The sequence below is a fragment of the Eublepharis macularius genome, chromosome 5 (genome assembly GCF_028583425.1).
Source record: "Eublepharis macularius isolate TG4126 chromosome 5, MPM_Emac_v1.0, whole genome shotgun sequence".
Taxonomy (NCBI): Eukaryota; Metazoa; Chordata; class Lepidosauria; order Squamata; family Eublepharidae; genus Eublepharis; species Eublepharis macularius.
In genome coordinates, this window is record NC_072794.1 from 149,369,537 (window position 1) to 149,657,894 (window position 288,358).

General features: G+C 42.8%; 5 protein-coding genes across 7 annotated transcripts; 2 read left to right on the forward strand and 3 right to left on the reverse strand.

Annotated features, from left to right (window-relative positions):
* Nucleotides 1–9,423: 9,423 nt before the first annotated feature.
* BCAS4 (breast carcinoma amplified sequence 4) lies at nucleotides 9,424–83,235 on the forward strand. 2 transcript variants are annotated; one of them, XM_054980872.1, is made up of 6 exons: nucleotides 9,424–9,767; nucleotides 18,760–18,831; nucleotides 33,129–33,230; nucleotides 34,225–34,338; nucleotides 34,941–35,075; nucleotides 81,895–83,235. In XM_054980872.1, exons 1-6 carry the CDS (start codon nucleotides 9,549–9,551, stop codon nucleotides 81,997–81,999), a joined length of 747 nt encoding a protein of 248 aa, XP_054836847.1. In that variant the 5' UTR covers nucleotides 9,424–9,548; the 3' UTR covers nucleotides 82,000–83,235. The 2 variants fall into 2 exon arrangements, with proteins under 2 accessions (XP_054836847.1, XP_054836848.1); XM_054980873.1 differs by lacking the exon at nucleotides 34,225–34,338.
* Nucleotides 83,236–85,671: 2,436 nt separating this feature from the next.
* Nucleotides 85,672–126,281, reverse strand: ADNP (activity dependent neuroprotector homeobox). 2 transcript variants are annotated; one of them, XM_054980828.1, is made up of 5 exons: nucleotides 98,752–98,864; nucleotides 94,974–95,117; nucleotides 93,108–93,220; nucleotides 91,403–91,495; nucleotides 85,672–89,870 (listed from the first exon to the last, which is right to left on the reverse strand). In XM_054980828.1, exons 2-5 carry the CDS (start codon nucleotides 95,050–95,052, stop codon nucleotides 86,727–86,729), a joined length of 3,429 nt encoding a protein of 1,142 aa, XP_054836803.1. In that variant the 5' UTR covers nucleotides 95,053–95,117; nucleotides 98,752–98,864; the 3' UTR covers nucleotides 85,672–86,726. The 2 variants fall into 2 exon arrangements, with proteins under 2 accessions (XP_054836803.1, XP_054836804.1); XM_054980829.1 differs by lacking the exons at nucleotides 94,974–95,117; nucleotides 98,752–98,864 and adding an exon at nucleotides 125,983–126,281.
* A 25,769-nt stretch (nucleotides 126,282–152,050) lies between these two features.
* On the reverse strand, nucleotides 152,051–171,077 carry DPM1 (dolichyl-phosphate mannosyltransferase subunit 1, catalytic). The gene is made up of 9 exons (XM_054979538.1): nucleotides 170,907–171,077; nucleotides 166,240–166,339; nucleotides 164,684–164,717; nucleotides 163,273–163,349; nucleotides 163,159–163,184; nucleotides 160,331–160,426; nucleotides 157,956–158,024; nucleotides 156,622–156,736; nucleotides 152,051–153,246 (listed from the first exon to the last, which is right to left on the reverse strand). Exons 1-9 carry the CDS (start codon nucleotides 171,008–171,010, stop codon nucleotides 153,142–153,144), a joined length of 726 nt encoding a protein of 241 aa, XP_054835513.1. The 5' UTR covers nucleotides 171,011–171,077; the 3' UTR covers nucleotides 152,051–153,141.
* A 2-nt stretch (nucleotides 171,078–171,079) lies between these two features.
* Nucleotides 171,080–172,679, forward strand: MOCS3 (molybdenum cofactor synthesis 3). The gene has a single exon (XM_054979536.1). It carries the CDS (start codon nucleotides 171,213–171,215, stop codon nucleotides 172,527–172,529), a length of 1,317 nt encoding a protein of 438 aa, XP_054835511.1. The 5' UTR covers nucleotides 171,080–171,212; the 3' UTR covers nucleotides 172,530–172,679.
* Nucleotides 172,680–222,991: 50,312 nt separating this feature from the next.
* KCNG1 (potassium voltage-gated channel modifier subfamily G member 1) lies at nucleotides 222,992–238,839 on the reverse strand. The gene is made up of 3 exons (XM_054979535.1): nucleotides 238,782–238,839; nucleotides 227,856–228,661; nucleotides 222,992–223,931 (listed from the first exon to the last, which is right to left on the reverse strand). The coding sequence occupies exons 2-3, from the start codon at nucleotides 228,609–228,611 to the stop codon at nucleotides 223,161–223,163; spliced, it is 1,527 nt and encodes a 508-aa protein (XP_054835510.1). The 5' UTR covers nucleotides 228,612–228,661; nucleotides 238,782–238,839; the 3' UTR covers nucleotides 222,992–223,160.
* Between the last annotated feature and the right edge of the window lie 49,519 nt (nucleotides 238,840–288,358).

A 288,358-nucleotide genomic window follows, 5' to 3' on the forward strand; every position in this document is an offset into this window, starting at 1 on the left:
GGCAAATGTGTCAATTTTGTGAAAGTTCGTAATTCGTAGATCACAATGAAACATGAAACTCTCGTTTCGGTTTTTTTCCATTTTGTGTCCATGTCTACCCAGGAATTGCCCCCAAATCTCCAGAAATATCCTAAGCATGAGTTGGTAACCCTGTACTGGAAAGGGACATTACCCACAGAAAGGGATCTACCTACCCAGCGCAAAAGGGAAGGGCTAGGATGAAGCTATACATTACCTGTATGTTTTCCCCAGTGGGTATAAAAGCAGCTTGGTGGAATGTATATTCAGTGGGAGGAAAGGCACAAGGGAGAAAGAATTCAATAGCTCCTCCTCACATTAGCCTGCCCATTTTATATCTCAGTCCCAGAGCAGCATTCTGGTTTTGCTTTTAATCCTTAAAATAATGACCGATCTACACAAAAGCTGCTGTTCTGCCTTCAGGTACATGTTTAGTTGCAGAGATTCAGGAAATAGAGGAATGGTCAAATAACATATTGAGGATAATTAATTATGCAGCCCCTTATAGCTTTGGTGCAGCTACCAAAGGCAATGAAAGAATATGTATTTGTTTAAAATATTTATCTTTTATAGCTAATCTTTCATTTAAAAATAAAAACCTTCCAGGGTGACTATCCAATTTGAAACTGCTAAACTAAATCTACATAAAGATTAATTACTAATACTTAAATCACTCTAAAACAATAGAGGTGGAGCAGCTACACTTTCCTGGAGGACTCCTCCATCTTGGACCCATTCCAGTCCGGCTTCCACCCAGGCCATGGAACAGAGACAATGCTGGTCACTCTCACAGGCGAACTTTGTAGGAACCTGGATCGGGGTGGGTCGGTACTGCTGGTTTTGTTAGATCTTTCAGCAGTGTTCAACATGGTCGATTATGACCTTCTACCTTGCCAATGTGGGGATTCGAGGGACTGCCTTGCAGTAGCTTGTCTCTTTTCTCCACGGTTGGGGACAGAAGTGGCACTTTGGGAGAGGTTATCCACATGCCAGCCATTGGTGTGTGGCATCCCACAAGGGGCAATACTCTTCCCCTGTTGTTCAATCTTTATATGCGCCCCCTCACCCAGTTGGTACGGCATTTCGGACTGGCTTGTCACCAATATGTGGATAATTACAGCTGGTCCAGAATGCTGCTGTACGTGTCCTCATGAGGATACTATATGGGGCACATATCACTCCGATCCTGCAGTGGCTGCACTGGCTCCCCGTGGAGTTCCGGATCAGATTCAAGGTTTTGGTCTTAACCTTCAAAGCTCTAAACAGACTGGGATCAACATACCTGAGGGACCGCCTCGTATATACCCCAGAGAGTGCTTAGATCAGCGGGAAAACATCTACTGTTGGTCCCTGGCCCCAGGGTGGTTCGGCTGGCCTCGACCAGGGCCAGGGCCTTTTCATTCCTGGCCCCAACCTGGTGGAACTCTCTGTCTGAGGATACTCCAGCCCACCAAGATCTTATATCCTTTTGGCAGGCCTGCAAGATGGAGATGTTCTGCCAGGCATATGGCTGAGGCAAGTCTAAGGCTTCTTCAAAATGCCTCCCTACCAGTCTCCCATCAAGGGGGGGCTATATACAACTATCTTCCCCCTCATACGTGCAGTTACTGTGGCGATATTAGCTTGTACCCCCTCTCCCCCCACCTGCATACACTCTGACTGGGAAAGAGTGGAAAGAGCTGCCATCTTGACATTACTTTAATGTTGATTATACATACATACTGACAACCATGGTTTTAATATTATCTAAATGTTTATTTTTGTAATATTATGCTGCTGTAACTTGCCCTGAGCCTGCTGTTGGGAGGGCAGGCTATAAATTGAATCAATCAATCAATCAATCAATAAAAATGACTTGTGCTAAAAACTTTCATACCATATTATAAACATGTGTAATAAGGCTTGGATTCTGTGAACGAGCAATGGCTTGCACCTGACCAGTGGCTTTCAATGGGCTTGTGCAAATGAAATTGCTAGCACAAGAGTATACATGCTCTGTAGTAGAGCCTATCTAGCGCACATCATTCATAGGATCCAAGTTTAAGAGTAAATTATTTTAGTGGCCTTTCAAGTGATAAGCTGGTACACCTGCTCAGAAGCGGCGTTGGCCCATCATTGGTCTTGTTGCTTATTTCTTAACTATTTATGCATTTTCTTATGCATTACCGTGTCACTATATGATCTGCAATTACCCTAGAGACTTCATGGTACAGACACAGCATCCAAAGAGCAATTAATGGCTTTGTGGTTCTGGACATTTGCCATCCTATCCTGGCAAATGTTAAGCAGCAAATTATAGAAACTGTGGTGAAGACAGGTCACATGAATGAGTCTTACATAATAACTGTAGAAATAGGCTGGAGTGATAAATGATTAAGTCAGGAAACAATGACATTTACCCCATGCCATGATAAACGCGGTCTTTTTTCAATAAATGAAGATGAAAATTGGTAAGTAACCAGGGATATATGATTAGTCTTCAGATTTAGCTATAAATGTAAGAAATGTTGGCATCCCATGGTTTGCTTTGGACATTTATAAACCAGCTATTATGTATATTACATTCATTTGGCTTATTTTCTTCTTGTCTTTTGCTGGGTTCCCCCAAAATGCAGACAATTAGATAAAAAGTAAATACCCTGATGCTTTAGTGGTACATAGCATTTTTAGCACAACCAAGACAAAATATAGTTATGCATTTCCTATAGCATAGTCATATAGTCCAAAATAAAGGGTCATATCCAGAGTAACTTTGCAATTTCCTATGATTTCCTCTTCCCGCTACAAACCATTCCCTCAACATTCCTTAGGGTCCCTTATCCCCTAGGAGTAGAATTTCATAGAGATCAGTGGCTTGCAGCGGGAGGGAGGAAAGTTCCTTTCTGCCATTGGAAAATGTTGTCTGGATCCAATCCAGCATGTATCTATGCCTCCCTTTAAGCACATTAAGAACTCAGCAATACTCACTTGATGGTGCTCCACACAGTATTTCACTAGGATGCTATATTATTTGACACAGATCCCTACATGTCCAAGCCAAAAAAACAAAGTTCTAGTTTGAGGAGTAGTTGAACTGCAAGATTATAATGTAATTATTGTCTACATGGAGTATTTTCAAACTAGCAAGAGAAAGCAAGCAATTTGTATTTAAGCAGCCTATCTAGCAGTGGGGAAAGCAAATCTGTCCAGCATTCCAATGTGTTCGTTCCTTCGGCACAGCTTGCAAATACTGCCTCCCAGTGTTCTCTCTTGGCCTGAAACGTTGACTGAATTTGAAGATTCATTGCGACTGGAACAAAATTACGTTCACCTGCAAAGCTGAGCAAACAATTTCCCTGTCAGTAAAGAGAGCATTAACTGGAACTTTATGGACAGCCTTTTAAGAACTATTTACCAAAGGAAGTTCTCTCATACTTGTGGTGATTAAAGCATACCCAAAAGAAATTAATGTTGTTGTTGATTTGCACAGATCGAACATTCAAGAAATTTAGGATTAACTGTGATGGACATTGTGCGGTTTTCATTATAGAGACATTACGTTTACAATGAGGGTTGAATAGCAAGCAACAGAGGATTTGTTATTCTAATTTCACAGGCTTGTATCCTCAAGCTCTTCACAAGTTCTTCACAAGAATGGAAAAACTAAACAGTATTCCATCCCTTCCAGAATGTTTAACATTACTGCCCTTTATAGATTCAATTTTAGGGCTGTTCTCCCTCATCTACTAATGAAGATTTCCCTTATTTGATAGGAGCAGAACCTATTTTAGTGAGTAAATTATCTTGAGTAACCATTTTTTAAAATTGGGTAATTTGAAGTCCAGGCAGATGAGAAACGTAAGCCTTAAACCTCCCAACTCCTCAGTCCTGTTTCCAATTACATGATGGCTCTGCTACCAACCAAACTGCCTACCAATTAATATATTGGCAATGATAGAAAATAAGAGATTCTGCAATAAATTATTACAAAACAACCATGTGCACCCTTTGCTGGAGAGGAGTTCAGCAAGAGAATATAATCACTTTACAGTAAGCAGTTTAACATTACAATCCTATGCAGAATTACTCCATTCTAAGCCGATTGAAATCAATTGCTTAGATTGGAGTAGCTTTGCATAAGATTGCACTGTAGATTTGATCATAAGATGTCTAATTGGTGATGCCCAATTAGGTTTCTTCTTACCCAATAAGTAATTTTCCAGACAACAATATAAAGCAGCCAGATTCTCATCTTCTGGCTGACATGAACACATCATTGACATTTATAGACACTGCCAGTTTTTTACTTTCCAATAACAAGATGGCATATTAAAGAGAACAACATTAGCTTCTTTGGAAAATTATATAATGGATGAAAATGGGAAGAATGTTAAGTCATTATTTAACCAGAGGGCTAGCAGTTCTTCCCCATGTGTCTGTTTTTAGCTACTTATTCTTTCCCCATCTTTTTTCCCCACTACAATATTCAAGGCAATTAAAAATCCAAGCATTTTAAAAACCAAGCAATAAAACAATGAATCATAAAAACATAATAAAATGCAAGGAAGAACTAAACAAAAAACAAGATAATATCTCCAAATTCAAAGCATCAAAATATTTATATTATTCACCAAGTCACTTCTAGCACTGTATCTTTGTGGAATACATTTTCCACAAACAAATGGTGTTAAAATAGACGACAGGTGGTCGTTGCAAGCCTTGTTCGTTGCTGTTCGCTGCTGTTTGTCAAGCATGTATGGCAATTTACAGACTAACAACAAAAAATATAATTCAATAGCTAATGAACTGATAACTAACCATGGATTAGATTTTGATCCTTGGCCCTTTGAGGGAAAACAATGTTATGATTAGAAAACTTTTGACTGTGACAAAAACGTTAAATGCCAGGTACTGGTGGTGACAAGCAGATGTATCATCTCTTCCAGAATGGTTATTCAATCCTCAGACTATTGCTGAGATCATCATTTATTTTTCATTTTATTTCATTTATACCCTGTGTTTATGCCCAACGGGGATCCAAAGCTGCTGACATCATTCTCCTCTCTCTTTTATCCCCACTACAACCCTGTGAGGTAGATTAGACATCATACCTAATCAACAAGATAGATTACAACATTCTTCATGAATATGGAGGGTAGACCAGGAGATGAGGGCTTGGAACAATGAAAACCTCCTTGGATATATAGAGTTTGAGATGGCAATTAGACATCCATGTAGAAATAACAAGTAGCAAGCTGAAGATACAGCGCTGGATAGAGGACACTGCTACAAAGAAAGGAAGTGAAGTAAGCATCAAGGTCTTTAATAAAAGTTGAAAGCAAGTGTGGTGGTGATGGTGGTAATGATTACAGATGGGCACAAACAGCAATACGAACTAAAAAAATCCACAAACAGCCCAATCTGCTGTTCGTGAACAAGCTGTTCATGAGGCCCCATTCTAAATGAACAGGTGGTCATTGCAAGCATTGTTCGTTGCTGTTCGCTGCTGTTCGTCAAACCAGACAGTCTGGCACCTGCAATCAATTCCCTCGGCAATTTAGGCAGAGATTGTCTGAACTCTGTCTGAACTCCTGCTGTTGCCCTGGAAACCCCAATCTAAGTCCAATTTAGCTTGATAGGCAGGTCTTCCTTCCAAGTGTGGACTGGAGCTCAAAATTTGTTACAAGAGGAAAAGACCAGAGAGGAGGGAGGCTCCCAGTTCTGGCTTTCAGGGAGAAAGTGCATTGGAGCTTGAATTTTCCTTGTGTGTGGTGGGATAGGGATCTACCCTTTCAGGTTCCAGGGCTGCTGTCAGGCTCTGGGGCCAAGCTATTATTTATTATTGGTACATTTCCTGCTGCCTGCTCAGGTAGGGTTTCTGGGAGTAGTGCGGTAGGGATCTTGATGGCAGGAGGAGAGCCTGCTGGCCCCCACAAACAATGAACATGTTCGTGAACAGGATCATGTTTGTCAATGTTCGTTGTTCATGGATAGCAATGAACAACGAACACCATGTTCGTTTTTTTCTCTGCCCATGTCTAGTAATGATATAGGACTTGACATCCAATTTGGTGTAGTGGTTAAAAGTGGCAGGACTCTCATCTGGAGAGCTGGGTTTGATTCCCCACTCCTTTGCTTGAAGCCAGCTGGGTGACCTTGGCTCAGTCACAGCTGTTCCAGAGCTCTCAGCCCCATCCACCTCACAGGGTGATTGTCCTGAGGATAATAATAACGCACTTTGAAAACTGCTCTGAGTGGGCATTAAGTTGTCCTGAAGGGCAGTATATAAATCGAATGTTGTTATTATTATTAATATCATCATTATCACAGAAATGTCAAGGGGAACTGAAACAATCAGAATAAAATTCAAAGCTTGAGAAGCTGTGGAACAGTGAAAGAAAAAAGCAGGGGATGAAACTGGCAGAATTTGGAAAGGCCAGTAACACCACCTTCAGCACATGGCATATGGGGGGAAACCTCCAATGGAGAAGGCAGGAAAGAGGATAAAGGTTCCAAAACAGGAAGCTAGGAGAAGGGATTGAGGGTGGGAAAGGCGACCATGTCTGGGTGACAGAGGCACTTTCTGAGGGAATAGAAGAGGGGAAAGAAGGTGATGCAGTGGTTGGAGATTGGAAGAAAGAGGGCAGGTGACTATTATGATGCTTACAGGCAATAGCCTGAGGGTGATAAAGGCATGGAGAGATCTCAAGCCCAAGGAAATGAGGAGTTCCAAACAAGAGAAGGAAGTTGACCTTGACAGAAGAACAGGAGTCATAAAATGGACGCCCAGTCTTTCCTTTAAACATGTTTAAATTTAGGTCAGATTCTTATAGCTTTTCTTGTCCCAAAGAATGAGATAGAGGAAATAGCAGAAAATTATATCATTGTACCAACATGATTTAAATGGTATCGGTGAATATTCCATAAGTTATATGGATAAAATAAACTAGGTCTTGTTATGTGTCCAGGTTCGACGGTATATTTAAACATTTAGATGAGGGTCAGACCTTTCTAGAGTTTAAAAAAATAAGGAATAAACAAGTTTTTTGGTCTCTGTTGCCACTGGCTGCTTTTAAGTTTGTTTGTAGTTTTCCTGATGTTGTGTTCTACAGTAATTCTCTTTCCTTGTAAGCCACCTTGACTGCTAGTCAAAGTAGAAAGATCAAATGTAAACTCTCTAAATAAAAATTTCATTACAAAGTCATCTATTCAGCTATCAAAGTGTCTGACATTCTGATAGCTTTTTTCATTATCCGCAGTAAAAATGATGCACATATAACCCTTCTTTAATGGCATTTATGTGCATCATAGACTGTGAACTATAGTCAGGGTTTAGTCTTTTAAAATCAAATTTGCTCAGAAGCTAATGTTTAAGGTACATTATAATTAATAATAATAAATATAAATAATAATAATAAATACCATTGGGAAGCTCAGGTTGTTGGGGGCTCTCCAGCACATATTCACAAGAGTTTAGTGAACTGGTGCTTATACTGCAGGAAATATTGGAGTACGTATGGCAAAGATAACTGACATGTAATCTGTATTTAGTAGTGTGACAACTTTTTTTCTGCAGTTTTGTGGCACCTTAAAAACTAACCACATTTTATTCTAGCAGAAGTTTTTTGTGGACTTTCCCACTTCTTCAAATGCAGTAAGTAGATCCTAACTATGCAGTCATTTTATGTAAAAAAACGAATACGGCAGGGCCACGGGGCCATGAAATGCAGGCAGTAATGATGTAACATACTTGTGTAAAATTAAATCAAATCAAGAAAAATACAGAGACCATTAATTATGCAAACAGTTGATCCACTTAGTGCAGGTGTTATCTAGTTTTGCAAAAGCAGAGAATGGTCTCTATATTTTCCTGATTAGGTTTGAATTTTACACCGTTACATTTAATTCTGTACTTTCTGCATTTTTTGGCCCTTTGAACCTGCTCTTTCTAATTTTTTAAATAAAATGACTGCATAGTGAAGATACACTCATAGCTTCAGAAGAGGCTGGTTGTAAGTTCACAAAAATTTTGCTGCAATAAAACTCGATTAGTCTTTACGGTGCTATAAGACATTTTTGTTTATTAAAAATAATGGGCTTTTGACCACCAAAACAATTCTGCTGGATGCATCCGTGCATCATTGGATACTGCGTTATTTGTTGCACTCCATTGATTACCTATCAACTTCCATGCTCAATTCAGGGTATTAACAATCACATTCAAAGCTCTGCATGGCCTTGGTCCATCTTATCTATGGGACCGCCTCTCTTTCTATGTTCCGCCACCACTGTTTTGCTAATCTGAACAGGGCCTTCTGCAGGAGCCTCTTTGCACATGGGCAGAATCAACAGCAGCCTGTTCATGTGCATTCTCTGTAGCGGCCCCCACTTTACAGAACGGCATACATGAAGAGATCAGGAAAGTTCCCACTCTCTTGGCTTTCCACAAACTATGCAAAAATGAATTCAAAAAGTTTTGTTACCCAGATAGGAGGGTTGTCCTGTAAGGAAATGGTTTCAAAGAGTTGCATAAGTAATGGGATAGGGACCGTAGACTCTATTACTATGTACTGTCTGTTGCTTCAAGTATGATCTTACTGGATAGTTTCTATGTTGTTTAATAAGTCATTCTTAGAATTGCTTGCGCTCTGTTTTAGCATTTCTTCAACTCTGTATTGGATTCTTGCTAGTTTTAAATCTTTGCGAATTTGCATTTATAGACACTGTTTATCAACAACGTCTTTAAAACTATGTCTACTCACACGGTGTAATCTGCCTTGAGTCTCAGTGAGCAAGGCGGACTATAAATAACACAAGTAAATAAATAAATACTAAAATCAAAAAGAGTCCAGTAGCACCTTTAAGACTAACCAATTTTATTGTAGCATAAGCTTTCGAGAATCAAGTTCTGATATCAGGCATCTGACGAAGAGAACTTGATTCTCGAAAGCTTATGCTACAATAAAATTGGTTAGTCTTAAAGGTGCTACTGGACTCTTTTTGATTTTGCTACCACAGACTAACACGGCTAACTCCTCTGCATCTATGACCAAATAAATACTAAAGCACTCATTCACAAATGAACTGCCTTGTCCACATGGATGGGAAACCACAGTTGTGAATGTTCTGCCACATCAGACAATGTGCGGCTGCAACACTGATTAGTCTTTAAAGGTCCCAGAAGTCTATTAATTGTTATTTGCAGGTTCTTTCTTTCTTTCTTTCTTTCTTTCTTTCTTTCTTTCTTTCTTTCTTTCTTTCTTTCTTTCTTTCTTTCTTTCTTTCTTTCTTTCTTTCTTTCTTTCTTTCCAATCCTGCCTCTGCGAGCCATCATGAAGAGGAACGAGCGCGGCATCCCCTTCGCCTCAGCGCCGCTTCCAGGCTCCGTCGCCGTTCTGAGCCGGCTGCACTAGGGGGAGCCCCAGCCTCGCTTGCGGGAAACCGCCACCCAGAGGAGCGGCCTCGCCTCAGCCTGCCGCCGGGACTCAGAGGCGGCTGCAGAACCGGCCGCGGCTTTTTCGTGTGGGTCTCCGGGCGGGTGGAAGTCCGCCATGAGCGCCGCCGCCGCCTCCTCCGAGGGAGAACAGCCCTCGGTCGCCCTCAGACTCGCTTCGCAGCCTTCAGGCGGCGACCGGGCGGCGCAGGAGGAAGGCAGCCGCGGAGAGAACGCGAGGAGCGTTGAGGCAGCGGTGGAAGAACCAGCGGCGGCCGCGGAAGGGAACGAGGCTCGGCACTTCGCCCTCTGCCTGGCCCCTGAGGCGGGGGCGGAGGTACGCCCGGCGGTTTGTGGGCGGGCGATGGTTGTGGCCTGAGGGTCGAGAAGGCTTCCTGGGCTGCGCCTGTGGCAGTTCCCGCCAGGGGCGGAGGAAGGAGGGAAAGGGCCAGGAATTTGTGGGCAGGAAGCCTGTGTGTGTTAGGGGTTTGGGAGAAGGGGTTGGGTGGTTGCGGATGCTCGAGGGCCGCCCCATGAAACGGGATTAGACAGAGAAAAGTCGTCTTCGCACGCCCCTGGTTTTTATTTTATGAAGTAGGACAGCAGGACTGGAGTCCAGTGGCTGCGGAGACCCACAAGATTTTCAGGTTGCAAGCTTTCGAGACCCAAAGCTCTCTTCTTCTACTTTGCAGAGGAGTTAGCGGTGTTAGTCTGTAGTAGCAAAATCAAAAAGAGTCCAGTAGCACCTTTAAGACTAACCAACTTTATTGTAGCATAAGCTTTCGAGAATCACAGTTCTCTTTGTCAGAAGAAGAGAACTGTGATTCTTGAAAGCTTATGCTACAATAAAGTTGGTTAGTCTTAAAGGTGCTACTGGACTCTTTGATTTTTCTTCCACTTTGGTATCTGAAGCAGAGAGCTTTGGTTCTCTCAAAAGCTTATACCCTGAAAAACTTGTGGGTCTCTTAAGAAGCCGCCGGACTCCAGCCCTGCTGTTCTACTGCAGACCACCTGCCTGAAACTATTTGATGATCTAGTTGGCCTTTAAGGTGCTGTTGGACCGAGATCTTGCTCTGTTTTGTGAAGTAGGGGCTGGCTGGATTGCAGATGTTTGTGACACAAATCCAGTTTTATGATGCTATTCTGAATTGTTTCCCAAAACAGGTGGTCCAGGAGTCCCTTGAAACCTTAGAAAGACTTAACAAAATTTATTCTGGCTTTTCTGAGTCAGAGTGCTCACTCCTGAAAGCTGATGCTGGAATAAACTTTTGTCTTTAAGGTCCTGTTGGTCTCCCATTTAACTCTGCAGTGGCAGACTGACTCCCCTCTAGGGGTTTATCAAAAAGGTGGTGGTGGAGGGGCTTAGCCACATTGGTCAGCAGCAAAATGTTAACATCATACTTTTTATGAACATCAAGCACAATAACATGCAAGGTTTAGAGTTCTCCAGCACTCTTTGTCAGACTAGACGTTGAAAAGCCATGCGTGTGGGGAGGCGGAGGCAGAAAAACAGTTATTTGAGGCCACGTTCTTAAGTCCTCTTGGTCCACATCCTTTGTAGAGTGTGTTGCTGTCTTCACTGAGTATAGGATGTGCAGAGTCAGTGTCTCATAGTGGTTAAAGTGTTGCATTAGGAGCTGGGAGAACTAGATTCACCTCCCCGAGAAGATTGCTGTGTGACCTTACAGCCCAACCTACCTCACAGAGTTGTTGAGATGATAAAATGGAGGAGAGCAAATACTGTGTGCTACCCTGAACTCCTTGGTTGATGGTCAGGCTAAGAATGTACTAAATAAAAATAGTATCAGGTTAAACACTTTGCATGTTGCAGACAAGAGACAAAAATGGAAACTATTCCGCTGGAAACCCAAAAAACAAATAGGTACTATCATAAAACATCTTTTATTTACAGCTTCTTTCCACATGTATAAGCAAGTACTTTTCTTGAATAGAAGCTCCCTTCAGACTTCTGTTCAAATTTGGAACAAGTCTGGTGTACTAAAAAGGCAAAACGGGTGCACGCACACACACAAAAGAGCAGCCCCCCCACAGGTCAACAACAAAGTACAGCTTTTCACCCCCTACAATAAAAGTGTATTTAATCAAGGTATTAAACATGAGTGTAAAAGGAGAGACTGACCAAAGGTTCACAATTCATTGTAAATGGAGAATTGCTTTCATTCATAATGTATATTGTGTGTAATATATACAGTTTGTTCTCAGCTGATGTTTTGTCTATACTGATACTACTGAGCATTTATTATCAAGGGAGCGATTTTGAGAAGTAGTTACTCTTTCCAGAAGTAAAAGCATACTCGTGTATTGATACTTGCTTATACGTTTTTAGTATTTTGAAATTCTTTGTTTTAATTATGCGCTGCGTATGTGGTTACTTAGGTTACCAGCAATTTACTGACCACTTAGATTTCTCAGGAGTCCTTCTTATAATCTGTGGGAATGTCCCATGATGTATCCAAATTTTCCTGTGCTTCTGTTAAAGCTGTAGTATGATTTTGCTGGTGTATGGCTATCTGGATGAGGCCCTGGTCTCTGGAGGTATATTTGAAGAGCAATCACGGGACTGAATCTTACAGTGAACTAGATAAGATGATGGCACAGCCATTTGTGTAAACCTAGCTCTGTAACAATAAAATAAAAAAGAGTGGAAGATCTGATCTGCACAGGGGAAGGGAAGCTGGATCTTTCCCACAGTCTGTTGCAAACCAACCCCTGACCCCTTGCAAGCCAGGCTGCAGTAACAATTTGAACCTGACTGGAAGGACAAAATTTGGGCCCAGTGGCATCCTAAAGACCAACAAAATTGTCCAGGATATAAGCTTTTGTGAATCAAAGCTCACTTTGTTATAATTGGAAGAAATATAATATAATTGATATATCGCCTCCCACTGCCAAAAAAAATATCCCAACTTCTGTTTGCCTCAGATGGGTAACTTTGCTTTCTCCCATGGGTCAAGTTGGAGTTTGCTTTGGGAAAACAACAGGGAAAGATGGTTAATCCCCTCAACTGCAGCTGTGTCCAAAACCTGAATCTTCTTCCTGCACCTCCTGCCAGTGGCTGCTTTTTTAAAATTTTGAGAGAACCACTGGCCGTTTTTCTTGCATATGTAGTTTGGCACTTATCTGGGGGCACTAAGAGGACTAAGTGATGTTCTCTCCTGGGCCTGTTTTGTAGTAAGTTGCCACTTAGCCTGAGTCTGCCCTAGCCACTGTGAACTTCGTCCAGGACTTCAGCGCTTCTGTTTTGCTCTCATTCTGATCCTGGACAGTGCAGCAGACCACGTAACAGGTTTACGTTCTGGACACCACAGTGCAACTCTGTGGTGGGCAAATAGCTTCTTACATTGGAACTCCGTTGATGTTACATACTTTCAGCTACCTCTCAGAGGAGACTACTCAAATAATCTGAATTTGTTCTGATTCTTTGAAACTTACTTAGATCAGGCATTCTAAAAATGACAAAAGCAAAGGAAGTGAACATGCACACTGATGAGACCTAATAGAAATACGGGGACAATCTGCTTCTGCTTGTATAGATCTACCAAATGAAGTCAGCACTTCATGTCTCTCTAATCATGTGAACTTAGTCCGTGAATGTTTGTCACGGTAAAACTGTTAGCCTTCAAGGCGTCGGAAGATTCTGTTGCTTTTGTTTCTCTGTCGTAGCAAGTTTGTGTTGGTGAGGAATAGTTCATGTGACTGTTACATAATTCCTAATTCTTTTTACATAATCTTTTGGGAGGACTTGAAAACCAGCCTTCTGATTTAATGACAGCTTAGAGATGTTTGAAAATATTTTGCCCTGTGCAGCTAGCACCTTCCCATTAGAACCCTGTGGCAAAATGAGCTAGGGACTTTTTAAAAAATGAAGCTGGGAACTAGTACAACATGATAATAGATCATTACAACATTGTAGTGCTTTAGCAATTCCTGATTTTTTTTTTTTAAAAAAAGCCCTCATCTCCACATTGCTTTGACTGCTATTTCCAAAAAGATTGTACCAAATCAAATTTGGAAAAGATAACAGCAAAGCAGAGGATAAAAGGGAGCCAGGGCAAATAGAGGATGACTTTATGTGAATGCTCCTCCCAATGGTGCTGTGTAAGGAAGCCAAGGCAAAGTGAAACATCTATGTTGAAACATCCATAGTAATTTAAATTTATGGCCGGCGTTCATGCTTAGAAAGAAGATCTCACATAGAATTGGACATGGGATGTTCGGATCCCCACTCATGAATAAATATACTAAATGGCCTTGAAAAAGTCACCTCTCAGCCTAACCTGCCTCACATATCCCTCTGAGCTCATTGGAGGAAAAGCCTGAAACAAATGAATTGGTAAAAAGCTTTAATGCTTATCAGTTGCATTTTAACTTCGGAGAGGCTTTGTTTTTTTCACACTGCATAATCGATGGTTTCCTGTAGGCTTGGGACAGTTCTAATAGTCCCTGTATGAAATTCTGCATGCCTCCCTCAGTTGCCATTCTGGCTATAGCCAATTGTGTCTTCTTGGATCACAGTCTTCATTGTTCAGAACTCTTATAGCAGCTGCTAAGGGAGGGTGAACTGGCCATGGAACTGCAGATATACAGGTGTTCTTGGACTGTATTTATGATATTTTGGGCCTAAAAAGTAGTTACTAAGTGAGTGCATGTGGCCCAAGACGGCCATCATCCTGTAAAAGATAAATTGTGCACATGTGCAACTGTGATTTGGATAAGGTCCACTAGGGAGGAGAAGAGGGGATTTTAACTGTTCAACTCCTATTCTAAAATAGGAATTCCTTTGCTGCTCTTGCTGTTTTAGAGAAAACCTGCCTTTCCCCCCTTAGAACTGCTAATAACTATAGTTTTTAATTACCAAAACCAAGCAGTGGTTGAAGGGTTAAACTCCTCCAGTTCAAATCCAGACCAGAAGAGATCTTTGTCATAGTTCTGGTACTGCTTCCTTCAGTGTATACATGCATGTACTGCCAATTGCTCCCCCTCTTATATTCAGTTCACTTTTATACATACGGGATGAACACTCTACGGTATACTGGATCCCTGCTAGTGTATGCGGTAGATAGGAGAATTGTATGAAGATGTCGCACAATGTCTTTTGCAATAGATAACTTCTGAGAAGTATTGCTTCTCACATGTTTGATTTAGTGCTGAAGCATTTAACTAGCACTGTGTGAAGCTCCCATGTGAATATGCCTTTTGTCTCCAAATTGCTGTCTCCATGACTTATCATTTATATAGCCCTGTAAAGCCACATTTTATAAGCAATGCATCAACACAGGAGATAAAATTCTCTCAGTGGAAGCCAACAGCATTCTCACACAAAAAGCGTGCTTTGATAGCATGGACGGGATCAAAGTTGTTTCAGAATACATTTTTTTGCGCTCTGCTCCAGCATTTATTATTGTATTGTTAAGGAATTTGTCATCTTTTTATTAATATGGAGTTTCCTTGTACAGTCAGACCACTGATCCATGCTGCTTAGTATTGTGTACTCTGCCACACAGTAAGTCTGCAGGATGTCAGGTAGAGAAAGTTCCTGAGATCCCTATCTGGGGACATCCAGGACTGAACCTGGGAATCTTCTCTAAAGCATGTGCTCTACCCCTGAGTCATGAGCCCTTTCATCTGCATAAAGTGATGTACAAAAACATGCAGAATGTGTTGATATAGGCACAGTCTGCTGTGAATGGTTTAAGGTCTATTTTTAAAATTCATTTTCAATAAAGATACAAAAGGTCCCTATGATAATACCACTGGTGCATGTTGTGGCTCTCTATAAGAAAACATATGTTTCCATAGGAACCAGCTTTCTTTTACAGGCCTCCAAATCTACAACTACAGAGCCTGCTTTTTATAATTGCAGTGAATAAAATACAAGTTGTGTTCCTTGAATTTAAAGTCACCACAATCACATACATGGGTTGTTTGCCCCAACTTTGACAGCGTGGAGAAAATGGTACTTCTGTGTACCTCCTAAGTTTTCAGTCTTTCCTATGATCTTTCTCAAATGGTTGGGAAAGTTTGGAGTGAAAAACACTCAGGTCTTTACAAGAAGAGCTTTTCTGTAGCTAAAATTGTAAGTAGAAAGAAACTCAGACTTAGCCAGTGGTTAATCATGTTTCATTTTTTTCATGATTAACGATTATGTTAACAGAATCAAAAAGAACAGAAAGGGATCAAGTGGTCACCTAGTCTTGCTTTTTCTGCTTTTCCTTACTTAAATCTCATAGGGTTGGATCCAGCCAACTTTCCCCTCTCAGTCTTATCTAATCTCCCTCCTTACTATAGCTGCCATCCCAAGTTGCCTTTGTCCAGCCAGGCAGCATCCCTAGCTGCTCCTTTTTGATTGTCAAAGGAGGCCCCCATCTCCCCTTTTCACCAATAGCAAAGCTGGCTAGATCCAAAGATCTGTGCTTCTTTGTTCTTCCTCCTAGGCCTATCTGCGGCATTTGATACAGTAGACCATGCCATCCTGTTGAGGCATTTGGAGGCAAAAGCAGGTGGCGTCAGGGATGTGCCTTGGACTGGTTTAAATTGTTCATCATGGAACAGACTTAAAGAGTTGATGCTGGTGACCAGTAAACTATCTTTAGTGTGGCAATTATATTATTTATTTATGTATTTATTTGTTTTGTCATTTATAGTCTGCCTTTCTCACTAAGACTCAAGGTGGATTACATACTGTGAGATTAGCACAGTCAATATCAAGGAAATTTTAATAAACCATGCCATAGGATAAATAAATGCAAGTTTACAAAGACATGAGCAAAATCCGATAGAGTTGAAGAAAGGCTGAAACCAGGCATAAGCAATTCTAGGACTGACATTAGACAACATAGAACTATTCAGTAGGGTCATACTTAAAGCAACAGGTACTACATAGGAACACATACTTAAAGCAATAGATAGTATTTACAGCAATATAGCGGCGAAGTCTATGATCCCTAACTCATTAGTGAAGCATCTCTTTGAGATCAGATCCCTACCATATAACCCTCATACCTGTGTAGAAATCCCTTTTGAATATTTCCATTTTGCATCGTTTGCAAAAAGCCAGGAGAGTGGGGGCAGGTCCTTCCATAGGCAGGTCCTTCCATAGGACAGGGGCCATCACAGAGAATGCAGCTGTTGATTTCGCTCATGTGCAGGGAGTTCCATAGGGTGCAGTCTTAACCCACATGTTATTCACCTCTATGTAAAACCTTTAGGAGAAATCATTTGTAGCTATAGAATTGGGTGTCATCAATATAGGGATAATACCGAGCTGTATATCTTGCTATCCAGATCCCCTGGTGATGTAGTAGAGGTGCTGAGTTGCTGCCTGACAGCTGTGGTCAAATGGCCCAAAGCAAACAAATTGGAACTGAACCCACATAAGATGGAAATTATGCTGGTTGGGAAAGTGGGGATCTTGAAGGACATGGTGCTTTCCACTTTTGATGGGGTTCAGTTGACCCTGGCAGACTCGATTAAGAGCCATGGGGTTATACCAGATTCAGCAATGCTGCTAGAGAAGCAAGTAAATGTAGCTTTTTAAAAAAGGCCTTCTCTCTACTAGCCTGTAAGCTGGCTTTACACAGCTGATCTGGCCAACTGGATTCATGCAATGGTAACACCGAGACTAGATTACTGTAATGCATTCTACGTAGGTCTCCCCTCAAAGTCAACTTGGAGACTCCAGTTGTTGCCGAATACTGCAGCTCGATTATTCCCAGGAGGTAGGCGGAGCATGCATATTACTCCCATTCTGCAGTCACTCCATTGGCTACCAGGCTGAATTCTTGGTTTCGGTTATCGCATATGATTTTGGCCCCTCATACCTGCAGGACCACCTCTCTCCCTGTGCTCCGCCATGGCAACTTCGCTCGTTTGAACAAGGCCTTCTGCCAGTGCAACACTGCAAATGGGCAAAATCAACAGCTGCTCGTACTCTCGTATTTTCTGTGGTAGCCCCCACCTTATGAAATGGCCTGCTTGAAGAGGTCAGAAAGATGCCACTCTCTTGGCTTTCCTCAAACTGTGCAAAACTGAATTATTCTGGAGGGCTTTTTTGCTCAGGTAACAGGGCTATGGTGTATGGTTTGGAGAGACTGTTTGGTAAAGAGTCAGGGACTGTAGACTATACTACTGAGTATTGTCTGTTGGTGTAGATGAGCTCTGTGAGTTTCTGCACTGTTTAATATGTCATATTAAACTATTTTGTTTAATCTCTGTACTCAGATTTATGTTTACTTTTAAAGTTCTGCAGTCATACCCTATTATATTGCTTATTGAATGCTCCAGCCGTTGATTGTATTGACTTATACTGTGTGATCTGCCTTGAGTCTCAGTGAGAAAGGTGGACTATAAATAACAAATAAATTTTGAAACTCTGCTCTAACTTGGAGTCCACCATATTTATTTCTGATACTATATTTACCCGTGAAAGAGAAAGCTAATTTCACTTGTCCTGTCTTACTCCCTTTGAATTCACTTAAGACTTTTACAGTGCAATCCTAAACATGGTTACTCCAGTATAAGCCAGTTGATTTCAGTGGGCATAGACTGGAGTTATTCTGTTTAGAATTGCACGTTAATGTGCTCATTAAAAAGTCTGAAGTTGTCTTCTGAGGAGCAAACTTGAACAAAATGTAAATATTCTAGTATAAACCATGCAGTAGTGTAAAGCTTCATCAGCACACAGGAAATGGAAACTTTGAACTTAAAACTAAAATCTGTGTATCTTGCTCCTTCTTTGTACCTTACCATTTTAAGTGAAAATAATTTTTTTCTGCTAAAATTCAACCGAGATTTGTATTTTTAAAAATGGCTCTACTGTATTGCTTTTTTGAAGCATAGTAATCCTTTTGAAATGGATTCTGGTCCTTAAATAGTTAACAAGATTAACTTAAATGGGGTTTCCCATTTTTGTAAGTTATGTGAACTATGGATTGACTGTACACATGATACGTTGGTACATCACTGGGAATATTTAAAATTAGAGACATCTTAAATTTAAGGGATTCCATGGAGACATTAAAACCTTGAAGACTATTAGGTTTGTAGCTTTTAACATACTTCTTGAAAAATGGTTTGACTGTTTCATATATTACTTACAACATAATTTTTTGCTCTTTGGTTTTTGTCCATCTGATACAGAGCACATTAAAAATGTAAACATGTATTAAATAAATGTAATAAATTAAGTGAAAACATTCTTATTTAAAAAGTAGTGTCATTAATCCTTATTGCATTAATGTTCTTTGGTGGTAGTTCCTCTCCAGTTCACAGATGCAACTACCTTCTATTATCTCTGTTTTTGTTTTCAGGTGCAGGAAGTAGAAGAAAGTATAGAAGAGATGTTAATAAGACTGGATGAGTTCTGTGGCATGACTGACATGGTATGTGTTTGCTCAACTCCTAAATACCTTAGAGACTGCAATTGCATGTGTTCCTTCTCCCTCTCTCTTTCTCTCTCCCTCTCTCTGGCTCCTGTGGAGGCCATCTTGTGAGTGATTTAGAAACCATGCAGCTCAGGCAAGGCAGCCAGCAGTGGTGGGGAGAGGGAGTGAACACGGACACACATGCATACGCACACACTCTCTTACTTCCTGAGGCAGCCATCTTGATAACTACTTTCCCTGAAATAGTTTTTATTACAGAAAGCCGTGATGGTTGAGCCACCAGGTGGCACTATGGTGCACTAATATTTAAGGGCTTTGGCTTGTGCTGACTGCTTGTAAATTCCATGTACTCCACACACTGGCCCCCATGCGCGCGCACACACACACATGCCCCCTAGGAGCCTGGGTTCTCTAATGGTTTTCTGGCTGTTTAAGCAGTGCAAAAGATTGATGTTGGTTTTTCTGGGTTATGTATGTTTTCCTCTGGATATCTACAGAAGATGAAGTTTAATGACATCTAAGCCATAGCAGCCCAAAATTGCATTTCGGGATAATTTTCTTACTAGAGATCCTATACATTTTATCTGAAGGATTATAAAGTACATTATCACAAGATTCAGTTCTCTCATGTCATGTAGATTGGGTTCTTTCCAGTTGGTGATCTGAGATACGAGATAGAGGTTGAACACTATTATTGGTAATGTCATGCTTCTCTGGATGCTGCATGTGGCAAACTCATTTTAAAAAGAAAACACAAGAAGTTTAATATAAGATACAACCTTCATCACTCTTACATACGGCAATGTAAGTGGAATGTTGTACTGATACTCTGTGCAAATACATAATGAGGAAATTATGGAATGTTTCAGCTCAGACTAGGAGACGGTGGTGTAATGTCTCTTTTCAAGGAAGGTACTGAATATTTTTGTAGTGTGAATTATATGCTGAAACAGTCAGTTAGGTTTCTGTTTAATTGCTGTTCATGCTGACATTAGTATATTTATTAAGTATTATGATCCTACTCTCTCTATAGTTTCCCTATGGCAAAGAGTTTTGTAAATTAATTCTTATGTATGTGAGGCTGAAGATAGTATTATATCTTAAAATTATGTCTTGAAACACCCCTATAGATTACAAACTGAGAATGAATCTGTATTTCTTTTTTAGCCTGCCCACGGTTTGAAATGCTTTAACACTTTTTGGCATAGTTTTCAATGTTATTTCAGCAACTGTGAAAGACTCAGTACAATTATAAGCAGAGTTACCTAGAACAGTGTAACTGATGAAACTTGTTTTAGGGGTTGCAGTGATGAAACCTATTTTGGCGGTTGTAATTACAAGCCAACATTCTTGGGGATTCATAGATTTCATGGACTGCCTGAAAAAGCTATAGAATGCTTGAGTGTGTGCGTTTGTGTGCGTGTGTTTGTGTGTGTGTGCCCATTTCACTGTTTCTTAATTGATACATGCTTTGTTCACAGCACTTATGAGGAATGGAGGGGTTAATGATTAATCAAACATGCCAGATACACAAGCATATTGCTTGGTCCTGCCCCCTACCCAGAAGAATCCACACTGACTAAACCCACCCTATGGAGGACACCACAGACACAGTCTCCACGCCTAGCAGGAGTTTTTCCCTGTCCCCAGAAACCATGAGGCCATCCTATACAGCAGCAGGAAAGCAGGCCAGCTGCCCACTTCCCCTCTGGCAGAGATGGCTCCTGGAAGTGTGAAGCTTGCTAAGGGGAAAGATAGGAGCATGTCGAGTGGAAGTGCCAACTGTCAGAAGCCCAACGGTTTGTTTATTTGCGTTATTTATAGTCCGCCTTTCTCTCGTAGACTCAAGGCAGATTACACAGTTTAAGTCAATACAATCAACAGGATGGGGCATCCAATAAACCATGCAGTAGGGTTTGGATTGCAGAAATCTGGAACAGAGCTGAAACAGAGCGTAAGCATTTAAACATGTTAAACAGTGCAGAAATGACATAGTAGGAGCATGCAGCAACAGACAGTACAGTATAGTCTGCAGTCTTCATCCGTTTACCAAAACATCTTTCTGAACCATTTCATCAAGCTGGCAGGCTGCAGAGGTGAGAGTGGAGGGCACGTGTGCTCAAAGGTGCTGTGGTATCGTGGCTGACGGGGAGGAACTTGCCCTTTCAGTGATGGCCGTTAACTGAACATTCTGGATAATCAAGTGCTTGATAACAAAGCCTTTTCTTTCTTTCTTTCTTTCTTTCTTTCTTTCTTTCTTTCTTTCTTTCTTTCTTTCTTTCTTTCTTTCTTTCTTTCTTTCTTCCTTCCTTCCTTCCTTCCTTCCTTCCTTCCTTCCTTCCTTCCTTCCTTCCTTCCTTCCTTCCTTCCTTCCTTCCTTCCTTCCTTCCTTCCTTCATTTATTTATTTATTTATAGTCTGCCTTTCTCACTGGGACTCAAGGTGGATTACATAGTGTGAGATTAGTGCAATCCGTATCAAGGACATTCCCATACAGTGTCAAGGACATAAATAATTTCCATAAACATTTCCATAAACAGTGCCACAGGGTAAATAAATACAAGTTTACAAAGACGTAGCATTAGCAAGGATCCAATACAGAAGAAATGCTGAAACAGAACATAATCAGTTCTAGGACTGACGTTAGGCAACATGAGGCAAAGGTAGCATATAGGAGTACATATTTAAAGCTACGATAATATGTAAGGCAACATAGTGGTGAAGACTATGATCCCTAATTCATTAGCAAAGCATCTGAGACCACCCCCCTTACAATGCAGCCCTCCTGTCTGAGTAAAAAGACTTTTTGAATAATTCAGTTTTGCATTGTTTGCAGAAAGCCAAAAGCGTGCGGGCTCTCCTGACCTCCTCAGGCAGGCCATTCCACAGGGTAGGGGCCACCACAGAGACAGCCCGTGTATGGGCTGCTGTTGATTTCCCCTATGTGCAAGCTGGCAACTGAAGGAGACCCTGTTCAGATGAGCGAAGCTGCTGTGGAGGAACATAGGGAGGGGGTGGTCCTGTAGGTATACTGAGGCAAGGCCGTGAAGAGCTTTGTATGTGATAACCAATACCTTGAATTGAGCATGGTAACTGATAGGTAGCCAGTGGAGTGATTGCAGGATGAGAATTATGTTCATGCTCCTGCTTGCTCCTGCTAACAATCAAGCAGCAGTATTTTGCACCAATTGAAGCCTCCAAGTTAACTTAGATGGGAGACCAATGTATAATGCATTATAATAGTCAAGTTTTGAGATTACCATAGCAGGGATCCAGGTGGCTAGGCTGGCCGTGTTGAGGTAAGAAGCCATCTTCCAGGCTAGAGTGAGATCGTAGAAAGCATTTTTTGTGGCTGCCTTAACTTGTTTTTGTTGTCTTTGTACCGTTTGTTGAGCAAGATTTATTTTGATCACTGTGGTGAAGTGTTTAAAGTGTTGACTAGGATCTGGGAGACCCAGGTTCGAACTCTGCATGGAAATATGCTGGGTGACCTTGATCCAGTCATAATCTCTCAGCCCAGCCTACCTCACAGGGGTAGTATTGTGACAATTAAATAGAGGAGAGAGCAATGCTGTTGTAAGCTGCTTTCAATCCTCTTTGAGAGAACGTTATAAAATGTCAAAATAAGTAAATATGAATTCTTAAAAATATTTTTTTTCAGTTTTGAGTATTGAACTGTTCACTCAAAGTTTGTGGTACTAAAGTGTTTTGGATGTTTTGAGAGCTGCTGAGGAAATTCTCTCGGTTTTTATTCTGTGGTACTTAATAGAGTGACTTCCGTCCAGACTTTTAGTTGTACTTACCGTTTAAACAGGAGACAATATGTTGGCAGTATGACTGTTGATACGTTCAAAATCACTTAGCCAAGTCCAGTAAACTTTCAAATCAAACCACATCACTTGGTGGTCCCTGACCCCAAAGAGATCTGCCTGGCCTCAACCAGGACCAGGGTCTTCTCAGCCCTGGTTCCCGCTTGGTGGAATTTTCTGTTTGTGGAGGAATTGTTATCTTTCCGCCGGGCCTGTAAGACAGAGATGTTCCACCAGGCATATGGTGGGTGAGGCGAGTGGGCCGTGAAGCCGGCCTCCTGCCATGGGGAGGTTTACCCCCTCTTCTGTTAACATCTAATAGTTGTCCATCCGGCCCCATGGATGGCTGTTTGGGTTGTGCAATATGTGTGCTGCTGTCTTTCAGAAATTGTTTTATATATTTATTGATTTTTTTCCCTGGTTTTAAAGTAATATGTTTATGTATTTTATATATGTTGTATTCCACTTTGAGCCCATTCACGGGGAGAGAGTGGATTAGAAATATAATAAATAATAATAAAGTAATAAAAATCTCTCTGAACATACTGGTTCCCACAGTCTATTTTATAGCAAACACGAATCTAGCATTTTATTTGTTTGTTCGCTTACTTGCTTGATTCATCTTTGTTTTAGCCATGAAAACATTATCCTGCAACCTGATGGCTTTGAATAATTAGGTTGTGTAGAGATTATTGATGTTATCTGACGGCATCAAAATACTGTGCTTTGCCTGCTGAATTTGTGCTTTGCAATGCTAAGTGCCTGAAATGATAGTGACGGATTCCTTCCAGCACCATATGAAACTGTATACGAAGCTGATAAAATTTCATGTCATCTTCAGATTCTGTTAAACTTGTACATAAACCTGATTTATTTTTGTTTGTTGCCATCAAGGAAGTGGAAGCATTGTTTCGCTTAGTGAGTCAGTAAAACATTCCGCAAGAATCTGCTTAAATCCTTGCAAGCATCTTCCTTTTCAGAGTTTGCTAACATAGTGCCTTGACCCAGTGATTTTTTATGAATATATTTGCATAAAGCTGTGTATATTAATTTGTGAGAAACACAAGAATCTTAACTTTAAACTTTGATAGTATTTTGGCCAAGGTGAAGAGGAATTGAAATGGAATATCACTTTAGAAAAGGACCCATGTTGCATTTATAAAAGGAAATTATAATCACATCAGATTTTCTTTTCAAGGCCATAAAACTTAATCTCAAGAAGCAAACATTTATATTCTGTTATTCCATCATGGAATATGTAGCTAGGTTATATTGTACAACACTGTCACCGCTACTGGTTTATTAATTTATCATATTTGTTGACATATGCCCTTCTTAGAAGCCTGTGGCTGAGAAAGGAGGTATACTTCTTTTAAATAAATAACTAAGAGTATAGGGAGTGAAGCAAATTGGACTAACTATGAAAGTCATATGTTGTTTTTAAAAACACTCTACAGGTTTATACCTTTTTAAAATGCGAAGCTAGTAAAGCTGGGTGTTATTTAGGAATAATTTACTTTAACTTAGAAAACAGAAGTGTTTTATTTATCTGTAAAATAGCTACACAGGCTAGTGTTTTATCTTGCAGTCCATTTTAGTGTCCATTAGTCTTGGTTTGCAGGTAGTATTTTCTTCTGTCATATTTTGGTCTCCTACCAGGTCATCAGTGGTAAGTATGACACTTATGTGGATGGCCTGAGGGATAAAAGTTTCTTGCTAAAACTCAATAAAGAATTACATTTCATAATCACTTTGATCAGTCAGTGGTAAATATACATCTTTGTTCAATGATTTTGATTTTTTTAAAAATTTCCTTCCTTGGCAGAACTCAGCTACATCCATGTTGATGAAAAAGTCAAAGCTTTTCTTAACACTTGCACCTTTTTCAAAAACTGAGATATATATGGACTCCTGAATATCTTTGTACTAGTAACAAAGCCCATTTGGGGAAAAAACACAACAGGCTCTAGAAATGGCAGGATGGGCAAATGGGCATTACCGCCTCCTTCATGACTGATCTCGGCCTGGTGAAGGGGGATGGGCATTACCTCATGGTCCGCTCCTAATCTCAGCTGGTAAGGGGGGGGCGGATGTTGCCTCCTGCTCCGCACCTTATTCCAGCAGGGTGAAAGGAGGGCAGGCATTGCCTCCTGCTCCGTGCCTGATTCCAGCAGGGTGAAGGTGGAGGTAGGCACTGCCACCTGCTCTGCTCCTGATTCTGGCCAGGTGAAGAGGGGTTGGACGCATCTTCCTCCATACCTGATCCTGGCTGGATGAAGGCGAGGAGCAGGCATTGCCACCTGCTTTGCTTCTGATCCCATCCACTTGAAGGGGACAGGCATTGCCACATACTCCGTGCCTGATCCTGGCTGAGTGAAGGGGACATGGGTATTGCCACCTGCGTTGCTCCTCATCCCAGCTAGGTGAAGGGGAGAGGGTATCGCCTCTTGCTTTGCTCCTGATCCCAGCTGGGTGAAGGGGGGTTGGCATTGCCACCTTCCCCCCTCCTGATCACAGCTTGGTGAAGGCAAAGGGCAGGCATTGCCACCTGCTCCCCTTCTGCTCCCAGCTGGGTGAAGGCGGGGTGTGTGCATTGCTGGCTGCTCCATGTCTGATCCCAGCTGGGTGAAGGTGGGGGACGGGCATTGCCACCTTCTCCCCTCCTGATCCCAGCTGGGTGAAGAAGGGGCAGGCATTGCCACCTGATTCACATCTGATTAAGGTCAGGTGAAGAGGGGCAGGCATTGCTGCCTGCTCCGTGTCTGATCCAGGCTGGGTGAAGGGGGGCGGGCATTGCTGCCTGCTTCGTGCCTGATTCCGGCAGGTTGAAGGCGGAGCAGGCATTGCCACCTGCTTTGCTATTGATCCAGGCTGGGTGAAGGGGGGCATTGCCACATGCTCCGTGCCTGATCCTGGCTGTGTGAAGGGGGCACGGGCATTGCCACCTGCTCCTCATCCCAGCTAGGTGAAGGGGGGCAGCCATTAGCAGCTGCTCCATGCCTGATCCCAGACAGGTGAAGGTGGGGGGTGGGGTGGGCATTGCCACCTGATCTGCTCCTGATCCCAGCTGGGTGAAGGGGAGTGAGCATTGCCACCTGTTCTGCTCCTGATCCCAGCTGAGTGAAGGTGGGGGGGGGGGTGGGCACCGCCACCTGCTCTGCTCCTGATCCCAGCTGAGTAAAGGGGGAGTATTGCCTCCTGCTCCACTTCTGATCCCAGCTGGGTGAAGGGGAGTGAGCATTGGCACTTATTCCGCTCCTGATCCCAGCTGAGTGAAGGTGGGGGGTGGGCACTGCCACCTGCTCTGCTCCTGATCCCAGCTGAGTAAGGGGGAGTATTGCCTGCTGCTCCACTTCTGATCCCAGCTGGGTGAAGGGGAGTGAGCATTGCCACCTATTCCGCTCCTGATCCCAGCTGAGTGAAGGTGGGGAGTGGGCATTGCTACCTGCCCTGTTCCTGATCCCAGCTGAGTAAGGGAGGGTGGGCATTGCCGCCTGTTCCACTCCTGATCCCAGCTGGGTGAAGGGGGGGGGCACGCCTAGCCTTTTATATAATAGGATACATATAATGGATTAATTGCCTTCAAATAATTTTTCTGTGTGTGGCCTTGTAGAGACAAAGATAGTGAAGTAAGATCCTATTAGCTATTTCCACTATTCCAGTAGCACTTCTGGCAGAAGAAGGTGCGGTGCTTTTTGCTGATTTGTTCTTCCCATTGTAGATACCCCTCCCTCTTGTACCCAGCATTGTTCCTGGGGAGTCCTTTGAACGTGGGAAATACAGTTGGCTGTAGCAGAATGGGGGAGTCGGGAAAGTTCTGTTCCAAGGGTAAAGCTTCACTGATAAGACTGCAGGATCTGAACCATTCTGTGCTATAATGGTTGGAGGATATGGGAGACCCAGGTTCAATTCCTACTCTGCCATGGGTGACCTTGGAGCAGTCACTTGCTCGCAACCCTTGGCTTCACAGCGCTGTTGTTATGAGTATAAAATTAAAGAAGAGGAAATGATGTAAGCTGCTTTTGTTCCCCAGTGGGGAGAAAAACACAGTAAAATGTTTAAATCAACACTGATTTTACCTTTGGAGAGACTGATAGAATTTCACACCGTCTCTTGTAGGTGATACCATCTCATCTTATTGTACTGTCACCTCATTTAAAGCTTTCCTAAACGTCTGTGTCCAGCGGTGGTTTTGTGCAGCTCTGTCCATCATCATGTGACTAAGTAAAAGAGCAATCAAATGGCCCCTTTAAGGCAAGCCAAGTTCATTTCAGTGTAAGCTTTCATAATTCAGACATTGCTTCTTTGGGTGTATAATATGAAATCAAAATTTCCATAGAATTATGCATCAGGCGGCTTAGAGAAGGTATTTATATGTGCCTTCATGTTTAGCATAGAAGACAGATGTTGCATGTTGGATTAAAACGACGTGCAGGAAGCTCAGCCAGTGGGTCTTTTTCATGAGGTCTTGTGGCAGCATATTTCCCAGCACATGAACTTATTTATAAATGCGGTCACTGAATATTGTTTCTTTTGCCAATAAATTGTCACATGAATGACCACTGGTTCTCTAGATCTCTACACTTTCTGTTGCTCTGCCACTACATGCTCCACGGGCTTGTACTGCAGATGAGTTTACAGTTACATATTCAACAACAACAACAACAACAACAACATTCGATTTATATACCGCCCTTCAGGATGACTTAACACCCACTCAGCGGTTTACAAAGTGTGCCATTATTATCCCCACAACAAAACACCCTGTGAGGTGGGTGGGGCTGAGAGAGCTCAAGAGAACTGTGACTCGCCCAAGGCCACCCAGCTGGCTTCAAGTGGAGGAGTGAGGAATCAAACCCGGCTCTCCAGATTAGAGTCCCGTGCTCTTAACCACTACACCAAACTCTCTCTCAAATGTCATTCTTTCTTCTCCCATTTTATTATTTGGGTATCCTTTGGGTCCTGGGCCGTGGCTGTTGTACGTCAGGGTCTGATTTGGCTAAAGTGCCTTCCCTTGGCCTTAGGCATGTAAGGGCAGGGATTGAGACAATCCTATTCCACTTCTTCCCCCCTAGCTCTGCCTCCTCTTGATCTGGGAGCTGGGGATGATATATTCTCCTTGGCCTCTTCCATCAAGCCTTTTAAAGACTTTGCCCAGATCTGGGGCATGCCCAGTGACCTCCCTCTACCCAGAAGCCCTATGGCAGGGACTAATGAGGGACTAATAGTGACTTTGCTGCAGTCTCTCCCTTGCTGCTCCTCTTTCCCGCCCCCTGGGTGGAGCTGCCAGACAGCTGATAGCCAGATGGCTAGCTGTGAAAGGGCCAGCTGTCATTCATCAGCTGGCTGCCATATGGATCTTTACAGCGTGCATCCATGGCCCCACTGATGCCATGAGATGCCAAGAAAGGAGGAAGCCTGGCATTGTCCCTGCCTCCCCCTGACAATATCTAAGTTTCCAGATTGAAACTGCTAACAATATCAGGTTTTAGGCCACCGTTCTACACGTTTAGACACGTTACTTAAATATTTCCAATAAAACCTGAAAATCATATCTGTTGATGAGTTTATGAGATCACAGATTGTTGGATTTGTCATTTTTGAATGTGGCTATTGGTTGAATTCTCTGAATTGTCTGCAGTGCCTAAGTTTTAGCAATAGTGTGCAGTATTGCAGTATATTTGCATTAGAATCTACAGTGCTATCTTTTCTGATGGATCTGTGATAATCTCCTCGATGGTTACCTTGTAGAGTCTTGATAATATGTTCTCAGCTGCCTTACAGATTTATTGCTCCTTGGGATTCTTAACTTTTATTTTTTGCTGACTGACTATTCCAGAGAGATAAGATGAAAATATTACTTGGATATTTCCCTTGCTTTTAATTTATCACGTTACTAATTTTCAGTAAATATAGCATGCGTGCACTTTGCATAAATTCATTATTAGTCTGTACCTTCAACCATTCGCCACATAACTTTTTCTAATTTATTCTTAAGCAATTAAGTCCTTAGGAGGACTTTTTTTAAAAACCTTATTCAACATTGTCGTTGCCTGCTTGAAAATTTGCTGGTGGTGTTTGTATTTCTCAATTTTTGTGCATTGAAAGCTGCATCAGTGCAGGGTTGCAGTTGCATATTCAGCTAATCTCGAAGATGAGTATTGGGACAATGTTGTGTATTGACCAGAAATACATCAAACATGATTGGTGACATAACAGCCAATGGCCATCCCTTAATAAAGGCCAATCATGTTCAAGTACATACTTGTTATATTGTATATAGTTATGCAGACAAAGGTATCCTGGAATTGATGATACTATTGGATGTTGGTTAAGTCGGGGGCGGGGTTTGTGTATATAAATACTGGGATTTGCTGTCCTTGGAGTGAGTGTTGAGTTCTTGGTTAATAAAGTACGTTGTTGAGCTAAATCACTCTGGCTGATCATTTGGGCTCCAGGCTCAGTATTCAATAGGCAATTAGTCTGAAATGCAACATTATGATGTACATAAGCAGTCACAAATCTACATCCTCCTTTGTAAAATACATTACAGCTTACCAATGTTGTAATGTTACAGTATTGAATGTTTCTTTGTGTCCTGCCAGCAACAGCCTATGATGTGGGGTGAGAAGACAGAGAAATACATGAAGATGTAGAGGTTATGGACAAACTGTAGTGGATATTACGGGCTGGGGGAGGGGACACACGATTCAGATTTTTTTTTTGGTAGCAGCCATCCCTATATTATAATGCCTAGTTCTGAACTGAGACAAACTGAAATGAAAAGAGGTGTAGCAAATGAGTTCTTGGAGAAGTACCCTCGCTGCACTAAATATCCTTCTGCTGTTTTGGGGACAGGAGTGTTGGAGAATGCGCCAGTTGAATGCTAACTGTGCACTCGTTTGCATGTTCTTTTCTGTAAGACATGCTTGCAATTTTTAGAAAAACAAGGCATGGCTGACAGTGCTCCTCTGCCCTCAGTTTTGAGTGGATAGAAGGATTTTGTAGGTGCTTACAGTTCTCCAGGGCCGTGATTCACTCCTTTATCTTTTTACCAAGATAGCAGTGCAGTTGAGGGTTTGCCTAAAACTGTTTCCTGTGCCAGGTGAACTCTGAAACTCCATACAGTGAAGAATGTTTTTTCTAAACCATAAAAGAACAAAGCTGTATCTTAAATTGCCATGTTTGGTTTAATTCTAGCCTTTGACCTTGACAATCAAGTTACTGAATTAATGCTGACAAATTTCCAAATAGTGGTTTTGATAGTACGTTTTTGGCTTATCCCTTAGGGCCATGAGGCTACTGTTGTGCCGCTCAGCTGTGTTGGGACCGCAGCCTCTGCAACTCCTGGCACGCTATAGTTTTGCCATTTTCACTCTACAAGCTTCTTGGGGAATATCATTGTTAAATTAAATTGGTGTGAAGTCTAACATAGTTTGAATCTTTTTTTTTCTTAATAGGCAATGCAGCTTAGAGCTTTAATGGAACAATTGGTATTTCCTATTGACAGATGTACTCTTAAGTAAGATAATAAAACTGGAAGGCTAGGATAATTATTGGGCCCTTTCCCTTCTTACCTTCTCTCCACATGCCAGGAACATGTGCTCTTTCACTCTGCCCTTTCTGTCTCATATTTATAAAAGAAAGGATTTATTACACACTGCTTCCTTAATAGGCATGTTAGGTAGAGGGAGTATTACGTCGACTGAGTTTCTTACTTAGGGAGACGACTCATGATCAGTGCCTCCTGAAGGAGCCCAAAATCTTCTTTAAGCTGCTGAGAAAACTGCAGCTTAATGCAAGTTTCAAGGAGGGTCAGGCTTTGGCTGATGATTTTACCACGCCAAAAGAAGCGCTTGCATTATCACGTGCTGATTCCTCTTCAGCACCTTTGCTGCTATGGGTCTTCCGTACGCTTCAGAATAAAGCCGCCAAAGCTCCCGTTCTGTGGCTTCATAAGCTGCTCCGTGTTTTATCCCGTTGTTCACTTCTCCTTTCAGAGGAAGGTGGCTGCTTTGTCCTTGTTGTGATGGAGTTGCTTTCAGTGCCATTCATTTGATTACTGTCTTGTTTTGTCTACATCTGCAGATTTGCATTACATATACTTGCGTTAGCTTTCTAAATGGTTTTTTGGGGTTTCTTCTTTCCCCCACTTTCAAGATTAACAAACAACTTCCACTTGCTTATCTTTGTTATTCTCAGGAGGGTCAGTTTCTAATCCTGCTCATCCAACCAATAATTTGAAATATTATGCAACAGAGGCAACTATCTGGGTTAGCAGGTTATAAAATGGAGCCTGCGGTAGTCTTTTCTGGTTCAGCTTCTAATAGTGTAAAACGTAGTGTGCTTTTTAGAGTCTTGCGTGTTATTTTTTAGGCCTCTTGGAGGATAGCTAATTCTCAGCTATAGAGAGACCGAGCATCACTTCATATGACACAAGCTAAGGAAAGCCTTACAAAAGGTAATAGGCTGTTCAAAAATTTGATTTGTATTGTGTAACTGGCTGCTTAGCTACTGAATGCATTGTCAGGTACACACACGCCCTTCTCCTTGCCAGCCTCTGGGACCAAACCCAGCATCTGCTAGTCCCACTGTGGCCACAGATGAACATTGTAAAGAACCACAGGCTAGCCAGCTGTGTTACCGAAACTGTGATACGCATGGAGGCCCTGTAACAAGCAAAGACATCCCCTTGCTGGCCCAGAACAAACACGTGTGCAGTGAGGGATTTAAGACAATATTTTGGGATCTTTAATCTGTGTATACCGAGGTCCAAATCCAGCCCAGAACTCAGAATATCCAGGGGAAATAAGCACTCTTAAAATGAAAAGGGTTTTACTGAGATAACATAAGCCAAATTAAACAACTGTTACAAGAAAAGAGAGAGAGAGAGACTTCAAAGCAGCAAACCAGAAACCTTTCCCTAACAGCTACTTGTCTACAGGGGTGGGGGGAGCATGCAACCTGTCCTGTAGAGGGTGGAGATCCTGATGCAAAGAGCAGAAGAGTGAGGTGTAGAGACAGAGACCAGCTCGTGTCTCCAAGGAACCTGTGCCACACAGGGACAGCAGCTGGAAAAACTGCTGCCAAGTATTGGGGATTTGGGGGCTATCGTATGAATGATCATGATCTGGAATGTACTGGTCATTAGGTGGGGCAGTGATAAGTGAACAAAACACCAGGCACGAGGCAGATGTCTGTTGCTGGGAAGGTGATGGGTCTGTGATAAGGCTGAGCACCTGCCAGATCCTGCACTGCATTAAGGCTCTCAGAAAATCCAGTTCTGGAGAATCACCCAAGTTTAAAGTGGGGAGGAAACTGATGTTGAAAAGGGGAGTTGTCCAGGTTTGCATAGAAGTTAAAAATGCTTCCTGGAGGAGGTTCAGAGAAACATAGACCTAAAGCTGGGTGAATAACGAGATTAAGGAGGGGGCAGAAAACTTCCTGTACAGTCGTTAAGATAAGGGAAGGAATTTGCTGGGATTAGTCCATTGTGTATTGTCTTGGAGACTTGGGTCGTTCATAGGCTCAATTATTCAGGGAGGAGGCTCCAAAGTCCTTGGGGAGAATGGCCTTCTGGTTTATTCAGCCTGAGGTGGGCTCTAGGGAGGAGCGGGTCTGCATTCCACTGCTGCTTAACAACTCACCACCTTGTCCTTGGCATGGCTGCTGCTTAATGAGCCACTGCCCTTAGCTTAACTTCAGCAGGATGCAGACTATATTTTCTAGCCCTAAGCCCATGTTAGAACCAAAGTGGAGGCCCAAAAATCCCCCCCCCGTAAGGCAAGAGTTTGAGGCTGCAGCTGATTAATGGGGACTAGCCATTTAAGACAGCTGGTCCTTCGTAAAAGGCCACCTCTCAATCAGCTGTCTGGAAGCTCTAACCTCAGAGGAGATTGCTACACCACAGGTCTCTCCCAGATGTGTCCATGCTCCCATAGTCCCAGTCATGGCTAAGGCCTTTAAAAGATTTGAGGGAGGAGGCCAATGAAGACACACCAGCTTCGGCTCCCAGCTCAGATAGGAGTAGAGCTAGGGGAGGGGAAATGAAACAGGTGCTGCTTAACACCCCCCCCCCCCCAAAATCTGAGGCCAAGGGAAAGCACTACAAGTTGGATTCAGGCACGTGACAGCCATGGTCTGGGGCCTGTCACATGCGGAAGATAGACTTGGACACAGTCTACTGCTACAGACAGACTAAAACAGCTACACATCTTGATCTAGACTTGGACACAGTAGGAAATAAGAGAGCACTTAATATTGTTGACACTAAATAAAAATTGACTAAATGTTTGCCTGGATGGGAGCCCACTGGGAGATCCCTGTAAACTGAACTTCCTACATGGATTAGTTATGGAAAGTTACATGGATTTATATGATATAAATAAAACAATAGTACTTGCGTTTTTAAACAATTGAGTGAAAGGTGTTCTGGAATTTACTGGAAGTGTTTTCTGATTCATCTCTCTTCCTTTGTCTGTACAGATTAGAAGTGACACATCCCAACTTTTGGATGAGGCGATTCCACTCATTAAAGCCAAGATGATAGAAATGAACAACATCTATATGAAGGTGGACAAACTAGAGGTTTGTTATTTACATTAACTTTTGTCCGGAAGATTGTGCATTTGAAATTTCTTCCTCTCCAAATTTTGTAGATGATCTGATCCATTGAGTTGGATCCCACGATCCACAGTTGCAAGGATTGTGGGATCTTCCCCACCTTCCCCTCTCCCTGGAACAATTTCTGATCCTGTGAAAGTTTATTCTCTGTGTTGAGGGACTTGTGTGTACTAAAAGACGCACCAGTTGCGCTGCTGTTGTGGAGAGGGGGAAGAGGATAAAATTTCTCCTTTTTCTGCTCATGCACAAGACAGAAAAGGGCAATCTCATTCTGTTCCTTCTCCCCCTACTAGACCCCCCTGACTGGTACAGTGTATACTGGTACAGTATACACAAGTTCCTCACCCTGAGAATAAACTGTCCTCAGATCGAAATGGCAGGCGTGGGGTGGGGAATATTCCAGACCTTCAACGCTTTCTGCTGGCAGTTTAAGAGGTCTAAACAAGTGTCTTCCAAAAACGAAAGCTATCATTCTTGATCAGAAAATATATAATGATCATAACCAAGTTTTCATGGCCCGTTTTATTTCTTGAGGTGGAATAATACCAGAAATCTAGCTATATGAACTCTTAGACATTTGAAAATGTTATCTAGCTTTCTGATAGCTGGCATATAGGATTTTAAAATACTTTTTCCTGATCTAACCTTGACTATTAAAAATGAAAAAAAATTCAATCTTCTCGTCCATGGATGGGTATGTATACCGAATTTAGCTTGGTGCTATATATCTATCTACAAAATTCAGGTTTGCTCTGGATAACCTTTTAGAGAACTTTTTAAAAGGCCAGTGAGACATCTAACTAAAGCACAGATCTTACAGACATTCAGAAAATTAGGGTTTTTACCAGTTTCTCCCCAAATTCAAAATTCAGCAAAAGAAAAAATAAACAGAGGCAAATGCAGACTGTAGTCTTCAAAACTTTTATGCCTATTGACTGTAGGACTCTGGTTTCCGTAGACTGAAATGACAATTCTCCAGGCATTGGTTCAGCAGATGAGGTGGCATGAAACATTTATGAACATTCTAACTGCTGTGAAGTTTTTAAAAACTGCCAGCGTGAAAGGCTTTAAGGTAATGGACTGACGCCCTCACTTTAACCTGTTATATTTTTGGGTTGGCTGAGTGCAAGTTTCTTCCAGGATAAAACATGGCACAGATACTTATCATACTGTTTAGTATCTGTGTAATCTGTATAATGGTGTTTAACTGGCTTGGAAGTAAAAGAAGCAAAAAGGGTAGTTTTTACACTTAAAATTCAGCAAGGTTTTGTGACATGATAGAGCTTCTCTGCCATGCAAATGAGATTTATAGTAGATAGAAAGTCAATACAGCAGATTTGTATTGTTTCAAGGAAGCCATTAGCATTTTTCTTTCAGTAGATTAGAACACTCTGTATGTCCATATTTACGCATTTTCTACTTGATAAAGTAGTATGAAGTTGGTTAATATGGTTCTAAGTCTGAGAGATGACAATGAATAGATCTATTGCCGAAATTCTGCATTGGAGGTTATGCACTGATTCAGTATGTCTGTCATTTGTACAAGGACTGTGATTGCTGGAGGGAGCAGTTACTTAGAAGTGCCCTTTGTAACACTAGGATATGGAACCACAACAACTCTGAAACCTAGTGCGACTCCATCTCATTCGCTCATTTCTCCTCTAACATCTGTAGGCATTTGTTAAAATGGTTGGACAGCATCTTTCTTTCTTAGAAGAACAAGTGCTGCAAGCAGAGAAGGCTCATGCTGTCCTTCCGTACACTGTCCGAAAGCTATTTGGATCTTCTGCTCTCCCTTTATTTAACAACGTAAGTGTGAAAGTTCTTCACTGCATGATGGAAATACCTTTTTGCTGCACATCTTGTCTGTTTACTGCAATTTATGATTTGTTGTGCAGTTTTATTGTGCACTTTTCAAAAACCTTTTATGCCATCCAGAGATGGTTGATTTTAGTAGCTAATTTAAAATACATAGGTTATATTCAGAGTCACATTTTGAGGTCCAACATGTTGATCTTCTTCTCGCTGCTCATGTACATGTGAACTTTCACCTACATGTCAGCTATATGATTCTGTTCCGCAGATGAAAGCTCAAGCCCATCTTAGGTCCTCCTGAACCTAGAACCGTGGAAATGCCACTTTCATCTAGACTACAAAAGGATGCCTAGAATGTATTAAGGTTTAACTTTTTCACATCAAGCAATCTTGGATATGCAGCCCATCTTGAATTCCATCATGCTCTTAAAGCATGTGGTTAATCGCTTTCTAAGAACATGAGTATATGCTTCTACAGGCTTTAGAGAAGGGAGTAAGAAAAATAATCATTCTGTTGTTCGTAATCATCAGTGTGGTTCCCTGCTCCTTTTCCACTAGCTTTGCTTTTCTGCTTAATGAAGGTAGCTTGTGAAGATCTCTGGTAATGCAGTTAGATTGGAAGGCATTTCCTGCAAATTTGTGTAATAGGTTTGAACAAAGATAAACTTTGCAAAAATACATTTCTTAGCAATTAACTTGCCAAACATTACATTTTCAGAGTATTAGAATCCCACTTAATATTCCAGAGTGCTGACATGGACGTCAGTTGTTCCTGCAGTAACAGTGATGTTGCATAAATATCTTGGAACGTGTTTCTACATGAGCAGTTACTCAGGGAATGCTCAGATGGCATCATATCCTCACTATAGTGCCCTAAACTGGAAAAACAGTAAGCAGGCAAAATGGTTTCCTCTAACATACAGGTGACTTCTCTCTGACTGTTTTCACACAAGAGACTAAAGCTTTTTTTTTATTGCCACATGTACAGCCTCTCCCACCCAGAACTGGAAAAACTGAGCATGGCTAGTACAATAGTTTCTCCTCTTCCAGAGCGCAACACAGCCTGCCATCTGGCCTTGTGCATGGGGGCGGGGGAAGGTGGGGAGGGCAGAGGGGCTCTCTTGCAGGCTGCACTAGCACAGCACAGAGAGCCAAGTTTAGCCTGTCCCTGCTGTGTAGGAGGGGCTTTCTTACTTGCAGGCAGATTATGCCTTCTGCTGCTGGAAGGGTGGAGTTCTGTTTGCTGTTGGAGGAAGAGGCTTGAGCTTCCCACCAAGCAGCAGTAAGACTCAGCTGGCTGTCTTGTAGCGTACTTCTCGGTGCCCATCGGAATATGGCATTAGTCCATTTGTAGATCAGAGTTTGAAAACCACTGGTGTAGGATGTGCTTTTGTTAAAAATGGCATGTCTTATTTTTTGCCTTCCTTCTTGCTGTTGTACTCTTTTCACTCGTCCATTAAGCATAGTGCTCAAAAGGTCTCTGTAAATAGAATGAACTTCGTAATGAGTTGTGTGAATAATATTACCAGAGGTGTTAATTGCAAAACAGATGCCTGTAGGAAAAACTGATGGGCAATAACTGGATTATTCCATGGAAAGTGTAGAACTTGAGACTTATTGAACAGAAGGTTCCAAACCCCAGGAATGTGGGTGGAGGGTGCTCCTCTGGGAACTTGGAGTGCTATCTGACTCTGGGAAGGTAGCCTGTGAGAATTTACAATATGTATACATTCCTTTTCAACTGAGATAGCTTTTAAAAAGCCACTTTGGGAATCAATTACAAAATCCAAGAAATATTACCTAGTAGCAATAATAGCTAATTAAATTATGAGCAATATGCTGATACAGAGAAAAGAACTAAGAAAGCAGCAACTATTCAAATGGAAAGGTGCAATTTGCTCTCAGATTTGCAGCAGGAGGATGGAGGAACTATGGAAGTCTGTGATGATCCAAATCTTTACTCCCTTCCTAGTGTTCCATTACAGCTATTCTTTCAAGGGTTATGGTAGCCATTGGAGGGATGGAAACTGTACCACCCCCAAAACAGACTTAGCAAGAACAGATTTTTTTTTGGTCTTTGGGGTGGGGCATCCCTCATCTGAACCGAGATGAAATGATTTCCTTGCTTCCTTCTTAGCAGCAGTAAAAAGGAGGCAAGGAGTGGGGATAAATGCCCGTGTCACAAAATTTCAAAATCACAGTGTAGATTTTGATATTGGGCGGGTAGCATCCCATCATATTTGTCGATGTCAAGCTGCAGGGTTATGATCAGATTTGAAAAGTTATGATTGTGTTATATATTTTGTTTTTAGGTATACATAGCCTCCAATCTCAACATTTCCCTGGCTCCTGTTCATTGGCATTTACTTGAAACCTTCAAATGTAGTAAATCGGGTGTCCATGAAGACTACCATGCCTGTGCTTTGGAATTGTTTCCCTTTTGCAATAAGAATTTCAAAGATGTTACAGGACTCTTTGGCTGTATTTTTAAGCATATGAAACCAAATAGTCCCAAGTTATAATGTTTAAGACTATATAGATACAAGAAGAAATTTTGTACGTGTGGCATATTATTCTTGTTTCCTTATGGTCTTAAATATCAACGTGGGCTTTCATCTGGTTAGGTGTGCTTAGGAATACAGCCAAGGAATCCCTATCCCAAGTTCTCATTCATTGTAAAAGAGAAAAAATTAGCCATGTTGATTTGTTGTGGCATAAACAGAATCCAGTGGACATATGCAGTTATTGGGCTTACTTCATTAGATACATGATTAACACTAGACCTGGGCACGATCCAAAAAATAATCCCGATTTAGCTGATCGTGATTCCGCAGCGGCGCCGAACCCAGGTACCCGAACCTTGCCGATCAAGTCCCGTTTCCGATACAGAATCGGGAATCGGGAATCGGGAAGGCCGACACGGGAGGGCGCCCCACCACCAACACTCCCCCAGACCAGAGTGACCAGGCACTAGAGTGTGTAATACTGTGTGAGCCCTGAGCCAAGGAGGTGCCCACTGAGCTTGGCCCCAGAGCTAGACGGCAGCCCTGGAAGCAGAGAGAGAGAATAGGAATAGAGCCCAACCCCAGCTGCAACGCTCCCCCCCAGACCTGAGCCCTCAGCCGAGGTGCCCACCGAGTTTGGCCCCAGAGCTAGGCAGCAGCCCTGGAACCAGAGGAGATATCTCCCTATTCCCTAATTCCTTATCCGCTGAAGCCCAAAGCTAAAGCTCCCTCCCTCTCTCTCTTGTGCTTTCTCTCTCCAAAAGTGGCAAGCGAGAGCTCGCCTCTGTCCCACTCCACCCACGAGTGGAAAGTGAAACTTTGTTGCGCAGCACATGGCTATTTATAAAGCCTGGGTCTGCTACGCAGGAGGGCTGTGTTTGGCCGTAAGAGCTGCCTCTCAGGCTTTGCAGGGATGAGGTTCGAGTGCCCATGGCTACAGAAGAACACCCCCTTCCCCCGCCCTCCCCTCTCTTCTCCCAAATGGACGAGACAGGCACGTGCTTTTCTGGCTGCTCCGGGGTTGGAAGGAAGCCCTGCTGATCAAGGAAAGCTGGGCTTCCATTCGCGTTTCCAGGGCGACAGAAGGAGGGCAAACAGCTCCGGCATTCCCCAGGCTCTGTTTCCATGGGGCTCCGTTCCCTCGGGAACAGATGGCTGGCGCAAGACTGTCTGCAGACTGCAATCCCGAACGTAAACCGATCGATCCGATCGAGACCCGATAGAGCGCCCCACCCGACCGCTGAACCGGGAGCCGTGGACAGAACCCATCAGCCCGGTCCCGATGGCGCAAACGCCAAAATCGGGGCAATTTTCAGACCGTAATTCCGATCGTGCCCATGTCTAATTAACACTCCATAGCAGCAGACTGTTTGCTGCAGAGGAGCAGGCATACTTCATTGGAGAATTGGGAATTCAGTCTCGCAAATTCAGTGAGAGAACTAGGATCTGCTTCCAGAGACTTGGTATGGCTGGCTATGGAAAAGTCTCGTGACTAAGAGCATCTTGATGCTGATCTCGAAGGAACTAATGAATATATATATTTCTCAACATGACTAAATCTGTGGTTACTTAACTCTGGAGACTGAAGCCTTGAGCAGACAAGACAGATCTTTTTACAAACCTGAAAAGGCCTCAGGTTTGCCAAACAATCTGAAATTAATGTTCTCAGTGGCTGTTGCTAGGCAACCTCAACCGTATTACCAGTCTTCAAGCTTTGGTTTCTGAAAGTAAATGGCAAGAGAAGGGGGCAAGGTTCTATACAGGGACATTTCGGCCCTTGAGGGAGGACTCATTGGGACCAGGCCTGGTAGCAACACCCAAACAACTTGCTACCACCTGAGTTTCATAACTCATCCAGGGAGGGTTGCCAGGTCCAGGTTGGGAAATTCCTGGAGATTTGGGGGGTGGAGCCTGGAGAGGGTGGGGTTTGGGGAGGGGAGGGGCCTCAGTGGGGTATAATGCCATGGAGTTCAACCTTCATAGCAGCCATTTTCTCAAGGGGAACTGATCTCTGTTGCCTGGAGATCAGTTGTAATTCTAGGAGATCTTCAGCTACCACCTGGAGGCTGGCAACCTTACATCCAGGCCTGGCCACTTGCTACTGTTCAATAGTAGCCATTTCATGAAAGTCATTGTGGTGTAATGATTAGAGTTTCAGACTTGGCTCTAGGAGACTCAGATTCAAATCACTACTCTGCCATGGAGGCTCATTGGGTGACCTTAGACTGGTTACACATTCAACCACACAACGTTGTTGTGAGGATACAATGAATGAGAGAAGCGTGATGTAAGCTGCTTTAGGTTCCCATTGTGGAGAAAGGTGGCTATAAATTATAAATATAGCTGAAGATTGAGGGGACTCAGATAAAAGGATGGTTGGTGGGTAGGAATGAGAGAAGGAAGCAGGGAAAGGTGAAGGTATGGGGGGTGGTCAAGAGGTGGGTAAGAGGAAATAGTGTGGGGAAGGGGATCTGGGGAAAATGTGGTGCCCTATGTAAGTCTTTGTGGATTCCTAACAACATAACTCGGCCTGGCCTTAGGGTTGCCAACTCCTGCTTTGGAAATATCTGGAGATTTGGGGGTGGAACCTGTGGATGGCAGGGTTAGGGAAGGGGAGGGAGCTTAGTGGGGTATAATGCCATGGCATCCATCCTTCAAAGCAGCCATTTGCTCCAGAGGAACTGATTTCTGTTGTCTGGAAATCAGCTGTATTCCTGGGAGATTGCCAGTCCTCACCTAGAGGTTGGAATCCCTACCCGGCCTGGAGGCTGGCATTGCACCACTGGGCCGAGCCCAGTGGCTGTCGCTGCACAACTGGTTTTCCTGGGTAGAGACTGCTGGGGGAGGGAAGAAGGGATAGCTGAAGAACAGGGCAAATAAAGGTAGGTTGGTTGGTGAGTGGGAAGAAGAGAAGGAAGCAGGAAAAAGGGGAGATGCTGTGGGGGATTTCAGGGAAGATTTGGGGGTGGAACCTGTGGATGGCAGGGTTAGGGAAGGGGAGAGTATGAAATGAGATGCCCCATAGAATCTTTGTGGGTTCCCCACTTATGAAGTTGTATTAAGAATTTAAGAGCAATAAAAAATTATTGTTCACGTGTATGTGTTTAACTTCATCAGTAGTCACTGCCCAAACTAGAATAACCTAAAAAGAATAGGAAATACGTTGTTTTCGGCGCACAGCTTTAATAATCTTGTTCTTTTTAATGTAATAACTATTAAGTTTTAGTGACTAATAACTGTTTTTGTTGGCAAGCCAGTACCTCCTAATCTACCCTTTCCCACTAGTCTTAGGAGAAAATGTCACAACTTGTAATAAACATCTTTAAAATATGTAATTGATGTTGTCTATCAAAGCTAAGGACTGGGAGACAATTTAATATTAATACAGATTATAGCTGCTTAAAAAAGACACAGTTTGCTGAGAAATATTTTTATATTTGTGTTATTATATGTATGTGTGTATTTAGGTTCCAGCCAACTTATCTCAGTCTCACCTGCTTCTTCTCAGTGCTTACAGCCCCCGTCATGATTGTTGTCCAAGCAGCACAGCCTTTTTTGTAGTGAAACGGGACTCTTCCTCCTTTTTGGTTTTCAACCAGGAAAAACTGGTTGAATCCAACCCCTTGACTAGGATAAGATGGGCTTCCTCTTGTTTGCGAGGTCACACAGAATAAGCAGCAGGGTCTTGAAAATTTTTCTGAGTTTTAAAATCTGAAGTAAGGGCTATGGCCTCTCTTGTAGAGGTTTCATGAATGCATGCACAGACCAAACACTTTTAACCACCTTTCTCTCCAGTGTGGTTTTAGAATAGGTTGACTGAGTTTTTCTCCATTATCACAAATAAAAAATAGGCAATCCTCCTGGAAAATACAAGTGAATGCTTGAAGCACTAGTAACTTTGTCCTCCCCACCCCTCTTATTATATAGAGCTACCATGTGGGTGCATGGCACACAGGCCTTTTTTAATGTGCAGAAGAACATTTGTTAAGTTCAAGAATTCAAGTTTCCTGCATTGGTGCTATAAAAAATTTCCAGTACTGAGGATTTTCTCCCACACTATGTAGGCTTTGAACAGTGCAATCCTTTGCAGAATTAATTCAGTCTGAGCTCGTTGAAATCAGTAAGCTTAGACTTGAGTTCCTTCTGCATAGGGTAGTGCTGTATATGTCACGGAATGTAACTCTAAGCAACAAAGTGTTTGCATGCATACCAAGGAGGTGCATTCTAGAGGCACATCTTAAGTGTGTGAATTACGATCCCATACCACTGCACAGTTCTGAACTTTCTTTTTTAAAAAAGTCCTGCAGCCACTTTTTGAGAAAGTGGCTTGGTGGTTTAGATCTGGCTGATATGTGTATGTATGAAAGATTTAAACCAAAACAGAAGAATCTGCTCCTTATCTTTTCTTTTTTCAGGCAGAGAATGCATGAAGAACTGTATTGTATCTTGGTGCTGCATGTTGATTTCAGTATGTCTAACTTGTTTGTCTGTTATACCTTGGTACTTTCAGCACTTTACCCTCTTTCCAGTCTATAATACAGCAGCTTGGGAGCAACCTGTTCATACTGGATTTGATCCACAGTATGGCAAGCAGAGTTCCGCTCATTGATGTAAAATTTCCTCCCCCTCCATTGGAGCCATCTTCACTTTCCTCAAATTGCTGTGCTTGAATATTGGGGGGGGGGGGGCTCCCAGGAATGCCACTGGGCACAGTGTGGGGGTTCTGTGATGAGGGGTGAAAATAATTCTTCCCCTTTTCTTTGAGTAGAAATGCCCTTCTGCTGGCAGAAAACATGGTTTGACTCAAACCTGGTTTGTATGGACTATTCATATTTTGGGAGCTCTGTATGTAAGAAGCATAAAAATTATTAAGGATTAATTACTCTCTGTGAAGAAAGAATTTTGTATCTGATCAAATTTTAGTTTATACTGTTTCCAGTTACAAAATGGTTGGGGTGTGTGTGTGTGTGAAGATGGCAATGTCCAACAGTATTTTTTTCTTTAAATAATTTAAATAATAACATTTGATTTAGATACCGCCCTTCAAGACAACTTAATGCCACACTCAGAGCAATTTACAAAGTGTATTGTTATTGTCTGTCTGTCAAAAATGAAGTAGTTGGAAGAGGTCAACCAGATGTTTGGAGCTGTGTTATCTACATTCTGGTTACATCCTCCTTTGTATCCCATTAAACAGTCAAGAGCTGCTCTTTCTGTCCTCAAGTAGCCTTTGGAAGCTGTGGTCAGATACATGAAGGTGAACAGACTGAAACTGAATCCAAACAAGTTTAAAGAGCCAGTTTGGTATAGTGGTTAAGAGCACGGGACTTTAATCTGGAGAGCTGGGTTTGATTCCCCACTCCTCCACTTGAAGCCAGCTGGGCTAGTCACGGCTCTCTGGAGCTCTCTCAGCCCCACCCACCTCACAGGGTGTTTTGTTGTGGGGATAATAATGACATACTTTGTAAACTGCTCTGAGTGGGCATTAAGTTGTCCTGAAGGGCGGTATATAAATCGAATGTTATTTGTTGTGGTGGTGGTGGTGGTGGTGGAGGAGGAGGTGGAACATTCTTGTGCTCTGGAGGGATTTACAGTGCAATCCTTGCTTTTTTCACTCATTTGGAGACTTTGAAGGGTATAAACCAGTTTAGGATTGCACTTGTAAATGTGCAGACAACTGATGGGACCTCATGAATACAGTTTTGGGATCCTCTTGGACCTTGTTGTTCTTTTCTCATAATTTGTTGCTTTCTATCAATTGCATTTGCTGTACAGTGATATTTGTTCTTAGAGGACATGGGCTTTGCAATTCTAGCTTCTGGAATATTTTTTGAACAGTTCTTGAAGGTAACTTGAATGCTGCAGCCCACGTCCAGTTAAATGTCAGGCAGTGGGAGCATGTGTAGTTTTTACTTCATCACTGGCTTCTGGTGTGCTTCTAGGCCCAATTCAGGGTTCTGGTTTTAATCTATAAAGCTTGACGTTAAAGTACATCTCTGCCTGTATCAGTCCTCCTGTCATCGTTGTCAAGTCAGACCTTGCTTTAATTACCATCTTTTTATGCAGTATGAACATCTACTGTTGGAATCTGGAGATTTGTAGCTGTGATGCTGAAGCTGTGGATTGACTTCCCTTTGGAGGCAAGAAATTCTTTCAGAATTTTCCCTTTTGGACTGGTTTATATTTTTAGCTCTTTTATTATGCTTTTTATAAATTCTGTTTATATTGGTTTTAGATACTGTAGTTTTATTGTTTTCCTGTGTCGTTGTAAGTTTGAAGACATGTGGAAAACAGCTTATAATTTTTAAAAATAAACCAGCAAACAGGCACCCAAATTATTGCAACTTACTTGCCTTGACTTTAAAGGGAAGCAAGCATTTAGATTTGCACCCCTGCTTTAAAGACTGCCTTGTGCCCTTTTGTGTCTGCCTCTTTCTTTTTTGTGTTCTTGAAAAAGACTAGTCAAGAAATAGTCTTGGAGACAGGATCGACACAGGGTTGAAAGGTAAGGCTCCATCAGCCTTCTGTGAGTGATCTGGTTCTGCATTTTGCAACACGTAGATCTTGCTTCATTTTATGACGGATGTTAATCTATGTGCCATCTTCACGTTTTAAACATTGGTTGATTGGTTCTCTTTTTATGACCTTGGAGGAATTCATGTGTGTTGGCTGATGTGATTCGTACAGAGGTCAGTTTGAGAGTGCTAATTAAAACCACCACTTCTAAAAGCTATGAGGTCACTGGCTACCCATCACCAGATGATAAATGTGTCTTTTCAGCTGCCAAAGACTGAACCATCATGAAATCAGTAGAATGGAATGTTACCGCTCGACCTGAAAGAAACTACTCCAGTGTATGGTGGAATATGGGCTAGCTGCCACAATACCATGAAGTCCACAATGTACCCTAATTATCTCCCCCTCCCCTAATTGAGCTACCTGAGAAAGCAAACTCTACCATCCCTATTTTCTTGGGTTTGTCTTAGCCCCAGTTGAGACTATTTGTTTCTGGGTTTGGAGAAGGATGTTAGAGTCAAGCCTGAAATCTTAGTTTCTCCCTCAGCTTTGTGCTACAGCTGCGCAAGGCTAAGTTGTCCTTGAAACACAGTCTCTGTAATCTAGGATTTCCAAATTCTAGTAAGCAAAAACACTGAGATTTGTTATGATTTCTGTAGGTTTTTGTATATGAATAGGTGAGGATGCTTTCAGTATAAAACTATTCCAGTTGTTTTTCTTTAATCGTAACTATTTGCGCTATGGTACCAAACAGCATGTATGTTTTTGTTTATAAATTCATTTTCATTTTTTTTTTGTAATACCTGCTTATAATTTAATTATATATCTAATTCCAAACTTCACCATGGAATTTGGCTCAAAAAATCCACAAACAGGAGCCAGGAATAGTTGGGAAAATTTCTTTACAAATCTGGAGGAAGTGCCATGTTTGCAGCAGATAATTTTTTTTTTAATTGGGATATTAGCCCCCTGTCCAAATAACAGAAGCAACATCTGTAGCTTTAAGAAAAGAATGCCTACTATATTCTGAGATCCCAAGGCCATTTGGAGGCTTGCTGGGCCCTGCAACAATATTACCCAGCCTTCCAAGCCTTTGTGTTTGTAGAACAAATGGGCAGGTGGGAGTAGGGGTGGACTTGGAGACCAAAAGACCTCTGGAAAAAGTCCCATCCCGTCCTGTCCCCTGATGGAGGACTTTCTGAGGACAGGCCTGGTGTGATCACTGGAGACTCCCTAATGGTGCAGATTGGCAGGACCCAGTGGCCGCCACCACTCAATCTAGGGAGACTTTTCCTAAGGGGAGGCTGTCATTGGGATGGACAGCTGAACTCAGGAAGGCCTGGCTGATTTGTGCAGGTAGTGAGTCTCTGGTTAGCCGGTGGCTGGGAAGAAGAGAAGGAAGTAGGTGGAGTGACTCTACAGAGGCTGCTAGGGAAGGGAAAGAGAAAATTTTAGGGGAGGGGATTACAGGACAAAATGGAATGCCCCTCCAACTCCTAGTAGGTCCCCCATTTGTATTAATGCCAATTCTGAGAAGCATTGTAATTAATTGACGAGTGCTCAGTTTGATATCAGATGGTATTCTCCGTGCTAACAATTAAAATAGCTTTATCTCTTGACCTGCACCTGATTATCATAGCATTTGAGAATTCAAGAGGGACTTGCTGGAATGCAACACTGACTCTCTTTAGACGTGGGGGAGTGCCTTTGAATTCTTCTGTCAGGACTCAGGATTGCCCTGTGCTACACTGAAATACGTTGACTGTATCTGCAACAAAGAGGAAGCATTGCTGTTTCCAGAGAAAGTAGGCAGGGAATCTCCTGCTTTTTCCTGTGCCCCTTGATAGCTGCTGCTCTTGGGACTGCAGCATGACAGTGTCTGCTGCAGCACTATTGACTAAGCGTCTGCATGGCATATGCTTCAGCCATGCACAGGCATACTTGCTGGGGGAAGGAATTGCTTCCTTGATCAGAATCCGGTTACCTAACACTGTACTTCAGTTGCTGTTGTTAAGTAATTAACTGTTAATGGACAGTGTGTATCTGGCATTCCCTCTCAGATGAGTGGATTAGACCCAATTCCTGATGCATGATGCCACCACTTTGCCATGCTGCCTTCTCTCCTGCCACCACTTTTATGGTATTGAAAAAGCAACAGTAATGAAGATTGTCGTGATTTGGGGGCAGATGCTCACAGCAAAACAGCATAGAGCAAAGTGTTCCTGTTATCTTAAAGGATATTCTTCACTATCTGGCTTTCTCTCAGATTCTCTTCATCCTTTGATACCTCCCCCCTCCCCCATTACAGATACCTGGTAATTTTTTCTGCTTAGTGAAAATGTATAAACACTAGTTTCCTCATTCTGTTTTTTTGGTTCTGTTTTTCCTACTTTGTTGCAGGATCCAGATGAGATCACTCATTACCCTGTCCTACCCCACCCCCTGTTTTGTTGTATTATTTATGTGGAGAGAATCACGTTCCTGTTCAATTATCTCCTGAATGGAATGATATGAAGTGTGAGGAAAACTTTTGAGATTTCATAAGATTTTCATCTTGGGTTGGGGGAGAAATGGTAAACAAGCTCAATGAAGTAATAAGACATGGCTATCTGGGTTTGATTCCCCACTCCTCCACTTGAAGCCAGCTGGGTGACCTTGGGTCAGTCACAGCTCTCTCAGCCCCACCCACCTCACAAGGTGATTGTTGTGAGGATAATAATAACACACTTTGTAAACTGCTCTGAGTGGGCATTAAGTTGTCCTGAAAGGCGGTATATAAATCGAATGGTACTATTATTATTAAATAATTACTTTCTTTACCCTTGCTGACCACTATAAAAGTCAGAATTTTGAGTTAGATTGAGGTTGCTCTCTCATTGCTGTGCTTTGGTGTCCATTGGTTTGTGTGTCAAATTTTGGTTGCAAAATTAATTGAATTAATTAATTAATTAAAATTAATGTACATGAACAGAACTCTAGGAAGCTGCTTTCCTAGCAGTCTTGTCTTAAGCAAAGTTGTATCCTCCTACTCCCATTAACTTCAGTGGACTTAGAAGGATGTAACTGTTTAGGAATAGGCCCAAAACTGATAAGATATTAAACAACCCAAAGGGCATATGGTGATTGTCTAGAAAAGGCAATAGTATCATATTAGGAGTTTGGTGTGGCATAGTTTAAATAAAATAATTTAAATATATGGATTAACACCCTCCCTTCCCTGATACGTTGGAACAAATTTGTGTGGATTGTGCCGCTTCAGTTCATTGCAGCTTTGAAACTTGGTCTGTTTTGTGAAGTTGATTTCTGCCTTCCTGTCTCACCCTCCCCCAACTTCATGCATACCTCCACTTAAGCCCCTCCTATGCAGTTTCCTCCTGTTCTGTGGCTGAGTGGTGTGTTGCCACTTTCGCATACACCAAGTTGTCCGTGTTTTTCGATCTCTTCGATCTATATTGAGAGGTATTTTAGTAACATTCCTGTACAATAAGGGGACATTTGTGAAAAGTAGTTGTGTTAGAACCCTGGTCCTTGCTTCTGTTTTTATACACATTGGTTTTCATGTTCAAACTTCCCTTTTTTTCTAATTCAAATTTCAGAAGTGATTTTGTATTAGTAAAATGTATGTAGGAAACAAAATGTTGAAGACCCGTATGAGTGTGCCTGCAACATAAACTGAGAGATGGATATAGGGGGAAAGTAAATTTAACCTGCATTCACCAAATTGCCTCTGGTGCAATTTACATTTTGATGATACTTTTCCAGCTAATGGACTCCATCAAGACATTCATTAGAATAGGTTTTCTGTAACATTAAAAAATGCTGTGGGAGGGATAAGTGGATTTCAGGGTCTTTAATTTGGAATCTAAAATGTATGCTGGGCAAAGACAAACTTGGACTAATGGATCACTGAATTATAACTTCCAGCTGGGCTGTTCAGAAGATGAAGGGAAAGACTCCTAGAATAAGAAGGCTTGCAGGTCTTTTCAAAAACAGATTTTTAACTTCCCCCCTAAAATACCAAGCACAGCAACATGCCATGACAGTAGCCCTAAATACCTGCTTGGCTCCACAGTGTCCAGAGATCTGTCTAAAGGATTGCCTTCTCCCATATGTTCCATGCTCAACAGTTCCATGCACTTTTCAACAAGATCTATCCCATGATCCTCCAACTGGTGAAAGTATCTGGATAGCCCCAAGGGAGAGTGCCTTGGTAGTGATCTGCTTACAGAATTCCTTTCCAACATGGGCTCTCCTGTTTTCTAGTCTTGAGGGGGATTAGGTACCAGGCAAAAACATTCCTTTGCATCCAGACTTGTAACTGAGTGGGTTTTTAAAAAACTGTTGTCATTTTAAACATATTTTTTAGCATTTTAATTATATTTTTCTCTTTTTGAATATTTCTCAGCTGCCTGGTTATCCTGGTAGAGTTGATAGTTGCATGATATATGTTTTTAAAACAAAGAAATACATTCACTGACTTAAAGTAATGCTGCCTATGCTGCTGCCCGCAAAAATTCTCCTCGGCTTGAGATTTATTAATGGCATTTTCACTATTTGGACCTATAGAAAGGAAGCAATTGAGAAATCCTTCCAGATCTTTCACAGTTTTCATCCTACTATCAATCTGAGCCAAGCCATTTCATACCACAGGCCGTTTTCTGTTCTCTACTGGACAAGTACTTAATGGACACGTAAGCAGCACTTACATTAAAAACACACTGCCTACTGCACATTTACATGCTTCTAGCTACCACCCTGAGCACACCACACAACTTATTGTCTCTGCTATATTAACCACTATTGCAGCATGTGCTCCAGTTCCTTGGATGGGGACTTGCATCATTATATCAGGCATTCTTGGTATTACAGTACCCACTCAACAAGGTGAAGAAACATATTGAACTACTATGAGATGAGGCCAACATAACATCATTATTTGTCACCTACAGCTCCTACATCAAAACAGTCCAGAGCATCATTATTAATCTGTAGCCTAGACAACTCTCTCACCTACCTTAGGTGGGTAGGCCTTTCCTTACTTAAAAATAGCACCCCCTCCAACCTAACATTTCTTCTACTCTGTATTGCTAGAACTGCTTATGTTCTGGTTCAGCATTTCTTCAACTCTGTATTGGATTCTTCCTCATGTTATGTCTTTGTAAACTTGTGTTTATTTACCTTATGGCATTGTTTATGAAATTGCCCTTGATACTGACTGTACTAATCTCACACCATGTAATCCACCTTGAGTTTCAGTGAGAAAGGCAGACCATAAATGACATACATACATATATACATGCATATATACATGCATGCATGCATACATACATGCATACATATATGATTGCATATCTAAAACAGCTTCTTACCAATAATAATGGTGGGCTACCTGATAGAGACATACAACCAAAGACCAGGCCCTGCAACAACCCTGTATGCCAACTCTGTCTCCATATCTACTCAGGCAATACTATTACAGGATCTAATAACATCAGCCATATCATTTTGGGCTCATCTGTTTGTTCATCTTCTAATGTGATACATACCAAACCCTTCAATATAGAACAAACAAGTCTGTCCCTCATAAAAGAATAAATAAATCTAACATTAATATCTGGAAACACTTGGGAGAAATTTCAGTTTCCCAAGACATATTCTTGCTGATTTAAAAGTCACCACCATTCTTCAGCAAAAGCGCTTCAAAGAGAGATTCCAGCATGACACTTCTGAGCCAGAATTCATGAAGAATTTTGATATTTTCCAAGGATATGGAATTCCTCAGACATTACATGGGTTAACAAGCTTAACAAATACTAGGTAAATTGTTATCACTGATTACTACTATACTAAATGGTCTCTGTCTTTTACTTTTCCTGATTACATATGAATTTTGCATAGTTGCATTGCAACTTGTCCTTTGTTCATTTCATGTTTTTTTGACCCTGTTCTTGGAATACTGCTGGAGAAGTTTAAAAAGGTAGGAAAATTTAACATTGTTTTGGAACATGTGATCAGGATGCATTATTGTCATGCAGTCAACTTTTATTTCAAACATTTTATGCCCAGAGTCTGGTCTAGTCTTCATCTGGCCTTGATAGTAGTTGGGCAGCTGTCACATTATTGGAAAATTATATGCTAATGATTAAATGTATTGCCTCATTAACTTTTTCAGAGAGAATGACACTTTCCAATAGAGATGGGCATGAACTGGGGAAAAAACAAACTGGACATTTCGTGGTTCATCGCGTTTCACGAACCACGAACTCTCATGAACCTTCCCCAGTGTGCAAACTGGTTCATTTGGTTCGTGAAAACGTCACTTTCAGGTCAGCAGAAGGTCTGCAGAAAGCCCATCCCCCGTTGCCTAGGAAACTAATTGATTGGCATCAGGCTGTCTGCAGTGACTAACTGAAAAATGAACCAAACGAACCAGCCTAAAGTTTTTGGCAGTTCATCAGAAATGGACGCTGACAAACTACCGGTTTGCGAACCATGAACCGGCCTGGTTTGTGCCGAACTTTGGTTTGTATTTCAGTTCATGCCCATCTCTGCTTTCCAACCATGAGTGGCTAATGAATGCAACAGTTATCAAGAAAGCTTTCGGGATGTTTTTTCATATACTACAATCCAAACACCAATAAAATTAGTCTTAAATTTAGCTATTCTGATCTGATATGGGAGATTCATTTACACACCTTCTGTTTACATGCATTGTGATACTCATCTGGGACCTATTGTACTTAATGGATGGGCATGTTGTGAGGGGACTACTAATTGTGTAAAACAGGGCTCATTTCAAGGGGGAATGTGTAGGAACGCAGTTCCGGCAGTTCCCCAAAGAGGTCACATGTCAGGTGGTCCCACCCACCTGACTCTTGGCCATTTTGGGCCCGTTTCTGCCTGGATTGGGGCTGAAACGGCCTGGATCGGGCCTCTGACAGGTGTTGGATCACTCTCCCACTCAGCAGCGGCCTGATCCTGACCATTCTGAGCCCCTTTTCAGCCATTTTCAGCCCCTTTTTTGCCATTTTGGGCCCAATTTCGGCCCTGAATGGCCAGGATTGGGTCCAAAACAGCCAGGATAGGTGATGTCAGGGGGTGTGGCATATGCAAATCAGTTATGCTAATGACACACTTCCAGTGATGGCAAGGGCCATGGCATATGCTAATGAGTTCCTCCAGCTCTTTTTCTACAAAATGACCCCAGGTGTAAAATATATATAAATTAAAGCTGGATCAAGGTTGATACATTTTAAGTCTAGAGTCTTAGTCTTTCAAGAATAGGTTAGCTAAGAAACTGGGTTTCGGGTTTTATTGAACAACATAATCATGACTTAGTACAGAGAAATTTGTACTATGAGTGTTCCTCCTTTACCATTTAAGTTAATAAGCCAGCATAAACATCCTTTCCTGCTCTTCCTTGGAATTTCAGGTATTCCAAGCTATATTCTTTCAGTAGTACTTGCTTCCCCAAAAACCTGGAATTTGGCATAAGGAAATTCTTTTAAAGGTTCTATGGCCAACTCTAAAATTTAGAACTAGGACAAAGGTGGGAACAATGGCAGAGTTACTTCATTTCTAGAGAATTATCATTTTATAGAGGGCACAGAAAACTGGATTGGCATTTTAAGGGGAAAGCTGATTGCCTTTTTTGCCCTTAAGATGATTGACTGCCTTCCTGACAATGAAGAGGAGGGTGGCATCTGCTATGGTCACCTCATTACAAAGACAATGGGGCCAAGCATGAGCTCAGGAGCTGCCTTAAGACCTTTGCCTCTCAAAATGCTGCCTCTTCCCATGCTACTGCTGGCCAGTGAATACAGAGCCTCAGTGGCCCTGGCAAGTACAAACTGACCTTTTGCCAGCAGTCCTCCACATCAGCTGTCCGCAGTGAAGTTTCTTGGTAAAGTTGCCAATCTACCCATGTCTGGGAAGCTTTCAAGCAGGGTGTAAGAACAAAAGCATTTCCTCAGTGAAAAGTAAGATTCTATGTTGCTATTTAAAGCTTGATGGGGAAGTCTTCTGACGAAGGGAACTTTGACTCTGGAAAACTTTGTTAGTCTTAAAGGTGCTACTGGACTCCAAAGGAGGTCTTTTGTGAGTAATGCTGGGTTGGAGAAGACAAGAGGAACTTTGAGAGGGTGAAACCAAGGGAAGGTTTGGGAGTGGGTTGGTACACTGGTGGGATTTTTGCATCCACATTTTTAGGCCCTTTACCTAAGATTATAAATACCTCTTATTTCCTTATTAGCAAGAGTGATTTAAATAGTATAAAATCTAGTCAACTCCATTTTCATTCCCCTTCCCTGCTTACTTCAGAGTATTTGGCTCTGCAATCAGGAAGGTAAGTATGAAGGATGGCAATATTGATTCAGATAGCCCTGTCCTAGTTCTAAAATGCTTATTGTGGCAGTTATAGCACAAAAATAACAGACTTGGACAGCTGCACTTTGAATTATTTTCTGTTTCCTTTATTTTGCTCACTGTTTGTGCAAATAAGCGTCTCTTGAAAATAATGCCATTGTAGCGACACTTGTAATGAAATGGAATTTTCTTGGTAATATGGGGCTGTAGTGCCCTGACTCACAAAAAACTATGCCACAATAACTGTGTTAAATCTTTAAGATGTAGCAAGACTAGCATGGCTACCCTCCAGAATTCCCAAATATTGTGCTTCAAACATATTTCCAGTGTGCTTCAAGAAATACATAAAATGTTTATATGAACCAAAGTACTCCCCGATAGAGGAAGCCGCCTACTCTGTCCCTGGGTTATTTATTGTTCTGACATTGCCTCTTTGCCATCAGCCTCCTACAGGGAGCAGACAATTCTGCCCCACCATGCGGTTAGAACATTCAGTGACTCCTCTTGATAAAGAGATGCTGTAGAATTAGCACCCTCCGAGGAAGCTTCATGCTGTCTCTCTGCTGAAACACAAGAGGGTGGGTTGCAACGAGGCAGGTAATTTACCATTGTGCATGCTAAAAGTAGAAATTTTGGGATGTAAGAGTGAAACTTGTCTCCAACTTTAGCTTTAAAAACGGGCCTCTGCCAAGTTGGAAAAAACATTGGTGTATGGCTGCAAGGAATTAACTCACACTACAGTCCTAAGCAGTTACACCCTTTTCATTAGAGATGGATATTTAAGGTTTCTGAAGCTTCATTGATTTCGACGCAACATAAATTGGTACTCTCTTTTGGTACCATTGTTGATGTCTAGGCATTCTGTGGTTTATTTTAAAATTATTTGTAGCTCAAACTGACTATTAATGAATAGAAATGAGAAGTCCTGGGGGGGGGGGAATCCTGGAAACATTTGGACACCCACCCCCTCCCCGGCGCCACATTTTTTCCCATTTTTCTGGTGGAAAAATTGGAAAATTTGGGGAGTACTGAAAAAACTCCTATGAAATATTTCTCTTTTAGAATGAGTGAAATGCTTTTAAAGACAAAGTGGGCATGCTGTAGACATATGCAGCTCTTAAATCCAAGATACATTTCTGCACCTAGAAGGTGTGACAGAGTAGAGTTTCAAATTATACAGACTTCAAGTTTTCCAAAGAACTGCATGAGGATAAAAATGAAGTCTCAGACTCAGAAGTTTCAGAAACTGATACTTAGACAATTGAGGTGCTGATACTTTTTAGTTTTAAACATGACTAATTTCATACATAATTAAAATGCTGTAATATAAATTAAAATGCTATACTGATAAGACACAAATAATGATAATATGCTACTGAATATTTCAGTGCTTTAAATTTATAAAGTTTAACCACATATTGAAATATGCTTTTAGTTTTATTGTGAGTGGGTGACCTCTTTTCTGACCAAATGATATATTTTACATTATTTACCACAAAGTTTGTGTTTTCTGTTTAATACCCATTTGACATATTTTTTCAGGTAGCAAAAATTAAGACACGTGTGTTAGAGTTGCATAGGGTGCATCAGCTTGCAGTTCTCTCTCAAGTGTTGAATATATCTGCATTTTTGCTTGTAGAAAATTAAGGGATTTATAACTTTCCATAAATCTGTCAAATAGCAATTTTAGATGCTAAATTATGAAGGATGCATTTTATGTTGCTAAAGCAGTAAAACTAGTTTAGGTTTGATGGGACGGTAAGTATTGCATATATTTTAATTTCCCCCCAAATTTCATTCCTTTCCTTCCCCCCAAAACAGAAGAAACAGGTGTTTATTCATGATTTCACATTTTTCAGAAATTTACATCTTTATCAATGAATGGATGGCCTTGTGTGCAGTCGTCATGTCAAAGTTACACACATTCTTGAAACTTCTGTCAGTTATTTAAAGTGCATTAAAGGTTTTTTTATCATTATGAGAACTGGAAAGTTTTTGTGTAATCTTCTTGAGAAGGAAGGTTGATCCTCAACATTATTTGCTTAAGTCTGTAGTCTTCTGTTCAGTGGGTGACTTTCCCATGCTACAAAAAGTCATCTTGCTGAATGATGAGATTTGATCCCATTGTACAGAAGTATTGATTGAAATGCAGATATAGGGCAGTAGCAGGCAATGGAAAGCTAGATGGAAGGGGGCATTCCCCAGAAGATCCTGTAGCCATTAGTTTTTTAATACCCTACACATATAAAGGCTCCTTGTTATCAGGGACCTACCAAGTGTGATGTTGAACCATAAATTCCTATTCTGAAATGGTTGATATCGAAATGTCACAAAACGTGATTATGGTGCAACATGCTCCTAGAAGCCATTAGGCAGTGATTAACCTAAAAAAAAAAATCATTGATAAACTGCACATTTTTTGTATAGTCTTTTCTAAACTGCCTTCCTGCTTACGGGTTTTATAACCCAATCAGCCAGCTACTGGCATAAGGAAGAACTTGCACACTGTTCGTTTTAGATTAGGAAGCCCGCATACTTTAAGAGCAGCGCTAAGGGTATAATTAGTTAGGTCTGACTAAACCAAGATTCAGCAACCCGATACTTTCCACAGCAGTAGCCCAGTCTTCAACAAAAAGCCTAGGCCTTCCATGGATGTTTTTCAGAAGGCTGTTTCCTTTAAGAAAAGAATTATTTCTGATAGCAGGAGCAGAAATGTTGATATGAGAGTCTCCAGCCACAGGAAGCAAAGGTGGGGGGTGGGATGCTGTGTCTGCCCTTGGCTGGGGAAGATTATGGCCATTTTCTGGAGACTGCTAGGAGCTTTGCCTGTGATGTAATGGTGGCTGCTGCAAAGGTGCTGTTCTTCACTGCAGCCTGTAGGAGTGTAACTTGTAACATTTGGCTGGGCTCTCGCTCGGCTCTCAGCATGTTGCCCCTCCCCCATCTCTCTCCACAGAGCTTTTCCCTGAGGCAAATTTCTTGCTGTCTGGAGTATCAAATACGCACAGGCGCTTTTTCCTTTCTCCCCCCCCCCCACCCCGAGTGAAGGATTTCCGTGTAGCTCTTATAGAACAAGCGATATCTAAAAAGATACAATCTGTTTTTTATGACATTCACTTAACTCTCGCCTTGCAAAAATTTCTACCAACGTGTCTTCCCCCAAAATGTGGCCCCACGTAGGACAAAGTGTGGGAATCTGTAGGTCTTAGTCCCCCCCCCCCCCATTGAAAATGTAACATGAACAGATGGCAAGTATTAACATACAAGACACCGTTGGTGCCTTTAGATGCTGATTTAACAATGATGTAGGTTTCTGTCATGGGCTTGCAGTTAGTTAAGTAGTGTTTACAAGTTAATGAATTTGTTCCACTTGAAATATTTGATGTGTACTGAGGTGCGGTAATCAATGGCTCCACAAGGAGTAATCAAGGAGTGTGAAGTTTCAAAACTAACTACTCTCCTCCCAACACAGTTGTCTGGCTAGAATTTAGATTATTTGCTGTTTTAAAGAATGATGAAAATTGATAAGGCCTGCAAAAGCTATCTTTTGAAGAAACCCACGGATACTTTTGCTTTCTCACATTCCAGCATTGCCTGTTTGGAATGCTTATCCTTAGTTTTCACAAAGCAGATCTGAATCATTGTTGTGTGTTACCTCTGTTATCTTTGGTCGCCCATCAAGTTTCCTACTTTAAAACACAGCTCTGTAACGGAATACGGATCTGACTCACTGTTGCACATTGCATGTGCAATTGGCATAAATGCACAACAGCTTGCAAATGAAGCTGCCTTTTTCACGGGTCTTGATATTTGCAAATCTGATGCCTGTGAGGAAAAACGAATATGCAGTTGTTGTATGACAGTTGAAAATTGCAGCTTTCACATAATTCCTAGTCAAAATAAAGAAGTTATATAGAACAGCTATGCATGGCTTCCTATATCTTAAGTAGCTGAAAATCTTGCAGCGGACTCCTAGCAAATGCAGTTTAAATGCCATTATCACAACACTGTCCTGTATCTGATGGTGTTCTCTTGTGTTCATACTTGATGGCTATAGGCCCATGGCAAAGAACTGAAGCTCCAACAGAATTTTCTGGGTTTCGGCAGAGCTTTGTTCTGCAGATAGGAATTTGAAGTGTTAAATGGAATGGCTATATACATTGACTGGTACTTAAGCTCCCTGAGAAAGATGAAATAATTCTACATATTCTACCCAAGTATATATTGTTTATTGCTATTGCTAATCAATGCATTCTTAAAATACTAGCCCTTCTCCAAAAGCTTCCCCCCCCCCTGTTCTGTTTAGGGGACAGGTTTGTTATTTGTGGAAGTTTTGGGTCAAACAAGGTTGCTGCAATATAGAATCAGCTGCAAATATTTGTCAAGCTTGGTGCAAATCTTATGCAGTTTATTTGGTCACTGGTCAGTAAGGGTATAAATTTTAAACCCAGCGCTGTATAGCTTTTCAGATATTATTTTTCCTCCTGCAGGTCTCCCATGTATTACACTGCCAGCTCCTAAACAGAAATCAAATAATGTACAGTATTATTTGGCTTGCTAAATCCAAATACATTTTGGAAGATTTTCTTTACTGAATTTTATGCTGCTTATAAATTCAAAGTATCAGAATATGAAGTACTACTCGTAAAATTGATAAACACATAAAAATCAAATCTGAATATAAAAATAATGAATTTACAAATTTCAGCTAAACAGACCACACACAAAAGTCAGTGGGCAGAGATCTTACTAAAAGCCAGGCAGAACAGATATATGTATGTCGTTCTCTGAAAACAGAGGATGGTCCTCCAGGAACATGTTGTAATAATGGGGCAACACTGGAAAAGGCCCTGCTACTACCGGATGCCAGTTTTACGTCAAAAAAGCACGGCACTCTGAACATGACGTTACCCCTACGATACAAGAGCATTCATTCTGGAGAAGGTACTCCTTGTGATACCAGAAACCCAGGTCAACAAAGTCTTTAAATGTTACAACCAGTTCCCTGAATTGAGCTCAGAGTCATATTGCAGCTAATAAAATAACTAAATTGGGCAAAATAGAGTGTCGCCGATTTTGTCAGGCAGCTGGGTAGTAGTATTTTGAACAAAGGTCGATGACTGACTAGAAGGTCGTGAGAATCCTGTGCTCACCACACAGAATTTTTCATGATGGAATAAAGACAGGATATAAATTAATAAAAGGTACAGCACTTCTCTCATATTCAGACTTGAGATGGTTCAAACCTAATGCCAGTCCATGATTTGGTGTTGCGTAAGTGAGCCCCTTAGGCTTTTGAGCTTATTCACCCTCACTTATTTCCTTGTTGCTGCCGAATCATAGTTTGCCATTTCATCCTGGAAAACTGTGCTTTGTTGATCATCCGAATTTGCACCGTGGGGTGAATGTTGGAGAGTATGCCTGAATGTGAGGCGCAAGCCAATGAGAGATCATAGAGGTAGCAGCTGCTTGGTGTTATCTAGAAGATTTGTCAGTGAATTATCCTTCAGAGGATTCCTTCTGGAAGAAATAAACTGTGCATAATGGTATCGTATGCCTCACCAGCAGTAAGCCCAGTCAGCAGGAGATTCTTTCATACATATGATGATATTATTTGCCTGTTAAGGTCTGGGCTCAAATAGCTTAGCCTAGGAAATATTGTAATTGCCCACCAACATATTTCCTTTCAATTGGTTGGATCCAGCAGTCTGTCTGTAGAAGGCACTGATGGTCCCGAATCACCTTCCCCCTGGCCAGTGAGGAGGAGGGAAGAGAAGCAGTTTCATCCACTTCAGCCTCTTCACTAGGGATGTGCAGGGCCAGGCTGATTTGGGTTTCCCCGAATCGGGAAACCGCTTCGGAGTAAAGGGGATTCTGAAGTGGCAAGCTGCTTCAGAATACCTGCTTCAGAAAGATTCGGGTTTGCTTCGTAAAGATTCAGCCGTTATTTTCAATGGGGAACTTGCTCTTGGCTTTCCGGGAGCTTGGGGGGGTGCATTTTCTTTACGAAGCAAACCAAACTTGGTGGGGACCTTCTCCTAACTCTTCTCTAACAACCCCCCAAGTTTCAGGAAGGCTGGACTTTGGGGGCCATGTTATGCCTCTCCAAAGAAGGTACCCCCATCCTCCTCCACTCTCCATTATTCCCTGCAGCTCACTAACTTGGATATTACTTCTTGTGAGTCCAACAACCTGGAATCAACTTTTCTGGGGGAGAGATCCAGAGGAGTTAGCTATGTTAGTCTGTAGTAGCAAAATATAAAGAGTCCAGTAGCACCTTAAAGACTAACCAACTTTATTGTAGCATAAGCTTTTGAGAATCACAGTTCTCTTTGTCAGTTGCATCTGACGAAGAGCACTGAGATTCTCAAAAGCTCATGCTACAATAAAGTTGGTTAGTCTTTAAGGTGCTACTGAACTCTTTATATTTTCCGGGGGAGAAATAGTTGATGGGAGGGAGATGTAAGCAAGGATGATTCACTTGCATAAGGATTTTAGATCACTGGATCTAATCCTGTGTCTTGGATCCTCTTCATGGTGAGAGGGTATAAAATTAATCCAGAAATCAAGAGGAACTAGTTAGTTGCATATTTTTGCTGGATAGTTCTGGATTTCTGATGTCAGCTACATGCAGTCAAGAAAAAGATTATTTTTGTATTCATAGTTTGCTTTTCTGACTGAAACTCAAGGTGGATGCACACTGTAAATTAATATGATAAATGGCTGGGACATCCAATAAACAATACAATAGCTTATGGATTGCTGAAATTCAAAAAGAAGCATAATTCCAACTACAGAGATGAAAAATGCAGAAACAAAATGTAAGTAATTTGACATATTAAATGATGCAGAAACTATCCAATAAGAGCATATCTACATCAACAGGCAGTACTCAGTAGAACAGTCTACAGTTCCTGTCCCTTTACAAAACGATCTCTCCGAGCCATTTCTTACAGCACAGCCCTAGCATCTGAGTGAAAAAGCCCTCCTGAATAATTCAGTTTTGCAGAATTTGCAGAAAGCCAAGCCAATGCAGTGGATTCCATAAGATGGGGAGATTGCTTGTGTACAGGCAGCAACCAATTTCATCCAGTGGCAGGATGGTATCTGCAGAAGGTCCTGTTCAAATGAACGAAGCTGAACACAGCATAGGGCGAGAGGTACAGCATAGGGAGAGAGGTGGTCTTGCAGATATTGAGTGGCCAAGGCCATGGAGGGCTTTGTCTTCAGGTTTAGAGTTCAAATACCATTCATGATCAGTGAAGATTTTATATTTTTGTGTCCACTTTGGACATGTTTGGAAGTGCCAGAAGGCAAATAATGAGCAGATGTATCTGCGCGAGAGAGTGCACATGCACAGTATCGAAGTACCCATATTATTGCGGGGAGGGGTTAATCAGTGCAGCCACAGCAACATTGTGTTTGTTGTTTACTAAAGAGGTCTCCACAATGTCCTTTTTTTAAATATAAATTTCATGGCTACTTATAAAACCTAACCCCCCCTCCCCCCGGAACATAGATGAGTCAGATGTTTGACACACATGAACATCATAGCACCTTACGGCATAAGTTGCGACTAAAGCCCTTTCTAAATTGCTGTGTGACCATAACAAATTTGGCCACTTAGGTGACATGCTTCCTATGGCTGAACAGCAGTAACAAAACTAATAAAACGTCAGAGCGTGCTATTCTTGTAAGAGCAATTATAGTGCAAGTTCATCTTTGGTTAAATGTGAAATGATCTTTGTTACTCTGCCCATATGCTCCTAATCTCTAAAGCGTTTGTTAAATTTGTTTAAGTAGCTTCACTTAAGGATCTTGCTTGCCATTTAAAAAAGGTATGTGCTGTGTGTGTGTGTGTGTGTGTGTGTGTGTGTGTGTGTGTGTGTGTGTGTGTGTGTGTGTGTGTGTGTGTGTGTGTGTGTGTGTGTGTGTGTGTGTGTGTGTGTGTGTGTGTGTGTGTGTGTGTGTGTGTGTGTGTGTGTGTGTGTGTGTGCATGTCCTCCCCTAGCCAGTAGGAGTAAAGGAGCTTTTCTGGCCTGCCTGGAAAATTCTAGCTCTTTCTCTTTGCAGTTGCTGTGGCCAGCGGTTGCTATTACACACAGTGTCTCAGTGTAGTTTACCCAGCAGAGCTCAGCCTGCAGGAGTCGCCATGATTACTGCAGCTTCCCTTCTGGCTGCCCATCCCCCCATCCATACTGCAGTGCCAGTTCCATGGTGAGGGAGGGAGGGAGGGAGGGTGTGTGTGTTTTCACATAGTCATACACAGACTATTTTTATTCCTCCTTCGCTGGTAAAGCTGTGCCATGTTGAATGGGAACTTTTCAGGATCTAATCACCAATATTTCCTACCAAAAAGTCATATTCACACCCCTTCCCTGGTTTGCAGCTGTTTAACCCTTTCCTTGCCGAGGCGTTATCCACTGTGGAGAGGCGGGCCTGAATTTTCTGGCTCGTTATGGAAATAGGGATGATTTTGAGGCCACACCTCTGACCCTTTCCTAAGCACGCGCATAACAACCTTTGGGTGATAGAGTTTATTTTCAGGGAATGCTCTTTGACACATACCCTTCCTTATCTGAAGGTTATCTGAGAATTGCAGGGGATTCTGGATAGTTATTAATCTTTTAACTACAACTAGATCAGGATGCAAGCCTCTCTGGATTCAGTTTTCCCATTCTAAAACATGGATAATTTTGGATAGGTTCCCGATGCTGCTATGGAGACTTCTCATTAATTGACTACAGTCTGGCATCAGCTATGCAACTGCAGAGCTGCAGCTGTCTGCCTTTGTAGACACAACAGATATAACAGTGGGTAGAAAAGTCACCCATTGCTTGAGAACCATGTAGCAGATGGATTGGGTTAAGCACTTTTAATTTGGACTGGGACATACTTATTTCCCTTCATACCCTTCAACACCAGTTTCTTGTCCAAAGCTAAAACTGCACAATCTGTGCAGGAACTAGAGCAAAATGCTTTTGCACAAAATCCAGAATGCCTGGGAGACACAGACTGTCAGGTTGATCGCAAAGAGCAGACAGAAGCAAGCAGGGGCCTTCTTTTTACAGCTATGGTGCTTCTGTCAATATTGTGTGGGGGGAAATGGAGTCCATGATACCAGAGAGAGGCCTCATGCCTATAAGAGGTCACTGATGGAAATGACGACTAACAATATAATTTAGTCCGGTATGCAGTACACTTAATTTAATTTCTGATTTTAGATCAAAGGTTGTCCATAATCTATATGTTTGTGATTTCATCATACAGGTGCAGCATCCAACATGTGGTGTCCATGAGCTTGCCTAAAAGAATCTCAGATCTCAGTTATTTTTAAGGGCAAAATTCTACCTCTTGTCAAGCCTGGAGCCATGTTGAAATCATCTAATGGCTGCTGTGTAATACATATGGAGAGGAGTAAGGCTTTATGCAGGCTGTCAGTAGGAATGCTCAGACACCTGCCTGTTTGACACATTGTTTGCTGGTTGGAAATGGGGAGCTGATTGTCTGTCTATCAGTTTGCTGTTTGAGAACAGTTTGAACACCACAAATACAGTATGGAGCAGTTAGCAGTGTTTCATACATGCATGTTCTCACTGAGTCCAGTGGCAGTAGTCATTTGTCCCTCAACTCTCCCTTGCAGGTTTGCTGCTACTGCATGCAACTCCACCACCAAAGTTATAAATAGTAAGCAAAATCGGTAGGTTAGCCAGTGGTTATCATTAAACATTATCTGATCATCCCTGGCCTCGGATAGAATCAATCTCTCACTTGCCACGCTTACACCTAAAGGCCCTGCAAGGCAAATAAACTCAACCCCACAAGGGAATGAAATTCTAACACGGTAGCCCCTGTTTATGAACGAAGCTGTTTGCCTGTCCCTCAACCACCTTGAATGGCTGTCGAACAGATTGGACGTTGGCTCATAGGTAATCATGCTTGTCAAGCAAGGTGTGTTCAACTGTTGAACATGTTCACTGCATCTCTAGTTGTCTGTGGATAATGGTCTCACTTGGACCGTATTTCTCTTCCATGGCATCTGTGCTATTATCTCATACTCTTTTGCTACCTGAATGGGGTAAAAAAATTAGGATAAAATGTTTTTTCTTTCATTCTTTCCTCTTCCTCCGAAAAGCCAATACAGAAGTACTGGGGGGGAAGGATTCCTGCAAACTTAGAATTTGACGTTGTGCATCTCCTGAACCTCAGTTTTGATTAGATAAAGAAACTTGGGTGCACGCTCTCCCTCTTCTCTCTCTCTCTCTCTAATGTGTAGTGCAGAGGACATTCTGATGGTGTCAACACATAACAGGTTTTCTGAACATTCAGCAGTTGCTTGTCTATCATAAAAATCTTTTGCTGTTTTACTGGGTTGTATCCTAATCATGTTTTCCACAGGAAAAGAACACTTCTGCTATTTGAACAGAAGAGGTAATTTCTTTCCCCCACACTGTTCCTGGAGAGTGTACTGGGGTACACCTTGGGAGGGTACAACAGGCTGCAGCAGGAGAGGGGGGAGTTTACGTCCATTAGTGCTCTCCGTTTGATAGAATCACCACCCCCAAGAGTTTGTAAGATTTTTATGTCAGCAATATAATCTTCCCAAGTAAACTAGCTGTAGAAATCCATCCCATATTTATGTTGTTCAGTTTTCTTAGCTATTGAGGAAGGGCAGTAGCATTCATTCACTCTCAGAAGTGCATATAGCAGAATTTTTCCCCAGTACTGCTCGTCTCCAAATCTCTGGAAGGACTCTGTATAGTCCAGAAGCTGTTTGGAATTAACAAACCTACAAAAGCATAAACTGTCCACAAGCAATGGCAGACTGGCTAGCATTGTCCATTTGGTGTTAAGAAGAACATATTGGATCCAAGAATAGATGCTATAGTTGCACAGAGCTTTTCAGACTGTTCAGTGAGGATAAAAGACATTAGGAACAATGGCTTTGATCTTAGGATGTTCCTTCCTTCCTGCTTCCCTCCAGCCACTGCTGAGGCTTTCTTCTGCTGCAACACTTACTTCCTTTGCTGTTGGCACTTCTGCATGTGCAAGATCAGTGCTTTTCATGGAGCCCTTGTGCACGCAAAAGTGCAAGCCGCAGAGAAAGCAAGCACTGCAGTAGGACAGGCTCTGCAGAGGCTAGAGAGAAGCACAAGGGGAACAATGTCGTAGGATCCTAGGCCATACCTTTTGGCCCTGAACCTGAATGAATAACTATAATATTGTTTCTATTTCTGCTTCATCCTTCTCAAAGAGATCATGACTACACCTGATGTAAGCAAGCAATTTAAAAACAGCCTATGATTTAAAATATATTGAAAAGTGTGACAAAAACATACTGTTTTAGCTTGGTATTCGGATTCCTGCTATTCCATAACCTGTTGCATTGTTTATTGAGTGTCTCAGCCATTGATCATATTAACCCACACTGTGTAAATTACTTTGACGCTCAGTGAGAAAGACGGACTACAAATAACATAAAATTTGAAAAGTATGCCACAGTGCTGTAAGAAGAAAGTAGTACAAACTAAGGATAAAGCTATACATGACACTAGTTTCATGACTGGAACTCCAGTTTTTATCTGGCACTAAAAAGCAACTACTGGAAGGAGGGAGCAACATGAATTGGCGCATGGTGCTGGTGAAAGGGGTTAACCCTCCCATGCTGTTCCCGTAATAAAAAATGCCTGATCATTGGCTGTTTTAAGGTCAGGAGAGGGGAAGAAAACACAGAATTCTAGTATGTGGTTCGGCTCTAATTTCAATCTGTTTCGCTTCTTGAAAAGGAAAAAAAACCCTTCTTTTCCTGTACTTCACTGTAACCAGAAAAATGGTCTTTGGAAAATCTGACGTTGGGCTGAGGGGCAGTCCTATAGGATGCAGTTCAGTTTCCAGGAATGCCTCACTCACGCCATTCCTGATTGAATGCGGGACACAGATGGTAGTTATATTATAAAGTGCCCCCCCCTAATCTTAAGGACGTGTATGGAAAGAGGCATTCCCCTAAACTACGCAGGATCTATCTTGTTGGGGTTTCAAGCAGCCCCCTGAATTGCCCATGGAAGTGTACAGATAGATGCCCACTGCAATGGCTAATTTTACATTTTTTTTTAATGACGTGGTGCTGTCAGAAGGTGGGCAGTTGCGTTCTGTATCAGTTGCCGCTACCGGTACAGTTGCAGTGAGCAGGCCTAATGGAGTACAGCATAGTTAGCCCCCGGATGACAAAAGCTGATTCTGTACAGAAAAGGCTGCAGCTTTTCTTACTCACTGTAATTGGTGGAAGACACTGGCCGTCGTCACACGGGCGTTTATTCCGTCAAATTTCCATTATGTGGCACTATTGTTCCTATCGGCGCCATGACGCAATCTTTTGTCAAATACCGTCTCCTCCCGCTTCGAGTTGTTCACACTGTAGCGCTCTGTGCCGTCATTTTGAACGGGCACAGAAAAAACTCCTCCCCCCTTTTTTAAAAAAATTTTTTCCGCTTTATTGCGTTATAACGACATTACATCGTTATAACCAAACGTTAGCCCAACCCCAAAAGAGCAGGATAGGTTGGCCAAGTTTTCCCGCCCTGGAAGCAGCTTGAACATTGGCTAAGATTGTTTTTCTTCCTAATTTGAACATCCATAAATATACTCTTGTTCTGAGAAAAACCCCTGTCTGACGTGATCCCCATCGCCGAAGACTCAATCATGGCTCCACCGAGTGAACTTGTAGTTCTGGTGGCCCAACTGGTTGTTTTGATGGTTCAGAGCACGTTCACTCTGTGCCATGCACACCTGCGATCCCTCCGTCGGAGGCGAAGGGCAGCGGAAAGACTTTTTCGGTCTATGCTGCTCGAGCAGCATAGAAAGAACACTCTTTCATTGCTTTGTATTTTTATAATATTATGACGTTATAGCGCTATAAGGACGTTTTTTTTAAAAAAAAAGGAGCTCGCTGCAGGAGAGCGCGAAAGGGCGTCTGGGATAATGGGTCAAGATAAGAAAGGGAAAATTCCGTCATTATGGGATAGAAATCGATGCCGGATGGTCACACGGAAGCAGATTATAGCGCGAAAATTGAGACCAGAGGAGAAATCTCAGACTCGCAACAGTGCCAGAATAAGGTGGGAATTTTGCGGTAGATTGCGCAATTTTCGCGCTAATTTTAAGCCCGTGTGACGACGGCCACTCTTGGCCTTGGCTGTTACCTCTCAAATTCAGGCGCAGTCTTGAAGCACATACAGGCTCAACACATGACTGATAGCATGTTAGGTATTGTCAGTCAAGACTCATCACCCCACATAATATCAGTCTTCTCATCTAACTTGCCAAGCCTGTATCTATCAAAACAAACTAACAAACAAAAACAAAGTGGAGCTTCTCAAAAATTGATTGCTGGAACAAAATCCGAATACAGTCACATACAACACCTTGATAATAAATGGAATAATACCAGTGGTGTTGAATTATGTGTTATTATTATTATTTATTATATTTATATCCCGCCCTCCCCACAAGCGGGCTGAGGGCAGATCACAACAATAAATAAAATATACAGAGATAAAGTCACAATAATTTAACACAGCTTTCTAATAAAACACCTGCTCACTGTATAAAAACCATATAGCATCTGATGGAGGTGGAGGTGCAGCTTAAACGTGCATGGTTGCTCATATATGGGGGGTAGATGGTCAATACCCCCCCTACAGACATAGGGGAGACTGGGAGAGAGGCTCATTTGATGGAATCCCTGATGGCTTCAACCATACACGTGGCGGAACATCTCCATCTTTCAGGCCCGCCTGAAGGAGACAAGATCTTGGCAGGCCTGGTTGTCCTCAGACAGAGAGTTCTACCAGGTCGGGCCAGGGCCAAAAAGGCCCTGGCCCTGGTTGAGGCCAATCGAGCCTTCCTGGGGCCAGGTATCACCAGTAGGTGCTTACCAGCTGAGCTCAGCACCCTCCGGGGAGTATATGGGAAGAGATGGTCCTTCAGGTATGCTGGTCCCAGTCCATTTAGGGCTTTATAGGTTAATACCAAAACCTTGAACCTGATCCGGAACTCCACAGGAAGCCAGTGTATCCGCTGCAGCACTGGAGTTACATGTGTCCTGAAAGGCACACCCATCAGGACACGGGCAGCAGCATTCTGGACCCGCTGTAATTTCTGGGTCAAACTCAAGGGAAGTCCTGCATAGAGCGAGTTACAGTAATCCAATCTGGAGATGACCGTTGCATGGATCACTGTTTCCAGGTCACGGGTCGAGAGATAGGGAGCAAGCCGCCTGGCTGCCGAAGATGGAAAAAAGCAGACCAGGCAACTTCCGTAACCTGGGCCTCCATTGATAAAGAGGAGTCCAGCATCCCACCAAGACTTCTGACCGACAAAATGGGCACAAGTGGTGCTGTATCGAAGGCCGGAAGCTGGATCCCCCCCCCCAACATCCCATGGCCCAAGTACATGTTTAATGTTAGAAGTTGAGGTTAAAGAAAAATATCTACTGGAGCCAGTACAGGAAATTAGTAAGCAGAAGATGTTTAAATGAATTACCACAGATGGTAATTCCATTAGTAAATTGGAGCAGTTTGAGTTGCTTCAAGAAGTCCAGTACTAACTGTTGACTTCCATTCCTAAGGGGGTGGCTTTATTGTTTATTGTGATTATAGCCCCTAGGCCCACCTGAGGCCTAGGTTGGGTGCTTTGTCAAGTTTGTTTTCTCCAGTCTTCTGGCAAGCACCACGGAGAGGAAAAGGGGGCAGTTCAGGCTTGTCAAAGCGCCAGGTTTCTTGGTTTCGTTTTTTGTACCATATTTTTGGATCAGTACTAGGATCCAAGTCTTACTTTTTAAACCCACTTAAAGTTTTATACTTTTAAATCCACCTTGGGTGCTAATATTGGACAAAGGGCAGGATAGAAATAGCTCTAAAATGCTATAGCTTTCTTACCAATATCAGAATAATGTAATATCAAAGCATTTCATATACCATAGACTGTGAAGATATCATCATCGCCCACTTTCTTTTCCTTTTCAGTGCGATATATAACAAGCAACTTCACTCACACAAACACACATGAAGCTGCCTTATACCAAGTCAAACCAATGGTCTGTCAAAGTCAGTGCTGTTACTCTGACTGGCAGTGGCTCTCCAGGGTCTCACATCACTTGACATCTAATCTTTCAACTAGAAATGGTGTGGGTTGAACCTGGAATGCTCTACCGCTGAATCATGCCCCCGCCCATCTAATTTACTAAGCACCACTAGTGTCCAAGTCACTATATCAAGCGTACACATAAACACTTGGTGAAGTAGACTTCTTATTTCCATCCTAAGAAGGGGGAACTGAGCAGAAAAGGCATTGCATGCCTCAGAGGAGGCAGCTAATTTTGTGCTAGGATCTATTTATGTATTCCTGTTTGGAATATAGAAATTTGTTAAATGCTCCTGCAAAACTCTTTTTGTGCTCCTGTAAGACAAACCTACACATGCTTGGACCAGCCCACTTCTGTTAGTCAAACTGGCTGCCACACAGCAGCAGGTGGTTATCACATAAAGACTCTTGAATTGCCAGAATTCCAGTAGCTTAGTTCTTACACAGCTCTAGGATAATGCATGAGATCACAAAAATGCCAGTGCATTTTGTCAGGTGACAGGATGAAGAATCTCTCAAGCTGCCTGTTTGGTGTGCCTGTGGAGGAAGAGGAAGTTGTGAAAAGATTTTGCTGAAACTCAAGTATTTGGAGCTGTGATGTTCCCTCATCCTTAAACAACAGAAATGGCACCAGAGGTGTTTTTTAAAATTCCAAAAAAACCCTAACTAGTTTATTTACTTTGGAGTGGAAAGATCAGGTGAAATCAGGGGATGAAAATTTCTGAGGCATGTCTGTCTGTCTGTCTGTGAGGTAAAATCAGAACATGCACAGAGTTCAGTTCTTACGCTCTTCACAGATACTTAAATGTGTATGTTTTGAGGCTTTGGCTCCCTTGTTTTCCCCCAAGCACTCTAGTATACATTATTTTAGTGTTCTCTTTCTCTTCTGGAGTTAGGAATGCTGGTACCCCCCTTTCTAGTACTCCAGTCCCCTCCTCTTCACACACCAGTGATTTCCTTCAGTTGTTAACTGAACCTGAAGGTCTCCACAGGCAGTTTCCAACCACCCCTGACCAAGGATCTCTTCACTCTCCAGAACTACCTCCCGGCTTGACTGGGTAGGGAAAATCTCCTTTCCTTAGATGGTCTGTCCCTTTTCTTTGGCCCGTTTGGGAGTCTGCACTAACTTCCCAAACTTCCTTGCCAACATTTCCCCGTTCTCCTGTCAGTGTTAAACTGCTTTCAGTTAGGACTCCGTCTCCCAACTCTTCACACTGGATCTCTCTCTGCTAGGATTGAAAACAGACCCTATTCTTTCCAGCTCATGCTACCCAATCAGATCCCTTGGAGTAGCCTGCCACTCAAAGCTCTCTGATTCTGTGAGGGATTAACCCTTAATAGTCCTGCAGATTTGTGTGTACAGCACTTCGACTTTTTAAAATGTGCAGTCTGTCACAGGAGCCCATTCAGACTTGACATGGAAGCAAGAAAAGCAGACTGCAAATAGCACTTCTTCAGGGCATATATTGAAATAATTTTTACTCCTCAGGCTAAGCTTTTGAATTGGCTACCAAATAAAATCACTGTTCTACAAATTGAAGCAACAAGGAACATGTCAAATAGTAGCACATATAGCAGCAATTTAAAGCTGCCAGGTTCTAGCAAAGCTTACTATAAAGAATCTACTCTGTGCTTGTGACATGCTGTGGTCTGAATTGCATAAACTGATATGTGGTGGAGGGTATTGCTTTGAATTGAATTTCAGGCTCTTAGCATTTCAGCAGTACCATTAAAGGAACACTGCCGTTCATGATTTATCCCAAATTTTAATAATCACTATCCACAGGGGCCAAGCAGGGGTCAACTGTTGATTTTATAATTAGGTTTTTGACTTACTGTATATGTAATCTCCTAGGAGCAGGATGGATTGTTTGCATTTGCATAGAGCCAGCCCCTTGAAACAAACTGATGAAGTGGGGTCTATAACCTTAGTTATACGCTGTTTAATGTTCTAACAAAAGTTCAAGAAAGCACAGAACAAAGGAAGGAGACTTAATTGCAGAATGCTACCCATCATGTAGCATTCCCTATTTACTATATCTTCTGTTAGAGTAAAAAGTACTATACAGAACACCAGTGACCCAGTTCCTGCTTTAGGGAGTTTAGATATAAGGAACTGCTTTACTGTCCGTTCACTACTCCATCTAGTACAATACTGTTTAACCCAGGGGTCTCCAACAGGTAGTCTGCTGGCTGACACAGAGTAGCTCATGCATCTTTTAGAAGATCCAGAAAAACACGAAATAGTCCGTTGTAAAAAGGCTTTTATTTCATAGGATTTTTCACTGTGTTGCTTAGCTGAACTCAGGAGCTCTTCCTAGTCCATTCTCTGTTTCTATGACAAAATAAAACTTTGTAACAATGCTTGGTGGTGCGGAGGTGGGGTAGCTTGGAACATTTTTCATTATTCCAAAGGAGTTCTTATTAAAGAAAAAGTACCCTGATTCAAAGCCGTTCACCATCATTTCAACCCAGTCCTCCTCACCCACCCCAAGACTGTCTTAAGTCCCATTTTTAATTTTCTTCTGGCTTTTAAATATGTGCTGATGAGACCTGAACTGGTTGAGACTGAGACTAAAAGAGATCTTCAGGTTGTTGTAGAAAACTCAATGAAAATGTCCTCTGAGAGTGTGGAAATAGTGAAAAAGGCAAACTCCCTGCTAAGAATTATCAAGAAAGGGATTGAAAATAAAACAGCCAATATTGTAATGCACTTGTATAAAGCTTCATTTGGAATATTGCATGCAGTTCTGATCACGTATCTCAAAAAGGACATTGCAAAATTGGAAAAAGTACAAGGAGGGCAACCAAAGATAAGGGGGTTGGAGCAACTTCCTATGGGGAAGGGCAGAAGAGTGGGACTTTTCAATCTAGTAAAAAGACGGCCAAGAGAAAACAGGTAGAGGTTTATAAAATTACATATTGGGTGGAGAAAATGGGTCGATGGAGCTTTTTTTCTCCGTATCTTATATTGCTAGACCGCAGAGGCATCCAGTGAAATTGTTGGGAAATAAGTTCAGGACAGACAAAAGGAAATACTTCTTTAGCCGATTTATGAAATTGTGGAATTTACTGCCAGGTGAGGTACTGATGGCCGTGAGCATAGATAGCTTTAAAAGAGGGTTAGACAGATTCATAAAGGAGAGGTCCACCGATAGCTACTAGCTATGCTGACTGAAGAGAGCCTCCATATAGCCAGAGGCAGCAAACTTCTGAATACCAGTGCTGGAAGGCAGCAGCAGGGGTGGGCCTCAGCCTCCATGCCCTGTCGGCCCTCCAAGGGATGCTGGTTTAGGTGGACCACTGGTCTGATCCAGCAGGCTCTTTTTATATGTTTATATTACATTATATCAGGACACTGATATAACACACAATCAAAGCAAGTCATACACTGAAAACAAAACTAATGAAGCAGGTAGGACTGGGAGGGTGGGGGTTAAATAAAAAACTGGGCTCTAAAGAGCCAAAAGTGGCAGAAGGAAGCCAGAAAGCAAGCCACAAATCAATAAGGCAGGGAAGAAGGGGTGTGAGGAGCAACAACCAAAAAAATGTTTCAGAAATAATTGGAAAACACACACACACACACACACACACAAGAATTCAAGAATAAAGTTAAGAAAATAAGAAAGGAATAATATAGTATCAAATAGTACAGTGTACTTTGGCACAAGAAAACTTGCAAATGATTCCTCTCCCTTTGAGTTGTTTCCCTCCTTCCTACAAACAAGCAAGCTGCAATACATGAAACCAACTCTTATCTGATTTAAAGTCCCATCCTGTATGTTTCAGTATTGGACTACCTCACCCGTATATGTAATCTTAGTGCCTGCAGTCTGCAATCAGTTAAGAAAGCCCATAGGCTCTCCTACTGATCCCCTAAGGAACAACTTTGTATGCCCTTACTAAGAAAGCACAGCAGAGATAGAAACTCCCCCCTGCAGTAACGAAAGTTGCTAAACAAAATGAAAGAAAAGCATGGGGTTCTTTTGTTGTAGGCTGTTTACATAAGGAATTTGTTTCGTTTTCATATTAATTGCTATAATTACAAAACACCCCATTTTTATAATTATTGTAATCAGTAACTAAAGAAATGCACAAGTCTAGTCTCCAGCCTTCACATGCTGCTGTATGGTTGAGCTGTTTCTTCTGCACTCCTTTTGAGTTACGCATTTGTGGGCAGGTGTGTCAATTACCTTGGTAAATGCTTATCCTGAATCGCATTTACAAGGAAGGGGGTTTGAAGGACAGAATCAGCAGGCAGTGCATGGTTTAACGCTTACTGCACCCACCTGTTCTCCCCTGCAAATACCCCCACGCCACCGCCCCTCTTCACATTTGGTCTACATCTGGTCTCATAACCTGGTTGGGGTGTGTGTATGTGTACTAAGCACACCCATACAAACAAATTCCTCTCCTACAGGTTCTGCCCTGCATATATATCCCCATCTCTTAATAGGACAAGACAAAGGCAGGTTTGGGAGTTGTGATGAGTAGTTCTTTCATTTCAAAATATATACTCTGACACACAAGTAGAGTAAGTAGTGTATTATGGTTAGATTAGCTAGAGGAGAGTACCGTGGCAGTTTCTCCATATCCCCCCATCTGGTTCAAAGGTTGTTAATCCTAATTGAGAGAGAGAACCATCAGGAGATTCCATAAAGGAACTGGAGGGATTTTCAGAGGAAGGATATCAAAGATATTTCTGAGAAACACAAGAAATATATTGTCAAAGGCTTTCACGGCTGGAGAGCAATGGTTGTTGTGGATTTTCTGGGCTGTATAGCCAAGGTCTTGCCAAGACCACGGCTATACAGCCTGGAAAATCCACAACAACCACAAGAAATATAGTAGGAGAAGACATGTTGTCAACCCTGCCATGAAAGGCTGATATGCTAGCTAATTGTACTTTAATAGAAGACACAAATTGGTCCTGGTTATGAAGTCATAGCAAGTATTAAAATTAGTGGCTAATGGACAAGGGAAGGGTGATAGTCCTTTAGGTTCTAACCATATAGGGAATCAATTCCACTTGCGACCATAAGATATGAAAAAATACCATTTTGCAGGTATTCAAACTGCCTAGTTCACCTCTTTGGAGAAAGAGAGTCTTGTGAGTTCAGTAGCCACACAATCATTTTCAGAGGTGCTATATAACAGTGCTATACTTGACCTCTGCCCTCACCTGGATAGCCCAGGTGAGCCTAAGTTAATCGGATCTCAGAAGCTACGCAGAGTTGGCTCCAGCCAGCAACCGGATGGGAGACCTCCAACAAAGACCAGGACCACAGAGGCAGGCAATGGCAAACCACCTCTTCCAGTCTCTCACCATGAAAACCCCACCAGGGGTCGCCACAAGTCCGATATGACTTCAGGGCACTCTCCACCACCATACCTGTCCTCTGCACAGGGGGTCTGGTAGTATCAGGAAGCAGAGGCATCAGTATTGGGACAGAGTCCCTGAAGCAGCCTGGCCAAAAGAAAGGTGAGTAGAATGCAGTGAGCATAGAAAATCCAAATTCTGCAAGTATCGTTGTATTAGGGAAGTAAGTGGAAATGAGAAGAAAACTTCTGGTCCAAGGAATTTGGAAGGAATCTGGTACCCGCTAGGGGACATAATTATTTAATCTTTGTAATGCAAGGAAATCCATGGTGGAGGAAATTCACAGATGAAATGGACAGGACATACTTGAAATTACTCGCCCATTCATGGTGACTGCGAATAGTTGCATTGAGCACCTCCACTCTTGTGGTTTCTTTCTTTCTTCATCATATTCATGGTTGCAGCAGGGCCTTATTTCTTACAGCCTATACCCACAGAGCTGTGGTCTCTGTACAGGGAGTTAGTAATGCCTTTCTTCCCTGTTTGTTAGATAGTGCAGAGCTGGGTGTTATCCATGGGAGTCTGAACTCCTCTGATGTGCAACAGATCTGCAACAGAAGCAGGGGGAAAAGAACAGACGTTCTAAATCAGAATACCGTAATGTGCAGGAATTTTCTCTCTTTTTTTGGTTTTTTTTTTGAAGATATCATAGATACCCAAATACCCTGAATGAAGAAAAAGCCACAAAGTGAACCCCAATCTAATGTTGAAGCATTTGTGGTTATAGAAATGTCAGCACAGGATCTTCTGAATGGGCACCCTTGGGTTAGATTCTCTGTTTGGGCCTGCCGTGACAACAATCCAAATACAGATCCTGGGGTAAACAGCTTTTGCTTGTTGATGGGTCATCACCAGGTTACAGTGATGTAAAACCAGTGGCCCTATACTCAGCTGAGTAAAGAAATGGGTCAGACGTAATGGTCGCTTTGAGAAACAGTAGTTTCCAAAACAATAACATGAATTGGTAACACTTGGTCATACAGAGATGGGTCAGAGATCAAGCTTTCCTGATTCAGATAATCAGGAGTAAGATCCTGTCCACGGAGGAACTGAATTCAGGCCCCAATGAAGTGTATAGTTCTACCAGGGGTAAGAGTAGCAATGCAGATTGCGCTATTAGTAGCCATTCTTCCCAGTAGGGATACACCTAGCAAACCCTAGATTGGAGGAACAGGACTATTACTGTCATACACTCGGTAAGCACACAAGGTGCAGAGGCCAAACTGAGGGAAGGCACCGTCTATTGAAAATATTCACTATATAGAGAACAAAGATCCCTCCTGTGGTTGGGATGTATAGAAATGTGGAGTGAGCCTCCTTAAGGCTGATAAGTGTAAACTCCTTGTAATAAACAGTGAACTTAATAAAGTTATTCAGGTATGGAGGCTTAAGTAACACCCCTGTCCAGTAAACTATAACTAGTCTTATTGAAGATAGGAGAACAGTCTTCTGCTCTAGAGGAGCCTACACAAGGATGGTCACTCAGAAAACATATTGGTAGTCCTGTCTCTATAGTAGTGTCTTGGTAGTGTGACATTGAGCTGAGGGATGGAGTGTTTGACCCTAAGGTTGAAGGTATAAATACTTTCCAAGTGATGCTGGTACATTTGAGGGCATTGCATGCAGGATTGGGCAGTACCCAACGGGCCAGTAGCAATGAGAGCAAGAGACTTCACGGTCTGGTAATTTTCTTGTATCTTGCTTAAGGAATCATACGTTGCTCCCCAAAGGGGTAACAACATGCCCTTGAAGGGAGCATTCTCAATCATCCTCTTCTTATGCTCAGGGAGCGCTTTTCAACACCTGATAACCATGGCCGAAACTCTGGTACCTGGCTAAAGATTCCATAGCGCCTTTCAGTTGTCTTCTTATATTTGCCTAATAGCCTTCCTTTGAAAGACCCACATAGGGACTCTGCGCTCATCAGGAAAAAGACCTGAGTATAATTTGGGAGCTCCTCCTAGGAACGGAATTGCCTGAGCCTTGAGGGTTTGAGAATGGAAGTCACAGACGAGTATAGTTGCAGTCAGCTTTATACAGTTTATTTCCCTCTCTGTCAGTCTGAGGCAACAAGAGGTCATGACAAAAAAACAGACTTAAACCTCCTCAGCAAGCAGGAGGGATGTGCAAGGGAGGTAAAGATGACAGAGCAATCATGCTGTTTAAGGTCGTAGTGTTTCTCGATCTTCTGAGGAATGGTAAAAATGGAGGAGGGTATTTCGCACTGGCTGTGAGCAAAGTGCAACACGTCTTCCATTGATAGGAAGGGCTATGGGAGTAGGAGAGACGGAATAAAAGCATGCAAAGCATTATTCCTAGGTCTTGATTATAGGTTGAAACAACATGGGATTATTTTTCTATTGTCATCAGAACTCAGAAAGCAGGCGATTGAGATAAAAAAAACCAACCAATGAGAACGGATGGGGGGGCGCTAGGACCTATGAGGAAGTGGAGGAACAGCTTGGAGCTGAAGTCAACCAAAAACACTTCAACAGCAAGAATGCTAGGGTAGTTAGTTTGCAAGTCCTGGCAGTTATTTACAGGCACCAGGGTTGGTGTAGACCGAGGTGCACATGATTATGAAGTCTCTGAAGTTGAGGCCCCTGAGAAAACTGTAGGAACCAGTCAGTTCCACAGTGAAGTTAGGCGTAGTAAGATCATCAAGTGGCGCGCGATCGTCCTCATCCCTCCTGAAATGGGATGTGAAGATGGGGAAAAACCTAGGTAGATTAGTGTCCTCTTCCAATACAGCAAAGGGTTAAGTCAGGCTTTTAAGCAGGTGGAACATTCCAGATGAGTCAGATCTGGTCTGACGCTCCCTGCACTCCAGAGAGAGGGAAGGTGGGGAATCACTCATCGTCTGATGAGCATCCAACAGGGGTTAGTTGGAACCGACGGACAACACCTCCTGTTCAGATTCAAAATGTAGCCCTCAGAACCAGGTTTGATGGTTCAAAGTGTAGCAGATAGCTTCACTATCGGTGCAGCCCTTGGAACTGGAGGGACTCTTCAAATTGACTGACCACTTCATCGCGGCAGAAGACTTTGCTGCCAGATCTGGCCCTCAGAACTGGAATTAACAGTTCAGGATGGGCTGGTGGCTCCATCAAGGCAGATAACTTGCTGCTGGATCAGGCTCTTGGAATCGGAGTGGACGGTTCAGATTGGGCTAGTAGATCCATCGCAGCAGATAACTTTGCTGCCGGATCTGGCCCTCCGAACCCAAGTTCCTGGTTCGAGTGGGTAGGTGGCTTCAGTGCAACAGATATCTTTGCTGTTGGCATATATGAGCCGAGGAGAGCCATCTCCCATAATGCCGCTTGAGCTAAGAAAATCCCTTACTTCTGGCATAGGCATGAACCTCTGGCAAAGTCTGCCTACTGAAACACTGTTTTACCCAGACGCAGCAGACAATGATCATGTTTCAAGGCAAGAGGCATCTTTATTTCATGTTGTAAACATTTCCTTAAAAATGAGTCATGACGAGATCACACAGAAGAAATCACGGTAAGCAAGGAGTAGAGCTAAGGAGAACCTCTCCTAACGGTGGCAAAAAAAAAGAACTGAGGGGAATGTCGGCATTCTGTCCCCTACTTGCATTTGGCAGGAAACTCCTGCGCATGCGCAGTAGAGGCAGAGTGCCCCGTTTTGGTCTTTTAGAGCTAAAGAATCTTTTCCGATCGGCAGGCCAGCACATGTGCTATCCCTCAATGTGGGACTGCACTGAAGACTGAAGACGAACATACTGTTGACCAGTATCATTTTGAAGCGCACTAATCATATAATGACAAACATAATGCTAATGGCCCAACTGTCAAGAAGAGTACATGCATCTGCAACAGCATATTAGAATGAGAGGCAGGAACAGGTTCTGAATCCGAAAAGGAGGTAGCTGATTGAATGAGAATGCTGGGAAGAATGAGACTTGAGGGTTTGGCAGGAGAAGAGGGCCGCTATGCCTACAATCTAATGAAAGGAAGAGGATTTTATTTTAGTATTTTCTCAGGACATCAAAATGCCTGATTTTGCAACAGTCAGTTCTTTACATCTACATATATATAATGTTCACTCCTAATATAGTGGAAGGACTAAATGTTTTTACCCCATCTTGGGACAGTTATTATCTGTTTGTTAATTTTATATGAACTGTTGTTTTATGAATTGTTTAATATTTTGTATTTTTATAACTGTTGTACCTCGCCCTGAGCCTGCTAGCAGGAAGGGCGGGTTAGAAATGTAATAAACAACAATAACATGTTAGCCAGAATGCATCAACAGCCAACAATGACCTAAGGTCACTTTTTTGTGTGTGTCGTAAAATTGAAGTGGTACTTGTCATAATGAATTCTAGGGATTTCAGAATGCTTAATATTGTGCTTGTATTGTGAAGATGAGAGCTCCTTTAAAAGTGAGGCTGGAAAGGCAAAGAACTTCCCCAGCAGAGTTTGTATTCACACAGTGTCTTGTTTCAGGAGGGTCGCTACCTATGCAAAGCACCTCTTGAGTGCTTAGCTAGCAGGCAGAAAGTCTGGACAGGTGTTGTGTTGCCATTGTAAGCCTACATAACTGCTTTGCATGAGCAGTGGCCCAGTTTAAACAAGATGCTATGCAGATGTAGAAGTTCTTTTATCCTGACATGTCAATCAGAGCTCAGTGACAGCATAGCCTCTTCGTGTTGCTTCGTGTACTAAGCATGGTGCCAGAAGCCTTGCAAGATATCCATGCATTTTGTGCCATCTTGTTTGGCTGCACTGAAAGCCGTATGTGTAAATACTTGATTCCTGCACTCCAAAAAGCCTCCTCCTTTATTGGTTAATGCTAGATAGACTTAATCAACATGTAGATGGCAGAAGTAATCTTGGTATACAAAATCTACATTTACTGTTTCAAAGATTACCGAAAGCTTCCTTTTCTGTTTCTATCACACTACATCCCTGACCTGCCTAGAGCAGATTTGTTCCAAACTGGGACCTGGGACCACTTGGGGGCTGCCAGGGTACTCCAGGAGGTCCACCCGTTCATTAAGGATAGAGAGTGAAGCCCCTTTCAAACCCACCCAATTAATGCAAAAACATAACACCCTCAGCTTTCTAAAATGAGGGCAGAGATTTTGCACTCTAGGGAAGAGGATGGTGTCCTCTCTTTGAAGGGGGGCGCCCAGAGAAGCACTTTCACTAGTCACCTAACTTCTACATCACCTCAGAACACTAGCCAGAAAGTGTGTTTAGTTGCTAGGCTTTAATAGCTTAGCTTTAGGAATTCTAATTGGCTGAATGGCACCACAGAGGTGCAGTCCTATTACTATCATCATATTTACTTCAAGTATAAGATTAACTAGCTTTCGCTCTATTTTCTAAAGCAAAAGATTTCACCATAAAGAGATATGCCACTCTGTATCCAGAGATTTTGCAGCATCCTGTATTCCCAACCATAAACCCAAGGAACACCGATTTTTCTGCATTCCACTTTGTTCTGGCAGCCTCTTCGGACCTGCGTGGGTAGGTGTGTTGGACAGAGAGGGAAGGAGAGTAAAATTGCTCCTTCTGCAAGCACAGCTCCATTGATGGGGAAGAAGAGGTGACTTCCCCCCCTTCCTCCCTCTTCACTGTAGCTCCCTAACCGACACAGGTATTCTATCACACAGTTCTTGCAAGCCGAGAAGTGATCTTCCCAGAGGGCAGAAGGGGCTTCCAGAATAGAGGGGAACAGGACAAAAAAAACAGCTACAGGCAAGTAGAAGTGAATGGAGGTTTTCAGTTGAATACTTTCAGTTGAGATTGTGGGAGTTGCTGGCTGTTTTCTATTCCCACAAACTGTTCTGAAAAGTTTTTCTAAACTCCTTCTCATCCTGTTCAGCCAGCCTGTTATCTAGAAGTTCTTAACCAAATGACTTGCACTTTGTGGCACAAAGTCAAAGCAGAGAGAATGATTAAGATTTGGGCCAGATTCCTTTTTGATCCTACAGAATCAAGTGGCCTCCAGGACCTGACCGTGTACAGCCGACACGACTTGGCTTTTCAAGTGTAGTGAATAGGGATCGAATTAGGGATGCTCACACCTGCCAGTTCAGTTCAGATTTGCCTGTAGTGATCAGGAAGCCAGTTAATTGATGGGCCGTTAGCAAGCTGTATTTGCAGCCGTCAGACGCCAACTCCCAGCTGAGGAATCATCTGTAAATCAGCTTATGATCGGCAGCTGTTTCAGTTTTGCTCTATGTACTTGACAACATAGCCCTGACTGGTTCACCTTATGATTGTGAGTTTTGAACCATTGAACAGACTCATTGAGAAATCCATGGCACTCCAAGTTCTTGGATCCACCAGAACATTGTTACACTCACAACTGGCAGCAGTGTTCACCCCCATTTCTGGGGGTTCTCAGTACCAACACTACAGACATTTCATAAGGTCTGCTAGACTTTTCCTAATACGCTCTTTTGTGGGAGCTTATTGTCTTTGCAAGTACAATGCTGGGGCAACCTTGTTCAGGGGCTGACAGAGTTGGACCCTGTGGTACAATTTTCTTGAAACTTGGGGATTCTTTAGTGAGCCGGCAGCACTAGTTCTGCTGCAATTTTGGTGCCATTTAGTTGAAAATCAGCCACTCCAGACCCTGTTCCTGTCCCTCATAGCGACTTAATAGCAGAGCTGTGGAATGGGGGGATTTTCTGCAAAGGAAGCCTTCTTTACTGTGATAGGAAACAGACAAGACAACAAGAAAGGCAAAGCAAAGCTCTTTATTGTCAGTCTCTGTAATAGTAGGAAAATGAAATAAATGCAGACAGGTTTTTCATGCCGGTGATCAGCATCCCCCCCCCCAATAGGAATCAGTGGAGATGTGCACTCACACCTAGAGGCGCCTACTTCAGGGATCTGTAAAATCAACCCTTTGTTCAATCTGCTTGAATCTTAGAGGGTCTTTAGATGGGAGGACAATGTTCTGTGCAAATCTACACTTTACAAAAAGCTGCCCTAGAGCCACAAATATATTCCAGACTGAAAATAACGGACTCAAAACTCCAGAACCCCCAAAACATGTGGATTTGAAACCCAAACTGGTAGTGTCCTATCCAAAAACCAGTGAGCATGATAAAAAAATGTCCCCTCCTAGTCCAAAACGGCAAAGAATATTTTCTTGGAGTACATTCCTAGTTTTGAGACCATTAGAAGCCAGAGGGCAGCTTGCCATGCACTTTGAACTGGGTCTGCCTAGTGCAATGGCCAGGCACTGATGAGGGAGGAGCTGTGAAATTTTTAGTATCAAAACTGGGGCTCCCAGCTTGCTAAAGTATGAGAACCATCCATCTATAGAAACAGTCCAGCGAAGTGGGGTTTCTCCTGTCCTGTCTCGTGCACGCTTCCTCTCCGTTTTCAGCTAACCCTTCTGTGTCAGGGAACAGACAGTGGCAGTGAGGAAAGCACCAACTCTTAAAGTGGTTTTGAAGTTGAAATGTGCTGTTCCATGCTTATTAATAGGATTTGCTATCTGTGGAGAGTTCTGTTTTAGGTATATGCTGTGTTGTTCTTTTGAATGGTGGTGTGGGGGGTGGGGTCTATAATAGTTTTTGTAAACAGCCTTGAGCTATATGCAGGAAAGGTGATGGAAACATCTAACTACATTTTGACCTCCTGTGCTCTCAGATTCTGAATACACATTTGGAGTGTACAGGGATACCAAATTCCAATAGATACTGTTGTTGTGCATCTTAAAAGGAAGTGATTGACAGAGCTGAGTTAGTAATGGTCATGCTTATTAATAGTCATCTAGAATGAACATGCCTGCTTCCTGGAAAAAAGAGATACAATTAAACCAGTGTAAAATTAAAGCGTATGTATGTTTCTTCTTGTTTTATATACTTGAAAAAAAAATTGGGAGGGGGGATTTTTGGCTGGATTATCAGTGTCAAAACTGCCTAAGGAGTAGCTAGAGCAGTTTGGTCACAGCAGCAGCAGGGTTTGCGGGGAAAAACCCTTATTTTGTGGGCACGGGGATGCTCTGGTAGGGTTAGCGACAGAAGATGATTTTTGCCAACTCCGAGGCCCCTTCTCCCTGGAGCAGCATTTCAAGGGGCAGTTTGGGCCACATTTGGCTGGGGGGAGGGGGAGGTACATGGGTGTGATCTCTGCATGGTAGAGAGCCTTTTTTGGATCCTGCAGTCTTGGTGTTTGATAAATCCTTTGGCCTGTGGACTAGGCAAATCTGTATAATTTCCAGCTTTTGCTTTTCCACTGTAGATCTTCAAATACTTAATTACAAGTGAGATTATGAACATTCTGATTTCATAGTATAACACATCAGTTGAGAAAGAGAACTGGATGTCTCAACTTGAGTCAATGATAAAATCATAATGCTGCACTAGTCTTCAGGCTTACAGTTATCCAATCCTAGCTCCTATATTGACACTGAATTGCTTTACATCCTCTGACCATTCCAACTTGCAATTGGCTAGCTTAGATCGTACTGAAAACCTCTGCTGATAGAAGGGTTTCTATCAGTGGAATGTAACTTCTCCAGCCAGCAAAACAAATTATTTTGCCTTCAATCTTGTAGCAAACATTAGCATGCTGTGTCATGATAGTTGAAACTGTTTCCAGCACTAGTGTAATCACAGGCAACTTAAGCTGACAATTCAGAGTTGAAATAAATTTCATGACATAGTTTATACTTGGCTTTTTCATGATATTGATAGGCCTGGAACTTTCTTTTAAACAGTTTTTGACTCAGGTTTGTTGCTGTAATTGGAATTCTGGAATTTGCCTCCTTTTGGATGTTGAAAAAGCACTTCCACTGATGTTTTGTATCATGTACATTTGATTTAATTAATTAGTTAAGAGCAATTTAATTAAAATATCTTTAATGGCTTGGCAGCCAGCCTAGTAAGAATGTTTTTCTTTTGTTCTTATTTCAGAAACACACCTCGTCTCCACAGCACACTTACAACCTGCCAGAACTCTACAGAACTGAAGACTATTTTCCCATCAAGTACATAGGTAGCAAATACCAAAGCCATTAGTTCTGTATTTATCTACAGTGTCTTAGCCAAATTAGTCTGAATATTTGTAGCAATTATACAGGGAGAGTAAAAGGTTAGACCAAAGAGGGAAAGAAGGACAGCACTGAGTTTGAATAGTATCTAGGTCAATAGGAACCAGCTCAAAAATACAGAACATTCAGACCGAAGTCCTAGTTTGAACCACTGACGGTCTCCTGCATTCAGACTTCACGAAGGCCTACAACAAACTATGTTGCCATGCTTGCACATTCTCTTCTTCTTCCAGTTGCAGGCGGAGTGCTGCTGATTGGTTTTTGCAACTTCTATCCAAGTATAGCCTAGACAACTTGGTATACGTTTCCTTTCCAGAAACAGAGTGTAGAATTCTGGTTTGTAGAAGAAAAACTACAAATTGTGCAGGCGCCAACACTTCAATGTCACTCACAATACATTGGAGTTATTTTAAAAACAGTAATGTTCTGAGGGCCATACAAACATAAGCCACATTCATGTCCATCACATTGCCTCAAGTTTTGCTAGCGATCTTTGTTTTTTGTTTGACACTTGAGACGTTTGCATATACAAGCGTTTAGCATCAAGAGACAGCACATCTGAGATGTCAAGATTTTATGAACCCTACTTACCTTAAATACTTCTCTGATTGCATTGAAGAAGTTATTTTCTCGCTTTAGATATAACTGTTAAAATGATCATTTATACAAGGGATGTTTCAGTTATGTTCTAATGTGTACAGTGCAGAAATTGCATCTTGAACGTAGCTCTCACAGGCTCTGCACAGACAAGTCCACATGATGACTGAATACACAGGGAAGGAAAGTGGGCACAGGCATACTGGTCCCACCCCTCACCCTGCACAATTGCCAAGTTGTTTTTGCAGAGTAAATATGCAAAGTGCCCACATGTATGCTCTCTCCCCATTATCAGCAGTGTTCGTAAAGCAGTTTCACAGATCACAGGAAGGAAGTGTATGCGCAGACACATCCTCTGTTCCTCTGCTTATAAGCACAGTCTACTTAAGGGTGTGTGTGTGTGTGTGTGTGTGTGTGTGTGTGTGTGTGTGTGTGTGTTTGTGTCCAGTCCCAGTGCGGTCAGTCAAAATGGGGATGGGTTGTCTATACATGTCTCAAGTGGACATATTACAATTCAAAAGGAATATACACAGCCCATTCAGTTTTTTTCACCCTGTCCTAGATATTCAATGTTCCCATATAATGTAGCTTGAATGGTATAAATAAAATTCTGGAAAATGTTTAGTGTTTTGTTGTGGCAGGATGCCATCTAAACGAGTATGTTAAAATAGGTCAGTTATACAAAGGAATGCTACCGCACCATGCCAAAAGGTCACTCCTCTGAGGAATTTGCCTAAAGACAGCTTCAAAGCTGGTACCTGATACAATACATACAAACCATCAACACCAGAGTCCTGTGTATCTAACAGTGGGGCTCACACATCTCTCTCCTGCTTCACCAATATGCTGCTATTATTTATTCCTTTCCCAAATCTGAGCCCACAAGAAATTACTGAAGTTCCTTCTACACCAAGTCCTTCCTTATTCATTTGCATAGAGGCAACTGATCTGCATATGCATTCTTTTACATACAACTCTGCTACCCTGATTGAAGTGAATGGAGCAGCCTCTCTATGTGCATTAGTTCTACATACACCTAAGAGAGAAACTATGCAGACAACTGAATTTAAGTCCAGTGGCACCTTAGAGACCAACAAGATTTTCAGGGTATGAACCTTCCAAGGGTCACAGCTCTCTTCTTCAGATACGCAGTCAACTGTCACTGCAGGTGATGCAAGATTCCAAGGGCTTAGGGCCCACATCTAGCCCAACTTTCCAAGTTGATTATGCTTGCAGCAGCTGATGGACTGCCTGGAACACAACTGTACACATTGACAGTATTACAGATAAATCACTACAGATGCAGATACAATGACTATTTCCATTAGAATGTACCTAACCAACTTAAAGACAACAGAAATTAGTCAAGGAACTTGCACTGATCTCCATATATCACAGGTCATTAACTAATGGTCTAGTCCAACAAAAGCTTTTGTGAACATACAAAGCCTTTCTTAAAAACGTTAGAAGTGCAATGCAAATGCTCGAGTTTGAACTCAAGCAAATGGTATAGAACAGCTGCAGACCCTGCTAAAATTTTAGATCCGATTCAAATGCTCATGAAAAGTACATAGTACAGTCCTCAGAGTGGCAGCCACTCAAAATGCAGAGGGATTGCTTGTATAAAAGTGCCTGCACATCAAAGTCAGGTTCTACGTGCAGAAGCTAACGCACCAAAGCACACTTGAGAGACAGTGATAAAACATAACTGCATCATTTTGGGGCACTAACGCAAGAAAAGTATTTTAGTCAGGAAACAGTGGCCTGAATAGTGGGGTTGGGCTTGTTGACCTATCATGAACCAATCCTAAGCAGGGCTACTCAAAAGAACGTCCAGTTTTATTCAATGCTGTTTAGTACCTGAAAAGTGTTCTTAACCTTTCTCCCTTCATGCACATAGATGCCCAGGAACAGCAATTGACTTCTAAGCTGTAGTTTATCTACTTTGTTCTAAAAAACATCTCGTATCCTCAAGTTTGCACCAAAAAAAGGCTTTCATATTCGAAGATGACACCTTTTTTGCAAAGCAGCGTTTAATACATAACTTCAGAAAGATCTTATGTCTTGCAATGGAATTATGCCTAGAGAAGCATATAAATATACCAACTTCCCCAAGTCACAATCACCCATTATTTCTTTGTCATTACTTGTTCTTAGAATACAAGATTAACCATTGACTCTAGATATTCTAACATAATACACCAACATTAGAACTATTTAGATTTCCTCCAGAAAAATAAGGTATCAAATTGTTCAGTAGGTGGTCAACTTAAACAGTCTGCCTACAAAGTTAAAAATAAAGAGACTGGATTCTTTTCTCCACTCTTAATTGTGCCACAGGGGAAACCTGGTTATAGCAGAAAAACTTAAATCAGCAGCACTCTTCCATCCCTAGCAGAAAGTGCTTAATGGCATATCATTATGCTTTTGATGAACACGTGAACCATATTAGAAACCCAAGGCATCCTAACACCCTCCTAAGTTACTAAGTGCACAAAAGCCTTTTCGCATGCCATGCATAAATACTACATTGCTGGATCTGTCTGAAAAACTGAACCAGAACATCTTCAAAGCTATCATTCAGAACCCTGTAGTTAAAAATCCACCTCACAGATAAAAGCACTTGGACCAGCAATCTTTAATAACAGCCTACTTGCAGTAAGTGTCAAAGAAAGACCAACATGATCCACCCAAAGTACTTTGAATCCAACTGATTGCAACAAGTGAGTTAAGGAAACACATGCTTTTCCACCAAACACAACAGAGCTAAAAAAAAATTGGTGGGATGGCATCCTAAATTCACTTATCGGGTAACTTCTTTAGCCTTGCACATTTCGTCCCATCTATTTTGCTTTTAGTTTCAGTTTCATATTGACAGGCTGTTTGATGTCAGAGTGCTTCAGCAGAATCTTTTCATTTTCTTATAAATGTATCAACACAAGCAATGCACTCCCAATTTTTTCTCAACAAAAACCAGCATAACAAAATCCATTTTTATAAACAGGAAAGCAGACCTTGTAATAAAGCAAATGTTTACATTAAGCACAATACAGCAATTTATTTAGATGCTTAAATGAATACAAAGGGGAAATAAAGATCACAAAATTATCCATACTACAACAATGTGTCATATATTAGATGGTATAAATGAATACAACACCAATGTTGGTGTTAACTAAAGATAAAACTAAATATCCAAAAATGCAGCACTCATTTCCGTATGCTGCTTTAACACAGTACACTTTTATACAGATCTAAAAGGTGTCAAAATTAGTAGCTGCAAACTTGTTTCTTGCATGTGATTTTTTTTAGCTTAAAAGATTTCAGAAAATGGCTCTGAAATTCAAAGTCATCAGTTGTAATGTCAAGGATATTCAAGAACAAGAAAATTCTATAATACAATAGAGTCCAGATATACTTTATGTTGCTGGCCTCTGTTTTGAGATTGTACAAGGTTATGTGCAAAAACTAAGTCTGTCAAAAGTCATACTATGCAGTTTCAAGCTTTTTGCTAGGTAAACTAGATACAGCATTTATTACACAGCAGGGCAACACTAAAAAAAGAACCAACCTATGATGGGTACACAAGAACAATAGCATAAGCATCACTTGAATAGGTCTAAAAGACTGTACAAATATACATTTTAACTATTCAGAATGATACATGAAAAAAAACAATTTTCCCAGAGTCTACTATACACATTGAACTGGTAGCTCATATGTTGGCCCTATAACTACCATGTGGAAAAGGATAATGTTTAAAAAGACATACAGCTGAACATATACAGAGTGAAATAAATGTTGAAAATGCCGATAAAATAAACCTTTACTTTTCTTCAGTGAGCAACTGGGAGCCACCAGCGTATCCATTTTCACATTACGTTACTGTGCTCATCACAGCAGTTACTCTCAAGTGAGAATTGCCAACAGCATACTTTGAAATAAGAACTGGAATTGGTATGGCCATCTCACGGCTACTAGCCAGATGACCTTGCACTCAAAAGGCAGTACCAGTAACAATGAACTTCAGCAGTCCTGAAATGAAAGAGTTTAGACAGTTGTCAAGTGACGGATAGAGAGGCTAGGGAGTTGAACAGCTTATGCTTGCTGGCTACTCAGCTCTACCCCAGTTAGGCTGCTATGCATCGATTCTGTAACCCCATCAGTCACACTGTCAAATTGATCTCCATCCTCACTGTCAATTGTGCTATTCTGCCACTCCATTTGCTGATTTGACAAGTTCTCTTTAATTTCTGTTGCATTTTTCCACTGTGACTGGTCCTTAGACCAAAACTCATCTACTTTTCCATAGGAACTATTCTTCCACTTTGTCTGTTCTTCATCACTCTCAGAGGCAATACCTTTAGTTTCTGCAACCGGTTTACTACTATTAACATCTTCACTTTGGGATGATTCATCTGTCCAAGTTTCCGGTTTCATTTCTGGTGTATTATCTTCATAGTCAGATGCTTGCTGAGAACCAGGTCCACTTTCAGATGGAGATGCTTCGTCTTTCCATTCAATAGCATCATCTCGATCTACTTGGTCACCTTCACTGTCAGAGCCATCAGCTACCAGTTTTGCTGGTTCTGTAGGACAAGTGTCTTTATGTTTTGGGTCTCCCTCCTCTTCTTTTTGGTCTGTTTTTTCTGGAGACACCAAGATGGCTTCCTCAGTTGTCTCCTTGGGTTTGCTTTCATCTGGGTTTTCATTTATGCTATTAAAAGAGGCTTTATGACCAGAATTAGAAACAGATTCTGCAAATGGACTATTGCTTTCATTGAATTCCTCTTCTATATTTTCGTAACTGTCTGAGGAACTTTCATTATCTTTATCTAGGTTTATTTTTTTATCAACAGTTTTACTAGCATTGACTCTAGAATTCTCTTCATCGTGGTTTTCAAAAAGCCACTCAGCATCAAAATCCATTTCATGTTTAACCTTATTTAACTCTTTCATGTTGAATCCTAGCAGGACCCCCAGTTTATACCTTTCACAATCTCGAACACATTTCTTCCTTTTGTTGCTGAAGTGCGAGGCAATGTCAGATTTCCATAGCCAAAGACTGGCAGCTAACTTCTCAATCTCTCTCCTACTAGGGTAGGGTTGCTTATTGAAATATTTTGTGAGAAATGTTTTTCTGGCTTCGTAAGAATCATCCTCATGACCCTTGGGATCCAAAGCTAGAATTACAGGTTCTTCAGGCTTCTCCTCAAACACAGAAGGGGAGTCGTCGTCATCCATTTTCCTTTTCTTCATTAAAGAAAATTCCATGTGTTCATAAGTACGTTTCACAGGTCCTGCACCCGGAGACTGATTTAGTCGAGAGGGCACATTAGATTTGTCTTGACCATTTTGGGTCTTCCCAACACCTCTACAGTGGACAAGGTGCAGTGTTATAGTTGAGGCAGTCATATTACTGGTATACACTCCAAGACAGTGAATACATTTGTATGTGAGCTTTTTCTCTACTGGATGAACTGTTTGAATAACTTGATGCCTCTCCCTTAAGTGATGTGCCAGCGCATCAGAGATAGGTCCTTTCAAGATTGAAAAGCACAAGGGACAGAGTGTTTTCCCTACATCTTTTTTGTAGGGAACTGCAGCCTGAGGAGAACTTTTTATGGGTATATCTGTTTTCTCCTGAATTTTTGGCTGTGGTTTTGGAGGAGCTGGAGGTGTATTTTGAGCATGGTAAGCTACTGATTCGGCAGGTGCATCTCTCAAGTTGTAAGTTGTTACAAGCAAATGTATATTGGTGTGACTACCCTGCTGCAACGTCAGATCAAAGGTTAAAGTGGAGTCAGTTTTAGGTCCCATTTCTTCATCAACATGAACCATTCGCATATGAGCAGCCATCTTTTCAACATCATTGAAAGTTGAGCGGCAGTAGGGACAAGACAGACCATGAATCAACATGTGGTTAAGCAACGTGTCAGTAGGCAAGTAGCGATTACAATATAAACATTTGCTAGTGAAATTATGTATTTTCATTATGTAGTTAGCAACTGCAGGCACCTTTTCAGCCTTGTGCTCTTTCTCAAAATGAACACTGTACACATTTTCTGGAAACAGCTCATTACAGATTGTACAAATTTTCCATTTCTGTGTCGATGAAGTATTGACAGCAGAGGCACCTGTAGCGCCAGTTCCAAGAGGCTTGGGTGTGGACTGGCCTAATACTCTGGTTGCTGCCTGAGACTGAGCTAATGATGTTGGCTTCAAGGATCCTGATGAAAGCGAAGATGAGTTGGCAGACTGAAGAGAGTATCTTGCTGAAGCCTGTGATCTTGGTTCCCCTCCAAGGGGGTATGGTCTTCCATTTCCACTTGGAGGATACTGCTTCATTGACTGAGATTGCTGGGATAAGGAAACTGGAGAGCTACCAGTTAAACTTAACCTTCCTCCCGTGTGACCAACATAACTTGGTGGTACTGATTTCACTCCATAGTTGTTTTGCTGTAAGTGAACATTTGACATCATATTAACTCCTCCAGAATTCAATGTAGGCTTTGGTATATTCAGTCGATTCATCATCTGCTGTGATGGAAGAGACCGGACATTTCCAGGAGTTAGGGGACCCATCCTTTGAGGAAGTCCCATAGGCTTTTTATCCTGTGGTTTTGGAGCAATTAGCATCAAAGGTTTGGATCTTGGTACCACCACATTTGTATGCCCTATCATTGCTGTCACCTGATATCCTATACGCTCATGGTCTTCAATAACATGCTGTACTAAAGCTTCATATGACTTCGGCATAAAAAGGCATCGTTTGCAGTGAATCATTACCTCCTCTCGGGTACCAGAACTTAAGGACACTGCCCCATTGAGCGATTTCTCACTTGCCTTTGCTATATAAGGTGCAGCAACATGCTGAAAATGTTCCCTGTAAATGTGCTTTCTAACTATTTCGTAGAGAGGATCTCGGTAAGTGCACTTCTTACAGTAATAAACAGCTTGCTCTACACTGTCAGCCTGCTTAGGTTTAAGGCTATCATGCTTGTTTTTATCTTTAAAAGTGCTGATGCCTCCACTTGGTGTATTGGCATTTGGAGCATGAAATATTTTAATGTGCGTTTCCAAAGTCTTTTTGTCTGCATTGAAAGTACAGTAGGGACAATTAAGAAGAATCCTGTTTTCAAAGTCTTCACTGTGAACATTCCGGAAGTGACTTTTGTAAGCTGAAAAGAACTTCGAGGAAAAGGGACAAGCACTGCAGCAAAAGGGTTTTGTCCGATAATCCTTAAAAGCAAAAAAAAAAAAACTTTAAGTATCACAAAATTTTTTTGCTTCAAGTAAGGGTAACTGTTACATTTATTAGTAAAGACAGCTTTATTCAAATAGATTTGGAACCCTCTATCAACTTCTTAAAGTGAACTCATGGCAGTAATTCCTTGTTACAATGTGCATCAATTTTTTTTATAAAATAAGATAATTTCAAATGATTTGGAGTCTCAATCTTCATTCAGACTAAAAAACAGCGATAATTATTTTGCAAATTATGCCAACAGGCTTAAAGTTCTAGATGTGCGTATCTAAGGTATAATACGATGGCTTACAAATTATATTTTATATAAAGCAGAAAGGACTTTCTTCATTCTCTATAAGGCCCTACCATGTTTATTTAAATTATGTATTTATAAAAATTAAACGCAGACCTTCAATAAATTGAAGTTATTGCCATTTTCCTCATGACCCAAATAGACTTTAAATGCTCTCTGGACTGAATATATGGTGCATGACAAATGCCCATTCTTCATTCATCATAAAACCAAATGGTTAGGCCTTGCCTTTCTCACTGCCAGAATTCAAATGCACCTATTTCATATAGTTCAGGTAAGTTCTCAAAGTCACCGTGGCACTTAAAATATGTTAACGTTAAATATACAATCTTAGAAGTTATGAATGTTATTTGTAACTGTGAAAACTGAACAAAGATCTTAATCTTCTAACAGGACTATGAGCGAGTCCTGTATAGCAGCATACCTTAAATTATGAGTATTTTGGTTACATAACTCGTCCAAACGTTTTTTTTAATGACAGAAAATTAGTCTTGGCCATTCACCACAGTAGTATAAGTTTTACAGAAGAATACATCCTTCTATTTCTGGCTGATTTCCAGTGACAGAATATATAAGCCAACATATACATTTATTCAAATACCGAAGTTTTCAGTAAAAACCAATTGTACTTGTGCTATGTTGTTCACTCTCTCCCCATCTCTCTAGAAAAACCCCATGACACCATTAACACTTTATTGGCTCAACTCCAGATTATCTTTTTGTGAAAGCCTTTGAACTTCACCAAGTTTCAGTTTAATACCATACTGTAATTGCACCAGCAGAGGCTGCTCTAGTAAGGATTCTGTCTCATACTTCTGTGGCATTTAACAGGCTCAAACAACCTGCATTTTTAAAGAATGTACAAAAAATGATGTTGGCCTCCCCCAACTAAATTTTCCAAACTGAAAAGGCCACAAAAGTTGCTCCTTGCAGCTAATTTTCTTATTTGACTATCAGTAGTTGCACATTCTACTGAAACTACAATGCACCATAACAAAGTGCACTTCTCTTTAAGGCCGCAAAAACCCTCTTCTCCTATCTGTGCTTCAGTCTGAAATCCGTTAGACTTTTACCTGGGATTTCGTCCTAAAGAAATTGGAGGAACTTATTTCTGTCTAAGGAGGCGCAGGACTGTTAATATCCACGGTTAAAAAGTTTCAAATAGCCCGTTTCAGCTTTAGGAATCTTTTATCTGAAGCTATCATTACTAACCTGATTTTTGGTAAGTGACGGGTCCCACAATCCAACATCTTCCCATGTAGTGTTTTTCACATAGAAGTCATTTGGTTCAAATGGTTTAAAATCCTACAAAGATGGACAGGATTGGCAAAAGCAAAAAGATAAATAAAAAGCCAGAGGCTGATGGCAAATTCTTATCTTCATTCTTGAAAATTCACAAAGCATTCTACAGTAAGCAAATATAAGTAGAAGTCTTCAACAGTGTCCCAGAGAACATAACACAAATGTATTTTCACGTCTTAAAAACCCCAGTAAACCAATTTTAGTAATCGCAAGTTAGGCACTAATTTCAACACAAAAAATGTAGTTAAGTCCCCCACTGGTATCAATGGTGCTTAAAAGTGCTTCATTTTGGCTAGGTCCTTTCCCCAATGTTACCCAACAAAGCCAGTTTAATTTTAAACTATCTATTACAATCAAGCAACAGTCCCTTGTTCAGGGCATGCAAAATTCTAAACAAGTACACTACAGGAACAGAGATTTTGGTGGGATTTTAAAAAAAACTATTAATGTGATACTCTGGTGAAGGATTATAGTCTCTGCTTGCATTTTTCAAACATGTAATCAGAATTAGACCTCTGGCATCTTTAAATCTGCCCAATTTTCAAAGATTTTGATGATCAAATTATTCCAATGAAATCAGTTACAGCTGGGAATGTATATAGCAATTATGAAAAATAAAGCAGACACACAATGTGCATTTTTATAAAGACAAGCCATCTAACGATTGCATTTATCTCAAACTTGGATAAGGATCTAATACTGAAGCATCGAAACATTTTAGCATGTATAATTTTGCAGAGCCACAATTTTGTAGGAAGATCTCGACTAGAAAAGTTTTGAAATGCTACTCTCCCAGAACAAAGTATCAGCTCATAATGTCACATCTAGAAGATACACATAGTTCATCTCTTTATCCCAAGGTTGGCCAGTTTTGCAGATTTAGAAACAGCCCTATGTATTTCTTAACAACTACTCTCTTAATTCTCATGCTCAATCTGGCAGAATAGGAGGTTAGGGTGCCTCCTCCACTACACATGTACCAAGTGATGTGGACATTCCATGCACAGGCCAATTTAGCTCAATAAAAGGGCTAAAAGTTGTGTAAATTCAGCTGCTGCGCTGACAAGCCTCCATGTGGAAATGCCTATGTTGCTCTGTGTGTGATGGAAGAGGGCACATTTGCCAACTCTACCATCACAAGAAAAGAGTTGTTTGACCAGACAAGTATACCAACTGTCGGCTGGCTCATAGTCATCCATAAATGCAAGTTGCTGACAAATGAATTTTAGGTCACTGGAGAAATTTGAGACAATGTGGGGTTTGGATAAAGTTTTGAACTAGGCCTAGGTTTAAGTTTCTACTCCATGAAGTCCACTGTTTTCCCTAAGACCATCATCCTCTCTCAGCATAAATTAATTTACAAGGTTGCTATGAAAATAACATGGGAGAGGGGCAAACCATGTATGCAGTTCTGAGCTCTTTGAAGGAAAACCAGGCTAAAATGTGATTGATAGCTAGAAAGAATTAAGGCTCAGGAGACAGATTAGCCAGAGCTCAAATTACCCTGTTTTAACACATCATTGTTCTCCTGAAAAGATTTTAATTAAAATGTCTTCCATAGAAGATGGCGCCCTTACATTCCATCACATGGCAAAAGCTCCAAGATCATACTTACTTCTATATGCTCTTTACAGTATTCCAAACCAATGTCACTTAGTATCTTTTTCACAGTTTTCCGGGCTTTTCTTAAACTGCCAAGGTTGTTGACAGGAAGCTGGAACATAGTTTCTATTTGAGGGAAAAGAGAGAGTAATTCAATGAAAATATTTCATCACAAGGGGAGTTAACTGCCTGTCATCATTCAGTTATAATTTTTAACGTTTACATTTCTTCGTCTTTCATCTTTTTATTAAAGGAAATGTTATATCTTGATAGAAACTCATTTGTTCAGCCTGTCTTGATTTTAAAACATGTATCAGGTATGGAAAACTTATGAGTAGTGCAAGCTGAAGAACAAGAACAGGAAAAATAGGAGCTTGGTTGTTGCCTGCCACATGCCCCACATTTCTTCTCCCTAGCATAGATTTAGTTTTCTATTTTCATAAAGGACATACAGGAACAAGCTACTTATTACTAGCAAAAGACTCTCACAATTCCTTAGGTCCAACAGTTCAGTTCAATTTGCCTGAGTACTGGCAGGGCTATGGAAATAGTAAACAGAAAAGAGCGAGCAAGAAGAGAACTGCATTCATGAATATATATTCATGAATATATGCCCAGCTCAACCATGGACCCAAGAGAAGACCTGAGTATGTAACAGAACCTAACCAATCAGCAACCAAGAGAAATTCAAGCTGAAATGGTTGCAAATTCAAATCATTCCAAATGCCTCAAGCCACTCCATGTCTGGAGTGGTACCCAATGCAGATTTCAAGTGTTTATTGATATCAGTATTAAACCACCGTTCTGCAGTCCTTATTTTTGCCCCTGACTGTAAGGAAATTTGACCAGTTTCACTATGGATGAGCACAACTGACTTCTGAAGTTAGAGTTCACTGTTTCCCATCATTATGACAATAACCAGAAGATGCTGATTTACAAATAGGCAACGTGTCTAAGCACTTAATGCAGTGTGTTCCAAGTTTGTACTGAAGCATCCCTCTCCTCTCCATCATCAAAACTGCACAATTACAAGCGAAGCAAAAAATTCTCTCTCAAGGAAATCCATACTTTCAAAACAATAAAAAAGTAGATATATCCTCTAAAACAAAGAATAGTCTTAGTAGTCTTGGACTTACATCACATAAAACAAAGAACATCATCTACATTGACTTTTTCAGCTTTATATCTACCGCTCCCAGAAATGATACACTACAGAAATATACATTCAATAAACACAAAAGACAGAACAGAATCACTTGGCTGTAGTATATTATATACAATTAAATCAGTCAAATTTCTAGATTAACATACATGAAGATCTCTTTACAAACACAGTGCGGTCCCGAGCATACCCTTTTAAGTCAACTAAAGTCAGTTAGCTTAGAAGGGCATAAGTCTGCCCAATATTGCACTGCCAAACATGTTTTAAAATAGTTTAAGACATGACAAATACAATGGGTGAATTTTTATTGCAAAAACAACCTGTCCACTCTATATTATTTTTGCTTATGAATAAACTCTCTCTAAATATCATAGTTATAGCTTGGGGGCCAAAGCAGCAGACATTCTCTTCCCAAACAGCCCAGTGGAATAAATTTACTTGCAAACAGTAGTAGAGTTCCAACTTCTTTCCCAACCATGTACAACAATCTCATTAGTAAAACAGTTCTGATATTCAGAAGTTTTAAAAATATGTAAGTTTGAAAGAACAACATAATATGTGCAAGAGAAGAGCATCAAAACACTGAAGACTTAATTCTGTGCCCAAATGAAATAAAACTGAATCTGGATTTTAAGGAATACAACATTACACTTTTCTTATTAAACTGCAACAGAAGCAAGATTCCTAGTTTGATAGAGCTCATTATAAATTACCAACCTGAACCAACCGTGTCTTGTAATATGCAACAGCAATTGAGAGATGTACAGTATCCATGTTTGGGAAGGACACCACACATTGTTTTTGATAAGGATTGTTTTAAGAAGAATCAATAGGCTCGTGAAGGAGTGCTTGTTACATGACCTTAAAAAAAATCATACATTTTGTGATACAAAAGTTAATGGTAGATTTTCAAGAAATAGCAAACACACAAACAAGTGTTTAGGATGCAACTGTGCAAATTGCTGTCCCATGGCCAGCAATGCAACCAACATATCAACAGCACTAATGTACAATCAATATTTTAAGACCACCCCAATAAAAAGTTAAATATTGGACTAGATAGCTACCAAGGCCATATTTGGAAAGGACAGAAATATTCTGAATAAAAAAATGCCACAGTAAACAAGAAGCCTAAGATACCTGTATATCTGAGCTGGTGATCCATACACACTAATTATAAAACAGTGGCACAGTGTTTTGTGAGTTGGCAAATTTTGACCCTGATCAAACATTTCAACCCTCAGCTCTTTTCCAACGTAATTTTTTTAATATTTAGAGGGAGGGATTTTTTTTCTTTGGATTCTGTCCTGCAAAACCTAAGAGCTACCATCAGATGTTTAGGCAACTAGGAATCCCACGTTTTTTCCAGACTTGCCATTACCTGGCAAGGAGCAGATTTCCATGGAAATTGTGCCTGCCACATCCTATATAATTATGATATAATGACAAGTTTAGAAGAATAATTCTCATTAGTGAAAATATATTAAATGTTATTCTTGTAGTTCATGAACAAACTAAACTGGCACATAATGGTACAAGCAGACAATGGCTGTCCACACAGCAACTTGATTGACAAAAGCTATATGGCTTCACAAAATGCATGTTATGGTGCTAACAAAATCAGTGAGAAATGTAGTTAAGTTTTGAGGGTTCATGCACAGAGGGCATAAGTCAACTTCTGGCAGAATTTGAGATCATCCCTCATCGAGCATGTGGTTATGGAAAGTCCCAATGCATTCAACAGACCCGAACACACCTGGTAGGGACTATGACTATAATCTCTACACAGCTGTAGAACAAGTGTTAACTTTATACTCTTGGGGCATTTTGCTGAAAATCATGCTTGCTATGTAATTAGTTTAATTATTCACTTATAAGGAAGTTGGTTGCTTCTCTTAATCGGAACATTCAGTATAATTTTTAATATTTTTACCTATATTCACAAGTGCAGTTGAACAGAAACTTTAAAAACCTTATGTTACTACCCTAACTAGGGATGTAAGTATTGATTAAAGCAACCCTAAAAAAACACCTCAAACAATCATTTAAAAATTAACAAGCCAAAAATCTAATTCACACACATAATTTTAAACATGTTTATACCTTGCTTCATCTCCTCAGATTCAAGGCAGTTAAAATGCATGACAAATCTGTTTACTGTCCATAAAATGGACTAAAACTGTCATATATGCCTTCTTAATTGCTGCAAGCAAAGATGCTCTCCCACTCTGGTAGGCCATTCCAGAGGAATGGATCCACCACAGAGACCTAACTGATGCCAAATGGACCATCCTAGAGGAGGGTACCAACAGGAGAAGTATGTCTAAAGAGTATAACTGGCACACAGGAGTATACTTGGAAATGGGATTCAAGAGATAAGGGTGCCAGTGCAACTGATTCAGTACTGCAGCACTGGTATGTTCCAAGCGGCATTTTGTGCCAACTGAAATTCCCACAATGTCTTCAAAGGCAGCCCCACAAAGCACATGTGATAGTAGTCCAATCTGTAGGTGACAGTATGATGGAACAGTGTGGCTAGGTGAGCATATAAGCCATATATGTGAAAGAAAACACTCCAAGGAACAGCACTAACCTGCTAATCTAATCAACAAGACCAGGTCCAAAAGCACCACAAAGCTCTTAACTTAAGTTGCTAAAGAGAGCTTAATTCCACCTAATGCTGGCAGACATCAACCAAATGCTCTGCCTTCTCAACCATCACCACCCATCTTGTCTGGTTCAAGCTTTTGTCGGTTTACCATCAGTCACCTGACCACAGCCTCAAGACACTGGTCTAGGACCTTCACAGCTGCTGCCAGTGGCTTAGATAGTGAGATAAAAATGCCAGCATATAGATGACAACAACTCGCTCTAAAACTCCTGATGATATTGGCATTTACACGGGTTTTACACACAGGTTAAACGAGCACTGGGATAAAATGCACTTTTGGGGCACTGCAAACATCAGGTCCCAACTAGCTGATTCTGCCTCTTCTATGGAAAGTTTTTGCTTCCTGCCAAGATGGAAACAAAACCAACCAAGGAGAGTCTCTTTTAACCCATACATTGATAGCAGCTGATCCAACAAAATATCATGGTCAACCCCTGCTGTTGACAGTTTTTAATAGTATCAGCAGTGAGGGAGTGCCCTTATCCAACTAGAGTGAGAGACCATCAACCAAGGCCAATAGTGTTATTTCCATCACAAAGCCCAGCCTGAGGCCAGATTGAAACAGGTCAGGGGCAAATGTTTCTTCCTGAAATGTCTGCAGTTGCTCTGCCACAAAACATGATCCTAGCCCCCAAATGGGAGACTGAACCTGGACTGATAACTGCAAAATCCCTCTTATCCAAAGATGACTACTAAAGAGGTCTAATCACAACTTCTTTCAGCTGTGAAGGAAACACACTTTGTAAGAGGGTCATATTAATAATCTTCCCCAAGGAAAGTATCACTTTCAGCGTGATTTCAAGTAAGAACGGGCAAGGATCTGGTTCGGAAGAAGTGGCCTTCACAACCCAAAGCAGCCTGTTGAGATCAATCGAGACCAACCTGAACCTATCCACAGAACTATGAGAAGTTGCCACTAATATATCAAGCACAGCATCTATTCTCAGAATGGCATCTGTTGGACTGCATGACACTCAGATTTATCAGTAAAGAATCAAGAAAAATAGTCACAGCTAATATCTAGATTGGAATCAAGAGTGTTCGGGACAAGGCCCTGAACCACCCAAAATAAATTTGCTGGACAAGTCAGCTGACAGAATAGAAGCAGGAAAAAAACCTTTTTGCCAACACCGCTGCCACCTCATAGGACATTAAAGCATCTTCTGGTTCTGCATGAATTTTCTGCCAACAGAACTCTTATCATCTTCATTGACCTCAGCTCCTTGGCAAAATAAAGGTCTACAGCCCTCCTTGGGGTAGAGGGAAGAAGGTGCCAGGAAACAACCCTTTCTACAGCACCCTGAAAACCAGCATTCTGTGTTAATGGAAGTGCCCCAGCAGAGCCACTGTTCAGACTCTCAAAGTGCCCCAAGGCTTACCAGAAACAAACGGGATACATCAGCTTCTGCAGTTTGAATATCCTATCAACTCCACTTTATTAGGAAAAATTAACATGTTAACCTGCTCTAGTGTCAGTGCTGAGAGCAAATGATTTAACTATAAGGCCAAAACAGGGAAAACGTATGTTCCACTGACTCAGATGATCCTGTAATACACAGGTAACCCTTTGCCTGTTTTCCAGGCCTTGGAAAATTTTAAAATATTTACAGGAATACATTTGTAGTAAATGAATCCTTATTGTTTAATAGTTTAAAAGGTTATTGTTTTTTACACCCTCAACTCATCTTGAATTACAAATCTTTCTCCATACATCTCTGAAGAATTTAACAATATAATGACTGCCTGGAAAAATTCATACAACAATTCTTCATTGGAAGTGATACAAAACTTTACTTAGAATTCTGATCTTGTTTTGTGAATTACATTGAAGAACTGAACAAAAGGTAGAATTATTAGTTTCTATTTCTTCTCAAATACACCATCCAGAATTTGTATCAAGCCTGAAACTGGACTGCAGGCACAGGTGATACAAAGAGCTGAAAGAGAGACAACACAATCTCAGCAATTCAATAAGTAGAACGTGACTCAAAACAGGAGAAAATATCCTAGCTTCACCTACAGACAAATCTACACTCAGCCACAAAATTTACGGAGTGACTTTGAATCACTGGGTAGGATCCAGCACAAAAACTTACAGAAGGAGTTGGTGGACTGGACCTTTCACCCACAGAAAACATTCTGCTGTTTGTCCTGGAAATTATCTCTGAGCACTAGAAGAGTGTTGCAAACAAAATGCATCAAGGTATGGGATGCAGCAGCAAGGGAAAAATGAATAAAATTGCCTTCTCCCGTGTTGATGCAAGCCCCTACATTTTACCCGAGCTCTCCCTCATCACAATGGTGCATTTTTGTTTCCCATGCTTTCCTGACCACCAGAGATCTTTGCGAAGACAGGGAAAGGTCTGCTCATCAACTCCTTTGTGAGCTGTTCTGCTGGCTCTAACCTACTATCTTTTAGCCTAACCTACCTCACAGAGTTGTTTTAAGGATGAAATCAGGACATATGGTATCCTTGTTACTCAATGAGTAACAATGGATTTCCTTGCCAGTGGATTAGTGATGGCTATGAGCATGGCTTTAAAAGGAGGCTAACTGTATTCATGGAAGAAAGGTTCATCAATGGGTACCAGTTATGATAACATGACTGTATTCAGAGGCAGCAAACTTCTGAATACCATAGTTAGCAGGCAGCATAAGGCTTTAATCTCTATGATCTGTTTGTTGGCCCTCAAGATATTGGACTCAATAACCCACTGGTCTGATCCAACAGAGTTCTTCTTATGGAGTACAGAAGCAAATATACCATCATGAGATCCCTGGAGGAAAGCAGAACAAAAAATGTGAATAATTATAAACTGATGAAACCTAAATGGGCTAGCTACTTGGGAAAGATCTTGAGGTGATGCAAGTATGCTATGGTAGTAAAAAGGTGGAAATCTATGCTATTGTGTACATGCGTAAGTGATGGAGATAATCAACATCTGGAAGATCATGGGCAATTCTCGTTAACTCATTTCAAAAAGTAAAATGGAGAAGGCACACCAAAAAGAGGTGGTACGGAGGGAAGGGACTAAGATTAAGAGGAAGCCATCTTCCATATAAGGAAAAATTGAAGGAAAGGACACTTCTGTAACACAAGCATTACTTGGCAGCAAGTTGCAGAACTGCTGTTGTGTCAGAAAAAGCATGAATATAGTTTGAAGGAAAAAATGCATTTTCTAATGAAAAGTAAAATGCTGCAATGAAAAAGTTACACTTTGGGAGGGGGAAGGGGAAAATAATGAATAAGGAATACATTATGGAGATGTATAAATGTCTGCGTGACACAAAGAAATTACTCTCACATCTCAAAGACTACACCTCAGATACAGAGAAAGCAAACTCGACTGGATAGAACTTAGGTAACTTCTGGATACCCTCAGTAGATTGGTCAACTCCATCCAGAACTAAATCAGATCAAAGACAATTAAACTAAAGAGAGTTATGTACAACTTGCAACATACACTAGGGTCAAATAATTCTGACATAGCTTTCCTCTACAACTCTCTTTCAGAGAAAGAAAATAAATAAAATAATTTATCATCCAAGAGAACCAATCACTATACCAGTTATGCGCCTATCTCAACAGACACCATTAGTCAGACCCACATACATAAACCACCAGAGATGTACCCTTTGTTGAGACTGAAAACAGTCAATTCACAAACACGTTCTATTCCTCTAAGGTAAAAGTCTCACTTCTGCTATAGTTCTTTTATCTTATGGATTCTGGTGGGCTGTATCAATAATGCCTACAGGGCAAATTTAGAATTGTCTGTTATTAAACAGTAGCTGAAATTCTGAGAGGATATTCAGCAAAAGGAAGATACTGTCAGCAGCCAAAGTTCAATAGCTTTCCCATTGTTCAAAGCCAAAGTTCAATGGCTTTGCCTAGATGTCTAGGCAAATGAGCGCACACACACCCATGAGAAAAGATCCAGGAGTTAGCCATGTTAGTCTATAGTTGCGAAATAGTAAAAAGTCCAGTAGTACCTTTAAGACTAACCAACTTTATTGAGGCATAAGCTTTCGAGAACCACAGCATCTGATGAAGAGAGCTGTGGTTCTTGAAAGCTTATACCTCGATAAAGTTGGTTAGTCTTAAAGGTGCACAGGAGAAAAGCTTCAGTGGGGAGGACTTGCTAATGCCCCCCCAACCAGTTTGGAGGAGGATGCACAGACCCATAGTAGCAAAATCAAGAGGCTAAATTAGGATTTCTGAAGACCTGTTCGATATCTGACTTTATAATATAGCAGTATTTGGCCATTCATCAAGAAATTATTTTAGAACTAGGCTAAATAGTATCACTAGATACATACGCACAAGATTCACAGGTGCAGGAATCCTATCCTATTCCCACTGGTCACCAGGCTGCCTACCTGCCAGTTCCCACTCTTCCTCTGCTCACCTGCCTGAACTGTTCCCGTCTCCATGGCTCGAGGAGAGGGGGAAGTGGGGCTTCCCACCCACCTGCAGCACTTCCAGCTCCTGCAGCAGCAAGGAAAATGTCTGCAATTCCCATCACTCCTCCTCAGACCTACTTATCTGCCCCCATCTGCCAGGACAGCTGCTTCAGCACTGACTCTCCTTCCTAGGAAACCTGTAGGACTTGTGGGCAGGAGTCCTATTCTCCACCACCATCACTCAACAGGCTACCTATTTACTGGTTTCTGCTGTTCCCTGCATGCACAGCTGCTGCCTCTCCAGCTCACATGGAGGGGGGGGGCAGTGAGCTGCAGTTCTGACTCCTCCTCCCCACCTGCCCATCCACAGGAAGTGCTGTTGCTTCCTCACCCCACCCCCACCCCACCCCTTCCACCCTTTATCTCCCACTCTTGCCTGCAGCACTACTGCTTCCATCTGCCTGGATCAAGAGATGGCAACAACAGCTCCAACTCCACCTGGTAGGTGCAGCCCACCCTCCATCTGCTGCTTCCACTGTGAGGAGGCAGATAAGGCAGACCCACAGAGGTGTGTTCTCTGCACAAACACAGGTATCATTCCAGTTTGGGGGGAACTTAACCCCCAGTTTTGTGGGGAAGGTTTCATCTGGGTCTCCCAGATCCAAAACTCTACTACAGCACACTGGCTTTTAAGTATATGCAGATGAGGCCATGTTGACTACAAGATATACTGACAAGTGGGGGGGCTCACAAAGGCTTGCAGGGGGATCTCCCATTTCCCCCTCCCCTAAAAGCCTTTATAGCCTCTCAACTTTCCTTGCCTCCTTCTCTCCTTAACACCCACCCACCAACCTGCTTTATCTGCCCCTGTCTTCTGCTTTCTCTCCCCTCCCCTCCCCCTAGGAAAACTCAATACTGTGCTAGCCACCAAATCAGGCCCAGTGGCATGGTGGAGAACCTGCAAGAACAAGGAGCAGACCTCTTTTCACCAACAGAACCAGTGTCATTCACAGCAGCCAGACACTGGGTTCAGCCAGTGGAGAAACACCACAGAACAGAACCAAGTAGTACCCAACTACAAACACAAGGCATTCCTTTGCTTCGGTTTGCTTCTGTTGGGCTAAGATGCAACGGTGTCCCTTGCTTCAGTTCCGTTTGGGTGGAATAGATATGATTTTCTGATGTAGTGTTGGTCCCTTCCTTCACTTTGGTTTGGGGGTGGGGAATAGCTTCCATTCCTGTGCTTCAGTTTGGTTCTATTGGGCTTTCTCTGGAATGAGCTCAGCTTGCATTTGGGAGTGCGCCTTGCCTCAGTGTGTTTCTGCAATGAGATTCAGCATTGACTTATAGGGAACAATGGAGTGGCTGGGAGCACCTTGTTCAGGGGCTGAGTCTTCTTGAAGCTTGGGGGGGGGGGGGTCATTAGAGGACATTCAAGAGTGGATCTCCTGAAAATCTGGTAGAGTTTGCATGAAAAATACCACTCTCAGTAAGACTCTTGTTGCTGCCTAGCAATTGCCAATGGGGCATTCTTTTAAAGCTACAGGCACTACTTCGGGGGGTGGGGGGACAGGTTATCCTCTAATGTATGTATGTACGTACGTATGCACAGCTCGGACTTTTCTACAAACCTGGGGCTTTTTTCGGGTTCATAGAAAGATTTGTCTCGTCTATTCACAGCTCCAATCTCCAGATTTAAGTATCCACAGATGGGGCCACACTGAGAATTAGATATATTGATGATATTTAACAATGTTCGCTTTCACTGGGAGTTTGTTTATTTGGCAATTCCTTTTAAGCTGCACGTGTGCTAAATTTCTGGTAAGGGTTCCATCTACAGAAGGAATTAGTTGCAGGTAGGTCTGATGCAAAGTAGAGTACTAACAGGAAGTGGAAAGTATGAAGAAAGAAGATTTAATGAAGAGGCAGAGGGAAAAAATGAGCAGCAGCACCATACAGATTACTGGATTGGGGAGAGCAGGTGAGTACCAAAAACAGGAGGAGGAGGAATGTATAGAGAGGAAATGAAAGAATTTGAGGCAGGTGAAACTGTGAAATAGTGAAAGGGACTGGACCCATAAATAGCAAGTCACAACAGGTAAAGTGCCAGCTGGCACAATCAATCACTGTATCTCTGATCTAGCTGTACCGTACAAGATCTTCTCTTGTAGGGTTGGTTAGAGCCCTGTGAATCAGAGTTCTATCCTCCAGCTTACCACTAGTCACTTCTGTCTTCTGAAACTCACTATTCAGAGGTGCACACACATACTCTGCCCATTTATGAGACAGTATTACACTCTGATATTAGCAAGTTAAAAATTCTGCCCATATAGTTCAAAGAATGCAGGAATACTGAAGCTGTATTCACAAGGAACACAAACTTGACTTCAAGGGAATAGGCCAAAATGATAAATAATTTTATCTCTCACAATTATCTATAATTCATGCTCATAAGCCTACCAGGCATAATCTTGTATTTAGGGCGTGGTGCAGTGACTGGCATGTCACATCAGGATCTGGGAGACTGAGGTTCAAATCCCCACTCCATCAGGAAAGCTTGCTGGATGACCCTGGGCCAGGCAGTCTCTTAGTTTAACACTCCTCACAGGATTGTTGCATGGATAGAACGGGAGAACCAGTTTGGTGTAGTGGTTAAGAGCATGGGACTCTAATCTGGAGAGCTGGGTTTGATTCCCCACTCCTCCACGAAGCCAGCTGGGTAACCTTGGGCGAGTCACAGTTCTCTGGAGCTCTCTCAGCCCCACCCACCTCACAGGGTGATTGTTGTGGGGTAATAATAACACTTTGTAAACCGTTCTGAGTGGGCATTAAGTTGTCCTGAAGGGCGGTATATAAATTGAATGTTGTTGTTATTATAATATTACACGATCCTGAGTTCCATGGAGGATAAAAATGTACTAGATATGATTGCTATTGAAATTGTGCTTAATTCCTCATGTATTAAATTTCCCTAAGCCAAAATATGTAACAATCCACATGGAAAAAATTTGCTTCCATCAAATTTGTCTGGAAGATCACTAGAGTGGTGGTCTTCAACCCATGGGTCAGGACCCTCAGGAGATTCATGCAACCCCTGTGCCTGCTGGATTGAGCCCCTAAAAAGTATTGCAACAATTCACCATATCTTTTTATTTTCCCTGTAATAGTTTTGCTTTTCTTTTATCTGCCCTGTTAGTTTGCTTAGTTTGATAACTTTTTTACAACTTCAATCCTTTTGTGAAACCTTATACTTTTGGCTTTAGACCTTACACTCGGCTCCTCCTTACTTTACCTTAAATTTATACTGCAGGACGGCTCTAGTCCTAATAAATACTTTTACTTCTACTCAAACAGAATTTAGGTGTTCTCTATGTTTTCCTAAGTTGTTACCTCAAGATCACCTTCCTTTTTTTGTTTCTGTGTCCTAAGGCTTTTCACCTTAGACCTCCTTGTAACATGCAATATAGGAAGGTTTAGTTATAGCTGGTAGTGTGACAGAACGGTCAGCACGTGAGGGTGGTTGTGAGGAAAATAAGAGATCTTTTCTTTTTTAAACAAATCATTTTATTTGTAGGTACATAAGCTTGGTGGTTGCAGAGTTTTGTTAAGTGTATTTGTTTCAGAACAGTTCTTAAGCTTGAGGGTTTAAAGCGAGTTACCTCTTCTTACAAGTATTTAAACAGACTCAGTCACACGAAGTAATTTTTCCATATAGGTCTTTACCAACATTATAAACTCCACTCAGACATAAATTCACTCAGGCTTTTCCACACAGCTTGCCTGATTTAATTAGCTAAATCTCTCACTGATATACACAGACTTTCTCTCTCAGGTGCTCACAATTAGTCTGACATAGAGTTACTCACTCCCTCAGAGAGAGACAGACTGCCGCAGGCGCACAAACATTTTTCCTGTCTTAGAAATTCTCTGAACACCACACAGATATAGACTTTCAGACACACACAGTTTCAGTGGACGGCAGAATAAATACTTTCTCTCAGAACCACATAGACACTCTCAGGCTGCATACAGCTTGCCTGTTTTAACCAGAATTCTCTCACGGGCCACACACAGTTTGCCTGCACTGCCCATAATCACACAAAAAGTTCAGGCTTTACACAGATTGCCAGGCTGAACTAGAATAAAATCCCTTCCAGGGTCCCACACAGTGTGCCTGCTTTCCACAGAATGAATATTTTCTCTCAGCACACTCTCTCAGAATTCCAGTTCACTTCGGCTCCTCAGGTACTGCTACTGTCCAATCAGATTTCACTCCACTCACCCATCCAACCCCCTTCCTTCTTTCCTCAGAGGCCTGTTTTAACTAACAGCAACAACTTTTTAAAACCCCACACTAGCAAGCAGAAATAAATTCTACACTATTTAAATGGAAAACATTACAAGTATCATTTTTTACATTTTAGAGGGACCTGCTGCCAGTATGCATAGACAGAACAAGGGGCACTGCATCACCTACATGCGACCTGAGAAGATCAGCAGAAAAGGCATTTCATTGCATTTCATTGAGTTCCCTGCTGCAGCCTGGGGTTTAGGGTATGGAAAAGGTGAAGACCGCTACCATGTCAACAAGTACCAAGTATAGTACTGATATACAGATAAAGAGTGATGATAAACAGCTGATAAACAGATATTACGCATGCTGAGAAACAAAAGTTATATTCCAGCAGAAGGTGGCGGGGAAATCAAGCACATTTTCACCTTCAGTTCTGATATCTCAAAACAAGAGTTATAAAGATTTATTAGGAAATGCTAACAAGAATTTTTAAAACTTGCTATTTTGACAGACAGAAGCATTTACTATATGCAGCCAAAGGCCATTATGAACAGAGTGAGTTAAAAAACAAAAATAATAAATATCAGTACTAAAATAACCAGATCTTTTGGCTAAGATCAAGTGTAATATTTATAAACTACACACAGGCTCTGCACCAGACCATTATAGAAACAGGAAGCTTGCATATGCCTCTGATTCCCTGTAACAGCATGGCATAGTGCTCAGTGTGTGCACCACAGCAGAGGAAAAAGGATGAGGATACTGTTATTATTTATCATCCAGTTTTGCAACCTATATATTACTGTCAATGCAAAACTCCCCCCTCCAAATCAAATTCAACCAAAGAAACAAGAACTGAAATATACATACTATGTTGTCAGGGCCAGCAGGGTCGTGCCAAGAGCATTCCCCTCACCTGAGACGGGCAGCAGTGGCGAAGGGGTGGAGAGGTGAGCGGGGATGCAGCCCGCTTTCCCGCTCACCTCCCCGCTGCGGTGGGCACAGCAGCAAAGGGGTGGAGAGGCAAGCAGGGATGTGGCCCGCTTCTGGGTTAAGGGGGGTGTCGTCGCAGGCCGGCTTGGTGCCTCCTTTAGACGTCAGAGCTCAAGGTGGCTGCCGGCACGGCCTCCATAGACACGCCGGCCCTGTGTGTTGTCTAAAATCTCTACAGCTAGTGACTATGAAAGTTCTAGCTTCAGTCAACTGAAATGAGCCCTCCCTAACCACTGGCCCAGCTGCTTATCTCTTATAGAGTGTTTTACAAGCATTCCAATGCTCAGAAGTTTAAAGAACCTCAGCATAGGAGGGTCAAACAAAGCTGAAGATAGGATTGGTGGATAGACAGTTTAAGGCATAGCATCATCTAGGCCATATTGCACCGACCACCAGATGAAACTTCAAGCAGCCATCTTTTCATTCAATTCATGCAGAAAACCTATCAACAATCAAATCCCATCAGTTTCCAAGCTCTATAAAAAGACAGACAGCCAGACACAACATTAGTTCAAAAAGATACAGATCAGGAGGCTGGTTTCAAAGAAATATCTGACAAGCATTTTTTCAAATGACATTCAAACAATTTCAATTCACAGCAAAGCACACATAACTTGGGGACTCCCTCTTCAGCAGGTCAATAGATGGGTTGGGATGCACATAACGAAGGAGGCAATACTTCAGGCAGACAAGCATTAGCGAGTAATGTGAATGGTGTATGCATATAAATGGAAGAACAAGAATGGCATCTGTGAACAGTGTGAATGGACAAAGTTTTAGGTGTGTAGCCGTGTTGGTCTGCAGTAGATCAGTAGGATTTGAGTCCAGTGGCCCCTTAGAGACCAACAAGATTTTCAGGGCATGAGCTTTTGAAAGTCAGATCTCCCTTCTTCAGATATGAGTAGGAATAGAGATCCCTGAGCCTTTATATTCCAGCCAAATGGTGGGTAGAGTATTACAAGCAAAGACATCAGGATGCAAAAGTACAATGCAGCTTGAGAGCCAGTTTGGTGTAGTGGTTAAGAGTGAGGGGACTCTAATCTGGAGAACCAGGTTTGATTCTCCACTTCTTCACTTAAAGCCAGCTGGGTGATCTTGGGACAATAACAGCTCTTCCAGAGCTCTCTCAGCTCCACCCTCCTCACAGAGTGATTATTGGGATAAATAACAACATACTTTGTAAACCACTCTGATTGGAAATTAAATTGTCCTGAAGGGCGGTATATAAATCAAATGTTATTCTTATTCTTATTGATTAGATTGGAGGGGTGTAGCAAAGCATTGGGAGGCAAACCTTTTCTTACCCACTGACAGCTCTTTAGCCTTAAACAAGTTCTCACTCATAATCATGTACTTCCCAACAATGATATGGACTCTGAGACTAGGTCCTGTAATAACCCAAGAAGCCAATTCTGTCCCCATATTTACTCCAACTGCATGATCACTGGACTTAATAACACCACTTAAATAATTTCAGATTCAACAGATGGTGTAACAGATTCAGTTATACCATCTCCAGTTCATTCACTTGTTCATCTTCCAATGTTATATATGCTATCAAATGTCAGTAATGCCCTTCCATTCACTACATTGGACAAACAGGTCATTCCCTGTGCAAAAGACTAAATGGACATAAATCTGACATTAGAAATCACAACACTCAAAAACAACAGGAGAACATTTTAATAGTCCAGGACATTCCACCACTGACCTAAAAGTGGCTGTCCTCAGAGAAACTTCAAGAGGAGACTACAAAGTGAGATTGCAGAAATGGAAGTTCATTCATAAATTTAGAACAATGGCTCTCCCTGGGTTGAATAGAGACTTAGGATTCATATCTCACTACAGATGCTAATTTCTGCTCTAATCAAGCTGCACTGTACTATTTTTCTTTTACATCTGGACATCTTCGTTAGCTACACCCCAACGCTCCCACCTAATCAAGCGGCACTGTACCTTTGCATCCCTATGCCCTTGTAACTAGGGGTGTGTGCTTCGGGTATCCAAGTCAGGATAAATGCCTGAATCGAACCCGATCTGTAAAGATTCGGGGGTTGCGAATTGGGGCCAGTATGCTGACCCCGATACAGAACCCCCGAATCAAAGCTTCCCGAAGTGATTCGTATTGCTTCGTGGCCTTTAAACTTTAATGGCCTCCCTCTCCCACCCACCACCCCACTTGCCTGGCCCTTCACTGCAAAACTGCAGCGGAGGCAGCAGCTGCTGCCTTTCCTGCTGCCCAGCTGGCTGCCACAGCGGTGGAGGAAATGGCATGGGTGGCGGAGGTGTTGGCTGCAACCTTCCCCGCCACTCAGCTGGCCATGGCGGCAGCAGTGTGAGCAGTGGAGGTGCCAGCTCCGGCCCTCCCGACTGCTCCGCAGGCCGCTGCTGTGGCGGAAGAGGCAGCGCGGGTGGCGGAAGTGCCGGCTCCGGCCTTCCCCACCGCCCAGCTGATGTTGCTCCTGGACAGTGGGGGCAGGGGGGCTGTGAGACAGCTCCCCCCCCACTTCAGTATGCTCCGAATATTTACTGAAACAATTTAAATTCCAGAAGTTTTTATTTCAGTTTTTACAAATCATTTTCCCACTTCAGGTAAACCGAAGTGGGAAAAATGAATTTTTACCCCCCACCCCCATGCACACTCCTACTTGTAACATCTCACCCACCTTTTGGATGAGATATAAAGGTTCAGGGATCTCCATTCTTACTTATACCTGAAGAAGGGAGATCTGATTCTCAAAGGTTCATACCCTGAAAACCTTGTTGGTCGCTAAGATGCTACGGGATTCAAATCTTCCTAATGGATAAAAAGAATAATTACAAAATAGACAAGTTTTTACAAATCTCTGCTTGCAGCATTTATTACAGTGCAGAATTCTTCCATTTGCGGGTGAAAAGCAAGTAATTTGCCCACAGTAATAAGATACTTACGTGTGCCTATTTGCAGTTCTGGCCTCATCACTAGGAAAGTACATACTCTGCAACAAAAGAATTCTAAAGCTAGTACATCAGCAAACTGACCAACTCCTTAACATGGTACAGATATAATGCCAAACCATGGCCTGGTACTGCATGAAAGGGCCCTCTGCTCACACACCATCCCTCCTTTTTACTGTCACTTATCCGGGATCAACAGGCAACTTCCATTTTAGTGCCAACTATGGTTTACTGGTAACTCTGAACCAGTGAACTATGGTTTGCTCCTTCCCCCACCCCCACTTAGAATGCAAGCCACTTTTAAACCACAGTGTATAACTTGGGGGTAGCAGAGCAAATTATAGTCTGTGGGCTCAAATTTAATTTTTTCATACCTTTATTGTGCTAAAACACTTTACAATAATCTAAACTGTTTAAATAGTAATGACCTGGAACCTTAAGGAGACATTAAAACTATTGTCCAGCCAGCCTAGTGTTAAAACAAGGTCACTAGTGGATATTGGGTCACAGCCAAACTAATTCAAACAAAGGTCAGTTGGACCGGGCCCACCTGTAATCTTAAATGTAACTGGAGTGCCTGAATCAGTTCTTAGTAACCCTTTATATAAGCTGCACAGCATGCTGAATGAAGTTATTTGGGTCATTTCAAGTTTGTCAATCACGCTACAGCTAAAGAAGAATTAAAAACTGCAGAAGAAAAAAATGCTCCATTTCATACAACTGTCGTATCATGATTAATGAAAAGTAAGAACAAAAATTCATTCAACTTTACTTCATGAACAGCAAGAAGAATACATCTGTGCACACAGAACTCTGCTGCACATCTCAGAATCCAACCAAAAGAAAATAAAGCTCATTCAAAACATTCCGCCAATTAACAGAATGACAATATTTGGATTTTTAAAACAACCACACAGTTGATGAAGTTTCAGCTGAGATATACCACAGTATGTACTCCCCATCACTGGATCTCACATGTACCACTGTTAAGGACCTCACTATTACTTCAATTATTCTATGGTATTTTCCTTCAATTCAACTTGGCCAGATTAGAGAGTTCAGTCAGTAACTGACATTGTATGAAGAAGCATGTAGAGGTATTATGTATGTTGTTGAATTAAATTAATGCTATTATGTATGTTATTAAATTAAATTAATGCTACCCTCACTTACCAATGAGAATTCTGCATTAAGGGCTTTAGGTTTTACTCCAGAGAGTCAAAAAACCCATGTAATCCAATACATTTTCACATGACAGTTGATAACCCATACAATAACTTACCTCAGACAATAACGTACTTTACCTCAGCAGAGGAAATACACTGTTGACTACTGCTAAATAGGAAAAACATTTTCTTTTCAATGTGCTAAAACATGTGGCTGGATCTTATTGGCTGTGAGTGGAAAAATCAGTTTCATCTGATTCCTAACTGCTGCCACATATGACTCATGGTATTTAGCTGAGGATTTATAATCTGCTTTCAACAAGTATATTAATAAAAAAAACACATCAACACGTCCAAGACAAAATACAAAGTATGTCAGTAGCACTATCTTAACCACAAAGAAAATAATACAAACCAAACTCAACTATATCATGCTTGAATATTAAAAGCCTTAATAGGGAAAGTTTGAATAGGCCATCTAAATGGCCCATGATCTCACACCTGGAGGTCTCAAGCGGTAACAAAATTTCCATAAAAATAAGGTGGCAATATAGAACATTTTGATTTTCCTCAACAATCCAGCCTCCAAAGGACACAACACCACAGCAAAGCCTCTTACTATTCCTCCATGATCAAGGGAGTTCACCATGACAAAAGCAAGACAGAAAAGCCTCAAGGTGCAGGGGAAGGCACATACAAAACCACAAGCAACCCAGAAATATATGCATTCAATGTAACTTGCCCTAGGATCTTTTTACCTACAAAACTATTGTGCAGATTTCTCCAAAGGTCAGAAGAGCCTGGGCTAGGTCTTCCTCAGTGATAAATTACTACATCTGGACTGGGGAAACTTGCAAAACAGCCAATAAGGTCAGTAGGCCAGTAATAATATTAAATCAAGAAGAGGTGGTGTGAAGAAATACACTTCTCTGTATTCTTTCTCCACCCCATTTCTATTTGAGCTTCCCAGCATCAGGAGAGCAGTAAGAGTTCTAAATTCCAGCATTCTACACAAGAAAATGAATTTGTAGATGCGTATCTCTGAAAATGCACTATCTATGCTTCCCGTGTTCAATAAATACAGGCAGTGGACTATTTGCTGGGTTATGACTGAAAGGACATGATAGGCCTGGATCAATATCTGGACAGGATACTTTCTGGGAATTCCTGAGTAAAGAAAAGTAGGATATAAAAGAAGAGTTAAGAACAAAATAAGCATGCAACTGTAAGCTAATGCTATTGTTGAACTGTAATTCTTGCAGGAAAAATCGTCTGCAGTTCCTGTCAGCAGACAACTAATGGAGACTGTAGGTGTCTGAAAATGAAACACTGAATTGCAGACACTTCTGGCTGGTTAGGAACAGTTTATCACAGTAAGTACTTTCTTTACACTATTTCCTGTGTTATCTCAAAACAAACGTCATAATAACCTCCCATGGAAAAGCAACATAAAAATAGTTGAGTTCGCTCTGTTTTAAAAGACAAAAAAGAGCAAAATTCTCCAAGAACAAGGTCATCTAGCCTCTTGAGTCACCTCATCACAAGCAATTAGTGAACAAGTCACAGTTAAATCAGTTTTTGCACAGAGATTGATATTAACGAAAGATGAGTCTTGGGGAACACCTATATAACATAACTACATAAAAATATCAATACTTTTAAGTTATAATCATCTCTAATAATAAAGTGGTGAAATCACAGCATGCAGAAGCAATGCTATCATGAATTGCTCTGCTAAAAGCAAAGATTTGAGAAAACATTTAAACACTTCTTAAACATTTAAGAGCATCACAATCTCAAACAGCTGCAAATTATATGCTTATGAACACAAATGCCAATATAAATGTTTCAAGTTTATTAAAACTAATAAAGCACATACATATTTAAATCAAGATAAGGGTAGACACCACCAATCAACATTAAAGTATCAATTTTTGAGAAGAGACCTATCATCGCAACAGAATGTTATGGTAGTCATTTAGAAATGTAAAAAAGTCTAAATACAGGTGCATCAACCGTTTTCAAGAATAGCCCTTTCCATGTGGCTTGTTCATACACACACTCCTGGAGCATCGTAAGCAAGCACCACAGGGAAGAAGTGCTGAGGGTAGATTATACAAGAAGACAGGGCTAGAAAGTGTCATTCCTGCTGGAAGTACAGTACTCCCCCTTTCCTTTTTTCCTGCTGCCCTATTTGCTACAGATTTATTTTTCTGTATTTATTTATGTCATTTATAGTCCACCTTTCTCACTGAGACTCAAGGCGGATTACACAGCATAAGATTAGTACAGTAAATATCAATATCAATTAACATTAACAATACCATAGGGAAAATAAACACAAGTTTACAAAGACATGGCATTAACAAGAATCCAATACAGAGTTGAAGAAATGCTGATACAGAACATAAGCAATTCTAGGACTGACATTAAACATGAAGCACAGATAGCGCATATTTTAAGTAAATGGGTGGTACATCAGGCAACACAGTGGTGAAGTCTATAGTCCCTAACTTGTTACGTCCATTTCCTTCAGTTCCCCATTCCTACTTGCAGCGACTCAAAAGTTTTTCACTGAATACTTGAGTTGTCACGTAATCAGTTCCTATATTCATTAATATTATTTCACAGTGAGTACCTTGTGGACTACAAAACAGTACTTTCCCAAAGATTTCCTACAACAAAACAATGACAAAATATGTCAGGATACTAAGCCCAGTATACTGCACAGGCTTGGATCTGGTAACTTTGCTCCACGCACACTTCTCTCCCAGGGCTGCAAAGGCAGTCCTTTGCTGCAGAGCTCTTTTCTCACACCAGGTATTTGGGGGCTTGTTGAAAAGCATTAAAATTGTATAAACTAAAGAGCTCTGTGCCAGAGGAAGTAAGCTCTGCATAGGAATAGATCCAGAGGAGTAAGCCATGTTAGACACATCTGACAAAGAGAACTGTGATTCTCGAAAGCTTATGCTACAGTAAAGTTGGTTAGTCTTAAAGGTGCTACTGGACTCTTTTCGATTCTGCAGAGGAAGACTACCTTCACAGAACCCAGACACATTTTCTTTTGAATATGTGGGGCAAAGGTACAGGATTCAAGCCCTATCAGGCAGAACTTTTTGAGAATAAAACCATTAATTTGACTGTTGCCTAAGAGTATGTATCTGCTATAACTTTTTTTCTAGCTTACTTTTATATATAGGCTTCTTTCAAAACCTTCATCAATAAATTGGTGCTGATACTATTCTGAGAAAAACAGGTTCATTACAGAGAAAGGAATGCCTTTGTGAATGGGAAGGCAAGAGGCATGTCCAATAGCAGAGGCATATCCAATTTCCAAAGTCAATATATTTCTGAAAATTAACAGAAAACATCCTAGGAAATATTTCAGTTAAATTTCCAAAAAGGTAGCATTACATCTCTGCTTAAAACCAATTAATTTGTAAGTTCTCTAGCAAGAAACATACTCAACCATCAGGATTTAAAACTTTCTACACATCTGTAAACATGGCATCCAAAAATCACTTTTGTTTTTTTTTTTTTGCAGTCAAGTCACAGCCAACTTTTGGCAACCTCATGAAGTTTTCAAGATAAGAGACATTCAAAAGTGGTTTGCCACTGCCTACCCAAGCCTTGACCTCCATGATGGTCTCCCATCCGAGTACCAGCCGCTTCTGAGCTCTGATACTGAATTAGCCTGGGCTATCCAAAATCATTAGTCAGCTGATAATAGAAAATTGGTTTCATGTTTGCTTGCCTTTTTTCTACACAAGTCTTTCATATAGCAGTTTCAAGAGATTTTTACTGGAAACCTGAGACACTGTGTAAAACTATATTAGACAGCAACTAATGGAAAAGAGCACGTTAAACAACCATTGTACAAGCTGCCCAGACTTTAGATCTGTGGTACTTTAAGAAGAAAGATATGCATAACCAAACAATATTCTTTGGGTATTATTTAAATTCCTGCTCTGTGTATACGTCTGAGGCTCAGGTTCTAGACAGACCCTTAGAGTCGAGAGAGCACAACGCTAATAATTCCCTTCACTTACCACTGGTTATCTGAGCACCCCTGGAGATAAGAACTCTTGCCCATGCACCAGCTTTTACTTAAGATAGTCAATGACTGAGGCTATTTAAGAGAAAAACCTTCAAAATCCTGTACAGAACTCCCACCTAATCATTACACCAATTATTTATATCCTACTAAACAAAATAATAACGTTCAATAAGAAAATAAGTCATGTCAGGATTACAATGTTTAGGGATGAAAACTTATACTAGCAGAAGGGACATTTTTAAAAAGAAAGTTGGAGCAGAAACATATCATAGCCAGTCTGCAGTTTGGCAAAATCCTTTAGCTGATGAGAATTAAACCAAATAGTTAATCCATCAGATTCTTTTAAAGTAAAAACCTTAACTATGCAAGTAAACGGTAGGCTCTCTCTTGAATCAATCTGTTCATTATTAGCCTATGTTTTAAACAAAATGTGAAACTGCAGCAGGTGATTCTTTCACTCCATGTTTACTTTGGACAAATCCCATTAAAACACTTAACTATTTTACTTTTTGTATGTTGGCATCCTTTTGGTTTAGACACTGTTAGGAATTGAATGCCTAGAAGTATATTTTTGAATTGCTTCTCACAGATAAATTCCATGCATGTTTAAATTTTTAGTTTATTGGTTCCCAATACCTCTCAGAGAAGAAAACAACAGAAAGAGTACATTAACAAGAGATAGTGTGAGGCAGTCTGTTCACATAGCTAACAAGTCTCACATGGCTATTCTTTATGAGATGGTGTTAACAGCAGCAATCAATGAGACAAGCTAGTTTACAGCATTTCAAAATATCAGTCACTAAAATCTGAATGTAACCTGAAGTCAATAACAAAAAGCAAAGATTTTCATTTGGAAAAAAAACAAGCAGCTTGCATAAAAAAATAGCCAAGCCAAACACAGTCACATTTGAAAAGGACAGGGACCCTGTCCCTTCGAAAATAAGGAAGCGCACGAAAGACCAACTAGTACTGTCACTGCAAACTAGTGATGGAAATAGCACTTCTAGGATATGAGTCTTTCTCAGAGCTTTTAAAAGGGCTATTTTGTCCCTACTGGAATAGACACTAAAGAAAGTTCTCATGTTGAGATGGCAACCTAGAGAACTGCCCTCTCCTTGAAGTTCAGTTAAAAATCAATGAACATATTTCCAATTAAATGGGTTCACACTGCAGTCTGATCTGATAGTAGTTATACAGACAGCAGAACATTTACAGATGCAACATTACCAACAAAAAGCCAAAGCTCAAGAACAAAATCTGCATATCTCATGAAAGCAACATTACAAAATATCTTGGCAATGGCTGAACAATGGTGCTCACTTGGGGTATGCTTTACTTTTAAAAGCACTCCTAGGTGATTTTCCACTTACAAAGGAAATGTAGAGCTAATCTAGCTACATACAACCTCCCACTGCAGCTCACATTAATGGCTCAACCCAATCCAGAGACCCCTCCCCACCATTCATGTTTATGGAAGTTACCAAGGTGTACACACACAAATTATGCCACACTTGGACTTGCTCCTTCCACTGAAATGGAACTGCTTTGTTGCAATATAGGCTTTGTAGATGCTCAATGTCTGATAAAGAAACTCCTTCACAGCTTATCAGTATACTAGTGCGATGATTATTTACTTCAAACTAGTCTGCACCCAGATATCCTATTTTGTTTATAAGGTGTTACAGCAGGGATTAATGCATGGTACTTTATTTATAAGTCAAAATTAAACACACAGATCAGAGACTTGTTTAAAAAAATCCCTTCCTTTGCACAGCTGAATCCCATCATAAACCTAATGGAAGTTTTAACAGCAGTATGCTATGCTGTAAAGAAAAGGCCTGTTGCTAGAGGAAAACACTGAACGCTGTTCTGGGCTTACAGAATCAGTTTCCAAGTTCTTGGCCATGGGTCATAAATAGTCCAGTCCATTCAAATCCTCCTCCCCACCAAAGGATGTCAAGCTATAAAACATCTGCTGTTCTTTCACCAGGCTGGTTGCACCACAAAATGCTGAGTGATGCCCAATACAAGGTAGGGTTAGAATTTAACTGTTCCATGGCAAAAGGGCCTAGAGGCCTTCAGAAACTGGGACAGCTACAGCAGCTTACAGAAAATCTAGACAGATACTCACTATTAACAGGAAGTGAGGGGAAAAGACAACTTTCATATGCCAGAATAGCTGAAGAGGCCAGTCTAAAAGGAGTAAGCCTTAAAGAACCACACTGAAGAGGTAAGCATAATCCAGAGTATCACCTCCTCCATCAAGTTCAAATAACGCTTGCCATGTCAAATTGTCACCTACCATGTCAAAGAGAGCATGGCGGCTGGTCCTCATTAATGGAACTGCTTCCAGTCCTTATGTGACACCTCCTCTCACAAATATGCCAAAGTCTGAGCACAATTCAAAAATACTACAAGATAAAGGGTAAAAAAAAATGTGCAATTCATTCAAATTTGATGTTGGTCTTTTTCTGTTTACTTTTTTTCTTTACCTGCCACAAGTTTTTGAGAAGCAGGAGGCTGTAGGTCAATATAACTTTTTAAAAACTTACTTGCATTAACGTAAGGCATCCTTTTCAAATGAGTGCTGAGATCAAGTCAGAGCAAACATGCCTATGTACAAGAAATGGCATCACACTTTGTAAACAATAGCATATGCTAGTGTATCCTTTTAAAGCAGTAATTACATCCACAATTTATTCCAGTGGTAAGTACTTCATTTTGAGGTTGTCCAGATACATGACCCGTGCCATCCCACCTCAAGTTGAAATTACTTTCAAACTAATCAATTTCAGTCAGCAACAACTGCAGGTCCTCATTTTTTGAAAAAGCATCCAAGGACCAGTAAAACAAACAGATATGCTTCTTACAGACATACCATGCCAACAAGTAAAAGTACCTCCCTTCCTTCTTCCTTGTCCACGGACTAATTTTTAGCAACACTAAGCAACACAAATTCACAGGGATGAGTTAGAATTACACTTTTGTGTACAAACCTCCCATAATGATGTAACAGCAAATACTACTTTCAGCAACAAAGCTGCACACACAGTTTTTCGTTCTTGGAAGGGCAAAAGAATAAGCTTTGCTTCTATTTAGAGTGTTCAATTGCTAGTTAGCAAGTTGTCAGAGAAACTGATAGAATAGTAGCACTACTCCTACACAAGTTTTCAGTGACAAGAAGAATCCTCAATGGGCTGAAATACTGCTACAGCTCTTTGAGATATGATGCTTTAAGGCTGCAACTTTCAAAGTGTGGATGAAGTGTGTGTATCTGGTCTTGTTTGTGCACCTCTTAAAATTAGTATTTACTTCATGTCCCAGGGTTACAGCTTTCTAAAGAGCAGCCTGGAAAGTAAGATTTGACATGAGATTTTATTTTTAAAGCTCATTTCAAGACATCAGTCAAAGGTTTCTTTGCTTGCCACTCCTCATAACTTCTATAACTTGGAGCTTCCTTCTCTATCCAACCTCATCCTATCAATCATAAAGCAGAAGGAAGGATCCAAGCTCCTTAACATGGTCTGACTGGGTTAAAGTATTTTGACACACAAACATCCTCTTTGCTTGGGGCCTGGCACAGAGTTATCTATATCACCACAGATAATTTCATTTTTCCTTTTGAACATTCAACAGAGCCCCAAGTCAGATACACACTCATTGGTGCATTATTTGATTGCCATATTAAATAGGAAGAACTTCCATGAAGACTGCTAGAAAGTCATGAGCTAAGACTACCTTCCTTATTTGGTCTGAACACAGTCCTGCTGCCTAGCAAACACACTCCTCTTGACTCGACTCACACATTCCTCCCCCTCAGTAAGTTCTGGAATTTTCCACTGGCAGCTAATATGCCATCTAGTGGGCATGCATCCTACTGCAGGATTAAAAAGGAATTACAGTTAACTATTTCCTCACAGAAGAACACACTGCACACATTGTATTCCTTTACATGTTGCAATCACTTCATAAAAATTTGACCGGTAGGAAAATCACTTCCTTGTATTTCCCTACATATGAAGCCTCATAGTTATTCAGACACACAAAATGAGGAAAATTCAAAATAGTAAGCCTCTTCTCAATGTTGACAACTTTGGTGTGACTCACGCAACCTATTTATCATCCCTGTTAGCCGTCAAATATACATGCACTTGGGCAAATGTAATGAGTGAGACAAAGAAAAATGCCACTATTAAGAGATGGCTACTCGTAACTGTGCAGATCCCACACCCCTACTTGCACACATGCACTCCTGAGACGGTTGAGACTACTTACGATGATTTTTTAAAAGACAGCACATGAAGCACTTAGCAGCTTTGAAATAGCTGCAAGAGAAAAAAGCAGCCTACAAAATAGACCTTTTGCTGTGTGTCCACTGGAAAGCGGAAACTGGAGATTCTACACTCATAAAGCAGACTGTCAAAAATGCTCATCTTCATGCATGTACTGGCAAGATTCAGTTTTTAAGATTATATATGCATGGAACTGCAGTAATGTTAGAAACTGCTGTGGACCCTATTCTCACGTGATTTTTGTAAACATAACCAAAGCCTACCTTATTTACTGCAATGTCAGCTATGACTTTACCACGTGGCTTTAGTCAAACTACTTTCAACTTCAGTCTATAATCCCCTCCATCTATAATATGGGGATATTACACATAAATTGGCCTGAGGGTAGGTAGCCATGTTGGTCTGCAGTACAACAGCAGGATTTGAGTCCAGTAGCACCTGAGAGACCAGCAAGATTTTCAGAGTGTACGCTGAGTTCTTCCTTTGCTATACCCTTCCCATCTAAATCAAGCCACATTGTACCTTTGCATCCTGATGCCCTCCCTTGTAACACCCCACCCACCTTTGACCTGAATATAAAGGCTCAAGGATCTCCATTCCTACTTGTGTCTGAAGAAGGGAGCTCTGACTCTCAAAAGCTTTCACTGTGAAAATCTTGTTAGTTGGTGCCACTGGACTCAAATCCTGCTGATAAACTGACCTGTTTCAACAGGTTGCTGGGACTGACATGATTTATAGAGTGCTTTAAGCGTTTATGAGACAGGCTATATAAATACTAACCACAAATCCAAGCGCATTTAAGTCTCATTGACTACAACAGGACAGATTTCACTACACGCTTAACTTTTCTGTTCAAATCAACAGGACTTAGAAGTACTTACGTTTGGTTGGATCATGTGCCAAGTATCTCTCTGTTGTACCCCATGCTTTGATACTTGGCTGTCTTGGTGCTTTACTTAAAAGTAAAGACATAATAAAGTCACATTCAAATATGCTAAAAATAGTTCAGTTTGTCTAAAAAAAATTGGTGAGCAATTTCTAATGCATTTTTTACTCCAAAAATTTAACCTAACCTTAAAAAATCATTTGAAGGGAAAGAGGCATCTGGCTCACTGTGATGCAGTACACAGTTAGGTAATAAACCGAGGTTAAAATCTAACATTTTTATTCTCGTTTTTGTACGATTTTTCATTAAATTAAGAGGTGAATGGAGTATTTATGGTACTACAACCATTAGTCTATAGTGAAATAAAACCTGCTTTCATCCATACCTATCAAAAGTTGACATAACACTCCTCAAACATTTGTTAAAGACTCAACATTTCTATATGGGGTGGGGTTTTTTGCCAAATCTCTGCCCTTGCCCGATTTCCTCCTCCTATCAACTTGAAGGAAAAAAAGCCTTTCGGTAGAACCCCCCAAATCTGCCTAGTCTAATGTAGTTTGCAACACCGGCCATCCGAGTTTTAAGCTGAGCATAAAGGTGTGAGAGGAAATCACCTGTTTGTCTCCAGCACCTGGTAGGGCATACCAAGTTCTTCTACATGGAATTATCAATTTTCTATCAAGAGCAAACAGCTGTTAATCCACCCATCCTGCCTAAGTTTATCTCTTTCTGTAAAAAAAAAAGTTGTCCTCTAACCTAACAACTGCAATTAAGTACTTCTATATATCAAAATACAACACCCAGTCCTAGCACACTAATGCTTTATGGCAGCACCAAAAAATAAGAACCTGCACACAAGAGGGAGGGGGGGAGTGAGAGAATTGATTTCTTTCTTCCATGTGAAAATGCTGTACAAAGATTAGTTTAGTACAAAAATGTCAGGCAAAAAAAGATAACGGGCTCATGATTTGAGATACAACAATCACATGCTGATTTCTATACTACTTTTAAGCGCCTAGATAGACGCAGCATCCAGAGGGCACCCAAGGAAATTCATGCAGAAGGTTTACGAGCAAGAGTGCTCTCCCAGCACAGTAGTGATCCATTCCAGAGCAATAGCTGTGTTAATCTGCTGCAGTCACAATGACAAAGAGTTTTGTGGTACCTTAAAGACCAACATATTTATTGCAGCATGAGCTTTTGTGAGCCAAAACCCACTTTGTCATGATCAGCTGCAGCTCACAAAAGTTTATGCACAATGAATTTGGCTGTCTTTAAGTTGCTACAAGACTCTATGTCATTTTAGCCATGATTAATGCTACTTTGTCAGTAAGATGGAAGAGAAACACTAATATGAGTATGCAAAAAGTAACAAGTATTCCTCACAGCTCCCCCAAACCTGATGCCATATGCCCTTTACACAGGCAGATAACAAATTTACACAATGCTAATAAAATGTAGAAGAACCATGTACACTGCTTTGAGATTTTTGGAGAATGGCAGAATGAAAGTATGCTAGGTAGACATGACAGATTTTCAGGCCCTGAAACATACTTGCCCACTTACTAAGTGAGTAAACTGCAATGAATTCTATGATATTTTGGTCTCAGCATTAATACTAATTATTTTGCAATTAATATTACGCTTCGAAGCTTGACCTGGTTCATGAGAGATATGCATGCTTGAAGCCCAAAGGTTCCAAAATCTGAGCTTACAAAATGATACACTGAAACTGAATCATGGGAGGAAAACGTGGAATTTAATTCAATCACTTAAACATAATTTATGGTTTAAAATCAGGATTAAAATGCATCCTCTACTTGGGGTTTCAATACTTTTATAAACTGTAAAGATGCTGTTATTTTCCTCAGGGAACACAGAGCAGAGATTTAGGTATGTTGCTGTATTCTGGTCCTGAACATCCCATGTATGTACGTATGTCATTTATAGTTCGCCTTTCTCACTGAGACTCAAGGCAGATTACATAGTGTGAGATTAGTAGTCAGTTGCAAGAACAAGCATTTCCATACAGTGTCAAGGAGATTTCCATAAACAATGTAATAGGGTAAATGAATACAAGTTTACGTAGACTATGCCACATCAAGTTCATTACAGCTTTCAGAAATGCCACCAGGGGCATTATCTAAGTGGGAAAAAAATTACATCATTGGTGGCATGTGCTCCAAACTCACATAATCAGGTATTGCATTTTAGCGTCCGCTACAATATTTATCTGTATACATGCTGAACTAAGGATTAATCAACATCAAAACACAGGAGAGATGTGTAGGCCCTTCTGGCGCCTGTCTTGGCATACTACAAATCCCTGCCATACTGCCCTTCAGCAAGTTTGCCAGCCACAATTTATACAACAATTGACCCAATTATTTGCTACTATTTCTATTTTGGCACTCCCAGTACATTGAGATTGTTTTCATAACCTAAGCTTGATTTTTCTCACCTTTAGCGTTAACCCTCTTTGCCAAATAACATCTATCCAATCAGTAATCAACACAGACACAAAGCTGTCAGATCCCTGGTCCCTCTGACTGAGCAAGGACTACTTGCCAGCAGCGTTCAAAAGCTCTCAGGCAGAAGTCTCTCTTATTTCTGCTATCTTAAGTTCCTTAACTGTGTCCACTACTCAAGAGGCTTCCTGTCTGTGGCAGGACAAGGCTAATTCATCATTGGCGGCATCAACATGTGTCCCAGTAAGTAGATGGCAAGAGTTTTTTTTAATGCCGCAAATGTTTTATTCCAACATTTTACTCCATACTGACATACCCTACCAACATGTATGTGTTAACTTATATTAAATACAGTGGACATTTTACTTCCATCAAGTATGTGTAATTCTGAGTGAATTCAATTGGCTGTATCCTACCAGACTGTTTATCTAAACAAGTATGTTTCACTGGCACAAGCACATCTCACTGATACAAGAGGCCTCTCCATTGGTGGGATGCAGAAACCAAACATATTAGCTGAGGTAGGGTATGAGCATCGTGCTTTTGCCTACCACGTGCATGTAATTCAACATTTTCTAGCATTATGCTGTCCTACAATACAGGCAAAGAAAGGATCCATATTCCCTTCTCATTACAATCGGTGTTGATAAGGGCAGCCACACATTCCCTATATCATTCCATGTGACTGATATTGCTGAGACCAAATGGAATAATTTCTTATATTTTGCAAAAGTGTTTCTTGGAAGCACCTTCTATGTCCCATCCTTTACACTGATTATAGTGCTTTATGTCCAAGATGAGACCTCTGCCAGACACTTCATCTTTTGTTTTGTCTTTCTTATACTTTGTCTTTCTTATACCGTGGCGCAGAGTGGCAAGAGCCCCTTGGCGCAGAGTGGTAAACTGCAGTACTGCAACCCAAGCTCTGCTCATGATGACCTGAGTTTGTTCCTGGTGGAAGCCAGGTTCAGGTAGCTGGCTCAAGGTTGACTCAGCCTTCCAAGGTTGGTAAAATTAGTACCCAGTTTCCTGGGGGTAAAGTGTAGATGACCGGGGAAGGCAATGGCAAACCACCCCATAAAAAGTGTGCCAAGAAAACATTGTGATGCAACATATTCCACCCCCTATGGGTCAGTAATGACTCAGTGCTTGCACAGGGGACTACCTTTACCTTAAAAGTTAAAGTATCAGCATCCAATAAAACCAGGCTATGTACTATTCATTATTCCTGCTGGCAAACATTTAAGTGTCCTGGGGAACACGGTTAAGCCATATCAATAGAATACTACATTTACAAACAGATTCCAACAAGCAAAGATGTAGAATCTTGTAGTGACTACATGTATGATAGCTGAAACCTGCTAAATAACAAAAGCCTAAATAGAAAATGTGAACATTTCTCAGCAAAAAAAAAAAAGGGGGGGGTAGAAAAAGTGGTACTCAAGGACTTCCCATAAAATCTTATTAGACTGATGGATGGATAGTGTTTGAATATGAAGACAAAGTACTTTTCCTGTGTTGATGTTTATATTGCTATACACTGAAACCACTTATGTCTTTGAACAACACATTACAAGCAGACAACTTCAACCACCCTTGCCTGGAATCTACATTTCTTCTTTCATTTTTCTAAGACAAGGAAGGTTTCGATAGGAAGCAGAAGCTACCGGATAGCAACCAAAAACACTCTAGAATGTGTATGATGCTTTTAAGTATCTGGATGAAGCGAGTCTCCTACTCCTTCATTTTTCATTTCACCAACTAAAACTTGAGTCTTTGATAAGAGTTGCTTTTGTTCAAGTAATCTGGTTGAGACTTGCAACAAGACACTGGATTTAGCATTTGTATGACAACACAGAATTCAGACATCAGGAAGCTAGGTATTTCCATAAATGTAGACCACAGTGCACAGGACAGTACTTTACCTGGCATGTTCCCTTTACTAAAAATCAAAGTATCACTTTAGGAGAAATTTCTAACAATCTCTGCTGCCATGATTTCAACCAGAGAGAAACAGCCATGCACGCAGGTCAGATTCATTTATGACTTGAGATGCCACGTGTGGATGCAGTTCCTTTACTCATCATGAAGTGTTATCTTCAAATCTAGAACGAAGTTTAATGTTCAAGGCTAGAAAAGGGACAAGCATCCTCTGCACACTACAGATATTTCATTTCCCATCACTTGAATTATTGCCTTCATACTCAGAAGCAAGACCTGCATGAACTTATAAACCAGTAGCAGACACTTCCAATGACTCAAGAAAGACCAACCCCAATGAATTTTAGCAAAAAGCTTCAGGAAGGATGAAGTGCATCAAGGATGGCATCAGTTTTAGGTACCATGCCATGAGGACACTTCTGGACCAGTTTCCAGGGAAATGGATGCAGTGGATAGATTCCTTAAATCAATGCTCTGCTCACCAAACCTCTGCCTGCGCTGCTGTCAGCTCCTAAGAGCAACCGAGCCTGCAGTGATAGGCCCATTTTCCCAGGCCTATAGAAGGCGCTGTGTGGCAACTCCATTCCATGCATCTGGGGCCCTTCCCCCCACTCTGCAGCAGCCTTACCCAGTGTAGAGAATGCGCCCCCTACTGACTTCCACGCGCATTTCTCCATTCCACCGACTTGGCTGCGGTGCATTTTGGGTGGGGGCTGGCATTTTTTTCCCTTCCCCAAACAACGGTAGTTTTCAACGTCAAGCCACAGGCTCATTACGTAGACGCCTAAGCAAAACTGAACTAGGATGCAACAATAAATAATAATCATAATAAAATACAAAAAAAAAAGCCATAACCAAAAGCAGCAGAAGAGGCGCGCTGGAGGAAGGTGTAGCTTCCCGGGGAAAGAAGCAGAAGGCAGCCTCCTTTGCCTCTTGTCTTTGTCTAGAAATAGGCGAGAGCAACTACTGCCCGGGATGGATGCAGCAGAGAAGAGCGGCGTGGGCGGATGGGTGCCTGTTACTCTCCCCTAGAGCTCCCACTCCGGCTCAGCCACGAATCCCGCCTTTTCCAGCACACCTCTCGTTCGGGCAAGGGAGGAGGGGGTCGCAGGAGGAGGCTGCTCTCCATTCATTGCACCGTAGCCCGCTTGAGATTTCCCAGCGCCAACTCCGCAGTCACCGGGGGCTCGCCTAAGACCCTTCTCTTCGCCCCCCCTGCAACCAGCACATGTGAGAGGGAAAGGAGGAACCCCCCCCCCCACACACACACATTCCCAGCCAAAGCACGCCGAGGACGGCTGCGATCGCCATCCCCTCTTCCCTCTCCTTCCTCCACCCCTCTTCCCCTCCTTCCCCGATGCAGCCCGTGCAATCAGAGCCACACTCGGGGGCGCAGCATCCATGTGCAAAACGAGAAAGGAGGGAGGGGGGAAGAAAGGCAGGTTGCACGGAGGAGAAGCGGCAGCATCGGCCGGCGGAGGAGGGCACAGGGTTCGGAGCGCGGGAGGCGCGCTTAGCGGGCCCGGCGAGGCTGGAGAGGGAGGAGAAAGAAGGCGGGCGGGCGACCGGCCCGGGGGGGGGGGCTGCGCCGGCTCCCGCGCGCGCTGGGTCTCTTACCTGGCTGGCTCCGGCGCTCCCTCCTCCTCCTCCTCCTGCTCAGCGGCGGCGCTGCTGGCGGCTCCTCGCCGGGTGGGAGCGGGCGCGAGGAGCGGAGCCGGGGAGACAAAGGGGGCTGGATGGCGGGCGGCGAGGGGGGGCCGGCGAGGAGGGAGGGAGGGAGGGCGCCGGCGGGCGGGGGCCGGGCCTGCGCGGGCTGAGGGGAGGCGCGCGGCGGCGGCTCCGCGGGGCTCAGTCGGCGGGCCGTGAGGGGGCCGCGGGGGAAGGGGAGGGGGGCTGCCTGGGCGCCCTGCAGACAATACAGCCGGGTCCCTCCTGCCCAGAACCTGCCCTGGCCAAGATGGCGGCCGAGAAAGAGCGGAAGTGACGCGAGGCGCTCATTAGCATATGGGACTCATTGTCCGGCCGGAGGGGAGGGGGGAGGCGCCCCCGCGGGGAGGGAGGGGGTGAGAGGGGGCGCCCGGGGGGGTGGGAACCACCCCCCTCCCCTCTCGCCATGACAGGAAACGGGTCCCCGAACGGGAGGCGGAGGGGAGCGGGTTACATAACCCCGCTGGAGTGGGGGGATTCTCGCGAGAGAGGGGGAGCGGCGGGATCTCGCCCGGCTCCGCTAGGAGGCGCCGCGCCCTGCGGCTGGGGCCGGAGAGAGGGACACGGAGCCGCCCGCTTATCCCTCCGCCGCCCCCAGCCGGGACTACATTCTTCACCGGAGGGAGGGGGGAGGAGAAGGGGTCAACGCGCCGAGCCTGACGCCGCCACGTGACCTGAGAGTAAGGGCACCACGTGACACACTCCTCACCTGGGTGAATGAGCATCATGACACCGCGTGGCCTTAGGCTGGGGACCACACAGGCCTTGCACTAGGGACTGAGGGAATGTGCTGGAAGGGGGTCTTGGGTCCACAGCTTGGAGCATCATTGCTGACACATCAGAAAGGAGTCTTTGCACTGAGCCACTTGGACCACTGTGGGTAGCCAAGTCCGCAGCAGAAGAGCAAGATTCTAGTCCAGTGGCACCTTAGAGACCAACCCGATTTCCAGGGTATGAGCTTACGAGAGTCAAAGATCCCTTTGTCAGACTCTCAAAAGCTCACACCTTGGAAATCCTAAGGTGCCACTGGACTTGAAACTTATGGGTTATTCAATAGCGAGCATGTTTAGGTACTTGTAGCTAAAGACCAACATGGTGCATGCAGTACAACGCACAACTTCCCAATGATAACGTTTTACACCTAGGGTGAAGGGTATGGGCACGAAAGCAAGTAGCCCAAGAAGCTCCTTGGGGGCCTATGTATTGGAGGTGCCGGTGATGCAATACACCATCTCAGAGATGCATCCCAACACCCTCTATAACATTACAAGTGATCCCGTGGCACACTTGTTGAATTGTGCAACGCAGAGGGAGGAATTCATGATAGCGCTTCCAACACCCTCCACAGAAGTAGTAAAGGTAATTCAGCAGTGATAAAACGTGACCATCACACAAATGACTACCTGTATTAAAACAGTTTTGCAGCCCCTTAAAGACCACAGATTCGTTAGCAACCTCTCACTCAAGCACATGTAATACAATGGCTACACAATCATATTGGTGGTGGAGAGTGTCTTCAAGTCATAGCTGGCTTATGGCAACCCCTGGTGGGGTTTTCCTGGCAAGAGACTTAACAGAGGAGGTTTGCCATTGCCTATCTTCACAACCCTGGTCTTTATTAGAGGTCTCCCATCAAATTACTAACCAAGGCCAACCCTGCTTAGCTTCTGAGATCTGACAAGATCAGGCTCTCCTGGGCTATCCAGGTCAGGACTCAGGACACACACAATCATATTACTGCTAGCATAATGATGACATATAGCCATAGCCATCACTGGTAGTCTTGATACTGGCCATATGAGACAGCAGACCCCCAGCTGTATACCACAGATTAGTAGGTACATGCAAATATTCTAAGCATATGCACCAATGGCAATCAAACAATACACTGTGAAATACCAATCATGGCAATGCAAGAGTCCAGCTGTCCAACTGACTATCCACTACTGTAGCATAGTCACCTGGCGCATCAGTGACACCACAGTACTGATGTCTGTCACTTCTGACTTATGGTGGCCTATCATTAACAGCCTTGCTCAGATCTTGCAAACTGGAGGGCCTGGCTTCCTTTATTCAACATCTTTGGTATTATTTGTATTCTACAGCAATTGCTCTTTTAAAATATAAGAAGAGTCGTGCTGGGTCAGAGCAGTGGTCCATCTAGTCCAACATTTTGTCTCACACAGTGGCCAACCTGTCACTGTAGAGTTCCTGATACTGGTCTCTTAGAGGTTTACTGAGGAATGTGCAAAATAGCAGAGTTCAGTAGCACCTTTAAGACTAACCAACTTTATTGTAGCATAAGCTTTCGAGAGCCACAGCTTTCTTCGTCAGATGTATGAATGTGGAAGATCCCATTAGTCACCATGGCTACTACCTACATCTTCATGAATCTATCTAATCCCCTTTTTAATGTCCTGTATCCCTGTGGCTGTCACTACGTCTTATAACAGTGAAGAATAATATTATCAAGGCCCACTATTCTGTCACAGTCAAATACAATCAAAGAGCAGAATCTGTGCTGATATGGTGCTGGAAAGTGCCATCAAGTCATAGCTAACTTATGGCAACCCCTGCTGGGGTTTTCAAGGCAAGAGACTAACAGAGGTGGTTTGCCATTGCCTGCCTCTGCAACCCTGGTCTTCGTTGGAGGTCTCCCATCCAATTACTAACCAAGGCTGACCCTGCTTAGCTTCTGAGATCTGATGAGATTGGGTATGTCTGGATTATCCAGGTCAGAGCATGCAGGTAAGGGCCAGCTGTTTTTTGAGAAACCTATCAATCATCCCAGATGGTAGGGTCAGTAGAGACCAGGTTTCACACTCACCCACCAGTGTCCGTGAGGGCCAGACTTTCACAAGACACTGGGACAACCATGAATAAATCTTTTAAGCATTATTTGTTGTAAATCAGGGGAGTCGCCACTCAAATTGGGAAACTGACTCATTCCCTGACGTCAAAGTCCCCTCTCTCCCCTCAACTGCTATTTGCCACAATGAGGGAAACCACAAGCTGTATATTTTCTCCCGTAGGCAAAGAGCAACTCTGAGGGTGTGTTTGATGCTATGCAAATGATAGGCAGGAAAGGGTTAATCCCTTCTCCAAATAGCCCATATCTCATTCAGGGGCCTGGACCTGCTATTTACAGCTTTAAAACTTCTGAGATTCATTCACAGATCTCCCAGCATCTTTACTTTACTCTTATCTAAGAGAGCAGCTCCCATCCTCTTCCACGGAAAACTAAAGCTCTGTTCTTGAAACAATGTTGTGTGTGTGTGTGCTAAAAACTGTAAATCACCTCTGGCCCTAAGTATTCCTGGCTTCTGCCAGTGAGGACTGCCTTTCCCAGCTCAGAGTGCGCACAGTAGGTACCCTTGCTGATTTCTGCAACATCTGGATCTTCCCTCCAAAAACACCTGGCTCATCATAATGGCATTTTACCAGCAGCAGGAGGAATAAATAAAAACAAAAGCATTTATCTAGTGATTTCTGGAGTTCAAAGCATTTCTGAACAATAATCCCTACAAAAGCTTGTAAATTAGGTCTGTACTATTTATCCTAGGATTGCAAATGCAAGGGGTGGGTGGATTGATGCAGAGGGAACAAGCGCTCTGCTCTGTTGAGTTCCTGGCAGAGGGGTAATTTGAACTGGGAGCTTTCCCAGGTCTATCCCAGTTTTTCAAGGCACAAAGCTGTCTACAAAATAATAAAGCTACAATACATTATTCAATAATCAGACCATAATCTCCAGGAAGAAATAATATAGTTCAAAGAGACGTATTGGTAAAGAGATAGGGGCTATAGGTAATACTCCTGTATGCTTTCTGTTGCAGTATGTATGTTCCTTCTGGGTATTTTGTGTGCTGTTTAATATGTCATGTTTAATTACTTATGCTTTGTTTCAGCTCTATATCAGATTTCCGCTTATCAGATTTATGCAAATTTTGCATTTGCATCCCCTATTGCATTGTTTATTGAAAGTCCCAGGTGTATTGACTCACTGCATAATCTGCTTTGAGAAAGGTGGACTATAAATAACATAAATACAAATAAATAAATAAATATAGAAAACCTGCCCCTATGATTAAAATGCATTAATTAATAGACCCCATAGGAAACAGTAGGTTAGATCCCAATAGACCCATTGTATAAAGTGGACTGTACATCATTTTCTATGCATCTTCCCAGCAAGCCATTCCAAAGGGTAGGGGCCACCATAGAGACTTCCAGAGGACAGATGGAAGGATCTCTAACATGTTCAGGTGGTGATAAGTGACCCTCATCAGAGATCCTGGAATCAGTCAGGTCACATGGAGGCACACTTTGCATGAACCATTTTGCCTTTACATGGGGCAGCTGCTGCAATTTGCAGAATGACTGCAAACTCCAGGGGTCTCAAAGATACTATGTTCAAGTCTGTGAGTTACCCACAGTCAAATGCTACACTGGAAGATAAGAAGGGTAAACTCCAGATTGAGGCAGCTGACTTCCAAGAGACTTCAAGTGTTTGAACAAACTCTAGTTCAAGCTCTGCTACTCCATTGCTCAGATAATTATCCAAAGCTCTTTTTAGTTACTTTAAGGAAAGGAAGAGTAAGATTAGAGTCCAATAGCACTTTAAATACTAACAAGATATCTGATGAAGGGAGCTTTGACTCTCAACTTGTTGGCCTTTAAGATGCTACTGGACTCATATTTAGCTTTCCTATTGCAGACCAACTTGGCTACCTATCTGAAACTATCTTCAAGGAAAGGATCCATTTATTTCAGGGCTAGTCTGCTGATTCTTACAGCTGAGAAGCATTACCTGATATCTACACTATCTATTATGATATTAAACAGAACTTCTTGAGGCCTGGACAAACAATCTTGATGGCAGTCTTTCTAAATATTAAAGAACTAATGAAAGGTCCAAGAAGTTTCATGAATGCATTGGGCAGGGGGGAGATTCCTGCCCTTCCCCATCCTTTCTCCTACCCCTCCATCCTAGGCTATATAATCGGTGTAGTGATTAAAGTGATGTACTAGGATCCAGGAGAATCAGGTTCAAATCCTCACTCTACCATGGAAGTTTGCTGGGTGACCTTGAGCCAGTCACACACACTCAGCCTAGCCCTCCTTATAAGGTTGCCATGAGGATAAAAGGGAGGAAAGGAGGAAGATATAAGGCACATTGGGTCCACACTGGGAGAAAGGCAGAGTATGATTGAAGTAAATAAATAGATAATAAATAAAAACCTCTCTTTCTCCCTTCATGACATCAGTTTCTAACCCTGGAGATGGAACAGAAATGGCAGGTGAAATAGAAAGATTTGGGGGAAGGGGAACTATTGTTTTCCAAGGACTTTTTTCGGATGCTCTATTAGAAATTTTAGAGAGTATTTAAATAAAAACTCCCGTGAAATATTTTCTCCGTTGTGTGTGTTATGTGCCATCAAGTCACCTCCGACCTATAGTGACCCTTATTAATGAAAGACTTCCAAGAGACTTCAAGTGTTTGAACAAACTCTAGTTCAAGCTCTGCTACTCCATTGCTCAGATAATTATCCAAAGCTCTTTTTAGTTACTTTAAGGAAAGGAAGAGTAAGATTAGAGTCCAATAGCACTTTAAATACTAACAAGATATCTGATGAAGGGAGCTTTGACTCTCAACTTGTTGGCCTTTAAGATGCTACTGGACTCATATTTAGCTTTCCTATTGCAGACCAACTTGGCTACCTATCTGAAACTATCTTCAAGGAAAGGATCCATTTATTTCAGGGCTAGTCTGCTGATTCTTACAGCTGAGAAGCATTACCTGATATCTACACTATCTATTATGATATTAAACAGAACTTCTTGAGGCCTGGACAAACAATCTTGATGGCAGTCTTTCTAAATATTAAAGAACTAATGAAAGGTCCAAGAAGTTTCATGAATGCATTGGGCGGGGGGGAGATTCCTGCCCTTCCCCATCCTTTCTCCTACCCCTCCATCCTAGGCTATATAATCGGTGTAGTGATTAAAGTGATGTACTAGGATCCAGGAGAATCAGGTTCAAATCCTCACTCTACCATGGAAGTTTGCTGGGTGACCTTGAGCCAGTCACACACACTCAGCCTAGCCCTCCTTATAAGGTTGCCATGAGGATAAAAGGGAGGAAAGGAGGAAGATATAAGGCACATTGGGTCCACACTGGGAGAAAGGCAGAGTATGATTGAAGTAAATAAATAGATAATAAATAAAAACCTCTCTTTCTCCCTTCATGACATCAGTTTCTAACCCTGGAGATGGAACAGAAATGGCAGGTGAAATAGAAAGATTTGGGGGAAGGGGAACTATTGTTTTCCAAGGACTTTTTTCGGATGCTCTATTAGAAATTTTAGAGAGTATTTAAATAAAAACTCCCGTGAAATATTTTCTCCGTTGTGTGTGTTATGTGCCATCAAGTCACCTCCGACCTATAGTGACCCTTATTAATGAAAGACCTCCAAAATGTCCTATCTAGACATGGGCACAAATCGAAACACAAATGAAATTTCGTGACGAATCGGGCCAATTTGTGTATTACGAAAACGCGTTTTGTGGGGCTGCATTTTTCACAAAATCCACGACTTTGGGGGCCGATTCATTCGATTCATGAATGATCTGTGATGCCAGACAGGTTGGCGCTGATCTATTGATTCCCTAGGCAACATAGGCCCGGAATGTCTGCAGACCTTTTGTTGCTGTGGAAACCTCAAACTTAGCCCACATAACCTTAATAGGCAGCTCTCCATGCCAACCTGAGATGTCCCATTCTGTTCTATGAGAGCAACAAGCAGGGGGGAGATGGGCCTTCTGTAGCCATAGGAACACCAATCTCATTCCTCCAAAGCCTGTTAAGCAGGTCTGTCTGCCAAACAGAGAGCTCCTGTTCTGCTCTATGTGAGCGTTTCTTATATAAGGCACAGCTCTGTGCCTCCTGCTTTCATTTCCGGTAGACAGGAGAGGGAGGAGCTGTTGCTGGGATTTGGAGTGAGAGAGAGAGATTTGGGAGCTTTTGGCTGGATTTGCTGCTGCTTCAAAAGAGACTAAAAAGCCTCTTTCTTATTTTCTGCTCTTGTTCTTGCTGGGAAGGCTATTGGGTGAAGGTGCCTTTTTTCCTCCACCCCACCCTCAGGGCATTACCTAGCTCTGGGGCCTAGCTTGACTGAGGTCTCCCTTTTTTTCTTTGATTTTCTTTGTTTCTTCTTATTGCAATCTTCACCAAACTTGGAGGGTTGCTGGAGGAGAGCCTGCTGAAGTTTCCCTGCAAGTTTGGCATCTCTGGGTATGAAGGGGGCCATTGTAGGGCCCTGGGATCTGACAAATCACGAACCTAATGAATCATTTTGCGAAACGGGACAATTTCGTGGAAGGTCATGGTTCGTGGAACTCAACGATCCTCAAAACTCAGAGTTCTTTTTCCCCATTTTGTGCCCATCTCTAGTCCTATCATTAACAGACTTGCTCAGATCCTGCAAACTGGAGGACGTGGCTTCTTTTATTGAGTCAGATCATCTCGTTTTAGGTCTTCCACTTTTCTTACTGCCTTCCACTTTTCCTAGCATTATTTGAATGAGTGAAATTCACTTTTAAGATAAGATTTTACTTGTTCAAAATGTATAATATTAAGATATTTTTAAAAATCTTAGATATTACTTCTTGTTTATACATAGACCACAAACAGTTAATATCAAAAATTAGAATTAAGCTGCAGAGAAATACTAAAAGAATTATAGTGAAAAGTATAATCCAAATAACATTCCTGAAGAATTTAAAGACTGCTTTAAAATCAGATTTGCATTCCTAAGTTTAATTGATCACAAACTGGAAGAACTGTGGGCTGAAACCAGAGATAGCATCAAGGAAGCATGCACAAAGAGTATTCCTGTAGCCGAAAGAAAGGAAAAGCTTAGCTGGATGACTGATTAAACTCTTAAAATTTCTACAGATAGATTAGAGGCAAAAATAAAATATGACAGAAATAGGGTCAGAATTCTCAACATTGCAAGTGACTTGATGGCACATTACACACACATTTGTGGACATATATAGTATATTAAATGTGACTAAGTCTGTCCTCAGGGCAATTCAGGGCTTTCCAGTGCCCTGGGGTTGGGGGGAATTTATTAAATGAATTTTACCAAATTTTCTGGGAACCTACTCTTAACTGTCTTCCAACAACCCCTCAAATTTCATGAAGATTGGACTTCGGAAGGCCATTTTATGGCCCCCCAAAAAGAGGCCCCAACCACCTCCAATCTCCATTATTCCCTATGGAGAAAATTATGGGGGATATCCAAAGGGGGATTTCTTTTGCAAATGAAATCTACAAAATTTACAAGGGACATACTCCTGACTGTCTTTTAAAGACCCACAAGTTCCATGAAGATTGGACCCCAGGAAGCCATTATATGGCCCCTCAAATAAGATGCCCCAAGCCACCTCAAATCTCCATTATTCCCTATGAAGAAAACTAGGGGAGCTATCTAGGGGGCTGGGGTGGCATTTTGCAAGCCAAATCCACCAAATTTGCAGGGGACCTACTCCTAACTGTCCTCTAAAGCTCCCCACGTTTCAGGGAGATTGGATCCTGGGGGCCATTTTATGGCCCTGCAAAGAAGGTGCCCTCAGCCATCCCATTCGTTTCTATGAAGGGGAAAAACTGGCTCCCACTGCAGAAACACATGGATCATGGCCACAGGCACACTCTAAATTACAATCTACACACCAGACATCCCAACAGAACCAAACTGTAGCCCCACCAACCCCCCCCCCCCAGCACTCCCCAGGCAGGGTGACCAGTCACTCTCCATTGGTTTCTATTGTGAGGGGAAATGACCCCCACTGCAGAAACACATGGATCATGGCTGCCATGGCAACAGGCACACTCCCAGTTACAATCTACACACCACAGAGTCCAACAGAACAAAACTGATTCCCCCCCCCAAAAAAAACCTGCAGTGCCCCCTGAGCAGAGTGACCAGCCACTCTCCATTGTTCCCTATGAGGACCAACATCACACCGGAGAGACAACCAAACCAAAATGAATCAAGGGGGGACAGTCTTGCAACTGGAAATACAGTTAAGCAAGTCTAGGCAAAGTGTTCAACAATCCCAGCTTCCAAGAACATAACAATTTTCAGTTGAATTTATTTCAACAGAAAAGATGCAACATAGGCTTAAATCTATCACTGAAACCAATTACTAAAAGAGCTGGCTGGCTAGAACCTTGAGCTTTTAAAATAAACATGCTATTTCATGTGCTACAAAAGAGAAAAGCAAAAAGTCTAGAAAGATACGGGAAGGGGAAAATAAGGCCTTAGAAATAAGCATTTGCTAACTTCAAAATAGATCTAGATAGATAAGATGAGCTATTATTTAGTAACCTTAAAATTATTATTCTAATTTTCTGTTATTTATTTGAAGCGCTCCCCTTGCATCAATTTGGTTCTGGTGTTGGGGACAGGGTCCATTCCTTTGCTTGAGTTTGCTTCTAGTTTCAAGACTGTCCCTTACTTCATTTTGGTTTGGGTGATTCTCTGGTGTGATGTTGGCCCTCATAGGGGAGAAGGGAGAGTGCCTGGTCAGCCTGCTCAAGGGGCACTGGTGTTTTTGTGTCTCTGTGTTGGGGGGGCTTCAGTTTGGTTCTGTTGGGCTGTCTGGTGAGTATATTGTAATTTAGAGTGTGTCTATGGCCATGACATCCATGAGCCATGTGTTTCTGCAGTGGGAGTCAGTACTTTATGGAAATGCCTGCCCTTGTCCTTGCTACTGATTGTACTAATCTCACACTATGTAATATGCCTTGAGTCTCAGTGAGAAAGATGGAATATAAATAAATAAATAAATAAATAAATAAATAAAATAAATAAATTAAATAAATAAATAAATATTTTTTTTACCCTCCATAGAAACAAATGAGGTGGCTGGGGGACACATTCTTTGTGGAGTCATAAAATGGCCCCCAGGGTCCAATCTCCCTGAAACTTGGAGGGTCATTAGAGGACAGTTAGGAGTAGGTTCTCAGAAAATTTGGTAAAATTTGGTCAAAAAATGCCCCCCAGACTGCCAGAAAGCCCCAAATTGCATTTCCCATTGGAAACAATGACCGGATTTTACCGAATTTGCTCTGTACTGCCGAGGAAGATTTGAGCATGTGCAAGGATAAGGTGCATCATGGGATATTATCCCTTGTCTCCCCTACACTGAACAAAATCGGCACTCTGCACTGGCGACTTACTGATCATGACCACGGACACTGTGTAGCAAATGCAGCTACACAGAACACGTGCAGGGACTGAAGTCACAGGACACATGCTCAGCTTGGGGTAAAGTGAACACAGGGATGTTGGAGCACACATACTTCAAAACTCATGTTTAAATTCGTGTAAGTCATCTCGTGTGGTTTGGCCCTGAGTTTGAGCACACACAGCAATGGGATTCAATGCTTACAGATCCTGAAGAATGCTTCAGGATGGCATCAAAGCGAGGCAAACCTTTGCTGCACAACAGGCACATTGTTCTTTTTGAGGGGTGGGGAAACGAAGCTCTGAGGCAGCTCTTTTCACACATATCCAAAAACTACACTGACCGTTAGCCCTCCTCCCTCTAAACCATAGATCCACCGAGTTTTTCGTCAAGTACATTATGCACACAAACAATGGACCCTGAAGAAGGCAAATGTCGGAGGGCACACACTATGGCAGGAAACGGGCAAAGTGGTAGCGAGGTGGCAGTGGCTGGCCAGTGGCCAAGAAGAAGAGTGCTCCACACAGAAAATAGTAGCCCTTTAAAGGGCTGGTATTCCGGGACATGCTGTCAAAAACAGAATTATCTCGAACAACAACATTCCAGATAGAACATTCATTTTAATCATAGCTATTCTTCCCAAAAGTGATAGTTAAAATTTTTATCCCATCTTACCAAGTCTCTTTTAATTTCATTCCAAGTCTTAATATAATCATTTTGAAATAACATACAATTCATATTTGTCAGCATCATACCCAAATATTTTACCTTTTTCTCAATTACATGTTTTATTTTCCATTTTCAATTCATCCTGTATTTTCATGTTTTTTGGTAACATTTTAGTCTTATGTTTATTAATCTTAAAACTCACTACTATACGAAATTTGTTCAATTTTACAATTAACATTTCAATTCCCTTTAGGAGGTCTTCCAGAACCAACACCAAATCATCAGCAAATGCTTTTAACTTATAAGCCTCCTTTTTGACCTTTAGCCCTCCAATTTTTTTCATTTTGTCTTATGCTGAGAATCTGAGTTTCAACAGGGAAACCTGAGCACATGTTTGACAGAACTCAGACGGGACCCAGAGATGGACTAGGGAGCAGTGACTCATGAGGTAGGCTCTCAGATACTTGGACATGGTGATGTGTGGAACTGAAACATTGCAATGTAGTTCAATCTTTTGGACACAGGTTTGTCCTCTTTCAGTTGTGTTCCAGATTTCACTTTTTTCCATAGAACGCAATGGGGAAAGTGAGAACTGAACCAGTCCCTTTTTACATGGTCCTGCACTGAACATAAGAACCCTGCTAGATCAGACCAGCGGTCCATCTAGTCTGGCATAGTATTTCACAATAGCCAAACCAGCGACTCTGGATGGCCAACAAACAGGGTATAAAGACCAAGACCTTCCCCTACTGCTGCTGGTCAAGCACTTCTATTCAGAGTTTTGCTGCCTCGGTATTCAGGAATTCCCTTAACTCACTGTAGCTAGTAGCCATCCATGGACCTCTCTGTCATAAGTCTAATTCCGTCTTAAATCCATCTATGCTTATGGCTATCACTACATCCACTGACCATGAATTCCACAATTATTTTCTTTTGTCTGTCCTGAACTTATAGTGCCTGAGTTCTAGTATTATGGGAGAGGGAGAAAAGCTTTCTCTATCTACTTGATTTCATGATTTTAGAAACCTTTGTCTACCCTGCCACCCCGGGTGTCTTTTTTTCTAAACTGAAAAGTCACCCAGGAAAGGTGATTCAACATCTTAAATCATTTTGATTACATTCTTCCATTCGTTTCCAGATCTGCAGTATCATTTTTGAGACATGGCAACCAGTATTGTACACAGTATTCCAAACAGGGCCATACCCACTGAATTTCTAATTTTTATATATACATTGATTTCACACCACTCCATAATCTTCCATATCCCAAGCTAAACATGCCCAGTTTCTTCAGTTTTTCCTTTTAAGTTGCATCTTCTTTAACAAAGAGGGACCAGAATATGGGTAAAATCCCCCAGATGAGCATTAATTATACAATAATGCAGGAATAGCTACGGAGGCTCTGTGATCTGTGCACCCTCTCCTTACGAAGTAATTCCAGAACAGGATCTACTTTGTGGTGGCACCTTGATTCTGGGGCTCTCTCCCTACCCTTAATTCCCCTGGTGCTAATCTAGTTGAGCTTCTCTGTTGAGTCTTAGGATCTTTGGCTTATTGTTAATGATCAGAAGAATTTTAATGCTAATGAGTACTGTGACAGAATGCCATTGATTTTATTGTTGACAGCACTGCAAGTTTATTTTCTGTTTTCGTTGATTTATTGGTTGATCAGCTGTTTTAACTATAAACATCAAAGCTGCCTTGGGAGCAAATATTGCTGACTAAAATAAAGATCTCATTACTAGATTACTTTGGAGAAACTAGAAAGTCTCTTCCCATCATTTCCCCTCCATTATTTACTCCCCCCCCCCACACACACATATGCAAACACAGTGGCTTGAATTGAACAAGACCCATTCATGCAATTGGATTTTTCTGCTTCCAGCTCCTCTTGCAGCAGCTCCCTGAGCTTCCTGAAATTTTGTCATAGCTGACTTATATGATGATTCCCTGGTGAGGTTTTTGTGGTAAGAGACTAATAGAGATGGTTTGTTATTGCCTGTCTCTGCAATTCTGGGCTTCGTTGGAGGTCTCTCATCCAATTACTAAGCAAAGCTGACCCTGCTTAGCTTCAGAGATTGGGCCTGCCTGGGTTGTCCAGGTCAGGAGGATCCTATGCAGGAATATTCCAATCAATACTTTCTTGAGTAGCATAAGCTTTCGAGAGCCACAGCTCTCTTTGCCAGATGTATCTGATGAAGAGAGCTGCGGCTCTCGAAAGCTTATGCTACAGTAAAGTTGGTTAGTCTTAAAGGTGCTACTGGACTCTACTATTTTGCTACTACAGACTAATACAGCTAACTCCTCTGGATCTACTTTCTTGCATGTAAGCCTCATTGAATAAACCCCTTGATTTCAATAGCCTTAGACTGAAGTAATTCTGTATAGGATTCTATCATTCGTCATGGAATGTACTAGGTGGGAGACCATTCTATACTTGTATCAAAGGGCACTCAGGAACGGACAGGAAATATAAATATTGTTGAATATTTGGGAACAGAGACTATAGTGCTATTAAGTTCAGTGTTTTTAAAAATGGGAATGTTGCCTCAAAAGTCTAGACATAAATATATTTGATTTCAGAGTACCTAAAAAAATCAGGGAGCTAGCCAAAAGGAGGGAGAAAGGAAAAGTAGGTCAGATCTCTTCTGGATGGAGTTATATAAATCCACACAATAATGAAAACCCAGATAATAAAGGACAATTAAACTGATCAAGAAACCAGAGTCCCTTCCCTACTTGGAAGGCAAAAGAGTTTGGGAGTTTTCAGTTTAGAAAAACAGATGAATGCAAGGGGATAGCATTTTAGGACAGTATTAAAGGCATAGCGTGGGGGGGGGGAGTATTTTCTCCATTGGCCAAAATATGACAACTCAGAAACATCCAATAAAATTGATGAGCCATATGTTGATCACATACGAAAGGAAGTCGTTTCTCACACAATACAAACCTAACTTGTGAAAATCACTGATTCGGGAAATACGAACGGCCACTAGTCTTGGGAACTTTAAACATTGATCCAGTATTTGGCTATAATGGCTAAAGGGAACTTCCACATTCAGAAGCAGCACATCTCTGAATATGAATTGCTGGGGGTGGGGGGTGCAACAAGAGGGGAAGGTTTGGCACCTGGATCTCTGCTTGTTGGCTTTCTGAGGCAACTACTTGGTCTCTCTGAGAAACACAATGCTAAACTAGATGGACCCGGATTCAGCAGGGGTGGTCTTTGGTTCTTGTGTTCTTATTTAATTAAATATTAGCACAATTTGTTTTCTGCTGTAAAAATGTCAAGTAAAATTATTAATGCCAAAAATGCCCACTGCTTTGAATTTTTAAAAAATATATCCTGTAGTTCTCTTTTTCTTTTAATCTTAAGCTCCTGTAATGTTCAAAGTTAGAAACAGTCCTGAAGTGAATTAACCCCAGAGAATAGGAAAGAAAATGTTATAATTTTAATAATAATATTTGATATATATACCACCCTTTAAGAGAACTTAATGCCACACTCCCGAGTGGTTTACAAAGTGTGTTGTTATTATCCTCACAACAATCACCCTGTGAGGTGGGTGGGGCTGAGAGAGCTCTGAGAGAGCTGTGATTGACTGAGGGTCACCCAGCTGGCTTCAAGTGAAGGACTCGGGAATCAAACCCGGTTCTCCAGATCAGAGTCCTGTCACTCGTCTTTACCACAACAGTAAACTGGTTATAATTTTACAATATTTTATTCATGATCTTTGAACATGTGAGACTGGTTATATTGATTATAATATTCTGGAGCAGGGCAGGGTCTGTATGTGTACAAATTAAAGGTAATGAGATGGATTTCATCTTAACGTTTCTGTGTACTCAAGGGTCAACAATTTTCACTGACTCTTCACGTTGCATAACTCATCTCTCTCCTCCAGCTATTCCAGAGGGCCTTCCAGTCCCATGACCAGCGTTTCAGGCTGCTATTGGAGGAGGGAGGCATGGACCTCATGCTTCCACGTACAAAAACTCTTTCTTGGGTGGAAATTTTTGGCAGAATCCAAGTGAATAGTTTTCAAAAACGTTTCTTGCCTCCCCTCCCATCTTAAAAACATATCCATTTAAGAATTTTGCCCATCTTAGCTGTATTTCAGGGGCAGGGAAAGTCTGTTTATGAGGGACTGTCCTTGTTTTCTGATATCTGTTCCAGGACCGTTTCCACACGGCTCCCCGCTGCTCATAACAACCCGGAATATCGCAAAAAACCCACGGAAGATTGCATTTTCTCGCGCGAGATTTGAATGACGTCACGTGACGTCGCGCAAATGTCACGCAAGAAAACGCAATCTTCCACGGTTTTTTTTGCGATATTCCGGGTTGTTACGAGAAGCGGGGAGCCATGTGGAAATGGCCCTGTTTTGTCTTTGGGAGAGTTTTCAGATGTCTTTTTAAAAGTTATTTTGTGCTCATATTAGAGGTTACTAGCTCCCCTTCCACCACCATCCCATAACTGCCTGTCTAGATAATAAACATTGCACAACATATTTGAGATGTAGTTATTCTGTAGTAACTACAACCAGATCCATTGTGAGACTAAACATTCTATTCAACTTTCTTAAGTTAAAAACAAACACACACATATGTCACGGCCAGTTTACTTATACAGATTGCTTTAGAAGCCAATTCAGGAAAGCCAATTGTCGAGAAAAGAACTGCAGGTGCAAATATCCTTCCATGGTGTGTAACTCAGAGTGCATTTGGGGATATACAAATAGTTGTGTGTCTGAAGTACACAGCAGTACTCCCAATTTTAATCTGAGAAATTCTTGAGGATATGAAACAGTACCCCCACTCATGCACAAGGATTGTATCACACAGTATCATCCAGAATGGAATTAAGGTCTCAGCTTCAAATCTGAGAACAACTAGGGGATTTTTTCTGGGAAAAGAGGTGGCGGAACTCTTAAGAGGGAAATGGGGAAGAAACACATGGGATTCTTTGAAATCATATTATTTTCAAGCACTATTGCAGAGTATTTTCAAGCGGTGCCAGAACTCCATTCCCCCGCATTCCCCCTGAAAAAAAGCCCTGAGAGCTACCCAAAAGAATAGGCTGGTTAGTATTTGTGTCATATGTCACAACAAGCTTTTCACACAAACTTTAAAAATAATTCTACAAACTGTATTAAAGTATAGTGTGTAGGAAATATAGTTGCCCATGGGGGGAAAAGTAGGAATAATGATCCCTTGTTCAAGATAATGCCACTTAAAAAGGAACTACATAATGACCCTTGCTACCCTTAAACAAGAAACGGAGAAATAGAGAAAGCAAGACTCTAAGCCTGAAATCCTATGCATTGCAGATCTCACCCTACTATATTCAGTTGAACTTGCTTTTTAGTAGGGCTTCAAAGTTTAGTTGAGTCATTATTAGCTTTATCATTTAAAATGGTGGTAATCACCTTCCTTTGACACCCTTCTAAAATGGTGTCTGCCACCCATTTGTGTGGCTTCCTTATGCATGTTGCCATGAAGCTTCCATTTTGCTGGCTTCTCTCCCTCCTCCCTCCATTTTGGCACCAAGACGAGCTTTTTCCTGCCATTTACGCGAGTCCCAGAAAACATGTTTTTTGAGCCATCTACACAAGCACAGATAGGACAGAACCCACGTAATCTCATCATACCCACTGGGAACAAAGGCAGCTTCAGAAAGAAACAAGCCTCTCCTTTAACCTAGAGCCCAGACTACTAATTAGGACCTCTATGAAATTAATCATGAGTACTTTTATACATAGAATCTGGCCACCTTAACACTCGAGCCTTAGTAAGGACTGAAGCATACATTAACATTTCTCACTAACAGGTTCTGAGTTTAGCGTGATCAAATTTGGAACATGGAATTTCCGACCACAAATCCAGCTCAGTGAGGTAAGGGCAACCTCCAACATACCTCCCCCCGCCGACTTTCCCTTCTTTTATTTGAAAATTTCAGATCTTCTTCCCTCTCATCTTTGTGCAGTCAGGAAGGATTAAATGGATACCTTTTTCAGAGACTGGGAAAAATATATCTTTTGATTTCATTCAATAACTAAGTAGAATTACAAACTCGTGGAAGACACAAATTTGGCAAGAGGCAGAGCCTAGTCCAATACCCACTCAACCAGGTGCAGGGCCAGTGGGTTCAGGGGTAGAGAGACTACATGACTTAGAGCCAAGCTACAAGTGATGCCTTACACAGGTTGGACACTTGTCGGCTTACCTCAAGTTTTGATGGGAAATGTAGGTGTCCTGGTTTTACAGCTTGGCTCTCCATTACAGCTGCAAGACCAGGATGCCTACATTTCCCATCAAAACTTGAGGGAAGCTGACAAGTGTCCAATCTGTGTCAGGCGTCACTTGTAGCTTGGCTTTAAGGGAAGAACTAAGGGATAAAAGCTGGAGCCAACAGTGTTCATTTAAGCTGCACAGCTATTTCAAGTGTTTACAGGTCACACCAAGCAATACCTCCATATATGAGAACAGGCTCGCAAAGATAGGAACCTACCACAATCCAAGTTCCTATTCTATCGCAAGCAAAAAGCAATAAATAAAAGAGTATATAATTCAAACATGTAAGAACACTGGAGTTTACACATTTATTCACACATACTGTATTTTGTAATCTCTATGAGCTAACCGGTTTAGCCCAGAAGGGCAGAGTCAGTAGCTAGAACCAGACAGCTGAGGAAGAAGCTGGTTGTTGAGGAGCTTAATAATAATTAATATGCTCTTGTCACCTTGAATAAGGTAATCAGAGATGTTGTATGTGGACAATATGACTAAAAGTAGCGTTTGTGTACTGTGTTTGGTTGGTGTTACTGGGATTGTATTATTTTTGCAGGGCTGTAATTCCCCAAGAAGAGGACAGAAGCCTGGGTTACAGTTGCTTCAAACTGGAAGGATAGTGAAAAAGGACTCTGTCATTTGGTGGAATCAGACAAGTTTAACTATTTACCCTTTTCAAAGATATTGTTGGCTTAAAGTTTCTGTATGGTTGCACATGAGTTTAGTTAAAGAAAAATAGTTGTATTAATTGTTAAAAGGTTTAAAAAAAATTCTTAACTTAAATTTGTGTGAAAATTTGCTTCCTAAGCCCCATAGAAGAGAAGTTACAATTACGCACATGTGCAACAAGGATTTAAGTATTAAGAATGTATTCTGGAAATCAGTCCATCCTTTTAAAGATCAGATATGCTGAGGATGAGAATCAGAAGATAATCAGTGAATCCGTAACAGAGCACACACAGAAGAGATCGCTCATGAAAGTAATCCATGCTGCATGACAACTATTAAATCTATGGCAGAGTAGCTGGCTTTGGCATGTGGTGTTGGTGAGGCAGTGGGCAGAAGTGGTGGCAGTGGAGCAGACAGGCTGCTTGTGAGGCCTACCACCCCACCCGTTTGTCGCAATTACACACCACCAAAGTCTAAGACGAATCACTGTGTCAGACATAGTTTGCCAGCTCCAGGTTGGGAAATTCCTGGAGATTTTGGGGACAGAGCCCGGAAAAAGTGGGGTTTGTGGGAGGGGAAAGAACCTCAGCATAGACCATAGAGTCTACCCTCCAAAGCAGCCATTTTCTCAAGGTGAACTGATTTCTGTGGCCTGGAGATCAGTTATAATTCTGGGAGATCTCCAGCCACCCCCTGGAGGCTGGCAACCCTATGTCAAGTACAGCACTGTGATGGTTGGGATAAGGGGTCTACAAGCTGAAGCTGGGATTGGTAGTTATTTTCTACTATCCAACTGTAAAGTCCAAACTCACCACAGTATTATTTTACATTGTGTTAGTAAAAAAGAAAAATTTAAAAAACCTGGAAGAACTAAGCTCATGTATACTCAGTGCTTGCTATGTTTATATCTAAATTAATGAACATATGAAATGATTTTTACCTTTAAACAATTAAGCTATTGTTTATTTTTTGCCACAACAGAGTTACATGGCTACCTTTCTGGAACCACTCCTTTTAAGCTGTTATTAATTGTGGATTGTTTTATTGTTTTGCCCTTTCAAGTTTTTATTTTCCTCCAACAAATGCATGTTTGTAAGAAGCTCAAATAGTTTACAACATGTACATTTTCCAGTGAAGAACATTTTTCATAGAATTGAGGGGGTGGGGTTGGGCCAATCCAGAAACTCACATTTAGGGTTTTGTTTGTGCCTCAAAATGTAGATGCTGTATAGTATTTGAGCGTGTTCTAAGCTGTAGAGAGCCACATACTTAGCTGATTTATTACAGAAGTGAAGGAAAACCTATTTGTTCTCAAGAACAAGAAGTTCTGTGGGACCTAAAGACTAACACATTTTTGTGGCAAGAGTTCGGAGTGAATAGAGTTCAATTTTATAGTATAATTTTCTTTATTTTATTTTTTTCAAATTAAGCAGAAGGGAGAAATTTAGTGGTAGAGCACATGCTTTGCATGCAGAAAATCCCTCCCTTCAGACCCTGACATTTCCAAGTATATAGAACTCTGGTCACTGCTGGCAGCAGGGTTTCTGGCGCCTGCGGCAACCCCTGCGCCGCGCACACAGCACGCACGCGCCACGGACTGCGCGATGATGTCATCGTGCGATGACGTCATCGCGCAGTGCAAGCCGGGGGCATTTGCAGGCGGATGGCTGGGGTGGTGGGCGGAGGCTGCTCTGTGCTCTGCACGCCGCCCCGGCAGCGGCTTGTGGCTGCTGCGCCCAGCTGGGTCGTGTGGCGGTGGCAGCAACACGGGGCTGGGTGGCTGCAGCAGCTGCGGTCCAGCCATGCCAGCACCGCAGCCTGCGCCTCTGCCCCCGACACCCCCTCTGGCACCTCTCCACTGCCCTCACGCCTGAGGCCACCACCTACCTGGCCTCTATGGGCGCGCCGGCCCTGATTCCGGTAGCAATGTTGATCTGTAGCTGAGACCCTGAAATCCAATGCCAGCCTGATCTTTGCTGGGCCAGATGTACCAATGGTCTGGCTCAGTATAAGGTTCACATGTTCAAGGCTGCTGTCCTGGGCATACTTACCTGTAAGGGCATTAAAACTGGGTTGACTGACTTCTGAGTAAATATGCAGCTCCTCTGGTATTAGTTTTAATAACAATAAAAAACATTTGATTCATATACCGCCCTTTTGGACAACTTAACGCCCACTTAGAGCGGTTTACAAAGTATGTTATTATTATCCGCACAACAAAACACCCTGTGAGGTGGGTGAGGCTGAGAGAGCTCCTAGAAGCTGTGACTGAACCAAGGTCACCCAGCTGGTTTCAAGCAGAATGGGGAATCAAACCCAGTTCTCCAGTTTAGAGTCCTGTGCTCTTAATCACTACACCAAACTGGATCTCCTTTGGGAATGCGTTTCCGTAGAAATCAGCAGCAAATCTGATTGCTGTTTTTAAAAAGAAGAACCCTCTATTCTTATCTGTCAGGCAGCAGAAAAGCACGGTCGAAACAGGATGCCTCTTAAGTGTCTTCCGGGGATGGAGAAGCAGAAAAGGCAGCTCAAGATAGAAGACACAAAGAAGCAGCTTCTGAAGAAATAGAAAAGTCTCCACTGAAAATAAAAGTAAAATAGGAAAGCAAATCTTTTAGTGGTGTAGAGCAGCGAATTTCTTTAACAGCAACTATGAACAGTGAAAAGGAGGGTGGAGATCCTATATCTTCCGTTACATGAGGGGAAATCCTCTTCTGGCTACCAGGCCAGTGGAAAACTGAGCAATTGCCCACCTTCAATTTTAATGTGTACATTGAGATGCAGACCTCAGTATTCAGACCTGCTGCTTTTCCTGTTTTGGATTAATTTTATTAGCTTATTGGGTGCCCAGGAGTGGTAGGACCCTTGTTTTCGATTCAGATCTTTGGCCGGGAACCTGTACAGATGGCTAGGTAGAGCCAGCTCTTCTGTACCCCCACTCCGCCAAACTGCGCAACAAAAATCACTCAAGAAGGCTTTCAGAATATTTGACCTTAACATGGGCATTTTGTACAGCTGACATTATCATGACTTGTGTATTCCCTAATCATTTTCTCCAGCAAAACTATACCTGATTTCATCATGCTCTTGTTCTTTCAAATTTTGTCAAAATAGTCCTTTATAGATGTTTGTGTGTCTCAGGGCCAAGCTACAAGTGACACCTGACACAGGTTGGACACTTGTCAGCTTCCCTCAATTTTTGATGGGAAATGTAGGCATCCTGGTCTTGCCACTGTCCAATGGTCTTTTCAACTGTCACTTGTCCAACATTCCGCCAAGCTGCCTACGTCTCCCGTCAAAACTTGAGAGAAGCCGACAAGTGTCCAACCTGTGTCATTCGTCACTTGTAGTTTGGCCCTCAGTGTCAAGATTGGGTGCATTTCCCAAGCAAGGTCTAAAACTCAAGCCAGAAGTTGTCAGAGTGAGTGGAAGGATGTCTTCCTTTTGCTCAGGCTACCCTAGCTGGGACCAATTGGAAAGTTAGCCCCGTTTACACTGACACATCTGGATGCATGTGTTCTCAATACAACAGCAACACACAGCAGGCACCATCTTAGACAAGATGTTATTCTACAATTAAAATATTTGCTTAGCCCAGTGATTCTTAACCTTTACCCCCCTACTGCTCTCCAAATAAACAGCATCCACAAGTAAAAAATCTGGATCTCAGAAGTCACCGAAGTGAGAAGGGGCTATTTAACTCCCCAATGTCCCTCATTTGTCCTGAAAAGTTGCGAATGCCACACAAGATTTTCAGATCATTGGGAGTGAGGTATGCTTCCCATCAGGGCTTTTTTTCTGGGGAAAGAGGTGGTGGAACTCAGTGGGTTGCCCTTGGAGAAAATGGTCACATGGCTGGTGGCCCCGCCCCTGATCTCCAGACAGAGGGGAGTTTAGACTCCCCTAAACTCCCCTCTGTCTGGAGATCAGGGGGCGGCCCCCCCGGCCATGTGACCATTTTCAAGAGGTTCCGGAACTCCGTTCCCGCACGTTCCCCCTGAAAAAAAGCCCCGATTCCCATCAAGAATCTATTTTGACTAATGAGCATTGCAAATCCTCTCTGCACCTCAGGAAACTTGCATTCTATAAATGTGAACAAACAAGTTGGTCTGAAATCATGGTAGGAAAATAATAGCTAAGCATTGTAGTACTATCTTCCAGTTATGAAGCATGAATTTTTCCACTAAGAATAAGGAATGGATTTTCTTCAAAACTATTTACACATTAAATTATGTATCAATAGCTAATTGACTAGACATAACTTCAAAATAACAACATTCAATTTATATACCACCCTTCAGGATGACTTGGCACCCACTCAGAGCAGTTTACAAAGTTTGTTATTATTATCTCCACAACAAACACGCTGTGAGGTAGGTGAGGCTGAGAGAGCTCCTAGAAGCTGTGACCGACCTAAGGTCACCCGGCTGGCTTCAGAGGAGTGGGGAATCAATCATGTGTGATTGAATCATGTGTGATGGCTATCCTTTTGAGCGGACATGCATGAAGTAGAAAGCGCATAGTGGAGCTGCATTTAGCAAGGTCAGTATTGTCTACACTGACCGGCAGAAGCTCTCCAGTGTCTCAGGTGGACATCTTTCATATCACCTACTACCTAATCCTATTTTGACTTGAGATGGATGGGACTGAACATCGGTCCTTCTGCATAGAAAACAGATGCACTCCCTCTGTTAATATTTAAATATTTGCAATTATTTTAAATATATTTAACATAGTAATTTTTGATAAGTATCATGTTGAGCTCTGGCTTTAAGATATGTCTTTGATGGAGTCCATCCTGCATTAACGCCGTATATCATAAAATCATGAGTTGGAAGGGATCTCCAATCCCCTGCACAATGCAGGAAATTCACAACTACCTCCCCTCCATCCCCAGTGACCCCTTCTCCATGCCCAGAAGATGGCAAAACACCTCCACGATCCATAGCCAAAGCGGCAGGGGGAAAATTGCTTCCTGACCCCAAAGTGTCAATTGGCATTACCCTGGGCTTGTAAGAGGGGGCCACAAGAACCAACCACTGATTCCTGCCCTCCCTCTCGTGATCTGTCTAGGTTCACAGAATCAGCTTTGATCTTGGAGGTGCTTCTCCACCTCCATCAGAGAAAGCCAACCAGGTGCATGCACACGAGGATGAGGCATGTGACTTCAGAACAAGCAACACACTACATAAAGCCTAACTGCATGGCTGCCACTGAAAACGGCAGCCATGTGTTTAATTTAACCCTCCTCCCTCTGTGAAATGTCTAGGAGACAGTGTTGAGAAGCAGAGAAATAATATGGCATTTCTCTACTCTGAATTGCCCATTATGCTGCTTCCCTCCACAGGGTTCTAAATGTAAGTTTGCAATGATAAACACACTAGTGTGGTACCATGGTTAGGCTGCCAAACCCAGATTCAAATCCCTACTCAATCATCATGTTTACTACTGGATAACTGTAGACTGCTCACTTGCAGGATTGCTGCAAAGGGAAAAAATTGAGAGAAAAACTATGTACATGTCCAGAGCTCCTTGGAGAAAAAGAGGAGTAAAAACAGATCTGAAACCCTAGGAGGAGATGTAACTAAGGGAGGTTTGGAACAGAGAAGCACCAACATGGGGAGGGGGGAGGTTAGGCACATGTAAAAAATCCTGGTTCAGATCAAAGCTCTCCATCTACTCCAGCATTCTGTTTCCTACAGTGACCAAACATAAGCCTAACGAAATAGCAAAGCAATAGTGCTACCCCCCATTACTCAGTTCATTGCCTGTGAGCATGAAGTGGAATTTAGTCATCATGTAAGATATTGATAAATGCATCATCCTTAACTTTGTCCAGCCCCCTTTTTAAACCATTTAAGTGTTAGTGGTTGCTACTGCTCAGCCATTTTTCTGCTTCACATCACTATTTAAAAAACAGAAAGTGGTTTTGTGTATGTGTTGTGTAGTAATGTTCTAGTTCAGCCCACATGATTAGGACTCAAAACTGCACCCAGAAGTGTGCATGTGGCAGGAGAAGGGAAGACTGTAGATTTCTTGAGTTCAGGGGCCAAGGTGGGGGCCAGGTGGAATCCTCCTGAGAGCTGGAATAACACAAAATTGCCTATTAAGGAGTTGTACGAAATGAACTGGATCCATTCAAACTTGCAAAATCATTGATGGAAAGGTCAGGATTCTCATTAATCATTGAATATTAGATGTCCTTTCCTACTGCTGCTGTTATTGTGGTTAATTAGACTACATGGTATGTGTGTCCTAATTAAGTCTCAGAACCCAAGACGGCATACCTTTTTCCTAGTAACATTTTTCATAATAGCAATACATATAAAGAGATGGTTGACAAAGTCTACAAAATCCATAATTCATCTACTTTGGACTAATCCCAGCAAAGTAATTAGAATGTAGCCAAAGTGATCACGTTCGAGGAGAGTGTCCTTAAGACATTGTTTTGGCAACAGAAGACAATCTGGCATGAATGAAAAGGTGAAGATAACCCAACCACAGCTGAGCAGCAGTTTAGAGAAAATACTTTTGTCATTTGGCAATCTGTGGGTTGCAATCTCACATACATATTTTACGCAGTTTGATGGCATATTCAGCAAATCTCTCTGAATGTACAGCAGCAGAGGGTTGGGCCTTATTGCGGCTGTTCACTTTCATGCAGTGGAAAAGGGTGTTGGGCTACTGGGTCAGCACCCTTGGACTCAATGACCCCATTTTCTTGGAAGCAGTTTTTAATCCTTGTCTCAACACTGTTCGCAAATAAAGTCCATTTACTTTATTTCATGAAACACAATTGGATCCTACGTCTAGCTGCATTCATAGCCTTGAATTGGGTTTCATTTCTTGGCAAAACTAAAATTTGACAAATAGGAACTGGGTATTTTGCTAGTATATACGGAGGACAGTCAGTTTTGATGGACATGGGGGAAGGGCATAATCCTGAATTAAAGTCCTTTCCTCAGTCTCACTGATTACATATACCCTCCCTCTTCTACTAAAGCCAGGCTGACTCTACCATTTACTCCACAAAATTAAACAGGAGTCCAAGGGGACCCTTCAAGACTACAGAATGTTGTCAGCATAAACTTTCAGTGAGTCAGAGCTCACTTCATCAGATGCAAGAACTATTACCAACCCACAACAGTAAGTACTAGCCACAATTAAAAACAGGAAGGCAACCAGGCAACCTTTCCATTGCCTCTAGTAAGCATGGAGTGGGGCAAAGTCTATTTCTGCTAACTTAAGTTAGCTCTGAACTGACTTGGTGTTCGGGAACTGAGAAAACCCATGTATGTTACTGTGAGTTTCTGGGAGGAAAGGCAGGGTGAAAACTTGAGATGTAAATAGAACCGCCTGTGGCAGCAGTGGGGTGAGTACAACGTTGAGGAAGGAAAAGGACGAACATTGTGCCTCTTCTTAAACTTACACAGGTAGTTGGTGTAGCGCTGATGGCATTTCGATCCACTTGAATTAAATCTCTGAATGCTCTATCTTAGTCCTCAGATCCACAAAGAAACAAAAATATCACGATTTATCTGTAGTTATGTAATTGTGCCACCAAAAACACTTTTCTTCCCATACACAGAAATTACTGCATTGGGCAGTACCATGAGTCCACAAAAGAGAACCGGCCCAGAACTTATTATTTAAAAAGCTTAGTTAAGAGCCCTCACTTTAAAAACTCAATTTTTCACATGCTGTCATTATTAAATGTGAACATCACATACTTGGATGTGTTGCTTGTTTTCTTCCCTAGACCCCAAATTATGCAGTCATTAAAATCTGAGCGTACTCATGTGCCTGCTATATCCCCCCCCCCCCGCCCTGCCTCAAGCAGAGCTCACAGGGGAATAATTTGAAATTCTACTAAAACTGCATTTTGTTGCTTATGTTTCATGCTCCTTTAATGTTCACTATGGATTCAAAGAAGCAAACCTAAACAGAAAGCAGATGCATATTCCACAGATAAATTACAGCCAGATATCAGAAAGTGTATTTTTTCTTACCAATTTGCAGTGGGATTCTAGTATCTGTGTAAAGTCTAAATATAGGGGTAGAGAGACTCAGGAACGTATAAATGTACTCGGCACAGTGAAGTATGAACTGCTGTATTTAGTTACAAAAATATTACGTACAAATATGCCTATACAAATGGGCTTTGTACATGTGTTCTTAACAAAATGCTTCCAGTGTCTTGCCTTAGAGACTTCTATATGAATATTACCATCAGTCAGTCATTACATTTCCAGTGCAATTCCTGAAACAGAAATTATCTTTCAAAAGTGGTGTTAAAGAAGGGGACTGAAAGTTTGATACACCAAAAAAAAAAATGTTACAGTGGGGCATACAAAGGGTTGAATGTAGCACAAAATTTCCTCTTTTACTCTTGCACAGGAGGTAATTTGAGAAAAAAAAGACCACAGTAGCGGCTTATCCACAGCCAAACAATGTATCCCCAATTGCATTTTCACTTGCACAACATCTTGTGCAACCAATTTTGAAGCATTATCATGTATAGGGAGAGAAAGCGCTAGGTGTTGCAAAAGAACTTGCACAAGAAGAACTGCACTAAGTCCATGTACATTTCTGCTTTTGCACTGCTGGATGCAAGCCAAACACTCCACCACTACAGAGCCGTAAACCTAGATGTTTTATCATTATTATTATTATAAGATACAATGATGCCAGGTTTTATGCTCAGGATGATGGCCACAGACAGAAAAAATAAAAAATATACAAAAGATATTGTCAGAACAAACCAAATTTTGAACACATGTTGTATCCTGCCATCCCACTTAGTTAACAGCAGTACCTTTTTCTGGAGGAGCGCACTGCCGTGAGCTCAAAAGAATGGCAGGATACAACTCTCTGCATATTTCTATACATGATGACAATCTTATTTATGCAAATAACCCTCCCCATGCAGAAGCAAAGGGACATATTCCCCCAAAATATTTAATACACCATATAACTGGAGCGAGCCTATTTATTTAAACACAAAACATACATGGCGGTATTTTTTCCAATGTTAATAAATAATGTTTACTGGATTATGTGTGTGGTCCTTGTTTTACTTCAAATTAAAATGAATTTCCTAACCATAACAGAACTTAAGCAAGGTTCTCCCAGATAATGTAAAAATAATGTTTCAGTCCAAAGTATGATGAATGCAGAAACAATTTCTCATGTCGTTGCAAATAAAGTCAACAGCCCTTTTAGGAAGGAGACTATCTCATTGCCTCCTAATTTAGATTCTCCATAGACTCGATCCACAAATGATATAGGAACCTATTGGAAAAAAGCACAGCATACAGTTATTCCAGTTTTAATATTCAAGGAAATGGCTTAATGAAGTAATAGAAAGAAAAAAAAATCATCTGGATTGCACTGAGCTCAAAGTTTAATGTTAATCTAGCAACACGCTCATGTTTCAATGAAGAATATGCAACTATATTGTCTTTAGTAATCAAAACCAGAGGTTCTGTTAGAGTTAATTTTAATCCACAAATACTGTAGCAAAATCCTCTGGAACTCATCACGGCATTCAAAAAAATCTCACCTATCATTTATTGTAAAACAAGGTTTTGAGTTCTTATGAAAAATGAAACTTGAAAATATGACATATTAGATTAGCAGTTCAGAACAGACAATATTCAAGATTCTCCTTTCAAAGTTCCACCTGTGGTAACAGGCCCCCGATATAACATTTTTGAACAACTACTGCGTATCTTCTGGTCATCTAAATCCAGGGTGATAATTGAAGGTGCTTCCTGGTTTACCCTCAGGAATGCAGTCAGGTAACATGCACACAATCAAAGGATGTGTTCGGATGTCATGTTACCGTGCCAGAAAATCAATTATTTAAGTGTACTGGAATGCTTATAGCAGTGATAGATATATCATACCGTATCAAAGTATTTATTACATTTTTATCCTGTCCTTCATCTAATGAGCTCAGAGTGACATACATAGTTCTCCTCTCTTCATTTTATCCTCACAACAACCTTGCATGGTAAGTTAGTCCAAGGGTCACATAGTAAACTTCACGTCTGAGCTGAGTTTTAAAGTTAGGTTCTCTTCATTCCTAGCTCATTACACTAACCTGGCTGGTATCTGGTGCAAAAAAAATAAAAAGTAGTGCTAGATGATCAAAAAGGACTTGGTAAAAATAAAAGTGGAGAAGTGACCTAACTCAACCTTCTGCTCTTATCAGCAAAATGGAATGATATTGGTTTACCTCGCAAGGTTGTTGCAAGCACCAATAAGGTAAACAATGGTAAAGGGTTATTTATATCCAAGATGCTAAATAAAATATTACTAATAGTGTTTGACTTTCTTTTAACGTATCACCCATCTGTAATATCCCAATATTTTAAATATTTTTTATTTTTTAATTTTATTTTAGAACATAACATTACAAATACAAGGCTGCTATAAAATACAATATTGTGAATCAGCTTACATTAACATTAGCAATATTTTAAATATGCAATTTTAGTTATAACCACACATTTTCCCAGTTCACTTAGTTAAAGATGGAAGGAACAGCTCTGCAATGATTTGGACTGATAGTTATTTTCAGAACAGTGATACAGGAACTTTAAGTGTGTATGAAATAATTTAAATGTTTCAGCATATATGAAATAATTCCCAAGGGCCCAAATTCAGCCCGTGGATCCACAGATAATTTACCTAGGTATTTTCAACTGGCGCACACAACACCAAATCAGCTGGCAAAAAGAAATAGAAAAGACACTTCCCACACCTGTGCTTCTCTGCCAAAAATAAAAAGTTGTTCCATCTCAAGGCAATTGTTTATTCTGTCAGCGCAGAGCCCAAGGCAGATTTCCTGATATATCATCTGCTACCTCACAGACAAGAGCACGGTCAGATAAAAACATAGCCAAGACATTCAGAACTCCTGCGGGGAGCTGTTTTTAAATACTATCAAACAATACCTGTGTTAGTAGTGCTGGGATTATTAAAAAGTTTAAAATTCTTATGATAAAAAGGATAGTAAAAAATTATCATGGGAAGGGAAGGTGGCATGGTATAGCCTGATCTCGTCAGATCTTGGAAGCTAAGCATGAGCACATGTGTGCACACACAGACACACACACTTCAAGGAAGTCTTTGTGATGTGAAATAATTCTTTTCCATGCAGAAGCATCTTATCCTACTGCTGTTTAAGTTTCTTAAAACAAACCATATAGTTTTAAGAATTAGGGACATGTTTATTCCAGTACAAGAAATCCACCCGAAATCTAGCATCACTAGTTAAGATATGTCAAGATACACTGGCATGTGCCGTATTTGTGAGTACACTTTTATCCCTACTGAACAGCAGTGAACCTTGAACAGCAATGAAACTGAGACAAAGTTCAACAGCCAAACTACATGTCTGGGTTTTTAAAGAGTTGGGTTTGGGTTTTCTGCAGCCACACAGCAGCTGTGGGGAATGTCTTTTAAAAAATAAAGAACCCAAACAGGCTCGGAACACTGCACTGGGGGTAAGAAGGGCTCCTGCACTGAACTAACCCTCCCTCCCCTCATACTGTTTCATTGCGGGAAAAGGGCTTGAAGGAAGGCAGGAGCCCTTCGTCCCCGTCCCCCCCCCGCAGTGTTCCGAGCCCATTTGAGCCCTCCTTTATTTTTAAAAAGCCATTCCCCACAGCTGTTGTGTGGCTGCAGGGAACCTGGACCCTACTTTTGAAAAACCCAACATGCAGCTTGGCCCTTAGTTGCCACTGGAAGATGGGCCAAAACAAGGAATGATGGACCATACCCTGTCCTTTTCTGTATAACTTCTCTGACTCAGCAGCCATAATGACTGTTATCAGACAACAGACCAAATTCAGTACCACCATTTTTGTGAATACAGCCCTGCCATGGGAAAATGTTTTAACTCAGCACACATCACTGAGAACAAAATTATTTTCACATTTTGGCAAGTGGCTACTACATTTGTAGGTCATTAACGATCAGGCTTTTTATTACTTCAAGGACATGATTTATGCAATTCCTGATGAGATACTAGATCTAGTCGTTCTCAGGCTGCTTTGTTGATTATCAGCAACCAAGATCTCTATTTTACTTTCATTAAAAGTAACCTTCAGTTAGAATTGTGTGTCCTGACAGGGCTCATTTTGAGGGGGAACGCACAGGAACGCAGTTCCAGCAGTTCCCCAAAGAGGTCACATGTCAGGTGTCCCCACCCACCTGACTCTCGGCCATTTTGGGCTTGTTTCGGTCTGGATTGGGGCTGAAACGGCTTGGATCGGGCCTCTGACAGGTGGTGGATCACTCTCCCACTCATGAGCGGCCCGATCCTGACCATTTTGGGCCCCTTTTCAGCCATTTTCAGCCCCTTTTTGCCATTTTGGGCCCAATTTCGGCCCTGATTGGCCAGGAGTGGGTCCAAAACAGCCAGAATAGGTGATGTCAGGGGGTGTGGTATATGCAAATCAGTTATACTAATGACACGCTTCCGGTGATGGCAAGAGGCGTGGCATATGCTAATGAGTTCCTCCAGCTCTTTTTCTACGAAATGACCCCTGCTTCCTGAACATTTTCACTGGGCAGCCCATTAGGACTCTAGGAGCTAATTGGCATCATAAAGGTGAAAAGTAATGCCTTGCTTATTTTTAAGATCTGTAACTGTACCTCTCCAATTGAGTAGCCCAGTTGTCTAGCCCGAACAATCATTTCCATCTGGAAAACATATCCTTTTGAAACACACTTCTCAATTAGCTTCTGTAAAACCTCTTTTTTGTATAACCTGTAAGTAAACATGAAGTAAAAGCCTTTTTGTAAAATTTCAGTTGCACAAACATGCAAAACACTGAGAACTGTTACTATAGATAACAGACAATCTATAAATGCCACATCTTCCAGACTCCAGAGGTTTACAGGAAAGACAGATTTAAGTTGTGTCAATGAGAAACATGTTGAAGTGTAGTTCCATGATTCGTTTCCTACAAATGGCTTCAGACTGACCTAAAGAACTTGCTCAGCTATTCCCTCCTCCCCAAGCCTTCTGCTCCCCCTCATCCCCGCCAACAGACAGGACACTGTATTTTTTTTAGCTTGGAGAGAAAAGCAGTTGGGGACAGGGTAAGTGGACAAACCCCTTCCCTGGAATGGGCTGCCCAGAGCTGTTTTACCTGATAAAAGAACACCCTGGAGGAGAGGGAAGAATAATTTAGATTACTCCATTAAGTCAATGTATAATTGCTCATCTTAAAGTACCATCGCAAGCACAGTGATAAATCCATAGAAGCCAATGGGCTTATAAGGGTGTACTTTCTGATTAAGAGGTTGGATCCAGATTAAATTTTCTAGTAATGGAGGGCACTTCTGTAAGCAAAACAGAACTTTTCTGTCTCTCCCCCTGCTTGCAGCTCACTGATCTACCCAAAATGCTGCTTTTGTGGAACGGGGACCCTTGGGAATGGCCCAAGGGCCCAATATTGGAGGACTGTTGCAGGAAGGGAGAACTGGCAGAAATTGCACTTCCTAGTTTGTTAGCAGAAATTTGAATTTGGATCCATAAGAATGTAAGTGGAACCTGCTGGATTAGATTAATGTTCCAAGTAGTCCAGCATAGTGTTTCATACACCAGCCAGCCAATTACCCTGGAGGACCAGAAAACAGGGCATAAAAGCCGAGGACATCCCCTGATGTTGTGTCTGAGCACCCGTATTCAGAAGTTTGCTGACTATGGAGGTTCCCTTTACTCACCATGGCCAGTAGCCATTGATGGACCTGTCCTCCATGAATCTGTCTAACTCCCCTTTTAAAGCCATCTATGCTCATGGCCATCACTGCCAGTGAATTCCATAGTTTAATTACATGTTAAGTAAAGAAGTATTTTCTTTTGTCTGTCTTGAATATGTTTCTCAACAACTTGACTGGATGCCCCTGAGTTCTAGTATCAACTGATCCAACTCTTCAATTGCACTGTTAGACATTTAAATATTATTTTAAAGCCAGCATACCTGAAACTTCCTGTCAAGTCTGACGCACCTGGCCTCAGGAGAATCTGAGTTAAGAAGTTGGCACCACGGCTGCCGAGGAAGAAACACAGTTTTGTTAAGCATTTAAAAACCGAAGTTCAAAAAAGAAACTGGAAGATTTTTCTTTGCTTTCTGTTATTTATACAGCACCTAGAATGGCTATGTGCTACTGAAATGTGATGACGATAAATTTCCTGCTCACACATTTACAGTCAATAGAAATGGGATGAAAAAGTACCAAGGAAGCTTAATGCAGAAATGAACGGCCAGTCTGAGAAAGTACAAAGAGAAATGAAACATTCCCAGCATCCTGAACCGTAATTGCTTTTAACATCTTTGAAGTCAAGTGCACTATCCTAATACTTCACTCGATTTGGAAATTGTTCAAGAAACTGCTTGTCTTGCTTCATTTGTGCTGAATGCCAAATCTTTATCAGATGACATCTCTTTATCAGCCATTCCGTAAATTGTTATCAGATATTCCTTATTAGTCTACATTTGGAGTCTAGCACCTGGCATTTTCAGTTTTGCCTGTTATTATACTAAGAATTTTAGGATGTGGCTTTTCCTGCGACAGTGCAATGAAGAAACAAGTCACAGTTCGTAGAATTTTCCATTCAGTGCAACATTTACAGGTATTATGGCTCTTATGGCTTGCTCTTGACTGTGCAAACTCCATGTCTGTTGCTTCCGAGCCTCCTTTTATATAATCAAGCACCTGGGAGCCCTATTCAAATATGGACTACAATGCAGAGGGAGAGTTTAACCTCCTCCCTACACTGTTTTCTCTGCCTAAGAGAGTCCCATCGAGCTATTAGTAGGGAAAACAGCAACTCTATGGTGCTATTCCATGCAGGACATAAGGGTTAATCCTTCCTTTCCCTCATCTACATCAGAGCCTCAAACAGCTAGATGCAGAGGACTTAGCCGTGTTAGTCTGTAGTAGCAAAATCAAAAAGAGTCCAGTAGCACCTTTAAGACTAACCAACTTTATTGTAGCATAAGCTTTCAAGAATCACAGTTCTCTTCATCAGATGCATCTGACGAAGAGAACTGTGATTCTCGAAAGCTTATGCTACAATAAAGTTGGTTAGTCTTAAAGGTGCTACTGGACTCTTTTTGATTTCACACACCTATTATCCTTTTAAAAAGGAAAAGAAATTCTTTGAACCTTCAAACATGGAAATCTCAGCACTGCACATACTTTGGCCCTCAGAAGTGACTTCTCTGATTCAAAAAAGCAAAACAAAAAGGGGTACAAGCCCTGTTCAAGAGTTTTAGCCTCAAGCGGTGCCAAAATATTTGACTTCTATCTATCAACTGTGTATTGCAGTTGAAAGCTGCATGCAGAAGGCAGTTTGCAGACCACCTAGGAGACTTCTCATGCAGTTCAGATACAGCTAAGCAGGCTGCAATGAAGTCAACAGGACTACTCACAACTAAGGTTGCGTCATTATTGTGAAAGGAGCCAAGAAACATCATCCAGAAGAATCTCTGCTCCCAGACAAGACAGACTCCATCACTGATTTACATAACCATTGCAACCATAAATCTCTCCTTGCACAGAAGCAGAACGCCTTAAGCACTTTTATCTTCAAGATGACAGGGGATGAATACAAGAAGTTGTTCATTCAGACACATTTCATTGATGTTTCCAAATCCAACAATGCAAACCTGCTCATGCATAGTCACACTGACTTCCATGGGCCTGACCTGCTGCATTCTGGAATGTCTTTCCTCTGTGCGATTTGCAATAATTCATATTTTCAGTACTTTCCTTTTGCAATATGCAACTGGTATCCAGAAGTGAAATATTTTTGTATTCTTGCACAAATATACCTGACAAACTCCTATTCACTTGGTATAAGAGTAAACCAGCTACTCTAATATTGCCAGAATACAGGATGAGGAAAACTATCAAGAGGAATTTATTTCCTAGCCCAGAATTTGCAGCCTCCAGCACTGCCTATCCTGAGATCTCCTAACAAGCATTTTTTTAAAAGGTCTGAAGTTTTAGGAAACTCATTGCCCAGAGAAAAAACAATTGCCTGGCCCAACTCTGGAAATGAAGGTAATGGTTAGTAGAAAAAGATCTATCTCCAGATTAAAGAAGGAAGTGGCTTCAAAAGGCATATATGGGATCAGGAGCATCAAGACAGAAGAATAAGGCTACGTTGTAATCAGGTTTTGGTTTTCACTCGCTTGCTCGCTCACCCACTCACCCACTCACTCACTGAATGTGGCTAAGCTCTTGGCAATCATTACAACAATTTATTCTTCAAGACTCTTCTCTGAAATAAATGGAGAGGAATCAAAAGAATTTTCAAACTTGTACACATGTGGATAAAACTACTAACCTGATTAACTTCCGTTTTACATCCCACCCATGAACACCTCCATTTCCTTTATACCGAGTTCCAGACACAATGTCAAAGTTACCTTCTTTCTGTCTTCTGTAAAAATAACACCAGGAAAAGGGGGCGAGGAGTGATTGACAAAAGTCTAGGTCAATAATGTTATGATAATTAGGTATGGCTGCCATTCAGCTGAGCGTACATTAGTTCCAGCAATAAAAATATGTCAATAATGCCCTAAAAACAAAGCCAACGACATGACTCAGTCTTGACTTAGACTTTGTTGTGCAGAGTACACTCACTGACTTATGGGTACAGAATATTATAAGAAGCACATCATTGTCTAATGCAGTATATAAGATAAAAACTTACCATGTTTCAGACTAAAGCTACATCACAAGAATGCGATGTGGCTAGAAAATTGGATAACTCCATATATGCAACATTAAGCCCCCTGGAGAAAAGGTGGTATTAACAGCAACTGGTGCAAATATAACACCATTGCAGATGTTAAGCTGCTGGTATTTTTATCATGGTTCAGGAGCACACTCCATCTCCTTTCCTTCTTTGACATAACCAGGCTGCACTGGCATGAACCATGCTTCAGGTTAAACAGGGCTCCTCCTTAAACAGGTTTTACAAGCCCACTTCAGAACTTAGTTCCAAATTCCAACTAAACAAGGGAACCCTGGTTAGTACTGAACATGGTTGAGGCAAATACAAAGGAGTGGGGAGGGAAATGTGTGCTGTTAGTGATCTCTCAATCTCTTAGCAGTTGTGATAGACTGCATGGTTAAGGCTTAGAATAAGGAATAGTGCAACTTGCAAACAATGTGTTTAGTCATTGCAATTGCTTTGTGTTTCTAAGCCTTTATAGTGAGCTGCAGTCAAAGTCATGAGGGCAGAATCAGATTTTTTTAACATTCAAAATCTGTGACACTGTGGTCTCTTGTAAAAGATGAGTTTAAAAGCAAGTGCATATGGGAGAGTAGGGATGTGCAGCGGCAGTAATATTCGGGTTTCCCACTTCGGTATTTCCAAAGCAGAAAAAAGATTCAGAATAAAGCAATTTCCAAAGTGGCAAGCTGCTTCGGAAATTGCTGTTTGGGCTACTTCGGTTATGATTAGGAAAGATTCAGCCATTATTTTCAACGGAGGCCATGCTCACAGCTTTCGGGGGGGGGGGCATTTTCTTTCTGAATCATACCAAACTTGGTGGAGACCTTCTCTTAAGTCTCCTCTAACGACCTCCAAAGTTTCAGAACGATTGGACTTCGGGGAGCCGTTATGGCTCCCCAAAGAAGGTACCCCCATCCGCCTCTACGCTCCATTATTCCCTATGGGGAAAAACAAGGGGTCTTTGTAGGTAGTTTGGGGTGGTATTTTGCAAGCAGAATGCACCAGAATTTTAGGGGACCTGCTCCTACCTGTCCTCCCACCCCCCTCCCCAAGTTTCAGGGAGAGATTGGACTTTGGGGGGGCCGTTTTATGGCCTCCCAAAGAAAGTGCTCCTATTCTCCTCCACTCTCCATTATTCCCTATGGGGAAAGAGGGGGCAGGTGGAGTGAGTCACTAACTCCCTCTACCCCTCCCCTCTGGTAAAAAAGTGCAGGAAGCTTGAAAGCAGCAGAACTTTGCTGGTCGTTTGCAAATGCAAACAGCCAGCAAAGTGCTGCTGGCTGCCCCCAAAGCTTTCTGAAGCGACCGGAATAGCTTCGGAAAGCTTTGCTTCAGTATTTCTGAATCAGGGCCAGCATGCTAGCTCCGATTCGGAAATACCAAATCTTTATGAATTGGGCCAGATTTGGGTATTTCCCCCAAATCTTATTCCTGAATCGCACATCTCTATAGGTGAGGTCTTAGCCACAGGGTACCTGGAGCAGCTGCCCCATTTCCTATCCTTGGGTTTTTCCTGGGGATCCAGAATCACTAAGACTGCCCCTGAGCAGAATTACAGTCTGGTTTACAGTCCTTATACTTTCTCTTTTTGAGTCTTATCACATTGCTGTTCAGAGATTTGAATTCAGGTCTTCATGCCCCAGTTCCAACATTTAGCTCCTACAATACACTGGATCGCCATTGAGGGATCTTGGGTTCCTAGTTGGGAAGAAGACTCAGTGGATTAGATGAGACTTGTCAGATTTGCAAAAATGCTTGGAACTCACTACACGAAGAGAAATAGTAATGCAGAAAGCGCCTGCCATTTAAACTTAGAACTTTCCTTGAAATATGTGCAGTACGAGCCACTATACACAGAAACGTTCTGCTTGTGATCTGAACCACAGCTGGAGAGAGAGTTATTTGTTTTCAACAATGAACAAGTTTTGGACAGTCTAAAAGAAAGAGTCCTAATGTAACTTGATGAGCAAAGCTTGTTGTAAAATGCCTTCTTTATGTTAGATTATGTTTTTGGCATTATATATACAAATTATGCAATGTTTAATTATGTAGACTGAAGTTGCCATACATTCAATTAGACCACTGGTCTATCAAGGTCAGTACAGTCTACTAGCAGCAGCTGTTTAGGATTCCTGACAGAGATCATTCACATCACTTACTGGATATGCCAGAGATTGATCCTGGTACCTTCTGTCATGCAAAGATGATGATCTACCACTAAGCCATAGCCTCACCCATCCAAGTGGTCCATTCTGACCTTCGTATTTAAAACGCACACAACTTGCGAAGGCAGCTTCTGAATTCAAGATGTTTGCAACATGGCTCCTATACCATACAATTGTTTGGTAATTTCTGCCGCACAGACTTCAACTGTATACAATACACAGAGGCAGTCATTTTGAAAGACTTCAGATATTAGAAACACTACCCACCTGATAAATTCTGGAATGAATTTTGGCTGAAACACAAAAATACTCCACATCAATGCAAGCTAATTAAATCAAACTCTGAGAAACACATACAGACATATAACAACGCAAACTTACATGGTGTGAAAGGTCAGCATCCATAATAATAATGAAGTTTCCTGTAGCATGCTTCATTCCATGAACATAAGCAGTTCCTGATATAAACAGTACAAAAGTCATTTCGGTCAAATGGATTGAAATGCTTCTGAGGCTTAGGTGCAATCATCTCTCTATATTTTAAATTTGGTTACCAAGTTCACAGTCCAATCCTAAGAAGAGTTATGTCCACAGAAGTCAGTGGGCTCAGAAGGGTGTAACTGTGGTTAGGATTGCACTGTCAGTATGGTGCAACATTTATTGCCCATAATAACTGTGAAGAGAGGAATTCTCTTCCTCTGTTCTTCTCTTCTCCTTACAAAGTGTGGCATCTTTCAAAATTATTTCCATCCTCATTGCGTGCTGAGTGACTTCAGTGAAACCTTTACAAATAGAAACTAGAAAAAACACCTGCATTATAGGGACAGATACAAGCAGAGAAAATAAATAGTCTTCTTGCATTCCTTTAGATGCTCTAAGATCCGTTTTTATTTATTTCACATTGCATAATCCTCCAGAGATCTAGCCAGATCTTCACTAAATGACTTTCAGTTCTTAATGGATGCCTGAGATTTAAAATATTTGGAGGGGGGGGGGGAATCCTATATAATTTAAAGTATATACTCTACTATTCATTGAAAAAATATGTGTCTGTGGTTAATCTGTTAATTGACCTTCTCAATATGCAGGATATACTTCACACAGGAAACTGTTTTAAAAACCATCTGCCCTTTTTCTTTGTTTACATTTCTGCAAAATTAACACACAGTATTCCCGTTTCAGTAGCAGGCCATGGTTCATTGCACATGGGACACAAAACAGTATGTGATGAACAACACAAATCTAACATGTTTACCCACTTGTGGAAACAACAGAAGCAGATTCAGGAAGAGACAAATGTTCTGAGTTTGTTTTGAGAACCACTGAAAATACCAAAACAGGAAGACAACTTCTATAGATTATGCTAAAGTTATGACAAAGAAGAACTGGGAACATTTTACTGCATGTTTACCTGATCCAGTCTTGCAAATGAATACAAATAATTTTACCAGCCCTGTAATAACATTTTACCCACCCTAATACACGAGGTAATTTCGAGCAACCGCTACAAGGCCAATGATTTGTTAATCAGCCCTAAATCCAACAGATTTCAATGAATCGGAGTTAAGCCTGCAGCCTAATTACCTGTTTAAATTGTATAAGGTTTTTAATTTAACTGTATTGAAATACAATGTTGAAAAATAACACATCTACTTCTGCACTTTAATTTTAAAAAGCTTCCCGAAGTTCCTAAAATTAACACAAAACATATGCAACACAAAACATATGCAACTATCAAAACAGTAAAACTTATAATTAAAACTGCTATAGCATCAACTTAATGAACACTTACCCAATCCCAGTTTTTTTGCTCTGGGTCTTAAAAGCTGTAAAATAGCAGTAAGCAAAATGAATAATATGTTAACTGTTCCAGGACTCATGACTATGTACAGTTCCTTTACTTAAATAAAATGTCAACAATATCACAGTTTGCTCTGCTCTTAAACAGGACTGTTAAATATTTGTACATCATCCATCTTCAAAATATGAATGATACAGAAGTTAACTTTAAAAGGGTTATCGGTAAAAAAGGGCTCTAGACTAAATAGAAAAGATACATTTGGCCTCTGCTGAAAATCCTATTCAGTAAGTGTGTTTCTCATTCAGAATGTACACAGACAGTCTCCATACAATAGGATATCCATGCCTACCAGCAGGCAAGTAAAAGGATCAGTATACTGCTTCTCTCACCACTGGAGTACTGTGAAGGGGAAAATGTGACATGTTAAAGATCTCACTCTCATGCATCTAGGGAAAGCACAGAAGCTTTGACTGCCAAAGCATCTGTCAGGAATATCTGCTGCTAACTTTAACTGGATTACCCTTCTTCAGTGTACTGCTTGCTTGTTTTTGTCCACAGAAGTTAACACTATTTTTAATAGCTACAAAGTCAACACACCTCTTATAAATATAAATGGATGTTGTAACTTTTTGACAATAAGTAAGTGTACAACAATCTAACTAAAGCCTTTGTGGCCTGGGAATCCCTCCCCCCTGACTGCTTCTCTTAATCATTTTGCACATCAAGAGCAGTTTAATAACATGTAGGAATATGTAGTCACTCTGCCAGATTCTTCTCCAGTGGCTCTGGAATTATGCTCCCTGAATGTGTCAGAAAGCGCTTCCCCATGTTATTGGTATTACAGTGCTATGGCAAGACACAATTATTTAGCAGAACTTTTTTTCCAAACAGCTTTTGTACCTATAGTGTACAATCTTTAGGAGTCAGAATTAGTTTTTTAATGTACTCGTTATTTTAATTATCTGATTCACATGATATGTTTTTTAGATAACCTTCTAACTTGCCTATATGCACACACACATGCACAAACACTGATGAATATACTAATGAAGAAGAGCTGCTAACTCCTGACCTGAACCCCTTGTTTCAGTACTCCAGATGTTAAATTACATGCTGCATGGAAGCCTGCTAGACTTCCCTCTGGCAACCAGTTATTAAAGCATCCTTTGACACCAAGGTGAACACAACCATAATATCAAGCAGAACTTAGTGAGACACAGAGCCGCAGCAAAAGATACTAATTCATTAAATCTAAAAATTTACCCTCTGAGATAGGTGTATGTGTTATGTGTCGTCAAGTCACTTCCGACCTATGGGGACCCTACGAATGAAAGACCTCCAAAATGTCCTATCATTAACAGATTTGCTCATATCCTGCAGACTGGAGAACGTAGCAGGTATCAGCTCTCTTATTTTGAAACTGGAGAGCAAAGGTTAGTTAACCATGTCCATTTAACAAAACCAAGAATCCCAGTACTGTTCCTAATAATTTGGAATGGTTTTTGTTCTATCAGCTCAGCAGCTAGGACAAAAAACACACAACTTACAATTTTGTCTGATCCATAAATCTTTATCAGTTGTTCAGCAATTTCCTGTGTCCCATCTGGACTTCCATCATCTATGACTATAATTTCAAAGTCGTTGCCACTGAAAAAGAGAATGAGCTTGTAAAGCCAGTTTCAAAAACGGTATTATTTTAAGTTGTGAAAGGCATGTAGGGAGGGGAAAGGCTCATTCCCCATCAAAGGTAAGTGCTGTCATTAACGCTATCACATTTCACTCTCTCCTCAAATATGAACTGAATTGCTTCATAGCATAGATTCCAAATTGTCGGAGACGTGATGATTGTCAACCACTTTCACTTCCAATCCCAAGATATGAGAATACTGCATCTCACTAGACTCTGATTTGAGCAGATCTATTGCAAGAACTAGTGCACAACTAATCATCAGTCAGTGCTAGACAGGTTAATAGCTTTATTTTCTGAAGACAGCAGCCCTAACAGATATTGGCAAGACTGCTGTTCTGAGTCCATGTACATAGTCATTTAAATCCTACTGAATTCGGCATTTAGTTGTTTGGAAAACAAATTCAAAGACCATTACTCTTGGATCTGAATCAAAAGATAACACATTTGTGTGTGAAACATAGGTAATGGCTTGAGTGCCTGGGTCTTGTACGCACAACATCGACCAGCAGGATCAGGACAACAGTCCATGCAGTCCTGCATCCTGCTTCTAACAGTGGTCAAGTACATACCGCTGGGGGAAAAAAATGCAAGCACTGCATAAATGAAATCTCTCTCTGCAGCAAGAATTCCAGAAGAATAACCATGTTAGTCTGCAGCACAGAGCTGCCAACTGACTGGAGAAAAAAATGTTCTGCTTTTTAAATGGATGCTTAAGGAGATGTTATCTACCTTCATGCCAATAAATATATCAGGTGTTCATTTCTACACAATAAATCTCTATCGAAGGGGCAGAACATTATACTCCAGGCCTGTTGGCAACTTTACTGCTGCAGCAAAAGCAACAAAAGTCTTGTGGCACTTGAGAAGCTAACGAAGCTTTTCCTTGTGCCATAGGCTTTTGTGTAGTAGACACTATTTTGCCAGATAACAAGTCCCCAGCAGGAAGACATTTACAGCATGTATGAAGTTACAGATTTTTTTTTAAAAAAACAACATTGTGTTCCATTTCATGGCCCTTTGACTCTTATTTATTTTTATATAATCTCCTGAAGGACATGAGAGTAGATGCCTTCCTGACATTTACAGAAAGACTGTTCCATAAAACGGGAGCAGCTGCTGTAATCGCCTGAGAACCATGAAACAGTAGTTCTCACATATCTGTAGAAGGGAACCGTAAGAAGGGGCTATGAAAGGTTCACATAGGCAAAGATGAACCTTTAAGTATGTGGGCCCCCAGTGCTATGTATTTTAGAATAAATGAAAAATATATAACAAGTTTATAATGCGCTCTAGAAATGTTAAATTCACCTTAAACAATTTGTCCCACTTTCCCTACAATTTAAAGATTCACATTTGTCACCTCATCGGGTCGAGGAGAAAAAAAAGCTAAGAAAGAGGTGTGTGGTGTAAGTGTGCAAATGTTAACATTACACCAGTTAGCAAGCTTTAACACATCTTGACTGGGAGGTGCTCGAAAATATACATTATGGTGGTTACATGCATCACATTGTGGCATTAATGTTTTCAGGACTAGAACATACTGTATATACATAAAGTTGCACTGATAAGGGTATAGGGACTGCGGACTATACTACTGGGTTCTGTCTGTTAATGTAAGTTCCTACAATGTAATTTCTGTAATGTTTCATGTATCATGTTTAAATGTATATGCTGTTTTCAGGTTTCTCTCAGATCTATTTCAGATTTCTGTTTTTTTTCAAGATTTCTGCAACCCAAACCCTATTGCACTGTTTACTGGTTGCCTCATCCTGCTCGCTGTATCACTACATAATCTGCTCTGAATTTCAGAGAGAAAGGAGGACTATAAATAATATAAATAAAATTACTAGATATTGCCACAAAAATTACAATGGGGGGTTAGTCTGTGCCTGAAGGACCTCAAAGATATCATCTCGACTTATTTATCATATATTTATCACATGGTATATTGCCTGAAGGAAAAAGCCACTGAAACCAGTGGAAATAGTTCAGTGCCTGTTTTGTCATTCTGCACAGATGAAAAGTGAGTGTTTTTTAACAAAGGCAGGAAGATCACTTTCTTGTGATATTCTTTCACTGGCCAAAATGCAAGGTATGACCCATTGGGTTTATTATACCTTCATTCGAGTTACATAGAACTCGTATTAACTTTTTTGTGAACTGCTTATGAAATCACTAGTGTGTAGAACAAAATGAGTTCCTGAGGCAATCTCTCTGTAACAAAACTGAATTTAATATGCAGCTCTTTAGAAAGTATATCAGATATTGAACCAGTAAGAACAAATACTATGATTTGATCTTAGCTACAAAACTGCCCCCCTCCCCACCCACATATTCACAGCTAGGCTGTGAGTCTATAAACACTTACTTGGAGATAAATTCCATGGAATGCAGCTGGATTTACTTTAGAGTAAACATGCTAAAGATTGTGTTTGTAGTCATTTTAGTGATTTGAATGAAATAAAAATAATCTACTCTGCACATCTTTCTTCTTGACAGAAGATACCATATGGTGGGCTACCCAAGCCTGATTTAATATGCAAAAGCTTAAGCAACAACAGAGGAGACTGAAGAATTAAACTGGGAACTTTTTAAAAAAGAATCCCCATTGAAGCCTCCCCCATGATCATGTGAACTGTTCTTTGACAAGCCTAGCAACTAAATCCACAAATGTTACCAAGCTCACAAATGTTCTTCTTATTCTACCAGTTATTTTCTTTTTTGCATTAGCAGCAAGCGCATCTTTTTGAGTGACTGTGGTCAAGTGCCTGATTGCCAAAAGGTTGCACTGAAGCAATCACATACAATCAGGTGGATGGCAATAGAGAATAGCCCAACTCCCTGCAATTTTGATGGCCTCGGAGAATCTTGTGAATGGGACCTGAGAAACCAAAGGTTATAGAATAATAATAATAATAATAATAATAATAATAATAATAATAATAATAATAATAATAAATTGACTCAATCCAGTATAAGTTTACCCATCTATTCCTGATCTATACAGTTTAGACTCAAAAAAGGCTATAAAATTTTACATAATAATAAAGTTTTAAAGTGTCACAAGACTTTTTTCTGCAACAAACTAACTCGTTTTTCCTCTGGAGTTTTAAATTGACAGTCTGACAAAGTGGGCTCTTGTCCCTAAAATTCTGTGCTAGAAGAAAAACCTCTTAATAAGGTGCCTTTAAGGTGCAAGACTCCTGCTTATTTTTATCATATCTGAAGCAGTCCATGAAGGCATATTTATTTATGTTATTTATAGCTGACTTTTCTCACTAGGACTCAAGGCAGATTACACAATGGAAGTCAATATAATTAACAGCTGGGTCATTCAATAAATAATGCACTAGAGTATGCAAATGCAAATTTACAAAAATTGGAAACAAGTCAAAATCCAATACAGAACTGAAAACAATACTGAAACAAGTATAAGCAATTAAACATGACATATCCAGAAGCTACCCAGTAAAAACATACCACTATAAACAAACAGACAGTATGCAGTAGTATAGGATAGAATCCCTGTCCGTTTATCAAATACATCTCTTGGAACCATTTCCTTATAGTATAGCTCTCCTATCTGTGTACAAAGTCCTCCTGAATTATTCAGTTTGGCATAGTTTGTGGATAGTCAAGAGAGTGGGGGCCCTTCTAACCTCATCAGGAAGGCCATTTCATAAAGTGTGAGCCATAACACAGAATGCACGTGGATTGTGCATGTATTGGCAGCTGTTAGTTTTGCCAGTGGCATTTTAGAGACCATCAAGATTTTTAGGGTGTATGTTTTTGAGAGTTAAACTCCCTTTTTCAGATATAAGAGAAGAAGAAAGGAGCTTTATTTTCAAAAGCTTACACCGTGAAAATCTTGTAGGTCTTTAAAGTGCCACTGGACTCCAGTCCTGCTGTTCTACTGCAGACCAACACGGCTACCCCCTGAAACTATCCTCATGGAAGGCACCACATTCAGCTGCATGGAATGGAAATCTAGTAATGTCACTATAAAGGCTCAGGGATCTTCATTCCTCCCTGTATCTGAAGAAGGGAGCTTTGGAAATCCAGTTGGTCTTTAAGTTGCTACTGGACCCAAATCCTGCTCTTCTACTACAGACCAATATATCCAACCCACCTGAAACTCTCCTCATGGAAGGTACCACATCCAGCCACATAAAAAACTTGCACAACTACAAACAGATATTATCTTGCTGTCTGAGGAAGGGAGCTCTGACTCTCGAAAGCTTACACTCTGAAAATCTTGTTGGTCTGTAAGGTGCCCCCGCCTGGACTCAACCCCTGTTCTACTTCAGATCAACACGGCTACCTACCTGAAACTAATCCTGTGCACTGTCTGGGAAAACGAGGCGAGTGGGGTGAGTACTAGTTTAAGACGGAATAACTAATCCGAAGTGCAAAAGTCGTCCGAACGTACACGTTTACAGCTTAGCCCAGCTCTTAACGAAAGGAAATGGAGCCCTCCTTCCACAAACGGCCTCCTTCCCGCCCTTCCCTCCCAGCGCCAGTCACCTCTGCTCGAAGCTCCGCATCAGCAGCCACACAATAAGCGGCAGATTCTCCCGCTCGTTGTAGGTGGGCAGCAGCACCGAGTACTTGTCCCGGGAGGCGGCCATGATGGCGGCGAGGCTCGGCCCCAGCCGCAGAGGAGACGGCGCTTGCGTGCCGACCAGCCCCGGCGGGCCTTCGGCTCAGCGACGGAAACGGAAGAGGCGCGGCCCCGGCCGTGTGAAACTTCTCTCCTTTCGGGTACATAATTAAGATTTAATTTCATTTCCCCCCCTCAGACTTGAGGAAAAAGAAGCGGCCGCTGAGGCAATGGCGGGCGCGGGACCGGCGGCGCGTCTCCCCGAGGCTGACGGCCTGCCCGCGCCTGAGGAGAATCCCATCCCTCCGCCTCTCCCTCTCCGCACGGAGCTGAGCCGGCTGGAGATCCAGCGCTACTCGCGGCAGCTGGTGCTCCCGGAGACGGGCGTGCGCGGGCAGCTGCGGCTCTCCGCCTGCTCGGTGCTGGTGGTGGGCTGCGGGGGCTTGGGCTGCCCGCTGGCGCAGTACTTGGCCGCCGCCGGCGTGGGCCGCTTGGGCCTGGTGGACCACGACGTGGTGGAGCTGAGCAACCTCCACCGGCAGGTTCTGCACCGCGAGAGCCGCCTGGGCACCTCCAAGGCCCGCTCCGCCGCCGCCGCCCTGAGGGAGATCAACTCGGCCGTGCAGTGCGTGCCCTACGAGCTGGCCCTCGGCCGGGACACGGCCCTACAGCTGGTGCGGGCCTACGACGTCGTGGCCGACTGCTCCGACAACGTGCCCACCCGCTATCTGGTCAACGATGCCTGCGTGCTGGCGGGGAAGCCCTTGGTGTCGGCCAGCGCCCTGAGGCTGGAGGGGCAGCTGGCCGTGTATGGCTACCGTGGGGGGCCTTGCTATCGCTGCCTCTTCCCCAAGCCCCCTCCTCCAGAGACGGTCACCAACTGCGCTGATGGAGGGGTCTTGGGGGTCGTGCCAGGCATCCTGGGGTCCCTCCAGGCCTTGGAGGTGCTCAAGATCGCCACTGGCATGGGGACCTCTTTCCATCAGGCCATGCTGATTTTTGACGCCTTGGAAGGCAGGTTTCGGCACATCAAGCTGAGGCCCAGGAACCCGGATTGCGCTGTGTGTGGCGACAACCCTTCGGTAACTGCCTTGCAGGATTATGAACAATTCTGTGGGTCTTCAGCGACAGACAAGTGTCGGATGTTGTGCCTCTTGAGTAGCGATGAACGGGTTTCCGTAGAAGAGTACAAACAGATACTGGATGACAAGGTCCATCATGTATTGGTAGATGTTCGTCCTCTGGTAGAAGTGGACATTTGTCGCTTGCCGCAGGCTGTCTTTGCACCTTTGAGCAAGTTGCAAGAGAAAGATGAAGGCTGTCTGAAATCTCTGGTCCAAAGGATATGCGAAGCAAGGCAGCCATCAAGTGAAAATAAGGCTTTCCCAGTTTACGTTGTCTGCAAATTAGGAAACGACTCTCAAAAGGCAGTGAAAATATTGCAGGGATTGTCTTATCAAGGACTAGGCTTAATTTCGGTTAAGGACATCAAAGGAGGACTTATGGCTTGGGCTAACAAAATCAATCCCGAGTTTCCTCAATATTAATTTTATATAGAGATAATAATCTCTTTAGAACTTGAAGTTGCACTGATCATTGTCTGGGTTAAGAATTTTTTTAAAAAAAATATCTTTAACAGGTGTATTGTGGAATGTTCATAATTTCACTATTTTTTTAAAATAAAAGCCAAAAAGTGAGTTTTTACTTCAGTGTATTAAAGCATATATGATGTTTCAGAAAGGCTTTCTTGCTATTGAAATGAGTTGCTGTTTAATCTTCACTATAGTAAAACAAAATGAGCATCTTTAAGACTAACAACATTTATTGCAATGTAATATTTCATGCCTGTTTCAGCCTCTGTTACTGGGATTCCCAGCCTTTCTGCATACCAGGCTTCCATCTTTTGTTTTCTACTGACTGTAGGAATTCAAGATGTGTGCCAAAGATCATGAGCCAATTTCAACTAACTTGAAAACAAACAACCAGTGGTTTGCACAGAATCTTCTTCTAATCTGCTGGTACCAGCCTTGGAAGAGAGATTAGAGAAGAGCTGTTTCCTGCACTAAGGTCACCACAAAGAGGAGACACAGTCTGTTGTCTTCTGTTGCCACAGTATGTAGGTTAGAGTACAAGTTATCTCTGTTCTTCTTATCTAGACTCCTGCACTTGTGTAGAGATTGTCTCTAACACATTTTTTAAAAAATAAAAGATTCTGAGTTTGGGTAGGGAATTTGCAGCTGTGCTGAGCATGTGGAGCCTTGAATTTTAGCTCTGTAAAACTGGCTCTGTTTCTAACAACTAATATAGGAAGGCATTGTATTTCTGATAGTGCCATTCTAAGTAATGTTACACTCTTGTCTTTACAGCCTCTCGTCTTCTTCAGTGGACTTAGAAGAGTGTAATTCTGCTTAGAATTGTACTGTCAGTGCCCTTGTCTACATGTTATTTGTATTATTTTTTTGTGTTATTTGTAGTCCACCTTTCTCACTGAGACTCAAGGCAGATTACACAATGCAATTCCATGTGATCAACAGCTGGGGCATTCAATAAGCAATACAATAAAATAGGCATAACAGAAATTTGAAAAGAATAATAAATTTGAATACAGAACTACAGAGGTGAAACATTGCAGAAACAAAACATAAGTAATTTGATGTGACCTATTAAATGATATGGAAACTACCCAGTAGGAGCATATCTACATCAACAGATAGTCTACAGTAGTATAGTCTACAGTTTCTGTTCCTTTAGCAAAGCCCCTCAGGACCATTTTCTTATAGCATACCCCTATTGCCTTAGTACAAAAAGCCCTCTTGAATAATTCAGTTTTAAATAGTTTGCAGAAAGCCAACAGAGTGGGAGCTTTCCTAACCTCTTCGGGTAGGCCATTCCATAAGATGGAGGCCACTACAGAGAATACACATCTATAGGCAGCTGTTGAATTTGCCCATTTGCAGGGAGGTATCTGTAGGAGGGCCTGTTCAGATGAGTGAAGCTGCCATGGTGGAACATAGGAGTGGTGGTCCTCCAGATATGAGGTGTCAGGCCACGAAATATGTGATGGCCAAAACCTAGAACTGAGTCTGGTAACTGATGGATAGCCATTAGATTGACTGCAGAATGACTGCCTATAGGCATGCTCTGCCTAGCTCCTGATAATAATTGAGCTGTGGCATTCTTTGAGTTGACGCTAAAGGGAGACCTGTGTTGGTGATTAAAGGCCAATATACTTGTATATGATGTCTGATGCACACCCCCTCAGTGCCAGAATGTAAGACTGCTTGGGAATGCTCTACAAACTCTCTCCTTGGAAAAAGAGCAGGGTGTAAGTGTAATACATAATTTTAAAATGTAATTGTATATTTAAAAAAATATATATGTCACATTTCTGTTTAAACAAAACATAATAGAAACCGTTAATCGGAAACAGCAGGAAATAAGTTTCAGGTAGGTAGCTGTGTTGGCCCGCAGTAGAACAGCAAGATTTGAGTCCCGTGGAACCTTAAAGATCAACAGTATTTTCAGGGTATGAAGAAAATCTTGTTGATCTCTAAGGTGTCACTGGACTCAAATCTAGCAGGAAATAATTACAGGAAGCCCACCGGGCCAATTAAATAGCCACAAAGCAAACTAACACATTCGGGGCAAACTCTAAAATGCTCCCTCCCAAAGAATCTGTGATCATAAACCAGACATACTTCTACTGACCAGTAGGGGATGACATTAGATGGGTGATGTAAGTATAAGTTCTGTACGGCGGATGCAGCTAAAGAAAGGGCTTTCTATGGAAGACACGTGCCTAATTTCACAGGGTGGGAAACCTCAGAAAGGGTCTCCAATGACAATCTCAATTGATGACCAAGGACAAAGGACAATCCTTTACCCCAATTTCAGTTTGTTTAGGGCCTTAAATGTTGTTACCAGTACTGTCAATTGTGGATGGAATCAAACTGAAAGTGTCAGTTTTGTTCAGAACTATGCTTATTAGAGCAAATCTCTGTTAACCTGCTGTTGTGAACTTCTGGATATGAAAAAAAATTCAACGGCAGAACCACATACAACATTTTACAGTAATCTAGCCTGGTCATTATTGATGCTTGGATAACTGGGACAAGGTCATTCCTTTTCAATAGAGGCTGTAAAGAGTGTACCAACTAAAGGTGGTAAAAAGTTCACCACCCTGTAACAGAAGTCTGCCAAGAAAACGGCGTGATGCAACCACCCCCCAATGGGTCAGTAATGACTCGGTGCTTGCACAGGGGACTACCTTTACCTTACCTAAGAGTACATTACTAAACAAATCTGCTCAGAATCCTACTCTAGTCTATTCAGTGGGGCTTACTCCAGAGGAAAGTGTTTTTAGGATTGCACTGTGAGCTATGCACGCCGTTTGTGCATCTACATGCAAGGCAGAATTTAACTACTGCCTCATTACAAGCCTAATCATTTAAGGGGCAGCACAACCTGATTTTGAATCAGTTGAGAATTACCTCCATGTCCAGCAACTGGTGTCTTTGTCTTCTCTGGCTTCAATTCCAGTTTAGTAGCTCCTATACATACATTCTTGACTTCAAGGACTGATTCAGAATCTCCATTACTTCGCCTGGATTAGATGAGAAAAGAAAGACTTGTGTGGTAGCAATAGATGGCGCCTCAGCACAGATCTTTAGATCTTCAGAAAACCTCAGCCAAGGGTCTAATGTACTGCAAATATTAAATGGCCTGAGTGACAAAACTAAACCTTGCTTAACTTCCTAGCATAACCAGTATGGCACAGAGCAACAGTCTCTTAGCACCACCTGCTGGGATCAACCTGTTAGGTAGTATTAGATGCGCGCAGTGCCGTGAGCTCTCAATCATGCAAATCAGTTTAGAAGGATCTCACGGCTGATGGTATTGAAAACCGTGCTGAGGTCCAGGAGACTGATCAACACTGCAATCTCCATCTATTTCTTGATGTTCATCTATCAGATTAGCCAAATTGGTTTTAGTAATACTGAAACCACACTGGAAGCCAGACTAAAATAGAGCTGTTTCAACCTGCACGTTCGTTAAAACTTGTAATTTAAACATTGTCACTAAATTGTCTTAAGTTCAAAATTATGACTGCAACAGAATTAAGATAGCAATTTTAGGCTCGCATACTTGGAATTACATTCCTATGAAACCAGTGTATCTTATGGCTGATTTGCACATGTATTCTTTTCTGCTATTGCTTTCCGTGTGATACTTTCAATGTAACTTAGGTGTATTCATAGATCCATATTCACATATTTTGTAAAGTGGTGATGGTACTATTTATAAACTGTGAGCATGTCCATCAGTATGAAGATCTGTGTATGAAAGTATAAATTGGGCAGCTTCTCCAGACATTTTATCCTAACATACACATTGTGCTTCCAACCCTGGCTGATTCAGTGAAAAGCTGAAGGATGCTAGAGAAGCAAGTAAAAGCAGTGGCAAAAAGGCCTTCTCCCAATTTAGACTAGCCTGGAAGACAGCCCCCTGCTGGCTACCTGGATTCATTCCACAATAACATCAAGACTAGACTACTGTAATTCACTGTTCATAGGTCTCCCCTCAAAGTCAACTCAGAGAGTCCAGCTAGTGCAAAACGCTGTAGCTCCTTTACTTTTAGGAGATTGATGGAGCATGCATAACACTCCCATTCTGCAGTCAGTCCACTGGCTACCCATCATTTACCCATCATGACTATTACATTCAAAGCCCTTCATGACCTAGTCCCCTCATATCTGTGAAACTGCCTCTCTCCCTGTGTTCTGCCAAGGCAACTTCACTCATCTGAATGGGGCTTTCCGCAGATACCATCCTGCAATTGGGCTAAATCAACAACTGCCCATACACACACTTTCAATGTGGTGGCCCCCACCTTGTAAAATGGCCTGCTCCCGCTGTCCTGACGTTCCGCATGCTATGCAAGACTGAATTATTCAGGAGGGCTTTCTACTAAGATTATAGGGCTATGTCATAAGTATCAGCTCAGAGAGAGACTTTGGTAAGCGACAGGGACGATAGGCTATTGGGTACTGTCTGCTGATGTAGATACGTTCCTAGTGGGTAGTTCGATGCTGCTAAAAGTGTCATGTTAATTACTTGTGCTTTACCTTCAGAAAGGTTTCATCTTTGTGTTTTACTTTCTGCTAGTTTTTCAAATTTGTGGCAACCATACCCTATTTTATCTGTTTTTACTGAATGTCCTGTTGATCATGTAGTTTTGCTCTGCGAACATCTTAGCTATTGATTATATTGTATTCACTTGCTGTTTAGAATCTACCCTGGGTCTCAGTGAGAAAGGAGGACAACAGCAACAACAATACAGTCATTTAAAATGTAGATGGCTTGCATCATGAACAAAGTCTGCATTCCACCCCTCACTCCCCATCCCTTGATGGTGACTGCTAAGGATATAGCTGCTTCTCAGCTTGATTTAGCACTTCATACAGTGAATGGCTCTACAGATTATAGCTACTGTGGAGAACCCTGTTTCCCATCTTCAGACAGGCAAATAGATTCACCACGTGGACGGATTCTATGCCTAAAGCGTCCTTACAATTGTACTTAGTGAAACAAATGTGTGCTAGGTGGCGCTACAGGTTAACATACATTTTGAACTGCTAAACTGGCTGAAGTCTTGACTGCAAGAGATGAAAATGACTTCCCCCTCCCCTTTTCGAAACAGTTCCACTCGGAACTAGTGGAGTTTCATGGAAACGATGTAACATGGTCTGCAGCAGTCTAACATGTTTTAATGACTGGGAATCCAGACCCGTTGTGTGACTTCCGTTCACTTTGGGGAAGGTCCTGCAGAGAGATGCACAAGATCTCATTGACCTCATTGAATCGAGGATGCACATCACCAGGACACGGATCCTGATCAGTATATTTAGCTTTCAGAATAACAGGCTGGGACAGATGGATTTTCAGGGTGCCCCGAGGGTCGTGTCCCATTGGTAGGGGGGGGAAAGTTTGCATCAGAAGAGCAATTATGCAGAACAAAAAGATTATAATCTTACTAAATTGCACAGGGTATCATATAAAATATGGATCTATGGGTGCAACAATGCTACATCATGGGGTAACATACTTCCCCCCCTTGGGCTTGTGTTCTGCTCTCCATTTCTCCCATTCCATGTGGTAATTTTCATAATGCAGTCTGGCCTGAATATAAGATTGAACTGGCCTTCTGTATTTATTGCTGCCTCATTTGTTTTATGATATGCTGCTTATTGGTATAGTGGATAAGAATGGCAGGACTCTAATCTGGAGAGCCAGGTTTGATTCCCCACTCCCCTGCTTGAAGCCAGCTGGGTGACCTTGGGTCAGTCACAGCTCTCTCAGAGCTCTCTCAGCCCCACCCACCTCATAGGGTGATTGTTGTGAGGATAATAACAACACACTTTGTAAACCACTCTGAGTGGGCGTTAAGTTGTCCTGAAGGGCGGTATATAAATCAAATGTTGTTGTTGTGATATTTAATTGTATTGAATATCATTGCTAGTTTTAGTGCAGGTTTTAAGAATTTTTTTATTACTGATGCTTGTGTTCAGTCACAATGCAATCTTTTCAGTGTAATCCTAAGTAATGTTATGTCCTTCTAAGTTTCCTGAAGTTAATTAGTTAATTAGTTAATGATCCAGAGCCTTCCTAATATACCCTCCCCCATCACCAGCCCCTCCCTGCCTCCCACACACCCACCCCTAGGGTGAGGCCCAACGCCCGGGCCAGGTGTGGCCACCTTGCCAACCTACCCCCTGGCTGTGGGAGCCTATGGGCTCCCCCGTCTCGCTAGCTGGACGTCCTCCGGCCCACTGCCCCTTGGGTCCCGCCCTCCCGCCTGCGCCTTGCTGGGCGTCTTCGTTGTGGGGTGGGGCCAGTGCCATTCTGCCCGTGCACTTGCCTCCTGGCCCGCTGAGCGTTTGGCTGTGGCATTGGGCGTCGGCCGCCCGTCTCTCCTTGGCTGGGTCTTGCTCTCCACTGCCGCCGTCTCCCTTCCCTCCTTGGGTGGCGGTGGTCTTGGCTGGTGCAGCTGAGGTGCGGCGGGTTCTGAGGGCGCCTGAGGCTCTCCTGGTGCCTCGTCTCCCCGTGCAGGGACGTCCCAGCTGGTGTCACCTGCGCCCGGCTGCCCAGGCTTCCCCTGTCACCGTGGGCTGCCCTTTCTTCCCTTCCTGGGCTCCTCGGGTGTGCCAGCCCCCCAGTGAGTTGCTGTGGGGGCTCGGGGAGTGGCTGGCACATTCTGGGGGGTTCGGCCATTCGGGGTGCTGTTGTGGGCCTCCCCAGACAGTAACTAAGCGAGATTCTTCCACCATTATGAGGATTGTTCCTCTAGAGAACTCTTTAATAAACTGGAGGATGTTCAACCAAAAAGTTTTTATTTATAAAAGAATAAAGATCAATTGCACAAAATACACACAGCACACACTCAGAGCTAACTATAAGACAGGGAGGAAATGGGAGATAGAAGTCCAAGGGGTCAGGTAATATTTTCCAATCTAGAAGGCAGAGAATGTTCGTAGGGAAGCGGCTTTGAGGTTACCAGCACTTTGTGGCATGAGGAGAGGCTCAGGCAGGCACCTAAGGGTGGGTGTTGGATCCAAAGACACACACACAACTATGGTGGAGGGTGACCCAATTATACTGTGAAATGTACCCTGGGGCAGGATGGAGTCTTCTGCTCAAAAACAATAACTTAATGGTTGTTTCCGGAGGTGAGACATTAAAAATAGAAAAGGCTTGAATAAAACTTCCTGGGTGTTTCTAAAGGTAGAAAGGGTGATTGATGATCCTCAATGGCAGGGACAAATGGGGCTTATCAGATCCCTGAATAGCTCAGATTTGGGAGAGTGGATAAGGGAAGATCGGCAGGGTGTGGAGATGATTAATTCAGGAACTCCTGGAAGACCCATTGTCTTAAGATCTTTGCACATCTCCAGGTGTGTGGGGCTGATAGCCAGTCCTGCCTATGACTCACATATCAGTAATTTTCCAAGTACTGGCCAGAGTTGGCAGCCATTTCCTGCCTCGCCAGGCAGCATTTCTGTATTTTAAAACACATTAGGAAAAGGGCTTATGATTAGAGATGGACACAAACCACAAAAAAACTGAACCACGAGGTTCATGGGTTTTCATGAACCAGGAACCACAAACTGGCATGATCTGGGGCAAGTATACGAACCAGTTCATGGTTCGTAGTTTGTGAGGTTTAAATGCCCCTTTCCAGCCGCTTAGCAGTGACAGGGAAAGAGGCATTTGACAGTTTAAAGGGCCCTTTTCTGCCTTGCAAGGGACCCCTGGCAGGTGGCAGGGGTGGAAAACGGCCTCCCTGCCCCTCAAATGGCCGCAGCGGCCATTTGAGGGGCGGGAAGGCTGTTTTTGGCCTCCTCCACTGTCCTGTGGGCCCATGCAGAGGTGGAAGAGGCCAAAAACGGCCTTCCTGCCTCTCATGGGAGGAGGGGGGAGAATGCCGCAGGCCCGCAGGGCAACGTAAGTGTGGGACTGGGGCTGAGGGGTTGGGGCTGGGGTTTGGGCAGTTTAAAGGGCCCTGCCGCTTGCAAGCAGCATGTCCTATAAACTTTCAGCTGGCAGGCGACAGGGAGGGATCCCTGGGGAAATGGCCATTTAAACTGCCCCTTTAATACTACCCAAACAAACCAGTAGACCAGTTCGTGGAAGTTCGTGGAAACGAGCTTCCACGAACCACTGGTTCGCGAATCATGAACCGACCTGGTTCGTGCGTTTTTTTGGGTCATAATTCGATTCGTGCCCATCTCTACTTATGATATAGCCTTATCCATAAGCTTCCCTATTAGCGGGAGGGTCAGGGTTGACTACTAACAATTTGCTTAATCTTTTTTTTAAAAAGGTACGTGCCAGTATTCCATGTTATTTGGAAGTACAGGAGAAATACTGAAGAAACAAAATCTTTCCACCTTCCTGAACCAGGTCTGGCTTTACCAACTAAAGCTTGTTTCCTACTGGCTTTGAATTTATCTGATCTTAATGCAGATTCCTTACCTTGCCTCCCCAAATTATAATAATCCAATTTGCTGGGAATGCTGGGCAGGCTCTGGTTAAACCTACAAACATATATTTTGACTTAACTCAGTTTCACTTCAAGTCCTAAAATATTTACTTACTAGTAACAAAGCCTGTTGTGGGAAAAAATATCATGAGCTCTAGAAAAGGGAGGAGGCAAGTGGGCATTGCCTCCTCCTCCATGACTGATCCTGACTGGGTGAAGGGAGGGTGGGCATTGCCACCTGCTCTACTCCTGATTCCAGCTGGGTGAATGGGAGGTAGCCACTGCCTCTTGCTCCACATCTGATCCTGGCCAAGTGAAGGAGGGGTGGGCATTGCCACCTGCTCTGCTCCTGATCCCAGCTGGGTGAAGGTGGGGCATTACCACTTGCTCCATGCCTGATCCCAGCTGGGTGAAGGGGGGGGAGGGCGGGCAGTGCCACCTCCTCCGCTCCTGATCCCAGCTGGGTGAAGGGAGGGCAGACATTGCTGCCTGCTGTGCTCCTGATTCGAGCTGGGTGAAGGTGGGGGGCCAGGCATTACCACCTGCTCCACACCTGATCCTAGTTGGGTGACGGGGGTGGGCATTGCCTCCTGCTCCGCACCTGGTTCCAGCAGATTGAAGGGGTGAGTATTGCCCCCTGCTCTGCCCCTGATACCAGCTGGGTGAAGGGGGGTGGGCATAGCCACCTGCTCTGCACCTGATCCCAGCCAGGTGAAGGGGGGGCTGGCATTGCCTCCTGCTCCATGCCTGATCCTGGCTGGGTGAAGGGGGTGGGCATTGCTGCCTGCTCCGTGTCTGATTCTGGCAGGTTGAAAAGGGGCAGGCATTGCCCCCTGCTCCACACCTGATCCCAGCTGGGTGAAGGAAGTGAGCAGGCATTGACATCTGCTCTGCTCCTGATCCCAGCTGGGTGAAGGGGAGGCTGGCATTGCCACCTGCTCTGCTTCAGATCCCAGCTGGGTGAAGGGCGGAGGGCGGTCGTTTCCACCTGTTCCGCACCTGATCCTGGTCTGGGCTTCCCCCTGCAGTGTGTTCTTTTGAGTGATAGGCTTCCTTGGCTGGGCTTCCCTCCATGGCAACACCCTCTGGAAGCACACTAGGGTAGGGAGTGAGTTGTCAGGAACACGGTTAGCCTTTTGTGTAGTAGGATTTGTAGTCTTCCTTTCTCACTGAGACTCAAGGCAGATCACACAGTGTAGGTCAATAAGATAAACACCTGGAATATTCAATAAACAATGCAAAAGGGTATGTGTATGTGCTATCAAGTCACAACTGACTTACGGCAACCCCAGGAAGGGGCTGTCAAGGCTCGTGAGAAGCAGAGGTGGTTTGTTATTGCCTTCCTCTGCAGAGTCTTCCTTGGTGGTTGCCCATTCAAGTCCTGACCATGCTTAGCTTCCAAGATCTGACAAGATCAAGCTATACCATACTGCCTTCCCTCCTGAAAAACGGTATGCAAATACAAATTGCAGAAATTTTGAAAACAAACAAAAATCTGGTATAGAGCTAAAACAATGCTGAAATAACCATAAGTAATTAAACACAACATATTCAACAGTGCAGAAATTACTCAGTGGGTGAGTCATTTTTTCTGCTGCTGCCTTTCCCAAACTCATACACCTGCACCTGAGACAAAATGTTTTAAATTCAGTAAACCTATTAGCACATGCACAAAAACAACATACAAAATACTAAAAACTAGTATAGATTAAAGGATTTTGGTCAGAAGTAATACAATTGCAAAGAAAAATTCAACAGGTCTTTCTCTTTTCTACATTTTTGTTTGCTACATTTATATAACCACTTTCCATACATATGTAATCTAATGAGCATATACTGGATGTTGAAATAAGTAAGTATATATAAAGAATTAACTTTACGTGGATGATAGTCACCTTGACAGACCCTAAACAATCAATTATGCTAGGACTTAGGCTATATTGTTGTTTCATAAATTACCATGACAAAAAATTAATGGTTTAAAATGCCATTTTTAAATTAATTTATCTAATGATGTTATTAAACCTATTAGACGGTAGAGAGTGCCTTCAAGTCATAGCTAACTTTTGGCAACCCCTGGTGGGCTTTTCATGGCAAGAGACTAACAGAAATGGTTTGCTATTGCCTACCTCTGCAACCCTGGTCTTCTTCAGAGGTCTCCCATCCAATTACTAACCAAGGATGATCCTGCTTAGCAGCTAAGAGCTGAAGAGATCAGGCTCACCTGGGCTATCCAGGTCAGGGCAAACCAATTATATAGCTAAGAATTTATATAATGGCTAAGACAGAAGATCAGCTAAGATACAATTATACTTTTTATTTTATATTATTGTCAACATATCTACAGAAATGGCAATATTAAATCTTTCTTGGATAGAGAGATGAATTGTTTTAAAACGGATATTTTACCTAGATTAGCAAGATCCAGGTACAACGGCACCTTAAAGATCTACTAGATTTCTAAGGGACCTTTGAGCTATCAAGAGTCAAAGCTCCCTTTGTCAGATAGGAGGAGTGAGGGGAAAAATCACCGAGGTTCATGTCACGTGAAATGTTTTGTGTTCTTGCGCTGCAACGTAACTTCTTGGCAGAATGAAGAATGATTTTCATGGCCCCCTTTTGCTGGATTTCTTTGACTATTGGAATTTCCTGTGCTTGGACTTGGATTTTAATTCAGTCCTCCAGGCCTTTGAACCTTGATGCTTTTCCTCACCCACATATGAGTCCAACAAATGTTTTACCTACCTTCTATCCCTGCCTTTGTTATTGCTTTACCTAGTGGATGATCTAAATTCATCTCCTGGCTTTGTTAATACAAGGACTATCATGTTTTCCTTCTGCTTTTGACCTTTTAAGGGACCTGTATCTGCTGCTCCTTAAGAAAAGGTGTTATAAGCATTTGTCTTTGAATAAATATGCAAATGCCCTCTTTTCATCTCTGAAATGGAAGAGGGCATGCTTTGCTGCGTTTGAACAAAGTATTCAGTTGAGCCTCTTGTGCTTGTCTTTTTTGTTGTTGTTTAGTTTTTCAAAGCAGGGTTGCAGGTGCCTTGTTCAGCTTTTCAAAGTATCATTAAAAGAAGAATTAATTTTGTTTTGGAAACGACTTTTGACAGTTCATTTCACTCTTCAGATAATTAGTAGAACGAATGGGTACTTCTTCCAAGTTTTGAAAGGCTCATTAGAACTCTGATTAATTGTCTGCATTGCATTATTTGTTATGCACAGAGCCTGATTAATCTCTGATTGATTCAGGTAGAAGTTGGTATGTGAGGTGGAATGTTGGGAGAGTACTTCTTGAAGCTCTACTTACTCTCTTCAAATGCAACAGTGAATAAATTTTGTGCTTTCTCCCCTAATGTTTTCTATGAATTATTCTACTCCATCTAAGGCTGTATCTACATGGGGGCACAAAAATGCGCCCCTGATATGGCAGCAGCAGCAAGCAGGGTAGGAAGAGCATCTATGTACGATGTATTGTCGAAGGCTTTCACGGCCGGAGAACGATGGTTGTTGTGGGTTTTCCGGGCTGTATTGCCGTGGTCTTGGCATTGTAGTTCCTGACGTTTCGCCAGCAGCTGTGGCTGGCATCTTCAGAAGATGCCAGCCACAGCTGCTGGCGAAACGTCAGGAACTACAATGCCAAGACCACGGCAATACAGCCCGGAAAACCCACAACAACCAGCATCTATGTACACCTGTTTCTGCTTTGTTGCTGTTGCCACGCTTTCAACCCACCATTCCCCCTTTTGTGTATAACACCTGCACAAAAGCCGAGACATAACGGTAACCCCACCATCCTGGACACCCACTCATTCTCCACTGACCCTTGATATAATGTTACAGCATTGCTCAGCTGGGAAAGAAAAAAAAAACCTTGAGAGGGTGAGTGGTGGAGGAACTCATCAGTGAACTGCCCTATGCTATTCTCAAAGCATGACCTGACATGGATAGCCCAGGTGAGTCTAGTCTCATCAGATCTCTGAAGCTAAGCAGGGTCAGCCTTGATTAGTAATTGGATGGGAGACCTCCAATGAAGACCAGGGTTGCAGAGGAAAACAATGGCAAACCACCTCTGTTGGTCTCTTGCCATGAAAACCCTGCTAGGGGTAGCCATAAGTCAGCTATGACTTGAAGGCACTTCCACCACATTCTCAAAGCAGAGCTCCCCCCCGCGCCCGGCATGGTGGTTATGGGTGCAACGTCCCTCAGGATGCTCCATCCCTCAGTTTCGCCTTTCATTAATCCCCCCTCCCCCTCCCCAGATTAAAGAGGGGAAAACAGGAGCCAAATGAGTCATGTCCAGAATGAGTATGATCTTGTCTGGTCACTTCTGATTATCGAGGAGGCTTCCCACACCCACGTGGGAGAAAAAATATCTGTGTCGAAACAGCCTTGAAGTCATTGAAATTACACCCCAGAAGAAGTACCCACCCTAATGATGGGAATTTTGCTATTATATTGCTATTTTGAACGATAAGAGTGTTCTCATATGTGAAACTCCTTCCCAGCAGCTTAGTTAACTAGGTGTTTTATTCCTCAGACCAAATCCGATCTGTCACAAAAGATGATAGGTTCACATCACTCTTTCTTCCCCACCCCCACCCTCCCAAAGTTGAGTCATTACAATTTCAGCTACCACCTAATTTATAAATGACTATGATTAACTATCCCCGCCTGCTTTGAGAAGAGGTGTGAATGCTGAAAGAAGCCTTTCATGAAACTACCCACCAGGCATCAGAAAGCCACTGCAGTTATTGAGCACAAAGCAGAATATTTCTGGGCTGCAAAACCTTTGCTGTTATAACCATCTCATGGGTTTAGAGTTAAGGAAATAATTATCTAGTGATCCACGAGTGTAAGTTTTGCTCAAAAACTAAAGAGGGGTTGTGTGCATGTGTGCAGGCTTTTTTTTAGTCTGCTCAGGGTATAGAAATATACAGGTATGATATTGGCAAGGGACATCCAATCACCACCTGTTGTAAGGATGAAATGTTTAACAAGGAGTCTTCCTCATCGGCCATTTCTACACGTCCTTATAGGGATGGCCCACTCATGGAATGCTTTCCCCCATGAATCCAGACATCTCCGTTTGCAAAATGTTTGCAGCCTGCTTGGTTTCCCTTTTTTTGGCGCCTTTTCTGGGACCGCACTTTCCCTGGTCTTGTCTTTTGCTGCGAGCCAACGGAGTGCTTATTCTGTGTTCTTGGGCCTGTGAATGGTTAAAGCACTCTGAGGAATTGTTTGATCACAGCCCAACTTCTCCCCCAAAAGCTCTCAGCATGCGATCACCTCTTCCAAACTGCTTTTTCTAAGAGCTGTGGAGGCTACCTGTGTCCTCAAAGCACAAGGTAAGTGCTTTTGGGGAGTATATGTGGAGGCAGAGTTTTCGGATCGACTCAGCAAAACACAAAAAGCGGGCAAAGGGAGGGAATGACCAGCTGTGTGGAAATGGCCATCATTTTTTAGTCACAAAGCATCTCTACGTGGTACTCAGGGCTCATTTTGAGGGGGAACACGCAGGAACGCAGTTCCGGTCGTTCCCTAAAGAGGTCACATGTCAGGTGGCCCCGCCCACATGACTCTTGGCCATTTGGGCCTGTTTCCGCCTGGATTGGGGCTGAAATGGCCCGGAGCGGGCCTCTGACGGGTGGTGGATCACTCTCCCACTCAGCAGTGGCCCGATCCTGACCATTTTGGGCCCCTTTTCAGCCATTTTCAGTCTCTTTTTGCCACTTTGGGCCCAATTTTGGCCCTGAATGGCCAGGATTAGGTCCAAAACAGCCAGGATAGGTGATGTCAGGGGGTGTGGCATATGCAAATCAGTGATGCCAATGACACACTTCTGGTGATGTCAAGGGGTGTGGCATATGCTAATGAGTTATGCTAATGAGTTCCTCCAGCTCTTTTTCTAGGAAATGACTCCTGATGGTACTTCTTTTGGAGTCTGGATGTACTTACGCTAGTCTGAGTCTGATCAATACTTGGATGAGAGTTTGCCTGAGCTGCCATGAGTGTGTGGTAGAAAGCAGAAAAATAAATGAAATTTATAGTATAAGGAGAAAGTCTGCAGAAACTTGAGAGTGGGGCATAATTGAAATGAGCAACTAGGAGTTGGTAGGTATGATTCCTGTAGTTTATGCACCTGAGAGCTTCACAATGCTGGTTCTTTAAACAGTCTAAGTTGTGTAGTGTGCAAGGCTTCTTTCCACTGTCAGCAGCACATGGGTTTGTGACTCAATTTTGTGGGAATCATGCTTCAGGTAAACTGCCCACCTTTTAAAAAAAAGTTTAAAAATGTTATTTATGTTGTATACTCTCATTCTTCACATAATAAAAGCTGCAAACTTTTTTTTTTTAAGTTGCAGAACTGCTTTGGCATTTATATATGTGTGAGAAATGTGTTAGTGATGACACAGGTTCAGTACCATAAATATTCTTGATTGCTAGAATCAGGGCCGGATCTATGGGGGGCAGGGGGGGTAGTCTGCCCCCGGCGCTGCCAGGGAGGGGGTGCCGGGAACAGCTCCCAGCTGCCAGAGCGCGCAGGCGGCAGTGCGGGCAGCCTTGCAACCCCCGCGCTGCCTTTTGCCTGCCCTGCAGGGCAGGGGGTGCACGGCAAGCCGGCCGCCCCCTGTCCTGCGGGGAGGCGAATGGTGCAGGCGGCCTCGCAGCCCCCTGCGCTGCTTTTGCCTGCCCTGGAGGGCAGGGGGTGCGTGGCAAGCCAGCTGCCCCCTGTACTGCAGTGCAGGCGAAAGCAGCGTGGGGAGCCGTGCTGCCTCTTGCCTGCCTTGGAGGGCAGGGGGTGCCCGGCAAGCTGGCCGCCCCCTGTCCTGCGGGGAGGCGAATGCTGCAGGCAGCCTCGCAGCTCCCCGCACTGCTTTCGCCTGCCTTGGAGGGCAGGGGGTGCGTGGCAAGCCGGCTGCCCCCTGTCCTGCAGAGCAGGCGAAAGCAGCGCAGGGGGCTGCGAGGCCGCCCGCGCCATTCACCTGCGGGGAGGCGAATGGGGCGGGCAGCTTCTCAGCCCCACACGCTGCCTTCGTCCGCCCTGCGTGATGATGTCACCAAAGTGACGTCATCATGCAGTGCAGGGAGCGCGTGCGCGCGAGGCAGTAAGCCAAGGGTTGCCCCAGGCGTGGGCAACCCTGGATCTGCCGCTGGCTAGAATTGGTGTGGTTCAAACCACACCTCCACTAAAACCATCTTTTAAAAAAGAAGCTAGATCTTTTCAGGTTCCCATGATTTTTGGTTGCATACTACAGCTCTCATAGCAAGGGAAGGGAATCTTGGGAACATGTCAGCCCACTGTTTGAGATCAGGGCTGGTGTTATATATATGATGCAGGTATGGCGTTAGAAAGGCACTGACTAAGGGGCAGATATGCAATTATAATATGCACTTCAAATATTTATCATATCAAACAGTTATATTTTCATGACATGACATATAGTGTTGCCTTAAACCTCCATTTTGTTGTCTTCTCTTGACCTCCCTGATTATCCATAGCTTTGGGACTGTATATCATCAAATAGACATGTGCAGAAACAACCTGGTTATTCATTAAAAGTTTGCCACATGGGTTTGCATTATGTACATAATTGTTGTATGTATTGAAGGATAAGGAATAAGATTGGTTGAAAGTTCTGAAGTAAAAGCCGTGTGGCCTAACTCCCAGCAGAAGTTTTAAAAGGCTATAATGTAATAGGCCTTTGTTGGCAGCTTGCCAGGTAGCAGAGCTGATCCTAATCATTGTAACCAAGGGAATGGTAATATTGTGAGGTTTACAGCCATGACCATAAAAGGCCTGTTAACTGGTCTAAAACTGGCTGGTCAGTTAGTAGATATTTGACTGTACCTCATGGGTCCTTAATGAAGCACCATTGGGCCAGTTGCCCAAGATGTGGTGGTGGTTATTAGGTTGAAGGGATGTTGGCCAGAGAATAAAAATAACGGTTAGACGCTGCTGGTGATGATCTGACATTTTGATTGATAGGAAGACAGCAGTTGGGAAATGTGAAAAAGGTCAACTGAGGGCTGAAGTCATTACTGGCTTCAGAAATTGTGACAGTCCTTCAGTTATCAAAAGCAGACAGGGAAAGAGCCTTACCAGAAAGGAGGCTTCAGAAAAAATAAGGTGATGCTCTATATGTGCTAACTTGGGTGGTAGTTAGACTGAGGGGAAATCGGCTGTTTACATTTAATGAGGGGAATGAGCTAGAACTGGGGTTTCCGCCTCCGTTATCTACAGTGTGCTGTAAGTGAATGCCTATATCACAGGATGTAACTACAGGATAAGGCCAACACGTGTTGGGTCAAGGTGGGTGTGCAACTGGACTTGCAGTCAGACATATATTTACAGCATGTAAGGGGACACACCATCCTCACACCTATTTTTCCAAAATTACAGTAGGCCTACCTGAGTTGTGAAGGGAGGTTAATCCTTATTATCCCTGATCCGAAACCTTCTTGGAAGGACCAATTTAAGCCCAACAGGGGAAAAAGATAGGCTTACTATGGGACTAAGTAAAGGTGCAGGTAGTCCCCTGTGCAAGCACCGAGTTATTACTGACCCATGGTGGGACATTGCATCATGACATTTTCTTGGCAGACTTTTTACGGTGTGGTTTGCCATTGCCTTCCCCAGTATACACTTTACCCCCAATGGGACTACTGGGGCTTAAATCAGTTTCAGGGAACATTTCTGATCAGGAAAGTGGCTTGGGGAAGGGAAAACAGTTAACCCTCCCCTCCCCAGATCCATAACCCTGATTCAGTTCACCTTTGTTTAGTGGTTGCTTTTTAGAACCAAATCACGCATCTGGAGATCCAATCTAATCATTCTATCTTTCTAATTTGTTTGACCTGAAATTCTTGACTATGGGTTGGATTCAACCAGACTTTCCACTGGTGCAAAAAAAAAAGGGTTCCTAGGTCCCTGTTCACTCCTGGTGGTGGTGGTGGTGGGGGGGACCCGGGTCTTACCTGGTGTAGTCTCCTCGCTTACACTCCCAGCAAAGCACGGGCACACTCCTGGCGAGGTGCAATGATGTTGCTTCCAGAAAGTGATGTCATCACATTGGCCACGGGTGTGCTCCCGTGCTTTGTGTGGAGCCAAAATTGGCCCCAGCAAGGTGCAGGAGCATGCCTGCAGCTGACGTAATGATGCCACTTAGAGAAGTGATGTCATTGTGTCCTGCTGGGAGCATGCACAGTGTGCACTTTCTGGGGTTGCCTGCCAGTGGCAGGAGATGGCCAGGGGATTTGCAATCTCCTTGGGAGATTGCCTTCCTCTAGCCGGCAGCTGGGAAGCCTATGAAAAAAGGAGGCTGAGGTCCCCTTGGACTACCAAATACGTTACACTGGAGTCATAGGACCTGGACAAAAGCTATGTAGCATGGGAGGTGTTATAAGGAAAGGTACTGGGTCAGACTGAACGAAAAAGTTGGCTGGATTGACCTTATATTAACTTTGTTATTCTTAAACATAAACTATTGGGTTGCTTTGTGTTCCCAATATGTATGAAATAAAAGTTATGTCTTTCCAACTACTTTATAAGGTTTATTTCCCCCAAGGGAAAACTAAACCTACCGTACATGGAAAGAAATATTTGCTTCACGAGATTCAAGCTTATTTTTATTATCCAAAGGCAGGCTGACTTCAGTTAGTATAAAAAGGAATTAATTTCTTAAGCCAAAGATGAGGAGTTTTAAATTTGGAGATCTAACCTTCTTCCCCAAGCACAAATTCTGTTTCCTAGCAACTGCATGAACACCTTTTGAGCAAAACAGAAGCTATTGGCAACAGAGGGGCTTTGTGCCAAAAGTGGAAAGAGTCTGCAACAGCTCTGAGCGGCCAATGTCTTTTTGTCTGGTCCAAAGTGAATGCCATTTGTCAATAACCATCATGGCAGCTGCATATCTTAAAACCAGAGTATGGACTATTTGGAATTTATTTGGCCAGGGCCAGCTTGACTATTTGGATGGGGTGGGGCATTGATTGAGGTTTCCACCCTGGGTGAAGTCACTGAAAGTATGGACTCAGTCACTGATCCATCAATCCAGCTAGATGCTACCTGTGCCCGTTTCTCCTGATGTTCTGGTTGTCTTCCTGGGCTATTGCCACATCAGTTATTTAGCACTCTATGCAAGGACATAAAAAAATATTTATGATATCCTACCTTTCTCCCCAGCGCAGACCCAAGACCCAGCTTCTCCTCTGAGTTAAAGAACCAATAATGGTTTATTTATTTATATGAGTACATCAGCTTAAATATAGTGGAGAGAAAAGGTGACTAACTAATTTAGCTAACTAGGATGGCTTCAGATTGATAACAAGCCGTCTGCTTCATTTGTCCCAGGAGGAGATACCATGCTGCTTCTCCTGATGCATGCGGAGAAGAAAGGAAGGAAGAAGAAGGAAGGACGTTCCCCTGGTCTACATTCTACCAATCAGACAAAGTGAGTGATAGTAGAGTAGGCAGGAAGGAGACTGATACTAGCCGATCGATCTGTCTATCTATCTCTGTGGTTCTTGTCTTGAAGGTTTGAGCCAGAGACATTGCCAGTCCCTTTTTCTAACATTTATATCCCTGCCAAACGTGGGTGGGGTGTTACAAGGGAGGGAATCAGGATGTTAAGATACAATGCAGCTTGATTAGATGGGAAGGGTGTAGCAAAGGAAGATGTCAGGATGTACAGTGCAACGATAGAGCAGAAATTAGCACCTGTTGCCTCACTAAGGAAAAAAGATGACTCCCATATTCTACCTGTCCTTGCCCTCTACTGGGGCCCACAGCAGCTTTGGCAGGGGATATCTGTGCAGTGAAACAGGGAGAAGGATTAAGTCCTCCTACCAGCATCCAAATTCCCTCCACGGCTGCCTTTTGATAAAGAGATCCTCTCACAGATCCCCAATGAAACGTAATTTTGGGCCTCAAACCCACTAATTAAACCTTCTGTATATAGCTGATTCTTACTTGTAATATCAAAAGATTTCACCAATGTAAGTTGGGAGGTAAGTTTACAGCCTCACTACCTCAATATATTCTGACATTCAGGACCAGTTCAAGTAACAACAAGCATGGGGAAGTTGTAAGGTGCTCGTGCTATTCCTTAAGACACTAACAGTGCCATCCTCAGCAGGTCTATGCAGAATGCTACTCAAGTCTACTGTATGACCTGCTGGGTTATGTATAGCCTTGCCATGTTCCTACTGATGGCAGGCAATCTCCTGCCGATTGTAGCCACTGCTGGCTGCCTGGATGAGGCTGCCTGACCGGAGTGGAGGCTGGGAGGCAGGCCGTGGAAATGGGCACGAATGTGTCCCCGGCCAATAATGTAACATTCGGTGTGACCCAAAAGTGACGGCATTGCACTGGGGCCAAGTCTTTAGGAATTGGTCCCAAACAAAGAAAAAATGCATGTTTCGGGCTTATTCATTAGGAATCAGCCCTGGTTCAACACTGTTGCTTCCAGGTTGTACCAGAAGTTATATCATCAGCAGGTACCATGGAGCTCACATCCTCCCAGACTCCATTCCCAAATCTCTATGAATTTCCCAAGCCAGACCTGGCAACCATATTGCATACTTTGACAGCAGTGCCACCTGGCTTCACCACCTCTCTTTGCACTCTTGCCGAGAGCAGTGGTGGGATAATGGGGCAAGGCCACACAGTGGTGAAGATTCCTCCATGCCTCCAGTCCTTGGCTTATTCTTCACTACAGCTCTGTTTGTCTTTCTGATTCCTGGCTTCACTTGGGAATTTGGATAGAGTATGCTGTGTGAAACCAGGCTTGGAGGTATGAAGCCTCCTCCTCCTTCATTTGTATCTTTTATTGGTATTATATTTTAAAAGCTCTGTGGATGAGGTTTATTATTATATTTTATTATAATGTGCAGGCCAGACTGGTTTTAACATTATATGCTGGTTTTAACATCTGGTCCCTGTAAATGTGTATATTCAGTTTTGATCACCGATGAAGATCTGTTGTCCAGAGGTGTTGCTTTCTTTTCTTATGTGTCACAATGATTGGGGTATTTTGAGCATTGTGTATGTATGCATTAACAGAAAAAATGTTTGATATGTATTATGAATGTTTTCTTTTTTGGTTGAAGTGTTTTACTGTTTGGCTTTTATATACATGTAGTCTAGTTTTTTTAAAATTGTGTTTGCCAGGAGCATTTGGAGGGCAGAGACTGAAGAAAACGGTGACATGTCACACAACGCTCTAGGAATTCCTTCAGTCTCTGTTGTAAAACCCATAGTGATTAGGGGAATTTGTGCAGCATTGCATACTGATGCCACCCCTCATTTGGGCCCCCATTGCTCCATTGAGCATGGCCAGGAGCCAGAGTACAGCAGTCAACTTGGTAAGCCTATATTGGAGGTATATATACATTTGCTTTTTTGCAACTTTTTGCTTTTTAGGTTTTGTCTTTTGTCGCAGTTGTTGCAGTTACTGCACTTGTTTTGTTTCAGCTGTTCACTTCTTTTTGGCTTTGTTACTCATGTTCTCCATGTGTTTTCTGTTCCTGGAGCTCTAAGCCTGTTGTCCTGGCCTTGATACCAGTGAAGTTAGCTCTTTTTATTGTGTATTCTGAGACTGCATGACTGTTATATCATGTGATTTCCTGTCACATATTTGCTGTTCCACGAGTCCCATACCTCCACCTGGGGGCTAGAGGTGGATCCCGGGTATGGAAAGGTTGAAGACCGCCGGATTAGCTCCTAGTTGGTGACCTCAATGCCTGCATTGATGGAGATTCTGAAGTATAATATATTTATTCATTTACTTCATTTATACTCTGTCTTTATCCCCAGTGGAGACCCAAAGCAGCTTATATTGTTCTCTTCTCCTCTATTTTATTATCACAACAACCCTGTCAGGTAAGTGAGGCCGAGGGTGTGTGAATGACCCAAGATCACCCAGCAAGTTTCCATGGCAGAGTCATAGCCAAGCTCATAAACTTGGAGAAAGATGATCTATTTTTCCCCCTTAAAGAATCTTGTGAAAAAGTTAAGAAATCTGGCTGGCTTGCTGTTAACAAAGATTCTTTTAAAACTAAGCTTTGGACCCTTAAACAGGAAAAGTCTTAATGACCTATATTTCCACTTCTGGTTGTAGCATAGCAGAGTACGTCTGCATACCTTTTCATTAAGAAGCCCCGAGACTCCTTGAGTGGGGCCTGGTGATGTCATAGGTGAGAACCAGTAGTGACATGGGGTGGAATCTAGAGACATCACATTGAATTGAAGTAGTCCATTCATATACAACCTGTGCTAAACAGTGTCAGGCTTAGCACAGTAAAATAAAAAATGGAAATTAACTGTGTGCTCATTGTAAAATATAGTTGAACTGTCAGTGTCTGTTGCCTTCAGCTTACATGCTTTACCTGAAGAGTAGATAATAGTCCATTAGTGGTGGTGGTGGAAAGTGCTGTCAAGTTATAGTCGACTTATGGAAACCCCTGATGGGGTTTTCAAGGCAGGGGACTAACAGAGGTGGCTTGACATTGTCTGCCTCTGCATAGCGACTCTGGTCTTCTTTGGAGGGCTCCCACCCAATTACTAATCAAAACTGACCTTGCTTAGCTTCTGAGATCTTGCTTTATTGTTTGAAAAAAATTATGTTTACTGATTATCCAGTCAACATACAAGTTTTTGCAGATGTTGCATTTTTTTTAAACCTTGGGTTTTCTCTCTGTAGAAGTTTAGAAAAAAGTTTTTTTCCCAAAGATTGAGAAAGTGCACAAAATATCTATGAAAGGCCTGTAGGTGGCACCGTAGGATGTACAAATGGGTAACTTTGTTCCAGTGTTCTGTTCCCATTGCTAGACTGCAGAGCTCCAAGGGAAGATACTTGCCAACGTATAGCAGGGTCTTCTGGAAGACGTGAGCTTCAGAAATCCTCCCCACCCACTCGCACGCTTTGCAGTGCCTCATGGAATCTTTCAGCTGACATAAATCTGATAGAATTTTACTGGGCAAAACTGGCAACCATCAAGGTATTTGGAAAATTGGACTGGAATATGAAGTCTGACTCCCCAAGAAAATGTTGAACGGTTCTACAAGAGATTATAGGACTCCTTTAAGACAGCAGCAGTTGTAGTCCTTTCCGTTCCAGAATCCCAGCTATTTTGCAATGTGCAAAGCGTGGAATTTGCTACTGGGTGCAGAGTTCAGCAGGATGTATCTTGAGAGAGTGTAGGCAAGTCCTACTGAGAAGTGCACAAGAAACACAGATGCACTGGGGAGGGGCCATGCCTCAGTGGTGAAGTCTTTGCTTAGAAGGCCCCAGGTTCAATCCCCAGCATCTCCACTTTAAAGGATCAGGCAATCGGTGATGGTAAAAGACTTTGGCCTGACACCCTGGAGAGCCACTACCAGTTAGAACACTCAGAATAGATCTGACTCAGCATAAGGCAGCTTCATGTGTCCTACCTTGCTTTTACCCTTCCTCCACATATAGTAGATACTGAAGTAATTATACAGCTAAGAAAAATATACTCCAATTTATGTTCATAGATCCAGAGGAGTTAGCCGTGTTAGTCTGTAGCTGCAAAATAGTAAAGAGTCCAGTAGCACCTTTAAGACGAACCAACTTTATTGTAGCATAAGCTTTCGAGAACCACAGCTCTCTTCTTCAGATGCATCTGACGAAGAGAGCTGTGGTTCTCGAAAGCTTATGCTACAATAAAGTTGGTTCGTCTTAAAGGTGCTACTGATCTCTTTACAGATTTATGCTGTGTGTCATCTTGCCCATTGCAGGGATTCTCTTTTCCTTTGTCTGTTTAATGCAGATCACCCATGTAGATAGCTGTCTTTCTCCCTCCATTCACTGTGGACCACTTCTCTTTTTTATGTTAATTATTTTGATGGAGTTTCTCTCAGATGACTCCTCCAGCACTGCAGAACCCCGTGCATGCAGAAGTCATACTTGTTTCTTATTCCACACTTGACTTCAGGGAGAGAGTAAACGCTGATAGCTGTCTATGCAGGTTAACTACTTTGTCGTGCACAAAGGCACCTATTTGGAAATGATGGTAATAATAATAATAGTTCATTTGTATACTTACTCTTCTGGACAGATTAGTGTCCACTCAGAACGGTGAACAAAGTCAGTGTTGTTATCGCCACAATACCGGGGCTGAGAGGAGTGGCTTACCCAAGGCCACCTACTGAGCTCATTGTAGTAGTGGGATTTGAACAAATTAAGCGCTGCAGCTGCATCGCAACCAAACTATTTAACCACTACACTACTTTGGAAAGAAAAGTAGCTTTTGGGGTGGCGGGTTGAAAGTAGAGAAGGGAGTTGAGGAAGTGCTTAACCCCTCCCCCTCCTGCCATTTCCTATGTTCCAAAGCCACTGAAGTCTCTTTCAGCAAGCTGCTGTTAAAGGTAGGCAAGGAAGGGTTAACATACTGGTGACCCCTTAACCATCAAGTAATAACTTCTCTCTGCTGGTCTTTGTCTCTAGCGAGGTCTTTGGCATTCTTCATCTGTTATGTCCTGTGGCCTGTCTTCTTTACTCTCCTCTCCAATTGTTAAAGCAGATTATCTGCATGGCGTAGGAGAATGCCCACCCAGAAACAGCATCTGCTCATTAGAAGCTTATCTGATGAGGCAGATGAGTTTGACATGGCTCCCTCCTTTCTGAAAATGCAGACCTTCAAACTTTCTCTTTTTGTAGGGACAGCTTTATTTATTTACTTTATTTATAGTCTGACTTCCTTGCTGTGAGTTAAAGTGGATTGAAGGGGGAATCTTCAATGTTTGATAAAGCGGCCTGTTTGTTACATGATAGGGCTTAGCAGACATACCCCACCCCATGCACAGAGGATAAGAAATGTAGCTTTGAGGAGGGAGTGACTGAGAGTGGAAAAGGGTGTTAGGAAAGTTTTACTTATATTTATAAGATGAAGACACAACAACAAACTGAAGATTCTGCGTGATACCCTGTTGCTGGCGAAGTCCATCAAGGTTGCTTCCACACGTCCTTAATGAGACGGCCTGCTAACGGAACTTTGGCGGGTTATCTCACTCATTACATACTTCATTGTTTCCCATGTGCAAGCAGGTCGTGATGATCCCGGTTTTTAAGCGTTTTTTGTGAAACTTGTTTTGTTCCGTTTTTGTTTTTGATGCTGCTTTTTTCGGGCGATTATCTACCGTTCCCAAAAGAAACATGTGGAAGGGACCCAAGACAAAGTTTGCCAACCGACCTCTTAAAAATGTCCTGTCCCTTTAACTGAGTCTTAATGTTTGGAAACGGGCTGTTTTGAAGCTTTTCTTGGCAAGGAGGTAAATAGCATTACCTGCAAATTAACATCCTATTAAGCCTCTATTTAAAAGGCAAGACATTTTTTCTCCAGGCCTGTTGGCAACTCTAATCAAGTTTTACTCACATTTATGTTCTGCAGTAGCTGTTTTTACAGCTTAATTTTGCGTATCTCCCAAAAATGTGAGTATGAGACTCATGGGAGCAAATACAAGAGAGTTCACATTTATTAGAGTCATCAACCCTTGGCTGTGTATAAGCCAAAGATGGAAAAGAAAGGTTGTTTTAGTGTGCTACAAGACTGGCAGAGGATAGACTAGCTTCACCATGTGCATCAGATACTTATGTGGCCCCCCGAGCATTATTTCTTTGCAAATGTTTATTTACAGGCATGCTGGTAAATAATGTATGATAGAAAACATATTGCAATTCCTTTGCTTACAGTCCTGGCCTTACTACTTATGTATAAAATCTATGGGACTTGGGTGAGCATAGCAGGCAGCAGGGCTGCATTCTTTATTACAGCTCAGGTGATATTCTTTTCTGGAGCAGGTCCAAAAGAGTGGAAGAAGTTAAAAAAAAAAATAGCCAGAGGCAAAACACAGCAGCTACCAGCCCATTGTAAGCTCAGTATGTCACTTAATCTTTCAGGCCTGCAGTTGTTCTGGAAACACTTCATGCATTCAGAGGAGTTAGCCATGTTAGTCTGTAGTTGCAAAATAGTAAAGAGTCCAGTAGCACTTTTAAGACTAACCAACTTTATTGCACTGCTACCTGACTCTTTTAATATTTTACCTCATACATTGACATTGATAGTGACAGAGGATATGATAGGATTCTGCAGTGCGCTGGCCTTAGGTAAAGAGAATTTTAAAAATTAGATTAGAGAATTAAAAAATTAAATTAGAGAATTTTTAAAAAAATAAGGAAGAGAAATGGATGAAACAGGAAAGAAGGGAGATTTCATTAATACCAATTAAAATCTTAAATTTTCCTTTAGGTTGAGGGAGGGCCATCTGGCTGGGGGCTAAGCTTGCCAGTTCGCTAGAGGGGGGAAATAACCAACCTGTTCTATTCTTGTGCTTTCAACAACTAAGGCTTGATTGATCTAGAGAAACAAACAAGTGATAGTACAAGCAGCTGAAGCTTTTTGGAGACCATCACGGTCTGAAGTATGTGGTTCAAGCTGCTCTTTAAGTCACAAATAAACATGGGCACAAACGGAAAACTCCCCACGAACAAGCTGTTCATTGTTCGTTGCCATCCACGAACAATGAACAATGAACAGTAACAAACATGACTCTGTTCACAAACATGTTTGTTGGGGGATTCCCCCCTGCTGTCTGCCAGCTGATCGTTTAAACGGCCCTTTCCTGCCACGTGCAAAGGGCAGGGCCCTTTAAACACCACACAAACTGACCTTTCCAATGACCAATACCCACCAAATGTGTAGGGGACATAGTCCTTACTGTCCTCCAAAGACCCCCCAAGTTTCTGAGAGATTGCACCCCAGGAAAGGCATGATGCTTGGTCCCCCCCCCCCTTTGCTGTCATTTTCTCTTCACAGTGGCAAAAATGGGACTCTCCGCTGGAAGCTACTTTGAGAGCCAAGCTACAAGTGACGAATGACACTTGCCTGGCAAGTGAACAGACTCGCACGTATTCCTCCGTGTTCACTTGCTCTCCACTTGATCAAGTGGAGAGCAAGTGAATGGCAAGTGAACAGGGAGGAATACACACGAGTCTGTTCACTTGCCAGGCAAGTGTCATTCGTCACTTGTAGCTTGGCTCAGAGAGGTTACAAACTGACCTTCCCAATGTCCAATACCCACCACATTTGCAGGGGACATAGTCCTCACAGTCCTCCAAAGACACCCACCCCAAGTTTCAGAGAGATTGCACCCCGGGAAAGGCATGATCCATGGGTCCCCCCCCCTTTGCTGTCATTTTCTCTTCACAGTGGCAAAAATGGGACTCTCTGCTGGAAGTACTTTGAAGGGAGAAAGCCAGAAGGAGTTCAGACAGAGTTCAGTCCCTGCCTCCATTGCCTGGGGAACTGATTGAAAGGCGCCAGACTGTCTGGCTTGACGAACGGCTGATGAAGGCAACGACCACCTGTTCATTTAGAATGGGGCCTCACAAATGGCTTGTTTGCAAACAGACAAATGAGCTGTTCATGGGTTTTTCTGTTTGTAATGCTATTCATGCCCATGTCTGGTCACGACAGCTGGGTCAGGCAAAACCTTGGTGACCCTAATAGGGGCTTAGCTCTTCACTCCACCTCTTTGGAGTCTACCTGATCTTTTATTTCTGGACATGCAGCTTTATATGAACACTAGTTTGATACCCATGCTTCACTACAGTATTTAACTACTTTAAATCCAGTTATAATACTTATTGGTATGTAACATTTTTTGGTTTGTTTGTTTTTTGAGTTAGCAACCCTAGTGAACTTTTAGGGGAGGACTGGGAGGTGCATTTTACCTCAGGGTACATTCAATGATTCCCAATAACAACTGCATGCTGTTTAGAATGTGGGGGGTGAGGACCAATCAGGCTACATATGCAAATGACCTCTGTGTTCCGACTGTTGGGGGGGGATGAAGTGTGGAATGTTGTGAGCCCCAATCAGCCTGCATATGCAAATGACCTTGAAAGGCTGGCCCAATCAGGGAAGAGTGGCTAAGCTGGCAGTGGGCGGGAGCTCAAGCAGGCAGCAGCCTACCGGCCACACAGGGAAGCTGTATCCCTTTGGGAAAACACATTTTACCTCTTTTTACACCCTTAGAGGGCAAATTTCTTAAAATCTCTTCTTAGTGGGTGTTTACATCATGAAAGGAATGTTCCCCCCAAATTTTATGTTTCTAGGTCCAGGGGTTTGGACTGAGTGTTGATGAGCTGGTCAGGACACTTTTCTTTATATCCTTTATATACTGCTTTTTCACTAAGTCAGGCCATTGGTTTATCTTGCTCAGAGTTATCTCTTCTGCCTGGCAGCAGTTCTCCAGGGTCTCGTGCAAAGAAAGGTCTCTTTTGGCATCTGCTGTCTGAGGGCCAAGCTACAAGTGACGAATGACACTTGAACGGCAAGTGTATTTCTCCCTGTTCACTTGCCCTCCACTCAATCCACTTGCCGTTCAAGTGTCATTCGTCACTTGTAGCTTGGCCCTGAGATCCCTTTGCTTGCACAAGTCCAGTGGAGAAACTCGATCAGTCTAATAGAAACTGTGGAATCTATGAGTTCCAAATTTAGTCAGAGAAATCTGCTGGGTCACGTTGAAAAAACGCTTGATGCTGTTTGACTTGCATCTGCTTTCAGAGCATGGAGGCCCTTGATTCTTTAACAGGAGCTGTTCATGTAAGATTACAAAAACTAGTGCGACACAAGTAACTAAAAATGTAAACATTGGTTTGGGATGCCCTGTACTTCAAATCTCAGCTCACCCACGAACTTGTGGACTTATACCAGTTGTAATTCTTTTGGTGTCTAAGTTAATAATAACAATAATAAAAATAACAAAAACCTTGTGACCCTCATACCTACTGGACTGCCTTTCCCAGTATATCCCCCCACCCCCCACATGCACCCTACGATTTGCAACTCAGGGCCTGTTAGTGATTCCTGGCCCCAGACTTTTCAACTCTCTTTGACCAGAAGGAGGGCTTTTATGGAGTGTATTAAGAGAGGAGATGCCCTTCCTCTGGGATTTGGTGAATTCCAGAGGGCCTACAAAGCAGAGATATTTCGTCTGGCATTTGGAGGCTGATTCAGATATCTTATTGGCTTGGCTCCATATGATTAATTTATTATAGACAATGAGTGTAAGTGGAATTTAGTGATGGTGCTGTTCTTTTAGATGCATAGGTTTTAATGTTTGTGTTCTACCGATTTATTGGTTTTTAATGTTTGTTTGTTTGTTTGTTTGTTTGTTGGGCTTCTATCCCACCCTCCCCACGAGCTGGTTACAACAATAAAACATATAATTCACATTAAAATCACAACAAAATTGTACTACCAATTTTAATGTTTGTATTTATACTATTTTAATAGTGTTTTTATATGTATGCTGTAAACCAGCGTGAGCACTAAACATGGTGGAGAGGCACTATATAAGTTAAATAAATGAGTGGGAGAAATGTCCTTTCTCCTGGGTTTTCTCACTATCTGCTGAATAAAAGGAAAAGCATCCAGGCTGGGTTTTTCTCTGAGGATATGATCTTGGCCCACGGTGCTTCCTCTGTTCAAATGGTCATCACCCCTGCAACTATAGTCTAGCTAAAGAGAAAGGTAGATGGTATATCTAGATTGAAAGCTGTTACCTGAGTCGAAATGCTTAATGAATTTGATGGGATTTTGGACACTTATGTATTATATACCTCCTCCTCCCTTTGACATCTCTGTCAGTGTCTCTCTGGTTATTATGTCATGTTCATTAGCACAATGTTGGAACATCTCAGGAGGGGATGAAAAGCGCTGTAGAAAAAACAGCGGGGAATCGATTCCATTCCCAGGCACTCTGGGGTAAAAAAAAATATGCAGGAAACAAATGAAGCAAAGAACTTAGGTGGGATAAAATGCAGAGAGCAGGAGGGAAGGGGCACACAGGGTAGTTGTAGTGCAGGGGATTATTAACCTTCTTTGTGCCTTTGGACCATTTGGTAGTCTGGTGAAAACTATGGACCTCTTCTCAGAATAATGTTTTTAAATGCATAAAATAAAATACATAATTTCATTTAGAGTAGTTAAAATAAAGATGTAATTTTTCCCCAATCCAAGTTCACAGACCCCCTGAAATCTATCCACAGACCCCGAGTTAAGAACCTCTGCTGTAGGGTATATGTTGAAACCCCCCCTTTGATCTCTGGACTCTCTAATAACTCTTAGGTGGGAGGACCAGGAAAGTCTGGTGTGAAGGATTCTTTTGTGATGCTCTGTCAATTACCATTAGTCTAATTGGGTATAAAACAGGCTCATTTTTAAAAAAAAAAAGTTCACACCAAATTAACAGAAATTCTGTACAAAGAAATCTGACAATCATTATAAATCTGATCTCAGCTGAACTTTTAAGGGCCTAACTAGCTTGCTCCTGAATCCTTCAGCTGATTGAAGCGATAGCAGTGTGCATAGTGCTTTATGATTACTGGAACTCAAACGGTGCTGGCATGAATTGCTGCAGAAAAAATGGACTGAAGACACAGACGCTTTAAAAATGCAACCTAAAGAAAGCAGATGTATAGTATGGAGTATATCTTAAACAGAATATACTTAGGTCCTTCATTGTGCTCTGTACATTTTTGTTACACATTGTTATGTATTCTAGAGGGCACTGTGCCTCATATACATTCTTCAAGGCCAAGATTTTAGATACAGAGCAGATCTCTACCTTTCACCATTCAAAGTACGTTTCCTGTGAGTGGAAGATTAGGAACACCCCCTACACCCTGCAAAAGGCTAAAATAAATTTTTTCTCCCTGATTGTATTTTTTTTTTAATTTGCCAGGAGTTCTTCTGTAGAGGAAAATTAAAATGGTGACTCTCCCCATTAACAAAGTCCTGCCCATTCTGCTATCACATTCTGCCTCATGTGAAGATCAGTGTGGTATAGTGGTTAGAATGTAATGTAAGGAATAACCTGTGGGCTGTTCCATTGTGGACTTATTCTGTTCTGGAGAAGACCTTGAAAAGAACAAGATACGAAAAGAAAAGGAAGGCCAAGTTTTTGGAGCTAATATGGGAATGAAAAGAGTCTATTCTTTCAAGGAGGAGTGTATGACACCGGCAAGAAAAAAAACCAGGCTGGAGGACTTTGCTCCATTTAAACTCTCAAACAGATTTGAGTGCCTAGCTCAAGGTATCTGCCCAGTAGAACAATCCTTAGAACAGTCCTCGGAACAGTCGATGAATTCAAAGAATAATACGATGGTTCATGACCTTTATTCAATATCTCCTGTACGCCAACCTGGTAATGCTGAGGAATTGAGCCTTCTAGCAACCCAGATGAATCTGATAGCAGAGACCGTGCAGAAAATTTATGAGAAGCTTGATATAATAACAGCTTACCTTTCAGGGAGTATAAAAGTCCCAGTAAACTGCCGAGGGAATTCGCAGAATCAAAGGAACAATGCCTATGAGAGGACTTTGGATATATGCTTGGAACCTAAAAGGAAACCTGAATACACCTCATGTATTAGCCCAAAAAAGGCTGCTACTTTAATTTATGAGCCAAACTATATGGTAGTAAATTTTTTTCCCTATCAAGGGAGACATATAAATTGGTCCACTAAGTACTGTGCCCACTGCCGGCGTTATAATAGAGGCGGGGTAGGCGATGGCCGCGAGCGCTTCTTTCCGAAGGAGGCGCCGTTGCCTGGCCCCAGCCCCGCCTCCAACAACACCTCAGCCTGACCCAGCACTAGAGCAGCAGCCAGCGACGCTTCATGCCGTTTGCTTGTGCCTCTCAGTTCTCCCCGGCTGGCAGCCAATCCCCTCCCTGGCTCTCCATGTGGTGTTTGTGTACGCACCGGAGCCCCGCTCCGCCCCGCCCCGCCCCGCTCTCATTGTGAGCGTCCCGGTGCGCGCGCCGCGCAGGCTGGCAGAAGCTCTGGGGCACAGCCGCAGCAGCCCTGCCCCCCCTCCAAGCAGAAGCGCGTGCTGGCCTCTTGGGCTGATTAGCAGCAGGAAGCGCAGAGGTGGGGCAGGGAAAGTCTGCAGTTTCTGCAAGAGACGGGACCTGCCTGCATTGTGGGGCCTGGCAGGGGATCAGGCACAGCACAGCGTGAGCATATTTGGAAAGTTTATTATCTGTCTGTGTTGCAGCCCAGGGTTGAACTAGCAGGATGATTCTGCTCCTGATGTAATGAACAGCTTGTAAAGCATTTCTGGAAACTCCCATTCACATTCAGTGTACAGGTGGAACAATGCAAGATGTATGGGATTTCCATCCTTCATATTTTCCCTTGCATTCCTGCTGTACAAAAGGATGAATGTGCTAAAAAACAAAATTTCACCTTAGAATGACACCTTAATGTCAACCTGGATAGAAGCTCTCTTGGTGATTCACAGCAAAAGAAGAATCCAGGCAAAGTAAATTTCCAAAAATAGTTTTATGAGAACGCACACACAGGTTGCTGACCTCCTCCTCCTCCTAATCTCCTGACATCCCCATTTTCATCCTGCCAGGAAAAAAAAGGCATGCAATTGGAAGGGGTGAGCATGTTTAATACAGGGTTTCCATGTCTGTGTTGTGTTTGGACAACCTTCTTTATTTATGGTGTTTAAGACATGGTAGGTGACAAGATGCTGCTCCCCCAGTTTGCTCAAAGGAGAGACAGGCAGACCTTTTAAAACCTGGACTTTCCTAAAGCTTTGGTTGCCAACAGCCAGTAGGCAGTAGCAGAGTATAAATTAGTGCTGTCTCTGCCAAACCATTCTGTTCCTTGTGCCATTTATGCTTCTGCAAACTCCTGCCACTGTCCAGGAGATCAAAGTGCTTGGACAGACTACTGTCAGTTCATATTCAACCTTTCTCACTTGGCCTCACCTTCCTCACAGGGTTGTTGTTGGGAGGATAAAAATGTAAAATGAGGAAGAGAGAACCTTGCATGCCCTGTGAAAACCTTGCAAGAGAAAAGGCACGCAAAGTGAGATTTTGACGTGCCTGAAATGAAAACATGCAAGAGACATAATTTTGACATCACAGTTCACAGGTTTATTCAAAGTTATTTGTGATTTGTTATCTGTTTCCTGTTTAAGAAAGAAAAACAAAAGATTTATTGTTATTTATTCTCACACTTATTTAAAAATTTAAATTTAAATTAAGAAAAATTAAATTAAAAATGTAAAAAGTTTTAAGTTTTGCAATTTTCATTTTTCCTACATTTCTTCTGTTTTTTATAATTGGTTAGTGGGGGGGGGGGGCGCAAGTAGGTATCTTGCCTCAGGCGCCAGAAACCCTGGCACCGGCCCTGACTGTGCCAGTAAATATCTGGCCTTTCTTCTTAAAAGGAGACTATCTTCCATCGATCTTATCAAGGTTGAAAGAATCCCTGGACCTTTGTGATTTGAACAATTTCCACTACTGTTTCATTCTTATGAAATTCCAGTTTATATGTTTGCACATAATTCTGATTATGCTGAGTCTGGGATTAAGTCTCAAAGGTATTTCAGGAATGCATCAGTTCAAGTTAGTGTATTTAAAGCCCCATTTGCCAAAATCAAACTGAGATAACACCAATATTAAGCAGGGAAGAGGGAGGGCCCTTAGGCTACCTGAGTCTCCCAGGCTAATTGATCTTTCTCCTTCTCAGCATTTACTCTCTTCTAGGAGGTTTAAGAATATGGAGATCCCTGTAGCCCCTGTAGCTTCTGAAAATCTGCCCTCTACTAGCCCTGAATTATGGAGGCTCTGATAAATCTCGAAACTATCAGAACGGAAGACAAAGTAGAGGATGGTCTTCTATCCTCTTCTGGTGCTCTCCCTCTAGCAGATGTCCTGATAAATCACCTTCAAACGTTGTTGTCTGCCCAACTTGATTCAATCAAGCTCCTCAGTAGAACTTCCAGCCCTATTCTATCCTTTATCCCCACCAGCTGTGCAGATGCAGACACTAAAACTCCTGCATCTGATGAAGCGGGTACTGGTTCTTCAAATTAAATCCAAGTACACTTTGTTAACCTGTAAGGTGCTATGCAGCTCTTTGTTACTTTTGCAACAAGATTACTACATCTGTTCCTCCTGCACTTTGTCATTCTTTGTTACTACTCAGGAAAAACTGTTTTTAAAGAGGCCATTTTTGCATTCTGTGTAACTGACTCTCAGCAAATGAGGAATGCCCTCTAGGTGGGGTGGTAGGATTTGTTAGCTGAATAACAATGAATAATGTTACCTGAGTGCATTTGTTAGCTGAGTGCAAAAAGAGCAGTGAAGATATGCTGTAATTAATGATTATGGATTATTAATGATAATGGATCTTGCCCGGCCGGCATTTTTTACCCATTTGGCTTCTTTTTGCGGGTCTCCTGTAGGCTTGGCATCTTTAATTGCTTCCCAGACTTCCTGTTCGATGAGTCGGGCCTTAATCCTTTCTGACCAGATCTTGTAGTTCTCGTCACTTAATTGGTCGACATAGAACCCCTGCTATGCTCCCCAGGAGTCCGCCATCTTTCCTCTATTGTCTGCCATCTATGCTTTAGCCTGCGGCTGTCTGAGCTCCAGCAGAAGTTAATTGCTCTCTCCAATTACAGCACGTGTGAGTTCTGGGCCCATAACCCTGTTACCTGAGTGCAAAAAGAGCAGTGAAGTTACTCTGTGCTGATTAAAGAGGCAAAAAGTTTATTTGAGAAAAATACATACTTGATAGTAAAGAGGAGAGATTCCTTGCTATCTGACTACATCTTGCAGAGAGAGGAGAAGAAGTGTGGCAGGAGAGAGAAGAAGCAGGATATTGCCCTGTTCAGCCCAATAGGAGACAAGACAAGGAAATGACCCCCAGGAAACAAGAGAGGTGCTGCTTTCACTGTCCTAACTAAGTGATCCTTGCTGCCCCCTGCATAGAAGGCTCTTCTTCCTTCTTGCTGCTGCAGTACACCAGACATTGCTATTTCCAACAGGATTTGACCCCAGCCAGTCCAAAGGGAGTATGGTCATTTTCATAGTTTTTCTGTAGGGAGATCCACAGTTAGCAGTTAAACAAATCCAGAAGCTAATTTTAAAAAGAGAACATCTCTTTTTATTGTTTTTACCTCTCCTGCAATGTATTTGAATATATCTTGGGATTTTTTTTAAAAAAATGTGTCTTAGAATACGTCTGCGGCAATTTTTCTGACCTTGAAGGCAGTTGCAATGCCAGACTGTTTGGCAAGGTCTTGTTGAGGTGACTGGCTAGAGAAGGCAGTTGCGGATTGTTTGCCCTGCCCATTTCCTGAAGTCATAATCTTTATATGTTTTGTAATGTGATAATTGAATTTTGTAAAGCCTTTTCAATAAAATTATTTAAATTTTTTTAAAAAAAGAATGCTGGACTATGAGACCTAGGTTTAATTTTTTTACCTAGCCATTAAGCTCAGCAGGTAACCCTGGGCCAGGCATACTCTCTCAGCCTAACCCATCTCTATGGAGTGTTGTGAGGATACCAGAGGGAAGGGAGGATTGCGTGTGCCATCCTGAGGAAGTGCTTTGAAGGAAGCCCAAGTCGAAAAACTTCTACATACATATGAGAGAGAGCAGGCCTATTTCAGCTCTTGGTGGCTTGCAGCAGATTGTATGAAATTCCATCTGAGATGATAAAGCAAATTCTGTCTGTGGTGTTTGATCTCACTGAAGTCACCACTTGATGTTGCAGCCATCCATTGAGGGCCAAGTGGAGAGCAAGTGAATGGCAAGTGAACAGGGAGGAATACACGTGAGTCTGTTCACTTGCCAGGCAAGTGTCATTCGTCACTTGTAGCTTTGCTCTGAGAAATATGCGAGCCAGTCCTAAGGCAGCCATGCAGGATAATGCTGTGTGCCCAAGAGTGGAAGCAGGGCACCTTCCCCTCAGTAATCTTGCTGGGATCAGTAATATCCAGGAAGTATGGCTACCAACTTTTGAAGTTGTCTCTTTAATTTCAGTTTGATCTGCAGCACGCACCAGGTGATGTTATTTCCCTCCATGCTATTTACATACTAAGCCTCTGTAAAAGGGCGAGAGCATTTTTCTTCTGACTAGTTAGTAACCCTGACAGCAAGGGATCTAAATTGCAATCACATCTCTAATTCCTTGTTGACAAGTAAAAGTTTGCAAAGATCAGAGACAATGGGGACTTTGCTTGGCTAGCTCCCTGGTTTTGTTTTGTTTCTAAATATCAGTTGCTCAGGCTGTATAACAAGATCTAACCCTAAGGATGTTTTTAAAATCTGGCTCCATTTGGCAGTGACAACCATCCTTCCATTCTTTTCTAGAAATGTTATTTCTGATTGTTACTGTTTAATGACAAACAGATAGATTTAGGAACATCCGATCTATTCAATCATTTCCTGTCTAGTAACGCTGAATATGATTTTGATGTTTTAGGTAGCCGCATATGTTTGAAATATCTGTCAGGCAGTTTCTTGTTGATTTGATGTTTGTGTGTGTTTGGGGGAGGGCGAACAAGGAGGGCAAAGTGGTCATTTGTCTAGAAATTGTAACCTTAAATGAACATTTGCAGCTGCAACAACGGAATATTTTGTACGAAGGCTTTAATCACATATGAGCATCTGTTGGCTCTGCAGTTGCTTTGGTTGGAAGGTTAGGAAACACAAGGCACACAGCTGGATTTCACATGCCATACAACCACATCATGCGTATAAGAATACAGAACAATTTTATAGCAATTTATACATGATTACATCCATTTATTTATGCCGAGAACCACTGCTGGCTCTCCAGATAAAGATTCCCTGTGAGCACCCCTCATGTCGCCCAGACCCAACTCAAATGCTATATGAAAAACAATTACATGACTTTCTGGGCTCCATGAGCCCCCAGGGTGACCAGGGCCCTTGCAGTTTTGCACGCCTAATCCCCCTGCACTTGACTCCCCTGGTTCTACACGAATTCCTAATAACTACTTGTTCTCTTATGCTACAATAAAGTTGGCTAGTCTTAAAGGTGCTACTGGACTCGTTACTACTTGTCCTCTGGTTCTCTTTTCAAATAGTAATATGCGGTAATGCTGTCATTTTCATAGGAAAATCGTACAATGAGATGAGAAAAGCTGGCAGTTTTTATGAGGCCCCCTGGTCTCATCACAGCACACTAGTGGTGCATTCCCCAGTCCTTGCGTCCTTCCTTTTTTTCCCCTAGGGAATAACCTTCATATAAACTTAAGATATAGCCTGCAGATCTATGCAGTTGTGTAAGCACCATTGAATTCAGAGTCTCTCTACACAAGACATCTTACACAAGGACACTCAAGTGACTTACTTTCTGTGTGAACTCATATTCAAGTGCATGCTGTCTCCCTAGCAGTGCAGGTATATCCACAATGGGAGAACAAGTATAAGATCTTTCACTTGATCCTACTCGTGTAAGATGTCTTGTGTAGAGAGGCTCCAAGTGGGGTTGATTTATGAGTAAACAGGGATGCTGTATACAGGGCTTTTTTCTGAGGAAAGAGGTGAGGGAACTCTCACCCAGGGCAACTCCTGGGAGGAGGTGGTGTGTCTCTCACTACGTGTGCGCACGTGCTTTTGGGACTGCACGACGACATCACTTCTGAAAAGTGATGTCATCACTCAGGTCATGGAAGCCCTGGAAGCGCTCCTGTGCTCCATGGGGGGGCGGGTCCGATTTGGCCTGGATAAGGCTAAATTCAGCCCAGATTGGGCCTCTCAGCTGTAGGTGAGCACTTCCCCGCCTGGCAGTGGCCGGATCCAGGCCACTTGGGGCCAAAATTGGGCCAAAACGGGCCCCAAAAGCCCTGGATCATCCTGGAACAGGCTGCTGCTGCACAGGAGAGCACTCCCCTGCCTGGCAGTGGCCCAAACCTGGCCGTTTAGGGCCCAATCTGGGCCATTTTGGGCCCAAATTGAGCCAAAATGGCATAGGTTGGCCTGGAACAGTGGCCTGAACCTGGTCATTTTGGGCCTGATTCTGGCAATCTTGGGATCGATCCTGGCCATTTTGGGCCTGAATTGGGCCCAAAACAGTTGAAAGGGGCCAAAAATGGCCAGGATTGGGCTGCTTCCAGGCAGGGGAGTGTTTCCCCGCCCAACAGAGACCCGATCCTGGCCATTTTGTGCCTGATCCTGGCCATTCTGGGCCAGAACTGGGCCCAAAATTGCTAAAAGGGGCCCAAAATGACCAGGATTGGGCTGCTTCTGGGTGAGGAACTCTTCCCCCACCTGGCAGGGCCCTGATTCTGGCTGTTTCAGGTCCAATCCTGGCTGTTTTCAGCCTGAAATGGGCCCTAAATGGTCAAAAATAGGCCATTTAAAAATACCCACGTGACACTAGTCATGTAGGTATTTTAAAGAGGTGCCGGAACGGTGTTCCTGGGCATTCCGGCTAACCCCCCCCCCCCCCCCCGTATATGTATGATGGTAGAGCACCTTGAAGTTCCCTTACTTGGATTCCAGCATGTGGTATATTACTACCTAAAGAAGTGGGTTGTGAGGAAGCACAAAGGGAAAGTAGTACTTTATATGTACTGTTTAATCTCTAGTTCTGATGATTCCAGCCTTTTGGAATGGAGTTCTGGAGGAGGTCAGGAAGATACCTTCACTGCTAGTTTTCAAGAAAAAAGAAAGATCCTTTCATTTAAGAGGACTTTCTATTGAACAACAGAATAAAGCAGCTTTGATCTAAGTTATTAGTGGCTTCTAGGGTTTTTAAAAATTTTTAAAATGATTTTATCTATTTATGTTATTAATAGCTCACACTTCTTGACATGGTCACATTAAGTCATTATATGCTTGTGGTATGTTCTTATGCAAGCTGCCTTGGTCTGCCATGGGGGGGCATAATAATAAATTTTAATAAGAACAAATGTATTTTAATAAAAACAAACGAATAAATAAAAGACTCCAGCTTACTTCTAGTAAAGAAGGTAAACCAGTGTTCAGGCTGAGTAATTTCAGACAGTGTGAGGGGGAGTCATGCGACTGAGTGGTCTTCCATACAAAACATTTCTTCTTCCAAGAAAACCAGATGTCAGGGCAAAGGCTTCTAGCTTAGTCTCCTCTACCTGTCAAGATCGTTTCTTATTTGGAGTGTTTGTATGGAGGAAGATTATGTAGATGCCACATCTACAGCCTGTCGTGATGAAAGCCAGACACAGGCTGATCAACCCAATGAAGATTAAAGTCCAAACTGGATGATGCTTCTGAAGAACCTTGAATGGTTTTCTAGCACTTTTGAAAGGGGAATTGGAATTGTATGGACCCGCTTCAAAAGAGCAGAACCACAAGTGACAAAAGGCACAGATTGGACACTTGTCTGCTTCCCTCAAGTTTTGATGGGAAATGTAGGCAGCTTGGCGGAATGTTGGACAAGTGACAGTTGAAAAGTCCATTGGACAGCAGTCGGAGAGCCAAGCTGCGAGACCAGGATGCCTACATTTCCCATCAAAACTTGAGGGAAACAGACAAGTGTCCAACTTGTGTAAGACGTCACTTGTGGTTCTGCTCTTAGATGCAGTGCAGGGAGAGAGTCAGAGTTTAACTCCATCGTCTGTAATAAGCCCCAGAGAGGAAAAAAGACAGATGTCCTCTCTTTGCCTATGGCTTTCCCCCTTACAAATATAATAACACAGAGGCAAGCAGGTTTAATCCCCATCTCACACTGATCTGAACTGGGGCCTTTGTGCAGCAATTTCAATTTTAAAAAATGTTGTAACAATCTGGTTCTTGGCTTTACTAGCATCCCCTCTAGACTGCCCTAAACCAGAAGTTGGAGAAATTCTGAAGAAATGGGTGGTAGTGGGGAGAGATCGTACAGGTGAAATGCTGGGAGTTACAAAAGAGTCTAGAAGACCACACCAAAGTTTTGCTATATATTTCCTGAGGCTACTGTATAATGCAGAAGGGTCTTTTAGAAGGAGTAAATAAAGAGCTAATGAATCATGCACTAAATCCAGTATTCGGGTTCCAGGACCAGAGCACAAAGCAAGATGCCAAGGCTGACTTGGGTGGGGGGTGTCTTAGGTAGAAGCACTGTCCATAAGCTGTTGCAGGGGCACTAAAATAGAAAGCCAAAGAAGAAAGCAGAAAGAGAAAGGCCAAGCACTGGATGAAACATGAGACAGGTGCAGAAAACAAATGATGACAAATTATTACTGGAATTGGTCTCCTTGTGAGTAACAGAATTTTGGGGGGGGAATTAGCAAGCAAGGAAGACAGCTGTGCGAAAGGCCGGTACTGGATCTTGTTCACCAATGTTTACGGGATGCCTTCTGAAATAGCAAATGAGGCTGATGCTTAAGTTCAAATAATATTTTATTAGAAAGGAAAATGCATGCACATACACACAGAGATGCGGGGGATAATGGTTACACACACACAGAGTCCTAGGAAGCTAGCCAGAAGTTGGGGTAGAGAGAGAGAAATAAGTATATCTACCTATCCTGAAGAGCAGTCCAGTCCATGGGAGAAGAGGGTAGCTTCAAATGTCCAGCGTCCTCGACCAAGAGAGAGCAAGATGCTTAGGGCAAACCTCAAGGGAACAGTGCTTTGGATCCAGTAAGCATGTACGGCGAGAGAGAGGCTTAGGGAAGCGACACTAAGGGAACAGCCAGGAAGCTTGCATGATTTGAATAGTAAAAAGTAAAGAGTAAAATGTGCCCTGAAGTAGGATGGCCCACCTAGCAGTTGGAACAAAGACTCCAACGGTCAGTTCCTGGTGGTAACAAAAGGTTTGATTACCTTGATTGGTAGCTGCTAGGGCGTTTGAAAGAGAATGCAAAATTTGTTACAGCGCTGCACAAAAGGGCAGTTTGTTAATGGAGTCCACCGGAGCTGAGTTGATGAATTTAGTTGAGGAATGTATTTTCCCAGGAACGAACTGTAAATACTTATGAATGCCATTTGATTAGCTCCTCAATAAAGGACAGGAGATCTCATCAAGGAAGGAGGGAAAGAAATGTGTTAAGTGGGGATGACTCTGTGAGACCTTCATTGTGCTAGATTCCTTAGGGGCTGGGAAGCCTGTAAATCCAATCACCACTGATCACTCTGCATTCCTATGCAGCATTCCATTCATGCCTGAGTCTCCCGGGCGGGACTCAGCAATTGTTAGCTGGAAGTCCTCTGGCTGTAATACAAGCTGCCATTTTAAATCCAGAGGCCTGGTGACATTTTATCACAGGTAGCCATGTTAAAATGGCTATTAAAGATGGTGGAGGCCGGGCTGACTGCTTACAATTCGATGTATGGAGGCTATTTATTTTTACTGGTACTACTGATTCAGATATTGACAAGTCTGCAACCCACACCTAGCACCTGTTCTTTGCCCATTCTGGATTCTTGCCTCTTGAAGTAGTTTTAAGACTACAGACCCCATGATGCATTCCACTCATAAGAGGAAATGCCTTCATGAAAAGGAAAGCAAACAATTGATATAACAAGGTGCAGAGCTATGTAGAATCATGGGAGGCTATTAGGAAATCCTCACCCCTCAAAATCTCCCCCTCCAGGCCTCAGAGGTTTGTGTGTGTTTGTTACATGCCATCAAGTCACTTCCAACTTATGGTGACCCTATGAATGAAAAGCTTCCAAAATCTCCTATCAATAACAGCCCTGCTCAAATCTTGAAAACTGGTGGACATGGCTTCGTTTATTGAGTCCAGCCATTTAATTTTGGGTCTTCTTCTAGTTCTACTTTTCCACCTTTTCTAGAATTATTGTCTTTTCCAGTGAGTCTTGTCTCCTCATGATGTGAACAAAGTACAATAGCCCATACTCCACCCCTCCTTCTTTCAACAGACTGTCAACATTCCACCCCTCCTGGAGTTTTTTCATAGCAACTTTGAGAGTTTCCCCTTTTTTACTTAATTTGCAAAGTCGTAATTTTTCTGTAGACCTAGCCCTGTACCTTGTCTGTGGGTGGTCCTGTTTTCTTGCTTTCATCATCTGTACAAGGGCCAGGCAGTTTACTACCAGATATATATAAAACGATGTTGAAGAAATGCAAACACAACCATAAACTGGCTGACATTCAAATCTGGCTGATGGATTTTTTTTCCTGGGAGAAATCAGCTGCGTGAGGCTGGGGAAAAAAGACCAAGAACCTGATTTCTTCCTGCATATTTTGCACGCAGCTAGGGTTAACATGATGGGAAAACTGAGAAGTGAAATGTGGTGACGTTGATTGTGTATGTGTATGCAGAGGCTTAAACGCATTCCAGAGTCTTATAAGATCTTGACTCTTAGCAGGAGGAATATGCTGGAATGGGAAAAGGGATTGTTCTTCGTAGCATTCCTTGGTTTCACACAGCCTGGAACACTCCACTCAGAGCTGCCCACACAGATGGTACATACAGCGTTCATGCCAGTTTTTTTCTTCCCTGACATATGTATTGAGAGAAGCATGCATTTATGACTCAGCCATGCACAAATGCTTTGTGCTTGATACAGTTAAGAAGTCGGCTATCCCTATAGTCAAGTCTGAAAACCACAAGTGCAATCAAAGAGGAACTAAACCCCTTGAGGGGAGAATGGTCCTTGAAAAAGAGCATGGTGAATTGGCATTGAACAAACTCTATTTAGAGTTCAATGTTTAGCCTTCCCGGAACACCAAAGCTTGGCAGTGTGCAGGCTACCAATCCAGCAAGTAATTCACTTAGAATGGGCAGAGAATGAAATGAAGACCAACTGCATTGTGACATCTTGAGTTGCCATTATCATTTTTACATAAGATGTTCCAATAAATTGTAATTTGAGTAGGAAGAGATCTGGAGAAGTCATTTGAGGAGAATGTAATTCAGAAGGAAACATTAATTTTTATCAGCAGTTGTTTTCAGCTTCCTCTACCCAAAACCTAAACAGGGAGGAAGGGTTCGAGAGAGGCGAACTTCTGTAAACAGGAGACTTTGCCCACAGAAGTAAATACAATTTGACACGAAAGGACCCTGAACCCACGTGGCAACCCATGCTTGGCCCACCACAGGCTCAGCTCCACTTTCTGGCTACCGCTTCATCTTTGTATGGGTTGTATGGGATGACCTTGATCTGGAAAGAGATTTAAGGAGTCCCTTTCTACGTGTCACATCAGGAAACTAGTATATTTCTGAGGGAAGATGGAGATTTGTTGCCATTCTGTCAGATATAGGCTTGGATCTCTTGAAGCAGAGCAGTTTTCACTCCTCCCTGCTCCTTCTGGAACAAAAAAAAAATGCCCATCAAGGGAATTTTGTGTAGGGTGGGTGGAGCTCCAACAGATCCAAGGCACTGCTAACCACTTGGTGTTCATGTCAGCTGATCCAGTTACTTCTCACATGCATCACAAAAAAGTGTCCCTTTGAACTCACGAAGCTGCTGTATCCTGACCCATCTTGCTACTCTAACAGCAGCATCCCAGGATCTCAGGCAGAGAAGGATATTCCTTAGTACCTGAGATCTTTTAAAACTGTTGGTGACAAGGACTGAATCTGAGACATCCTGCACGAAACCAAGTATTCTCCCACAAAGCCATGCCCCACCCCCGCAGCGATCTTATCATTTCAGCAATTTGACGCTTTCTTAAAATGGCATGGCTGACCGCCAGCTGCACATTCTGCTGGCTTCCAGCATATTTCCTTGCCTTGCCCATTCCCTATTGCTGGGCTCAACCCTGAGAGCCAGTTTGGTGTAGTGGTTAAGAGCGACAGGACTCTAATCTGGAGAACTGGGTTTGATTCCCTGCTCCTCCGCTGGAAGCCAGCTGGGTGACCTTGGGTCAGTCACAGCTCTCTCACATCCACCGCAAAGGGTGACTGCCGTAAGAATAACAACATGCTTTGTAAACCACTCTGGGTAGATGTTAAGTTGTTCTGAAGGGTGGTATATAAATCTATTATTATTATTGAAAAGGGACATTTGTTTGGAGCAATACCTGAATAAGCACTTGTGCACTTGGTGTCACTTTCTCTTACTTTCCTGTCAGTTTCACCTCAATGTGTTATAAATTAGATTTATGGAACAGGTCCTGGATCAGTGGTAGAGTATCTGCTTTGCATGCGCCTGGTTCAATCTCCAGTTAAACAGATCAGGTGGGTGATGTGAAAGACCTCAACCTGAGGCTTTGGAGAGCAGCTGCCAATCAGAATAGACCCAATAGACCTGGATGGACTAATGCCCTGACTCTTTCAAAGGCAGCTTGCACATATGATCAGATGGAACAAATGCTTAAAAATGCTCCGGACTTGGTCCGAAAGCATCTATTTCTACAGCTGAGTGTAAACCTTTGAATACCAGTGATAGGAGACAACATCAGGGGAAGGTCTTAGCCTCTGTCCTGTTTGAGAGAGATTGATTGGCCACTGGGTGAAAGATGTTGGACTAGATGGACCACTCATCTAATTCAGCAGGGCTCTTGTTATATTCTTATGAACACAGTAAGAATAAAAAAGAAAAGGAAGTCCATCCCTTTTTATTAATCAAAGTGAACATGGTTGTTACTATCTGAATCGAGAATGTACACACTATTCCTTTATACATTATCATATAAACAGCAGCCTCTGAATTGACACTGGTAAAACGGTGTCATTTTATATATCTCGTCTTTTGACAAATGTCACTTTTTATCAGCGATCCTTCCAAGAGCCCTATTACACTTCCGTAAAAGCATGTTGTTTTTCATATGAATTCTCTCATAAGCTGTTTAAAAAAAAGTAAAATATTTTTTAAAACCTCAAAGAACTGGGAACATTCAGCTGTGCAATAGGAATTCTTTAAGAGTTGGAAATAATGCTGTCATGTTATGAAGTTGACACTTTGCGGGGGGGGGGGGGAGCCCCAACAACCACCCAAGATTATTGTCTGGAAAAAGCTGATGATCATTTCTAAAAGCTTTAGTCTTCACAGCTGGGAGTGGGACACTGTATGGGGATTTAATGTTAATGCTACAACCGTTAAAACGTTATTAAGCTGTACTCATTTAGCGTATGAATCCACAGTGCGTAGCGCTTTGCTGTATTTTTTGAAAGAAGCCGTTTCTTACAATGATTCGCAGGACAACATGCTGTTAGCTTACAAGTAGTTTTGTTGCCACGATACAAAATCAAAGAGGGCCAATGTTATCCTTGTTTCCTAGGGCAGAGCCAGGGACCCAGAACTCTTGCTGTTCAGAATGAGTTGGATCTTTGGGTCACCCCAAGAACCATCTGAATAGTGCTCAAGCTGTTATAATCATCAAAGAAAGAAACTATCCATCACATTGTCATGTGCATTGCAAATCAGCATTGTATGTTCACTCCTATCCACTTTCTGTTCACTCCTATCCACTTCCTGCCCAGGGAGATCCACAGGTCCCTCTCAGCCATTGTCTTCCACTAGTGGGTGAAGACTTTTGTTGGGTGTTGACTCGTAGATCCTAATTCCAATGTACGTCTCATTCTCCTTGAGGCTCACTTGGCATCTTCATTGCTTTCTTTTAGGCACCAGGCCAATGCTGGATTTTAATTAATATCTTTTTATGTTTTTATTCTTTCTTTTACTTTGGAAACTGCCTCAGGCATCTTCCTTTATTGTTGTTTTTGTTTTTATATGGGCCGTTTCCACACGGCTTACCTTATTCTGCAAAATAGCGAAATCTCGCGCGAAGATGCTGTTATCGCGCGAGAAGACACGATAACAGTGTCTTCTCGTGAGATTTTGCGTGAGATTTCGCTGTTTTGCAGAATAAGGTAAGCTGTGTGGAAACGGCCCTGATGTATTTTAAAAGCTTGTGGTAATGTTTTTGATTTTTTGCTGCCTCGGAGCCCCAAAGATGAGTTTTAAGGTGGCATGAAAAAGGTTTTAAATTATAAATAAAGATTGTACCTGATTCCACAGGCATTTCAATTTCAGGACTTGATCTTGCAAATGAATGCTTACATGAATTAAAGGAACAGGAACAAGTCCATTTGCTCACTTCACTACATTTATAAGCCCCTTTCAGTCACTCCAGTCATGTGTACTGGGACCCTGGCAGCCACACATACTGGGAGCACTCACAGTACACGATCCCCCGGGTATGTTTGATAGCCATTTTGTCTGAAAGGAGCAACACATATATTTTCCACTTCAGTACAGGTGAATCTGAGTCCTGAAAATTAGCAAGGATGAAAATTAGGATTGCCAGGTCCTCTTACCCTCCCAGTGGGAGGGGGGAACCCAGCACTCACCTTACTCTTTGTCTTTGTGCGTATGCTTTGCGTGTGTACTCCTGGGCCTGAGTGTTGACATCACTTCCTGAAAGTGAGGCCATCATGCAGGCCCAGAAGCGCTCCCGCACTTCACAGTGGGCTGATTTGGGCCCCATACATTTGGGACCCAAATTGGCCTGCTGCTAAGTGCAGGACTGCTCTCAGGGTGGCATGATGACATCACTCCCTGGTAGGGTTGCCAGTCCCCCGCTTCCATCTTCCACCCCCACTTACCTAGCCAGCAGGCAGGGAATGCACCTCCCGGGGTGCGCTCCCAGGCTGCGAGGTGTGCTCCTGCGTGCTGCAGTGGCCCAATTTGGGCCTGAATCAGGCCACTTTGGAGCGCAGGAGCTCCTGTGCTCTGCAGAGGCCTGAATCAGGCCGAACTGGGCTCAATTCGAGCCAAATCAGACCTGATTAGGCCCCCCTGCAGAGTGCGGGAGCACTCTTAGGGTGGCACGTGGCCTGCACGATGATGTCACTTCTCAAAAGTGACATCATCACGCAGGCTGGGAGTGCATGTGCACTCTGCACACACAAGAGGCATACCTAAACATAGATGCCAGGCCTCCAACCTCTCACCCAGAGGGTTGGGGGACCTGGTAACCCTACTCTTAGGAGCAACATTGTTGTGTCGCCCCGGGAACGTGCCCAGGAGGCCTGTTCCCCCGCCTTTCCCCCCACTGGCCAGGTGAGTGGTGGCGATCCCCTAGCCCCACCAGGGAACAGTAACCCTAATGAAAATTCCTGTGTTGCTCCTTTCAGCCCAAATGGCAATCATGTATCGGGAGAACTGTGTGCTCTTCTGGTACATGTGGTAAAACATCTGAAAAGGGCTAATAATAAAATAGGTAGGTCTAGCTGGCAAAGATTAGGGAGGATACAATGAACGGTAGCAGTCAGTTTACTGATTATCTTTTATCGAGACAAAAATAAACTAGTCCATGAAAGCTTAAGCAGGAATAAAATCTTGTGAGTCTTTCAGATGCCACTATTCCACTGGTGTTGTCTACATGGAGACAGATGTGTGTAGTTTCCCCCATAGCTGCTATGGCTAATACAGTGTATTGTAATAGGGTTTCTACACAGCAGGTTTCCCTGCATTTCCTCTGCCCTATTGTGCCAAAACAGCTATCTCCCCATGCCACCAGGGGTTTTCAGGTTTTTTTTTTTAAATGACTTTTTATTGTTAAAATGGTATAACAATCTGTGTATCAGGATCTTTGAATCCCCAGCTTTCATTTTTTAAAAAATAACCCTCTAGCCCCTTTCATTGCAGAGATACAAAAGCAAATGCACATTTCCACAAAAAAGGGGAGTACATACTTTAAAAAAAAATTAAAGCTGGGAATTCAAAGAACCCAACATATGGATTGTTAAAACACTGTAACGATAATCATTTTCTGATTAAAAAGGCAAAAAAGCCCCACAGCTAATAGGGTGAGGAAATGGCTGCCATGAGGACAGGGGAAAGGAAAATGGCTGCCATGTAGGCGGGACGAGAAAAATAAATTTCCTGCCCAAATCGAAACCATCCAGCCCTTGCTGTGATCTTTCCTGAAACTTCACAGCAAAACAGGTTTGGAAAGATCAGAGAAAAGCCAGAGGAAACCCAGGAGATACACAAATGCCCCACAATGCTGTCGGGAAGCAGCAAAATTTCCCAACAGCATCAAACCCAGGTTTAAGTAACCCATGTGGGAAAGGTCCCTGTTTATTTTCCCGGAACAGTCTAACACAGATATCCTGGGATTTTTATCATGACAAGGCACTTCAATGGGAGGACTGCTTACAGACTGAAGATAATTTAGTTATTCATATAGACATTTTCAAACAAATTCACTTGCAGAAGAAGCCCTGAATAAATTTTAGGTCTTCTAAGCAAGACACTAGCCAGATTTTTGGGCTATCACCATAACTGAAAGCTGAAGGACCTCCCTGTCCTTGCTGCAGGGGTCAATAATGGGGCATGTGCTGTCTTTCAGGGAAGCTCATCCACTACCATTAATCTCCTCAAGGAACACTGCAGTTCCCTGGAACACAATTTGCAAATCACTGATGCAGACCTGTATCAAAGCAACTGGCACACAATTGCAAAACTGTTTCTCGCAACCTTGTTTTTTCAATCTTTTTTGTCAACCTGATTTGCAGTTTGACCTTGAGAGGTCTACCACAAGCCCAAATCGCCAGTGGCATGCATGCAGTCGAGCCATTTGGATTCTCTCAGTATGAGGCACACTCTTTTTGTTGTTGTGACCAAGTTCACCCAGGATGAAGTCACACAGTGGGTGCACCAGACAAAAAACACCGGCTTGGATTATTGAAAAAAGAAGCCCCGTTTGTCTTGGTGTGAATTAGACTTTTAAGAATGGGGTTGTCTGCAGGGCCCTGGATGGATTTTCAGTGACTGCAGGCATTCTACTTGATTGCCGCAGAGCTTGCTGTACTAGGGAAGGCCAAGGCAATTAGCAGGACGCCATGCGCTTTTTTGGTTTGGCTCCTAGGATACTTACTGCGTTTCCAATGACTCATGGAAGATGTGTTACCTCTATTTATTGTTTGTTTATACAACTTGGTCCAATACTTTTTTCTCCTACAGAGACAGACGTTCATGAGTTATCAGTAGCTCCAGTCAGTGTGAGGTAGGGTAGAAAATTTTCTACCCCACATTTATTATTATTAATTTATTTATTAATTAGACTTCTATCCCACCCTCCCCGCAAGTGGGCTCAGGGTGGGTTACAACAATAAAACATAATTTACATTAAAACTTCAGTAAAACCACAGAATTCCTGTTGACATCACTCCCAGACAGCGACCTTACAACCCATCCCTGCCAATAATACACAGGGCAAAAGGAGGGGAAACAAGCCATTCAATCAAGCTGTAACTCATATGGAGGGGCAGATGATCACATGCCCCACCCTGCCCCAACAGGAGGCTCGTTGGGAGATTTTCCGGATGACTACTGGACTGGCCTCAACCATATGCCTGGCGGAACATCTCAGTCTTGCAGGCCCGCCAGAATGACAGAAGACCCTGTTGGGCCCATGCATCCTCTGATAGAGGATACATATGTAAATACAGCCTGTTTGTATGTAGTTGTCAGGGCTGTTGCTCTGCAAATCAATTATGTTAGCTGGGTTAAAGGTGGGATATGAAGGATGGGCAAACCCAGTGTTTGTACATAGGTGTACACATATGTATATGTGTACAGGCTCGTGCATAGTATATTTGCCTTCTCTTTGCTAACATTTAAATTTTGCTAATATTTTTAAAATTATTTAAATTTGATTTTTTCCCCTGGAAAGTGTTCCAATTTAAATTTTCCTGAGAAACCCACATTACTGGCTCCTGCACAGGTAATTGTGGCCACTGAGCTAATTATAACAGTCTTATTTCTGTCCACTGAATGCAAAATAAAACAAGTGAGGTGACATATGGGCATGATGTGTTATTTCAATGCACTCTGTTTGATTTGCTGTTAGTTACCTTTGTATTATTAATGTGACAAGGCCTGGAACAAAAGGGAATCCACACCAGGTCAATCGAGTGCAACTAGTCTCCAGGTGATGACTGTCCTGTGATTTTCTTGCAAACATTCAGAAGAGTGTACACACGAGGAAATCACAAGGCAGTTATAACTGGATGGAGGGCTTAGCTGATCTCAAACAAAATGTTTGAAATGACAACCTATGAGCTCCTGTAAATGGTATGTCAAAACCACAATGGCTGCATTCAGAGATCTTGAACCTAAAGTTTGCTTGTAATGGGAGAGCATCTCTGAATTTTGTACTCATATGTGCCCAACCCATTCCCTCTCCCATTTGGTACGTCTGAAAGCTGAAGATGTTGAACTGCAGCTTGCTATGACATCGAATGGGGGCAAACAACAAACAGTGGGTTGTTCTCTTGCTTACAAACCAGGATACCATACCAAGATTAATCTCTGGCTTGGAATCATGCTTTGTAAGTGAGGGGGTAAGAAAGCAATCCCAAGCAAGTTGACTCCGACTCCTAGTCAAGGTCTATTCAATGGAGTTTACTCCCAGGAAAGTGTTCTTAGGCTTGCACTGTAAACCACTGTTTGCTTTTTGGAGCAGTTCAGTTGTCACAACAAGCTGTGGCTTGTTCAAAAGCAGCAAATCTTTCCGTTTCCCAGGCACACAGGGGGTGTGGGTCTGGCGTGCACAAGCACAAGGTCTTCTGAGGCTTGTTCTCATCACACGCAAACCGAAGTTTGCTTATGGTGTCTGATTGCAGCCCATAGGGGACACCCTGCAAGCCACCTTTTTTGTGTGTGTTTATCTACCAGCACACTAAATAGTAAGCAAGAAGGATGCTTTAGAAACAAGGGTCTCACTGTTGCTAATTTAAATTGTCTTATAATTTAATTTTGTCTTTAAAAATGCTGTTATTACTTATTTTGGCCCAAAAAGGATCTAAAACTGCTTGTTGTGTTTGGTACCTGAGGTCTAAGCCTGGTCAGAACATGGAAGGGAGGCTAAAAGGGAAACCTCTGTACTCTAGGGACTAAAGTAACAAAGAAAACTTGTCTCTTTCTACAAGCGTGACTCATACGTTTAACTCAGATACAAGCAAGAGAGTTACTCCTCCCAAGGATTAATTTGGTTCTCTGAGAGGTTCTAATTCTCACAAACTGATATAAACAAACAACAAAAAAGCCAATTAGTGTCGTGATCAAAATATTGATATTCACAGTTGTTTTCCAGGAAAAGGGCTTGCCTCTTTATGTTGCAACAGCTGTGCCCATTTTACACTATTCTCGCTTTTGGTTAGCAAAGCCTGTAATTTATATATTTTATAAAAAAAACTCACCCAGACCCGAAATAATAAAGCAAATATGCATAAGAATAAAATAAGACTCTGCTGTCAGAATGGCTAACAGCCCTTTGTATGTTATTTGTATAATACATCTCTTCCCAATGCCTCCTGAAGCAAATGCCAAGATGAAATGTTACTGTTTGCTCAGCAACAAGCAGATGTGGAAACTTCCATTTCAGTTACTGTCCCTGGTCTCCAAAGAGATACTCGGAAATATGTCGCTCCCTTGTGAGGCGTTGGTTAACTGGGACTTTGTTTTCATTAAGAACTGTGCCCTCCTGTACATGATTCTTTCCTGCTCTTGCTTCAGCTCAATGTATGAGCGGGAAAATGTGTGGAAGATTGATGTGACAGGAAAGGCCATTAAAAGAATACCACTCAGGATGCTGCTTAAAGCTACCACCTGGCCTGGGATGCTTCTGGGTACCATATCGCCATAGCCCACCGTTGTCATGGTGATCACAGCCCACCAATAGCAAGCGGGGATGCTGGTGAACTCCTGAGAGTCTGCCATTTCGTTTTCAATCACGTACAAGAGAGGTGCAAAGAGTGCAATGGCTACACAAAGGAAAAGCAGCAAGAGGCCAAACTCACGGGTGCACCTACGGGCAGTGAGCCCCAGTGTCTGCAGGCCCAAGGAATGCCTGGCCAGCCGCATGACATACAAAATCCTCAAGGCACGTAGTATGCGGAGCACCAGGCCAACTTTGTCCAGGTAGATGTTGCCAGAGGTCGGCTTTTTGTTACTGCTCACCGAAGTGGTATCCAACAATAAAGTGATGTAGTACGGCAGAATGGCCACTATGTCAATCAGGGTTAATGGATTCCTCAGAAATGTAAATTTGCTTGGCGCCTGGATAAACCTCAAAAGGAACTCCAAGGAAAACCATCCCACACAGACAGATTCCACTATGAAAATGTTGTAGCACATCTGAGAACATTCACCCTGGAATGGAAGAGAAGGATACTGTGTGAGTGTTAAGTTTCAGAATGTCTTCTATAAGAACACCCCTGGTTCATTAGAGCAAGGTCCACCTATCCCACCATCCTAACAGGAGCCTCTTGGGAAGCGCACAAGCAACTTATGTGAGCAACATTCCTTACTAATCTTTATTCCCAGAATTTGGTGCTGAACATACAAAGCTGCTCATCAGGTCTACCCACCTCATTGCTATCTCTTTTCACTAGCAGCAGCTCTCCAAGGACTTGGACAGCCTGCCAGCTGAGATCTTTTACCTGGAGATGACACAGATTTGAACCTGCATGCAGTGCAAAGCCTGTGTTCTACCAATGAACCTGCTCAGGACTCTGAGTAGAGAATGGTCTAGAGATGCTGGAGACTGAGCCTAAGGGGGCGATCATGTAAAGCATGGGCTTGACCACTCAACAGTGATGCCTCAAAAATTCAGGGCTGTATGCATATAGGCGAAAAGGTAAAAAGGTAGTCCCCTGTGCAAGCACCGAGTCATTACTGACCCATGGGGGGACGTTGCGTCTCGATATTTTCTTGGCAGACTTTTTGTTACGGGGTGGTTTGCCATTGCCTTCTCCAGTCATCTACACTTTACTCCCAGGAAACTGGGTACTCATTTTACCAACCTTGGAAGGATGGAAAGCTGAGTCAACCTTGAGCCAGCAACCTGAACCTGGCTTCTGCCAGGATCGAACTCAGGTTGTGAGCAGAGCTTGGGCTGCAGTACTGCCACTTACCATTCTGCGCCACGGGGCTCCTATGCATATAGAGTGGCTCTATTTAGAATCATGGTTACTCGCTCTAATGTATCTAGCTTCCATGCATTTGTCTAATTTTTTAAAAAAGAAAGCCTCCAAAACAGTTACACCAGCAGTTACAAAACAAACAAACATAACAAGAGCTACCCAGATTAGTATGTTGATGGAAATTGCATTAACGGAACAGCCAGAACTGTAATGGCTTACTGGATACAAAGTTAATCAGTGGTCCAAACACTTCTCCTGCTGAAATTCAAGGCGAGCGTTTCTGAAGGTTTTTTTTACAAAATATGCCTTAGATTCTGATACATTATGTTTTCACCCCGGGAATCTCTGTGGTAGCTCATACACGCAGATAACACGATGCCATCACAAAATCTCTCCCCCCTACCCTGTTGTCTTTCCTGACCATATTTACCGTCTCCTGTGGTGAATTCCTAGCAGCCCAAACTGTGCAAAACCGAATGTGAAAATATTATGCTAAGGTAACAGCTGCTGAAATCTGCAAACACTGAAGAACCTAATGCTCCAGTGGGGTAGAAACGAAGGTGTCTAACATACAATTTGGGTGGCAGGAACTGCCAGAATTCTCATGAAACCCTCCATAAGGACAGACCCAGCAAGTTGCTAAACAGTGGATGGATTTACCTCATCACTGCTTTATATCTTGGATCACATTAGACATAAACTTTAATATATTGCTAACATCTATTAACTTTTGTCCCGCCTACAGTAATGGTACAGGGGACTTAAAATAGGGCAGCAGCTGCTTAAAATACTGGCTGTAAACACGTGAAGGGATGATCATTTGCTACGTTAAGTGCTATCATGCCTCTGCTTGACTTTGAGCCAAGCTACAAGTGACGACTGACACAGGTTGGACACTTGTCAGCTTCCCTCAAGTTTTGATAGGAAATGTAGGCATCCTGGTTTTACAGCTTGGCTCTCCATTACAGCTGCAAGACCAGGACGTCTACATTTCCCACCAAAACTTGAGGGAAGCTGACAAGTGTCCAACCTGTGTCAGGCGTCACTTGTAGCTTGGCTCTGAGGGGAAGGGATGGTCTCGCGGCATTTGCCGTTTCAGCTTTCAGATGACCACCCCTCTGTACATTCACATGATCAGACCTGGATTCCCAAACGCCTGCGTTGAATGATGTCAGTATGTCATCCACAATGGATGCAGCAGCATGGATGTAATATCACAGAGCAACAGTATGTGTGCATATGTTTGTGTGTCCTTGAACCCGGGCTCCCAGTCTAGCACCTTACCTCTCCTGTGCTTTGTCTCTGCATCAAACAACAGCCCCACCAATCAGTGAGCTGGCTCAAAGGACTGATCCGTTCCCCCAATATTGAGCAAATGTGTCCTTCTGTCAGAGGGCCCCATTGGGCCCAGTGCCCTGTCCCCGTGATACGCTACTGCTTATGAAGTCTCATCTCCTAGCTGCCTGCTCCTGATCTTCTGTTTTTGGTTTCACAGCATGATTCTTCTCTGTCCCGGACTCATGCTAGTTGCCTCTGGCCCTGACACCTGAATGCTTGGAGTCTAACTCCTGCTGGACTCTGACATAGATGAAGTATGGAGCCACCCTCATCTTAATTAAATCTAAGGGGTTGTAACAGTCCCATTTCATTACTTTCAGTAGGACTTAATCACAAGTAACGGTTCATTGTTAACCTGGGAGGCGGAGGCAGTGGGCACAAGAAGTTCAATTTGCAAGCACCTCTCAGGTTTAGAAGCCACGTGGGCAACATATCAGTATCCCAGTTAGCCAAAACAACAGGGGCAGTATAGCTAGCGCAGGCCACACAAGAGAATATTGTACAAAAAACAGTACAAACCAGTGCTAGACTAGGCGAGTGTGTATAAAGCAGCAGAGTTGCAGCCAATTTATGGCAACCCTGTGGGGTTTTCAAGGGAAGAGGCATTCAGAGGTGGCTTGCCATTGCCTGCCTCTACATGGTGACCCTGGACTTACTTGGTGGTTTCCCATCCAAGTACTAACCAGGGCTGACCCTGCTTAGCTTCTGAGATCTGGTGAGACTGGGCCAGCCCTGGCCATCCAGGTCAGGGCAAGTTCCTGGACACCTGGGTTCAAATCCCCAATTTGCTATCGAGCTTACCGAGTGAGCTTTGGACCAGTCACTGTCTCTCAGCCTAACCTACCTCACAGGGTTGTCATGAGGATAAAACAGAGATGGGGGGAATCATGAATGCTACCCTGAACTCCTTGGAGGAAGATCAAGATGGGTAGTGGTGTTAGTTTGTCTATAGCGGTGGAAAAGAGCGAGAGTTCAGTAGCACCTATAAGACTAACAAAATTAGTGGTAGGGTATGAGCTTCTGTGAGCCACAGCTCACTTCTTCAGATACTTCCTTCTTCTTGGTATCTGAAGAAGTGAGCTGAGGCTCACGAAAGCTCATACCCTACCACTAATTTTGTTAGTCTTACAGGTGCTACTGGACTCTTGCTCTTTTCCACTCATTGGAGGAAGAGTGGGATAAAACGTATTACATTTTTTAAATGGCCATGCACATCCACTTTGCTAGAGCACAAACCCAGAGTCTTGGAAGGTGACATCTGGACTCCCCCCTACAAGATACTTTAATAGAAGCGGTCTTCATTTGTTTTATGATGACCACTGAGAAACCTTACGACTTTACAACCCACACTCATGTTTACTAGTGATATGCACACTACAGGTATATTGGCAGACTATGACACACTGATGGCATTCCTTTTATTTTAAAATCCCTTAAAACACTCTTACAATTCACAAATCCCCTGACCTCTCACCACAGATGATCAGGAAACCATTTTTTATTGTCCACTGTGACCCCAGCTGGCTATTTACATACCTGCAAAGAAAACATAAAGGGTGGGAGAGAGAAACTTCAACCCAAACAGAACTGGGTAACCAAACAGGTTGAAAGCACACACACACACAAAATCAAAAATTTATACACACAAGTGCCAAGACCAATGCAAAAAAAAAAAAAAAGTACTGATATCTTTAATAAAATTCCAAGAATTAAAACTTTATCATTGCTCAGCACTTGTATATATAAAGTTCTTTTTCTTTTTCTTTACATGCCTGCCATTGAGTTTTGTCCTCACACCCCAAGAGCCACTTACTCTCTCCTCCTCCTCCCTTAAGCCAGGCATGGTGCTGATAGACAAGTTGACGGCAGTAATGGTCACAAAGAGCACGGATAAACAGGCAAACACTTTCCCAGGAATGCCAGACTGGGGCTTCTCCACCATGTCTTGCAACCGTTTCATGCAGAGGCCAACTTTTGTCTCCTCCGTGGCTTCACAAGGGTTTTCGCTGTCTATGAAGTCTTCCTCTTCATTCATTTCTGTAAACTCCTCCATTTTCTGCAGGAACCTCCTCTTACAGCACCACTCCAAGTTCTCTTCCTCAATCCCCCAGTAAAGCAGCTCCTCTTGGAACGAGAGAGCGCACATCTCTCGCAAGAGCCTCAGTTTCCCTGCCCGCAGGAAAGTCAAGATGGTCCTAAAGGCTCCAGGGTTGCGGTCGAAAAAGAACTCGTTGCAGGTCACGTCGTAATCGTCGCAAATATTGAGGATGTCGTCGAAGTTGTTGCAAAATTTCAGCTGTCCCAAGCGGGTCATGGGGAACTCGTCCAGGGTGGTCCACGGGAGCAAGTATTTAAAGCCTCCCACGTTGATAATGAGGTGATGCTTTCGGTCGACTGGATGAATGCTTTCATAAAGGTCTTCCCCAGGGTGAATTAGCTTGGCTCTTTGGTAAAAGACTCCTTTGAGAGTTTCTGTTTCAGCAAAGAAAGGGTGATTAAAGGAGGCATCTGAAGCACAGCTCAGGGCGCTGTAGTCATAGTCTGAATTTTCACCTGGTAAAAGAGTCATCTTGGTCACTGGATCACATCATATCACTGGGATGCCACAGCTACAGATTTCTGCAACAGAAAAAGAATACAGATTTGGCAGGGGGTGGGCTCAGTGTATGCATCCCACCCCCATGCACAGACTGTCCTTTTGCATCCAGTGGCAGGAATGGGGGGGGGGGGAATTGAGCTTGTGCAAAATGAAGCATGAAACACAAAAAGGCAACAATGGTATGCACATGACCACAGATCGTGTGCTGGCTGAGTAGGAAGTACACAGGAAAACAGGAGACACTGAAACATAGTGCTTGTGGATGCCGAGTCTGGCTGCCGACACGGATACCAACCATGGAAACTATGGAAAGATGTGTGAGGCTTGACCCTGCTGGAGAGGGTTCAGCTGTAGCATCCCTGACCAGGTGGGTCCCTAGGGGGGTGACCCAAGCCTCAGGAAAAGAACAGGGGGTGGGCTAATGCTGCCCAGGCTCCCATCATTACTCTCTTAACCAGGCTCTACACTCACTCTGCACTCTCCTCCAAACTCCTTCCTCTCCACCCCTGCTTGTGGGTGGACTTTTATCCCTTCGCCATTCCCAGGCTCCACCCCCTAGTCCCGCCCCCCAACAACCTAGCAGTTGCCCCGGCTGCCTTAGGCAGCCACACTTGGGGCTGCTTTGCTTCTAGCCTCTCCTGGCTATTTCCACTCCCCTCCAGCCGGCTTACTTGTGGGGATGCTGGCCGGCTGTCTCTGCCTCCTGTGCCCTCTCCAACTAGCTGGGCTGTTGGGCTTCCCATGGTCTGAGGAAAGGGGTTGCTCTGGAGCCTTGGTTGGGAAGCTAGTGGTAGCTAGGACCCAGGAGCTCCTACCTAGCCTGCCTCTGGTTGACAAGGCCTTGTCTGCACCTGGAGCTTCTTCGGGCATTCCTGGTCTCTGTCAGTGCCTTCTGTGCCTGTTCCCTCATTGTTGTGTGAGTGCTAAGGGTGGCAGTGCAGACTGGTGGGGCTATAAGCCTTGTTTTTGGGGTGTGTGGCTCTGGGAGGGTTCCCAAGTCTGGCCTGGGCGCCGGACAAGAAGTCACTAATAACAACTGAGGAATGGAACAGGGTAGTGTGGAGTTGTTCAACGAAGTCTCCCACGCCAAGGAAATGGTTAGTAATGCTCAGCAGGAACATGTTCAAGTGACATGGTTTGGTGTAGTGGTTAAGAGCAGCGGGACTCTAATCTGGAGAACCGGGTTTGATTCCCCACTCCTCCGCTTGAAGCCAGCTGGGTGACCTTGGGTCAGTCTCAGCTCTCTCAGAGCTCTCTCAGCTCCACCCACCTCACAGGGTGATTGTTGTGGGGACAGTAACATACTTTGTAAACCACTCTGAATGGGTGTTGTTTTGAAGGGTGGTCTCTAAATCCAATGTTATTATTAATGTTATTATGGAATGGATCCCACAGATCACTTCTATGTGAACAAAAGGGGAGCAATTTTTGCTGATTCCTTTCATCTCGCAGCAGACTTCCCCGCTCAAGCTGACTGGTGGGGGTCCCATGTACACTGGGAACAGCATTTGGGGGGACATTTTGGGCTACAGAAGGAGGGGACAGGCAAAGAAGTTGCACACCAACAATGGCAATATTTCCCTGAACAGAGATTTTTGGTCAGATCCAACCACTGGTGGTCCTGTGATGGGTACTTCAGCGACCACTTTTTGAGTACCTAGGCTATACCCAGGGCTGGCAAATGATGCCACTGACTGGCATACCTTCTGAGTACTGCTAGCTACTTTCCCAACATGGAATCCCCCTGCTCTTTGCTCAGGTCAGCAGCGCCTCTGGTTTCTGAGATCTCACCAATATTGCCGCTTTCTTTCATGAATATCTTTGCAACTTTAAGGTCTAGAGTTTTTTTTACAAAGAAAGTGGAGATTCTTAGGTAGCTGATTCTGTAGCCAAGACCACATTCTGCTGTTTTTCTGGACTCCCATAGAACTGCTGCATATATATAGTCATGGGTGAAAGAAATATCCATGCAAACTGACCGGCAAGCATACAAAATACTGTTTGGGTTATCACATTTTGCATTTTCTCCAGTATTACTCGGAGACTACGAATACTGAGGGCAAGGTACAAAGTTCCCTCTTTGAGCTGCTCATTTGTTCATATCCTCCATGTGAATGTGCCAGTTGCTGTTGATTATGTGCATTCGCCAGTCAACTCACATCCCCTGCAACGGCACCACTGACGATTCAGGATGGAGACCCAGCTGGGGTGTGGGAGAACCTGTAAAGAGAGGCGCTTCCTCTGTCTTGGATTTGACCTTTCTGTGGGAGCCCTTCTCTCAAAACAGCAACTGTTCTGCTTGAGCACCATTTAATTAATGAACTGAGATCTCTTGGAGCAGGGCAGCGCAGAAAAAACGAAGACGTACCTTTGTGGCTAATAAATTCTGAACAGATAAGCAAGTGAAAAAGAAATGATGCGTTTTCCGGTTTGCTTCATCAGTTTATACCTTGCTAGGTGATGTGGGTTCATGAGAGAGTCTTACAAAAGGGGAATCCATGGACACTCACAAGGGAGGGAAATTTAATCCCTCCAATTGATCTCTGCTTATTTCCCCTGACCTCCCGAAAGTCAGTTCGGTGTTGTGGTTAAGAACAGCAGGACTCTAATCTGGAGAGCCAGGTTTGATTTCCCACTCCTCCACTTGAAGCCAGCTGGGTGACCTTGCATCAGTCACAGCTCTCTCAGAGCTCTCTCAGCCCCACCCACCTCACAGGGTGTTTTGTTGTGGGGATAATAACAACATACTTTGTAAACCACTCTGAGTGGGCATTAAGTTGTCCTAAAGGGCAATATATAAATCGAATATTATTATTATTATCATCCGCCCAAAGTTCCCAATTCCCACTGTCTCTAGTTGACTGTCAGTGTTCCACGGAAGCACTTGCCAGGAACTTAGAGGCAAGGAAGTTTTTCCTCCTGGTTGGCTGCCTTTTATGAAAAGGGAATTTGCTTCCCTGTTTGTTTAAGAGCATCACAGCTCTAGGACTGAAGCCGACTTTATGTCCCTTTTCAGCTCCACGCTGTTCCCTGTCTCAAAGCAATGCCAGTTGTCCTTTTCTGTTCTCTTTCCTGATATCTAGTCGATAGGAAAGAGAGAGGGAAGAAGGAAAGCACGGTACCTCTATAAAGGGTACCCTTTTTTTTTGCCCCTGCTTTTGTGCTATCTAACCTGTAATCAAGGGTTCTTTTTTAAAAAAAAAACTGGAATCAGATTAGATCCTCATTTCTGCTAAAAAGGCTTTTTCAAACCTAGGGGCCAGTAAGTTTCAGTAATATTTTGCGTAGTAGAATGTGGCACTTAATTTAATGTGGCTTATTCCCAAGTAACAGTAAACAGGATTGCAGCTTTCCCCCCGATTTCATTAAGTTTGGAAGATTGCCCTCTACCTTGATTCAGCTGATCTCGCCACCTGGAGACAGGATTCATGCCACAGTTAACACTGAGGTTAGACTATAGTCATGCACTCTTGCATGCGTCTGCTGTTGAAGTCAACTCAGAAACTCCAGTTTGTACAGAATGCCGCAGCTTCGTTTTATCAGGAGATAGATGGAGCATGCACATTACATGCATTCTATATCACTTCACGGGCCCATCAGCTGCTGAGTTCAATTCAAGGTACTGACTATGTTGTACAAAGCCCTGCATGGCCTTCGACCATCATATCTGCAGGACTGCCTCTTCCCCTATGTTATGCCACGATAGCATAGTGGCATAAATAGCGGCATAGTGGCATAGATTTCAAACTGGCATAGTTTGAAATCTTTTGTTCTACCACATGGGTGGGCAGAATATTGACAGCTCAGTAGGCTGCCGGCAGGGTCACAAGGGACCACTGACTGAAAACACTAATGGATTCTGTTGTCTTGGTTTGATTTACGTGCATGTCCGGACATGGTACAAATCTAAAAAAACGTTCTGAGACTCCTCTCTTGCCCCACTGCTCCGTCACCCTAGCGAAATGGCAAAGAGTCCAGTAGCACCTTTAAGACTAACCAACTTTACTGTAGCATAAGCTTTCGAGAACCACAGTTCTCTTCGTCAGATGCACCAATTGTGCACCAATATCCCACACCAATATTGTACACCAATATCCCACATGTGGATGGACTGCAAGCCATCAGGAATATTATCCTGGACAAAACCACAGCACACCTTGCCACTGAACTTTGCCACTCACTCACAATTACTTCAAATTTGGTGACAGCTTATATCTACAAGCTAAAGGCACAGCTATGGGCACACGTATGGCACCACAATATGCTAACATATTAATGGCAGACTTGGAGCAATGATTCCTCAGCTCCCATCCACTGAAACCACTCCTGTACTTAAGGTTCTTGGACGACATCATCATTTGGACCCATGGAAAGGAAGCCCTTGAGAGATTTCATCAGGACTTCAACAACTTTTACCCTACTATCAACCTGAGCCTGGACCACTCTACACAACAGGTACACTTCCTGGACACCACTGTACAACTACATAATGGACAGATAAATACCACCTTATACCGGAAACCCACCAACCGATACTCATATCTACATGCCTCCAGCTACCACCCTAAACATACTACTCGGTCGATTGTCTACAGCCAAGCCTTACATTACAATCGTATCTGCTCCAATGCTCTTGATCAGGACTCCCACTTAAGAGATTTACAATGAGCATTTTTGGGGCTACAGTACCCACCAAATGAAGTGAGGAAACAAATCGACAGGGCCAGATTAGTACCTAGAAACAGCTTGCTCCAGGACAAACCTAAAGGAACTAACAACAGAACACCACTGGTTGTCACCTATAGTTCCCAGCTCAAACCCAACCAACATAGCATCAATGATCTACAGCCCATCCTGGAAAACAATGCCTCAAGCCCTGGGTGGAAGACCTCTCCTTGCCTACAGACAGCCCCCCAACCTTAAACGACTTCTCACCTACAACCATGAATCAGCTAGCAGAGTCACCAGCACAGGTACCAAACCCTGCAACAGACCCAGATGCTAGCTATGCCCTTATATCTACCCAGGAAATACAATTACAGGACCCAATGGCGTCAACTACACTGTCTCTGGCTCTTACAGCTGCTCATCCTCCAAGGTGATATATGCTCTCATGTGCCGACTACTGTATGTCCATCTGCTCTGTACATTGGACAAACCAGCCAACCTCTGCACAAAAGAATAAATGGACACAAATCTGACATTAAAAATGGCAACATCCAAAAACCAGTGGGAGAACACTTCAATCTACCAGGACATTCCATCAAGGACTTAAAGGTCACCATAGTTCAACAGAAACCTTTCAAAAACAGAATCCAACAGGAAGCTGCTGAATTGGAATTCATAAGTAAATTTGACTCAGTCAGACTTGTACTGAATAGGAACTATGAATGGTTATCTCATTATCAGAAGCAAACTGATCTCATCATCAGAAGCAAACCGATCTCAGTTTCAGAAGCAAACTGATTTGCATCTACTCCCCCCTCCCCTCCCCTCCACGGCTAACTCCTCTGGATCCGTTGCCTTAGGAATCACTTAGGTTGCCAATATGGAGGATGCAGGAATGGCTGCTGCCCACTCTTTTCAGAAGTCTTGAGGTTCCAGCCAGGCAGCTACTCTCAGGTAGATGACAACATGTGGTGGCACCAGAGCTGGTACTTAAGGAGGCAAATGAGCTACAGGCTTACAGCCCAAATCTGCTACATCTCCTCCAACAGCTAAAGAGAGCCAATCTAGTTTGGGGAAAGAGGATTTGCTCTGGACTCTACTTCTGAGTCCCCAATGCTTGGACAACATGAACCCAATGCATATTTATCTTGTCTTGCAAAAAGCTGGCAAATCTGAAACCAGCTGATCTGTCGGGAGGACAGCACACACAGCTTACAATCCAGCCCTTCAATTTAATATTCTCTCCCCAAGCACTGCTCTCCACGATGCCCCCTGCCAGTAAAGATTAAGTGGGAGCAACCAGAGACAGGGGCTTTTCAGTGGTGGCACCGTGCCCACTCAGACTCACCTACTTTACTGTTTGTTAGGCACTGGTCCAAAACTTTTCTTTTCACTCAGGCTTTTAATGGAAGGATTCCATTTTTAATAGCTGTTTTCATGGTCTCCTTCTGCCCAAGGACTGTTTGATGAACATCATTTTAGGCTGCCAATTTGATGTTGTTTTATGCTTTGTTTTTATGGCTTGTTTTAATTTATTTTATTGCATTGTTTTGACTTTCTGAGCCACCTTGAACCGAAGTCTTGGAGATCCAGCAATATACACATTCTAAATACATTACTCATTCAGTGACCAGTGATGGAAAGTTATGCAGAAGGTGAAAGACTTGGTTCTGTTTTGGACACCACCACCCTGTTCTGGCTGCAGGAAGAGGAGAGGGTAGATCATTAGTTAGGGGTTCCCTGGATCCTTCTCCATATGCTACAGTGAAATCTATTAATTATGCACATGAATCAAATGTGCATATATATATTGAATAATTCATCTTGCTTCTGCTTGTTATGGCGATGAGGCAAAGTGTTAAGCAGGGCATTGATCCTTCCATTCCCAAAACAATTCTTGCTCATGTTGGTTGATAGCAGATAACCATCATGCGAAGGAGATCAGGCACCCAACTTCCCTTTCAAATCCCTCATTTATATAAGGTGCTATGGCTGATATTTGTCTTCCCATGTTTCAGGACAGAAGCTGTGTGACGGAGCAATTTTAAACAGTCACACCCTTCTAAGCCCATTGATTTCAATGGACACAGAAGGGTGTAATGAATGTTTAGGATTGCACTGTTAAGTCTGCTACAGCCAAATCAGCCATCTTATGACACCTTAAAGGCCAATACATTTACTGTGGAATAAGCTTTTGTGAAACGGAGCCCACCGAAAGATTACCCCACAATACATTCAGTAGTCTTTATGGTGTCACTGGACTCTTCTGTTGTTTTACCAAGGTTCACTTTGCAACTTGGATGGACAAAGCAGGGCTGGAAATGGCACTGACAGTGAAGTTGTGACTCACCTTTGAAGAAACAGAAAAGGTTGAGGTGCTTGGGAATTACAGGAAGATTGGAATCATTGAGGGAATATAATTCTAGGTCCTTTTTTGCAGCAGGAGAAGAGAGCAAAACTATGTTTTGCTTTATGCCTTTTCATAGCACCTAGCACAACAGAATATGCAATACCATCAAGTGGTTTGCCACTATCATGGAAAAAATAATAGATAACTATATACTTCATATGAAAAGGTCACTAAATAGTTTATTCTGCAATGTTACAGTGCTTTGTTATTCATATCTATGAGGGTGGGGGGCACAAAGAGGTCACAATAAGACGTGCTGATATGAGAAAAAGAAAGGCACGCTCCTATATCCACGTACTTGGGACTAAGGTCCACTGTACACAGTTGAGAGTTACTACTAAGTACATGAGACATGAATATATCCTAAGCAACATCTGATGTGGGACACAGGAATTTTTTCCTATTGAATAAATCCACCTAACGGATGAATTCTGGAAGTGATGTGATGGTCTGATATAATCTGGAATTCAAGGAGACTGTCAGGCTTAAAAGACCACAGAAAGGGATTAGCAACTTTGCCTTTCCCACTGCGGGAAAGAGGAATGGCAACTTAAATGTTAAAAAGTTCACCTTCTGATCCCCCCCCCCGCCCAAACTTCCTCTGCCGCATTTGATTTCTGCAGTGCATCTCTGATGTAATCAGTGATCCTGCAAAAAGGCCTTGCTACCATTCCGTGGTACAGGAAATGTTAAAAAGAGTTGTTCCTTGAATAAAAATGATAACATAATATAAACTGCAAGGTCGTGCCAACTTGCCAAGTAATGCCGTAAAAGTCTAAGCAGATTTCTGATGTCTGGGACGTCTTCCGGCTGTTTTACTTTTTTCCCACTAGTAAGAAATGTTCTAGTGCAATGTCAGTAACAATATAACCTTTCCAAAAAAGGCATTGCCACAAGAAATTATATTGCTCCGCAGTGCTACCATCACTCCTGCTTTACACTTACCTAGGTAACATACAAGGTATACTTTGTATATCCCTCCCCCCTTTCAGTAATTTTCAGGACAGGTCAGAGAAACTAGAGGCTGCTCTCCAGCATCCAGAGTACATTATATCCTATGCCTCTCCATAGAGAGCTCCAATTTTGATCTGGCTCATTTAAAATCCATACATACAGTGTGACCTCAAAGTTTTGCTCTTTCCTATATAGCAGAACTCACAGCCACATCACAATGAGAAGATCCGCATATCTTAAGTTTTTAAAAACAAATGAAAACGTATGCTTCATTCTCCTACCCCAATTGTTAATTGGAACTCAACAATTTTATACCAAACAGTTGAGGGAGGGGGCAAATCAACCCCAAATTCAATCTTAGCCAAAGTTTTGGCTTTCTCAAAAGTCTCTAGGGCTTGTACAGATAAACAGTAATGCCCTTATTGGAAGTTACTTTATTTCTTTCTAGAATGTCCTGCAAATATAAGAGAATTCACTGTTGCTATTGATTGCAGCGATAGAATTGTTTACATTCTTGCTCGGAGGATGTAAAAGGGGAGGGGGTAGATTGCAAAATATATATTTCATGTAAACCAATTTCAGATGTGTCACAACCCACAGAAGTTGTATGAGGCCCCAAAGCAGCTATTAACAAGTACATTGAAACAGCAGCTCGATTTCCAATATGTGCTAACAGTGATCCAGAGGAACACAAACGGCTAACCAAGACCCTACCATTTGCAGCATTGTGATAGTTTATTGGAACAGAAAGCAAAGCAAAGAAGAGAGAAATGAAATGCATTCGCTGCCAAGACAACTAGCAAAAGGTAGTTTTAAAAGAAAATCTTGACAAAAACAAGCATCTCTGTGTAAGCGTAATGTGTGTATGGCATATTCATTCCTCCTCCCTGTAATTGGGTACAGGGCAATCGAAAGCCAACTCCTATACATCACAGGCAGAGAAAACATTAAACAAGAATGACATACCGAGGTGGGCGGAAGAACAGAACTCGATTAAGATGCCGAGTCTATCACAAGGATCAACATAGACAGCTGTCAATCGATCGATTACTGTTAAAATGACTGAAGGGAAAATACAGGGCTGTTCTAAAAGCTGGTAAGCAAAGAAGTAGTTCAATAACTCCAACAAACACTCCAGACCCCTAGATCTTACTGCTTTGGAAACAACATCAAAAAATGTTTTTAGTGTCTGGAACATGGAATAAGAGCCTCTGGGTTCTGGATATGAAATGTGCCATACAGTTAAGGGCAAATCTCATCAATGTCCTATCAGTCCTCAGCAGTGAAAGGCTGCCACAGTTGCGGGACTCTGCCAACGCCAGTGCCAGGCTACCATCCAGCAGCTAATGGGAAAGAGCAAAAGGAAAAGAGCAATGCAGTCTCATGCGTATTTAGGAGTAATTCCGCATGAGTTAAGCAGGGCTGCTTCCGAATTAAGTTGCACAGGGTTAGGCTGCAAATCTATATGCTAAGAGGGGCACGAGGAATGGGTGCATCCGGCCCAGAGAGAAGGTCATTCTCACATAAGAGAGACTGGTGTGTGTGTGTCCGTGTCTGGGAGATTTTTGCTGCAATTCTAAAGACGCTTTCCTGGAAGTAAGCCTCGTGAAATAACATGCCACTTACTTCTGAGCAGACTTGTTTAGGATTGCGCCTTTAGTTAAGAGATTAATATCTTTTATAAGAATGTCGCCCTCAGAATTAAGACGGAAACGAGGCAAATAACTCTTCGACAGACACCGGCCGAGCTAACCCGGATTAACTACACCCCCTCGCCCCCTACTCTAACTGGGATCGATCATCGGAACATGCTTTGAAGGGATGAAGACCCCCCACCCCCACCCAACACACACACACACACACCTCGCTATTCCTTAAACCATCCTAACTCGGGGCAGGCAGTAGTTAAGAGCGATTCAAACCCGCATTGAGCACACAGGCTCCTTCCAATACCCGCACGACCCACGATCGCCCCGGCAGCGGCTACTGCGGCTTCCTCTGCTGGGCAATCCGGCCTGGCACCTATTCATGGACAGAAGAAAAGTTCCCCCCAAACTTGCCCGAGAAGTTCGCCGGGGGCCGCGGGAAAGAAGGCGGGGGTCGCTTACTTGCAACAGCGCCTGCGGCTCTCCTGGCCGGGCGGAGCAGGTGCAGAAACGCCGCGGAACGACGGCAAGCAGCAGCCCCGAGGAGGAAGAGGCGCCGCTCCGGGAGCGCAGGAGAGGCTGCGCCCGCAGGACGCTTCCCGCTGCGGTCCTATGGAAGGGGAGGGCGCCAGCATGGCAACGGCGGCTGCGGCACCCGGCGACGCTGGGGCCCGGGGGGCGACTCCCGTGCAAGTGGCGGGCGCGACGCGAAGCGGAGACACACCCTGCCCACGCCGGGGACGCGCACCCGCCCCTCTCCCCGCCCGCCAGCTCGCCCTTGCCACGGAGCGCAACAGGCGCTGCCCGCAGCACGTACGCACGGCCGTGTTCCCGCTCCGTGTACATCTTTTTGGACACGCAGCCGGCGCATTTCGCGGGCGCAGGCAACGGAGACCGCCCGCCCGCCCGCCCGCCAGACAGCCACAGAGCAGCACTTTGCAGCCAAACACAAGCCGGTTCGCAAGCATACCTGATGTCGCGCTGCAGCCCGGCTCCCTTAGCGAAGCCGTCCCGTGCCCGCTTGAGAAAGCTCAAGAGAATCTAGTGGGTGTGAGGCGCGCTGTGTGTGTCTCGGGTGGGTTTGCTCCAAACGTTTTCGGCGTACGCCACGTGCATGCCACTCACATCGAGCAATAGGTCGCCCGGGCGGTGTTGTTTTATGCAAGTGGTTTTTTCCTTAAACCTTTCCACGAATGTTGCAGTAGAGCACGTGGAGAAATGGAATACGTGAAGGTGCGGAGGGTAGACAGTCGTTTGGCAAAGGGCACCTGTTTGCACGGGGAGTAGACAAATAGGAATCTTCCCGTACAGCAAGAACTTGCATCCTGTGGAATTGCAACTTCTGCACAACCCAGCCTCACATGCATATAACCCGTCCCCCTTCCGGGTGTGTAATGGTCTGTTGAGGAATTTAATTATACTGTAGAGACCCCGGCCTTCATTGACAATGATGGAGAATGCAAGAATAAATTAGTAACAGGGAAGACCAGAAATTCACTAGTTTAGGTTTTTAATGCTGTTACTCGGGTGAAGCCAAAGTTTCGTTAAGGTTATTTTCCCCCCATAGTCTTTTCGCAAGGGGTGCATATTCTCAGTTCTAAGTGATGTGTAGTTGCGGTCTTCGGCCGCTAGGTATCGCTGCGAGCAGGCTCTTGGCTGAGCTGCGCGGCCTCGCTCAACTTAGGAATTTGACAGCGGGGCTTGGTCGCGCACGTGTTGCCGACCGTATTTATACTATTAATATTCTGACCCTTTAAAAAACGCCAGTGTACCCCTTACCTACGCTTGGTGTCGACGCAATTTAACGCTATACAGAAAAATAATTTTAACAAATGACCAAGGTAAAAACCGGTAATGAGAAACCCACGCAGACCATTAATAACTGAATGAGAATTAATACAATTTGCTCCAATGGCAGCTCAAAAACCTAAGATAATGAATTGGAATGCTCAAATTAAAATATCAGCCAACAACGGGCAATCTCAGACCACACATTTCGTTTAGATCTCAGAAAATCGGTAGAAATGAGCAGTGTGTTGAGGCCTGAGGACTGTATATTAAGCAACAACAATCCCCCATGTGTGAATTTAATTCAGGTTATTTAAAGTCTGGTTTTGGATGCTAAAGCCTGGTTCTGTAGCCATGTATTTGGCTTAGGATTCAGACAGCTCAATTCAGTTTTCAAGTGGGGGGTGGGAAATAGTCACTGCCGTTGGCTAGTCCGGTTTGGTAGGTGCAACACAATCTGGGTTTCCATCTTGGATGGGCCCTGGTCATTCTCTTTACTGTTGTGGGGCCATCAGTAATTGGGGTTGCCAACCTTCAGGGGGGCCTGGAGATCTCCCAGAATTACATCTTCAGACAACAAAGGTCAGCTCCCCTGGAGAAAATAGTTTCAGGTGGGTAGCTGTGTTGGTCTGTAGTAGAAGAGCAAGATTCGGGCCCGGTAGCACCTTAGAGACCAACTAGATTTCCAGGGTGTGAGCTTTCAGGAATCAGACGCGTGGAGTGGAAAAGGGTAGGAAGATGGCTGCTTGGGAGGCTGAACTCTATAGCATTGTATCCCACTGAGATCTCTCCCCTCCCCAAACTGTGCCCTCCCCAGCCTCCCCTCCCAAATCTGCAGGGATTTCCCAACCCGAAATTGGCAACCCTGACAGAAATTAGCATTTAAAACTAAAATATTCTTAAATATTAATTTAAGAATTAAATATTAAAACTAAAATATTCTTGCTATAGAATTGGGGATGTAGCTTAATAGAGGTAGATCATCTTTGTATGTATAAAACCCTGGGTTCAATCCACAGCATCTTCCGTTAGTAGCATCTGACAGTAGAAGATGTAAAAGACTTCTACCTGCAGCGTTGTGGGTTCAAAATATAAGCTGACTGTTCCAGGTTTTTTTCATTAAATGTTGTCCTTAATGCAGTTAAAGAGAAAGCAGTAGATATAACTGATTGACTACTCTCTCCTCCCTGCCTGGATCCTGCATGAAAGTTAAAGCAAATAAGTACCAATGTGGTGTAGTGGTTAAAAGGCTGAATCTGGGGACAGGGAGTGGGGCAGGGTTTAGATGCTTACTCTACATAAAAGCCCAACAGACAGGGCATATTGGCCAAGGTCCTCCTTTTGTGTCTCCTTGCACTGAGAGTCTCTCTACACGAGATACCTTATACGAGGATGCTCAAGTGTAGGGAGATGCAATTTTAGCCGGGAAGCATAGTTTAAATTTCACCTCTCTACAGGAAATGGGTGGAGATTGCTCCTCAGAGGATTTGTTAATTTCATCTTCGCCTCCTCAGAGGCTCTGTTAATTTCACTTCCCCTTCCTGGAGGCAAAGAAAAAATTAACAAACCCTCTGAGGAGAGATCTCAGCCAGCTCTGTTTAGAGAGGTGAAATTGACAGAGTGGCCCTGTCTTTATAAACTACACTTCCCGGCTAACATGTCTCCCTACACTTGAGCTTCCTCATGTAAGATATCTCATGTAGAGGTTCAGAGGTTTCAATTTCAGAGGTTTATAGCCTCTGAATATGGAGGTGAATAAAAGGCTAGTAGCCACTGATGGGCCTATCATCCACGAATCTGTCTAACCCCATTTTAAAGCCATCTCTGCTTGTGACCATCTCACCATTTACTGGCAGCCAATTCCACAATTTAATTACTTGTTGCATAAAAAAGCATTTCTTTTAATTTTCCAAGCTGCATCAGGGGCTTTTGAATTCTAAGCTCCATCAGTTCACTTTCTCTACTCCATGCTTAATTTTATAACCCTCTATCACGTCCCTCCTTAACTGTCTTTTTTTCTAAAAGTCCGAGACTCTTCAGCCTTTCTTACAATAAACCTACTGTGTGGTCTTGGGCTGGTTGCCCTCTTTCAGCCTAACCTGCCTCACAGGGTTGTTGTGAGGATAAAAGCAGAAAGGGAGATCTGTGTGCACTGACCTGAGTTTTTTGGGTAAAATATGAATATGACTTTTGTTGCCTCTGGCTCAGTATCGTCAACACTGACTGGCAGTAGTTCCTGTTGATGGATGCTGTTCCGGATTATACCAGTCTGCATGCAAATAAGGGGCTAATTGTACATCTGGTAAGAAGGCCCTCGTCAGCAAGAAAGATCAGTTTACTTTCAGCTGCAGCCTTCAAAGCACCTGGGAAAAGGGACGGGTCAAATGTTTAGCCAGTCCTTCCCAGCTGGCTCATTTTCTCCACATTCCTTCCCACCTCAGAGAAATAATTCTTTTCAGGATCAACCCCAAGCAAATATCAGAACTGATCACATCATATGGCATTTTCATTGTGTTTGGAGGGAGCACATGAAGCGTAAAGGACCTTTCCTTGCCAAATTATGTGGTGGGGTATAGAAATATGGCCTTTTTGAGGATACAGTATACCTCAGGTGTACTCAGAATGGTGCCCATGCGCACCATGGTGCCCGTTGACACCTTTTCTGCCACCCGCCAAGAGTTTTTAGATAGTAGGTGGGGCTACATGGGGCTGTTGCCCAGCAGGACTTCTGATTGGCCATTGGAGATCTTCCGGCTGAGCAGATTTTTAAAAAATGCCGTCAGCAGCAGCCACAGGGATTTTCACTGTGTGGCTGAAGATAAACTGTGTATGCAAGAAAATATTTTTAAACAATATGTTTGTTTTAAAAGGCATCCTGTTAAGCAGAACTTCTGCCTGAAATGCTGAAGTGTTGCTCTGAGTTATGCACATCCTCTGTCCCTGACAGAGTTTGGCTCTGCTTTTATAGCTGCCCCTTTGAGCATGTGCCAAAAGCGCTGTATCAGAATTCCTAAAGTGCCCACGGGCTTTAAAAGGTTGTGGACCCCTTGTATAGCTCTTCTGTTGGCAACCTAAAAGTGTGGTTGGGCAACATTTCCTGCTTTCATTACTGAATTAACATGGGGAAAGTTTTAAATAGATGCCCTTGTTGAGCAGAAAAAAAAATGTTTTTCTCTCATATAAGTTGGTTGCATGTTAAATCAGCAAGAGATTCCTTGAGTAAATGAACCCATCTGTGCTCCTTGAAAATTTTGCCCTAGAAGAAATTTTTAACAACTCCCTCCCCCCCACCCCGGCATTTTGCTGCTTGAGGGCAAACTTACCTTCTGCCTCTTTCAATGATGAAGTTGCAGTCATGTCATACCTGCTCCCTGGTTCTTGCAGATAAAGCCAGCACTGTTTTGCAGACCAGAGTTATGCTAAAACATTTTTAGAAGACCCCTGTGAGCATGGTTTTTTGTGGCATGCCTGTCTCTGGCTCTCCGACAACAAAAAAGAAGAACAGATTTGTTCTTTGCAATATAGAACCTGAACCTAATGAATTCTCCAAAGCTCAAAGATGAAGAATACCAGCTGTGGGCTAAATGTAGAATTAGTCATGGAAATTATTCAACAAACTGTTTCCGCTAACAAAATACATTTAAGAGCAAAGTCCCCCTGTTTGCTAGCAATCAGGAAGCAAGAAGGAACAAGTGCCACTCACTGGATACGTTATTCATTGCAAAGTATTAGCCTGGCTTTTGAACCACCTCCTTCATCCTCTCCGTTCCAAATCTTGCTGTTCCTTTCAGCCCAGTCCAGATGGTCTATTGACAAAGGCCACCTGTTGCACCTCATCAAATGGAAGGTCCAATCCTCCATCTTCCCCATTTTTTTTTTATTTCAGCATCTGGCCTTCTTTCCTAAGCTTGGGTTGTGTTACCTATTCAAATGAAATCAGCTTTTTTAAAAAGCTGAACTCACACGGCTTTGAAGAGCTTAACCCTGACTAAAATGAGTTCATTAAAAAAGAACACCCTATTTTTCTAACTCAAGAGCCCCGTGGCGCCGAGTGGTAAGCTGCAGTACTGCAATCCAAGCTCTGCTCACGACCTGAGTTCGATCCCGGCAGAAGCCAGGTTCAGGTAGCCGGCTAAAGGTTGACTCAGCCTTCCATCCTTCTGAAGTCGATAAAATGACTACCCAGTTTCCTGGGGGTAAAGTGTAGATGACTGGGGAAGGCAATGGCAAACCACCCTGTAAAAAAAAGTCTACCAAGAAAATGTGATGCGACATCCCCCCATGGGTCAGTAATGACTCGGTGCTTGCACAGGGGACTACCTTTACCTTTTACCTATTTTTCTAACTATCCCAAAAGACATGCAGACTCACTCCTCTCAGAGTATGCATTACATGTGTGCAGACCTGGATTTTTTTTAACTGACCCTAGACTTGAAAGGGAGCTGGAGCCAGTCCTGGCTACATCCCAATGAACGTGTGATGTATATGCTTGGAAGCATATTTAGATCATATATCTATTTAAAATATTTATATGCTGCCTTTCTTACAGGATTCAGGGCAGGTTATCATCATTGAAATCATAAAGAATCTAAAATCAAAATTTAATCATCCAGAATCCAAACACATCAAGACGTCAATTCCTACCCCTTTCATTACAAGTACTCAGTCGTCCCTTGACATCAGACCGTATAGGTTTGATCTAACAATTGCAAAAAAAAAAAAGACTCTGGAACTAGCAATTGACCTTGGGGGAAAACACTACCCCCTAATCTGTTACAGTTTGGTGTCTGCTTTGGGAAAAGAGAAGAGGAAATGAGCGCTACCTGAGCGCTGCAGGCCTGCTTTGAACCACTGTTTAGTGTGAGCTGCCATTTGCCACTGGCTCCACCCATCGAGCCACCATTTGCCACTGGCTCCACACATCGAGCCCACGTTTGCCACTGGCTCCACCCATCGAGCCACCATTTGCCACTGGCTCCACTCATCGAGCCCACGTTTGCCACTGGCTCCACCCATCGAGCCAACGTTTGTCACTGGCTCCACCCATCGAGCCCACATTTGTCACTGGCTCCACCCATCGAGCCAACGTTTGTCACTGGCTCCACCCATCGAGCCAAAGTTTGTCACTGGCTCCACCCATCGAGCCAACGTTTGTCACTGGCTCTTCCTAAGGCTCTTGAAAAAAATAAGGCTGCAGAAAAGTAGAGTCCACCCACCCCTGCTCTAGATTATGGAAACTTCCACTTCCCCAAAGGCAAGATATCTTCTGAAATATCTTTTTTTTTAAATGTAGACTGGCTTTCAGGGAAAGGGCTTAGAGATTTAAAACATTAATGTTTGCACTATCTCTTACTAAAGTGTAATGGGATATAGTTTATGCTTGCTTTTTAAAACTAGGGCTACTGACTTCTGCCCCTGCAGCAGAGTGAGCTGAAGAATGTGTATGAATAAAACTGGTAGCCATTTGAATCTTCACACTGTAAAGATTATGTACATGATGCATATAACGCAAGAGCAAAACAGGCGCATAGCAACAAGATGACTCTGAATAATGCTCAATGAAAGCAAGTGATTACTGAGTTGTTTAAAATATTAATAGGCTTTGTCTCCAGCACAGGAAAACAGCAAGCAAGGAGAGTATTTACAGGAATGGAAATTTACAAAGGCAGGACAAGTATCAGGGAATGGCTGAGCAAAGGAGAATCAGGATTAGAATATTATTTACCAGGCACTAGCCCTGACCACCACAAACTAGGTGTGCATGTGGAGTCGCCAGTGTGGTCAACAATGTCCCTTTGTTACTGGTGCATTCATGAGACTGAAAGGAAAAAGCTGAGGGTTTTGTGAAGTTTTCACTACGTTTTGGAAGAGGCAGTCCACTTTCCAGTTTTAAAAAAGGCCCCAAACGATACTTGCATATTTATTTAATGATAACCCAGCAGCCTTCTTTGGATCGAAAGGGAGGAGGTAATTAGGAACAAAGAAATGGCCATGGGGAGCATCCCTGGAGCTTCTCTGTGATGTCTACATCATATGAATAACCTACATTAATAATTCCCTCAACCCAGGAAACCTTTAGAAGGGTACCTCCTCTTGGTGCCCTTTTTCCTTTTTCTTTTTAAAGAGATTCTGGTACTTGTGATGTTTGCTGCCTCAGGGCCCCAAGCCTGTTGGCCAGAAGAGGTACCAGGACTGCAGAATGAGGTGCTGGTACTTCATACTGGGGCATAATGCCAGAAAAAAAGCTGTGCCTTTTCGAATGGAAAATTCTCAGCTTCTTCAACAAACTACAGTTTTCAGACAGAAAAGATTATACGGTGGTGGTGGCTGTTTCCACACTTTTTTAAAGGGACAGCCCACTCACCAAACACTGCTGGCTTTCCCCCTTCTCTCCATACATCTCTGATTTCAAAACGGTAGCTTTTGTTTTGTTGGTGTGTTCTCAGAAAAGGCGTTGAAAAAATGGAAGCCAAACAGCCTGCTACCGTTTTGAAATCGGAGATGTATGGAGAGAAGGGGGAAAGCCAGCAGTGTTTGGTGAGTGGGCTGTCCCTTTAAGGATGTGTAGAAATGACTGTTGGTAGAATTTCTCCTTTCCACCCTCCCTGGTGGTGGTATGGGTGGATTCCTTCCACAGCTGCGTGTCGGGAAGGCTCAGGTCCTCCTGTTTCCCCAAAGGTTCGATACGTCGGTTCCCCAGCTAAGGTGCTCCTAGAACTGGTGCAGCTCTCTACCCCTTCCTCAAGAAAGTTGAGACAAGAAAGCAAGTTCCTTGCTTAATCAAGGAACTAACGTTTATTGACTATGACTCCAGAAGACAGAAAGCAACTAAAAGCAAAAGACAATACTTAACTCTATACCTTAAAGTAGCAATAGGATACAACTTAAAGACTTAAACCTATGAACACAAGACACACTGAATACAATTCTATACTCTATCAATCAAGGGGGCCCTTGGGCTGCTCTCTGTACCCACAGCTCAGAGGCTTCGCGAGGAAGTCTCTTCTGCCGTATGGCCAGAGCAGCAGCGAGGGGGTTCTTTCGCGCTCCTCTTTATTATCTTAGAGAGCCTCGCTACAAGTGACATCTTTCACGCGAAGGGCACTTGATCATTTTCGCAAGTCTTTCTGGGTACTGAAGTCCCTCTCCCACACCCCTTTTCCTTCTGTTCCTTCCCCTCTCTGTTAGCACAGCTGCCTGAAGAGACGGAGAAAGCCTACGACAGCAGCTTTTGCAAATCGTCTTGCTGGGGGGTGGGGAATGCTCTAGAGAAAGCTGACATGTCGGTGAAGTCCTCCCCTCTCTGTTAGAACTGTTAGGATCGCTGCCTTAAAAGTCAGAGAAAGCCTGCGTTTGCAAATCGTTTCTCCAGTCGCAAGCCTGCTCTCAATGATCTTTGGGGGCGGGCAGCTGCAACTTTCTTAGCTTTCTCCAGAGCATCCCCCCCCTCCCCGAGCAAGACGATTTGCAAAGTTGCAGCTGCCCACCCCCAAAGATCATTGAGAGCACGCTTGTGACTAGAGAAGTCAGTTGTTTTGTAAACAAGGAAGAACCAACTTGTACCTACTTCAAGGACCAAATGTAGTTCTTCTCACTTGGCCTTTGCTAATTGGGAAAAAGGGAATTTGGCACTTACTTACACTTTGTCCTAAACAAGGAAGGCTGAAGAAAATATTTATCAGAGTAACTTGCTAAAATTTTAGGGAGCAAAGTTGAAAGCTTGCATACTCAATTGCCATGAGGCTCCAGTTGGTCTGAATTCCTTCTCTGCCACTTGAGGGGGAGTTTAGGCAGAAACTAAAGTTAAAGGGGAGAGAGGAAAGAGGCCTCTGCAAAAGAAGTAGGCGGCTTCTTCCCATAAGCCTGGATTGAGTTTTATTAATGGCCTGGTTTCCAGACCCAAAGCCCCAGAAATTCTCACCACAACGACCTATAGCCATGAAAGTAGTATTAACAAAGCCAATAGATGTTCATAGTTCAAATATACCAAACCCAAAGTTCTTAAGTTAAACTTAACTAACTAATCACTTCTGGTTATAGATATAATAAAGAGTACAAGGCTGATGTTAATTTTTTTTTTACTTTTTATTTTGAGGATTTTTGTTTTTATAACAATAATAAACATAACATTTCAAACACATTTCAATACGAGAAACAAAATATTATCTATATACAAAGGCAAAGGTGCATAAGGTAACTGCATTGATGAATGTCCACTGACTTGTTATCTCCATTTTTTGATACTGGTACAAAAACCAGGTTTAATTTATTAGCATACTTTGTTTTCTGTATATGTAATTTTAAAGTGTTCTATTAAAATGATTTTTGCAACAAATATTCCATAAAAACAGGAGTATAAACGTCTGTAATGATCTACATTCTTGTGCTCCCTCTATTAATGTGGATGGGAAAAAACATCACTTAGAGTGGACCAGAGTTTTATAATCTTTCATTCTAGAATGTTTTATTTTGAAGCAGAATAATTGGACCTTAATTATTAGTTCTATCGTTAATTGTCAGATTTGTTTCATTGCTGTGTTCATTAAGAACATTAATGCACATGGGTGTCCAGTGCCTATTCAGTTGCTCATTCAATAACCAATGGCAGTTTAATTACATGTGCCAGTAAGGGAGGTTGGAGACAGAGAATTGTTTGAAAGAGTAGCATGGGGGGGGGAGGCTCTTTTTCCACGGTGTATATGCACATTCTCTCCATCTTATATTTGTCTGGGCACAAACAGGTTTTTTAAACAATATAAAACATATGCCAAAGATGGAAAATATACCTGCTATCCCATTCACACAAAATGGCAAAAAAATGTATATTGAGAGTATTACACATATTACAATCACTCCTTAAGTGTGACTGGATCATCAAAATCATAATTGCTGAAGATGGCTAATGTATTAAATTATTACAATAAGTTAGGAAATGTTGGAAAGTCCTGTTGTAATGAACGCTTCAAAAACTTTATTAATGGAGATGAGGAACCAAGGAGAAAATCCTGACTGGACTGGGAACAGAGTTGGATGAAGCACCGAGGCGGATCCAGAGGAAGATCAATCATAGGGCAGAAAGGTGTCAACCAGTGTAAAGAAGGCCAGGCATGTGCGATATAAGCAAAACTTGTTTGCTATCCATACCTGGGATTATATGTAGTCTGCCAGTGGGCTGGCGTGGGAGGGTACAGTGGGGAGCTATGTTGGGCCCTGGAAAAACCAGAGAGTCAGTGTGGTATGATGGACACAGTGTCAGTCTAGGATCTGGGAGACACAGTTTCCAGCCCCCATTTTGCCATGGAAGTTCACTGAGCAATCTTGGGACAGTCACTCTCACCTATTGGGTTGGTTGTTATGAAGGTAAAATGGAGGAGGGGAGAATAATGTTTGTTTGCCAAAAGAGTGGGATAAAAATGTGTGGGTGTGTAATGTGCCATCAAGTCGCCTCTGACCTATGGCAACTCTATGAATGAAAGACCTCTAAAATGTCCTATCATTAGCAGACTTGCTCAGATCCTGCAAACTGGAGGACGTGGCTTCTTTTATTGAGTTAAGCCATCTCATCTAGCTTCTAGGGAGAATTCAGGCTTGATTTGATCTACAACCCACTTATTTTTCTTTTTGGCCGTCTATGGTATCCACAAAACTCTCCTCCAGCACATTTCAAAGGAATCGGTTTTCTTCCTGTCACTTTTTTTCACCCATAAAAATGTACATAATAAATAATAATGGCACATCTCATCCTTTTGTGTTTTGCACTCTATAGTGGTTCCCAGAAAAGGGTCCCAGACCAGGATAATACCATGTTGTAATCCCAGCTGATACTGATAACATCTCTTTTTACTCCCACAAAAGTGTGGGAAATGGAGGTTAATGGGTCTTACTCTTTAGTACTACACCTGATTACAGAAGAAACTGAATATGCTGTGATGAGTTTATTTTTGGTACAATTAATCTCGTAGTCTAAGGGTCAAACTAGACTGGCAGGTTTTTAAAGAGTTCGGTTTACGTTCCCCTCAGCTACACAGAAGCTGTGGGGAATAGCTGTTAAAATAAAAGGGAGCCCAAACTACCTCAGAATGCCACAGCGGGGGAGGGAAAGGCTTCTGAGCCCCCCCAGACACCCCCCAAGCTGTTTCCCTGTGTCATAATAACATGGAGGGAGGGTATTGCCCTGTTTTTATAGCTCCACATACACAGAATATCCATGTGGAGCAGCAAAAACTATCTTCATGCAAGAAGCTGATAAGTTTTCGCCTTTTCCCAAGAAGAAGATAGATCATCAGGGAGAGTGCTTTTCCAGCACTTTAACTGTTTGCCAGCATTTTACCATTAACTGCCATCAGTTCCTGTTAGGTAGCTAGAAAGCCTTGTTCTCAGCCTTCTAAAACCAAATCCTGATCTTACCAGGGAATAAATTTTTGATAACATGACTAAGGCCCTCTGCGCATATGCATACAAAAATGATGTACCTATGGGTACATTTTAATATTTATAAATAAGATAGAACATGTTAAAAGGACAAAAATGAAAAAAAGAATACAAACATACCAGTGCCAGGACCCAAATATACATTCAGGTAGGGCTCAAAGCTAACTTATTAGGAATTCTAGGAATAATTCTCAAGATAGCTTCTACAAAGAAGCATTACCTTCCACCCCTTCCTATCTCCTAACTACTATCTTCTTTACTATCAGGAGAACCACATCTGTTTGTCAGGATTCAAATCCCACATTTGGACTGGCCTGTAATAATGTCTTTTTCAGTCTGACTGTGACAGAAAACATTAAGGCAGTCCACAAAAACCAGAAAAAAATATCAAGGTGAGGTAATTCTAAACCATATACCTGTGGTATTTCCCTTTTGAGGAAGACAAACCATTGACCATTTGAAACTATCATGGGCAGGAAGGATTTCCCCAACATTTTTGATGCTTCACTAGAAATTATCAGCGTGAGCAATTTCAAAGATGGAAGCTGCTGAAGGTTGTGGGTTCTTCCACTACAGCAGCACTTTCTATCTGATTGCTTATTATGTGTCTTGGAACTCCTGACATCTTTCATATGTCAATTCTCCTCTGATTCCAGATGCAGCTACTGAAATGGCTCCTCAGCCCATAGGAAATCTTTTTACAAATTTCACAGTTCTGCTGGAAAAAATTCCTAAATTGCACTCTGCTTTGGTCTTACCTAAATCAGCCTTTCAAATTTGGGATGTGGCATGGATCTCTTTCCCAGGAAGGACACCTGATGAAATATACATTACCCTGACTTTGTTAATTAAAAGAGTCTCCTGAGAGACTGTTGAATATCAAGTACACAAGAATATTGAGGGCTCTAGAAGCTTCATGAAAGAAAAATAACAATAAACTGACAAATTATAATAATTATAATATTCAATTGATATACTGCCCTTCAGGATGACTTAACGCCCACTCAGAGTGGTTTACAAAGTATGTTATTATTGTCCCCACAATAACAATCACCCTGTGAGGTGGGTGGGGCTGAGAGAGCTCCTAGACGCTATGACTGACCCAAGGTCACCCAGCTGGCTTCAAGTGGAGGAGTTGGGAATCAAACCTGGTTCTTCAGATCAGAGTCCCATGCTCTTAACTACTACACCAACCTGGCTCTGTACTGCAGGTACAGGGGAAGAGTTTTGATTAGAAAATAAGGAAGAAGATGCTGCTGCTTATCTGTCTAGCAGTTGGAGGTGTATGCTTATCCTTGGAGTTCTCAGAACTAGACATACATTGGTTCAATAATCCTTACAACAACCCTGGAAGGTAGGCAAGTATTATCACCTGAGAAACAAGCTGAGGCTGAGAATCACACTTACTATCCAAGACTATTCTAGCTCTGGAGTGGACACAACCCCTGTTTGTACAAACGTCCCAGAGCGTTCAGGCATTCACCACAGCTAACTTACAAAGGAGAGCCAGTTTGGTGTAGTGGTTAAGAGCGACGGGACTCAAATCTGGAGAACGAGGTTGATTCCCCACTCTTCCTCTTGAAGCCAGCTGGGTGACCTGGGGTAAGTCGCAGCTCTCCGGAGCTCTCTCACACACTTTGTAAACCACTCTGAGTGGGCGTTAAGTTGTCCTGAAGGGGGATATATAAATCAAATATTAATATTATTATTAAAGTCCGCTCTGTTTCCCTATGGATCTGTGAACTCTTCCTGCCAAGGGTATAGCCCTGCTATTATTTTGTGTATTATTCATCCTGGCATGGAATGGAAGGTGAATCAAAGCTACTGACTTTCAACTCTTCATCATTTATTTCTTGAACATGGAAGCAAACTAGAGGTTTTAATTTTGGATACATGATCTTCTTAAGTGTTTCTTAGCTTCAGATTTGAACCCTGTTTTATGATTCTGAGCACGTTTAGAAGTTGTTTAAAGCTGTAGGTTCCTGGTGACCTAGAAAGTTGGTCCGTCATGAACTCGTTCCTTGTAATCTCGTGAGATGGTCTTGGGTGAACCACTTTTTCTCACCCTCACATCTTTTCGAATTGAGAAACACTCTTAAACTTATTAGGCCTTTGGGAACCTACTTGCAAAGTAATGTCATGCTGCGTTCCCCCTCCCCAATGTAAAACACATCAGTTAATGCTGCATAATGTGAGAAAATGGGCAGTTTATATTTCAGAATGCAGAGGTCAACCCTTTCCCAGAACTTCCCAGACCACCCTTTTCTCCTTTTTCTTCCTGACCTCACAACTCACCTGGGAGAGTCACACCTTACTTTTAGGTCCCAACCCAAAGTCTGAGAACTGGCACTATAGGTTATTTTTCAGGAACCCTGTTGTGCTTTTCAGGAACTAATTAGGGGGTAGGTGGCAAAATTGGACCTTTCTCAGTGTGACAGAATACCTTGAAATGGTCCTAACAGTACCCTTTAGCCACCACTCCTTGCTATTCCAAAGAATACACATTATTTCACCATATTCATAATGAAACTTATTCTGTGATCACTTTTATTATACCCTTTTGTACCTTTCTCCATTTTGTTTGTGGCATGTGGTTGCGAAAATGTGAACCAACTCATTTTTCTCTGTTCAAGAGAAGATTTCTCGCTGTTTCTTTGTCTCTCAGCTCGGCTTGCTAACAGAGACAGTGTGAATGAGTGTTTCATTATGCCTTTCAAGTCGTGCTGCTGTGCTCTTTTAATTGAAATATGCCAGTTTGATTAGTTTGAAGCCTGTGCAGAGAAGTAAATTGCCATCATTTGACCATGGAAAAGCTCTTTGAAAGGTGGTTGTTGAGTAATACTCCTCCTGGCCTTAGCTGATCAGTGGGGAGTCGAAGATGGCCTTTTAAAGGATTGGTTACTTTTTGGAGTAGACTGTATAGGATACTGGGGGGTGGGGAGTGCGGTCCTAAAAAGAATTACACCTTTCTAGGCTCATCAACTTCAGTTTGTCTTAGAACAGTGTAACTGTTTAAGTCAGAATCGCACTGTTAGGCCTGGTTCAGACATCATGGAAATGTACATGGCCAGAAGCAGGACTGATTGGATGGAATGTGAAAATCGCCGGGTGCTCCAGTGATCTCCCCAAGCCTGTACATTCCTCCCCTTCTGTTCTACTTGGTTATCATTAATTATGGTGCAACCTCATTATGATGGAATGCACTTTAAAGAAGATTCCCTAAGTGTAATACTTAGAGAGTTGGAAAGGAAGAAGTTAACATTTGCCTGGAATGAGCACTTGATTGACAGGCTATTCCCTCCTCTCTGACTGGCTAGTCAGAACCAGACTGTTATAAGTCAGCCTCAGTCTGTGCTCAGCGAAGATTCATTCCATGAAGAGCTGCCTGAAGTTAGCGCCCAAACTGACCCAGCTGCAGATGACCTCAGTCAGATGAAGAGCAACAAGAGATTAGATTAACGGCTAATTGGAAAGCATAGCCTACAGTTGGAACAGAGTCAGTGACAGGGAACTCTGAAGCAGTCAACAGTTGGAGAAGCAGTCTTATCCTACACCCTTACAGTGCCAATGCTGTCAGAGATGGGTAGAGCTCCAAGAATGTAGAAGGAATGCCAGACTTATGAGTTGTCATCAACTGACAGCTGCTGAGATTGATGAGGACATGACCAAAAAAGCAGCTGGGAGAAACTGCAGTTTGTACACACAACTAGTACTCTTTATGGCTGCTCCACTGTCCTTGCTGGTACCCAAACTCTGGGAACTCTGACCCTTGGACTGGACCTGCCTTGTGGCTTCTTGGGAACTCTGACCCTTGGACTGGACTTGACTTTTGCCTTCTCTTGAACTCTGACCCTTGGACTGGACCTGACTTGTGGCTTTTCTGGAACCCCTGACATTTGAACTGGACTCTGTTTACTCTTTGCTGCCTGGTTGTGACTAGCCTCTGCACTCTGGCCCCTGGGGGACTACACCAGTACACAGCCTTCAGGATGACAGTTGGTTGCTGACAGGGTTTTGAGTTCAGTAGAGTCTGTGAGTGAGTCTGACAGGGAAAGTCCTACAAGTTCCCCTCTGGAGTGAGGAAAAAGAAATCTTTTGCCCTAACTGTAACATCATTGTCTTGAGGAGGAATTCTAGTTAATTGTCTTGAGGAGGAATTCTAGTTAAGAATTCCAAGTAAAAAAGCGAGCACAAGCTGAAACCTATTTACACAGCCATGATAGAACCGAGAGTGTGTTTTTGGCAAAGAGTGATTGGGTAGTGAGTGGAGACTCCCATTCAAGCCAAGTGAAGAAGTGTTATATTTTCTTAGGTGAAGAAGACTAATTCATGCCCAGAATTTAAAGTGGGTTTTGCTCTGAGGAAGATCTCAGGTCTGTTGTAAAGGAAAAACAGTTTTGAACTAACATCAGGAAACCTGAGTTGTAAAAGGGAACTTTGTGAAGAAACATTGTTGCTGTAACCAAAGTATTAAACAAAACACTCACTGTTAAGATTACGAACACAGAAACTAAGTTTCAAGAAAACTATTTTGCCTGTGACTTAAAAGAATATTCTGTTCTACCAACTAATTTTACCTCAGCACTTTCATTTCCTGACTGCCCTTATTCCATCACTGCCTGTTCAATAAAGTTATTGTTTCTTTTGAATGTTATACAGTCTCCAGCGCCATTTCAAACACAGAGGAAGAGGGCTCCTGCTTTTACCTATCAAGTTTCTGGGCAAAATTATAATTGTTTATCAGGATGGGACACAAAAGAACTTTAAAACCACAAATAGAAACACACTACTTGGGGCTGCTCAGCCAAAGCAGGCAAACTTGGATTTTAGCAGGAAAATCTGCCTCAGAATGGGGTCAGTGAAAGGGGGTCCAGGATAATTGACTTCTGTTGTCAGTTGTAATTGTGGAGCTCTTCAGGACCCACCTGGAAGTTAGCAACCCCATTCCCAACACAGAGTTGGCAACCCTTTGCAGCACAGTGATTGAAACCAGAACTAGAAGCCATGTGTCAGTTGTGCTCATCTCAGCAGTCTCAGTTTACTATGCCACTTCCAAAGCACGTTTTGTTCTTCCTCAGCTTAGGCTAGGGCCTTCTCAGTCACCCACTGTTCTGATGCTGTGGAAAGGCCTGCCTGAGGAAGTCGGGAGGATGCCATCTTTTCTGGTTTTCCAAAGGAAACATAAGGCAGTTTTGTTCTAGACAGCCCTTTCCTTGATTTGTGTGGGCTTTTCTCATTCCTTGAAACGGATTTGTTTGTGTGGTGAGTCAAGTATCTTAGTTTGATAGATGTTGTTTAATACATCTTTAAATGTTATCGGGGATTTTTGACAAATGTAATTCTTATGCTTTTTTTTTAAGCTGTGTAAAGCTGCCTCTGGCCTTCTGAGGGAAAGGCAGTATATGAATATTTTAAATAAAAATAAATCCATTTGTTATCTGTTTAAAAGATATAGCTAGCAGTAAATACAGTTGGGCCTGTAAAAACAGAATGTCAGACTGAAGATGGAGAGGTAATCACATGTGGGGCCAGTGAGGAAAATTTCAAGCCATTTCTACAACAAAGGGCAGAGTGAGTGGGTCTCTGTACCTCATCCCATCACACATACCGAGGAAGAATAAGAGCATCCCAGAGAAAGAAGCCAAGACTTGCTGAGTAACCAGGACCTCTCTGGTTAGTTGCCAGACAAGGCTTTTTTCTGTAAAGTGGAAGGAATAGGAGAAAGCTTCCCATCCTTCCTTCCTTCCTTCCTCCTTCCTTCCTTCCTTCCTTCTTCTGTAATGATTACAGTGACCTGGATCAGTTCAGGTGAGATTTGAGCATCCCCCCCAGATTTACCTAAAGTGAGCTGATGGTCAAGCTAAATGTGCAGTTTTAAAGGAGTTGGGTCTGGTTTCCCCAGATCCAGCTCGGTTCTCACAGCTGTGGGGAATGGCTGTTCAAAAATAAAGGAGAGCCCAAACAGCTTCAGAACACCACCACAGAGAGAGGAGGGGCTCCTCCCTCCCCACTAAAGCTGTTATCCAAAATAGCATGTGGGGAGAGGTCTGTGAGCCAAGCTACAAGTGACAAATGACACTTGCCTGGCAAGTGAACAGACTCATGTGTATTCCTCCATGTTCACTTGCCATTCACTTGCGCTCCACTTCATCAAGTGGAGCATAAGTGAATGGCAAGTGAACAGGGAGGAATACACGTGTGAGTCTGTTCACTCGCCAGGCAAGTGTCATTCGTCACTTGTAGCTTGGTTCTCTGTTTTTAATGTTCCACATGGAGTGTTCTGTGCACACGAAGCAGTAAAAACTCCCCCTGAGATATTTTAACTCAGACAAACTGCTTGAGGGGGGAGGCAGGAGCTCTTCCTTCTCCTGCAGTGGCATTCCAAGGCTATTTGGGCTCATCTTTAATTTTTTAACAGCCATTCCTCAAAGCAGCTGTGCGGCTACAGGGAACCCAGACCCAACTCTTTAAAAACTTGCTTGTTTAGCTTGACCCTAAGCTTCTCTGGTTTATGAAGACTTGGATCCTACTGCTGGCTTGGCTTTCCCCCTCCCTTTCCCTCCACCCCCCTTCAGCTGTGCTGCTATGGTGGCCAATCTCCAAGTAGGCCCTGGAGACCTCCTGGAATTATAACTGATCTCTATACAACAGAAATCAGTCCTCCTGGAGGGTGGACTCTTTGGCATTATACCTTGATCCATTCCTAAATCTCCAGGAATTTTCCAGCCCAGAGCTGGCAACTTTATTTGCAGCCAAGTACCTAATGGGAGGCCCTCACCCCGAGTGACTGGAGCCTGAGATAAGCCCACCCAGGGTAAGCCTCACCCTTTGCCAGATTTGTGCCAACCAAGAGTTGGCAACCCTAGCGGCACTGCAATATTGGTAACACATTTATTTAATTATTGATTTACTTTCGTTCACTTTTCTCACTGAGACTCAACCTGGATTCCAAAATTTTAGAAAAATTCTATAAAATCAGTATAAGACATGCAATAAACAGTGTAATAAGGTTGGCTTACAAATGTATTTACTTACTTTATTTATACCCTATCTTTCTCTCCAGTGGGGATCCAAAACAACTTGCATTGTTCTCTTCTCCTTCATTTTATCCTTACAACAACCCTGTGAGTTAAGTTAGGCTGAGATTGCGTGACTGGCCCAAATCACCCAGCAAGCATCTCTGGTAGAGCAGGGATTTGAATCTGGATGTCCCAGAACCTATCACAACACTCTACGCACTATAGCACTCTGCTGCTCTTGTTGGCTGCCCTGTTTTAGTGGGCATGTTTGTTCATGTCTTTGACCACTTTGTACATAAACCTACACAGGAGTATCCTAAGGTCTCCAATGGGACAGATGGCTGTTGGTCCCCAAAAAGGTGAAGGTAAAGGTAGTCCCCTGTGCAAGCACCGAGTAATTACTGACCCATGGGGGGACATTGCATCACAACATTTTCTTGGCAGACTTCTGTTACAGAGTGGTTTGCCATTGCCTTCCCCAGTCTTCACTTTACCCCCAGGAAACAGGGTGCTCATTTTACCGACCTTGGAAGGATGGAAGGCTGAGTCAACCTTGAGCCAGTTACTTGAACCCAGCTTCCGCCAGGATTGAACTCAGGTGAACAGAGCTTGGGCTGCAGTATTGCAGCTTACCACTCTGCATGATGGGGCTCTTGTGTTGGTCCCCAAGAAACATAAATATAATCGTGGAATGGAAAAAGGAGGAGAAGGTGGAAGTTTTGCCACAAAGAGCTGGGAGAATCAGTGAAGATCACAGTATATAGCTTCTTATAATTCAGCAATTTTTTAAAAAATACACCAAGATGCAAGACCTACATAATGCAATTATTATACATCTTGCATAGGGCAAAATTACCATGAAATGCAGTCCAGCTATCTGGTTAATGATTCTTCCTCTTACAAATTAAGTTTAGGAAACATAATTCTAAAATAAGTCCTTTATTAAGCAGACACAAGAATCTGATAATAGTATTGCATGGTAATTTTATCATAAATCTTTCTCTTTTCAGAGTTTTTATCTAAAAATTAGCATCTGCCTTGATGTTTCTTTTTCCTTACTCTCCTCTAATTATGTATGAGTTTTGTCTCCTGCTTAGACACCGTATGGACTACAGGGTTATATATTTGCTGCAGTTTGACTGATGTAGCTTTTTAAGATGACGCTATTCTATCTTTTTTGAAAAAAACAAGACACAAAAATTCTTTGCAGCAACATATAAAAATAGGGCTGAAAACATGAATAAACCAATAAGTAGCTGTCTTCCTGTGAATGCATTTAGTGTGGATAGCTTTGTATATCAGATTAAACATACATTATTTAGGATGACTTCTCTAATAAACCAGCGTTATCAGCTGAAATAGATGATTGATGACTCCTGGTCTTAAGCTGGACATCCCAATCTTTTCTTCCGTAACCTGGAACCAATGTTTCCCAAACTGATAACAGCTTGACGCATAATATATTTCAGAAGTAAAGTTGGAGGTATGCTAGTTTCTGATGCCTGAAAACACTTATTTTTAGGATGTTAGGGTAAATAAAACTAAGAGTTACTTTTAGGAGTTCACTCAACACCCTGAGCATACACACTCCAGAAAGCACACAATCCTCTGTTGTGGTCACATCTCTGTGACTAGAAAAGGAGACATAATCACAGTTCACCTAGAGATATAATTGGTAATAATCCCTGGGATTAGGTAACTCTGGTGCATCTCTGATCATACTTGTGCAAAGAGGGAGAAGACTTGGGCCGTTTTCACACGGCCACGTGCCCGGAAGATCATGCGAAACTCACGGCATAAATGTGTCTTTGTCAGGCCTGCTAACCACAGTACTGCCATATTGTTTTTTACTGCTGTATTTTCCAGTCTTGTTTTTCTGCGGGTTCACAGAGACAGCTGTGTTCCCAAGACGGCCTTATCTAGCATGGCTAGCCACAGACCTTGGAGGAATCTTACTTCCGCATTCCCAAGCCTCTGCTTCCTCTAGACTATGGGGGGAATTAGAAAGGAGGGTTTGATATATTGCAACATGTAACTAACACGTCATTCTCAACAAAGCTTTGTGATCCGCCAGAAGCTTTCATGCCTTTGGATTTATTATGGACACCTGTACTTTGAATAAAGACCCTTTTGACTCAAGAGACTTTGGAGTTCTTGCAGCAAGGGGTGGGAGATGAAATCAGTGTAACTTGAATTCCATAGACTGACAGTCTTCCTAGCACAATTTCCTGGCACAATCCCATTTAATGGCCCTTTTTCTGAAGTCATCGGGGCATTAAAGGCGATCGTACTGGGAGATCATGCTAGGAATATGCTTCATGCTGTGAGTTTACACGATCTCCGGGGGGAGCATGTGAAAACGACCTGCTATCAGTCAAGGATGACTGAAAGGAAGGTAACATTCCCAAGAGCATCACAGAGTCTTTCATTATTTATTTCTCCAGATACACAGATCTATTGCCTGTGGCAATAAACACCAGTATGCACCTTGGTGCTCCACTTGGTAGTTGGTGCAGTATACTAGCTTGAGTGCTGGACTTTGATAGAAAAAGTTTGGGCTCCAATCTCTGCTCAGCTGTGAAGTTGTTTAATGGTGCAAAAGTTATGCCTGTCTAAGCCCATTGACTTCAAATGACATAGAAAGGTATAACTTTTCTTAAGCCTGCATGGTGCGTAGCCTTCAGCCAGTTAAGTCTACACCCCTTTGCTGTAGAAGTAGACACTTTCAGACCAAATCTGGGCCACTTTTGGGATATCGGCACATGTGAAAGCTGCCTTATATTGAGTCAGACTATCAAGGTCAGTATTGTCGGCTTTGTAGTAGCTCTCCAGGATCTCAGGTGGAGGTCCTTCACATCAGCTACTACCAGATTCTTTCCACCGGAAATGCCAGGGGTTGAACTGAGCATCTTGCGCATGCAAAGTACATCCTCTACCACTGAGCCACAGCCTCTCTTCTGAATGACTAGGATAATAAGTGTTGAAAGTGAGCCGTGTGTAAGTTGATGTAAGGTCCCTGGAAGAAGAGTGAAATAAAAACGATTTGGGAACGGCTATTCTAGCCACTGGAACATAATGGCTTGTACAGTGAGCAAGAGAGGACACCCATCCTGAGAAACTGAGAGCAGAACCACAAGTGACAAAAGGCACAGATTGGACACTTGTCTGCTTCCCTCAAGTTTTGATGGGAAATGTAGGCATCCTGGTCTCGCAGCTTCACTCTCTGACTGCTGTCCAATGGACTTTTCAACTGTCACTTGTCCAACATTCCGCCTACATTTCCCATCAAAACTTGAGGGAAGCAGACAAGTGTCCAATCTGTGCCTTTTGTCACTTGTGGTTCTGCTCTGATATGATAGGTGCAGGGCTTTGGCAGTCTTCTTTCACAAGAGTGGTATGAAAAAGATTGCCAGTCACAACATGCTTTTGAGAGAAGTCAAAATTATTGCTGAACTCTGCTTGTAAAATGGCCCCTCCTGTATACTTTAAGCCTGTAGAAAAGGGGGAAAGACTGTAAGCAAAGCTTCCCCTCCAACAGCTGTAGGGGGAAAAATTCTGTGTGCATTTTTTTGAGTGTATACATAATATTTCTGTTGCGGTGTCATGAGTAATGGCGTGTAATTTCACTGTAGCCTTATTCTAAATACACCACTTAGACTGACAAATACATATTACGTTAATGGCAAATATCCTCTTTTTTCTGACTAATGCACTTAATCAGATGAAACGTAGATACAGTAAGGCTTAATAGGAAAATTAGCACTCAGAAATTCTGGGGACAAGAGCTGCAGAGAAACACTGTAGTAATTTTACTGTGCTTTGAGGAGGCAGCAGGGCTTACTATCCAGACATCGTAAGGACCAGGTACCTACAGAAAGAGATTTTCAGGACTTCTGTCTGTAAATGGTTTGTGTTATGGAATTTTTGAGGTGTTATATTGTTTTCCACGTTCGACTCTTTGTGGTCTAAATTGACTAAAGAACTTCTCATAATAAACCTTTTCTGCTTCTAAGATCACCAAGTTTGAAGACTTGATTTATTATTCAGACAAGGAAAGAAGGGGGAACCTCGTAATTGGCAAACAGAGGTAATTAAAGCTTCCTCCAACAGTTTGTATATTCACTGACATATGAAGCTGTCTGTTACCAAGTCAGTCAATTGGTTCATCTAGCTCAATGTTGTCTACTTTGAGTGGCAGCAATTCTTCAGGGTTTCAGCAGAAAGTCTTTAACGCCTGTTGCCTGAAGTCCTTCACTGAAGATATCTGGGGTTGAACCTGGGGTCATCATCTTCATGCAAAGCACGCCCTCTCCCACTAAATTGTGGCCCCTCCTGGTTTACTGTGGAGTAGTCTTTGAAACTGGGCAAAACATTCGAGGATCATTTCGAAGTTGGTATCTTTGGGGTCCCATGGTGGCTCTCAGCTGCCCTGAGAAGGTGACGTTAAAGACCTCTGCCTGAGATCTTGGAGAGCTGCTGATGATCTGAGTAGACAATACTAGCCTTGATAGACCAATGATCTGATTCGGTATAAGGCAACTTCATGTGTTCTGAATCCAATGGTCTGGTTCATTCAGGGTCCATGGGCTAAAAGCCAAGGGCCGATCACTCTTTGGTTTTGATTCTTGCCTCTGGCCATGTGTAGGTGTCATATCTGCAGACAGGGAAAGGAAAAAAAAACCCTCAGCCTTGATGTTATATAGCAGGCAGTCTTGTTCTTTGATTCACTACAAGTGGGCTACAAATGTGTCATACGACTTTTCAGCATTTCACTTTATAAAAGTCTTCCTTGAAATAACAACATCCAACAGCCTATCATATCAAGGAGACAGGATCTAGCCTATCCTTTCCCCAGCTGAATTGGATTTCTGCATGCAGGGAACATTTTTAATGCAGAGGAGCATTCAAAAGTGTGACCTCGCAACTGCAGTCTGAAAGAGTTCAGACCATTCTACCTAGGAGTGCCAGGACTCCTACTATGGTGGAAGGCCCCCAGAGTCTCTGCCTCCAAATCTCCCATCAGTTGACAGACTTGGCAACCCTAATTCTACTGCCTTGTTCTGCTGCATGTGCAGACCAGACAGTTGTAGGCTAGGCGGCTTGATTTAGTACAAACTCGGACGGTACTATTGGTCTGTCCAACGGAAATTACTTCACAAAAGTGACTGAAAACTTTCACAGGAGGTATAAAGTTGTTCTAAAGCCAAAATATCCTGAAACTGGCATAAGAGCTAACTTTAACAAGACCTTGTAAAATTAATCACCCCCACAAGTCTTTTAGAATAAACAGCCTTCTTTTTAGGAATAAATTTGTCATATGATATAATTGCAAATATCAAGCAAGATAGTCAAGTATTGTCAAGAGAGAAAACGTTGATTTCTTCATTTTTTAAAAAAAGCAGACAGGAATGGAAAACACATATGGGTAATTTGGCTGCTTTATAGAGCAGAAACATGGACAGATAACCAACCACAAAAAGATTACTGCGCTAAATTATCTGCCTTAAGTCTGATCATTGTTAGTGCAGTTCATAGCAGCTCCTGGAAGGCTGGTTCAGTGCGGCAAATGGCATTTCTTTTAACATTTATGCTTACAAATATCCCACAATCTTTACAGAACATAGATTTCTTATTTTATGTTTGACAATGAGGTTTCAGTCTGCGGAAAATAGCTTTTCACCCTCAGGCCAAACCATGAATTAAAAGAATAATTTAGCAGAGGGAGGGGGGAAACATATAAAAGGATGCATCTAAAATAGTGCCGAGGTGTTCTTTATCTTTTTTGCATAAGAGCCTCCGAAGAAGAAATACAAAAGGTTTGCCAGTGGCCTAAAAGGGATGGTAGTGGTGGTGGAAAATCACCTGTGAGGATGCGTGCCTTTTGATGCACATCCTTGAAGCCCAATTCCCCCCTCCCCACACACCTGTTTTATGGCTCCCTCAAAATGCAGAGGAACTGCCTCTTCGTGAGTTAAAGGACTGCAGATAGAGGATTTGATCTAGAGGATTTCCACCCAGTTCCCCCTCCCCAAGTAAGTCCTGAATGAAGATGCTTCTTCACCGCTTAAAGGATCCTGCGCAGGGGATTAAACTTGAAGGACTCTTTCTCCAGTTCCCTCTCTCCCTCCTTATGAAATGCATTTATTTAAGTATTTGTACCCTGCTCCTCAAATTGACCCAAAGCAGATTACAGCAAAAAACAACAACAATAGATGTAAACCAATAAAAAAGCAAACTATATCTTGGTCTGGTCCTGGACTCGTTGGCTGGCTTGTCCAGAGGCATGAACTAAGAGCCAAAGGGCGCTGCCTACCCATTTGCTCCGGCCCTTTGTCGTGCCCAGGGGCTGGCACATCTGCAAGTCCCAGCTTGTAATAATAAGTGAGACACAGAGAGGTTTGGTGATCTAATTTCTTCAGTGCTGGTATCTGAAGAAGTGAGCTGGACTCACGAAAGCTCATACCCTACCATAAATTTTGTTCGTCTTATAGGTGCTACTGAACTCTTGCTCGTTTCTGCTGCTTCAGTGCTGATAGTGTTAATATTCAGATTTGCATGAACGTACAATATCCAGGCCATTTAGAATCTACAACCCACAAAGGGCCGTAATATTAAATCCAGGTTGTATAAATAATGGAAAGTTGTTCCAGTCACACTCCCAGTGTTCTAATGATCAGGCAGATGTAGTTCGGTTGGCATGGTATCTCTGGTCCAAAAAAGGTCTAATTTGAGGACTGAAAACAGTAGGAGGTCTCATCTTGCTAGCAAATGTTTGCATCACCCCAGGGAGGGTTGCATTAGATTTTAAGTACTAGCAGTCTGCATTTTAAAAAAGAAAGGAAGACCTCATATTGCATTTTTAGTGCAGCCTGAAAACCCTCATGATTTCCTCTGGTTTTAAGTGCTGCTAAGTGAAGCTGCTGTTTTAAAAGATGCTCTACCTCTATATTCATTTAATGCAGCCAAAGCAAGCCATTCACCTTCTTGGCGGAGAAAATTTCTATATAAAATGATCTCCCCCCCCCCTCCGCCTCCCCTAGTGCTCCCCAGTACAATCACAGCACTCAAACTCTTCTGTATATGGGAAATGAAACACTTTTTGAAATCATTCCATTTTTAATCTGTTTAATCTGTCACTGGTCTTGGTGGATTTGTAGGCTGGGTGTAAAGAGTAGCTAATAGCCCAAGAAATAATCTGGAAAGAAAAGTTATAATATGTACATCTAGCAGCATAATAAAGGCTACTGTGGTAATGGACATGCTTAACATTTTAAATCTCTCTTCTGCAAAATGTCATTCGAGGAAAATGATTTTATTTTTACACATCAACCATGAGATACAAACTCCAGTTCAAGTAACACTGATGTATTTGTGAATAATTAAGATACTCTTGTGAGTATCTATATATTCAAGAAGTGGAATAAAACTGTCATCTTTGTATCCATCCTTCTTCATAGGTCCAAAATCCTTAGTTCAGTTGCAGGACACTCTACCAATGTTACATGCATGCTTATTTTGTGGGTTTGTGGCTTCCAAATGGTTTTACACCCTGCACCTAAGCCTCTTAATGTTCTTCCTAGCCAAGGCTCTGGTCTAAAACTGTACACTTACCATATTCCTGGCTGGTGATGTGATATATAGTGTGAGTACTTGCCACATGTGCTGATCACTGCAGAGATACTATGTACTGAGTGGTGTTAAAAGCTTTTGATAAAACTTCATTATTATGTGTTCCATCTCCTTTCCTCTCTTGAAGCTCTAGTGGTTTTATATCCCATGAGTCATAGTTAATTTCCTAGGGAAGTTGTAGAAGCTGTATGCAAAGCCAGTACTTTGAAAGACAGTCATGGACATACAGAAAGCTACATACCCTCTATACCTTTAGACAGGAATCTAAACACAGTGTCTGGCAGGGCATCATCTGGTAACCAGTGGGAGGCCTGTGGAGAGGGATATGGGAGGGAGGGCTGCAATGCCGGCTGCAGCTTCATATCACTCCCATTTTTTAAAAATGGAAGTGCCATAGATAGGTCGAGGAATCAGTGGAAACTCTATGGTAAAAACATAGTTTCCGGTGATTCCTAGAGCTACGCTACAGGAAGAATGGGACCCCTAGTGGCTGGACAGATATTTGATATCACTAAAAGTCTCATCACCTGTGAGTATAACACATGATGTTTTGGAGGAAGAAGTGAGGTAGATCTTGTTGGCCCTCTGGCTCTTAGCCCAGGGCTTGCAGCTTGGGGCTTGTGTTAGGCATCCTCATTGATCAGGACCAGCCCATGATCTGGGGTGGGTGGGTGTTTGTTTTTGTTGTTTACTGTATTATTGTATTTTGGTTTTCTTTGTGAGCCACTTTAGGTCCCTTTGGGAGGAAAAGTGGCATATAAAAATGCATGTAAGTAAGATAAATAAATAACATAAACATTTAAAATTCCACAGCCCCACCACACTAGATATTTTTGTTCCATTGTTTTTTTCTTCTGACCTTCTCATAATAGTCCATTGGTAACCTTTCGTTTCTGCCTGCCAGTTACTAGCTATGGAAACCAGGGGAGAGGAGGAAGCATTGCTTTGGCGATATCACCATTACACCAATCCCTATAGTGAACTCCAAAAATTTTCCTTCATGTGTTGGGGGTGAGCCGCTGAAATAGATCTGAGTTGAAAGTAGGTACTGCTGCATGAATAAGCCACAAATTGCCAAGCACGGGGTACTGGGGTACTTACATAGATTAATGGCTCTGGCCAAAGAAAGATAATGGCTCATCATCTCATATGCTGCTAGAATGTCACACCTAAAGAGACAGGGTCTGCTAAGAACCAAACAACTAGATAGACTTGAAGGAGGAAGGGCTGAAGGACCCTAAGAAGGAGAAATACTCCTAAGGGGAGATTATAAATTCGATAGACAGAGAGAAGAAGCTCCCTTACTTTTCTACCTGGAGCAGCTTTTTGGAAAGACACAAGCCATGCACAAGCCTTGCTTTTACCTAGGAACTCCATCTTCTCCATGTATCAAGGTATAATGGAGAGAAGTCCTAAGCAAGAGAACGAAGGTAATGCTGAACTTTAAATGACTGTAACTTCAAGTAAAACATCCTATTTAGATATTATTTGGGATAAGTATCGAGCATTTCTTTATACCCTTGCTCATCCTGAATCCTTGAACAGACCATGTGTATTCTTTCTATACATTAATTAAAATTTCATATATTTTGAATGCTTTAAATCTAATCTCTGGAAATGCTCCACACATATTTGACATTGCTATCTGATGTGCGGTAACAGGGAGGGACAGTGGATAAGCTTGGCATTCCTGGAGTGCAATAGCTTGAAATTATGAAGTTGTCATAGATTTCTCTATGCTAGCTTGTAGGGGCAAAGAGGACAGTGTGGCAACTAGGCAAGTACAGAGTGCTAAAATGGCCACACAGGTACACAGCGCTAGATGTATGGCTCCATTTAGCAGGAGATACTCCCATTCTTGCAAGTGGCAGCAGTTGTTACTCAGTTTTTGGCATCTCCGTGTGGCTTATAGTCACCAAGCAGAGACTTGGGACAGCTACAGGTTTTCCTGACCTCTCAGGGACCAAGTGGAAGAAACAAAGAAGGCTTGTAAGTCCATTCCTTCACAGTGGAGTTTGTTCTGACCTATATGAAAGATTGCAATTTCTCCACACCTGGTCCATTAGCTAACAAATACCAACCTTGCCCATACAGGCGGAGGAAGGAAAAAGTAGAGATGAGAAGATGTTCAAAAGTGTTGAATATTATTGCAGAGGATTACTAACCACTCTTTCCAAAGCTTGGTGTGTTAATGATAGTGGTTCATTCCACCATTCCATCGAATCCCATGCCCTTTCTTCAGTAGCTGAATGTTTTGAGGAGCTTTTGGTTAAATACTAGTTTTGAGCACTGTCCCCAAATGACGGTGATTAGAAACCTGCAGAAGACTGACCTTTTGAATCACAGCCACATTCATAACTATGTGCAGTAATTTTCTTGAAGTGTTTGGGTCACTCCCTGTCTCCTATGCAATTTTTATCCTCCCTTGATTGGAATAGATGGAGGCTTATTATCAGATACACAGTTCTTAACGTGACACGAAAATTAAAAATTCTCCCCCCACCCTAAAGAAGAAGCAGTTCTGTGCAAGACTGTGACGCTTGATTATAGGCTGCTAAACGAGATGTGGAGATTATTTTAGCTGATGTTTTATGTGGCAAGACGATGCCTTGTTTAAAGAAAAAGACTTCAAAGAGGAAGGGAGATTTCAGATTAAACCTACACATATATTTACTTGAGAGGCAAGAAAACTCAAGAGTAGGTGGATTGTTAGCCAGAGGCAAGGTGGAGTGTAGAAGAATTTTGCAAATTAACCCTACTTTTTGGCTGCCTTCTTTATCTCATTCTATTTGGTTACATGCTCCTGTGAACAGAGGGAGTTTACAGAAGTGATTGGTCTTCCCATAGCAAACCATCTTGCAACATAAAGCTGCTGCTGAAGGTTGAGGAACTCTAAAGAATAATGTGAAATCAGGTCTAGCACGTCCGTGGAGGCAGTGCTGGCAGCCACCTTGACTGCTGAACTCTGAAGGAGGCACCATGCCGGTCCCTGACAACCCCCCAACCCGGAAGTGGGCTGTGTCCCCGCTCGCCTCTCCACCCCTTCACCACTGCTGTCTGCCTTGGCTCGGATCCCAGCAAGCTGGGCACCCAGGTGGTGTGGCAGCGAGCAGGGAAGCGAGTGGGGAAGCGGACTACCTCCCTACCCCTTTGCCGCTGCCGCCCGCCTCAGGTGAGGGGGACGCTCCTGCGCAGGGTCAGAGCATTCGCATGCTTTGCATGCGTGCATGGGGCGAGGGCTGCAAGTAGGTATCTCGCCTCAGGCGCCAGAAGCCCTGGCACCGGCTCTGTGTGCAATGCTACATTGTTATGGTTGCCATCTCCAGATCAGGAGATTTGTGAGTAGAACCTTGGGAGGAGAGGGACCTCAACACAGGGCCAGATCTAGGGTTGTTGGTGACCGGTGCAACCCTTGTCCGGCTCTTTGCGCACGTGTGCGCAAAGCGTGCACATGCTCCTGGCGCTGCGTGATGATATCACTTCTGTGATGCCATCATGCAGGGGTGGGAGGCATGCTGCCTGTGCAGCAAGCCGTCCGCTCAAGCTCAGCAGCGGCACAGGCGTGTGCTGGGGCGGCCAGCTTACTGCATGGGTGGCTGAGCGCAGGGATAGGAGGCCCTTGCATGGTTCACCTGCCCCGCTGCCCCGTGCTGCCCGCGTGGCAAGCTGGCCGCCCCAGCACCGGTGCACTGCGGAGCTGGCAGCAGCGGCAGCGCGGGCATGCACTGGGGTGGCTGGCTTGCCATGCTGGTGGCTGAGCACAGGGCAGGGAGGTCCTGCACGTGTGGCAAGCCAGCCGCCCCATCAGTGGGGCAGGCAAGGGCCTCCCAATCCTGCACTCAGCCTCCCGCGTGGCAAGCCATGGCACGCTTCCAGTGGCTGGCAGCTGTGCCCAGCGCCCCCTCTTTAGTGGCACCGGGGCAAGCTACCCCCCTGCCCCCTCGATCCACAGCGCCCCATAATGGGCCCATTTCAGCGCGGATTGTATATAACAGAATACATGAAGCATAAAGTATTTCTCCCTAACATCTCCTTCCTCAAAAACGGGCCCGATCCATGGCAGAATGGCCCGTTTCCAGTGCTGCGGAGTGCAGGAGCGCTCTGCAGCATCCGAAAATGGGCCTGCTCAGGGGCCGTGCGTTGACGTCACTCCTGAAGTGACATCATCACACCTGTGGGGGCGCGTGTGCACGCTCTGCGCGCACTCATCCCCCTCTCCCCAAAGGTAAGTGCCAAGCCCCTGTCCCCTGCTGGGAGGTTGAGGGGGCCTGGCAACCCTAGCAGCACCACCTGAAAGTGGCCAGCCAGGCCACTCGGCCTCCTGTGTGGCTCTGGTGGGAGTGCCCAGCCAGCAGCCCATCCACTTAGAACTGGGGGAGGTGTGATGATGTCACTTACTATAATGACATCATCATTCCAGGATGATAAAAAAAAGTCCCACAGCCCCCTTCCCAGGACCCAGTATTTTTCCAGAGCCCATCTGGCAACCCTAGTTGCCATATGGCAGGAAGTCAGAATAGTCTTTCAAATTCTTTTTTCCTTTGCAGGAGAAAGAACTGGGATCCTCATAATTTAATATTTGTAAAGCACCTACAATGTACTAAATGTCAGTGACTTTGTACTAGCCTAATTAAATGCTTATTTTCAAGTGAAAATGAGTGATCACACAAACTGGCAGTGTAGATTGGCAGGGAAGTATCATGTTAGGCCCCAGAGTCTAACAACATTAAAGTCTTCCTAGTTGCTCCTGTCCTGGTTTTGCTTCTAAGTCCTGGCTTAAAAGATTAGATGCAACTTTGATTGCCACAGTCTGCAGTTAAAAACCATGTGTGGGAAAGCTAATCAGTTGTATTTATGTGACGGGACAGGATTTAATTAGTAGAATGAAAAGCTGGCTGGCAGGCTGGCAAAATTAACTTTGTTATTATTAATTCTGCCTGGATTAATTTCTTGTTTACGAAATATGTTGTTTTAATTGTGGCTCAGTCTTTTATGCAGGCCAAGCGATCTGCCATTGGGTAGAGCTCCTCTGTAAGTTTTGAAGACAAAACAGTAACTTTTATATCTTCAAAAATATACAAATTTAAGCAGTTATTTGTCATCGGCAGCAAAAACAAATGGAGTGTTACACTTTCAAGACATCATTTTTAATCATATATTTTTTATTTTGAAGAACCGAATCATAAAAGGGAATACAGAAAGGAAAAAAGGGATGGTGTAGCATAATTGTGTAAATCAGAAATAATTATATATAACAGAATATATGAAACACAAAGTATTTCTCCCTAACATCTCCTTCATTAATTTTTTAAATACACTATCCATGAGATACGACGATACTTAATATTAGGGTGCATTTATATTCAACATTTTAAGTTACAAATTTCACAACTAATCTATTTTGCAACTACATTATTAGCTTCAGCATTGCTACATATTCAATATTACATACTTTTGCCACTTCTACATAGCCAATATAACTTTTAACATATGGATAATATATCAAAATGCAGAAGGGAAGTCTATAATATATCTCTTAATAAAAAAAATAAAATGTTTCTGCTCAAAAAACTACTTTTTACATTTATATTCAAGATGTTTCATTTAGGACTAATTCTCATTCTGCTTTTACATTGCATAATACACAACGAACGAGGCTTGCAACAACCACCTGCTTGTTTAGAATGGGACCGCACGAACAGCTTGTTCTCGAACAGCAGATTGGGCTGTTTGTGGCTTTTTTTTTTGTTCACATTGCTGTTCGTGCCCATCTCTAGCTGTGAGCCTGTGATCCTGAAAAGAAGGCGGCTTAAAAAAAGAAAACGAGAGAGCCAAGCTGGAGCCAGCCCCAAAGCACCACGGTAAAATAAACCCTCAACGGCACAATCCTAAACAGTTATTCTGGTCTACGATCATTGATTTCATTTTAAATGGAGACACTCGGTTTGCCAAGACACGGCACAGGCTGTAAAAGCTGCTTTGGAAGAGGCCTCAAAAAGGAGGCCTCATCAATAGCAAAGCTCAATCAGCCTCCTTCAGCACTGCAATGGCCTTCTCCTCATCTGGCCGTCAGCGGGCATGATGAGCACCTGGTCTAGCCCTCTGCCCTCCTCCTCCTCCATGTCATCCTTCTTGCTAGCCTCCTTCTGTGCCAAGGCCAAGTTAAATGACACCTTCACCATGGTGGCGGCTGAGGTGCTACCTCCTCTCCTCCACTCTCTGGGGCTGAGGAGATCTCAATGGGTTCAGGCTGGGCCCCATCGCACGGCTCTGCTCTGTTCCCCAGTTAGAGAGCCAGCAGTGGCTAGAGGAGAGAAGCAGGATGAGGCTCTATCCCTGCTCCATCCCTATAGGGCACTGGCTTAAAGGGAGGGCAGGGCCACCTGAGAGTTAGTACCTGTGAGTGACTGCTGAGAATCTGTGAGCAGAGGAGTCCGAATCTGTAAGCAATTGCTCACATGGTCACATTAGCTGGAACACTATATTCAAATATTTCTTCCAAGGCTTTTGGTAATTTATTAGGCAATATTCCTAATAGCATATTCTTAGATTTCAAGGGGAACCTAAATTTTAATATATTCTGCATTTTCCATGTATTTCCTTCTGATATCTTTTTGCTTTTTTGCCAGTCCATCAAATATGATAAAAGGTTCCATCTATATCTTGACATTTCCAACATTTTCCTTTGTAGCTCTTATCTACATTCTCAATGTCCTTTGGAGTTATATACCATCTGAAAACCTTTTGTATAATTTTTCTTTTAGTGCCTGGCTGGCTGTGAACTTAATTTCTTTCCCCCATAACCATTCCCATTGGTGTATAAATATTTGCTCTCCAAAGTTCTGCTGCATTTTCTACTGCAAACACATTTTTTTCACTTGTTCTTCTGTTTCTAACTGAAGTAATAGCTTATATATCCAGGGCTCATTTTGAGGGGGAACGCACAGGAACACAGTTCCGGCAGTTTTCTAAAGAGGTCGCATGTCAGGTGGCCCTGCCCACCTGACTCTTAGCCATTTTGGGCCCATTTCGTCCTGGATTGGGGCCAAAACAGCCCGGATTGGGCCTCTGATGGGTAGTGGATCACTCTCCTGTTCAGCAGAGGCCCAATCCTGACCATTTTGGGCCCCTTTTTGGCCATTTTCAGCCCCTGTTCGCCATTTTGGGCCCAATTTCGGACCTAAATGGCCAGGATTGAGTCCAAAACAGCCAGGATAGGTGATGTCAGGGGGTATGTATATGCAAATCAGTTATGCTAATGACACATGTCCAGTGATGGCATGGGACATGGCATATGCTAATGAGGTATGCTAATGAGTTATGCTAATGAGTTCCTCCAGCCCTTTTTCTACAAAATGACCCCTGTATATATCCATCATAATTAGTGATCCTTTTGTTTTGTAATCAGCTGTTCAAACACAGTCTTCTCTCTTAAATCTCCACCTTCCTTGTTAATAATCTTCTTTAATCTTGAAACTGATGGGTAATATGGTAACCACTGAATATCAATTCTTTCATCTCTAATATCTTGCCAGGACTTGAGTTTCCCCTGAGCATTTACCATATTGCCGTACATTAGGAAGCCACTTTTATTTCTCATATTCTTATTGTAAGCAGCAGCAACCTTTATTGGCATTACAGTATTCTTATAGTGATAAGCTTCTATTGGGAACATGAGCGGAGAGTTTGTAGGACTTAATGGATTCTGACTTTTCAACCATATTCTCAAAAGTCCATCTCTAATTCCTTTCTTGTGTTATGATCATCTTGGTTGACTACTTTATCCATAAATAATTATATAAGCCTTCGTCTAAATCTGCTTATTTAAGATTGACTATTCTTTGCCTTGGATTTTTAATCCAATCCGCAAACCAAACCGAACCTGCTGCTTGATAATATAATTTTATATTTGGAACTGCTAACTAGGGTTGCCAGCCTCCAGGTAGTGGCTGGAGATCTCCCGGAATTACAACCGGTCTCCAGGCCACAGAGATCAGTTCACCTGGAGAAAATACCTACTTTTGGGGGTGGACTCTATGGAATTATGCCATGCCAAGGTCCTTTCCCTCCCCAAACCCCACTTTCTCCAGGTTTCTCCAGGTTTAACCCCCCAGATCTCCAGGAATTCCCCTTGGAGCCGGCAACCCTACTGCTAACCCTCCCCTATTTTTCTTGTATTGAAGTATTTTAAAACTTATTCTTGGTTTCTTGCCATTCCAAATAAATTTATCTGTATTTGACAATCTGTCAATATTCTTTCTTCTATATATATAGGTAACATTTAAAATAAATTTATTGTTGGCAATACATTTGTTTTGATTGCTGAAATTTTCCCCAGCCACAAGATTTTTAATTTTTTCTATCTAGATAAATCTGTTTGTATCAGTTTCCAGGTCTTCTAATAATGACATCATTTGGTTTTGTAGACAGCTGAGACCTTTTACTAAGCAAGGAGGTGATCAATGTTCCCTCCTGCAAGAGGTGAGAGTATGTTTGAAACATGGCTGAGTTTAGGCCATCTGTAGGCCATTCATACTTCATTGTACATATTTTTATAATTATTGTGAATGGCCTAGAATGGTAGTTTTACCTATGCTAATCAGAAGCTAGCCCAATCTTGCCAGATTTTGGAAACTAAGCAGGTTTGGCCATGGTTATTATTTGGACTGGAGGCCACCAAAGAAATCCAGGGTTGCTACGAGACATGGGCATGAACCAAAACAACAACAACGAACCATGAGGTTCACGGTTTGTGGGTTTTCATGAACCAGGAACTGGCATGGAACTGGGGCCAGTTACAAACCAATTTATGGTTCTTGGTTCGTGGGGTTTAAATGCCCCTTTCTGGCCACTTAGCAGTGGCAGGGAAAAGGGCCTTTAACAGTTTAAAGGGCCCTTTCCAGCCTTGCAAGCGGCAGGTCCCTTTGAACTATCAGTTGGCAGGCGGCAGGGGGGATCCCCCCTCGCTGCCTGCCATCTGATAGTTTAAAGGGACCTGCTGGTGGCAGGGCCCAAACCCCAGCCAAACTCCAGCCTGCAGAGTGGCAGAGGAGCCTGAAAACGGCCTTGCTGCCCCTCAAATGACCACCGCGCGGCCGTTTGAGGAGTGGCAAGGCTGTTTTCGGCCTCCTCCATCCCTCTGCAGGCCCACAGAGGGGCGGAGGAGGCTGAAAATGGCCTTGCTACCCTTTACAGGAGGAGGGGGAGGAGGCTGCGGGCTGCAGGAGCATGAATCAAGGTAAGTGTGGGGCTGGGGCTGGGGCTGGGGTTTGTAGGCCATTTAAAGGGCCCTGCCACTTGCAAGTGGCAGGTCCCTATTATCAGCTGGCAGGTGGCGAGGGGAGGATCCCCCCCGCCGCCTGCCAGCTGATAGTTTAAAGGGACCTGCTTGCAACTGGCAGGAAAAGTTTAAATGGCCATTTCCTCGAGGAAATGGCCATTTAAACTGTCCCTTTCCCAAACCAATACGACTCAAATGAACCAGTAGTTCGTGGAAGTTCATGGAAAGGAGTTTCCATGAACCACTGGTTCATGAACCACGAACTGGGCTGGTTTGTGGGGTTTTTGGGGTTGTATTCAGGTCCGTACCCATCTCTAGTTGCAACGCTGAGGCAGGCAATGACCTCTATTTGTTTCATCTCTTGCCTTGAAAACCCCATGAGGGTTGCCATAAATGGCTGTGACTTGAAGGCACTTTCTGACATCAATCAGAGGCTTTAGACAGCTGGATAAATTATAATATTCTGGAATTTTTTCTCCAGCCTTTGGAATGTCATGCCCATCAGCACTGGAGGAAGAGAGGCTGCTGGAAGCAGAGTTGCTGTTTGAAGTTAGTCAGAGAAAGTCAGAGAGGTGTTGAATTTAACTAGACTGGAGGCAGTCTTGAAGTTGTGCAAGGTACACTAAAGGATTAGGAGTTGTGCTAGATAGCTTGTTTAGGAGCTTGTTTACTCTTAAAGTATTTTGCTCATATTTTTATAAATGAACACAGATATTTGAAAGACACCATGAAACTCAATTGTTCTCCCTCATCCAAAGTAAACTTGCACTACTAAACAGGGGTGTGTAAGATGCTCCTGCTTTGGGGGACTCATCAATCAGTAGAGGAAAGAGGTAATGTTGGGGTAAGGGATGGTTTGGAATGTATTCCATTACGTCCCCTGCAGGGTGTTGCGCTCTGCAGACAAGCAACTCCTGGTGGTCCCCGGCCCGAGGGACATCCGTCTGGCCTCAACCAGGGCCAGGGCTTTTTCTGCCCTGGCCCCGGCCTGGTGGAACGCTCTTCCACTGGAGATCCAGGCCCTGTGGGCCCTGTTACAGTTCTGCAGGGCCTGTAAAACGGGGATGTTCTGCCAGGCCTTTGGCTGAGTGCCAGTGGGTGTCCTTCTTCCATCCAAGACCACCACTTCTTCTGGGGCTGCCCTTGGCCATCTGCTATGCCCGTATACGGACTCCTAATATTTGTTTAGCCTACTCCTGGACTATTTTAATGACTTTTAAAAAATATTATTATTGATTTTATGTTTTTGTGATTTTTAATGTATTTTTTGAATGTTGTTAGCCACCCTGAGCCCATCTGTGCGGAGGGTGGGGTATAAATAAATAAAATAAGAACAGAATGTTCCTGTTTCATGATACTGTTTTCATTCCAAGTGGAAACCATCTCAGTTCAGGATACTATGATTAAATTATTCACAATTTCTCAATGTTCTTTGTACTCTATTGTCCCAAAACCAGCTTCCTTGCAAATATCACGATGGAAGATGGGATTATGTGTCCATTATTCTCTGGTACTTCTTTCCAATATTCTTGGATCTCACACAAGTCCATCTAATGCAAATATCTGCTCTGGGTATTGTCATATGTTTTAGGTAGCATACCCTTTGTTCGTTTTAAATTCAGTGAACATTATTCAAATGCTGGCTGTTTTCTATCTGCTGTTAACAACCTTATATATATATCATAATCTGTGTTTCATTGGTGCTGTGAGTGGTGGCTTGTGGCATGTGTGATAAATCAGGAGGCTCTTTGCTAGAAATGTTCAGAGTTGGAGATAATTTGAGCAGCTAATGATGGAGCAAAACAAAACAAGGTGGTATAGGATGGAGGGAATTTACTTATGGAAGGTGAGGGAGAAGGAAGAGTACAAAAAGGGGAGGGGAGGAAAAGGGAAACAAGCAGAGAGGAAAAATTGGAGAGGAAAGAAGAGGAGTAGAGAGGAGGTGAAGGCATAGGAAAGGGTGGACAAGGTAAAAAAAAAGGAGGGGCAGGAATGGAAAGCAAGGGAATGAGAAGGGTAAATAAAGGTGAGGGAAATGCAGGGAAGAAGGAGAGAGCTGGGCTGCAGATCAGCTGGGCTGCGCACTCGCTGCCCCACTGCAGATCAAGGTTAGGGAGCCAGGGCTGTGGCGCAGCTGGGCTGCATGCTTGCCTCCTCCTACCCCACAGAGCTGACCTGTCACCCAGGCATCAAGCTGCAGCTGGCTGGGTGGCACAGGCACCTGCCTCGCAAAGCAGGTTGGGGACCCGGGGCTGTGGCATGGCTGAGCAGCTCAAGCTTGCTTAGGCCTGACAACCTCCATGGCAGTGCGGCGGGAGCCGGGGCATTGATCAGCCGGGCTGCACACTCACCTCCCCCCACAGAGTGAGGGCAAGGAGCCGGGGCTGCAGCATGGCTGGTCGGCTTGAGCTCGTCTGGGCCCAGCAGCTTCCATGGGCAGCACCATGGGACCTGCGTCCATGAAAAGCATACTTCCTACAACCCGCTGATTTGTGAACGCTGAACCTGGCCAGTCTGTGTTAAATTTTGGTCCATTTTTCAGTCTGTGCCCACCTGTACTCTGGACTTAAAGTTCATATATGTCCTTCTTCTTTATGTGGTAACATGAATTGCTTTGCTTACTTTAAACTTTCATAATAGTTCCATAAGTACATAAGAATATAATTAACTCAGTTTTAGAGATTGTTTATAATGTTAAAAATTCATTTTTAACTCTGTTATTTTTAAAAAGAGAAACTTATTATAGCTTCTTTTTTGGAATTGCTCTCTAGCTGTGTTGTTTGGGAATAAAAGAACAAGGTACCTGAATATCCGACGAAGGGAGCGTTAACTCTTGAAATATTATTCTCAGAATATATTGGTCTCTAAGTAGCTACTGTAGTCAATTCCTGCTGTTCTTCTGCAGACCAATACAGCTGCCTACCTGAAACTGTGTAAATGTTCTTTTTTTCTGTACAAGCAGATGAGACAAAGAATTAGGCATTTCTTCTGCTTGGCCTATATTACAGCTGGCATCTTGATCAGAGTATATTCATGTTTTTTTTAAAGGTATCACAGCTAATTGCCTGTTCCTGAGACAATAAAGGCTCAAATTTAGAAGTCAGCAGATGCTGAGATACCTTAAACAATTGGGATGGTCATGAACTAGCTGGTGCAATGGTCCCAATGCTGCTGTCACTGCGGCTTCATAGGTCTTGCATTGGGTGCCTAAAGCATGTTTTCTGTCAGTGCATTTCTAGATGCTACCACTCACCTGGCTGGCTGGGGGAGGGGGGAGAGGGGGTTGTTGTGGAGGGAAGCAACAAGCAGATGGAGAAATGAGCACACGTACGTTTCCAGAATCCAGTGTGATTTTTAGGAATTGGCTCCAAACAGAAAAAATGTACTCCCCCACTCTGCCAGGTCTCCTTTTAAGATAAGGGGACCTGGAAACCCTGAGATTGGCCCCAAGAAATTAGACATGGGCATGAATCAAAATATGAAGCAAATTTTGTCATGAAACGGGCTGTTTTGTGCGTCGCAAAAGAGCATTGGGGGGGCAGTTATCACAAAATTATTACGAAATTCACAACTTTTTGGCCTGTTTCGTTAGCTTCATGAACGATTTGTAATTGCAGACAGGCTGGCACAGATCCATTGATTCCCTAGGCAACAATGGGCCCAGACCTTTTGTTGCCATTGGAAACCCCATTCATAGCTCACTTACCCTTGATTGGCAGCTCCCCTAGCCATCTGCAGAGCTTCCATTCTGCTTATACAGCCAGGAGCTGGGGGCTAATCCCCTGGGCAACCAAGGAGGTAGGCCTTCTGTAGCCATGGGCACACCAATCTCACCCCTCCAAACCCTGTTAGGCAGGTCTGTCAGCCAACCACAGACCTCCTGTTCTGCTCTGTCAGCATTCTTTTATAAAAGGCACCTCTCTCTCTGCCTCGTATTTCAGTCCCAGTAAACAGAGGGAGCGGGAGGAGGACCTGTTTCTGGGATTGGAGTAGTGATCGAGAGTGTGAATTTGGGATTGTGCTTTTGGCTGCTGCAAAACCCACATGCAGTCTCTGGTAGGTGCCCCTTAGGGCACATCTCAGGATGAACGGCAGGGTTTTGGAGAAACATCCAGCTCCTCCTCCACATCCCAAACTCTTGGGACTGTCCCTGCCTGCCGTCCACCCCTCACTCCGTCTTCCCGGCCCAGCCCCACACCACGGCCAGTCCTTGGTCCTGCTCTGATCCAGCAACTCCTGGTCCCCGTTTCAGTCATGCACTCTGGCAGCACTTCCCTTCCCACCCTTCCCGTCGGCCCTCCCGATCAATGTATTGTAAACTGGGAGGGTGGGTGGAGGAGAGCCTGCTGAAGTCTCCCTGCAAGTTTGGCATCTCTGGGTATGAAGGGGGCCGTTGAAATTCCCCGGGTTCTGACAAATCACAAAACTAACCAATCATTTCAGCAAATGTGTCAATATCATGAAATTTCATAATTTGGAATTCTTGGATCGTGACGAAACACAAAACTCTCATTTCGGTTTTTTTCTGTTTCATGCCTTTGTCTACAAGAAATACAAGGGCTCAGACCTGAGACTTTTTGCATGGAAACACATGCTCTATTCTAAAGCAAAACCTTTCTTATTCTGTATGTTATCTTGTATCTGTTGGCAAAGCACTTCTCAGATGAAACTGACTGGCTGGGGTTAGAAATAGAATGCAGGCCTAGATCCAGCAAGGCCAGTGCTGTATTTCTAAGCTTACTTGTCCTGAAACAAATGGATAGCAAGGTGAGTGTGACTCATCTATTCCAACTGGATTATAGATTCCTCTACACCATGCATAGGACTGAGAGTCTGGGGCACAACTACTACTATTGCATTTACTGGAATTTGCCCCAGATAAAATAAATTTAGTTGCAGAGATTTGTGACCTGCGGGACAATGAGAATAGTGGTATTATAGTTGTATTATAGTAGGATTTGAGTCTAGTGGCACCTAGGGTTACTAGTCTCATGGTGGCACCTAGGGTTACTAGTCTCACTTTCTGCCCTCTGCCACCACTCACCACTCACCTGACTGGTGGGGGGGGGGAAGGCACAGGAACGGGCCTCCTGGACGTGCTCTCAGGGCAACATGATGACATCACTTCCTGGGAGTGACGTCATCACGCTGCCCCCAGAGTGCTCCCATGCTTCACGGTGGGCCAAGTTCGGCCCCCAAATAAGTCAAAACTCCCCTCTTCAGATAATTTGTTGGCCTCTGAAGTGCCACTGAACTTAAATCTTGCTGTTCTACTGGAGACCAACACAGCTACCTACCTGAAAATTGCTGTATTGTGTAATATTTGCCCTAAACAGGTCCATCTTGTTGCTGAGTAAACTGGACATGAACACAACAGAGGACCATCTTCACAGTTTCAAGCTGCATTCTCGGTTTCCTGTACTGGCAAAACTTTCCATTTTTAACAGAAAGAATGTCTTTGGGACAGTACAGCCTGCTCTGACGGCTTTGTCCTTTAGCTGCTGGCCAAGTAAATGTTTCTAAAGTTGGATTTAGTACTCGGCTGGCAGAGATAATAACGTGGACAGCAGCGAATCATAAAACACTAATTTAATTATGTGTAATGGGCCTGTCTGTGTGTGTAAGAGAAGAGGGGAATCGTTTTTTAGCACCATCAACTCTTGCAGAGCCTCCAACATTTCATAGATGAAAATAGGAACATTCTTGTGCACTTTTAACACTCATGTTCACACATCAGCCCCCATCACACATTGCTAACGGTTCTTTCCTGCTTGTTATATACATATTTACTTTCTCTTTAATACTCTTTCTGGAACTGAAGGAGGTACGTTAGGGTCAAACCATAGATGATGCTGAAGTCCCATGAATTGAACTCCAGACATATTCTTTGGAAGTGCTCTACCCTAGTCTAGATCAGGGCTACAGTAGAGGGGGAGGGACATTTTTAACACTTCTCCCCATATTTCAATTATTGCTTTTACATTTGGTAGGGGAAAATGACTAGACCAGTCTTTTTATCCTCCTGGGACTTAATACAGAGAGGGGGGAGTTTTTGATTAGGGAAATTATTATTTTTTAATTCCCTTCCCTAGTGCTGTAACCTTAATATAGATTACCTTCTTTTCGGCCATCTCATGGAGTTTGCTCCTTAATAATAAATTAAAATCCTGCCTTTTAAAAAGTTAGGAAAGCTATATGTAGTGTTAAATCGCGTAATGGATTATAACTTGCCAAGGAGTAACTGCAACTGAAACACATTCAACCCCATTTAGTATCTTGGAAGATAGACAAGAAACTGAATGCTGCCTTTTGTGTCTAGACAACCAAGAAATAATCAACTTAGTTGCAGCCTCGGTCTGGTAACTTGATTTAAAAACCAAGAAGGATGTTGTAATAGGAAAAAATACATTCATATTTAACTGTTCAAAATGGACTTCAGCAGAAGCAGATTGTGAAATAGCAGGCAGCAGTACTCTAGATGGTGCCTTAGTGATTACGCACTGTGGATTAGTGTCATGGTACATCTGTCTCTTAGAGCTGAATCCAAAGCTCATTTTCTGCTAGTGGAAGTTGGGGTGATTTTCACTGATTTTCCTCTCCCACGTTGGTATTCTTGAGGGGTCCTCTGACCCCCCTCCCAAGAGCAGCATTTCATGGAACAAATTGGGCTGCAATGTGTGTGTGGAAGTTCTTTTCTGCAGGTAGAATGTTTTCTATCAATGGAAAAGCAATATTCAGGTCCAGTAGCACCTTAGAGACCAACAAAAGTTCCAGGGGATGAGCTTTTGAGAGTCAAAGATCCCTTTGTCAGAATCTCGAAAGCTCACACCCTGGAAATCTAGTTGTTCTCTAAGGGCCAAGCTAGAAGTGAGGAACTACACTTGAATGGCAAGTGAACAGACTCCCTATTCACTTGCGCTCCACTTGTACTCCACTTAATCACGTAGGGCCAAGCTACAAGTGACGAATGACACTTGAACGGCAAGTGAACAGACTCACATTTATTCCTCCCTGTTCACTTGTGCTCCACTTGCACAAGTTCACTTGCCATTCTGTTCACTTGCCATTCAAGTGTCATTCGTCACTTCTAGCTTGGCCCTTGGGTGCTACTGGACCTGAATCTTTCTCTTCTATTTCACACCAACATGACTACCCACCTGAAATTATCTGTGGAAAATTACCTTTGGATCTAATCTCTATTTTCCAGACATTCAGGGAGGGAGCAGAAATCTCAAACAAAAAAATTCAGGGTACATACATGCAATAATTTTAAAGGCATGCTCTTAAAGTAAAAATAAGAACTAAATGAGGACAGCGCTTTACCATGGGGAGGTACCAGAAACTAGGACCGCTTGGTAAAAAAATAATGGCAACTAGAACATACAGTTTTAGTTTAAATTGGCCTGATGGCATGTTTGGTGCAAGCACCGGGGGGACGTTGCATCACAACATTTTCTTGGCAGACTTTTTACAGGGTGGTTTGCCATTGCCTTTCCCAGTCATCTACACTTTACCCCCAGGAATCTGGGTGCTCATTTTACTGACCTCGGAAGGAAGGTAGGCTGAGTCAACCTTGAGCCAGCTACTTGAACCTGGCTTCTGACAGGATCGAATTCAGGTCGTGTGAGCAGAGTGGGCTGCAGTACTGCAGCTTACCACTCTGAGCCAAGGTACGAATGTGACGAATAACACTTGCCTGGCAAGCAGGGCCGGATCTACGGTTACCAGCACCCAGGGCAACTGTAGTCAGGCTAGCTGTGTGCGTGCATAGCGCACGTGCGTGCTCCTGGCGCTGCGTGATGAAGTCACTCCTGTGACATCATCACGCTGGGGTGCCCCCTGCCCCCCCCGGCAACCCAGCTGTACCGGCGCGCCACGGAGCTGTCGGCGGTGGCAGCGCAAGTGGCTTGGAGGCTGCCCGCGCCATTCACCTGCCCCGCAGGACAAGGGGCGACCGGCTTGTGGGCGGCTTCCAAGCCACTCGTGCTGCCACCCCCGCTGCCAGCTCTGCGGTGCGCCGGGACAGCCAGCTTGCCGCGGGGGCGGGGGGGGGAAGGCAAACGGCACAGGAGGCCTCCCAGCCTCACGAGGCAGGCAAAGGGCAGTGCGGGTGGCTGGGAGGCCGCCTGCGCCGTTCGCCTTTCCCCAGGAGAAGGGGCGTGCGGGAAGCCGGCTGCCCCTTGTCCTGCGGGAAAGGCAAAAGGCAGTGCAGGTGGCTGGGAGGCTGCCCACGCCATTCGCCTTCCCCCAGGCGCGCTCCTGGGGCTGGCAGCTGCGTCCGGTGCCCCCTCTTTGGCGGTGCCGGGGGCGGACTACCCCCCTGCCCCCCCCGGTCGATTCGGCCCTCCTGGCAAGTGAACAGACTCACATGTATTCCTTCCTGTTCAGTTGCCATTCCTGGCCACTTGCCATTGCAAGTGAATGGCAAGTGAACTGGGAGGAATACACGAGAGTCTGTTCACTTGCCAGGCAAGTGTTATTCGTCACTTGTAGCTTGGCTCTCTGTTAAAGTACAGTTGAAAGGGTTGGGTGAGAAGGTAAAAAAATACGTAGACATCAACATGTATTGAACTTGGTGCTTTCTCTTGGTGATTTAAAGCAATCCACCCTAGCAATTAGGCTCTGTGTTGGCCAAGCTACGTTGATGTAGAAGATTGCCTTTGGAGATAGTAACAGCTAGGAGAGGCTTGAAGAAGCAGACTTGCCCACTAGCGTGCTCTTTCATAGTAGGTTGATATGCAGAAGTCAGCAAGCAAAGCTTTTCATGGCAAGCATATAAACATTGTTCCTTGCTGCAGCATGCTGTTAAAAGGACAGCTACACAGGCTGGTTGAAAAGGTGGCAACCCTAACTGAAGCTTGGTTTGCACTGCAGCTATGAGACTGTGGCCATCTGCTGATGATAAGGAACATTCAGGTTGCCTTTAAGCTCATGTTAACCTTTTGCCACTACTGTTTGGGGCTCACACACAAAATAAATGGTTGGGCAGGAAGTTTAAATCAGCATTTATTCAAAATGTCTGTGACATGACACCAACAATGCAGAGTTACTCCAAACTAAGCCCATTGGAATCAATGGGCTTAAATTGGAGTAACTCTGCTAAGGATTGCACTGCAATTCTTACTTAGTTCATAGAGATTCCATTGCCTTTACTGTGAACTATGTACAATGTGTGAGCTCCTTGGAAGAAGAGTAAGGTAAAAGCGTAATAAATACTAAACTGTTATTACTGTAGACAGTTAACTTGAACACCGAAAGCAATTTGGAATACTCAGTGGACTTCATTAAACATTTTATTACTAGTAAATGATTGTATTGGTGGTTGTTTTTGTTACTTGCCAAGATAAACAGTGTGTCCAAAAACACACACACACCATTGTTCCAATTTGTGGAAAGTTTCAAATCCATGGCTGGAGCCCAAGTGAATGATATAAACAGATCGGTCATGGTTTTCAAAAACTGAAGTTAACTAGCTTGCTTTCAATAAATTGATTTGCAAGGCTGAAAGCATGATTAAAAACACATTGATAGTAAATGCAGTTTGAAAAGGGCTGTCTTTAAAAATAAGGTTTTAATCAAGATGTTTTCCAAGGAGAGGTTGGCATGGCCCAAGTATTATTTTTTGGGGTCCAGTACAAACTTGGAAAATGCGCCCCCCCAGCCCCAACACCACAGTCTTTCAACCCATACATACAACTGAACTGTAAAAAAGTTGTTCTAGGTATGAATTTATTATTACATATTCTACATTTCTGAAAAATGCCTGCATTTGGAATTTCTGTTTAATAATAACACTCAGCCTGAGAGTCCTACAACTTTGCTAAATGTTTTGTAATTTTGGGCCACTGAAAAGGGATTATCCTATCAATGTCTTTTTAAAAATAAATTTTAATGGATCAACATGGCATAAAAATTAGGCCAATTAGCGATAATCAAACTGAGTAATTGAGCACCACTGCACATTTACACTGCTCTACTGGTGTTAAAGGAACAGTTGAAAAGGTTCCAGGATTCAGAATTCTGCTTCTGTCACCTCAAGCACAAATTGTCACATGCATTCTGGAATCACAAAACTAGAATAGACCAATAGCCATTACGGCTAGCAAAGAACTAGCATCTTTCTCCAAAAGTAGATTTGCTATCCATACAGCATTCCTGCAAGATTCACGGGCAGCCTTTACTTGAGGGCCTTCCAGGAAAGAAGGTTCCTCTTTCCCAAGACAGGGGTTTGATGAAATGTTCTGATAGGCCCTGATCCAAAGAGCAATGTTGCCAGACCCATATTCAGCCGTAGATGAAGGCTTCGATCTCTTGGGCTTAAACAATGGGGTGAGAAATTGTTCCAGTTTATCATGTTGACAATTACCTGCAAGTTCTTATCATGCAAAAGTACCATGTTCTTGCCATCATGTAAGTGGGCATGCATGTGCCAGCCACATCAGTAAAAATATTTGCCGTTGTGCATTCATATACCAGCTGTCTGGAAGGTGCAGGGATAGGGAGAAACAGGCAACAGTGGACCACTAGACAAGGGGTGCTTGTAACAATATCCTGATATGAGATTTCATTCATATATTTACACCCTACTTTACTCCCTGATGGGTACCCAAAGAGGCTTTCGGCATCATTTCCCCCTCCTCTATTTTATTTTCACTAGAACAACTTTGAGGGAGGTTAAGCTGAGAGAATGTGATTGGCCCAGCTAGTGAGCTTTTGTGATAAAGTGGGGATTCAAACCTTTGTCTCCTGGAGCCCAGTCTAACACTAACCACTACACCACAATGGTGCTGGATTTCTGTACTGTACCTTTTAGAAACTGAAGTGAACTAAACTGATATGCATGCATTCCTTAAATTAAATGGTAGCTTCGTCACTTTACTGTTCTTTGTCAAACACATATGTCATCAGTGCAGTATTAAAGACTATAACCTTCAAAGACCTCCAATGAATCGTAGCCTGCAGTAAACCACTAGTGTAGTGAGTAGATGCTTCAATGAGAACACTTTGTATTTTTTGCTTTCTATAACTCAGGATGCACGGGATGTTTTATATTAATAGATTCTGGATAATCTCTACTTTTTGTGTCTGGCAAATCTCACTGAAAACATTTGGTTAACGCTCTACCTTTTAAAGGTTTGTTTCCGTTCCTGGAACATCAATATCCTGTCACTTTTTCTGCTAGGATGTTGATGAGGTAGAACTCATGAGTTAGCTGGCGGTACTCATTTAGTTAGTTTTCTGATAATCTTCTCAAGGGAGTTGATCCTGCTAGGAATGGGAAAATGCACCATTAGTCACTGTGATTTGATTTCCTAGTAAAAGATGTTCTTATTCAATGCACTGTGTTCTTCTGTTGTTTTCAAATACATCTGTTCCAATTTGCTCACTCTTATCTTCTCCAGGCTTGGGAGCTTGTGGGAAACGTCATTTAGTAAAAAAAAATTTTGGGAAAAGATTATTTAACTACAGGGTTTGCTTTGAATAATTTGTAATAAACACAAACATCTGAGGGCAAGGCTGAAATGAAAAAAAGATGGGAGATTGGTGTCATGGGCTGGGCCCGCCCAAGCTGGTAGTCCAAGCACTAACACGAAGCCAAGGAGTGTTCAAGAGTCACAAGCCAGGTCCAGTCTGTAGTCAGAGCACAAGGTAAACGCCAGGGGTGTGTCCAGGATCCAAAAGCCAAGCCAAGTCCAGTCCAGTCCGTAGGTCAGAGCACGAGGGTATCAGTCAAGATGCAGGCAAGAACAAGATGCAAGGTGCCAGGAAGTGATTGGTAATCAACACATTGCTTCCACGCCTGGCAGTTCCTCCAGACTGGCTTTTATAGCCAGGCGTGGTTTTCAGCCAGCTGCTGGGGCTCCATCCTGATGCTACTCATCGTCACTCTCCAGCAGCTGGCGTTGGCTCAGGAGACGAGCACTGCGCCGTCTCTCCTGCAGTTCCAATCTCTGGCGTTGTCTGTGGCACTCTTTGGGTGTGGGTGAACCTGGGGGGGGGTGCAGGCCCTTGGCTGTGCTGCACCTGTAGCATTGGATGTTCCTGGCTGAGCTTCCCCTGTGGATTTGGGGCCAGAGGGTGCTGGTGCCTTGGCTGCTGGCTGTAAGCTCTGATCAGCCAGCAGCTGTTGCTCCTGATCACCAGCTTCTGTTGAGTCAGGGCTAGGGCTGGCTACACAGAACTCCTCTTCTCCTGAGGAGTCCTGGTTGGCTACATGAGGCTCCTCTCCTCTGGAGGAGACCACACCCTCACTGAGTCCAGACCGGGCCATGACAATTGGGAGGAGATCATGTTCTGTAATAAGGATGGGGAATATTACGCGGAAATCTTCTGTTGCCTGATTCACATTGGGATCATTGTGTGGAGGTAGGAAAAGTTCAGTTCTCTTCACCCCACGGTTTCACCAACTGAAACCAACTCCTCCCCCCGCCCCACGAACACACCAGGGTTGTCAGGTCCTCACCAGGAGTGGGGCATCCCCCCCCCTGCTCCCATTTCCTATTGCTGCTCCGAGTGGCAGCTGGAAAAAAATTGTTTTAAAAGGCCATTGGGCCAATGGCATGATATCATTTCCAGGAAAAACCTGTCAGTGGTGTCAGTCACCTCGAGTTATCCCCAGAAACTCTATGATTTTACTGTGGAATTTCCAGTGATTCCTAAAAGGCATGATGTCATCAAGAGCTGCCCCCCATATCGCCCTCCCCAGCCATCCACTGGTTATCACAACATACATTTCCCTGGAAGGGAAAGGTAGGTGAGAAAAGGATGTAATACTGAAACCCTGTGGTCAAATGACACATTACAGTCATAAATGTCAGATGCAAGGGAATCCATTTCCCTAGCACATGAGCCCCCAGTGGGGTTCAGGAGGACCAGGGTGCAAAGGGAGAAGGTGCTTCACAACAGGCTTAATGCAGTCTCTCTGATCAACAAAATCCCCAACTGATTGGTTGGAGCCAGTTTGGTGTAGTGGTTAAGAGCACGGGACTCTAATCTGGAGAGCCAGGTTTGATTCCCCACTCCTCTGCTTGAAGTCAGTTGGGTGACCTTGGGCTAGTCACAGCTCTCTGGAGCTCTCTCAGCCCCACCCACCTCACAGGGTGTTTTGTTGTGGGGATAATAATAGCATACTTTGTAAACTGCTCTGAGTGGGCATTAAGTTGTCCTGAAGGGTGGTATATAAATCGAATGTTATTATTATTGTTATTATTATTTATCAGTTATATCTTTAAAGCAGAATAACATCTTCTCCCATTGCATTGTTGCAGCAATGACCAAGGCAGAACAGGAAGTGAAGGGAGGGTCAGTATAATAAGGATGAGGAATATTACATGGAGGGTACTTCCTTTTCCTTTGGCCAGATATAGAAATACAAGACTTTATCAATCATTTGTAAAGAAAATGTTTCCTTGTCTGCACCCAAGGCTAGGAGAAAATTTGATGGTTCCCAGGACAAACAAAATGACTGTGTATTAAAAGAGCCATCAAGTTTTCCAGTGAAATGCACATTGTGTCAAAGAAATCTTTCACGACGTGATGCCACGAAACACTGTTTGGCTGCTTACTGATTAAGCAGGCATTCTTTCTTATTATTCTCATAGAGTTTATGAAGCAAACCTCTCATATCATCTGGTCAGTTGCAATTTAACTGGTTATGATGAATTGCATTATACATTCCATTCTCTGATGACCTTCACCTCCACTTCCATTCCTGACCCATTTTCATGGATTTGTGGAAGATACTTGTTCTGATATATCAACAAATGGGATGCTGTAATTTTTAGAAGAGGTGAAATTTGAATCCTTTTGTATTTTGTTTAAATCTTGTTATTTACCAGCCAAAAGTGATGCTGGTATGAAATAATTCAAAAATCATAGATGAGGGATTATGG

What these genes read in the sequence shown, in the direction of transcription:
- BCAS4 (XM_054980872.1), top strand. Translation starts at nt 9,549, where the DNA reads ATGAGCGCCGCCGCCGCCTCCTCCGAGGGAGAACAGCCCTCGGTCGCC. An exon ending in CCCCTGAGGCGGGGGCGGAG is followed by an intron (nt 9,768 to 18,759) that starts GTACGCCCGGCG and finishes TTTTGTTTTCAG; the next exon opens with GTGCAGGAAGTAGAAGAAAG. An exon ending in CCAGCGTGAAAGGCTTTAAG is followed by an intron (nt 34,339 to 34,940) that starts GTAATGGACTGA and finishes TAACATCTGTAG; the next exon opens with GCATTTGTTAAAATGGTTGG.
- ADNP (XM_054980828.1), bottom strand. Translation starts at nt 95,052, where the DNA reads ATGTGTGGTGTCCTTCCCAAACATGGATACTGTACATCTCTCAATTGC. An exon ending in ACTGTAAAGAGCATATAGAA is followed by an intron (nt 91,496 to 93,107) that starts GTAAGTATGATC and finishes CCATCTTTGTAG; the next exon opens with GATTTTAAACCATTTGAACC. An exon ending in CGTCACTTACCAAAAATCAG is followed by an intron (nt 89,871 to 91,402) that starts GTTAGTAATGAT and finishes TTTGCTTTTAAG; the next exon opens with GATTATCGGACAAAACCCTT.
- DPM1 (XM_054979538.1), bottom strand. Translation starts at nt 171,010, where the DNA reads ATGGCCGCCTCCCGGGACAAGTACTCGGTGCTGCTGCCCACCTACAAC. An exon ending in ATGCGGAGCTTCGAGCAGAG is followed by an intron (nt 166,340 to 170,906) that starts GTGACTGGCGCT and finishes TCTCTTTTTCAG; the next exon opens with TGGCAACGACTTTGAAATTA. An exon ending in GTAAAACGGAAGTTAATCAG is followed by an intron (nt 158,025 to 160,330) that starts GTTAGTAGTTTT and finishes CTTCCTCGGCAG; the next exon opens with CCGTGGTGCCAACTTCTTAA.
- MOCS3 (XM_054979536.1), top strand. Translation starts at nt 171,213, where the DNA reads ATGGCGGGCGCGGGACCGGCGGCGCGTCTCCCCGAGGCTGACGGCCTG.
- KCNG1 (XM_054979535.1), bottom strand. Translation starts at nt 228,611, where the DNA reads ATGACTCTTTTACCAGGTGAAAATTCAGACTATGACTACAGCGCCCTG. An exon ending in TAAGGGAGGAGGAGGAGAGA is followed by an intron (nt 223,932 to 227,855) that starts GTAAGTGGCTCT and finishes CTTCCATTCCAG; the next exon opens with GGTGAATGTTCTCAGATGTG.